Genomic DNA, 236,760 nt, shown 5'->3' on the forward strand with positions numbered 1-236,760 from the left:
CAAGCAAGCAAACCAGGAGCTTATGAAACTGAAGCGAACCTAGGTTCTATGTCAGAGTCCTGTTAAGTCAGCCTGGATAAACAGTATGTCAAGAACTAAGGTAAAATATTCATGGACTAAAAGTAGAATGGAGTCTACACATCATCTCTCTGTGATGACTGTGGTCATGCCAAGACTATAAGAAATAATGTGACTTCCAAAGGCTTTTTCTAGCTCGTAGATGCTCAGTAGGGGAGGAGTTATCCAAAACAATCCTCTTTAATTTTCCGTGTGATGACATGAGTTAAAACCTATGTTATGAATAAGGGGGAAGTAACAGTGAAAAAAATGTTACTCTGGGCCAGGGACCATTCTAGGGATTTCACAAATATTGACCAATAGCTAATAAAGAATACCATTTCTGAATTGCCAAATTTATGGCTCTGCAAGTGAATACTCACTTGGGTCAGTGGCCTGATCTTAAAAAAAACAAAATGTACCACTATTTGACCACAATGGTATCCATCCCCCAAATCAATTACTGGAAAATTTTTGTCTTTATTTTTACATGCATACATATATAATCAAAATTTTGTTTATTCTTCTTTTTCTAATTCCTTTAGGTGGTACGTTAGGCTGTTTACTTAAGATTTTTCTTATTTATACAATCAAAATTTTGGTATACAAATGGCAACCCACTCTTTTTCATATAATCAATTTTTATGTCACATATAAGCTCAGATTAAAATGGAAAAACACCAATCAAAATGTCATAGAAAAGACAGCTTTCTCAAGAACAATTCTATTAGCTGCTAAAATTACAGGGAGATAAATATGTTCTTGTAAACACTGTGCTGCCACTGACAAGACTGGCAAATTTTTCAAAAGGACATACTTTTGAAGTCTAGGCTACATGGGAACATAATACCACAAGGAAGAAAAACTGTCACCTGTAAATTAATATTCCTGCTACTGCATGTAGATATATTTTAGTTACTAGTGTTTCTATGTAAATACACTTTAAGTTTTAGTGAAAAGTAGAACTTAGAAATTCCAGGAGATATATTCCCATTGAAACTCCAGGACAATTACATTACAGAATTCTAATTCACAAACACTCCAAGTTAAGTAAAAAATTATATTTCTATTTGGATTGCTTTACAATGGTATCAATATCTCTTAATTAACACCTTTTCACTCATGAATCAATAGAATAAAAAATAATTTGAAGACTATTTTATTAACCAGCCCAGTTAAAAAAATACACCACCTATTTTAGCTATGTACAGTTTTAATTTATGCTTTAAAACTTCCAATTATTACCATTTAAAATATTTCTTTGGCAGCTAAGTCATCATAAGTGTAAAAAAACCCAGGAAGATATCTACTTTGTTAATAAATGAAATATTTGATGAATAATAAGGCTATGCTATTTTTGGAGACATTTATGTTTACATTCAGTTGAAAACCATTATAATTCATTATAATTACTTCATTGTTAAATAACACCATTTAAACTACAGGCTAATTTCCACTACTGCCATAGTTAATCACAATTACTTCCTCTTTTTTTTTTACTTCTTAAGCTTTGTCTACATTAGCCTAAAAGTATTAACATGACTTTCAATGTTTTGTCAAAGACACTTCATCTCACTCCTTTGCATTCCACAGATAGAGTCTGTATCACGGTCCTCGGATATGGATGATTCTGAAGCCTTGAGCAAAATCTGCATATCTTATGAATTTTTAGTATGTTAGACACAGCCTCTGTACTTTTTAAAGAAGGAAAGTAACCATGATGACAAGCTGTTGCCTTTTTTATTCTAACTGACAAAGTCTATGGACAAGTGGTTGCTCACATTTAGTTTGACCTTTAAGAAAAACTGAACTCTACTTCCAAAATGAAATCAGTTTTACTTTCCAGATTGCACTGGGTCGGGGCAGGGAGACTCCCAGCTTCAATTTTAAGACATCTCCTTTTATATGAAATTCTTGAAGCAACATTGTTTTCCACTTATCATATTGAAAATAAATCATGAAGCACTAACAGGCAGAAAGTGATTTTGAAAAACAAATAATTTAGAATGAAGTAAAAAGTGGGGGATTTATGGGACAAACATATCTATTTAGACTTTTGTGACTATTTGCTACAAACCAGTATGCAAAAGTTAGGAATTGGTCAGGAGGGAAGGAAGACTGAGCTCTTAGCCTCTGGGACATTTGGGTTTCTTTGGGCCCCAGGCTGCCTGTCCAAGGGCATTAGCCTTCAGAGGCCACAGGCTGGCAGCAGTGAGGTCTCTTCCAGCCTAAACGTGCAATGACTCCTCTCTCACTCATCAGGCCTCATCTTACACAGAAAACAACTGTCATCAGCTCACTTCCACACTTCTGCAATGCTGTACAATGTTTGAGTCTCACGGGTCTGCCGATGTCCATCTATGTATCACTGTTGCATTGCAATATGGGAGCTGAAATTGTTGAACTTGTGGGCTCGGTCAGCAGACTGCCCAGGTTCAGCATTTAGCATGGAGTCCTGTCTTAGATCGGTGTTTCCCAAAGTGATTCTCAAGCCTAGTTGCAGAGGTAGTATTTTACATCATGATCCAGTATACACACACATTTATATAATAAAAAAACGAATAATGACCAAGTTTATATAGTGCTTACTGTATATGGAGAGTTAGAATTGGAACCCAGGGGTCCTGTTCCTGTCGTGCTCTTGACCACCACTCGCCACTGCCTCGTGGCCTTGCACTTGCATGCATGGGGGAACCAAACCGTTTCATCAAACACTAGTAACCCTCACTAAGAGGGATTCACAGTGATAACTCCTATTCTATTATATATCCCATCTCATTTAAAAAAATGCTGATGCTAACCTGTTAAATTGATTTCATAACTCAGGACACATGCTTTGAAAAATATTATGATAAGTGTTGTATGAAAAATTTTTTGAAAAACATCAACAATAAAAAAGCAAAATAAGTATACGTATCTCATCTTAGAGACTTTACTATGCTATAGTGCATCGTAAATCTCAAAAAGAAGGCGGGGCGGGGGGTGGGTGGTTAAACGGAATAGTTCCTAAATTTACTCAAGCATCTCCATCCCCTCGTGGAATGGACACTAATTTGGGAAATGTTATCCTATAGTGTAAACACCTGAAGGGCAGAGACAATTTGGGGGTTAATTTAATTTATATTTTAGTATGCACAAACACCTTTGACAAATTTCCAAATAACTGATTTAGGGAGACTCCTTCCCAGAGAAGGTGAACGCCCAGGACCGCGAGCTCTGGCCTGGGGAGAGGTATCCCAGGTACCTAGGCTGGGATACGTAGGTGAAGGAGGGTCACTCACCCAAGAAATATGAGAGACAGTGTCTTGAGAAAAAGTCTAATTAAAAATGTGTCCCTCTTACAAGCAGCCCATGCAGCTCAATATCAAAAAAACAAACAACCCAATCCAAAAATGGGCAGAAGACCTAAATAAACATTTCTCCAAAGAAGATATACAGATAGCCAACAAACATATGAAAGAATGCTCAACATCACTAATCATTAGAGAAATGCAAATCAAAACTACAATGAGGTATCACCTCACACCAGTCAGAATGGCCATCATCAAAAAATCTACAAACAATAAATGCTGGAGAGGGTATGGAGAAAAGGGAACCCTCTTGCACTGTTGGTGGTAATGCAAATTGATACAGCCACTATGGAGAACAGTACGGAGTTCCCTTAAAAAACTATAGATGGGAATAAAGACACAGACCTACTAGAGCACGGACTTGAGGATATGGGGAGGGGGAAGGGTAAGCTGTGACAAACTGAGAGAGTGGCATGGACATATATACACTACCAAACGTAAAATAGATAGCTAGTGGGAAGCAGCCGCATAGCACAGGGAGATCAGCTAGGTGGTTTGTGACCACCTAGAGGGGTGGGATAGGGAGGGTGGGAGGCAAGGAGACTCAAGAGGGAAAAGATATGGGAACATATGTATATGTATAACTGATTCACTTTGTTATAAAGCAGAAACTAACACACCATTGTAAAGCAATTATATTCCAATAAAGGTGTTAAAAAAAAAAGCAACTATAGAGCTACCATATGACCCAGCAATCCCACTACTGGGCATATACCCTGAGAAAACCATAATTCAAAAAGAGTCATGTACCACAATGTTCACTGCAGCTCTATTTACAATAGCCAGGACATGGAAGCAACCTAAGTGTCCACTGACAGATGAATGGATAAAGAAGATGTGGCACATATACACAATGGAATATTACTCAGCCATAAAAAGAAACGAAATTCAGTTATTTGTAGTGAGGTGAATGGACCTAGAGTCTGTCATACAGAGTGAAGTAAGTCAGAAAGAGAAAAACAAATACCATATGCTAACACACATATATGGAATCTAAAAAAAAATGGTTATGAAGAACCTAGGGGCAGGACAGGAATAAAGACGCAGACGTAGAGAATGGACTTGAGGACACGGGGAGGGGGAAGGGTAAGCTGGGATGAAGTGAGAGCGTGGCATGGACTTATATATACTACCAGATGTAAAATAGATAGCTAGTGGGAAGCAGCTGCATAGCACAGGGAGATCAGCTCAGTGCTTTTTGACCACCTAGAGGGGTGGGATAGGGAGGGTGGGAGATAGACCCAAGAGGGAGAAGATATGGGGATATATGTATATGTATAGCTGATTCACTTTGTTATAAAGCAGAAACTAACACACCATTATAAAGCAAGTATACGCCAATAAAGATGTTAAAAAAAAAAGTGTCCCTCTCAATGGTGAAAATGATGGCTTTAATGAAAGCCAACTTAATTAAAAAATTGAAACAACATAGTAGATGTTAAATAAAACCCCATTCTAATGGTTTTACTAAAATAAAGGTAGGTTATTTTTTAAGTGGATTTGTTCATCCCTAGGGGCTGGGCTAGGTGGGAGGGTCTGGGTTGAAGGCTAAGGGAAAGAAACCAGACAAGAAGGGCCCAAGGAAGACAGAGGCTTCAGCCACTCCTTGAGGGGCACTCACTTGTCAGACTTTTCATAGGGTCTCTGTGAGTGCAGGAGAGGTAGGGGGGCTGCTTGTACCTCATCATCAACTTCCTGCCCCTCTAAATCTCCCTCCCTTTGAAATACTGAAAAGTGCAGAAACTGACTCTAAGAATGAATGATTCTATAATGTGCAAAAGAGCAAATAATAAAACAAGTTCAAGAACACAGACACATGGGGCCAAGCATCTAAACAACTCTGGGTGATGCTTATTTTTGTGGCTAGCAGACATAAGGAAATTAAAAAGGGAAACTATTTTTAGAATAGAGTTGAACTTCAGCCTAACACACCTTCTTCAGAGTAACTGCAACTATTTTTTCATAACAGGGTTACAAAGTTAAATCTTAATTCCTAGTTCTATCGATGCCAATCTCCACTTTCTTCTGGTTAAGGATAATTGTCATTAAGTGCTATCTCTGCAGGAAATGGGTGGAGAGAATTTAAAGCTGCACAGTCCAGTATGGTAGCCACTAGCCCCATGTGGCTGTTTAAATTAATTAAAATTAAATAAAATTTCAAATTCAGTTCTTCAATTACGCTAGACATATTTCAAGGATTCAAGAGCCACATGTGGCTCATGGCTACCATGTTGTGCAGATTATAGAACATTTCCATCACTGTGCGAAGTTTCATTGGACAGCGCTGATCTAGAGAAAGGCCATTCACAGATGCTAAAAAGAAAATTGTTCATTTCTCCCTTCATCTAAGAGTTCCAAGTGCTACCTAGCAGAGCTGGTTTGACTTAGAATACCATGGGGTTGAATTTGAAGGCTACTGCCAAAGATTTCATTATTATTTCAAAATATCATTGCAGTTGGCCAGTATAAAATCTCTTTGCATTAAGACTTTCCATAGCCACAAGTTATCTTTCAAAATCCAAACATGCTAGGAAATGATATTTGGTGATAATAATAACTTAAACAAGTTCCACTAATTTATGAGCTAGTGCTTAGAGCAAATTATGAAAAAAACAACATAAAGATATATGGCACCATCAGCTCCGGGAATTAAAGTTTATAGTTAAAATAAGTAGGGATGCACATCTGTTGTTGCCCTTAGGATAAAGAAAATATATATTACACACCTGGGTCTTTTCCTAGCTTTTTCATGAACTTAGATTCTGTAACATTTGGTCTTTGTATCACATTTTGAGAAATTTCGCATATATTATCATTTGAGCCTCACAGCACCTAATCACTGTTATAGTGTGGATTCTGAATGCTGTAGATTCTTCTTCTGAAGGGGAAGATTGAGAGGTAATACATTATCTTGTCAGTGTCTGTTTGCTTAATTGTTTACTGAACTGATCCCAAGTGGCCGGATTACGTTGAAACCAAATGGCTAGGATTGCAGGGGCCAGCTAGCTTTTCATTCTTCATGACTCTAGGCTGCCCTGCTAATCTGGCCACTGTACTGCAGAGGTGTGTCTAGGTCACAGGGGAAACAAAGCAGGAGGACACACAGGAGTGTAAAGTCAAGTGCCGTCACTCTTGATGAACACAAAGCAGATAAAGTGAGTACAAGAAAACCGTGCAAGGTCATAGTAAGCATGACTGTGGTATTTCTAGAACAAAGCCTAAACGTAAGGCATTACTATGTTCATGCAAAAAAAAAAGAAAGAATTACTCCACAGAGTAAACTATCTCCCCGAAAGCAAGCAACCTGTAAAAGGCATTTGATGAGAAATACATGAGTTAAGTAATTGCTATAAGGACACTTTAAGGTCAATTTAAATAATACAAACAAATTTCCTTCAGCTAATGGCAGATTATAATAAACATGCGTTTCCCAAACACTTTAATACGTTTGTTCAATGTCATAACATCTACCAACTGTCATTATTGTTAGCAAAACTCGTTTATCATGTCCAGTGTTTGAACTTCCAACTTGGAGAGCTTGCAAAATATTTATTAAATACTGTATAAATAAAAGACACCATTAAAATTCTTATGCTTATGCCTTGAAGATTAAACTCACATTTCTAGCTCATTAAGAGATGGTAGCTATAGTTAATCATAGAAACATGGTGTGTCTGGGACGCACAGAAGAAAAAGTTTGGGATTATTTAATGCACGAGAGCTGAGAATGTAAAATTCTATGATCTGCAAATACCACACATATGAACCTAACAATTTTTCCTTGAAAACTTTAAGTAGGTCAACCTATTAACTATTACCATGGAGTTTATACATCCACATTTGCCTATCTTTTTGATGAACTGCAGCCCTGAATGGAGTTACAACCCTGAATTATTAAAAATCTGCCTTTGATTCAAGCAGAGAAATGAAGAAGCAGAAACTAATATTACCGTTTAGGCTGTGTTATTGTAACAGATCCAAGAACTTTTTTTAAAAATCCATGTTATTAGTATATGTGGTTGCCTAACAGGACCTCTCCTGGTCTCCCACAGGAAGTGGGACCGGGTTCACTCCAGGAGAGGGGTTTCCATCCCAACTGGGCTGTGTTCTCACATTTGTAGTCACAGTCCTTGTCTCAGCCGTGAAAAACGGTCTGACCGGAATAAACCTGACCAAAAAAATCAGGGAAGTGTTTGGGATATAATAAAGTGCCGTGGAGGTAGGGGTGGACGGAGGAGAGGCGTGAGTAGAGAAAAAAGGAATATGAATTTAGAATGGGAAAAACCCTCTCGTTCTCCATTTGATTCGTTTAAGGAGGAGAAAATCACTCGACAAGGGCTCTCTCCATAACCCAAAGCTAATCACGCTTTTATTGCAGTGGATGGTCAAACAGCCTCGGTCGGTCGCCCACTCACCGGCATCTCGCCGGAGAAACCGAAAATCCCACTTCTTCCCAAGTGTGCACCCAGGAGAGGAAAGCGAGATTGTTCATTTAGAGCGGAGAACTGCGCGCAGGGCAAGGCAAGTTAGTGCCTCCCTCCCGGCTCCCCTGCTGCCCCCGCCAGCCTGTCTCGGCTAACGGGAAAGTGAACGGCGAATGGCAGGGAGACCGGGAGGCCAAACTTGGGGTCTTTTCCGAGTCCCCCGACAACAAAAGGCCTGGGTATCGGATGGGGCGGCGGGGGGCGGAGGGCACACCTGTCAAAGGACGGGATCCGAACCGCAGCGGGCGGGAGGCGCAGGGGTTCGGCTGACGGCACTGCGGCGGCGGCGGCGGCGGCGGGGAGTAGGTTCACCGGAGGGGACTCCGGAACGCCGCCAGCCACCGCGCCTCGCTCCGGGAGTGCACCCGCGGGGGCTCGGGAGGCGGCGCCGCGCCCGGGGCGCTCCGGGGCGGGGGCCGCCGCCGAGCAGGGCTCCGCCGCCGGGAAGACCCCGCCGCCCGAGCCCCGCTGCGGCTCCCGCAGTCCCCTGTTCTCCGCCTCCGGGCTGGGCGCGGAGCCGAACCCCATGCCCCCTGGCTGCCCGGCGGCCCCGCGTGGAAGAGGGGGCGCCGCGCCTACCTGCTCCGGTGCGGCGGGGCCGCGGTCGCCTGGCGGGGCCGTGACCTGAGGCGGCGGCAGCGGCGGCGTCGGCGGCAGTTGCGGCGAGGAGGGCGCTTCCTTCAGGAAGGGGTGGGATCTGCCCGCCCGCCGCGCCGCGGCCCGCCCCCGACTTATTCTGGGGTCCCGCTTCCAGGCCTCCCGGGGAGAGTGACCCCCCTCCACACCCCCGCGGGGCCTCCGGCTTCCACCACTCCTCGGGACCCCGCATAGTTACCCGGGGCTGCAGCCGAGCGGGGACGGTGGAACCGCTTCTTTCCAAAGCCTTTGTGAACGCGATTGCCTGGCGCTCGCTCCTCACTCAACAAAAGGAAGGACTGAATCTGGGATCCTCCGCCTGGTGGTTATTTATTCCTGACCTGTTGTAACCTGCTGGTCGGCTCCCTTCTGTCCCCACACCTAGGGTTTTTGCACAGAGCAGCTAAAACTCATTTTCGTGCCCACTGGCTGAATGCAGTTCTCCGCCGCTCAGCGCTCTCCCGCGGTTTTCTTTCATCGTGGAGAGCAAACACAGGGCCAACTTCTGACCCTGGCAATGAGCGGAGACTCCAAGGCCGCCCTCCCAGCGCCAGGTTGCTCTCTTCCTGCCAGTGTCTCGTCTGAGTCGGCTATAAAACTGTATTCATCGGCATCTGAATAGCTTTCCCCACCGCAGACCGCAGCCAATCAGTGGCACTACTATGTCAGTGACCTCTGGCAGCAGCGTGGATCAAGGCTATTTTTATCTCACGCTCACCGTTAACTTCTCTTCCAGACGCAGCCTTCCGGGGCTCCCACGGGAGGACCTCCTTTATCCACCTGCCTTAGGCTGACCTCCATTCTTTTAGGCCCCCCCACCACCACACCTGCCTCTTCTCATCTGCTGCCTCTCAAAGCACACGGTTCAAATTCTCCAATTCAACATTCCAGAACTCTTCCTTCCCCCACGATGTACTATTCCCCCATAATACACTATTATGTGTGTATTGATATGTTTTTACTGCTTTTTCCTGGCTACTAGACTGCGAGCTTCTTGAGGCCAGGGACCTGGCCTCTTCTGTATACCTTCCCTTCAGGTTAAAACATCTGGTTAAAACAGCAAAAACAAAAACTTTAATCTAGATCCTCTGCTGAATTTTGTGGAGGATAGCCTATGCCCATTCTTTCCGAGGAGAGTGACTACTGCTTTCATCAGATCCTCAGTGATCTGTGACTTCCCAGAGCTAAGAATTGCTTGAGGCCAGTCGGTGAATGAACCTCAGCTCTGAGGTGAGGACCGCTGCCCCCAATTCCATCCCTTCTCTACGATTCATTTCTCTCTGTGATGACTGAAGGCACCCTCTAGCTACACCTGCTTCCAGTCCATTCTTTAAAAACTTCTGGATTCATACAATTATGAACTTAACTCTGTCTGCGTACCTGAATCACCAGTGGGAGCTTTAAAAAATACAAATGCCTGGATCTACCTCAGACCCCCTAAGTCAGAACCCGAGGGCAGGGAGTGTTGAGCAGAGAGGAGCGATCCAAACAAGGGTATTTTTACAAAGAGTCACAGGTGATTCTGACATGCCCGTGACTAAATCACTGCCTTTCTTGGGAGAGGGGTTCCCTATTTGTAAAATGTCCTTACTTTTCCTTGTCTTTATGGAAGGACTGAGAACCCTTGCACTGTGTTAAATTTATTTGAACATTTTCATTTTCACGCAGAGCCAGGCCCACTTGTGCTTAAGAAACAAACTTGAATTTGTGAAGATAGAAGGCTCGGTGCCATTTGTCAGCAGTGCTAAATCATCGTCACCTTCATCTCTAAAACGTCCATCCAAATAAACTCAAAGAGTGGAATAAATTACATTCCTGACAGTGATATTGACAGCTGAAAGATTATGTTAAAATCCCAGCCACGAAGGGAGTTGGTTGTTATAAACAGATTCCATTAATGTCATGAGACTTCTAGTGAAGCTTCAAGAGAACTGAAGACAAACTAAATGTAAGTTTATCCATGCTTTGATTTTTCTTTTATTGGTCTTGGTATCCCATCCGTTAAAATTCATCCACGATGTACTCAGTACAATCTTAGATATATTAAATCATGTATGGATGTAAGAGCAAAGTACTCTTCTGGAGCTGGTTCTCTTTTTAAAAAAATGTATATAAAGATCTATCCTGTATTCTAAAATGATCTGTTGACAATGTTCCAAAATGCTTCAGGCTTTGAGGAAAGGTACAAGTACAGATCAAACAGGGTTTAAGACCTGGAAATAGAGGCCAGCCACAAACTTGGTGGGTAGGGTGGTGATCAGTACGCAGGGATAGAATCATTCCACAGGATCACGATGAGGCACCATGATTCTGACACCATGGTGATCTACCAAGTCCACTGACTTAACTCACAGCACAGGTATCCCTCCATCTGAGTAGGGGTGGTGGCTTTTCTGATATAAGTGAACTTGTTACCCAACTGAAACCACTATAGAACATTTAGAATCACAAAGAAATTCTATATTCTCTCATTTTCTTTCTCCCTGCAGCCACTTTATTGTTGTTTAAGATTCAAATCAGTTCCTTTGTTCAGCTGGCAAAGCAGACTTGAGAAGCACAACTCATAAATAACACTCCTGGGATTCTGGGAATCCCTGCTGCTGGTCCAGTTGCAGTGAATCTCGTTGTAATAATAATCTCTGTATAACAAAATCATTCCCAGCCTTATCCAATCATTACCAAGCCTTATCAGTTGAATTATCCAATCCAACTGATGTTCCATCTCTGGTGAGCAGCAAAAGCATACAAAGTTCATTGAAATGGCATTTGATCTCTACCAACACCTACCTATTAAAGAAAACCTCACGGGGTAATTGTAAAGTAAACATTTAACAGGTTGTTAAACGGGACCTATTATTTTATTTCCATTTTGACAGGGGCCCCAGATAATGGTTGCCAACCACTCTCACATTCCAAACAAGTTGCAGGACCACCAAGAAGGGCTTGCAAAGGAGTGTTGCCTGAACTTTCACTTGCTTTGAAGGTATAAAAGGGTTGAAGTGGAGGCTGTTGGAAGTGCTGTGGATGAAGAAGGGTTTCTATGGAAGGAGTTGTAGGTGTTCTAAGAGACCCCTCCTATGCAGCCCCCAGGGGGAGGGTGAAGGGTGTTCTTCTCTCACCTTGAGTCTGATGAGAGGGACTTCAGGCCGGTCTCTCGGAGAGCTTGAGATGTGTCCCCTGCAGTTTGGGAAATGCCATGGACCAATGTCTGGCTCATGCCTGAGAAATCTAAAGGGCCAGAGTTGGTAAAAGTGGCCTGAACACAGGCGGGTAGGGACTCTAGTAGGGGAAGTAATTTACTTCCATGGAAGACAAGTCTAAGATAGTGAGACAGACAGTGTGGGCTTGACTTTCCTCTACCCAAGAGCACTGCTTGGAAGGGCAAAGAGACCTCAGCAGATAGAAGCCAGAGGTATGCCTCCGGATGCCCCTGGGGCGGAAGAATCTAAGGCAACCATCAGAGGCAAAATGAACTTGCGTGGGCCAAGGGGTTGGGTGGTGAGAGATTGCCCAGCAGGGTGCTGGTGGCTCCAACAAAGCCATGAGATAGCACCAGTGATAGGAAGTGTCAGCTCCATGGCCGCAGGAAGCCATGCCCACCTAGAGCCAGCTTTTTGCCTCCTTAGCTCTCTCTCTTTCCCACTTTAGTCCTGGAGGAGTTAGACAGCCTCCTGTTGTGCAAGGAGGGGAGAAGCCAGGCTGCAGAAATACAGCGAGAGCCTACCATTATGCGCCTTTGCCACTGAAGTGTGGGCTTTTTATTATTACACTAGACCAGACGTATTAATTACTGATATAGGACTAGTTTTGACTACCAATAACCAGAGGCCTTTTGTTTTGTTTTGTGTTTCTTTTTGAAATTGAAATATAGTTGATTCACAATGCTTCAGGTGTACAGTAAAGTTTCAGTTATACATAAACATGAATCTTTTTCAGATTCTTTCCCAGTATAGGTCATTACAAGATATTGAATACAGCTTCCTGTGTTATACAGTAATACTATTTTATATATAGTAGTGTGCAGATGTTAATCCCAAACCCCTAATTTATCCCTCCTCTCCCCCTTTCCCCTTTGGTAACCATAATTTTGTTTTCTATATCTGTGAGTCTCTTTCTGTTTTGTAAATAAGTTCATTGTATCATTTTTAGATTCCACATTTAAGTGATATGATATGATATTTGTCTTTCTCAGAGGCTTTTTTATTATTTGAGAGTGACCTCAAAAGTCATAGCTCCTACACATTAATTTATTCAAGGGGTGGGAAAACAACTAGCCCCACAGAGCAGGTTTGAACAGGCATGACAGAGGAATATAGAGCTGTTTTCTGATTATACCATGAGTCCCGCCGGGTCAACATATCAGCTATATATTCAAATATAATGCATTCCCTATTATACCTTAAAACCTCTGGGGATGTGTCAAGCTGGCATCTTACCTGAATTACAAATAAAGTGAAATGTGTCAAGAAACTCCCTTCATGTGTAATAAATTATAACTTAAGCTTCCCAACAAGAAAGAAGTAAGGATACTGGATTAAAAGATCCAAATGGATCTATATGTTGGTTTAATCTTTGCTGTGGTTTCCTCATCTAGGGGACTGGGATTAGATAAAAGGTCTCTTTTAGTCAGAAAAGTCTAGGTTTTGAAAAGGCTACAGCACATACAGCCTGTCCTAGATCAGGGACCAGTGAATTCTTCAGGGTCTGCTCCACTGGGCCAGCAGCACTCAGACCAGCATATCTGGTCTTAGAGGACTGCAGTGCTTTGCAGTGATAAGGGAGAAATATTTCTGAAATGCAGACGGACAAGTAAAGTGGTGCCTTCCTTTGGAGACCAACGTGTGGTTGAGGTTGATATGATTTCTTTGCTGACAGTTTCCATATTATGCACTTGGCAGTTGTGATCTGGGAAACCCCGAGCACTTCACTGTGTTCTCTTGAGTGCTAGGTATTATCATCTCGCTCTCCTCCAGTGAGAAAGCAGAGTCTGAAAGAGGTCTGTGGCTGGTGCTCAGAGGAAGAACCTCAAATAAACACCAGATTCCGTGTTCTAAAATTCACTGTAACCCCATTATCCCCATTTGAACTACGACACTGTCCTTTACTACAAGAGAATAAGCCAAAAGAGTGTGAACAATTTTTATTTCAATTAATCCCCTCTCTTTGGACCTTTTGCCAATATGCACTGTTTTTTGTGAAAGGCATCCATTATTTATTTGATAAAAAAACAGAAAGAAAAATCCCTCCTAAATCAGAGAGCTAAAGATTAATCATTTTTATGGTATGATAGTCTTTTTGTCACGGGTGACTGTTTTTGAGGAATTTAGATCATTTGTATTCAGTCTTTTAAAGTTCTTGCTAGGAGATGTTGCTTCAGCCCTAGAGTTTTTGTGGTCCCACTCTTCTGTCTGCCCCAGCCTCTACCCTGAGACTTCGCCTTGACTAGCAACTAAAGAGTTAACACGGACGGAGAAGACCTCCATAGCGGTGTCTGGACTGTTGGTGCCCACAAAGCCCTGGTTGTTAAATATTTTATATTTCACCCGTGGATGGAGGCTCAACTTCTCTCCACCAAAAAATATCTTTTTATTTTCTATAATTCTCCCCCACCCCCTTCAAAGATGAAGTTCCTCACTTTATTTCGAAGCCTAACTCTACTAGTTGTTATTCTTTATTCTGTCCACTCCCAAGACTCTCTTTTGTGTGTGTGTGTGTGTGTGTGTGTGTGTGTGTGTGTTAGTTGGGTACCTAGGCTAACTTTTTTTTTTAACATCTTCATTGAAGTATAATTGCTTCACAATTGTGTGTTAGTTTCTGCTTTATAACAAAGTGAATCAGCTATACATATACGTATATCCCCATATCTCCTCCCTCTTGGGTCTATCTCCCACCCTCCCTATCCCACCCCTCTAGGTGGTCAAAAAGCACTGAGCTGATCTCCCTGTGCTATGCAGCTGCTTCCCACTAGCTATCTATTTTACATCTGGTAGTATATATAAGTCCATGCCACTCTCTCACATCCTCCCAGCTTACCTTTTCCCCTACCTGTGTCCTCAAGTCCATTCTCTACATCTGCGTCTTTATTCCTGTCCTGCCCCTAGGTTCTTCATAACCATTATTTTTTTTTTAGATTCCATGTATATGTGTTAGCATATGGTATTTCTTTTTTTCTTTCTGACTTACTTCACTCTGTATGACAGACTCTAGGTCCATCCACCTCACTACAAATAACTCAGTTTCATATCTTTTTATGGCTGAGTAATATTCCATTGTATATATGTGCCACATCTTCTTTATCCATTCATCTGTCGATGGACACTTAGGTTGCTTCCATGTCCTGGCTATTGTAAATAGAGCTGCAATGAACATTGTGGTATGTGACTCTTTTTGAATTATGGTTTTCTCAGGGTATATGTCCAGTAGTGGGATTGCTGGGTGGTATGGTAGTTCTATTTTTAGTTTTTTAAGGAACCTCCATACTGTTCTCCATAGTGGCTGTATCAAGTTGCATTACCACCAACAGTGCAAGAGGGTTCCCTTTTCTCCACACCCTCTCCAGCATTTATTGTTTGTAGATTTTTTGATGATGGCCATTCTGACTGGTGTGAGGTGATACCTCATTGTAGTTTTGATTTGCATTTCTCTAATGATTAGTGATGTTGAGCATTCTTTCATGTGTTTGTGGCTATCTGTATATCTTCTTCGGAGAAATGTCTATTTAGGTCTTCTGCCCATTTTTGGATTGGGTTGTTTGTTTTTCTGATATTGAGCTGCATGAGCTGCTTGTGTACTTTGGAGATTAATCCTTTGTCAGTTGCTTCATTTGCAAATATTTTCTCCCATTCTGAGGGCTGTCTTTTCATCTTGTTTATGGCTTCCTTTGCTGTGCAAAATCTTTTAACTTTCATTAGGTCCCATTTGTTTATTTTTGTTTTTATTTCCATTTCTCTAGGAGGTAGGTCAAAAAAGATCTTGCTGTGATTTATGCCATAAAGTGTTCTGCTTATGTTTTCCTCTAAGAGTTTTATATGCCTGGCCTTACATTTAGGTCTTTAATCCATTTTGAGTTTATTTTTGTGTATGGTGTTAGGGAGTGTTCTAATTTCATTCTTTTACATGTAGCTGTCCAGTTTTCCCAGCATCACTCATTGAAGAGGCTGTCTTTTCTCCATTGTATATTCCTGCCTCCTTTATCAAAAATTAGGTGACCATACGTGTGTGGGTTTATCTCTGGGCTTTCTATCTTGTTCCATTGATCTATATTTCTGTTTTTGTGCTAGTACAATACTGTCTCGATTACTGTAGCTTTGTAATATAGTCTGAAGTCAGGCAATCTGATTCCTTCAGCACCATTTTTCTTTCTCAAGATTGCTTTGGCTATTCGGGGCCTTTTGTGTTTCCATACAAAATTGTGAAATTTTTTGTTCTAGTTCTGTGAAAAATGCCATTGGTAGTTTGACAGGGATTGCATTGAATCTATAGATTGCTTTGGGTAGTATAGTCATTTTCACAATATTGATTCTTCCAATCCAAGAACATGGTATATCTCTCCATCTGTTTGTATCATCTTTAATTTCTTTCATCAGTGTCTTATAGTTTTCTGCATACAGGTCTTTTTTCTCCTTAGGTAGGTGTATTCCTAGGTATTTTATTCTTTTTGTTGCAGTGGTAAATGGGAGTGTTTCATTAATTTCTCTTTCAGATTTTTCATCATTAGTGTATAGGAATGCAAGAGATTTCTGTGCATTAATTTTTTATCCTGCAACTCTACGAAATTCATTGATTAGCTCTAGTAGTTTTCTGGTAGCATCTTTAGGACTCTCTATGTATAGTATCATGTCACCTGCAAACAGTGACAGTTTTACTTCTTCTTTTCCAATTTGTATTTATTTCTTTTTCTTCTCTGATTGCTGTGGCAAAAACTTCCAAAACTGTGTTGAATAATAGTGGTGAGAGTGGGCAACCTTGTCTTGTTCCTGATCTTAGAGGAAATGCTTTCAGCTTTTCACCATTGAGAATGATGTTGGCTGTGGGTTTGTCATGTATGGCCTTTATTATGTTGAGGTAAGTTCCCTCTGTGCCTACTTTCTGGAGGGTTTTTATCATAAATGGGTGCTGAACTTTGTCAAAAGCTTTTTTTGCATGTGTTGAGATGATCATATGGTTTTTCTCCTTCAGTTTGTTAATATGGTTTATCACATTGACTGATTTGCGTATATTGAAGAAGCCTTGCATTCCTGGGATAAACCCCACTTGATCATGGTGTATGATCCTTTTAATGTGTTGTTGGATTCTGTTTGCTAGTATTTTGTTGAGGATTTTTGCATCTATGTTCATCAGTGATATTGACCTGTTGTTTTCTATTTTCATGACATCTTTTTCTGGTTTTGGTATCAGGGTGATGGTGGCCTCATAGAATGAGTTTGGGAGTGTTCCTCCCTCTGCTATATTTTGGAAGAGTTTGAGAAGGATAGATGTTAGCTCTTCTCTAAATGTTTGATAGAATTCACCTGTGAAGCTATCTGGTCCTGGCCTTTTGTTTGTTGGAAGACTTTTAATCACAGTCTCAATTTCAGTGCTTGTGATTGGTCTGTTTATATTTTCTATTTCTTCCTGGTTCAGTCTCGGAAGGTTCTGCTTTTCTAAGAATTTGTCTATTCCTTCCAGGTTGTCCATTTAATTGGCATACAAGGATCTCATGATCCTTTGTATTTCTGCAGTTTCTGTTGTTACTTCTCCTTTTTCATTTCTAATTCTATTGATTTGAGTCTTCTCCCTTTTTTCTTGATGAGTCTGGCTAATGGTTTATCAATTTTGTTTATCTTCTCAAAGCACCAGCTTTTGGTTTTATTGATCTTTGCTATAGTTTCATTCATTTCTTTTTCATTTATTTCTGATCTGATCTTTATGATTTCTTTCCTTCTGCTAACTTTGGGGTTTTTTTGTTCTTCTTTCTCTAATTGCTTTAAGTGTAAGTTTAGGTTGTTTATTTGAGATGTTTCTTGCTTCTTGAGGTAGGATTGTATTGCTATAAACTTCCCTCTTAGAATTGCTTTTGCTGCATCCCATAGGTTTTGGGTCATCGTGTTTTCATTGTCATTTGTTTCTAGGTATTTTTTGATTTCCTCTTTGATTTCTTCAGTGCTCTCTTGGTTATTAAGTAGTGTGCTGTTTAGCCTCCATGTGCTTGTATTTTTTACAGATTTTTTCCTGTAATTGATATCTAGTCTTATAGCATTGTGGTCAGAAAAGATACTTGATATGATTTCAATTTTCTTAAATTTACCAAGGCTTGATTTGTGACCCAAGATATGATCTATCCTGGAGAATGTTCCATGAGCACTTGAGAAGAAAGTTTATTCTGTAGTTTTTGGATGGAATGTCCTGGAAGTATCAATTAAGTCCATCTTGTTTAATGTATCATTTAAAGCTTGTGTTTCCTTATTTATTTTCTCTTTGGATGATCTGTTCATTGGTGAAAGTGGGGTGTTAAAGTCCCCTACTATGATTGTGTTACTGTCGATTTCCCCTTTTATGGCTGTTAGCATCTGCCTTATGTATTGAGGTGCTCCTATGTTGGGTGCATAAATATTTACAATTGTTATATCTTCTTCTTGGAATGATCCCTTGATCATTATGTAGTGTCCTTCTTTGTCTCTTGTAATAGTCTTTATTTTAAAGTCTATTTTGTCTGATATGAGAATTGCTACTTCAGCTTTCTTTTGATTTCCCTTTGCATGGAATATCTTTTTCCATCCCCTCACTTTCAGTCTGTATGTGTCCCTAGGTGTGAAGTGGGTCTCTTGTAGACAGCATGTATATGGGTCTTGTTTTTGCATCCATTCAGCCAGTCTATGTCTTTTGGTGGGAGTATTTAATCCATTTACATTTAAGGTATCCCAAGGCTCTCTTAAGGGTATCTAATCCCTCCCTCTCAAGTGGCTCTTCCCCTTCACCTATAAATGTGGGCATATTTCCTCCATCTTAAAAACACCTTCCTGATGTGTGAGTCTTCCAACTTTGTTCTTTTTCAAGATTTAAAAAAATTTTCTCAGTCCTTCTATTTTCATAAGAATTTTTGAATCAGTTTGTCAATTTATGCAAAGAATACAGCTTCTATTTTATCTTTTTAAAAACTATCTATCTATTAATTTATTTGGCTGCGCCGTGTCTTAGCTGTGGCCCACGGGATCTTCATTGCCGCGTGCAGGATCTTTTAGTTGTGGCATGTGGGAACACTAGTTGCAGCATGTGGGATCTATGTTTCCTGACCAGGGATTGAACCCAGGCCCTCTGCATTGGGAGTGCAGAGCCTTAGCCACTGGACCAGCAGGAAAGTCCCCCAACTGCTATTTTTATAGAGACTGCATTGAACTGTAGATCAGCTGAGGGGATATTGCCATCTTAACAATGTTTGGTTTTCCAATCCATTAACATGGGATATCATTCCATTTATCTAAAACTTACTTTCACCAATGTTTTGCAGTTTTCAGAGTATAAGTTATGCATTTTTTGGTTAAATTTATTTAATTATGTTGAACATCATTAGCCATCGGGAAAATGCAAATCAAAACCCCAGTGAAATACCACTACACACCCACTAGAATGGCTAAAATTTTTAAAAAGACAATCACAAGTATTTTACTTTTTGATGCTATCATAAATGAACTGTTTTCCTAGTTTTATTTTTCCCCGCCCTTTCATCCTTTCTCTTCCCAAACCACATGTTTCCATGAGCCAGGGCTGATCTAGCAAATCCCGCCACTGTCCCAGAAATGTGAAGGAAAACCACACTCCTTCTGTGTGTCCCCTCTAGTCTCAATGCTCTGCCACAGCACTGCTTCACTTCTGATACCAGACCTGTGGGTTCTCCACACATCAAACAGTCCTCTGACACCAGCTGGGTATCTTATTAACTCGATTCTGATAGGTAGATATACCTGGAGATAGTGTTAGATCTCGCACGTTAAGGGTTTAGTCCCACAAGAAAGTCCCCTCCCCACTTCAGATGCCCACTTCAAGTCCAGTATATTACCTGTGCTTCTGACCAATAAATTATAGATTGGAGATTCCAAAGACCCCATCTTCAGGTTCAGTTACTTTGCTAGAGCTGCTCATAGAACTCAGGAAAAGAGATTACTTACTAGATTATTGGTTATCATAAATGGATATAATTCAAGAACAGCCATATGGAAGAGATGCATAGAGCAAGGTGTGTGGGAAGGGGAATGGAGCTTCTGAACCCTGTTCTTTAGGCTTCATTATATAGGCACGATTGATTAAATAATTGGCCATTGGTGACTGAATCAATTTTCTTCTTCCAATTTTCTTCTAATGCCTTTATTGTTTTGTTTTTTATTTTTGGTTTTCTGATACATTTGGAATTTCTTATTTATGTTGCAAGGACCAGGGATCTAACTTGATCTCCTTCCAGTTTGATTGATAATTATGCCAATAGTTTTCATTAGCTAAACCACCATAAAAATGCCACATTTGTAATGGACTAATTTTAAAATCAACTTGGATTTATTTTGGGGTTCTTTGTGCCAATAGCATTCTATTTTTCATCATTTTAATAAAGTAAGGCAAATTCTCCCTTGCCATTCTTCTTTTTCATAAATTCCTTCCTTATTCTTAGGCAGTTATTCTGTCATATTGTAGTGAACATTGTTGGTTGCCTTCTCAGCTTTCCAAACATCACTCTCCTACTGGGAAGTAGTCATGCATTTTGGATGGATTGATCTACTCTTGGCTATGGGGGTGGTCTCAGTTGGCCTAAGCCATCAGTTTAATCCTATTTATCTGGCTCTGGCTCATGAATTTGTTCATGCGGGAACGAGACCTAAACTGGTCTAATCAGAGTGAAAGTTTGGACTTTTCATTAAAGGTTAGGAGAAATAGCAACCAGCCCTGGTGGCAGCAGTCTTGCAACCATGAGAGAAACAAGTCTGAGGATGATGCCAACACATGGAGGAGGACAAAGCTAAGATAATCATAGAGAAATGAAACCGGGGTCTGGATGAAATTGTGTCTGTAGTCTACCCTACATCTGGAATTTTCAGTTGTACAAACCACTGAATTCCTTTTTTTAACTTTGTTAGAGTCAGGTTTTCTGTTACTCTCAATGGAAAGCCCCCTAACTGATACGCATATGGGCTTTACAAGAATTTTCTTTTTAACAACTAATGTGAAGATGATCTTTCATTGTCCCCTAACCCTTCAATCTCCCCATTGGATACAAAACTAGATTCCAGCTCTTTAGCATGGGCCTTAAGCCTCGCTATGAGCTGATTCTATCCTACTTCCCAGCCTTCTTTCCCATTACAGTTGTCCCTCTCCTCAACCCCACCACCTAAATCTCCCTCAGATTCATCACCCAATCCCCATCACTCTATTGGCACTCATGTAGGTTCAGCCCCATATTAAAGGTATACCCACATTTTGACATACAGTCCCCAAACACGTATTGAATGCCAAGTCCTATGGGAATGGCCTGTGCGAGGTTCTGGGGACACAGGCATGAGTGAGACATGAATACTGCTTTGTAGTGGGGGAGTCCGACTCATAAGCTGATGGCTTTGATATGACGTGATAAAGGCTTTCATAGACACCTGTATGACACCCCGTGTATAGTGGTGATGAATAAGTATTTGTTAAACAAAATGGGATTTGAGGCCATGTTAACTAATACAAACATGGATTCTAGATCCTTAAAGTTAGATGTATGCCAAGATAAACCACTGTGAAGAAAAGCGAAATAAACATTGGAAATGAATAGGACCTTTTAACAAAGTATGGTCATTTACAGCTCTTTTCTTGTGATGTTTTTGTCTGGTTTTGGTATCAGGGTAATTTGGTCTCAAAAAAGGAGAATTGAGCTAAGTTGTTTTTTAACAGCTTTATAATATTCTACAATTTGCCAGCACACCTCCATCGCTCCCTTTTGGGACTGCTGTTGAAGGCCCCAGGCTGCTGAAGATTGAGTGGGATGAGTAGAACCAATTGGTACTAAGAAGAAAGTGAGCCCCAGACACATACACTCGAGTAGAGTGTGGGCCAGTGAAAGGGGGGCCTCTGCTTTGTTCACCTTAGTAATGCCAGTCACCTTAGATACCCCAGTATCTAAGGCACTCAGTTATTGCTTACCAAATTGCAAAAACACTCATATCTTCCCCCTCAAAAAGCTGGACCTGCCTCTTGCTAACAAAGTCCTATTTTATCTCCAGGCTATTTGTTTCCTTTTCCAACAACTTTTCTTACCCTTTTCTCCTTAAAGGTTGTGTCTATCTTCATTTGAACCACAGTGACCTGTGAAAGAAGATGGACGGGGCCAGTCGGCACAGGGTCTGATCCATCCTGGATTCCAAACTCACCTGGGGCCCATCTCCTAGGACAAAGTTACTAACAAACCTGAGCTGTTCGTTTCTGAAGAACAGGTCCCTGAGAACCAGGCCGTGCTGTCTCAGGCCACAGCTGCCACTGTGTGAGTCTGTCAAGTTTTTATATGCAGCTCAACCCTGCAAATACACACTATTATCTCCCTCACCTTTTGCTCCTTCAAATGCACTAATTGAAAGGTAGGTATCCAATGTGACCATCTGGCAATCTTGGCCCCTGGCCTCTGCAAATCCTGTCTCCACAGTGCCAGCCCTCCAATCTCCCCTCATGCACCCCTTTCGAACCCAAAGACCTCAGAGCCTCAGAGAGGCAGGCTGGCCCAATCCTTGCCCTGGGAGTGCTGGCTGGACCTGTCCTTGGCTGCTCTTTGTTAACGGTTTCTGTCACTATAGATACAGTATTTGAAAGTAACAGAACTAACCTTGTTTTAAAGTCTTCTACAAATGCTTCCACTCGGCTCGCCCCCTAATTGTGAGTCAGTGAGACTAAGTTTAAGCTCAGGACTCCACGAGCACAACGTAGCAAGAGGCCATTTTGCATTATAAACAAGCATGATAGGCTTTCACTTACTGGGTGAGAAGGAGGTCCCTGCTGGGGTCAAGCCAATTCATTTAAATTCCACCCAACAACCTCCTGTCAGAGAACTGAGTTAGTCCAAGATGATTCTCAGGCCATTGACTGTTTGTGTCACATTGGGCCAGCCAAATTCTCTGGGTCTCAGCTGTAAAATTAAACTCTTGTAGACTATGATTTTATTTTATTTATTTATTTATTTTTCATTTAAAAAATTTTATTGAAGTATAGTTGATTTACTATGTTGTGTTAATTTCTGCTGTACAACAAAGTGACTCAGTTATAGATGTATATATTCTTTTCCACTATGGTTTATTACAGGATATTGAATATAGTTCCCTGTGCTATACAGTAGGACCTTGTTGTTTATCCATCCTATATATACTAATTTGCATCTGCTAATCCCAAACTCCCAATCCTTCCCTCCCCAACTCTCCTTCCCCTTCGGCAACCACAAGTCTGTTCTCTATTAGACTATGATTTTATAGATGTAGTGTCACCCATTCGGTATGGAGCAGAGGCAAGTCACTGTGGGATACCCTGTCCTTTCCCATTAACAGGTTTACACAGATGAAACTTGATTGGAAATAACATCAAGAGCAGCTTTGGGTGGTTAATTAAATCTTCTAATACTAAAAGGGGAGGGAGCATCATGGTTGCCAGATAACCATTGATTGTCAGTTTTGGCAGAGGGGTGGGGCCGGCTTGGGTCTTTTTTTAGTTGCAATTGGTGGGGCCATCCTGTGGCCTTCTTTCTGACCATTGCACCCTGTGGAGCTCCACCCATCCATCCTCATGGGAGTGTAGAGACACTCCTGCCTCCTTCCCAGTCCCAACACTTTCAGACTAGAGCAATGGAACCAATTTCTTGTTCTGTAAGAGCAGGTCTACCCGTATTCCTATTGTACATATATGTATGTGTCTCCTTACTATTTGAAAATATTAATTAATGCAACCTTCCCCATCTTATGGAATTCTTCCCCATTTGCCCCTGAGAGCCTGCCCCTGCCCTAGATAGATAGAGTCACCCACTTCACAAACAGAAAACCAAGATTGCAAATATTCAATTATTAAATCTACCTGTGAAACAGAGAGATTCAGGTGACCATTTGTACAGCAAGTTTCCCACCACTACTGTGGGCCTGGAGGAGAGGAGGAGGAGGTAAGGACAATGAGGAAGATTTTAAGTCTGAGAAATGTCAAGCTTCTTCCAGAAGAGGCCTCATTTCTCACCTGCCCCAGTGGCCTCCAAGTCAGTGTCCAGTTGTCTTCCCTGAGGTCCACTAGTTGCCAGTGATTGGCACACGCCTCTGCATCCTTCAGACAGTGATGCTTGCCTCTCCTCTGACCTCTTCATGTGGGCAACTACCTGTTCAACAGCCCTGGACCCTTTTTGGCCACCCAGAAGCACTACTGAGAGGTGAAGGTGTGGTCTCTAGATACATCAAGGAGTGGTGGTGGAATGAGAGGGCAGCCAGTGCCCCCTGACCAAGGTGAGAAGACATGGAACAGTTTGAAATCCTCCACTGAGCCAGCATGATGGCGGAACACATGGTCCTTATTACACACACACACACACACACACACACACACACAAATGGTTCCCTGGATTCCTCTCCATTTTCTTTGCCACCATCCTCATTCAATCTATCGTTGTTTACAACTGGTCTCCCAGAGTCTACTCCTGTCACCCTTCAATCCACAAAGCAGCCAGAGTGATTAAAAACAAACACATTGGGCTTCCCTGGTGACGCAGTGGTTGAGAGTCCGCCTGCCGATGCAGGGGACGCGGGTTTGTGCCCTGGTCCGGGAGGATCCCACATGCCGCAGAGTGGCTAGGCCCATGAGCCATGGCCGCTGGGCCTGCGCGTCCGGAGCCTGTGCTCCGCAATGGGAGAGGCCGCAGCGGTAAGAGGCCCGCGTACTGCAAAAAAAAAAACAAAAAAACCCCCACATTGTATATATGTGCCATGTTTTTGTTTTAAATCACTCTGGCTGCTTTGTGGCACATATATACAATGGAATATTACTCAGCCATAAAAAGAAACGAAATGGAGCTATTTGTAATGAGGTGGATAGACCTAGAGTCTGTAATACAGAGTGAAGTAAGTCAGAAAGAGAAAGACAAATACCGTATGCTAACACATATATATGGAATTTAAGGAAAAAAACAATGTCATGAAGAACCTAGGGGTAAGATGGGAATAAAGACACAGACCTACTAGAGAATGGACTTGAGGATATGGGGAGGGGGAAGGGTAAGCTGTGACAAAGCGAGAGAGAGGCATGGACATATATACACTACCAAACGTAAGGTAGATAGCTAGTGGGAAGCAGCCGCATAGCACCGGGAGATCAGCTCCGTGCTTTGTGACCACCTGGAGGGGTGGGATAGGGAGGGTGGGAGGGAGGGAGATGCAAGAGGGAAGAGATATGGGAACATATGTATATGTATAACTGATTCACTTTGTTATAAACACACCATTGTATAACACACCATTGTAAAGCAATTATACTCCAATAGAGATGTAAAAAAAACCAAACCAAAACAAAACAAACACATTATCACAGACATAGAAAACAAACTTGTGGTTACCAAAGGGGAAAGGGTGGGGAAGGGATAAATTAGGAATTTGGGATACACACTACCATATATAAAATAGATAACCAACAGGGACCTACTGTATAGCACAGGGAACTATATTCAATATCATTTTATAACCTATAATAGAAAAGAATCTGAAAAAGAATATATATAACAGCTATATATATATATATATATATGTGTATATATAAAAGTGAATCACTTTGCTGTACACCTGAAACATTGTAAATCAACTATACTTCCATTAAAAAAAGTCTACAAAAGACAAACACATTATACAGGCCATTTCTGTCTTTGGTAGCTTCTCACTTCACTAAGACTAAAGCCCAAGCACCTTCCCGCTGCCTACAAGGCACTACGTGGTGTGGGGCCTGACTTTCTCTTCAGCCTCACCCAGGTCCCATCCCCCTCACTCACCCTGTTCCAGTGATATTGGCTTTGTGGACAGTCTAGAACAGGCCAAACTCTTTCCTTCCCCAGGACCTTTGCACTAACTGTTCTCTCTAGCTGGAAAGTTCTTGCCTTGGTTGTTCCTATGACTACTCCACTGGTCAGATCTCAGCTTAATTGTTCCTTCCTGCATTAAGACAATTGCTCCTTCTGTTCTCTATCTCCTCACCCTGTTTATTTCCTTCATAGTACTTACCACAATCTAAATTTTTATGTATTTGTTGACTTATTTATTATAGGTTTCTTCCCTCAGAATACAGGCTCAGCAAGGTCAAGAGGCACTCTGTCTTGTTCATAGTTTTATCCAAGTGTCTAGCTCACTGCCTGGCACATATCAAATAGTCAATAAATACTTGTTGAATAAAAGATGTACCAGAATAACACATTTCACGCATTCTTACACATACATAATACCACTTATGCAGTGCTTACTATGTGTCAGGCATTGTTCTAAGCACTTTCCATGTGTTAACTCATTTAGTTCTCACATAACTGCGAACAGGTGTTACTATTATCTCCAGTTTACAATGAAGGCAACAAAGTCAACAGAGTGGTTGACTAACTCCCCTAAGTTCACCCAGTGAGCTGCGTGAGGCTGGGATTGAACCTTAGCAGTCTTTCTCCAGAGTCTGTGTTCTTAACTCTTATGCTCTAAAAACTCAGAGCAAAGAATAACGTATTTAACACATTTTGAGTTTCCTGGTGTGGGAGACACTCTGAGCTGCCCACTCAATAGCCATCTCAACACCCTGCACCCCCGATTCTTGCCAATAGAACCTCCCTTTGGTTCAGCGAGGCGATGTGGCCAGCGCCAGCACTAAGCCAGTCTTCGTAACGCCGCTCCCGTTTGCTATTTACTCATAGTCTCAGCCTTTTTATGCGTATGGAGGTGGCACGTGACCTGGTTCTGCCCAATGAGAGACCAGAAGAAGTCGATGGGGGGGACGTCCTCTTATAAAGGAGACAGGCGGGAGCTGAGAACTCAAGGACACCATTTTTCTTCTTGCTGTGTATGTGGACCTGATCCTGGAGCTGCAACAGCCGTCACAGGACCGTGACAGGACTAGCGTGAGGATCAGAGACCAACATGTTCTGATAGCATGTTAGTACTAGACTAACATAGGATAGTAGACTTAACTAACTAGGATAGTAGACTTAAAACACAGTAAGAACATGAGTCTGATGGCATTGTGAAACTGCTGAACCAAGCTGGGAATCACCTACTTCAGACATCTTGTTATAAGAGATAATTTAATATCAATATGCAACTGTTTTTTTAAACAGTTCTATTGAGGTATAGTTTAATTTAGGCACCATAAAATTCACCCATGTTAAGCATACAATTTTAGTAAATTTACAGAGTTGTGCAATCACCACCACAATCCAGTTTTAGAACATTTCCTTCACCCCCTAGAGATCCCTTGTGCCAATTTGCAGTCAATCCCCATTCTTACCCACAGCTCCAGGCAACCACTGATTTTCTTTTTTTGGTCTCTATAGATTTGCCTTTTCTGGGCATTTCATAAAACATCTTTTTTGGGGTTTTTTTTTTGGTAACAAAGTATTCCTAACTGCCTTTCATGGCATATGGATATGCAAATTGTAATGAAACCCACACTCAGGTGACAGCAAAATGAAGGAAAAAGGATGACCACCAATATGGTGTGGCGGAAAGAGCCCTCAAGACCAGGACACCCAGTTCCGGTCTCAGCTCTTCTCCTAATCAGCGGTGTACCTCTGGTAAGTTTTAAAACTTCTCTGTGCTGATTTTTCTCATCCATGAAATGAGGGGATCCAAGTGAGTGGCTTCTAAACTCCTTTCCAGATCTAAGATTCTAAACTATTTTCTTAAGAAACAAAGGCAGTACTTGAGTTATTTCAGGTAAAACTATATCATTCAACTAAAACTGATTGACTTCTATAAATCTAAAGGGTTAATCATGTTAAGGTGGATAATTCTGCTAATGGGGAGAACTGAGGATGTTATAAAATATCTATCAGAGAAAGAGATCTGTGTTGGGCAGGAAGATAATTGTATACAGAAGAAAATGAGTGAATTGTTACAAAAGGGTCATGTTTGGACCACTTGTCAGAAAGAAGGGTGAAGGATGCTTAGAACGCATTCTGTTTATGGTGTATCTGAATGCCTAGACATGAACATTTCTTTTGTAAAAGGGACTCTGTGAATTAGAGAGTTGTCTCATGATTGTAGATAAATAGGATCACATTTATCTTTAAAAGTCTGTTTGTTACTGTCAGTTTTTAAGAGATGTAATAGTAGGATTGTGGTTATAGATAAAAAAAAGTCCTCTGGGGGATGGGACTACTCTGTATCATGATTGTAATAATGGTTACATGAATCTACACTTGTTAAAATTCATGGAATTATACATACCGCAAAAAGGCAGTTTTACTGCATGTTAATTTAAAAATTAAAAGTCCTTACCTTTTAGAGATACATATTGAAATTATACAATATCTAGTATTTGCTTCAAAAGAATGTGGGAGAGGGGGAATGTTGGGGTACGGATGAAAGAAGATTGGCCATGAGTTGATAATTTTTGAAACTAGTTTCATTATACTCTCCAGGGGTTCTGTATGCTCTCTTCTCCCTTTCTGTGTCTGTTCAAAGATTTTCATTTTAAAAAGTTAAAAGTAAAAGCATTGGTGAGCAAGAATAAAGTTTCTTCCTGCTTGCATGTTGAAAAGAAGCTTATTTTTGACTTCCTGACTGATGGCTCTCTCTAAGAGAAGGAATACTCTACACGGGTAAAGTGACGGGAAAAATATATCATCTCTCTATATAATTTATGCACATTTCATGATGTGAAAAGGGATATTTTAATGTATTTGATCCAGCTGGGCTGAGTACATTTTAAAAATTATCTTTATATTAAATCAGAATTAATGGTTTACTGAGTTCCTGTTTATTATAGTCATCAAAATAATCCTTCAAATAAAATATCTTGAATTTTTACACCTCCCCCAGAAGATACTATTACCATTTCACAAAGGAGAGAACCAAGGCTTAGCCATACATGCTACATATCTAGCATAGTGGAGTCGGAATGCAAATCCAGATCTACTTCTAGAGACTGTGCTCTTACTTTCTGTGCAGTCAGATTTCTGGACTGGACTATATTCCAAGCAGGATGCTTTTTACAGGTTCTGTGTGCCCATTCTCCACTTCTGCCTGCTTCTGATCTAGCATCTCGTACCTGGGACCTTCTTCAGAGGACTCCCAAGGGCTACTGGTTTGCTTTGCCATAGCCCAGAGAGTCAAAAGTGTGCAGAGTTTACATCCCCATAAACTGGCCCAAAGCCAGTGATTCACTGCACAGGAGTACCGAAGTTCAACTCCCTTGCTTTGACTGAGACAAACTCCGAGGAATAATTAACACACCAGAGCTCCCCTGGGGATCAGGTGGAAGCAGAAACATCGTCTGAAATCGTCCCTTTGCTCAGCATCTCCCACGTCCCTGTCCTGCTTCCCCCACTCCCTCACTGGCTTCTCCTGGGAGTGTTTCCCCAATAAATCACTCGCTCATGAACTGCTGTCTCAGGGGCTGTTTCTTGGGAAGCCAACCAAAGACAACTTCTTTTTTCTATTTAGATGCAGGTTCCTTGCTAATAATTTCTCTCCTAGGAAACATTTATGAGAATATGTATGTGTTTTCAAAGAGGCAGTTTCATATATACATATATATTTCTGTATGCAATTCCCACAGTGATGGAAATAGACATGTCAAAGATGGAGAGACAGATATTACCTGCTATGAAGATCATACTGACTCATAATAAGAGGATGTGCTCTTCGTTGCCACGGCATCCATGAAAGTAATCTAGTAGCACAGCTAAATCAGAATGGGCTTCCAGATGGTGATCCAAATACCATCTGCTGAATCAACACTGCTTTAGTCCATAAAGTTGGGGTGAGGGTTGGGAAGAGGACCTGTTAGTGTGGGTTGAAGAGGAAGGAACCTGTTAGTGTGGGTTGAAGAGGAAAGAGAACACTTTGAGTAGACTCAAAACCCCATCTTCAAGGCCTCAAGCACGACAAACACAGTGCTTTCCAGTAAGCCCCTTGCTGGAAAGGAGGCATTATATTTACGGAAAATAGAGCCCAACTGAGCCGCATCCCCACTGAGAAGGGGATTTCGTTTGTAAAGGAATCTCATGTTGTGTTATCCACGGCAGAGTGTGGCGATGAAGAGTGTGATTCTGTATCTCACCTGTGTGAATCCACACACTGGCTCCATGACTTTCCAGCTATGTGACGCTGGCAAGTTACTTCACACTTTTGATCCTCTATTTCTTATTCTGTAAAATAGGACAATGATAATAAAGACCTCATATTGTTGTTGAGGGAATTGTATGAGGTCCATAAACCACTGGAACATGATAAGAGCTCAGTAAATGAGTTTTACTGTTAAGAGAGCTACAGATTTCCTTCTTTGAATGTCTCTAGTAATGACATTGGGGGTGGAGAGGTTGCACCCATGTATGCTGGGGTAGAGAACATCTGCATCCTTTAGGAAGCAATGTGGTAAATCAAGCACCCCCCCAGACAAACGCCGTTTGGGCTTCCACAGCAATGGGTTCTTATCTATATTACAGTGCTCGACTGTGGTATATTCTGGCTTTTCTGTTAATGTGTTTCTCCATTGCCAGGAGGAGAGCTCTTTGAGGGCTAGGGATAATTTTCATCATTGGGTCCCCAGCATTTAGCAGCTAAAGCAGTAGGTGCTCTGTAAATATTTGTCATCAAACGAAAGCAGAGCCTTATCTCAGTAACTGGGCTGTGGGAAGAATTATTCTGACTTAAGCTAAAGAAGAAAATAATTTACACAAAGATGTCCAATGCGATTAGAGTTGTAATAGCAGAAGGAAAAAAGAAGGAAAGGAAGGAAGGGAGGTAGGGAGGAAGGAAGCAGGGAAGGAGGAAAAGGAAGAAGGAAGGGAAGAAATAGGAAAGAAAGAGAGAAAGAAACAATGTGATTGTCCATAGTAGGAGAATCTAAGTAATTTAAAGCATATCTAATCAATTAAGATATTATGTAGCTATTAAAACTTAGAAAGTCTTTGTAGCAACATGGAAAAATAATTATGATGAACTGTTAAGTGAAAAAGAGAACACATTTTTATCTTAATGATGACATCGACTCTGTAAAAGTTATATAAATGCATGCAAACAAGGACTGGCAGGCATCGTGGACTTAACGAAAACAGGTTATTTTATTGTAATGATGACATCACAGGTGAAATTTTTTTAATTTTTAGTTTTTCATTAGTATTGCTACAATATTTGTGTGTGTGAAGTTAAACAGTGTTCTTAAATAAAAGAGAGTGGCTAATCTTTCACAGCAGAACTATCTCAGTTTTCATAGAACAACGGTCTCTTAAGGTCCCTTTCAGCCTGGGAGTCTGGTATTTCCCAGCTCCTAGCACCACACTCTGAGACTCCTAGGACAGCGCAGAAGCAATTGCTTGTATGCAATGTCTATGCTGTCAAAACCCAGTGGAAACCAGAGTTAGAATAAGGCAGAATCAATACAAGTTGTGAAAAGGATGACCCCTAACTCTAAAAGTACTTTCTAAACATTTGCTGAATATCTGCTAATATGCCAATCACTTCCCTAAGTGCTGGAGATACAAAGGATGAACAAGAACAGGACAAAGTTCTTGCCTCAAGGGAGTTCAAAGCCCAACAGGGAAGAGAGACAGCAAATAAACAGCGACAGTATAGTATGGTAGTTGCTAAGAGAATGGACTAGGAGCTGTGGGATGGTTAATTAGGGGCCAAGAATAGGAATTACTTCAAAATGGCTGAAATCAAGGAGGGCTCATTATAAGGATGTAGGGAAATGTCATGGAACCCAAGGAAGAAATGTGTCCTGGGTCCTCAAGATTCAGAAACCCCAGTTCCTAGATCTGAAATACCTTGAGGACCAGAGCAAGTAGTCCTCTGACCATTTCTCTCTCTTTCTCCATCTCTATCTCTTTCATTCCTTTTGAGGTAATGGGATCTTTTGTCTCCTCTTCCTTTGGCACATATATTCCTCTCTCCAGACTCATCCCATTGGTCTGTTTTCACATGGTTCACCTTGGCTTCCCTTAAATGGTGCCAAGCTCTAGACTCTGCATGATCTTCAGATCCAACAACACTTAGAGCTAATTAGAGTTATCGGGTCCCAATTCCAAAGTCCTAAGGAAGGGAATGTGGTGGGTGAACCTTGAGTCAGGGCCAGATGCAATTGAGGGCAGGGTCAGGTAGCCTACTGTCTGTCTACTCAGGAAGGGCCATGGGACTGCCTTGCTAGAAAGGGGGCATCTTGAAAGCAGACAAATTGACGAATGCATCCCCTTTGTTGGAAAGCAAGGGACCTAGGGATCTGACTAAAGATGCGGTGGTCAAGAAGGTGTTTTTGAGTTGAGTTTTGGGGTGACAGTGAGGGATTAGACGAGAATAAGGTATAGATTTCAAATATAATTAGGAGGAAGAATCATCTATCAATCATCTATCAATCTATCATCCATGACTGGATGATAGAAGGAGGGTTGTAAATTGAATCTCAGTTTATCACATAATTGCCTTAGCTCATCCTATTTATTAAGGGACCTTTTAAACTTCACTGTCCTTGGAACTATCAGAGTTTTTTCCATAGACAAAACCAGGGAACACCCGTCTACTTCAGCAATAGTACATTGTATTAATCACCAACTCCAACTACGCTAAGAGCATAGTTATAGGAAACAGCCTGATTCCTCAGAGGAATTTGAGAAGTCCATCTATAGTCCAAGCTTTTTGCAGCATTCCAAGTCCACATACACGCACCCCCACTAACACACACTCCGAGCACTTTCATGAAATGATGCAGAACATTTTTGCCTGGCTGTATTTGTTTTATTTGTTTTGCATAATGTATGGAATAAATTCACCATGCTATTAGTTGGAGAGAATTACAGCCAGCATATGAGGTGTCTTATACTCTGTATATATGTAAATACAGCCCATTTATAAACACAGTGTGTGCATATGTGTGTTTAAAGTTAGTTTTTTTAAAATAAATTTTATGTATTTATTTATTTATTTTTGGCTGTGTTGGGTCTTCATTGCTGCCCGCAGGCTTTCTCTAGTTGTGGCGAGCAGGGGCTACTCTTCATTGTGGTGCGTGGGCTTCTCATTGCGGTGGCTTCTCTTGTGGAGCACGGGCTCTAGTCACGCCGGCTTCAACAGTTGTGGCTCGCGGGCTCTAGAGTGCAGGGTCAGTAGCTGTGGCGCTCGGGCTTAGTTGCTCTGCGGCATGTGGGATCTTCCCGGACCAGGGCTTGAACCCGTGTCTCCTGCATTGGCAGGCAGATTCTTAATCACTGAGCCACCAGAGAGGCCCTAAAATTAGTTCTTTTAAAACAGAGGAGCTGTCAGGTTACAAATTCTTATTTATATTTTGCACACTGGTCCTTTCCATTCCCACTGCCATCACCTAACTCAGGACATTACCGACTCATCCTAAGTTATTGCAGTAGCCTTAACTGACCATTCTGGCCATGGCCACCAGATTTAGTATCTTAAAGCAACACTTGCATGATGACACTCCCTGTTCACAAACCTTCCGTGTTTTCCTATTACATACCAAATAAAATCCGAAGTCTATGTCCTAGCACGAAACGCCGGTAGAATTTTGTACCTACCAACCACCCAAGCTCCTTTGCTAGTCCTCCACGCTTCCGCTAAGTTGAACTATTTACTTTACTACTAGATTCCTAAATATACATGGATCTTTTCAATCAGTATGTACTTTTCCTTCTGCCTGGAATAATTACCCCTTTCTTTCCTTTTCTCCAATGATCAAGCTAATTCCATTTCTTCCACTGCATCTTTGCTAATAAACCCAGTAAAAAGTGATTGCGCCTTCCTCTGCACCTCCAGAATAGTTAGCAAGGATATTTTTCCCTACCATGGATATATTTGAGTACATCTTGTCTCTCCTTCTAGATAGAACCACATGCACTCTTTCTTAGTCTTTGCACGTGCTGCGATTCTTTCATCTACCCCCCAGCACCCCACTTGCCTAGCCCTCTCCTGCATCAGTCAGTTGCTTCAAACAACCGAACCCAAGCTTGACTCTCCTTAAGGAATTTGTTGGAAGGGTTTTGGGGACTCACAGAATAACAGGAAGGTGGAGGACCAAGATTAGAATACAGACACGAACAAGGAACCAAGGAGGGACAAGGGCCAATAATACAGCTGTTTTTTTAACAGGGTTGTGCCATTGCTGCTGCAGGGCACTGTTGCCATTAGCCAGTACTCTCACCACCATCACACCCCTCCACACTGGCTACAGATGCGTTTTATCCATCCTGCCTTTGTTCCTCTAACACCAGATTCAATATCATGGGCAGGAAGTCTGACAGGCTGAACCCAGGGCTTGTGCTCATGCCCTGACTTCCAGGAAGGAAAGAAATATAAATGGGGCCTCTTACCTCACTGACTTCCCTTCAGGAGACAAAGTTCTAGAGACCCAGCAGTGCACACACAATAAAGAATTTCTCTCAGATAAGAGGTTTAGGCAAGGTTACACCCCCCAAATGACAGATGGCAATCACAACTTCTATTCCCCCTTCAAGCCATACTTTGATGTCACCTCCTCTAAGAAGTTGATAGAAACTTCTCTCTCCTCCTTCCAGGAGGAGCTAGGGACTCCCTCTCAGCTCCCTGAACATCCTGAAATTTCTCTATTACAACACCATCTTGTGCTTAATATATATAATTTTTTCTATCTTAAAAAATTCATTTTTGAAAACATTGAAGTATAAAGAAAAAACAAAAGTTCACCCATAATCTCATTATTAACATTTTGGATTGAGTATTTTCATTTTTTCTTCTATTATACACATACCTTACTTATCATTTACAGAGGTTGAGTCATACTTGTCACATGATGTATTTATGCTCATCTCTCTCCTCTGCCTGTGAAGGCAGAGGTGGTGGTGTTTCCTATCTTTGCATCCACTAGCTGGTAGCACCTAGATAGTGCTTGACACATGCTTGGCAAATGCTTGTTAAATCAAGTGAAAAGCTCCTCGAGGACAGAAACCATGTTCTGTAAAACTTTATAATTGTTATAAGACCTATTATACTATCTTGCACATACGAAATATTTTAACTTAATATTTTTGAATTAAATAATTTGTTATATGTCAGTCTTAAATTTTGCAGTTTTCAGCTATAGATATGTATGTTTTGTTCCCCTGGCTGCACAAATTTAGGCGTAAACTAGGAGTGTAAATTATAGTAGCAAGGAAATGAAAATGGCCTTTGTCTCTTCTTCCTCCCCAGCAAATCATCAGGAATGTTGAACTGCCCAAATTTCTCTTCCCTTCCTCCTTGTAGGACCAGACAACTTTGAAATTCTACTTCAATGGCCATTCGTTCTGACATTTTATGGCTGATCTTTCCCATGGTCCATATAGCATATTAAAGATGGCAGTAAATTTTTTGTCACTTTTGACACAGAGAGGTAGGATCTATTTCTCTGCTGCTCTGCACTGGAGCTGGGACTGTGACTGCTTTGAATACAGCGAAAGTGATGCTGTCCCAGTTCTGAGCCTGTCAGCTTCCCCTTTGTCCCTCTTGGAACCCAGCCTCCATGTTGTAAGGGAGCCTAAGCAGCCATTTGCCAGGGTCCGTGTGGAAGAGAATAGAGGCCCCTGGCTGCCTGCCCAGGCTGAGCTCTCAGCAGACAGTTAGCTATGAGACGAGGGTGACTTGAGAGTAATCCTCATCCCGGTCAAGCTGTCCCAGCAGATGCTACATAGAGCAAAGATGAATTGTCCCAGCTTTAATCGTGACCTGACATCAAAATTGTGAGCAAACAAATGGTTCTTGTTTTAAGTCACTAACTTTTGGAATACGTAGTGTGTTACACAGCAGTGTATAACTGAAACAATCCCCAAAGTTGACCCTGCTTCTCTCCCAGAGGTAGAGGAAGGATATCTTGCCTCTGGGGCAACAGCAAGAAATTTGCTCTTCCTGTTTCACATTCCTTCTTGAGTTGTATCAGAGAACTCAGGAGTTTAAGTGACACTTTTAAATGTCTTATTGTAAAGTATTCCCTTTCTTCAACAACTGACCAGTGCTTCAAGAGAGACCTGAGGGCCCTCAGCTTTGCCCTCCCACAGAGTAGTTTCTCTAAACATCTAAGGCATTGCCTGAGAGCATGAGGGCAGCCTTGATAACCCCTTCTTGTTTAGAAGTCGTCATTATAGCTTCATGGAGCCCAACTAGCAGTCCTCCAAATCTTCTTTGATTTTTCCCCAAAAGATTCATCAGATCTCTGTGAAGTTAGGACTCCACTTAGCTGCCCTAGTAGACATGGCTGGCTCCCTCTGATACCCATACCTTAGTTATAGTTGCATGATATCCAAAGTGCCTGACTAATCTCACTCAAGCTTCTGAAACTCTCATTAGCTCATAGTAAACAGACTCAATATCTTTCCTTTGGTTTTATGATCCCCCCTTTCCATTTCTTCTGCCTGATGCTTTAGCTGTCTGCATTGGATATCACCCCAGCATCTTAAATCCAGAGCTCTCTTCTGCTTCAGCAGCTCCCACGGTGTAATTTCCTCTTTCAATCCTGAAAGGCTGCAGCGGAATATGCATCATGAGGGCACCCTAGGGTTGGGGAGAACCCAGGGGGGATCATCTAGATCACTCCCCTGACTTCAGATGACACTACATGCACACCAGAGTGGTAACAAATAATTTAGCACATAAAAATAACAGGGAATACTTAACTCTCTACAAGGCATCTGAGATTCTTTTGCGACCCACAATCTTCCACCCTAAATCTAAAGCCTCCAGGGTTGGGACTGAAGCACTTATTAAAAACTCCAGCAAGTGGATTGGGTCCTCTGCAAACCTGGGCCTCCTACAAACACTTGGGTAGGTACACACTCATCTGAAATAGGGGAGAGATGGCATTCAGGGACTTGATTAAACTAGATCCACTAAGACTCCTTTTAGGTAAGGCAACCAGTCATCCAAATGGGAACATTTTTAGGTGTAAAAGGATTTGCTATTGATAATTATGTCATGGCAATGGTTACAAACTGGGACTGTCCCAGGCAAACTCAGATGAATGGTCACCCTGTGTTTGGGAGGTGCTAAGAACATGGGAGGTGGGAGGAGAGGTGAGGCAGGACAGAGGTAAGAAGGGAAAAGTGTCCCAAAATGTATCTTCCATGTCCTTTGGAGTTTTCAAACCAATGGCTCTCACATTCAAATTGCCCAGGGAGCTTTAAAAAAATCAAGTCCCAGGTCCCAGCCTAGGCCAATTGTGTCAGAACCTCTCTGTGTGAAGACCAGGCATGAACACGTCTTGGACATCCCCAGGTGATTTTAATGCACAGGCAAGGTTGAGAACCGTGCTTGGGACATTTGGTGGGTATCTCAACTCATGTGGGTGTAAGCTGAGTGGTCCCTTCGGAGCCAAAAGACTCAAACATTCCTGTAAAGTTTGACACAATAGGTTGTGTTCAGCTTCAAAGAACAGAAGACCTTAATAATCAATAAGGAGATTTATTACTTCATTTAAATGAAGGCCTAAGGTCGGGTGAAGTTAAGCTTTGTTAATTCGGTGGCTCAGTGATGTCCTCAAAGTCTTACATTTTTGAAACATTGTGCATATTGTCACTTACTCAGTGATGTCTGGGAAAAACAAGGGCAGGCTGACGTCACAGAGTTTTATGTTGACTAGTCACATGTTCTCTGTGTCCCGACCACCAGCAGTGTCTGGCCCTGGTAGGCACCCAGTGATTGTTGACTGAATAAATGTTAGCTCTTCCCATAAAAAAAAGCCTTACATTCTTCTGCCTTTTCCCTCTGTCATCCCAACTTGTTGGCTTTCTTCTTCTGGGCTAGTTTCCTGCATAGTCATGAGATGGCTTCCACGGTTCTAGGCATCAAATTCAGGCATGAGGGCTTCCCTGGTGGCGCAGTGGTTGAGAGTCCGCCTGCCGATGCAGGGGACGCGGGTTCGTGCCCCGGTCCGGGAAGATCCCACATGCCGCGGAGCGGCTGGGCGCATGAGCCATGGCCGCTGAGCCTGTGCGTCCGCAGCCTGTGCTCCGCAACAGGAGAGGCCACAGCTGTGAGAGGCCTAAGTGCCGCAAAAAAATAAAAAATAAAAATAAATAAAAATTTAAAAATTCAGGCATGAAGTCCCGAAGGACTGTCTCATCCCTGTGTCTTTCTAAGATCTAGAGGACTTTCCTAGAATCTCCCCAGCAGATCTTGTCTCCTGTTGCATTAGCCAGATCTGGGTCATTTGCCTGAAAACAATCACTGGCAAAGAGAATAAAGTCACCATGATTGGCTTGGGTAGTTCAGGGCTTTTACTGCTGAGCTGGCTGAGGGTCTTCTTCCCTGAGGGAGGGACACTCGGCAAATCAGAGTTCTGCTGGCAAGAAAGGAAGAGAGTATAGGAACCAATAGTGTTTGCAGCACCTAACTGTGCCCCAAATCAGGAACATCTGCAGGAAACCCAGTCAGGTTGGTTTGTGGATAGAAATGCCCACCCTAATGGGGTTTTCTGTGGATCAGATGAGATGGTGTAAGCAAAAGGGCTATGCATTAAGTACTATTTTAAAATCATATATTTTTAATTTTTATTATTATTTTTTAAATGGAAACATAGTTGATTTGCAGTGTTGTGTCAGTTTCAGATGTACAGCACAGTGATTCAGTTATTCATATACATGTATATATATATATTCTTTTTCAGATGCTTTTCCCTTATAAGTTATTACAAAGTATTGAGTATAGTTCCCTGAGCTACACCATAGGTCCCCGTTTGTTACCTATTTTATATATAGCAATGTGTAGCTGTTAATCCCGAACTCCTAATTTACGCCCCCCCTTCCCCTTTGGTAACCATAAGTTTGTTTTCTATGTCTGTGGGTCTAAATCTGTTTTGTAAATAAGTTCCTTTGTATCAGTCTTTTAGATGTCTTTTAGATCACCACATGTAAGTGATATCATATGATTTTTTTTTTTTAGAATTTTATTTTACAAAAGGAAAACAAAGGCACAGGAAAATGGAACGCTATTACCAAGTTTACCCACCCAGTCCTGGTCAGAGGCCATCTGAAGTGCTGGCCTGTGTGCGTCACAGGTGACCGTTTAGCAATTACTTTCCACATCTGGTTTCCCAGCTCAGCCATGGGGTCTTACATGTGGGGCTTAAGAATGAGGTATAGTATAAATATGAAACAGAAATTGAATGGGATATTGCTGGAGGAATACTATTTATAATGTGTGGGGAGAGAATGGAGGAAGCATTTGCAGTGGTCAGGAGAGGAAGAAACACTTAAATGAGGGTGAAATAAAAACCAAATGGAGACCCAGAAAAGATACACAGATGTCGAAAGAACCCCTGGCAGGAGACATTTGGGAAGTAGGACACTGTTGCTTAATATCTGTCATACTTGCAAAGGGTTCATTGCTTGTGATGTTACAAGATGTTTTTTTTTTTTCCTGATTTCTAGAAGTTGATCTGTCAAAACACAGATGTTACATTAGGCTGCTTTGCTGTTTGTAGGACAGCTTGGCACCGTATGTTAAAGACTTCAACCACTTGGGGAGTCTTTGCAGAGGAGAGGATGGGGGACTGAGATGTGCATGAAGCTGAGATTCTTTTTCTCGAATCATTTTGGAAACAATTAACTTAGTTCTTTGAAAATGTGTGTATTGCTTCTCTTTCCCCCACTCCATCCTTTCTTAAAAATCTTTGCTCCAGCCTATGTAGTTTCCTCATGTTCTTGGTGTGGGTATAATAATATGTTTGAGAATTTTGAAATCCAGACCATGAAACAAAATATTCTGTGGTTAACACACAGTGCCGTTGGGGTAGTGTCATTGAGAACACCACTGACCAAACAACCATATATACCAGTATTTACTTTCTGGTGGTACCTTGTTCTGCCATCTCTAGATTCTAATTTACATTTGGAATAGTAAACCAGGCCCAACAATACAGAGGAAAGAGCCAGAGTTACACAACCGATACATTCTTGGTTAATAGGTCCAAGTTAGCAAGGCTACTCTTGAGTGAAATTACAAAAATGATAATGTCTCTTTGGGAGGCCCATCTTACTTCTCTTCTGCATGTCTCTGTTCCCTACTGCCTTTCTCTCCTACTGATGAAATAATAAGAGTTCTCCAACTCCAGCACCCCAGAATCCTGCCCACTGCTGCACCCTTCCCACTGGTTTCTTCTCCCTGGTTATCACAAGCACCACCCCACTTCCCTGCAACCCTCAGTATAGTCCAGTTCAGCATGGCTGATCCACACTGAGTGTTAGGATAGGGTGACTGAGTAAATCAATTTACTTGAAGGCATGAATGACTGAAGATATTTACCTTTTAAATGAAGTCCTTTTAACACAGATGGATCTGTAATTGGTGGAACTCTAGGCAGTGACAAAGAACAGTAAAAGTGAAGACTTTCAGGCAGTGACAAAGAAAAGAGTGGTGAAGGAAATCTGGGGCCATCTTTGATATCACCCACTTAGGCCACAGCAAACTTAAGCTACTTAGCATCAGCTTGAGAGTCACACCTCCTCATCTGGGAGAGAAGTAGAGAGGAAAACAAGGAGATGTTATTCTTCTAAAATCATGAGTTGCCTTCCTCTTTGCCTTGGATTTGCCTCCTCTTTTAATGTCAGCGGTCATGGTTGTCTCTGGGTTATGTCCTCAGTCAATCCAGCGTGGGCTTATAAGTGCACAAACTGTGATAAAAGAAACACATATCCCATAATACCTTTTCTGAGAAGAAGTTCTTCTAAGACATCAGACTTTGGACCAGTATGTTCACAAGGATCTCGTTTATAGGCAGAGTTTTAAAAGAAGCAAACCCAGAAAAGATTGGTAAAAGGTGACAATGATAATGATATATCCATGGGCTCTACCCTGGGGATTCCCTCATGAAAAGACTCCAAAAGAATGTATAGGGTCTTTAGTTAAGCTTGATGAACTTCTTGTGTTAAACGTCAAAAGCAGTTAAAGAATCATAACCCTGAACAAAACAGTGAACTACCAGGTTCTGTTACTGACTCCCTCTCATTATATATGCACGTAGGCACTCCGTACCTTGGTTTTCCCACAGAAATAAAACTCAGTGCTTGATTGTCTGTAATAGCAAAAGGTTGGAGATAAGAATCTAATGTTTATCAACAGGGAACTTGTTAAATAAACGATAGTATGTCTACATGATGAGGTAATTAGGCAGCAATCAAAAAGGACAAGGAAGCTATTTTCTGGCATAGGACTAACTCCCACAGAGATTGAATATATAAAGGTGTTTCCTGCTGTGTAAGAAGGGGCCACACAGTGACACACTTGTTCACATTTGCTGCATTTGCATAAATAAATAATAATTAGATGGTTACTTGTACAGAGAAAATGAGTAGGGGAGTGAAATAATGGAACAGGAGTGGCAGCCAGACTCTTCAGCATTTTCTATTGTTTGGATTTTTGAGCCATGAAAACGGATTACCTACTCAAAAGCTTTTGTGATTACAATTTGGAATATTTTCAAAGTGGTTTGTCGAGAGCATTTGTTATATTATTCTCCAGTGAAGTAGGTTGAAGTTGGATGATGTTCTCCGTGGGATGGAGGAGGAAACAGCCTCCAAGTGATCTGGCTAAGATCCCACCTCTGCCACTCTTTCATCTTGGGCAAGCCGCTTACCTTTTCTAGCCCAATCTGTGAAATTGGAATAATAACAGAATTGAAAAGATGAATGTGGTGGCAGGTGAAGACTCAGTGAAAGCTGCTATCACATGGCTGGTCAGTGGCTGAGATCCTAAAACCCAGTTCTCCTGATTCCTAGTCCAGTGTGTGCTTCACCAGAAGCTACATAGGAAAGTGGCTGTTCTTTGGTGTTCAAATAATTAGAGATTTCTTGGAAGGAAGATATCTTCTAAGAGGTAAGAACAACTTGGTATTAATAAAAGAAAAGCCTCTGAAATGAATAGATTTTCCCTCTAAAAGTTGTTCTGTCTTCCGGGTACCATAACACTTTAAAAATTAGCATTGATGGATGAATTAATATGATGTCTGAGGTTTGATTTAAAATAATATAGGAGTCTAGGAAGTAGGTGGGAGGTATAGATGAAACAAATTTGCTGTGAGTTGCAAACTGTTGAAGCTGGATGATGGAGACATGGAGGTTTATATAAATTTTGTCTACTTTTGTATATGTTTAACATTTTCCATAATAAAAGTAAATGTATATATTGTAGCAGATTAAAGATGGCTACAAAATTCTCTGATACTCCCCCTATATGAGTGGTGGGGTCTATGTCACCTCCCCTTAATTGGGTGGGCTCTGTAGCTGTTTTGATCAATAGAATACAGTGGAAGTGACCCTGTGCTAGTTTGCTGGCTTTGGCCTTAAGAGACTGGCAGCTTCTCTTGGGACACATGCCTGAAGCCCTGAGCTGCCATGTATGAAGTCTGTCTGACTGTCCTGCTGGAGAGACCATGAGGAAGGGCCTTGCGAGCATGTGGAGAGGGAAAGGGGCCCAGCTTTCCGGTCATCGCCACAAAGGAGCCCAGCATGTGAATGAAGCTACCTTCATCCTCACCAGCTCAGCTCATTGACCAGCGGGATACCATTGAGTGACTTAGTTGTTGCTCCATAAAACATAAGAATTGCCCAGTCAAACTTTGCTCAAATTCCTGCCCCACAGGGAGTGAGCATTGTAAGATGATTGCTGTTTTAAGCACCAAGTTTTGGGGTTGTTTGTTTACACAGTACTAGACTGATAATGAACACACACACACACTTACTTTAAAAATTAAGTGCAAGACATTTAAACATCTGGCTACCTAAAATGTTGCAGCATGATTAAACTGAGGTATAAAATTATGAAGAGCTTGTTTCTCAGTGTAACAAAATTAAGTATTTGAAGTTCAGGACAGTATTGTAAAGGCAGACTGGGTCTTTTTAGTAAGTAAATGGTAATGATAGGTTGTGAAAGACTTTCAGAGTCTGAGAAGTTCTGATAGTCTTCATTTGGTACCAATTTTGTTTGACAAAACTATCGATGGGCAAAAAACTGTCAAAGCTCTTAGGAAAAAAGAACACAAACACGTTACAGATAAATGCAGCCACGACTCAACTGAATGTGATTTGGTGGCCACTTTTCATAGTTTTCAATTTATCCCTTCATTTCGTAACATGCATGTTTCATGGAGCAGATATAATACTAATCATAGTTTTTTGAGCACCCATCGATATTTTTTTTTTTTTTTTTTTGCGGTACACGGGCCTCTCACTGTTGTGGCCTCTTCCGTTGCGGAGCACAGGCTCCGGACGCGCAGGCTCAGCGGCCATGGCTCACGGGCCCAGCTGCTCCGCGGCATGTGGGATCTTCCCGGACCGGGGCACGAACCCGCGTCCCCTGCATCGGCAGGCGGACTCTCAACCACTGCGCCACCAGGGAAGCGCGCACCCATCGATTTTTAAATCCAGTTTATTCATCATTTGCTTGTGCAAATTGCACTTAGGTTGATTTAAGTGGCAATTTCACTTAATGGAGAGAGCTCCATTTTATTCACATTCATATGTGACATAGTTAGCAAACAAAGAAACAGCAGAAACAAAAAAGACAAAACTTCCTGTGAGCGTCCTTGTGCTTTATATAGAACCTTCTCCAGTTCTCAGATTGGGCAGGTTATATCAAACGCCAGCTTTTTAGTAAGGCCCCTCCCACTTACCCTATTCCAGAGCAGCAGCGCTTGTTACTCTGGCACCTGGTTCTGCTTTGTTTTCCTTTGTGGTAACTATGAAAGCATTATATTTTACATTGGCTTGTTTGCTGTCCTCTGCTGTCACTAACATGAAAGACCCTTTGGACCTAAAACATTGACTAGCACGTAGTAGATAAGTAATAAATATTCATTAAGTGAATATTTTTATCCCAGTTGATTTATGATGGGAAACCATCTAAATGTATCAAAATACGGGAAGAGTTAAATAAGTTTTAGTGTAGCCATGTGATAGAATAGTATACGAATTATGATGTGGTACTAACTTCTGAAGAAGTACACGGTGGGAGGGACTTTAAAATTATTGCCAGACACATATATACAATGGAATATTACTCAGCCATAAAAGAAACGAAACTAAGTTATTTGTAGTGAGGTGGATGGACATACAGAGTGAAGTATGTCAGAAAAAGAAAAACAAATACCATATGCTAACACATATGCATGGAATCTAAGAAAAAAATGGTTCTGATGAGCCTAGGGGCAGGACAGGAATAAAGACACAGACCTACCAGAGAATGGATTTGAGGATATGGGGAGGGGGAAGGGTAAGCTGGGACGAAGTGAGAGAGTGGCATGGACATATATACACTACCAAGTGTAAAACAGATAGCTAGTGGGAAGCAGCCACATAGCACAGGGAGATCAGCTCGGTGCTTTGTGACCACCTAGAGGGGTGGGATAGGGAGGGTGGGAGGGAGACGCAAGAGGGAGGAGATATGGGGACATATGTATATGTAGAGCTGATTCATTTTGTTATAAAGCAGAAACTAACACACCATTGTAAAGCGATTTACTCCAATAAAGATGTTAAAAAAAAAAAAGCTGAAAATGTGGATCCTGCAGCGATGCTGGGGGACTGATATAGATTTCATGTAAAAAGCTCCTCAAATATTTGGTTCAGTGAGTTCTTTCGGAGCTCCTTTGTCCCAAGACAGAATTCTAAAGTGGAACCATGTAACCGTGTGTCAGAGAATAAAGCTGTTGTCACTCCCACACACCCCCAAAAAAGAAATATTGCCAGAGACCTCTAGCTCTGCAGGAGGAGACCACCAGCCTCCTGACACACACTTTCATTTCTGTGAGAAGAATTATTAATAGCCATTAACTTATTCTGAAATGTAAGAAGGCAGTTAAGTACCCGATGCCTGAGGGAAGGACCGTATACTTTCTGTGGCTGAGCCAATCTATCTGTACCGGTGCTTCTTCGTGCAAATCCTTCTTGGGAGAAGTGCTCTCATTTGCGTAAGGAGCCCAGGGGCCTTCTGAGGGGAAGTGACTGAGACTCTAATAACTTATCCCTGAAACTCAAAGTTAGACAACTCTGTTGGGGCAGATTGAGAGGGCCCTGCGTAAGGCAGAGGGTCTTTTGACATAAAATTACCTTGAGCGTGGAAAAAGATAGGACTGCTGGTCTGCTGTATCCTGAGCTGACACATGTCAGTGACCATTCTAGGCCCGTGAACATGAAAGCAGGAGTCTGTGCTAGGGCAGCACCTTGGGGTGCCGGCCTGTGCTGACCTTTTACCAAATGGTCCATGTGGTGGGTGCCTAACGCCTAGGCCACACTTAACACTGAGAATTGGTCAAATCCAGGCCATAGTCTCTGTGACTCTAGGGAGATTGGATATTCTGATCTTCCCCGGGCCCCAGATGACATCAGAATCCCCCCACCCCCGACCCAAGCAAGTAAGCAGACATTCCTAGGGTGGTGCGCAGGGAGGTAATGCAAGGGCGCTAGACTGGACTTCCTGTGAATCTTGGTAAGAGGAGATTCAGATACTTCTCTTTGGGATACCAGGGGATGGAGGGATAGTATTCTATCTTACATCGTAAGATCAGATATCTTCACTACATGCTCTACTGGATTAAATGGTGTCCCCCAAATATTCATGTCCACTTGGAACCTCAGAATGTGACTTTATTTGGAAATAAGGTATTTGCAGAAGTAACTAGTTTAGGATGAGGTCGTACTGGACTAGGTTGGGCCCTAAATCCAGTGATTGGTGCTCTTATTAGAAGGCCACGTGAACATACAAGAGACATAGACACACAGGGAAAAAGCCTATGTGAGGACAGAGGCAGGGTTTGGAGTGATGCTGCCATAAGCCAAGGAGGCCAAGGATTGCTGGCGCCCACCAGAAGCTAGAAGAGGCAAGGAAGGATCCTCCCCTAGAGTGCTGAAAAGGAGAAGGGCCCCGCCAATATCTTGATTTTGAGCTTTTAGCCTCCAGAACTGTGAGAGAGTATCTTTCTGTTTCTTGAAGACATCCAGTTTGTGGTATTTTGTTCTGTCCTAGGGCTGTCAGCCCTAGGAAACGAATGCACATGCAATTATAAGATGATCATAATTTTGAAAAAAATGATAGGTAGATCAATCATGCACATATATGTGAATGCACAGGGGAAAGCATATAGAAAAGTGGCATATTACACAAAGAGCTTGTAGCAAAAATTAGTGGTGGGTATTTTTAGTGGTATGAAAATGAATGACTTTTATGTCCTTCTTTTTTCTTCTTCAATTTTTCTATCACCAACTGTTATTACTTTAATTAATTGGAGCTAAATTAACTACTCCTCTAATGGATGCTTCTGGCCCATTAACACCCAAATCTGTAAATCAGATTGTTCTAAATCCCACTTTAAAAAGTACTTATATTGGTATTTAACAAGTATTGCCCACCAAATGTATTTCTCTTTCTAAGCACAGCCATGGTTTGCTTTTATATATTTTTTTTATTTCTTTGTTTTGTTTTCTGTCAAAAGATAATCCTCAAGTTACAAAACTCCACATTCCCCTGGAGTTTTAAATATTTCTCAATTCTTCCTTCTAACCATGTTGATGTTTAAAATCAGTTGGTGATTCTAGTCTTCTTAGAAATGAATGAAAGCATCTCAATAACAATAATAACCAGCCTTGCTCTGTGCTGGGCACTATTCTAAGTGCTTTACACACATTGACTTGGGCTAGAACCCTCTTCATCTCCAAAACGTCCAGTTTGGATGATTAATTATGTGGTCACTCCACCTATGAAGTCCTATAATTATCCCCCAACTTACAAATGAGGAAACCAAAGCACAGAGAAATTCAGTAATCTGTCCAAGTTCACACAAGGAAGTAGGGACAGAGCTGGGATTTGAAACCAAGCTCCAGAATCCATGCTCTTCTAAATACTATATGATACTGTTTGCACTGCATCTGTTAGAAAAATATGGAAGAGTATAGATACTACAAATGAAATATAACTTTTCTTCTAAGTAATTATTGACTAGGTGATTTAGGTGTTATTTAAAATCTATTTTATATCCTACAAATAAGCATGATAGAGAGTAAAATGGATTTAATGAGTTTCCTTAAAGTCCTGGAAAATGAGTCTGGAATTGTTCTTTCATGAGAGCACAGCCGTTAGGCAAGGACATGGTCAGAAAATCAAAAGGCTGCAGAGATCAACTGACCACAGAGCAAACGGATCCCTGACTTCAAACTTTTCACTGTCTTCTTTTGCCCTTAGGATCCAGCCTAACAGCCCTCACCCAGACTCCAAGACCATGTCCACCTTTCCAGTCTTAACGGGTTTTCTTTCTGCTTCTGGAACATTTCACCTTTTCTGCCATGTCCAGGTTTTTCTCTGCACACGCTCTTCTCTCTGCCCGAAGAGTCCTCCCTTCTTTGCAAACTTTGCCAAGAAAGTTAAAGGTTAAACCCCACTTTTCAGAGCGGTATTTCTTGACCCTGGTTCCCCCACCCTCCACCCCCCAGAACCTCTGCAAAATTCGGTCCCTTAGTTACACACAACAAGGGCTTGCTCTGCTCATTTTTGTAACACTCATGGCTCCAATGCAACCTCTGTCTTCCCCATTCCGCTGGATGGCCCTTATCCAACTTGCTCAATGCTGCATCCCCAGCGTCAACACACAGGGAGTCATCTGGAAATATTTGTAAACTAAATTCCTGACTGCCACACAGACTAAAGGAAATAGAAGACTCCTCTCCACACACACATAAGCTTTGGACTTGAAAAGTTTACAGTTAATGAAAGCAATAAACAAGAATACATCAATCATAAGACTGCAAAATTAACAGAATGGAGTTAAGGCCACGGCTGAGGCTGTACTATTTAGTTACCCCTAAAGCTGATGGTTAAATTCATCAGATAGGATTTTGAGAAGATGTCTTGCCTGTATTAAATTAATTAACTGTAGAATGTTCTGATTTGCACATAAGAATTTACACTTCTGGGCTTCCCTGGTGGCGCAGTGGTTGAGAGTCCGCCTGCCGATGCAGGGGACACGGGTTCGTGCCCCGGTCCGGGAAGATCCCACATGCCACGGAGCGGCTGGGTCCGTGAGCCATGGCCGCTGAGCCTGCGCGTCCGGAGCCCGTGCTCTGCAACGGGAGAGACCACGACAGTGAGAGGCCCGCGTACTGCAACAACAACAAAAAAGAATTTACACTTCTCACATCCCACTTGTACAGAAAGATCCAGCGTCCATCTGACACTAAGATATGCTCCACATCAGCAAGATATATAAGCAGACCTGGAGCTAACAAATGATTATCTTTCATAGGGGCTAATTGTTTTTCCCTTCTGGAGATATTAGTCATGACATATATAAATATCAATTATAGCTATTTATAAAGGGATAGGTAATTAAAAAGCAAGAAAACTGATCTTTTAATGACAGTTATGAATTATTTTATTAGTTTGTATAACTCAGAGATCAGCTGCCTGGGGACTTCCCAGATATTCTAGAGTTATGGGGGGCACTCTTTTAGATGATATTTAAATAAAAATCGTCAGCTACATAGGGTATCAGATGGTGACGGGTTGCATATGGTGATGGGTTGGTAAATGCTATGGAGAAAGTTAAACAGGACAGGGCTTCCCTGGTGGTGCAGTGGTTAAGAATCCGCCTACCAATGCAGGGGACACGGATTCGAGCCCTGGTCTGGGAAGATCCCACATATCGTGGAGCAACTAAGCCCGTGTGCCACGACGACTGAGCCTGCGCTCTACAGCCCGTGAGCCACAATTATTGAAGCCCACGTGCCTAGAGCCCGTGCTCCGCAACAAGAGAAGCCACCACAATAAGCCCGTGCACTGCAACAAAGAGTAGCCCCCGCTCGCCACAACCAGAGAAAGCTTGCATGCAGCAACGAAGACCCAACGCAGCCAAAAAGAAATAAATAAATTTATTTTAAAAAAAAGAAAGTTAAACAGGACAGAGGACTAGGAAGGGAGGGGACATTGTAATGTTAAATAGGCTGGACAAAGAAAGCCTGACTGAGAAGATGGCTTTTGAGAAATGACTTGAAGTTGGTGAAGGGCGGGTGGAGGTAGGACAGAGAGGGTGCAAGCTTTCCAGCAAGTACAAAGGACCTGAGGCAGAAACATGCCTGCTGAGTTCAGGAAGAGCACAGAGGCTAATCTGGCTGGAGTGGAGCCAGAAAAGTGGAGAGAAGCAGAAGATGGAGACTGAGGAACTTGGCGTAGGAAATAAAAGGCTCCTGTAAGGTCTTGGCTTTTATCCTGAAGAGATGGGAAGTCGTTGGAGGATGTGACACGAGGTGTAATATGATCTCTGACTGCTTGTTGAGTATAGACTGAAGGGTCAAGGGTGAAAGCACAGGGAACAATCTGGAGGCTTCTGTAGAAACGCTGACAAGAGATGATGGTGGCCTGGACCAGGGAGGTGGCAGTGGGAGACGAGAAAAGATCAGATTACAGATATATTTTGAAGATGGAGCCACTTGTCTGATTACTTCCTTTTAAATGTTGATACACATAGCCACCTTTTCTTCCAGAAAGCTTGTGTTGATTAATACTTCCCATAGACAATTTAGACAGCAGCCATTTCTCCATAACTTCACCAACAGTGAATTAATGTATTGCCTAAAATTTTAGAAGTGAAAGTTAATTCACATTATTTCTCTTTGGAGGGAATCAGTCATTTCCTGAAATGACCAAACTACAATAAACATCTTGGAGTTGAGAATCCCTCCCTTAGAAGGCAAGAATTGTGAGCTCTAATCTGTTACTATATAACATCCTCATATTGGGAAGGGGAGCTAGCACTCTCACTGAAATGGCTTAATAGCCGGCCTGACCTCGTGTTGCAGGCAGACCCATCTCTGGTCTCTCAAACCACATTAAATGAGTGACAAGGTCAAATCACACAACTGAAATGACTCACCACCTGGACATTCCACTTTGGCCTCCCACAATGAAAGGACTCTAACTTCTTGTGGATTTGCTGTCGTTGTTGACATTGAGGAACCGTTGTTTGTTTTACTTAAGATGAAATAATTCAAAGTGCTTTTCTAAGGCTCAGTATTTCAAGGACTTGTTGAATTTTCTGCATTATGGTCCACACAGGTGACTGGCAAAGCTTGCGCTTAGCAACTGTCCTTCAGCCCTCAATTTCTGTATCTGCCCTCATCCACTCCGGCGCATGGACACTGCAATTTCATTTCTTACTTCCTTCTGCTGAGATAATTGCACCTTTGGGGAAAGGCATCTAAAATATCACCGAGAAAACAAGAAAAGAAAAAGGTGACTTCTTAGGGTGCTTCTGTTAATTTAAATCTTCATTCTGGCTTGCTTTCTCTCTGGCTTCTTATTTTATGTATTTACTCCTCCGGGTTGGAGTAATTGCATTTCTGGTCTTTCTTCTTTGGGTGGCCAGAGTTGGCTTAATAAGACTCTTACAACACCTTAAAGGTTTCTTTTGTTCGAACATATTGGGTTCCTTTGGATTGTTTATCCAAAGGTTGTTCATTACTTCTCTGTCCCCACCCCTTTTCAAATTTTGTATTGTGTGCACACAGGTTTCTTCTTGAACCTGAAATTGTTGGCTGACACATTTGATCTCCATCTGCAAGCAAATTTGAAAGAACCTGGTTCAGTAGAACTGTCACCTTCTTTTTTCTCAGCGTGTGCTTGCGTTTCTGTGACAGTTTGGGCTGTGAACTAATTTCCCAACGTTTGGCAGTACACTGAGATTGTTGAGGCATCCATCACACCCACACACACAAGGAGATCTTTTAATTTATTTATTTAATTTATTTATTTTGGGCTGTGTTGGATCCTCGTTGCTGCGCGCGGGCTTTCTCTAGTTGTGGTGTGCGGACTTTTCATTGCGGTGGCTTCTCTTTGCTGCAGAGCACGCACGGGCTCTAGGAGCACGGGCTTCAGTAGTTGTGGCTCACGGGCTGTAGAGTGCAGGCTCAGTAGCTGTGGCTCATGGGCTTAGTTGCTCCGCCGCATGTGGGAATCTTCCCGGACCAGGGCTCGAACTCTTGTCCCCTGCATTGGCAAGCGGATTCTTAACCATTACACCATCAGGGAGGTCCCAAGGAGATGTTTTAAATAGTGTGATTAAACCTCCCAGAACTCCCTCCCATTTGCCACTCACTTTTGCCTGGCTCTCCTGCTGCCTCTTTGGTGGGGGTTTTGGTTTTACATGAGAAAGAATTATTTTCTAGGTTAGATTTTCCAAGGTAGCAATTTAACTGTGATTGTTATCCTTTTTAAGAAGGGATGTCTTATTTTGGAACTGAGAAAGAAGCTGGGAGAATTCCACGAAAAAAATAACAGTGAAAGAAAAGAAGTGAGGTTTAAAATACACAGCCACCTACATTTCCATTTAAATTTAGAAATAGTTCTCAAGATACCATCAAATCGCGAGGCCCTCTTAGACGTGGGAGCCTGATCATCAGTTAGTCTTCCTCGTTGGTTGGTTGGAGTTTATCTTTGAATGCTGCTGGTTCTATGGGAGCGGTTGTCAAGGAAACCTGGGCTGTGAGGCACTTCCTGAGTTCTCTCCCCAGGAGCATGGGTGTGCAGTGGGGGCTTCTGTCTGCAACTTATTATAGTTTTATCTCGATTAATATGAACAATCACTTTGTGACAGGGAAATTTTTTTACATTTTGTGATGAGGCATTGAAAAAAGATACCGTCATTTTGTTCACCAGCTGGATTTTAATTAATGTGCCACCTAACAGTTATTCACTAATATTGTTTCCAATTCACCATCCCCAAAGACTTTCATATGTGGATTTAGAATGATGTCCTAATAAAAATATGAGTCATGAAAATTACCCAGTTTTTCAATTCTACAAAGATGAAAACTGTGATCTAAGTATTATTCATAGTCTCCATTTTCCTACTGATATGAATTTGCCTCATGGATTAAGAGAATCCTCACCCACTCAATATGAATCTTTAAATGTTTCTTTCAGCACAGCTTTTAGATTTTCCTTTGCTTAAGCCACTCTGTTCTAATGTGAGGGTTTTTAAACAGATAATCTTTCGTTTGTTTAGTTGAGGGAAAATCCATAATATTCTATTATTTGGCTCTATGAAATGAGGAACTTGGAAAGATAATATTGTTTCCAATACAGTAAGAAATTAGCAGGTCATCTTTCTTAGCTGAGTCCCTTTGGGCTGCTATCACAAAATAGCTTGTAAACAACAGAAATGTATTTCTCACAGTTCTGGAGGCTAGAGGTCCAAGGATCAGGGTGCGAACAGGGTTGGGTGATAGGCCTCCTTGTATGGTGGAAGGGACGAGGGATCCCATTCAAGAGGGCTCCACCCTCATGACTTAAGCACCTTCTACCCGCCTCCTAATACTAATACTCTCGTCTTTGGGGGGGTCAAGATTTCAAAATATGAATTTCGTGGGTAGGGCAGAAATATTCAGACCACAGCACTAGCTCAGCAACTTTGTACTAATACCTGTGAGCTATTAAGTTCAAGTCAAAATTAGATAGCTAATGTTCATTCATTCACTCATTCATTCATTCATTCACCTATCCATCCGCCATTTACTCTGAGGAAGCCTCTGTAACGAACAGTGTCACTTCAATGAAAGACCATGTGGTGTTGCAGATTGATGACTTATCTGAGCTAAGGCTGAGTGTAAGTGTACACAGTCACATGGTGGAAGGTCTTATATACAATAATAAAGGGCTTGGGTTTTTTTCTTGTAGCAATTGAAAGCCATTGTAAGATTGCCATCAGAGGAAAAGCAAGTCGCTGACAGCAACATGGAGGGTAAATTGGGGTGGAAGAGTGGCGGCAGGGGAACGTCAAGGAGTATGCTGCAGTGGTCCAGGCAAGCCTGACCTGAGGAAGGGACACCCAGCGAGCAGGTGGGAGAAACACACTTTAGAGATGTTTGCTAGGTTGAATTGTAAAGACCTGCTTGATTACCCTGGAAGCACTAGGAGGGTGAAGTTCACTTTGACTCCCAAGCAGGGGAGGACAGATGTAAGAGACTGGAAGATAAAATTGTGAGTTTGGGAGACACTGAGTGGGGGCTGCCTGAGGGGAAGTGCAAGAGAGCTCTGCAAAAGCCGAGCCTGGAGGTCAGGACACCTGAAACATATCCTACTGCCAACCAAACATCCTCACTTTTATTTCTGGGTCTCTTCGTTATAATCTTTATTCTCACTTTCCCAGGCAGACTGTGATATTCTGTTAACAGGTCTTCTCCCAGCCTCAGCTCGGGTCTCTGTTCCTTGAAATTCTCTCTTCTTGCTGCCCCCAGAGAGACCCAAATGAAATGCTAATCTGCCATTTCCTGATTAATTCCTTAAATGACATTTCCATGTCATTTAGCTCTTTTCAGTGGCTCACTCCTCCCCACCGTGTGATAAAGTTCAGGCTCTTTGGCATAAGCCCATGAGCCCTCTCTAAGTGACCCTTGCTGACTTCATGAAGGATTCCCTATCTCACACATTTTGCTCCAGCCCTACCAGCCCCTTGCAGTCCCCTGACCTCCCCCTGTGCTGTTTTACCATCCTGTTGTTACCTCTTGTTGGTAGGATTGAAGAAGCAGGAGCAAATGGACTAATTAATGAGGCAAAGACCTGGAGGATGTAGAAAGCAGGCGATCAAAGACACAGGAAGGCAGGCGGAGAGAGCCTCTGCTGGGATTTTAGGAGAGGCATAGGAATTGTAGGGGATATGATAAAGATAAATGCGTGGGTGACCGAAAGGGCAGGAAGTTGAGTGCAGGGGAAACACTGGATCTGGGCTGTTTCTGCCAAACACAGGATCTCTCTAATGGGCAATTTTGGCTCAGGGACTTTCCAATGACCTGACGGAGATTTTTTCAGAACTCTGCTGCAGTCAGAGGCCCTTCCTACTCAAGCCTGCCTTCCCTCTCTCTTTTCACAGGTGTCACACCAGCATCATGGCTCAAAGCCTCTCCCTGATGACTTCTGCTCCCTCCCCCTTTATCTTCATAGGCATTCCCCTCAATAAATCTCTTGAACATCTAATTCCATCTTTGTGTCTGGCTCTTCAAGGACCCCAAATGATGTAACATTTTGTAAGTTACACAAATGCGGGGGGCAGGGGCGGGGGATAAAAAGACCAAGGGGCTTGATTTGATGCCTCCATGTGGTGGAAGAACAGAAGTGAGAGCACAGGAATTGCAAGGGTAGTCGGTGAGGGTCAGAGAGTAGGATATTAGAACTTAATTGATCAGGAAGTGAGGGGTTTAGGGGTAACAAAGGACCAAGAATGGTCATGGGTAATAGGTGGGTAAAGCAGAGTAGAAGTGAAGGTCAATGATATTGGACAGGAACTACAAGGCAAGAATGTTAGTTTTTACTGATTTTACTCAGAACAGCCTTGAGACCAGTTCAAAGACAGCAATTCTCAGCTTTCTCTGCAGTTGGGGCGGCCAAAGAATAAATATAAGTAGAAGTCATTGGGTTGGGGAGGAAGATCTGGGAAAAATTTTGAAGTGAGAAATCACCTGGAAGGTTCACCCATTTGCCATTTCTTTTTCCCTTTTCTTCTTTAAGCCTTTCAGCCAGTTTGACCCCTGAGGCCACTTTAAGGACAGAAACCAAGGCTAGGATGGTGGAGCAGAACGACAGAGTCCTCAGTACCATGGGTTCACCATTCTCACCCCGATCCACCTAGTTTCTAGACCTGTTTTATGTGAGTGAACTCTGGATTATTTAAGCCACTTATTTGGGTATTTTATGTACAGCCAAACTGATCCTAATACAGATACACTGTTCATACAGACATAACAATAGGAACTTCTCCTGGTAGTTGGTGTAGAGGGAAAGAAAGTACGTACACGAGATGGCAAAGCGCTTTGTGTATAAGGGGGGATGACTTGGAGGCTATCGTTGAAACGATCAAGAGGGCGGTGGCAGTTATGTGAATGTGTTGGAGGATCAAAAGAGCAGATGTTTTGGGCTTCCCTGGTGGTGCAGTGGTTGAGAGTCCGCCTGCCGATGCAGGGGACACGGGTTCGTGCCCCGGTCCGGGAAGATTGCACATGCCGCGGAGCGGCTGGGCCCGTGAGCCATGGCCGCTGAGCCTGCGCGTCCGGAGCCTGTGCTCCGCAACGGGAGAGGCCACAACAGTGAGAGACCCGCATACCGCAAAAAACAAAACAAAAAAAAAAAACAGAGCAGACGTTTCTACACAAGAGTGGAGAAGTAATGGGTTGGGAACATCAGTTGAAGGCAGCCAGTAGGAGAATATTTACCTCTCCTGCCTGGCCCCAGTGATTGTGAGGTGACGGAGAGGAGCGGCTTCTCTGTTGGATTGCTGAAATGGAAGCGTTTGTTTCCAAGGAGAGTTTTGGAAAATAATTGAAATGGACAAGAGAGCTCTACCAAGTGAAGGGAGGAGTCAGAGGAAATAAAATCACAGAAGAAGATTGAGGTAAGAGGAGAGGGTCGGACTGGGGGAAGCGTGGAGGGCTGCCTTTGGCGGTGGGGGCAGTGTCCAAAGATTACAGAGAATAGAAGCACAGAGAGAAGGGCTTGCACCAGTGTTTCTTCCACTGATCTATCTCCTGTCAGATCCAGGACTGATGGAAGGGGAGTGTGGTGGGAGGGCAGCAGGGCCCTGTGGGCTAGAGCTGGAGCCTGATGAAGTCCTGCACTTTTGCTGCTGTTCAGGGACAAATTTGTGCACGGCAGCAAGAATGATCCTAGTCACAAATGTTGATCCTGACTCCAGTATAGTACGTGTCTCAGCTCAATCCGAAGGTGGAAGCAAAATCCCAGGTGAAGAACCTCGGGATCGGAAAGCTGAGGTGCCTGAGAATTAGGGTTTGCACCATGCTGCAGGGGACAGGCAAATTTTCTCCCTCCCTTGGTACTTCCCTAGGCACACCCTGGCCAAAAGAAAATCAAGGAAAAATCACAAATCTATGGATTTGGGGGTGGGGGTCACTAGTGGAGAACTACTCCATTTATTACATAGAAGAACCAATGTGTGATGTGATAGGAATGAATCTTAGCATTTCTGAAGTTCAGGAGTATCGCAGCCATATTTCCTCTTTCTCCATCTCTTTTCCTCTCTTAAAAATGCTGCATGAACAACAGGAGCAAATTTTCTGAACCCCAAAGAAAATATAAGGGCTGATCATAAGTGTATTTTTGTTAATAAGCCAGAATCCTTGAAATTAGACCTGCTCCTAAAATGTAGGCTCTTTATGACATAATCACTTTTTATAACTAAGTTGATTTTGTTCTTAAGGTTTTGCGACATTCACCGCATCTTGAGAGAAATAGGAAATATGTGGAGTGTTGCAAAAATAGGACTAGGAATTACTAAACTAGGTATTTCCCCAAAGTGCATTAGACATCGCAGGTCCTAACCTAAGTGATGCAGAATCATCCTGCCTGAAGAGAGCCCTGACTTCTTCATGTCCTCTCTTAACAGCACCCATCAGGCCCAGAAAGTCCAAATAGCCCAGCTCCCAGGAGGTAACAAGTTTGGACGCCAGGATTAATGAGTAGACTTTGGATCTTTCTGGTGCTATTTTTTTGCTCACTGCTTCAATGACTTTGGACATTTTCTTCCAATTGATTAGGATTAAATGTGCTTTTCTAAGGTTCTGTTGAGAAAAGCCAGAGACCTGCACTTCTTATTGCTGTCACTGCTGGCCTCCCACAGTACCAGCAGGTCCTCGCCGTCTCTCCAGCTCCCCCCCTGTTATCTCCGGATCCTATTCCCAGGCCTGGATGAGCCAGGGTGGAAGCACAGCTGTGGATGATAAGGAAACAAGGTTGGGGAAGCCAGGAGGTGACGGGAACTGGGATCTCAGAGTGTCATTTCTCTTCGTCCACAGTCATGGGCAGGGCAGCCCCGGAGGGACTCAAGGGCTTCTCCTCTCCCAAGTCAGTTTGTGAACCCATGTGAAACACATTCAGTGAATACCAAGGGGTGTCCGTTGGGGGCATAGGAGGGAAGAGGGGGGTACAGTCAAATAGGGTTATCTGAAGAGAGTGTTAAAAAGGCATGGGGGGCTTCCCTGGTGGCGCAGTGGTTGAGAGTCTGCCTGCCGATGCAGGGGACGTGGGTTCGTGCCCCGGTCCGGGAAGATCCCACATGCCGCGGAGTGGCTGGGCCTGTGAGCCATGGCCGCTGAGCCTGCACATCCGGAGCCTGTGCTCCACAACGGGAGAGCCCACAACAATGAGAGGCCCGCGTACCACAAAAAAAAAAAAAAAAAAAAGGCATGGGTTAGCTGGATTCTCCAGGAAGCAGGTGCTGGGGCGGAGTTAACTGACTTGTTAGGGGTAAAGCCTGTGGAACATAAGGGGGAAGGAAGCAGGAATGAACAGGGAAAGGCTTTGTTCTTTGGTGCCGATCTGATCCCTGTGGAAGAATACAGAGGACGAAGCAGGATTGGGCAGGGGTGTCTCAGAGCATGATTCAGATCTGACAAAGTCTTAGCCCACCTGACTGAGTCTGTGAGCAAAGACTGCCAGTTAGTGGAGTCCCTCTTGTTGGGCAGAAATGGCCAGCCTCTTGTACCCCCTATGCATGGTCACAGCAAGGGGGCTGTTCAGGAAGAGTGAAACAACAACAATAGATCGCGAAGTTTGAAGGCAGTCAGTTAGCTGCCACCTTGCAGTTCGATGGCAAGTTCTTTCTTGAAAGCAGATTTGAGAGGCGCACCTCCATGGCTGTCATCCCCAGCATGGGGTGGGGAATTGTCAAAAAACCAGAAGCAATAGAGCAGAGCTAGAGGGACAGGGGCACCACTAGCCCCCTTAGCTCCAAGGACAGAGAGAGGATCGTGACTGTGGGCTGAAGGGTGCAGCCAGCATGGAGGGAATCGGGGACCAACACCTGGCCCTCACTCACCCCCCTCCACCCTGCTGGTGCTCCCATTCTCCATCCCCAGGCAGCTTGCTGATATCATGGGTGCCTGTCAGCCTCCCCAAGCAGAGAGCGGGGTGGAGGTGAAAACAAGTGCCTCCAGCATACGAGGGCAACCACAGAGGAGCAACAAAATCTGTAAGGGAGAGATAATCCAGCCTTGGAGAAGGCATGAGTCAGGGAAGGCTATTGCCTTGCTGTGTTCTCCCCAGATGCCCTCATCCCACGGTCACTGGCCAGATTCTAGACCATTGGTCTCCAAACCCTCAGCAGCTTCACTTACCAAAGCAAGGTCCTTAGGGACAAATGACATAGAGTGATTTCTTGGAAGTGGATGAACGAGGGGAGAGAGAGAGATAGAGACAGAGATGATAGAGATAGATAGATAGAGACAGAGATAGGGAGAGAGAGAAGAACAAGGAGAAAGAGGATGGCGAAGGCAATGGTGATGGAGAGGAATAGGAGGAGAAAAAGAGAGAGAGAGATTGAGAGCACTCCCTCACACCCCCAACACACACCTTGTTCTACTTTCCTAGATCTTACATCTGAGTATGAGGCATTGAGGGAACCAGAATCTGAAATCAGTCACACTCCGTAGACCACTTGTAAACCTGTGTGTGCGATCCAAACTCCCCAGACGGGCCCATCTTTCAGAGTATTTGCTGCTTTGCAGAGTGGCCTGTGGCCATCTGCACACTTGGCCCCCTAGGTCTTTCTTATCACTTCCTACAGAGGGCTCCTTTCCATTATGCGCCCAGTCTCTCCAGCTGCCTGTAGGCATTTCTCTTGTGATGTTATTTCACAGACATTCACAACCACTGGAAACATTAGTTCTGCTTCTGACGAGTGGACAAGGCTAGGCAAATTACTTTCGGCAGTGAGCAGTTAAGATAATTTTTTAATGATTCAAACAGGCCTTAGCCAATGGTGTTCAAAACAGGCTTGCTGGAGCTGAACCCGGAGCCGACAGATGGTTTCTCTCCTAACTTAATTTGATTGAGACATTTGATTTGAGCGTCTATGAAAGGGAAGTAATGTATTTAATTGTCTGATGATGCTTGGCCTATTTTCAGTGAAAGCGTGTAACTCTTTTTGTCTATAATGCCGACCATCTCCCCTTACCACCCCCCACTTAATTGTTCAGGGTCAAATCCTTGAGTGAAGGCTCAGGACTTACTAAGTCACTTCTTTTTCTACACATTTAGAAAAGTAATTGTGAAAAATGTCCAAATGATGTGATCATATTTGCATGATGGGATGGGAGATGGGGAAGGTTTGATTCCTTCCTTTCCACATGAATTTGTTTCCTTCTTAAGACTCAGAAATAATACCCACCTATCTCCCGGATGTGCTCAGTCCTATTTCTTTCCCCATAGTGGGAACTAAGTAAACTCCTGTTGACTGTTGAAAAGAAAGGCAAAACATTTTTGGTGCAGTTTTCTGTTGGGAAGTTAATGGGATGTTGGTTCAAGAAGGCAGCCCTCTGGGTGGAATCACTGCCTCATACCTGGGGAGAATGCATATAGTGTGAAATGCAGAGAAAGACCTAATCACCTCTCTAAGGCCCTATCTCCATTTTTAAATTTTATATATTTATTTATTGGCTGTGCCTCCTGTTTTACAGGTTCTTAGTTCACCAACCAGCGATCGAACCTGGGCCCTCTGCAGTGGAAGCACAGAGTCGTAACCACTGGACCGCCAGGAAATTCCCAGGCCCTATCTCCAGATATGGTCACATTCTGAGGGACTGGGGGTTAGGACTTCAACGTATGCTTTTGAGGGGACAAAACTCAGCCCATAAAACAGTCTTGGCCTGTTTCACTTAGCATAATCTTATTCTCGTGGCTTAGTGTGAGACATCTCAGAGGGGAAGTACAGCTTTCTAATACTGACCCTCTCAAAGTGGCTCTGTGATTGGACAGTCTTCACAGATTTGGGTGTATCTTGTGTCCCCCAGCCTATGTGCTTCTTAAAAGTTGGTGAAGACTTTTATAAGTTGACACATATCCTAAGGCCTGCTTATGAAAGGAAACACTTCTGTAAAATTAAGAATTGTCTTCTAAGTTATTTTTTTTAATAGGTTTGGATTGCTGGGTCCTACCTGTATTCACAAACAATGACAGCTCAACCAAAAATGTTGAGGTCTTGCTACATGGTAAGCTGTCTCCTGGGAGCTTAGGATACAACTGTGCACAAGACAGACTTGCGCCTGCCTGACTGGGGTTTCACCTTTAACAGGGCAAACAAAGGAATGAGTTACAAACCTAAGACACAGCAATACTAGTTTCTCTCTGCATTGCATTGCCTTGCATCCATTCATTCATGCATCCATCCATTCATTCATCCAATCATTCAGTAACATTTATGGATCACCTCCCACCTCAGGCCCAGTTCTGCCCGTTGGGAAAGCACTGGTGATTAAGACTGGCATGGTCTGCATGTCTCTTAAATGGGAGTTGTGAATTCTTTGCCTATCATTTTAGAGCTGCAGCTGTAATAGATTCAGAAAATTGAGCCAAATGTGGTCAAAACTATGTGAAGTTTGGGAAAATACCTTTCTCATGAAGATTTTTTCTTCTTTTTCTTTGATTCCTTCTTTGCCCATTATTTTTCTAAAGGTGGTGTGCTGGGCCAGATTTCAGTGATTCGAGGTGTCATTTGCAGACTGGTTTGCTAAGGTCCTATGGTACCACCAGTGGTCTTTCAAGCTTGATGTGCTTTCATTTGATTTCCTTCTTGATGCAAAAGAAATTTTAAAAACGCACGATAATCATTGGCCTAGAAAATGTAATAAAGGATGTTCTTCTCAGAAGTAACACTTAAGTGCTGTATATCCACGCGCCAGGAGCATTTGCCTATTTAGAGCTGAAAAGACAAATGAAAAGAAAGTAGCCAAAAAAAAAGGGAAATATGCATACTTTCAAAGAGTAGTTATATTTTTACACCTCTTCAAGCTGTTCTGTTTTCTCTTTCTCTCTTATGTGGCAGTGCTGAAGTTAAAGCAAATGGAAAAACAACACACTGTTACAACAAAAGACAGTATATCAATCAGATTAACCAAGACAAGTTGGTTGGAAGGTTTAAATGATCTCTGAGCTTTATGCACACAGCCCGGTTCTGACATGGAGTGAGGAGCTTTGGCAGCCAAATCACTGCGGCCTGTGATGGTCGGTGACCTTATTCTGAAGCATGTTACCGTTTCCAAGTATTATAATGCTGCAATTTCCTGTACACAGCTATGATCATTTTAAGGACATCTCTTAGATGAAAACTTAAAAAACAAAACAATACAAAGCAAAACAAAAACAAACAACCCCCCCCCCAAGATTGTTTAGAAATATCTAGCCATCGAAATGACGTCCCATGAATATCAACAAAATGATCTCCACCGACAGCTGTTTACATGGACTTCAACAGAGGGTCAGTTTTCTGAGTGAAGCTCTGTCTTTGAGACTCTTCTCTTCTTTTCTTTTCTAGGGATACATAGCTAGGATGGTTTCTGGCCACATCTTTTGCTTGAGTAAAGCAGAATCTAGCGTCTCCTAAGCCTGCTTGCCATTGATTCCTGTAGTTTGTGATCTAAGAACGGATGTAAGCAATCATTTGTTCTACCTCCTACATATTATGGATGAAGAAGCAGAACTTTTGCATATTTTCCTTAGGCTGTTTCTCTCCCAGCTAACAGTCTAAGCACCTCTGGGTTGTATAAATGTGGGCCAAGGAGTCAAGCAATGTTTAAACAAAACCACATTGAAATGGCCTGACCATTTCGGTGTCTTTAAACGGATCCAAGTCCCTGGCTTCAAACCGAACAAACAGGTGGTGGAAAAGCCTCCAATGTATCATTGCTTAAAAATTTCCCACCTCGGGGCAAAATCAAGGTTTTCACTTTTAAAATAATGTTTTGAAACCATCCAGCCCAAAGTATCCACTTGCAGATCATTTTTCCTGTTTTGCCTCCATTGGCTATGGTGCGACTGTGTATGGATTCTAACAAGCTGACTCTAAGAATTTGGATCCTGTGTGTTACAAACAGCTCAGCCTAGCAGGAGGTGTAGAGAACAGTGCAAATAGATGTGCTTGTTGCCTGGCACATCTGGAATGAGCACTTTACGATGCCAGGAGCTCTTAAGTGCTTTTGAGTCCACAGAAGGGAGTCCCGCTGGCTCTCAAGGAGCTGTTTATGAGTTCACGGGCAGCACCTGCAGGGCCAGGAAGGAGCTGATGTGGGTCTTCCCATCCCCTCCCCATCAGGTGTGAGAAGCCTGTGTGCTGGAGCTGGAACGCCATCGCCCACACTGCTCATTCGCTCTTGCTTTGAGACCTTGGATATCCCAGTTAGCAGTCCAGGTCATCACGAACCAATGATCACAATGATCACACCGCGTACCTGGTAGGGGCCTCACCCTCACACGCAGTGTCCTCATACAGCCCAGGAAAGGAGCACCTGTCTACACACAGCTCCTGTGTTTCCGCAATCCACATCCCGTCAGCACAGGCTTAAGTGAAATCTGGTAATAAAAACACAACCACACCCCATCCAGTGGGACCCAGTGGCTTTGTCTGTTCGTTCACTGCAGGGTGGGGAGGGATTGATGACTCTGCCCAGAAGTTGGCGCTTCTATTAGAAAAGCAACTTCGGAGATTTCTGTCAGTGACAGGAAGGGAGGAAAGGGGAGGTGGGGAGGGGAGGCTGATGTGGTGAACCCCGAGTTGTAGGGATCTGGAGAGATGGTGGAAGGCACAGTCACTTTTCCCCTAGTAACTGTAGGTCAAGAAGGGTACCTCCTCAGCGAGTGCTGTGAGGAAGGGCACCTTCTCAGGGCAAAGCCTTCACAACCCAGCCGGCTCAGGTGCTGTCAGCTGGTCTTTTCTTTCTGAATCATGTGAGGAAGCTGACGGAAGCATAAAGGACATTGCAAGCCAGACCTGTCCTCTGATGGGGTTTTGAAGGTGCAGGAAGGAAGCCAGAGATGCAGAGGGACCCACACCAGGCTGGACGGAAGCTCTACAGTCCTGTCCTCTGCTGTCCACAGAGACGACAGACTTACTGAAACGGCAGAGCTGGACGGGATAACCCAGTCCAATCGGTTCCTTTACAGAAGGGGACACTGAAGCTCTGAGAAGTTAGAGCCATTGTAGGGGAGGCAAAACTTTTCCTCTATCCTCTTAGCATCAGGCTGGGCCTGAGAATTAAGTTGACATAAGATGGATTCAGAGGAGATAAGCTTACAGGTTTTATTATTACATGGACATGGGAGCCTTCACAGAAAAATGAAGACCACCCCCCAAAGTGGTTGGGTCTAAATGCTCATATACTAGGTTGAACAAAGAGTAGTAATTGTGAACAAGTAACTAAAGTATATGGGGAAGCTCAAGCAAGATAAGGGCTGTTTAAACAAGGTTTGTTTGTACTGATTTCTCTTGGTACCTGTTCCCTGTCTATGGAGATAAGAACGTTTCTTTCCTCCTGGTACAGAGAGGGTATCTTTCACACGGGAGTTTCCTCTCCTGCTTTTAGGAAGGAAAAAGCAAGTCAGAGCACACTGCTTGCATCTGCTGTTTTTCAAGTGGCTTTAACTCAAAATAATCTTATGTCAAACTGGCAGATTTGGGCATATTCTGCTACATTTCACCATCTAGCTAGTTAGGAGCAAAACCAGAACTGGAAGTTGGTCCTCCTCATTTCTAGTCTGCAGTTATTTGGTTCCATCTCGGTTTTCATCTCGTGACTGGGACAGCCACGCACCCCCAGCGGATGTCTCCTGGGGGTCTGCGAGGCGCCAGGTCCTGTGCTCAGGGCATCCAGGTTTCTCCGATGCATAAGTGTTACTGTTCCTATTTTGTGGATTAGGACACTGAGGTTCAGAGAGGCACAGTGGGTTAGTAAATGGCACTTCCACGTGGGTCAGCCTAAAAACACAGCAAGTTAAACCAAGAGTTAGAATTCAAAATTGCCATTTGTGACAACATAAATGGACCTTAAGGGCATTATGCTAAGTGAAATATGTCAGATAGAGAAAGACAATTACTGTATGATCTCATTTATAAGTATAATAGAATCTAAAAAAAATTTTTCTTTTAGAAAAAAATTTTCTAAAAAAATTTTTAGCTTTTATCTATGAGTCTGTAGCCCCTACAGACTCATAGATAAAGAGAACAGATTGCTGAGGGGTGTGGTGGAAATGGGTGAAGGTGGTCAAAAGGCATAAACTTGCGGTTATAAGCTAAGTAAGTCCTGGAGATGTAATGTACAGCATGGTGACTAGAGTTAATAACACTGTATTGTATATTTGAAAGTTGGTAAGAGGGTAGATCTTAAAAGTTCTCATCACAAGAAAAAAAATTTGTAAATATGTGTGGTGATGGGTGTTAACTAGACTTACTGTGGTGATCATTCTGTAGTATATACAAATATCAAATCACAAAATTCTACACCTGAACCTAATATAATGTTATATGTCAAGTTCATCTCAGTTGGAAAAAAAAGAGAATTCTAACTCAGGTCTCTGAGTCCAGTGCTATTTCTACTACTTCACTAAGCTGGAGTACTTTCTTTCATTAAGTTATTTTTCATGGATTATATTTACTTTTATTGCTTCATCATATTTTGCAAATAAATGAGACACATGCACTATTTTTACCGAGAACATATCCTTTTGGCCTCACACAGTGATCTCCCACTCAGACTCAATTATTTCCCCTGAATTTTGACCTCCCAGGTCCTAGAAAGGCAGTAACTTGAGAGGTGTTTGAAATCTGAATGCAGGTATATTCCCATCTCTGCTGTTGCCAGTGAATGTTAGGGCTGGGTGGCACCTGAGACAGTCTGGTTTCATCCCTTCCCTTTGCAGATGAGAAAACTGCACTCTTAGATGCTGCTGAGACATGCAGGGGATATGAATATGGAAGACTCCAGCATGCTCTAAACTTCATCCACTCCATCAACATCATCGCCGTCCTTATCTCATTCATGGGTACTGCCGATAAAGACGTGGCACTCAGGTTCAGAGGAGTGAGGTTCTGGATTTATTTGGATTAGCTGTGGAACAGCCTCCTCTTGTGAGAAGATTCCAAATAGCTGTTCCAAATGTAACCTTTTCTATTAATGGACAAGCAAATAAGTTTAGTACTTTTAGGGGTCAAATGTTCACAGAAACTTTCCCAGTCAGGGTCATTTTAGTTCAGGCTGACACAAACTCATCTTGGAATACATCTACACTCTACCAACACTCCATACAAGGTCTTAGCAATCTGTGACCAGAACACAAAAGCAGCTGAAAAATGCCTTGTAAGTGTCCTTACAAGTGAAGTCTGGTCCGGCACCCCCCGATGGCTGGACTCCTGCTCAACTGCAGACAGGCTAAGATGTCTATAGCTGATGGCAGGGGCACAGCTGCTTTGGGACAAAAGATGGGCAAAGAGTGAGGCAGCACATGGAGGGGCAAAGCTGAGAGAGGTGGGGTTGGAGTGAAAGTTGAGTCCATCTCCCCCTCCTCTGGTCACTGCTGGGGGGCCTGGCAGGGCTCTGGGGAGGAAAGTATTCTTCATGCTCTTTTGAGTGACATGTAGGTGTTGGGTTCCCATTGGTCAGCTGGAAGCAGTACAAGCGACAGTGTTGGTGAGTGAGAAATGATACCACTGGGGGTTCTGCATTCCACATAAAACTTGCTGACTTTCCTTCTGGTTATGCTGATGGGATAGGAAAGGTCTGGTCTTAGGGGCTGATGTTAGCCCAGAGCCCAACTCAAATGTGAAGTATGTGATCATCATAAAGCATCAGGAACCCTTGAGGGACATTCCAACAAGATATAAGTATCTGGTCGGGGACTTCCCTGACAATCCAGTGGTTAAGACTTCACACTTCCACTGCAGGGGGCGCGGGTTTGATCCCTGGTAGGGGAACTAAGATCCTACATGCCGTGCGGCACGGCCGAATTAAAAAAAAAAAAAAAGATTTAAGTGTCTGGTCAAGAACACCAATGAATTCATAATCATTTATTGTAAATCACTCATAGTTTACACATTATAAATGGCAAAAACACCTGCTGGATGAAGTACTTTATTATGACAATTTCTTATTGGCATCACCTCTTTTTCAAAAATTTAAAATTTAAATTTAAACCCTACATCTTCCCTATCTTTGAAGCACTATGTTCGAAGTGCTCTGATGCCAACACTATAAGGCTTTCTTTTGCTCTAACATCTAACACAAAGCGGAACGCTGTCCCATTAATTTGGCATGCTCTTTACAAGGCAACTTAACACACAAATTTTTCTTAAATCCAGAAGCTACATAATGGTCACTTTATGTCTTGCTGCAAGTTCAGTGAAGGCTGCATGCAGGTGAAACATTTGTAGACACTGAGTTCTAGATAACTATTGGTTATTAAGATCTGATTGCCTGGTGTAGAAAATTAATATGCTTATTTAGCAGAAGTAGGTAAAGTACATGCATCAGTGGCTGGGATCAATTAGAATATAAATTAGGTGTCTAAACATTTAAATGAGAGTTTCATTTGAGCTTAATTTGATGTCTGGCACTTCTGAGTTATACACCTTAAAATGACAATAGCAAAGAGAACAAAATCAAACACTTAAAACAGGCACTGACTTATAGGGTCAGCTGGGTGTACAGCTCGGGACACAAAACTAGCTGAGCAGTGAACAGATCTCTTGAAGCAAAGACAGTGGAGCATTGACAAGCTGGAAACAGGGCAAAAAAATAAGAGAGCCATTTCCTGTGCTGTCATTTTTTTACGTTTTCAATTCTCTTCCTTAAAAATAACAAAACACAAACACACAGTAATTACAAAACACAAACATTCTTTACTATTTAGACCCTCTCTTTTGTCTTCTACCCTGCCTCTCTGCTCCTTCAGATAGCCTGTTTAAAAATAACGTTGTAACCCAACTGGTAGAAAAAGAAAACAAGGCTCTCCTGAATCACACTGAAAGAATATTAAATTCCTTCATCCTGTCAGGGTTAACATCTCGTACAAGCACATGACGATGTATGTTTGACATATTGTAGCTACAGCGATTAAATCACATGTCTACGTTCTAGTGTTAAATCATAGTTACACTGACTTTTAAAAAATTATTTTCATTGAGAGTTGTATCTTGACATTAGTTTGAGACAAACAAAAAATTCCCAAACCGCGTAGACTCCGTTCCCTCCCCACCCTGTACCCCCTCCCACGATCCAATGAACAAGAGAACTGTAGTAACAAAGGCCATGAACCGAGGCGTTGACAGCGGATGTGGATAGCGCTTCCAGGGTCAGGCGCTGCCCTCTCCAGTTCTGGCTTTCCGGGCTTCGATCATCGGCTTGGTTGCCCGTTTGCGGTCAGTGGCCAGTCCCAGCCAACACATGAAGTCAATGAACCAGGTGGTTGGGTTGAAATTTAAGCCAAATTCACTCGCAGAGTAGTCAAAGGGAAAGGTGTGATGGTAGTTATGGAAGCCTTCACCTGGAAGACAAAGTGGGCTTGAAATAACCCAATCAGCATCTCTCTGTAGAGCTTTCTAAAAATCACTCATTTATTACAAGACACTGTGTCAGGCTCCAGTGGGGAGCAGAAGACTTGCTGTCTGCCCTTAGGAAGCGTTCACTCAGTTGGCTAGACAATCTCAATAGGAACAGAAAAATAACAATAATCAGCACAAAGTATCAAGAGTAATTTTCCCTGTGGATTGGTGACATGCTCCCACGACTTCAGAGCTGTGCTTCTTAAGCTAAATGCCAAATGGCTGATAACAGATCATCATTTTGCTTTATGTTCATAAAAGGAAAATAGCCTCTGTGGATTGAAGTAATTAAAGGAAGACTTCCTGGAAGAGCTTGGAAGAGATAAATGATAATCATTCTGATAGGTGAGTGAATTAAGGAGTTGGATCTTTAAATATCCAAAATCTGCCTATATATTATTCTTCCTCTCACAGTGAATAGCTTTTCCTCCCTTACTTTTTCCCCCCACTAAGCTGTTTTCAGGAAAAGTCTCACAGCTTCTTTCTTTTTAAAAAACAGCTTTATTGAGATATAATTTACCATACAATTCACCCATGTAAAGAATACAATTTAATGGCTTTTGGTGTATTCACTGAGCTGTGCATGCATCACCACAATGAATTTTATAGCATTTTCATTACCTAAAAAGACACCCCACTCCCCTTAGCTGTTGGCCCTTAACCATCCCCCCTCCCTCCAGCCCTTCTTTCTTTCTCTGTTGGTTAATTTTACATTTTTTGTGTGTGTGTGTGTGGGATCTTCCCGGACCAGGGCACGAACCCGTGTCCCCTGCATCGGCAGGCGGACTCTCAACCACTGCACCACCAGGGAAGCCCCTAATTTTACATGTTAACTTGACTGGCCAAGGAGTGCCCAGATTAAACTTTATTTCTGGGTGTGTCTGTGAGGGCGTTTCTGGATGAGATTAGCATTTGAAGCAGTGGACTCAGTAATGTAGATGGTCCTCCTCAATGTGAGTGGGCATCAGCCAGTCCCTTAAGGGCCTGAATAGAATCAGTGGTGGAGGAAGGAGGAATTTGCTCCCATTTTCCTGACTCACTGATTGAACGTCTATCTCATCTTCTCCTGCCCTCTGACTGGGATTTGCATCATCAGCTCCCCTGGTTCTCAGGCCTTCAGACTCAGACTTAATTATGCCACTGGCTTTCCTGGGTCTCCCGCTTGCAGACAGCAGATGGTGGGACTTAGCCTCCATAATCACATGAACCAATTCCTCAAAATAAATCTCTCTCTCTCTCTCTCTCTTGCTTGCTCCCCGCCACGCCCCCCCTCCCGTCGTACACACACACACACACACACACGTACAAACAGAATACATCTACATTTATATAGATAGAGATATCCTACTGTTTCTGTATATATGTATATATAGAGAGAGATTATGAGCAATATTATGTATATATTTATTTGCATATATTTATACATACACTGTTTCTGTTTCTCACTTTTACTAATACTAAGCCAATAAGATTGGCTTATTCTGAATATTTCATATAAATGAAAACATACAATATGTAATCCTTTGTGACTGGCTTCTTTCACATAGCATAATGTTTTCAAGATTGTAGCAGATATCAGTACTTCATTTCTTTTTATTGCTGAAGAGTACTCCACTGTAGGGATATACCACATTGTATTTATCCATTCATCAGTTGAGGGACACATTTTAGCTGTTATAAATAAATAATGTTGCTATGAACACTCATAAGCAAGGTTTTATGTGGACATACATTTTCATTTCTCTTGGGTATAAATCTAGGAGTGGGGTTGCTGGGTCACGTAGTAACTATTTTTAACCATTCAAGGAACTGCCAGATTCCTCCTTTACTTCTTAAGTGGCTACTGGTCATCATACAGTTCTTCTATTGACCACATTTGAAAGATTCTGCTCTACAATGAGTATATCAGATGGATCAGTCTGTTGTCTGCAATTTTCTGTTTAATTTAGGTCTTTTCTAACCTGGCCCTCCACCCCATCATTCCTAGACTAGAGTACTAGAGTTTTCCCCTATTTTCAGATACAGGCACTGTTCTAAGAACTCTGGATGTATTCCCCCATCTATCATACAGTGGGTGTAATAAGAGTCTTCCAAGGACCTTTATCAAGAAAGCTGATTTGAGAGTCCAGTATTGACCTGGACAAGCTTCAAACCAACACCCAGTTCTTCAGGGCCTGTGTCATGGCCTCATTCTTTGGGTTCCCTGGCCCACCATCCCCTATGTAAGATGGTAACAGTCCCAGAGTGCCCACTCTCGTCTGCTCTCAGAGTTACCACTGGATGTGGCTCCCCTCGTTACAATTCTTATAGAAGATGAAGAGTGAGAGGAGGAGAAAACAATAGGAGGGATCAGGAAACTCACACTTTTCTCTCTGCTTATCCAGTTATTCCCATAGCTAAATTTGGTGTTTATTCCACCTTATATTGCTCTTGTCAACACAAGATCCCTGGGGTCTTAATAAATGGGTGACCCTAACACCATGATGGCAGAAACCCATGGCAGAGGGATGCAGAGACTGTTTCAACTTAACAGCAGGAAACTCCCTTCCTGGGTTTGATCTCTGTACTCAAGGCTCAGGTTACCCAGGAGACTGAGTTGCTTCTATCAAGATACAGCTATCATTTATTAATCACTTACTGTGTGCCAGCCACCATGCTAAATTCTTCAAAGGGTATTAATGCCTATAATCCTCACATAGCTAAGCTATCTGCTATGATTATCCCCATTTTTTTTTTTTTTTTTTTTGCGGTACGCAGGCCTCTCACTGTTGTGGCCTCTCCCGTTGCGGGGTACAGGCTCCGGACGCGCAGGCTCAGCGGCCATGGCTCACGGGCCCAGCCACTCCGCGCCATGTGGGATCTTCCCGGACCGGGGCACGAACCTGTGTCCCCTGCCTCGGCAGGCGGACTCTCAACCACTGCGCCACCAGGGAAGCCCGATTATCCCCATTTTAAAATGAGGATGGAAATGCACAGAAGGGACAAGTAACCTGCCTAAGACCATACGGCTAGTAAGAAAAACAACATCCCCGAAGGCTTGTTTTCTGCTAAGCACTGCTGCAAACAGCATGTATTAACTCATCTAACCCTCCGGCGACCCCAGGCGGAGGTCAATGCTACTATATGTTACCCCCACTTTACAGATGAGAACACATGGTATGGAGGAGCTAGATAACTTGCCCAGAGAGTAGGTGGAGCAACCAAGACTCAAGCAAACCTGTCAGACTCCAGAAGCCTTGCTCTTAACCATTCTGTGGTACCGCGAGATGCCAAGGTCCCGATTCTCCCCATCCCTCTGTTTGCAGGCCTTTTAATGAATTAATTTATGTTTAAGGTCAGCCAAACGATGGACAGCTGAGGCTATAGCGGTCAGGGCAGTTTGAGAGAGACATCAACTGCTACTCCTCCTTTAGGAAATTTTCCGTGGTAAAAATAAATAGCTACTAATTGTTGATCGCCTGCTGTGTGCCAGGCACTGTGCTAAGCAGTTTATGCACAGTGTCTTAGTTAATTCTCATAACACCCCGATGAAGCCGGCATTCCCGTTCCCATTCCACAGGTAAGAAAACTGCAAATCAGAGAGTAAGTGGCTCGGATTCTAAGGCCAGAGCCCAAGTTCATCCCAGTTTCCTCCACCCCATTGCCTCTCTTTACAGATTCCACAAAACCACTGAGAAGCCTAGAAGATCTGAACTGCCACTCCCCCCACCGGCTCCCACCCCATACTCACCGATGGCACCCAGGGTGACGAGCGGGTTCTGCCGAGGGCTGATGTTCTTGTCATAGGGCCGGTTTCCGTACATGTGGGCGACACTGTTGACCAGCCAGGTGACATTGAGTGAGATGGTGTAGCGGAGGATGGAGGCCAGGAAGTAGGAATTCCACAGACTCTCTCCCCAGATGCACCAGGGCACCAGTGTGGGGACCATGAAGCACATGAGCACCACGCTGATCTTGTAGTACCTGGAAGGCAGGATGTCATGCTATCGTTGGGCACCTGTTGATGGTGGCGGGGATAGGTGAGTAAGCTGCAGGGAAAGTCAGCAGTGGCACTGCTCAACTCCTTCAGCTCTTGTGCCCTGTTGTGTGTCACTCTGTATGGGGGTCACAAACCCAGATACCTACAAGGGCTAGGCAGGTAACACAAATTTGAGGATTAGGACAGGTAGAAGCTATAGGGAGTGGAAGGACCCACAGCATACTTCAGAATTTCAATATAAAATCATGAAACCCATGCATCTTAAAGCTGCATTTGTCCTCCAAGCCGCAGGAGGACAGCTTTTTAACAGCTTTTCTTTCTTCCATCAGTCATTCAACCTGACAATCAGGTTTTTTTCAATAATTTCAAGAAATATCCTGTATTCCTTGAATAATTTTCTGGCACATGATTCTGTACTAACTTAGCTTGGTAAAAGGTAAACAACCCCTTCCCTAAAATGTTCTCTGTCCCTCTGAGATTACATTCCAAACCAGCTAAAAATAAACTAAGTATAGGAACAGGCACAGCCACATAAAAAGTAAAAATTATAAAGAAACCATCAATAGTTGGATTCCTGGGTCTGTTCATCCAGCAAACGTTCCCTGAGCACCTCCTGTAGGCCAGGCCCTGAGTACTAGAGGTACAGAGACAAATTTGACACAGTCTCTGCCCCAGGCCCCAGTCAGGTGAAACCTCCAGCTGTGTAGGACCAGCTCTAAGTAGGGACAGGAAAGGGGCTCTGAAATGAAAATGTCCAAAGCTGCCCGTTCATAGCTGATTCCTCCCTGACCTGCCTTCAAGCGACCAAGCTTCTGGGAGGCCTCTGTTAAGATGCACATGTATGAACTTGGAGGGAGCACAGCGTGAGGAAATGAGACTAGGGAGGTGGAAGGCTTTGGCCTTGAGCCCAGATCTGATTCTGGATGCAAAACAAGCCTCTTTTTATTCTTTCACTCTTCTCTTGTTCACAGCTAGATGGTTCCCCAAAGCAGAGCATGAGGCAAGGGCTTCTATGTGGGTCGTTTATTGGGGAAAGTGAGCTCAAGTAACAGGAATAGGCAGCTGGGAAGTGGGAAATGAAAGGAGGGAAAGTCAAGATGGGGGTGCCCACTGCTACAGGCAACTGAACTTGGACCTTGATGGGACACATTATACCTCAGAATTATTCTCTCAAAGAATGAGAGAAGGCACTGTTTTCCCATTGGCTCCAACTCTTCCTTGGTCCAAGGGTCCCCATGGGATGTCAGCTCTCTCACACTTCCAAGTTTGCTTGGGTCAGAATGGCTGAGTGTGGTCCACGGGCATCTCAAGTGATGGTGGCAGAGAAGTCAGGGCAGGAAGTAAGAAATAAGCAGTACAGCTGAGCAAGGTGCCACCAGGTGGCTGCAGGAGCAGCTGGAGTGAAAAGGTGGGCTGAGAGTACGAGGTGTGCATGAGAGGTGTCCAACACAGGCAGTAACTATAACACCTCCTGGGGTTCTTGCGAGGATCAAATACTAATAACTAATGCATACTATGTGCTTACTATGTGTCATGGCTATTCCGAAACCTGTCCATGTACTGGCTCATTTAATTCTAACAAAAACTTTAGGAGGAGGGGACCATTAATATCCTCATTTTACAGATGGGGAAATTGAGCACTGGAAAGGTTATGTAGATGGGCCAAGGTTACAAGACTAATAAGTAGTAGGACCAAGATTCAAGTCCAGGCAGAAGCACTTCGGAGACTATCATGCTATTCTGCTTTGCAAATAAAATCGTGTATGTAGGGGCTTCCCTGGTGGCGCAGTGGTTGAGAGTCCGCCTGCCGATGCAGGGGACGAGGGTTCGTGCCCCGGTCCGGGAAGATCCCACATGCCGCGGAGCGGCTGCGCCCGTGGGCCATGGCCGCTGAGCCTGCGTGTCCGGAGCCTGTGCTCCGCAACGGGAGAGGCCACAACGGTGAGAGGCCCACGTACCGCAAAAAAAAAAAAAAAATCATGTATGTAAGTGTGCTTTGCAGATTGCTAGCTGCATGTGAAGGTTGGTTCCCATATAATTATCACTGTTTTTATTGGGCAACATATTAACCCCTCAACACCCATTTTCCAGTCGTTGGCGTACAATATGACTGCATTTTAGTGGAAGGAAGGTGCCCAGGAGGTCAGAGGAGAGGGTGTGGTTGGAGGGGCAAAGACAACAGACAGTGGAGGGACTGGTGGCCTGAGGTTGGGCTCCCGGGAGTCCCGCGCAGAAGGCTTTTGGAGCGTGTTTTTGGGAGATGCTTACAAGGAAGGGAGGCAGGCAGGATGGGCCCAGGCAGAAGCTCACCCACAGTGAGCTCCAGCAGATCCAGTAGAGCCGGATCGCTCTTTTAGAGCTGTCCCAAATTGTAAGGTATCACCTCATCGTCCACCACTGGCCTCAGGGTGCCTCCTGGGCTGGGTGAACATGTGGGCAAGGGCAAGCCCTAGAACGGGCAGCAGCCAGGGTTGGGGACATCAGCTGAAGAGGGGATCTGGGTGAAGCACACGGGCCCGGACCAAGGGCCCTGGGAACTGGTGTGAGTGCCTGTGAAGAGGCAGAGGCTCTGAAGGGAAGCCCAGAGGCGACGGCCTGCTGCGGCTGCTCCTCGAGGGCACCTCTAAGGAGCACAGGAAGCAGCTGAACGTTGCCCACAGAGGCATTCTGCAACTTAAGTGCTTCCTTCTCTTCCTCCACTCTCTGGGCTGCAACCCAGTACCTTTGCAAAGAGCCTCTGTTAGTCCTCATTTTGCCCCTGGAAAGGAGACAGAAATCACATGCTGACAGCTAGCTCGGTGCTGGATGCCGGGCTAAGCATGCCATAGGCTTTCTCTCACTTACTCTTCACCGCAGACTCAGGATGGACGCACTCTGGCAATGAGGATGCTGTAGCTCAGAGGGGCCATGGTTCCCCCGGCCCTTGCTCTGACTCTGCTCTGCCCCGACCCTATGGAATCCGCCGCCTCTGGTTTGACTGCAGCCTGCAGGCTTTGGCTTCCACTCATGCCCTGCCACTGCTTCCACCTTCTGAACTGTTAGGGAAGCCTTCTGCCTGCCTGGGCTCTGGTTCTAAAAGCTCCACTTCCCAGAGGGGGCTGGGTCCCCATGGAGGGAGAGGGCCAGCAATGGGGCTTCCCAAGTGGGAGGCGAAAAAGGCCTTGCCTGCTAACACAACCACTGTCCTACCAAATTCTCTCTTCCTCAAAACAAGATGCTCTTTAAAAATCACTGCCCTCATTCCAACAAAGCTTTAGCAGATCTAACTATAGGGGTGCTCTCTGACTGCTCGGCCTGTATTCTGCTAGGATTTCTCTTTGTGTATTCAATGCGATGGATGGAAGAGGAAGGAATTTTTAGGCGGCACAGTGAGTCTGGGTGGCATTGCCAGTGAGACAGGGCTTGATGGTGATAACTGTGTAAAAAAATCTCCCCAACCATTTCAAATGGACTCAGCATATCTTCCTGTGCAGCCGAGTACCCCTTCCCCCTTGTCTTCGTTTAATTACAGTCACTGGCCTTCTTGCCTCAGAACAAGTGCTGAGATGGCTCCCCTGCTTCCTTGCTTAAGAACACTCAAATCTGGGCGCCCTAGCCAAGGGTCCACAGGGCAACACCACGAAGTCTCCACCCCTAATCCTTCCTCATTGAAATATTTTCTTTCTTTAGCTGGTGGTGGGGAGGAAGACTGGAGAGAGGCCACCGATACTGCTCTTTTTGCTAAATGGGCTTCTTATGTTGTAAAGCACCATAGAACGGTTAACTACCCAACTCTGCCGCTGTCTTTCTGTGTGATCTTGAGTAAATTATTTAATCACAGCGAACCTCAGGTTTCTCTTTTGTAAAATGCGGTACTGACAAATTTATTGAGTGCCTACTATGTGCCAGGTACTGTCCTAGCATTGGAGATATAAAGTGTATAAAACAAAAATCCCTGCCTTTGGGGAGCAGGGGTATTTTGGTAGGGAGATTTTATATATATATCTCCTCATAAGCATATATATATACTCTGGTAGGAAAGAAAGCTAATAAACAATATAAATAAATAAAATATAGAGCATGCTATTGGTAAATACTAAAGAAAAAAATAAAGCAAAGAAGGAGAATATGACATCAAGGGCAGGTGTTGAAATTTTAAATAGGGTGTCTAGGGAAGGACTTCCTCACACTGTAGCTTTTAAGTAAAGACTTGATGGAAGTGAGAAGTTAGACGTGTGGCTAAATAGGACAGAGGATTCCAGGCAGAGGAAACCACAAGTGCAAAGGCCCTGAGGCAGGAGTGTTCCTGGCACATTCTGGGAAGAGCAGGAGCATTGGGGCTGGAGCAGATGAACAAAGGGAAGAACTGTAGGAGATAACAGAATAATGATGGACCACATCATGGAAGGGCTTGTAGGTCATCATAGGGTTTCACCCTTCACTTTGACTGAGATCGAGCCCTGGTCAGGTTTTGATTAAAGGAGTGCTGTGATTGGACTTATCATTCTGAGTGTTGTGTGGAGAAGGGACTGCAGGGGTGGGCAGAAGCAAGGAGGCAATTATGAGGCTGCTACAAAGCCTAGCCAAGAGAGGGCATTGGCTTGAACCAGGATAGTGGTGGCAGGTGTGAGAAACAGTCAAATTCTGGATATATTTTGAAAGTAGAGTGACAGGACTTGTTAACAGACTGGATGTTGGAGAGAAAGGAATCAAGGGTGACACCAAGGATGGAGATGCCATTAGCTGATATGGGGAAGGATGGAGGAGCTCAGTCTTAGACATGTCAAGTGGCAGATGCCCATTAGACATTCAAGGGGCAATGTCAAATGCGCAGCTCACCAGACAGGTCTGGAGTTCAGAAGTTATCTAGAGATAGGTTTTGATGGGAAGAGATATTTGGAATGCATCAGTATATGAATGCATGCCACTCACATATATACATATATGTATTTTCTCGTTTGAGTTCCACAATAGTCCTATGAGATACTTTTTATAACCTCATCTTTTTTTTTTTTTTTTTTTGCGGTACACGGGCCTCTCACTGTTGTGGCTTCTCCCGTTGCGGAGCACAGGCTCCGGACGCGCAGGCTCAGCGGCCATGGCTCACGGGCCCAGCCGCTCCGCGGCATGTGGGATCTTCCCGGACCGGGGCACGAACCCGTGTCCCCTGCATCGGCAGGCGGACTCTCAACCATTGTGCCACCAGGGAAGCCCATAACCTCACCTTTGTAGGACATTTACGGAGATCCAAAGAGGTCATGAGACTTCTCCAAGGCCGCACTGGCTGTGCAGAACATAGGCAGGCTTCAAATTCAGTTCTTAAACCTAATTGTCTGCTCCCTCTAAGTATAACCTGCTACTTACTCAGCTTACCAGGAAAAGGTCATAGGGGAGAGGTAAACTGGGTTGGAGTGGGTAATCTAGCTGTTGCCTCATGAATTGCACATCTTTAAGTAAAAATACTGTCTCCTCAAGGTCAGAAATAGACACGTTGTCCACTCCAGCTAGACTGAGCTTCTTCCCATTCCTTGGGCACCACCTTCTTTCTGTCCCTGTCTCTATGACACTCTTCCCCAAGCCTGGCTGACTTGACTTTTTCAGTTATCAGTCTAAATGTTCTTCCCTCTTGGGGAATTTCCATGGTCCCCTTGGACCAGGCAAGGTGCCTCAGCATGTTGTACTTCTCAACTCTCAGTATTCCTAAATACTTGCTGGCTTAGCGGGCAGTCTCACCTGCTAGACCAGTGGCCTCAACCCTAACTGCACATTAGAATCAACTGGGTGAACATTTAAAAACGACTGATGTTGGGAACTCACTGTAGACCAACAGAATCCAAATGAATCCAAATTTGTGGCCTGGGCACTGATAGTTTTAAAGCCTCTCCATTGCAAACATTGATCATGGCCTCCCTATAATCCACCCCACCCTCTCTTTCCTGCTGAAATGCCCTGATATTGTTCAGATACCCAACTGTCCTCCCTGCAGCCATGTCCTCTGGGGACATGGGTCCTGATTGGTTTCAGGCAGTCAACGTTGATCTCATTCACTTTGCCAATAATAAATTTGGGAATTGGGCAATAGCGGCCAATAAGGTATGAGGGAAAGGATGGCTACAATTTTTTGAAAGGGAGATAACAAGTGTTAGTGAAGATGTAGGGAAATCAGAAGCCTTAGCATCACTGGTGGGAAGGTAAAGTGGCGCAGCTGCTGCATAAAGCAGTTTCTCAGAAGGTGAAACATCCAGCAATTCCACTCCTATGTGTCTGTTCAGACGGCTGGAAGGCAGGGACTTAAACAGGTATCAGCACACCAATGTTCACAGAAACGTTATTCACAATAGCCGAAATGTGGAAACAACCCAAGTGTCCATTAATGGATGAATGGATAAACAAAATGCTGTCTATCCATACTATGGAACATTATTCAGCCATAAAGAGGAACAAATTTTTGATATATGTTACAACATGGATGAAACTTGAAAACATGCTTAATGAAATAAACCAGGCACAGAAGGACAAATATTTTTATGATTCCACTCATATGAGGAACCTAGAATAGGCGAATTCATAGAAAGGGAAAGTAGACTAGAAGTCACAGGAACTGGAGGGAAGGGGAAAGGAAGAAGGAAGTTATTGCTTAATGGGTATAGAGTTTTTTTGGGGAATGATGAAAAAGTTTGGGTATAGATAGTGGTGATAGTTATACAACATTGTGAATATACTTAATGCCACAGAAATGTACACTTATGAGTGGTTAAAACGATAAATACTATGTTGTGTATATTTTACGGCAATAAAAAAAGAGAGAGAGAGATGAAGGAATATTTTCCTTGATAACAGAAAGAGCTCAGAGGCAAAGATGGCATCTCTTTTTTCACAGTGACTCCTGGCCCTGCTCCAGCCATGCGTGACTATGACAGGAAGAAGGCTCAGAAAAAAGTAGACCCCTTAGGCTGACGGAGCAGAAAGATGGAAAGGCTCTTGAATATGCTGTTGAGCCACAAAACTAACCAACCCTAGAGTGGCTTTATCCCTAAGATCTTAGTCTGAGACAAGCCAGGCGGGTCAAGATCTCCTGTGGGGTAGCTGAAAGCCTTCTGGTATAACGTAGTAGACACTGTGATGTGCCATCCAGATCTCCTCTCAGGATCACAGGGCTTCATCTCCCAGTGGATGGCAGTGCTGCCTCTGCCTTGCCCTAGGTCACGTCCTCTCCCAACAACCCCATCCAGTGACTGACCTATAAGGGCAGTAGTCCACTACCCAGGCCGGGTCCCATTGCCCCAACTCACCATGACTCTGAAAGTCAACTCCACTTCAGAGCCCCTACAGGGTTGGCTGAAGCCTCCACTGAGATCAGTTGAGGCTCAGCTTCTTCCCTTGCTCAATCCTGTTTCGGTCCCTTCTTCCACAGGTGTTGACCCCAATGACCCTTCCAGTACTCTCCAGTAAAGTTTCTACAATGTAACATCCATCTTGGAGGCAGCTTCTGGGTAACCTGTCTTGCCACATGGATCTACTGCAGGGCCTGCAGAGTCCAGCAGAAAGCCAGACTCTTCAGAGTCTAGCACAGAGACTCGCACATAGCAGGCACTCCTAAATATTTGTGGAATAATTACATGAATGATCCTTTTTTCTTTTTTCTGAATGGTCAGTGATGAGTTCTCAGCTTCTCAGGAAAATAAAAACACTACAGTGACTTCAGTAGGGCTCAGAGTATGAGAGATAAGATGCCAAGGTTTCCCAAAACAAACAAACAAACAAAAACCCCACAAACTGCACAATGAACGTTCCACCTGCTTTTAATTGTGTATATAAAAGTCAACACCTCGAAGAAAGACATTCGTGCTCATTGCGACCCAACCCCCAGCTTCCAACAGGTTTCACTGTGAGGCTACCTACCTCCAGTTTAAATGAATGATTTCTGAGCATGCGCTGCTAGGTTATTCTCTGAGCTGCCAAATATGGTAAATTTTTGGCAGTATTTAAGGTTAACAGCCAGTCTAACAGGTTTGGTCCTAGTTTGGAATGTAAGTGGCTTCTTCCTTTCTGTGAACACTCAGATGGGAGTTATCTGATAGGAAAGATAGGAGATAGAAGAAGCCTCCTAAAATTATCAAGCGAGAAAGAAAAAGAAAGGGGTAAAGAAAGAGAGAAGGGGCGGTATGAACCTGAGAACGACCCAGGGAAGTGTAGCTCTCCTTTACAGATTTGAAACCAGAGATCCACATGTTTAAGCCAAAATCACAAAAGCCAAAGCACTCAAGCTCACCTTACAGGTAACTCTGGAGCAGTTTCCTAGAGCTTTAAGGTGACAGCTTATAAGAATAGGGTGTTGGAAACCTTCCAATTCCCACCTCACAATTCCTTATGATACCAATACCACAGTGTGAAGATGGTTTTCAGCATTTAGATGAAGATAAGAAGTCCATTTTCACACAATCAAATGCCATCACGCCATGCCCCCATCCAAGTAAGCTTTGATTAGAGGACACAGATATTGACATGGGCCCCAACCTTTCAATGCTTTGAAGAATATGCTTATTCCAATAAACTGGATCACATAAAACATTAAAGACAGGCTTGAGACCAAAAGTTTGTTCTATGGAGAAGAAAGAATTTGGGATTTCATATATATATGAAATATATATATATTTCAAACCTGGGTGTGATAAGCATATTAAAACTCTCATTTTTCTTTAGATGAAAAAGAAATTGCTGTTCTCTGTCTGCAAGCATTTCCTGTTGCTTGACTAACTAACCCTAAGCACAGCAGTCCGGAGCTGCTGGTGTGTGAGATCTTGAGAGTGAAATCGATTAGAGTATGAAGGAAGGGGAAATGACCTGCCAACTTCCAAGCAGGGCTAGCCTCAGGAAGTGTGAAAAGAAGCAAATACAATGGGTGAGAGGGAAATGATAGCCCACAAATGTATCGTAATGATGAGCGATGAGCTGTCACTAGCATCTTGATTAAATATGTTTGGTTTTGTGATTTCACTTACAGCCGAGCCAGAAATTCATCTTCCCTACAGTTTTTGCATCTTGTAGGGGACCAGCCAAAATTATCTGGGTGCTTACCATAAACATTAATTTAGAGGACAGATGATCCTCCCCGGCAGCTTGTAAATGCATGGACCATTCTCTCCTTCTTCTTTTGTCTCCTCTGTTATCACCCACAGGAGGTAGAATATGTGATTCGTTTGGATGCAGATCTGAAGATGGAAGCCCGCTGATACGGAAGCTCTTTGGAGTTTTTCAGAAAATCTTCCAGATTCTTTGAATTGTTTCAGTTGAAAACAGGCTTTGCGGCTGTGTCCTTGAGTCTGCCTCTCCGGTGCTTCAGTGTCTTTAAGTGAAAGTGTTCACGATGGCCGCATTTGAAGTACTCTCAGAAAATCTTAATCACTCCAGATTTGTCTTTGACCCTCAATTAGTCTTGACATCACTTCCCCTGTGCTACTTCATGATAAGCATTCCTGTAGAAGAAAATCTTTAATTAGACTATCTAAATGCATAATCCTCATCTTCTGGATAATTTCTTCCACGGAGGAACCAGAGATGGCAAATGGCTGCTCCATGAAAGCATCTCCTTCGGAAACTTGCAATGCGTGGGGAAAAAAAGACATATTTATATTTTCTCTCCGACTTCAGCTTTATTCGCTTTTGAGGTCTGAATGTGGAGGTTAGCTGCATCCATCTACTTGAGTTTAATCTGTCTTTGTACAAACAGCTTGCATGAATTCACTAGGCAGCGGTTCAAAAGATAAACATAATCATTCCAGAATTTTAGCATAAAAGAGCATTATTCCTACCTCATTAACAATGAAGTACTTGAAGAAAAATGCCCAGGCATACATTGATTGCTAAGATCGTGTAAGGAAGGTTAAAAGGACTTTTCCCTTTTCAAAGCTTTGATTCTATCATAATATGCACAGGACAAGTTCTTTGAGGACAGGATTTGTCTTGATCTAATTCACATCATTCGTAGTTCCTTGAACACAAAATGCTGGTTAACTCAGCAGGTGCCCAGTAAGTAGCTGAACTGTTGACTTGCATGATGAGCATCCATCTGTCTTTGGCCAAAGCAATCGTGTCAGTTCACCTTTGTAATTGTTTGATATTTAGAGCTTCTCTAGTCCTCTCCAGAAATTTAAGTTGATTTGACTGGATGTCATTCTGGGTCTCTCTTGAGGATTCTTTGTCTGCCCGTCCTCCCTCCCATTCTTCTCCCTCCCTTCCTGATTAGTTATCAATCGTTCTCAGTAAGTTATAGGAACGACAGACTAACTCCTGATGATATGCAGGATAGGATGACTAAAATGAACAACTACAATCATTTACAAAATAATTTTTAAACAAAGTCACTGCATGTCCACTTTCTCTCTTAAAACTTCACACTTAAAACTGCATTCCACTTTGACTCTATCTGAGATAAACTGAGCATCACAGGAGAGAACATAACCATTTTCCCTAATCTGGGATCCATGAAGTTGTATGCAAACTCTTCTGTGTATTCCCATTTTTCTGGGGTTCAAAGTCCATAGCTTTCATCAGATTCTCAAAGAGATAGTCAATTCCCAAAGAATGAAAGCCCAATATATTAGTAAGGTAACTACTTTTTTCTTTGATGATGCTGTTGTTTAACTTTGATTTTCTGTTTCCTTTAGGATCTGGCCTAAGATTTAAGTAAGAAAAATTTAATTCAATTTAAAGGGTGGTCCTTCTATTTTTTTAGAGAGTGGTCCTTTTTATTTTTTTAGATTAATTAATTAATTAATTATTTTTGGCTGCGTTGGGTCTTTGTTGCTGTGCGCGGGCTTTCTCTGGTTGCGGCGAGCGGGGGCTACCCTTTGTTGCGGTGCGTGGGCTTCTCATTACAGTGGCTTCTCTTGTTGCGGAGCATGGGCTCTAGGTGCACAGACTTCAGTAGTTGTAGCATATGGGCTCAGTAGTTGTGGCTCGCGGGTTCTAGAGCTCAGGTTCAGTAGTTGTGGCTCACAGGCTTAGTTGCTTCGCGGCATGTGGGATCTTCCCGGACAAGGGCTCAAACCCGTGTCTCCTGCATTGGCAGGCGGATTCTTAACCACTCTGCCACCAGGGAAGTCCGTGGAGTGGTCCTTTTAAAAATGAGATTGTCCTCCGTTTTTTCAGCAGTAAAAATTTTAAAAGAATTAGTGACAGTAGATAGCAGTGTGTGCATGTGTAGATAGCAGTGTGTGTGTGTGTGCTCACATGTGGCTCCTGTGCTGAAAGGACAATCACCAAGTGACAGACTACAACCCTCCTCCCCTACCCAAGGGGGGACAAAATTAATTGGGTTGTTTTTTTTTTGTTAATTCCAAAACTCTATCAATGATAAGCTGCTCACCAGCAGCCAGTCTCTGTGCAGGAAAGGAGCCAGTGGAGTCATTTTGGTCACTTTCATAATAATTATGAACTGCTGCAGCTGAATTGATCAGGTAGGCTGACCATTTTCCTTGTTGAGGGCGAAAATGAACAGGCTGACCTAACACAGTTTCTTCATTTCTCATGTAAGAGGAATGGCCCTTGTGCACAATGCATGCTTTGTAGCCCATGGGTTCCATTCCTAAATTCAAGCTGCACTGTCTTTTCAAAGCTCCCCAGACCTTCAAAACTCAGCTCAAGACTGATTTCCTTCAGAAAGCCTACCCTGATAAATCTCCTCTCACCTGTGCTTATTGCATTATTCAACATCCCTTCAGTACAACTGTGCTGTCAAGACTCAAGAAGACAACCATTTTAGACAGCTGAGTTTTCCTGCTAGCTGGGAGTACAAATGTTCAATTACCCCAACTTTCTTTTAAATTGTATGTGGCAAAGGAAAAGATGGACACATTTCATTGAATCAAAATGGAAATTTCTGCATGAAAGGGGTCAAAAGGTACACATTTCCAGTTACAAAATGAATAAGTCCTAGGGAGGTAATATACCGAATGGTGACGATAGTTAATAATACTGTGTTGTGTACCTGTGTTGCATACTTGAGAGTACCTAGGAGAATGGATCTTGAAAGTTCTCATCACAAGAAAAAGATTTGTAACTATGTATGGTGATGCATGTTAACTGGACTTTTTGCAGTGATCATTTTGTAATATTTACAAATATTGAACCATTATGTTGTACACCTGAAACTAATATAATGTGTCAATTATACCCCATTAAAAACAATGGAAATTTCTGTGGGCCAAATAAAGAAATATTATGTGGAAATCATTATCCATTTTTGGTCCTTCTTAATGAGAGTTTATGGAAATAACTTGACTTTCCATGATGGTGATGAGTGTCTTAGCCTGGGTTTCTTGAAAGGAAGGCTTAAGGCAGAAGGTTCTACGATATTATTTTATAAAGAGGGCTGAGTCCCTGGGAAACAGGATGTGGAAAGCAGGGAAGATCGGGGGGCCAATAGGAGAGTGTGTTACTCAGCTGGCCCCGGCTTGATCCCTCACACTGGTGGGGCCATCTTCCAAGAGGCCATTTGGGTGATGGAGCCTCAGAACATTGCCTCTGGGAGGAGGAAAGGAAGAGTGCATCTACCAGCTCCCCTCTGCATTGCCCGCATCCCCACCACTACCACACACAAACTTCGGGATTGTGAGCGTGGGTGCTGAGAGGTGTCACAGGCTCCAGCACCAACAGAAACGCCCCAAGGCAGGAGGCACAGGCGTGAGGAGGGTGCTGTCGGGATGAACCTACGTGAAACCAGTTGGAGTGCAGAGAACTGCAGAGAATGAGTGGCCACAGCCCCAGGACAAAGAAGGTCCAGACAGTCTGCAATGTTGCCTAATGGGTGTCTGATACAAATAAGTGTGAGCTTTAGACTCTGTTCGGCCCACAGGGTCTGTTGAGGTATAAATAGCTCTTGGCCTTGACTAAGTGATTCACTGTATGACTCAGTCACTATAAGAACTGACTTCTTATGTTTACGTATTAAATTTTGCTGATTCCACCTTTATTTTCAGACACGCGGATAAGCTGCCACCTCTGTTAGTTTTCCCACCTTCAGTGGCTTCTCTGTCTCCTTCTAACTCATTCCTCTTAATCTGCCAAGGGTTTGAAAACCAAAGAGCTGAACTTTTTTTTTCTTTGTTTTATAATGACTTTTTATTTTCAGTGTTTTTATTTATTGGAGTAAAATTGCTTTACAATGTTGTGTTAGTTTCTGCTGTACAATGAAGTGAGTAAGCTATGTGTATACCTATATCCTCTCCCTCTTGGGCCTCCTTCCCATCCCCCACCCCGTCCTGCCCATCTAGGTCATCACAGAGCACCAAGCTGAGCTCCCTGTGCTATACAGCAGGTTCTCACTAGCTATCTATTTTTACACATGGTAGTGTATTTATGTCAAACTTAATCTCCCAATTCGTCCCACCCTCCCCTTCCCCCGCTGTGCCCACATGTCTGTTCTCAATGTCTATACCTCTATTCCTGCCCTACAAATAGGTTTATCTGTACCATTTTTCTAGATTCCACATATATGTGTTAATAGGATATTTGTTTTTCTCTTTCTGGCTTACTTCACTCTGTATAACAGACTCTGGGTCCATCCACATCTCTATGTGAAATGACCCAATTTCATTCCTTTTTATGGCTGAGTAATATTCCATTGTATATATATGCCACATCTTCTTTATTCATTCATCTATCGATGGACATTTAGGTTATTTCCATGGCCTGGCTATTGTAAATAGTGCTGCAATGAACATTGGGGTACATGTATCCTTTTGAATTATGGTTTTCTCAGGGTATACACCCAGTAGTGGGATTGCTGGGTCATATGGTAGTTCTATTTTTAGTTTTTTAAGGAAACTCCATACTGGCTCCATAGTTGCTGTATCAATTTATGTTCCCACCAAAAGTGCAGAAGGGTTCCCTTTTCTCCACACCCTCTCCAGCATTTATTGTTTGTAGAATTTTTGGTGATGGCCATTCTGACCGGTGTGAGGTGATACCTCATTGTAGTTTTGATTTGCATTTCTCTAATAATTAGTGATGTTGAACATCTTTTCATGTGCCTCTTCGCCATCTGTTTGTCTTCTTTGGTGAAATGTCTATTTAGGTCTGCCGCCCACTTTTTAATTGGGCTGTTTGTTTTTTTGATATTGAGCTCCATGAGCTATTTGTATATTTTGGAGATTAATCCTTTGTCAGTTGCTTCATTTGCAAATATTTTCTCCCATTCTGAGGGTTGTCTTTTCATCTTGTTTATGGTTTCCTTTGTTGTGCAAAAGCTTTTAAGTTTAATTAAGTCCCATTTGTTTATTTTTGTTTTTATTTCTGTTACTCTAGGAGGTGGGTCAAAAGAGATCTTCCTGTGGTTTATGTCAAAGAGTGTTTTTCCTATGTTTTCCTCTAAAAGTTTTACAGTGTCAGGTCTTACATTTAAGTCTTTAATCCATTTTGAGTTTATTTTTGTGTATGGTGTTAGGGAGTGTTCTAATTTCATTCTTTTACATGTAGCTGTCCAGTTTTCCCAGCACCACTTATTGAAGAGACTGTATTTTCTCCATTGTATGTTCTTGCCTCCTTTGTCGTAAATTAGGTGCCCGTACGTGCATGGGTTTATCTCTGGGCATTCTATCCTGTACCATTGATCTATCTTTCTGTTTTTGTGCCAGTACCATACTGTCTTGATTACTGTAGCTTTGTGGTATAGTGTGAAGTTGGGGAGCCTGATTTCTCCAACTTTATTTTTCTTTCTCAAGATTGCTTTGGCTATTCAGGGTCTTTTGTGTTTTCATACGAAATGTAAGATTTTTTGTTCTAATTCTGTGAAGAATGCCATTGGTAGTTTGATAGGGATTGCATTGAATCTATAATAAAGGCCATATATGACAAACCCACAGCAAACATCATACTCAATGGTGAAAAACTGAAACCGTTTCCACTAAGATCAGGAACAAGACAAGGTTGCCCACTCTCACCACTCTTATTCAACATAGTTTTGGAAGTCCTAGCCATGGCAATCAGGGAAGGAAAAGAAATAAAATGAATACAAATTGGAAGAGAAGTAGTAAAACTGTCACTGTTTGCAGATGACATGATACTATACATAGAATATCCTAAAGATGCCACCAGATAACTACTAGATCTAATCAGTGAATTTGGTAAGGTTGCAGGATACAAAATTAATGCACAGAATTCTCTGGCATTCCTATACACCAAAAACGAAAAATCAGAAAGAGAAATTAAGGAAACAATCCCATTTACCATCACAACAAAAAGATTAAAATACCTAGGAATAAACCTACCTAAGAAGGCAAAGGACTTGTACTTAGAAAACTATAAAACACTGATGAAGGAAATCAAAGATGACATGAACGGATGGAGAAATATACCATGTTCTTGGATTGGAAGAATCAATATTGTGAAAATGACTCTACTACCTAGAGAGCTGAATTTGAATTTGTGTGCAGATGAAGCACACACAGGCTCTGAGTGAAAGCTGAAGGGGGGCCTCTGGGCTGAGACTAAAAATGCAGAATTATTAGGAGTATGACATTTATTCAAAGATCTCTCTCTATGGAGGTAGAGGGGGAAACATGCACTTTGGAGGTTAGAGGATTCCATGCAATAAGGTGAATCTGGAACTGAGCATCTACCATGATGATTCTCTTTGTTTATTCACAGGTTCTTGACTTTATTCCAGTTATATGAAATGATGGGATCTCTGAGTTTCAGATAAGTGAGACTCTACCATATTTAATTTTCACTACACTATGTGTATTTGAACTTAGTGATATTGTTATGCTGCCTGTGATTTACTTGAAGATACTTCAGCATAAACAGTGTGAGACGGGGTGCGTGTGCGTGTGTGTGTGTGTGTGTGTGTTTTCTTCTCCACCCAAGGGGAAGTCCATTAACATCTGAAGTACCCTCATCAGGAATCCACTCTTCAGGCATGCTTAGTTAGCGTTTGACAAACTCTAATAGTTCATAAATCAGAGGTCTATTACAGACTTCAGTTATTTTTATCTCCAAGCAGCCCTAAAGAGTTTGTAATTAGGATAAGGGAAATAAATTTTCACTGGTAAAATAAGTGGTCGAAATATGTGAATTGGCTAGAAATACTATACAGTTACCTCCCAGCAGGATAAATTCTTCTGAGTGGCATCGCCTGAGACTTTGCTCCATCCTGTGTGCAGCCACAGACAGAATTCTGTTGCTGGATTCTGACAGGAAGGTGATACTACTGCATCATGCCTTCCACGCAAGGGGCTTTTTGGGGTATCCAAAAGGGCAGGAGTCAGGGCTTCATCAAGCTTACATATGTGGTGCATGGCTATTTTTGTCCCTAATTGTGGTAGAATTTGGTCTGATGTGGGATTCTGTTGTAGGGAAGAACCATCGTTTTCCTCCTCCTCTCACACTGGAGTTGGCCAGAGTCAGTTCCCAGCAGACACGGCCAAATGGGTCTCCTGTTGCTCCATCTATGTTTTTGTAGTCCTCTCACTGTACCTTTGAGGGTCAGAGGCACCATGGGCACTGGAGAAGATTACTGCTGGTGTGATGAGGCTGTGCGCAAATGGGCAGTGCTGCTCATGGCACTTCCCTACCTCCCCCTGGGAGGTGGGACTCCAGGCTGCTGAATCATACTTTGAGGGAGTGTAGTGCCACCAGGGCTAGTGGTGGTGTCCATGTATCACTTACTTCAGCAACTGAGCGTTAGAGCATCATACAGAAATCATCATCCCTGAAGCTGGTTCTCAGCTGTAGGTTGTCCAGGACTCTCTATAAACCAGAGAGCAAACACAGTCCTCAGTTCCAAAAGTATTTAGGGAGGATGTTAGATGTTTCTTTAGTCTCAATAAATAGAGAGATGAATAGGACATAGTTACAGTCCTCAAGGAGCTTATGGTCAAATGAGAGAGCTATACAAGTGGGTCATTTTTTTTTTTTTTTTTCTGGTACGCGGGCCTCTCACTGCTGTGGCCTGTCCCGTTGCGGAGCACAGGCTCCGGACGCGCAGGCTCAGCGGCCATGGCTCACGGGCCCAGCCGCTCCGCGGCACGTGGGATCCTCCCGGACCGGGGCACGAACCCGCGTCCCCTGCATCGGCAGGCGGACTCTCAACCACTGCGTCACCAGGGAAGCCCCAAGTGGGTCATTTTAATATAACATGATAAGCAAAAAAGGGAAATAAACCCATGATTCTAAAGACTTGCTGAGGAGGGGCACTTAGCTCACCCTAGGACAACACTTTGGCCTCAGGGCCCTATTACATTTAAAAAATATTATTGAGAACTCCAAAGAGCTTTTGTTTATGTGGTTTATATCTATTAACATTTACTGTAAGGGAAATTAAAACTGAGAAATGTCTTCTTATTTCAGTAAATATTAAATATTAATATATGTCAATAATGTAAAATTACATATAAAATATATTAATGTATTTGTTAATGTCATAAAATAAATATTCAATTGATCAGTTCATTAAAATAACAATAATAAGCCTATTACATGCTAACATAAATAACATATTTTGATGAAAAGCAACTATTTTCCAAAACAGAAAAAAAGTTTTGGTGTGAAGAATGTCCTCATTTTACATAATCGCAAATCTCTTTTATGTCTGGCTTAACGGAGGCAGCTGGATCGACACATCTGCTTCTGCAATCGGTCTGCTGCAATATATTGCTTTGGTTGACATCTCTGAAGAAAATCTGCCTCATATACCTGTGCACTTGGAAAGGGGGGAACCTCACAGACCCCCTAAAAAGTAAGAGCTTAGATGCTACGTATAAAACTTACATGCTCGGGGACCTCCCACCCAGAGGAACCTTGAACTGCTGACCTCAGCTCACTGGAGGTAAGTTTTGAAGAATGAGTAAGAGTTGTTAAGGTGAAAAACATGACAAGACAAGGACATTCTAGGTCTGTGCTCCTCAAACAAACACTGTGCATCCAAATCACTTGGGATATGGGGATGGGCATTTCTAATCCTGCATTTCTAACAAGCTCCCAGGTTATATTGATGCTGCTTGTCCCAGAAACCACAGTTTGAGTAGCAAAGATATAAGCCAGAGAAAAAGCAGGAGCAAAGGCACAGTGTCAAGACTGGTTCAAGAGGGCGGAGTAGAAGGATGTGCGCTCACTCCCTCTTGAGAGAGCACCGGAATCACAACTAACTGCTGAACAATCATTGACAGGAAGACACTGGAACTCACGAAAAAAGATACCCCACATCCAAAGACAAAGGAGAAGCCACAATGTGACAGTAGGAGGGGCAGAATCACAATAAAATCAAATCCCATAACTGCTGGGTGAGTGACTCACAAACTGGAGAACACTTATACCACTGAAGTCCACCCACTGGAGTGAAGGTTCTGAGCCCCACAGCAGGCTTTCCAACCTGGGGGTCTGGCAACGGGAGGAGGAATTCCTAGAGAATCACACTTTGAAGGCTAGTGGGACTTGATTGCAGGACTTCAACAGGACTGGGGAAACAGAGACTCCACTCTTGGAGGGCACACACAAAGCAGTGTGTTAATCGGGACTCAGGGGAAGGAGCAGTGACCCCATAGGAGACTGAACCAGACCTACCTGCTAGTGTTGGAGGGTTTCCTGCAGAGGCAGGGGGTGGCTGTGGCTCACCGTGAGGAAAAGGACACTGGCAGCAGAAGTTCTGGGAAGTACTTGGCGTGAGCCCTCACAGAGTCCACCATTAGCCCCACCAAAGAGCCGGGTAGGCTCCAGTGTTCAGTCGCCTCAGGCCAAACAACCAACAGGGAGGGAACCCAGCCCCACCCATCAGCAGACAAGAGGATTAAAGTTTTACTGAGATCTGCCCACCAGAGGAGCAGCCAGCTCTACCCACCACCAGTCCCTCTCTTCAGGAAACTTGCACAAACCTCTTAGATAGCCTCATCCACCAGAGGACAGACAGCAGAAGCAAGAACTACAATCCTGCAGCCTGTGGAACAAAAAACACACTCACAGAAAGACAGACAAGATGAAAAGGCAGAGGGCTATGTACCAGACGAAGGAACAAGATAAAACCCCAGAAAAACAACTAAATGAAGTGGAGATAGACAACCTTTCAGAAAAAGAATTCAGAATAATGATAGTGAAGATGATCTAGGACCTCGGAAAAAGAATGGAGGCAAAGATCAAGAAGATGCAAGAAATGTTAACAAAGACCTAGAAGAATTAAAGAATAAACACCTAGAAGAATTAAGAACAAACAGAGATGAACAATACAATTAACTGAAATGAAAAATACACTAGAAGGAATCAATAGTAGAATAACTGAGGCAGAAGAACTGATAAGTGACTTGGAAGACCGAATGGTGGAATTCACTGCCATGGAATAGAATAAAGAGAAAAGAATGAAAAGAGGTGAAGACAGCCTATGAGACCTCTGGGACAACACTGAACACAACAGCACTCACATTATAGGGGTCCCAGAGGAGAAGAGAGAGAGAGGACCTGAGAATATATTTGAAGAGATTATAGTCAAAAACTTCCCTAACATGGGAAAGAATATAGCCACCCAAGTCCAGGAAGTGCAGAGACTCCCATGCAGGATAAATCAAAGGAGAAACACGCCAAGACACATAGTAGTCAAACTGACAAAAATTAAAGGCAAAGAAAAATCATTGAAAGCAACAAGGGAAAAATGACAACATACAAGGGAACTCCAACAAGGTTAACAGCTGATTTCTCAGCAGAAACTCTACAGGCCAGAAGGGAGTGGCATGATATATTTAAAGTGATGAAAAGGAAGAGCCTACAACCAAGATTACTCTACCCAGCAAGGATCTCATTCAGATTCGAGGGAGAAATCAAAAGCTTTACAGACAAGCAAAAGCTAAGAGAATTCAGCACCACCAAACCAGCTCTACAACAAATGCTAAAGGAACTTCTCAAAGTGGGAAACACAGAAGAAAAGGACCTACAAAAACAAACCCAAAACAATTAAGAAAATGGTCATAGGAACATACATATCGATAATTACCTTAAACGTGAATGGATTAAATGCTCCAACCAAAAGACACAGGCTTGCTGAATACATACAAAAACAAGACCCATATATGTGCTGTCTACAAGAGACCGACTTCAGACCTAGGAACACTTACAGACTGAAAGTGAGGGGATGGAAAAAGATATTCCATGCAAATGGAAATCAAAAGAAAGCTGGAGTAGCACTACTCATATCAGATAAAATTGACTTTAAAATAAAGAATGTTACAAGAGACAAGGAAGGACACTATCTAATGATCAAGGGATCAATCCAAGAAGAAGATATAACAATTACAAACATATATGCACCCAACAAAGGAGCACCTAAATACATAAGGCAACTGCTAACAGCTATAAAAGGGGAAATCAACAGTAACACAATAATAGTGGGGGACTTTAACACCTCACTTACACCAATGGACAGATCATCCAAAATGAAAATAAATAAGGAAACAGAAGCTTTAAATGACACAATAGACCAGATAGATTTAATTGATATTTATAGGACATTCCATTCAAAAACAGCAGATTACACTTTCTTCTCAAGTGCACACGGAACATTCTCCAGGATAGATCACATCTTGAGTCACAAATCAAGCCTCAGTAAACTTACAAAAACTGAAATCATATCAAGCATCTTTTCTGACCACAACCCTATGACATTAGTAATAAATTACAGGGAAAAAAAACGTAAAAAACACAAACACATGGAGGTGAAACAATACGTTACTAAATAACCAAGAGATCACTGAAGAAATCAAAGAGGAAAACAAAAAATACCTAGAGAGAAATTACAATGAAAACATGACAATCCAAAACTTATGGGAGGCAGCAAAAGCAGTTCTAAGAGGGAAGTTTATAGCAATATGCCTACCTCAAGAAGCAAGAAAAATCTCAAATAAACAATCTAACCCTACACCTAAAGGAACAAAACCCAAAGTTAGTAGAAGGAAAGAAATCAAAAAGATCAGAGCCAGAATAAATGAAATAGAAACAAAGAAAAAAATAGCAAAGATCAATAAAACTAAAAGCTGGTTCTTTGAGAAGATAAACAAAATTGATAAACCATTAGCCAGACTCATCAGGAAAAAGAGGGAAAGGAATCATATCAATAAAGTTAGAAATGAAAAAGGAAAAGTTACAACAGACGCTGCAGAAATACAAAGCATCCTAAGAGACTACTACAAGCAGCTCTATGCCAATAAAATGGACAACCTGGAAGAAATGGACAAATTCTTAGAAAGGTATAACCTTCCAAGAGTGAACCAGGAAGAAATAGAAAATATGAACAGACCAATCACAAGTCATGAAATTGAAACTGTGTTTAAAAATCTTCCAACAAACAAAAGGCCAGGACCAGATGGCTTCACAGGGGAATTCTATCAAACATTTAGAGACGAGCTAACACTCATCCTTCTCTTCCAAAAAATTTCAGAGGAAGGAACACTCCCAAACTCATTTTATGAGGCCACCATCAACCTGATACCAAAACCAGACAAAGGTACTACAAAAAAAGAAAATTACAGACCAATATCACTGATGAATATAGATGCAAAATCCTCAGCAAAATACTAGCAAACAGAATCCAGCAACACATAAAAAGGATCATACACCATGATCAAGTGGGATTTATCCCAGGGATCCAAGGATTCTTCAATATATGCAAATCAATGTGATACACCATATAAACAAATTGAAGAATAAAGACCATATCATCATCTCAATAGATGCAGAAAAACCTTTTGACAAAATTCAACACTCATTTATAATAAAAACTCTCCAGAAAGTGGAAATAGAGGGAACCTACCTCAACATAATAAAAGCCATATACAACAAACCCACAGCAAACATCATTCTCAATGGTGAAAAACTGAAAGCATTTATTCTAAGATCAGGAACAAGACCAGGATGTCGACTCTTGACACTATTATTCAACATAGTTTTGGAAGTCCTAGCCATGGCAATCAGAGAAGAAAAAGAAAGAAAAGAATACAAATTGGAAAAGAAGAAGTAAAACTGTCACTGTTTGCAGACGTCATGATACTATACATAGAGACTCCTAAAGATGCCACCAGAAAACTACTAGAGCTAATCAATGAATTTGATAAGGTTGCAGGATACAAAATTAATGCACAGAAATCTCTTGCATTCCTATACACTAATGATGAAAAATCTGAAAGAGAAATTAAAGAAACACTCCCATCTACCATTGCAACAAAAGGAATAAAATACCTAGGAATAAACCTACCTAGGGAGACCTGTATGCAGAAAACTATAAGATACTGATGAAAGAAATTAAACATGATACCAACAGATGGAGAGATATACCATGTTCTTGGATTGGAAGAATCAATATTGTGAAAATGACTATACTACCCAAAGCAATCTACAGATTCAATGCAATCCCTATCAAATTACCAATGGCATTTTTTTATGGAACTAGAACAAAAAAATCTTAAAATTTGTATGGAGACACAAAACACCCCGAATAGCCAAAGCAGTCTTGAGGGAAGAAAACAGAGCTGGAGGAATCAGGCTCCTGGACTTCAGACTATACTACAAAGCTACAGTAATCAAGACAATATGGTACTGGCACAAAAACAGAAATACAGATCAATGGAACAGGACAGAAAGCCCAGAGGTAAACCAACGCACCTACGGTCCACTAATCTATGACAAAGGAGGCAAGGATATACAATGGAGAAAAGACAGTCTCTTCAATAAGTGGTGCTGGGAAAAGTGGACAGAGACATGTAAAAGAATGAAATTAAAACACTCCCTAACACCATACACAAAAATAAAATGGATTAGAGACCTAAATGTAAGACCGGAAACTATAAAAGTCTTAGAGGAAAACATAGGAAGAACACCCTACGACATAAATCACAGCAAGATCTTTTTTGATCCACCTCCTACAGTAATGGAAATAAAACCAAAAATAAACAAATGGGACCTAATGAAACTTAAAAACTTTTTCAAAGCAAAGGAAACTACAAACAAGATGAAAAGACAACCCTCAGAATGGGAGAAAATATTTGCAAATGAATCAACGGACAAAGGATCAATCTCCAAAATATATAAACAGCTCATGCAGCTCAATATTAAAAAAACAAACAACCAAATCCAAAAATGGGCAGAAGACCTAAATAGACATTTCTCCAAAGAAGATATACAGATCGCCAAGAAGCACCTGAAAAGCTGCTCAACATCACTAATTATTAGAGAAATGCAAATCAAAACTACAAGGAGGTATCACCTCACACCAGTTAGGATGGGTATCATCAGAGAATCTACAAACAACAAATGCTGGAGAGAGTGTGGAGAAAAGGGAACCCTCTTGCATTGTTGGGGGGAATGTAAATTGGTACAGCCTCTATGGAGAACAGTATGGAGTTTCCTTAAAAAACTAAAAATAGAATTACCATATGACCCAGCAATCCCACTACTGGGCATATACCTGGAGAAAACCATAACTCAAAAAGACACATGCACCCCAATGTTCATTGCAGCACTTTTTACAATAGCCAGGTCATGGAAGCAACCTAAATGCCCATCAATAGACGAATGGATAAAGAAGATGTGGTACATATATACAATGGAATATTACTCAGCCACAAAAAGGAACAAAATTGGTTCATTTGTAGAGACGTGGATAGATCTAGATACTGTCATACAGAGTGAAGTAAGTCAGAAAGAGAAAAACAAATATCGTATATTAACGCATATATGTGGAACCTAGAAAAATGGTACAGATGAACCAGTTTCCAGGGCAGAAACTGAGACACAGATGTAGAGAACAAATGTATGGACACCAAGGGGGGAAAGTGGCGGGGGGTGGGAGGGGGGTGGTGTGATGAATTGGGAGATTGGGATTGACATGTATACATTGATGTGTATAAAATGGATAACTAATAAGAACCTGCTGTATAAAAAAATAAATAAAATTCTAAAAATACATATATAGTGACACTAAAAAAAAAGAAAAAAGGCACAGTGTCAGGGAACAGCCTGAAGTGTGAGGGAACAGCATGATTGGAGCCTGGTACAAGGCAGGAAGTTCCAAGAGATACGGGAAGCAGGCTCGGTCACGGAGATGACAGTTGTAACTCTTCCCATGGGGAAGCCATGAAAAGGTTTTAAGCAGGAGACAAGTCTGGCTCACATGGACACAATTTCTTTTTGTGAATAACTCAGAACTGCAATAAATAGAAAACATATGAGCAGAGTAAGCAGGCAATAGGATGAAGTGGAGGAGGAAGAAAGACAATATTCTCTGTGAATATCATTACAACAGAGTTTAGAGGAAAGAGCATGTGCTTTGGATTAGGACTGAGTTTGTCTAAATTCTAGCTTTGCCATTTTCAAAATGTTACTGAGTCAACTTCTCAGAGCTTCAGATCCCACCACATGTAAAGAGATATGAACTACATGCACAGATAACGAGTCTGGAGCATAGTAGGTACTCAATACACTGAAATCAATATGTTAAAGAATGTTATAGAGGGACTTCCCTGGCGGTCCAGTGGTTAAGACTCCACGGTCCCAATGCAGGGGGCCCAGGTTCAATCCCTGGTAGGGAACTAGATCCCACATGCTACAACTAAAGATCCCATGTGCTACAACTAAGACCCGGCACAGCCAAATATATTAAAAAAAAAAAAAAAAAAGAATGTTATAGAGATGATTTTAAAAATAACAACTGGAAGCTATTGTTGTTATTTCAGATTAGATGTAAGCTTGAAACAAGACAATTGAGCCTAAGAATTTTTCTTATTCAAGAGCAAAATGATTCAGAATGAAGACCAGAGGGGAATCACCTAAAAGTTTTTTCTACTTACATGCCAAGCAGTGAGTGTCAGCCCACGTTTATCCTCAATAATGGAGGAGGAGGGACACGTTAGATGCTGATGAAAGTTGGAAGAAAAGGACCTCAGGCCCCATGTTAATTATTCAATACAACTTGGCACCCAAGCTTACAATACAGAATTTAAAGGTTTAAATCTTAGATTTTCCCCCCTTGTCGTTTCCTGGTAGTTATGCAGATAATAATGAGCAAAACACAAAGGGCACAGAGGAAAAAAAATTATGCATATTAAATACAGCCATCACAGTTCTAAAAATCTCTCTGCCTGAGCACCCCGACTAGAAGGTCTTTCTAGTCCTTTTTCTCTGTAGACACTTGGCCTGCAGGATCCAGAAATTCCCTCCCCACTGCCTGGGATTCTGAGACTCTTAATGTCTCCTTCCGGTCTTGAAGTGTTAGCTACTGCAGTCACATACGATGTGATGCTTTCTCACCCCATTAGAGCAAGTATTGGCTCTCTGATTGTAAATGACAGTTTTCATCATCCTAAAAACACAGATTCTTAGTTGGGCAGAATTTGAAAACCTATTTACTTACCTTGAAAAAAATACATATGCGGGGTTTGTCTAAATCTCCCGAGAGTTGGGACATCTGAGTAATTGTTTTTCTCTACTTTGTAATGAAAGGCAAGATAAGAGTAGGTTTATGAGAGAAGACCAAATGTCAGAAGAGATAGCACACTTCAGCGGAGTCAATGAGCATGTTTGGACAAATCACATTATCTCAGGTAAGAGTCTTTGTAACTGTGTGACAGATTGGTTATTGTTTTATATGAAAATAAGCAGTGTGAGGAGAAATAAGTGACTTGGACAGGGAGACAGTTCAAAGCCGATCCCTGACAAGGGTTTCCTCGGCAGGTGGATGGGCTGACAGTGATTTCTTTGGTCTTTCTTTCCCTGGGAATTCATGCTTTTTGATCTTTGTGATTTCATATTTTACACGAAGAGTTTAGCTCTTAGGGACTTGCCTGGCTGTCCAGTGGTTAGGACTCTGTGCTTCCACTGCTGGGGGCCTGGGTTCCATCCCTGGTGGTCAGATCCCACAAGACACCCTTTACCATGAGGTATACTTCCCAGGCAGGGAGGATTAGCCTGTGTTCTCATTCGTTCATTCAACTCATTCATTCATTTAAAAATGTTCTGAATCCATGAAAGCCTTTCTTTAAGGAAAGCAAGGAGGGAAGGAGGGTGAATTTTTTATTTCTAAGGCTGAGGAAGCCAGCCATCCCGATGGTGGCTCTGGGCTGGAGCCCTCTGTCTCTGGCCAGCACGCCTTTGGGCAGCAACCTTGACATCCTCTCCAGGTGTGGGCCCCAGAGGCGTTTTGCAAAAAAGGCCAGGCAACTTGACGGTTCCGTTGACCTGGGAGGTCTATAGGGAGGTAAGTTAAGGTCTGGGCATCCACTCCCTGTCCCTGGGATACAAATTCAGTGATGCTGTTAACAATAACAACAAACATTATAGAATGTCTAGGAATGAACTGAACAAGAAACACACAAGATCTATATGTAGAAAACTGAAGTAGGTGGTGACAAAGGGATAGACTCTGTTCCTGGAGAATGGGAGCATCAGCAGAAGGCCCTCACCCTGCCAGTTATAAAGAACCAACACTTCCATACAGACATCAAGGATCTCGTTCTTTCTGCCCTCCTTTATCGTGAATTCCCTCATCTCTTAATATAATCATCTACCACAGTGTTACTTTCATATATGGACTTGGAGGTCTCTGGCTATTTTATGAGTATGTATCTTCCCAGTTAAATGATAAGATAAATAAAAGCAAGGACTATCTCTATTTACAACTTTTCCATTTAATGATGTTTGCGGGTATGAACAAAGCAGGGTGGGAAGGGCGTCGACTGCCCACCACCAGCAGCTGTATCAGCGGCCAGAGCAATCACTCTGCCACACATTGTTCATTAGTTGGGGGTATGTTGTTAGCTGGGCTCGTGCTCCGTTCTGTGATATTCTGTGAACATCAGTAACACCCTCAGTCTGAAAAGTGTAAAAGGAGTGAGTATCTTTAAAATGCTTCAAAAAAGAGACACACAATTATGATGGAAACAAAAGTAGAAATGATCTTTCAAAACTGAAAGTGGTGAGAGGATGCCAAATGTTGCAGAGGGCTTGTGGCACAGCAGGAAGAATTCTTGAAGCCCAAGACTGAACAGTGATCAAAAAGGAAAGAACAAGGATTGGTGAAATGGAAAAAGGCAACTATTAGAGGTTGGGCTAAATGTTAGCAGCAATAAACAGTGGTCTTTGGCCTAAGCTTTGTTAATTCTGGTGAAGGCCAGGAGTTTATGAGTGAACTTGAGCTTAAGCATGCTGAAAGCTGTGGATGAGTTTGCTGGAAGGCAAGGGGGGCTCCACAGGTCAGGGCCCATCCGAATCAGCAAAACATCAAATGGCTGGACAGGTGTGGCAAACAAAGGTACTATAGACATAGGAGCTCCACATTTGGGGGAAAATGTTGAATAGAATGTAAGGAAGAGAGGTATTCTGGTTTTAAAGCTTTGAGGGGCCCACATATGTTTTTATTTCTGGAGATGTAGCTAGAGACTGGCAGCTCAAACCTCACTTAGTCACTTTGGACTTATGAGAAAATGGGACATACGAATAGGCTTCTAGAACTTAAGGTCTTCATAAATAGAATGGCTTCATAGAGTGCTGTATGTGTAGTTAATTACACAAATATTTATTGCACATCTCCTCTGTGATGAACACTTTCACATAAATTAACTAATTTATTCACCTAATAACTTTGTCAGGTAGATATCACCACTATCACCAGTTTATGGGTGTGGAAACGGAATCTCAGAGAATGGCAAATCTCAGAGAATGGGATCTTTTGATTCCAAGACTATATTTTACCTCTCTATTCCTGCCTCCTTGTGTTGACTGAATGAATGAATGAATAACCCAGTGCTAACATAGATCATAATTCTGCCTATGTTTCACACAGTTAACAATGGCTTGGTTTCTCAATGCATGTCTGTTGTTTTATATAATGTCGTCAATACATATAATACATATAATATCACCATTGTTACTTTATGTAATATCACAAGTCCCACTGTTGTGTGTTTCTCTTCTGACCTTCAAAATACCTCCAGGGACATAGGAGGGGCATGGGGCATCGAGAAGCACTGTTTGGAGTGGTTTCAATGAGTACATAACAAAGCCAAACAGCACACCACGTGAGGGTTACTTTTCAATATGCATCCTTGATGCAACTCACCCTGTAGTGCAGCATCGTGGTTGAGAGCCCTTCCTTGTCTCTGGACATCCTTTGTACTGATAAAGAATAGAGAAAATGGCTGAGAGTTCAACTCAGGTTTGTTCAGCAGGGGTTTAATTTCTCCAGTGCTCCTGTGTAAATTGTGTCAATAGCATAACCTCATATCTCTCCACCTAATCATTCTATGACACATTTAATAGGATATAACATGGTGAGATGGGGACTTAGGAATTAGAATAAATTATGTCAAAGGAAAAGCTCCCTGGTAGCTCTGACATGACAGACTCTATAATGACTAATCTAAATATTCATTTTGGGTAATGGAACAGCTACCAACAAATTCATTACTTAAGGCAATATTTTCACTTCAACTGTCAACTGATAAGGGGTCTCCATAATCCATTACCATCAGCGGTTTGTATCAGTAAGAGAGAAAATGTACTTGAATTTCACAAATATGTATGCATCACACTCTTTCGATCTTAAAAAGGGAGTCAGCCTCATTCAAAATTTTTACAAAATAGCTGTCACAAGAACATAAACTTTGCAAATCATTTCATGGCAAGAACTACCGGTTGGACAGTAAGTAAGGGATCTGTTTCCAGTTAACTAGTCTATTTCTTACCTCATATATGTATTAATTTAATTTATTTATTTTTGGCTGCGTTGGGTCTTTGTTGCTGCGAGCGGGCTTTCTCTAGTTGCAGCGAGCAGGGGCTACTCTTCGTTGCTGTGCACGGGCTTTCTCTAGTTGCGGCGAGCTGGGGCTACTCTTCGTTGCGGTGCGTGGGCTTCTCGTTGCGGTGGCTTCTCTTGTTGCAGAGCACTTTCAATATATGCACTGGTGGCTTCAGATGCCTCTTGTTTAAGGAGCTTCTTCTTTGTTACTCTCTTTCTAGCTTAATATTACTCTCCAAATAAATATGGAAAGTAGCTGGAGTAATAGCTAGAGAATCGTGCATGAAGCAAAACAGCACTAAAATGACTATTATTATCTATGTCATAATATATCCCAGCTCAGACCATTGAGGAGAGTAAGAACAAGACATATGTAACATGCCTCATGCATTAATTTGCCTGTCTAGACATCAGATTCATTTGTGACTGTACTACCTTCTTGTTCCATGAGAGGCAGGAGGGTTCTGGAAAGAAAAGTAGGCTTTGTCATCTCACTTTGTCAGATATCTCTCTTCAGCAACAAAAAAAGGAAGAGAGATGAAGAGATGGTATCTTTGTTATTTGGCCAATGGTAGATTTAGAGTTACGGGGAAAATAATTGTATGTCTCTCTTAAAGGGCAACTGGCCAAAAACAAATGAACACATGTATAGCCTCACTAGTAATCAAAGATTTGCAAATTCATTATGACAATGAGTATCAAAAGCTGAGAGTTTTACATATTTTCTGACTCAGTAATTCTGACTTTAGTCAAAGGAAAGTATAATAGCTATGGTCAAAGATTTATGCACTAAGTTGTTTATTCACAGCTTTGTTATAATAATTTTTAAAGAGGTGGAAATCCTTCATTGTTCATCAGAAATAATTATGATACATCTTCACAATGAGATACTAAGCAGGCATTAAAACTGGAAAGACTTCACAGTATTCTCTTAAGTGAAAACTGCAATTATAAAATAAGAGGCAGAGTTCTGCTTCTATTTAGGATGTAGAAAGTCCTAAGAGAATGTTGTTTCCATCCGAATGAGGAGAAAAAGCTGAGTATTTACAAAATAATTTTTCTTGAGCCCATCAGAGAGTGAGGTCACAAGGCAACCAGGTAAACTGAATTCCAAGGAGTGATAAGTCCATCCATGAGCTGCCTCACTTTTGGCAGAACACAAGCCAGAGAGGTGATCACCATATAAGTAGCTAAACATTTAACACATCCTTAAAGGCCAAGTGTGGGTTAGTGTGTCAATGTGGAATAGCTTAGAGCCTTAGACACAGAGAGTTTGCACCCACTCTCAAGCTCTTTTCTACAGACGTCCACTGGGTGTTCACAAAAAAGGTTAGAGGTAAAGTAACAGACTGGAGAGAGGCCCCATCCACTGCACAGACATGCAGGAGGTGACAGAGACATGCAGCTGCTGCTGGGAGACAAGCCAGCCTCGCCTTCTTCCCCAGAGCCTCCCTTTGAAAAGCAAAAATCTTAAGCAGCTGGGGAAGGGCAGAAAACCCTCTGGCCCCCAGGACCAGACAAAAGTCCATTGCTTCTGGGAGAAGAATAGAAGCAAAACCTGCTTGTCTCTGAGGGAGGAGTAGGAAACTCTCTGACCCCAGACAGAAGCAAAGACTCATTGCTGATGAGGGAAAGGTGGAAGCAAAAAACTTCTGCCCAGGATCCTGCACTGCTCCAAAGCAAGTCTCCTACTGCGGGGAGAGGCAGGAATGCTCAGAAAGCCTTAACCCCAAGGTTCAGGCACTCAGGGCTTGCCTAAGACTGATACAAGGCCAGAAAAACAAAGAAACCCCATACCCCTACCACAAGCCATGCCCAGAGAAACAAACAACAGAAGTGCTCTCCCCCCTCCCCCACACCTTGGGGACAGAGTGCAGACAGAGATCTACTATGTGTGCAGGTGTGCAGAGACAGCTGAAAGCTGAGGGTAAAGCATAAATGCTTAGAAAATTCCTCTGGCACCGCAGGCACTCCACACATGCAGTAACAGGTGCCATCCACTGAAGTCTGTGGTGCACTGAAGGTAATCATAGCAACAACAAAACCCAAACCCAGCTCACCATCTTATTCACGGACTCTACCTCCAACCTCTGCCACCCCACCACAAACACTGATAGCCTGAAGAAGAGAGTGAGAAAAAAAGGTCAAAAATAATTTGAAGAGATAACAACCAAGAATTTTCAAAAATTAATGAAAGATAACTCACAGTTTCAAGAAACCCAAAGAATCTCAAGAAGGATAGCACTGTCCCTGCTCCACTCCAAATGAAAAGAACCAAACCTCGAGGAGATTGGTTCAAGACAGTGGAGTAGAAGGACATGCTCTAACTCCCTCTTGAGAGAGCACCAGAATCACAACTAACTGCTGAACAATCATTGACAGGAAGACACTGGAACTCACCAAAGAAGATACCCCACATCCAAAGACAAAGGAGACACCACAATGAGACAGTAGGAGGGGCACAATCACAATAAAATCAAATCCCATAACTGCTAGGGGGGATGACTCACAAACTGGAGAACAATTATACCAAAGAAGTCCACCCACTGCAGTGAAGGTTCTGAGCCCCACATCAGGCTTCCCAACCTGGGGGTCCGGCAATGGGAGGAGGAAATCGTAGAGAATCAGACGTTGAAAGCTAGTGGGACTGAATTGCAGGACTTCAACAGGACTGGGGGAAACAGAGACTCTACTCATGGAGGGCAAACAGAAAGTAGTGTGCACATCAGGACCCGGGGGGAGGAGCAGTGACCCCAGCGGAGACTGAACCAGACCTACCTGCTAGTGTTGGAGGGTCTCCTGCAGAGGCAGGGGGTGGCTGTGGCTCACCGTGAGGACAAGGACACTGGCAGCAGAAGTTCTGGGAAGTACTTGGCATGAGTCCTCCCAGAGTCCACCATTAGCCCCACCAAAGAGCCGGGTAGGCTCCAGTGTTCAGTCGCCTCAGGCCAAACAACCAACAGGGAGGGAACCCAGCCCCACCCATCAGCAGACAAGAGGATTAAAGTTTTACTGAGATCTGCCCACCAGAGGAACAGCCAGCTCTACCCACCACCAGTCCCTACCTTCAGGAAACTTGCACAAACCTCTTAGATAGCCTCATCCACCAGAGGACAGACAGCAGAAGCAAGAAGAACTACAATCCTGCAGCCTGTGGAACAAAAACCACAGTAAGACAGACAAGATGAAAAGGCAGAGGACTATGTACCAGACGAAGGAACAAGATAAAACCCCAGAAAAACAACTAAATGAAGTGGAGATAGACAACCTTTCAGAAAAAGAATTCAGAATAATGATAGTGAAGATGATCTAGGACCTCGGAAAAAGAATGGAGGCAAAGATCAAGAAGATGCAAGAAATGTTTAACAAAGACCTAGAAGAATTAAAGAATAAACACCTAGAAGAATTAAGAACAAACAGAGATGAACAATACAATAACTGAAATGAAAAATACACTAGAAGGAATCAATAGTAGAATAACTGAGGCAGAAGAACAGATAAGTGACCTGGAGGACAGGATGGTGGAATTCACTGCTGCAGAACAGAATAAAGAAAAAAGAATGAAAAGAAATGAAGACAGTGGAAGAGACCTCTGGGACAATATTAAATGCAGCAACATTCACATTATAGGGGTCCCAGAAGAAGAGAGAGAGAAAGGACCCGAGAAAATATTTGAAGAGATTATAGTCAAAAACTTCCCTAACATGGGAAAGGAAATAGCTACCCAAGTCCAGGAAGTGCAGAGAGTCCCAGGCAGGATAAACCAAAGGAGAAACACGCTGAGAAACATAGTAATCAAATAGGCAAAATTTAAAGACAAAGAAAAATTATTGAAAGCAGCAAGGGAAAAACGACAAATAACATACAGGGGAACTCCCATAAGGTTAACAGCTGATTTCTCAGAAGAAACTCTACAAGCCAGAAGGGAGAGGCATGACATATTTAAAGTAATGAAAGGGAAGAACCTACAACCAAGATTACTCTACCCGGCAAGGATCTCATTCAGATTTGATGGAGAAATCAAAAGCTTTACAGACAAGCAAAAGCTAAGAGAATTCAGCACCACCAAACCAGCGCTACAACAAATGCTAAAGGAACTTCTCTAAGTGGGAAACACAAGAGAAGAAAAAGACCTACAAAAACAAACGCAAAACAATTGAGAAAATGGTAATAGGAACATACATATCGATAATTACCTTAAATGTGAATGGATTAAATGTTCCAACCAAAAGACACAGGCTTGATAAATGGATACAAAAACAAGACCCATATATATGCTGTCTACAGGAGACCCACTACAGATCTAGGGACACATACAGACTGAAAGTGAGGGGATGGAAAAAGATATTCCATGCAAATGGAAATCAAAAGAAAGCTGGAATAGCAATACTTAGATAAAATTTTATCAGATAAAATAGACTTTAAAATAAAGAATGTTACAAGAGACAAAGAAGGACCCTACATAATGATCAAAGGATCCATCCAGGAAGAAGATATAGCAGTTATAAATATATATGCACCCATCACAGGAGTGCCTTGATACATAAGGCAACTGCTAACAGCTATAGAAGAGGAAATCAACAGTAACACAGTAACAGTGGGGGACTTTAACACCTCACTTACACCAATGGAAGGATCATCCAAACAGAAAATTTATAAGGAAACACAAGCTTTAAATGACACAATGCACCAGAAAGATTCAATTGATACTTATAGGACATTCCATTCAAAGACAGCAGATTACACTTTCTTCTCCAGTGTGCACGGAACATTCTCCAGGATATATCACATCCTGGGTCACAAATCAAGCCTCAGTAAATTTAAGAAAGTTGAAATCATATCAAGCATCTTTTCTGACCACAACACTCTGAGATTAGAAATCAATTACAGGGAAAAAAACGTAAAAAACACAAACACATGGAGGCTAAACAATACGTTACTAAATAATCAAGAGATCACTGAAGAAATCAAAGAGGAAATCAAAAAATACCTAGAGACAAATGACAATGAAAACACAATGATCCAAAACCTATGGGATGCAGCAAAAGCAGTTCTAAGAGGGAAGTCTATAGCAATACAATCCTACTTCAAGAAACAACAAACATCTCAAATAAACAATCTAAACTTACACCTAAAGGAACAAGGGAAAGAAGAACAAACAAAACCCAAAGTTAGCAGAAGGAAAGAAATCATCAATATCAGAGCAGAAATAAATGAAATAGAAACAAAGAAAATAATAGCAAAGGTCAATAACACTAAAAGCTGGTTCTTTGAGAAGATAAACAAAATTGATAAACCATTAGCCAGACTCATCAGGAAAAAGAGGGAGAGGACTCAAATCAATAAAATTAGAAATGAAAAAGGAGAAGTTACAACAGACACCGCAGAAATACAAAGCATCCCAAGAGACTACTACAAGCAACTCTACGCCAGTAAAATGGAAAACCTGGAAGAAATGGACACATTCTTAGAAAGGTATAACCTTCCAAGAGTGAACCAGGAAGAAATAGAAAATATAAACAGACCAATCACAAGCATTGAAATTGAGACTGTGATTAAAAGTCTTCCAACAAACAAAAGGCCAGGACCAGATGGCTTCACAGGGGAATTCTATCAAACATTTAGAGACGAGCTAACACTCATCCTTCTCAAACTCTTCCAAAAAATTTCAGAGGAAGGAACACTCCCATACTCATTTTATGAGGCCACCATCAACCTGATACCAAAACCAGACAAAGGTACTCCAAAAAAAGAAAATTACAGACCAATATCACTGATGAATATAGATGCAAAATCCTCAGCAATACTGGCAAACAGAATCCAGCAACACATAAAAAGGATCATACACCATGATCAAGTGGGATTTATCCCAGGGATCCAAGGATTCTTCAATATATGCAAATCAATCAATGTGATACACCATATTAACAAACTGAAGAATACAGACCATATGATCATCTCAATAGATGCAGAAAAACGTTTTGACAAAATTCAACGCTCATTTATGGTAAAAACCCTACAGGAAGTGGGCATAGAGGGAACCTACGTCAACATAATAAAGGCCATATACGACAAACCAACAGCAAATATCATTCTCAATGGTGAAAAACTGAAAGCATTTACTCTAAGATCAGGAACAAGACAAGGATGTCGACTCTTGACACTATTATTCAACATAGTTTTGGAAGTCCTAGCCATGGCAATCAGAGAAGAAAAAGAAACAAAAGAATACAAATTGGAAAAGAAGAAGTAAAACTGTCACTGTTTGCAGACGTCATGATACTATACATAGAGACTCCTAAAGATGCCACCAGAAAACTACTAGAGCTAATCAATGAATTTGGTAAAGTTGCAGGATACAAAATTAATGCACAGAAATCTCTGGCATTCCTAAACACTAATGATGAAAAATCTGAAAGAGAAATTAAGGAAACACTCCCATTTACCACTGCAACAAAAAGAACAAAATACCTAGGAATAAACCTACCTAGGGAGACAAAAGACCTGTATGCAGAAAACTATAAGACACTGATGAAAGAAATTAAACATGATATCAACAGATGGAGAGATATACCATGTTCTTGGATTGGAAGAATCAACATTGTGAAAATGACTATACTACCTAAAGCAATCTACAGATTCAATGCAATCCCTATCAAATTACCAATGGCATTTTTGCAGAACTAGGACAAAAATCTTAAAATTTGTATGGAGACACAAAACACCCCGAATAGCCAAAGAGTCTTAAGGGGAAAATACAGAGCTGGAGGAATCAGACTCCCTAACTTCAGACTATACTACAAAGCTACAGTAATCAAGACAATATGGTACTGGCACAAAAACAGAAATATAGATCAATGGAACAGGATACAAAGCCCAGAGATAAACCCACGCACCTGTGGTCAACTAATCTATGACAAAGGAGGCAAAGATATACAGTGGAGAAAAGACAGTCTCTTCAATAAGTGGTGCCTGGAAAACTGGACAGCTACACGTAAAGGAATGAAATTAGAACACTCCCTAGCACCATACACAAAAATAAATTCAAAATGGATTAGAGACCTAAATGTAAAACCGGACACTATAAAATTCTTAGAGGAAAACATAGGAAGAACACTCTTTGACATAAATCACAGCAAGATCTTTTTTGATCCACCTCCTACAGTAATGGAAATAAAAACAAAAATAAACAAATGGGACCTAATGAAACTTCAAAGCTTTTGCCCAGCAAAGGAAACCATAAACAAGACAAAAAGACAACCCTCAGAATGGGAGAAAATATTTGCAAATGAATCAACGGACAAAGGATCAATCTCCAAAATATATAAACAGCTCATGCAGCGCAATATTAAAAAAGTAAACAACCCAATCCAAAAATGGGCAGAAGACATAAATAGACATTTCTCCAAAGAAGACATACAGATGGACAAGAAGCACATGAAAAGCTGCTTGACATCACTAATTATTAGAGAAATGCAAATCAAAACTACAGTGAGGTATCACCTCACAGTAGTTAGAATGGGCATCATCAGAAAATCCACAAACAATAAATGCTGGAGAGGGTGTGCAGAAAAGGGAACCCTCTTGCACTGTTGGTGGGAATATAAATTGATACAGCCACTATGGAGACCGGTATGAGGGTTCCTTAAAAAGCTAAAAGTAGAATTACCATATGATCTAGCAATCCCACTACTGGGCATATACCTGGAGAAAACCATAACTCAAAAAGACACATGCACCCCAATGTTCATTGCAGCACTATTTACAATTGCCAGCACATGGAAGCAACCTAAATGCCCATCGACAGACGAATGGATAAAGAAGATGTGGTACATATATACAATGGAATATTACTCAGTTATAAAAAAGAACGAAATTGGGTCTTTTGTAGAGACTTGGGTGGGTCTAGAGACTGTCATACAGAGTGAAGTAAGTCAGAAAGAGAAAAACAAATATTGTATATTAACACACTTATATGGAACCTAGAAAAATGGTACCGATGAACCAGTTTTCAGGGCAGAAATAGAGACACAGATGTAGAGAGCAAACGTATGGACACCAGTGAGGGAAAGTGGCGGGGGTAGGTGGTGGTCGTGTGATGAGTGGGGGATTGGGATTGACATATATATGCTAATATGTATAAAATGGGTAAGTAATAAGAACCTGCTGTATAAAAAAATAAATAAAATAAAATTCAGAAAAAACACAACAACAACAAACAAACCTCAGAGTCAAAGTGCTGAAAACCAAAGATAAAGAAAAAATTCTTGAACGTAGTGAGAAGAAACAATACATGCAGAGGAATAATGCTAAGAATCCCAGCAGACTCCTCAGATCCTATGCAAGGCAAGATTGACATCTTATCATTCTGAAAGAAAAACCCGGCTAATCCAGAATTTTATGTCCAGTAAAAATACCTTTCAAAGATGAGGATAAAATAAAGACCTTTAGACAAACAAAAGTTGAGAATTTATTGCCAATAAACCTGTGCTACAAGAAATGGTAAAGGAAGTTCTTCAGGCAGGATGATATCAGATGGAAATTAGGATACGCACACACACACACACACACACACACACACACACACACTAAAGAGGCTGGAAAGGAAATAATTAAGGTAAATATTAAATATGTTTTTTCTTATTTTAATAGTATATAGAGTATGAATATATTTTTGTAGAAAGAAAACATAGCATGATTCATTTAAAAAAGTTTAGAAGGTTATACATCAAAAATTTAACTAATTTTCAAGAGCTCAGAGATTAGAGAAATTTTATAAGGTAATTTGTTAAAGAAATAATAACTAGAAAATGAATTTTCTGTTATGAAAAACTTTTTCCACTTTTTTTGCTCTATTATATGGTAAAGAAGAGACAAAGAAAAGGCAAAAGGAGTCTTTTTCTCTGATGCATAAGCCAATTGTAATAGATCTAACTTTTTAGAGAATAGATAAGGATTAAATAGAAGTTTCTTATAAGTGTTGTTGTCTACTGGCTGAAGCTTTGGGCCTGGAACATTATACATGACTTGAAGGACTGTTTATTCCGAGAAAATATTAAAACACTATTCTCTATGTGGTCTAGAAAGAGAGCCAGGAATTGATAATGTCTAAATATTAGTGAGACTGATATCTACTTGCACCAAAATGTCTTTCATTTTGTCAATCTAATCTTTCAAATGTCATTCGAATCTTGCTTTGACTTCTATGTAATTATTTAAAATTTACATGAAAACTAGCTAAGATTTCTTCTCAGTTTTGGTAGTAAAGTAATATTTTACTAGGGAAAGAATAATTTAGTGCAAACATATATTACTTTTTTTTTTGACTTGGTTAATCAAGGCCATGCGGAGCCAGAATCTTTAGAATTCAAGTCCAGAATCCAGGTACCATCATCTACATGACAGAGTTATTGAAAGGATCAGAGAGAACGTGTGTAAAGACATAATATAAGTACATAGTGGGCAGTTAATAAATGGCAGCTATTATTGGCTACTGAAGTGACTCGAAGATACATGAAGATGCCTTTATTGCCATCAACAATGACGCCAAGATAACACTTTACAAACAGCAGTTCAAGAATTCATTGACACCTATTGATTAATATGTCTAACATGCTCGTGTTTGAAGTGTTCAGATTCCAGACATTTGAGAAACTGTCTCCTCATCTTGCCAGGGGAATTTCTCACATAGAAATGGATGGTCAATGTGGGGAAAGAAAAATGATACTAATGAAGTTGATGTATTTTCTGTCTGTCTGTCTGTCTGTCTCTCTCTCTCTCACACACATACACACACACACACACACACACACACACACAGAGGCAACTTCTCCCAAAGTCCTATTAGGAAAAGTACCTCTTACAGAGGCAAACAAATGACATTTTGACTTGGAAATTTTTAAAAAGTCAAGATGAGTTCTTGAATTATGTGCCATACTGGTTTCTCCCTTGCCCAAGTTTTTAGCCACTAAAATAGGGAAATTCTGGTGTTGGTGCTGCCACCTCAATATTGAATCATCTCTGTCCTATATCCCAGAGTATCATTCAGCTGTTTGGTTACAGCAGTCTCCTTGAAAAGGCCAAATTTTAGCTTGGAATATTTTACCTCTTCCGTTGACTTTTAACAAAAGGGATCTAATTGAACACAGCTCACATCTATTCCGTTGATTTTTATCAAGTCCTTGGACCTCAGAAATTTAGAGCTTTAACTCCTGTCAACTACAGCTGGATGCAGAGAAAATTATTCAAAGAAAAAAATTATTTCATTCTCAAAATTTTTAGAGCCCATTTAGATAAGATGTGACAGTTTTAAGGTGAGGACAGAAGATTCCAGGGCTCAAGCTGTCAACCAAGGGTAGGCTATCCCTCACAAATAAAAGAGAAGATTCAAGGAGAAGGAATGTTTACATATACAATGAATGTATGAAAAGAATAAACCAGAGCAAGATGATGGAGTGAGGGAGAATACAAGAGGAAAAAGAACACTCATCTCCCCATCAAGAAAATGCCTAAGCAATAGGCTGAATGGCTTTTGTTCTCTCAAGAAGCTGAGGGAGAGGAAGACATGGAGAACATCAAGGCTTGGAGAATACTGTATGACAGATGAGGGAAAATGTCCTCGTGCAGAGAAGGGTACAGGGAGGAACAAAGCACTCTGGCAGGTAAAGAGACAAAGACAGCAGAGACAAGAGGCAAATCAACAAGAGGAAGTGAACCAAAAACAGCTTCATGGGACAGGGACTGAATAACAGGACAGATGGAACAGGGAGCAGGAAAGCCATCCAGGAGAGACAGAACCAGTCAGACTGGGGCAGATGCCTGGCGAGGCTTCCTCTCTCACATTCCCAAACCCAAATTGGGGCTCTAGAGAGAAAAAGAAAGCACCATCCAGAATCTGGTTCTCTTGTTCATTGTTCTATCCCCAGCACCTAGAGCCTGGTATGTAGTGGATGCTCAAAACACAGTTGTTGAATTAAAAGTGATACATGTAGGGCTTCCCTGGTGGCGCAGAGGTTGAGAGTCCGCCTGCCAATGCAGGGGACACAGGTTCGTGCCCCGGTCCGGGAAGATCCCACATGCCGCAAAGCGGCTGGACCCATGAGCCATGGCCGCTGAGCCTGCACGTCCGGAGCCTGTGCTGCACAGAGGGAGAGGCCACAACAGTGAGAGGCCCGTGTATCGCAAAAAAAAAAAAAAAAAAAGTGTTACATGCAGAAAAGGAAAGAAAGCTGGATGCCCTGAGAAACGCCATGCACCTCATGGCTTCCATTATTGAGGTGTGAGTGGGCAGAGAGGATGCCAAAGAGCTGGGCTCTACATACAGCATGGCTGAGTGATGCTCACCCTGAGGACAGTTTGGTTCAGCTGTTGAAGGACGATCAAGGACCCAAGCGAAACAGGAAGTGGTCAAACCAAGAGTAACTGATGAGCAAGGCAGTTGGCAGAGGGTGTTTGTGCTTGAAAGGCCCCACCTCCATGTCTGTCCCCAAATCTCCTCCACATGTTTAGATATTTGAACGTCTCATTATCCAGAACCTCTCCTTTGGGGGTTATTTCTATAGAGTTTTCCACAAGATACAATTACCCAACCAATGTGTTCAGCCATTCAAAGTCACTAAATTCTAGACAAGAATTGTTGTATTAACCTAGCAACAGTTAGGGTAGGGCCCCAAGGCAAATGAACTCAGAGTAGGGAGAGACTCCCCAAGACCCAACATGGAACCTGGATCAAAGAGCAATGGATTTGGTCAACAGAGATGGAGTCAAGTTGGTTGTAAGTCCCCACACGACTCATCCCGTCCCACTAGGGGATCCCCCAAGTGGGAGATGAAGCTGCGAGGGTAGGGAAGTGAAGATGAGTCAGTTGTAGGTTTGTCTGGATGCTCTATCCTGGCTATGTGATCGTCCCCAACAGAGAAATACACTTAGGGTTTACACAGACAGGACTGACACAAAGTCATAAGGAGGAAGGTATCACTGAGAGATTTGGTGCTTGCCCTTGAAAACGGAGAAAAAATAAAGACAAATGATAACAGATCAGGTGACAAATTGAAGTGAAATCGGTCTCAAAAATTCTAGCCATTCAAGTGCCTTTCTTCCTGAAATGACAAGATTTACACATTTTCCTCTCTTCCAAGGGCACCAAAACAAGTGCTTCACTCTTCTGTATCATTCCATCCATTTTCTCTTAGCTTATCCCATCACCATGGTGATGAGGCAAGGACTTTATTTTCCTGTGTCTGGACTACACCGGCATCCTTGTCAGTTACTTCAAAAATGCACGTGTCTGCATGTTACTTCTAACGGAATTTCTCATCTAAGATGGGAATCAATGGGATAAGAAAAGCATTAGGAGAAACAGCCTCTGGACTCTATCCATATTCTGCCATCTCAGAAAAATTATTTGAGATTCCAGTTTCTGCTCACTAAATAGAGACAGAAAGGCTACTCACTTGCTTAATAACAAAATGTTATAAGACTGAGTAACTTGTGACGGCCAATCATTTTGCTTAAGGCAGAACAATTAAATACTATGGCAGAGACTAACTGCTTACTCCATATCAACTCACCCTTTTTTCCACAGAAACAAAACCAGGATTTTATTCAGGGGTACAATACATCATCCAAGAGACTGCATTTCCCAATTTCCCTTGAGTGCAAATACAGTTAGGTGGATCAGCTGTGAGTGTCTTCTGGGAAAGCTCCTGATAGGAAACTGACTCAATTAAGCAGTGTTAACCCCACCCCAACCCCACCTTCCTTTTGCGTGGAGCTCTAGGGGTAACCTTGGACCTCAGAATGAAAGACTGAAAGTCACATGCTAAGGATGGTGGAGCAGAAAGATAAAAGAGGATAGCCTCATCCACCAGAGGGCAGACAGCAGAAGCAAGAAGAACTACAGTCCTGCAGCCTGTGGAACAAAAACCACATTCACAGAAAGACTGACAAGATGAAAAGGCAGAGGGCTATGTACCAGATAAAGGAACAAGATAAAACCCTAGAAAAACAACTAAATGAAGTGGAGATAAGCAACGTTCCAGAAAAAGAATTCAGAATAATGATAGTGAAGATGATCCAAGACCATGGAAAAAGAATGGAGGCAAAGATTGAGAAGATGCAAGAAATGTTTAACAAAGACCTAGAGGAAATACAGAAAAAACACATAGAAGAATTAAAGAACAAACAAACAGAGATGAACAATACGATAACTGAAATGAAAACTACACTAGAAGGAATCAATAGCAGAATAAATGAGGCAGAAGAATGGATAAGTGACCTGGAAGACAGAATGGTGGAATTGACTGCTGTGGAACAGAATAAAGAAAAAAGAAATGAAGACAGCCTAAGAGGCCTCTGGGACAACATTAAATGCAACAACATTTGCATTATAGGGGTCCCAGAAGGAGAAGAGAGAGAGAAAGGACCTGAGAAAATATTTGAAGAGATTATAGTTGAAAACCTCCCTAACATGGGAAAGAAAATAGCCACCCAAGTCCAGGAAGTGCAGAGACTCCCAGGCAGGATAAACCAAAGGAGAAACACGCTGAGACACATAGTAATCAAATAGGCAAAAATTAAATACAAAGAAAAGTAATTGAAAGCAGCAAGGGAAAAACGACAAATAACATACAAGGGAACTCCCATGAGGTTAACAGCTGATTTCTCAGCAGAAACTCTACAAGCCAGAAGGGAGTGGTATGATATAATTAAAGTGATGAAAGGGAAGAAACTACAACCAAGATTACTCTACCCGCAAGGATCTCATTCAGATTTGATGGAGAAATCAAAAGCTTTACAGACAAGCAAAAGCCAAGAGAATTCAGCACCACCAAACCAGCGCTACAACAAATGCTAAAGGAACTTCTCTAAGTGGGAAACACAAGAGAAGAAAAGCACCTACAAAAACAAACCCAAAACAATTAAGAAAATGGTCATAGGAACATACATATCGATAATTACCTTAAACGTGAATGGATTAAATGCTCCAACCAAAAGACACAGGCTTGCTGAATGGATACAAAAACAAGATCCATATATATGCTGTCTACAAGAGACCCACATCAGACCTAGGGACACATACAGACTGAAAGTGAGGAGATGGAAAAAGATATTCCATGCAAATGGAAATCAAAAGAAAGCTGGAATAGCAATACTCATATCAGATAAAATTGACTTTAAAATAATGTTACAAGAAACAAGGAAGGACCTTACATAATGATCAAGGGATCAATCCAAGAAGAAGATATAACAATTACAAATATATATGCACCCAACATATGAGCACCTAAATACATAAGGCAACTGCTAACAGCTATAAAAGGGGAAATCAACAGTAACACAATAATAGTGGGGGACTTTAACACCTCACTTACACCAATGGACAGATCATCCAAAATGAAAATAAATAAGGAAACAGAAGCTTTAAATGACACAAGAGACCAGATAGATTTAATTGATATTTATAGGACATTCCATCCAAAAACAGCAGATTGCACTTTCTTCTCAAGTGCGCACGGAACATTCTCCAGGATAGATCACACCTTGGGTCACAAGTCAAGTCTCAGTAAATTTAAGAAAATTGAAATCATATCAGGCATCTTTTCTGACCACAATGCTATGAGATTAGAAATGAATTACAGGGAAAAAAACGTAAAAAACACAAACATATGGAGGCTAAACAATACGTTACTAAATAACCAAGAGATCACTGAAAAAAATCAAAGAGGAAATCAAAAAATACCTAGAGACAAATGACAATGAAAACATGATGATCCAAAACCTATGGGATGCAGCAAAAGCAATTCTAAGAGGGAAGTTTATAGCTATACAAGCCTACCTCAAGAAGCAAGAAAGTAAACGAATCCGGTTCTCTACTGGCCCTGTGCTGCCATAACCTGGACCTCCATGATTCTTTTACATGTGAGAGAAACTAACTTCTATCTTGTTTAAGCCAAACACAATTCCCAACTGATAGACCCACTGTCAACCTTATAAGTAGGCCCTTCTAGGCTCACCCCCAACGTTTGCAGGGCCTAGGCCAAGAGCAGAGGTGGGAGCCCCTAGCTTGTAGCCCAATCCCTTCTCTTCCCAACCCAGCTCTGTCTGCTTTGTGTGGACATCCAAGCACATGCTTCTAAGCTCATCCCCAGGTCAACACTGCCCCTCGGCCACTCTTCGGGTCTATGGGGCACACACTTCCCTCTAGGAGGACAGAGCCTGGGAAAGGCTGCTGTAGGCTCTGAAAGTGAGCTCAGAGCCACTTGGGCAGGGAATTTTAGGATCCTAGGACCCTAAGGCACAGTCTAGAAGTGGGAGGAGGTTCCAGGCGGCATGCACCTTTGCCCTGTGATCTTTTCACCCTGCAGGGAGAAGCATGGCCCTTGAAGGCACAGGGGCCAGGGCAGGGACCCGAAATGCCACAGTCTAAATGTGATACCACTGGCTCCTCTCCCTCTCACCTCCTAATGCCTGCCTTTTCATCATTCACAACTTGACAATAGAGGGAAACCTGAAGTAGTCCAGTTAACTACTTGTAACAGCCTTGGTAAAGTTATCTTTTAGAGGAAAAGCCTGGAACTATAGCTTGAACTGTGCTGTTTCCCTGTTACCCTTAATGCTGCTATCTTCTCTCTTTTATGAGACTGTATAATGGAAAGCTGATCAAGCTTGGCTCTCAGGCAAGCTTGTCTTTGGTGAGCTGTCATTAGGATGGCCACGCACTGTGGATCAAGCAACTGCAATACTGGTGTTGGTGTTCTGACTGAAGGAGGAGTCTCCAGATCCTGGGTCCTTCTCATTTACACATCTGCCTGTTTGAGGAAACTCTCCAAGTGTTTACCTGGGTCTCTTTGTACAAACATTGCTCCCTAGGAGGGAGTGGAATCAGCAACAAACCCTGGCCACCAAAACTGGAACAGGGACTTTTGCCCTAGGAGGACTACAGAGAAACGGATCGGAATTGTGACCAGGAGAGGGACTCTCTAAGAGGTGCCACTGAAATGGCCCAGGACTGGGTCCCAAATGAGCTGGGCACGTTTCTCTGTTTTTCAGGAAGCCCCCCACTCAGCCTAGGATAGCAGGGACTGAAACCTGATATGACAGTGCCACTGCTGATAGGATCGACCACTCCAGCTCCCACCCCTATGTGCAAGGACTTATTCCTTAAGGAATTTATCTCCTCCACATGGTCTGACTGTCAGGACTGGTAACCTGGCTTCATGAACATGAAAAACACCCAAATGGCCACAGTATCGTTGTGTATCTTGGAAGCTCTCTTCCTTTAGTTCAGTAATTCTAAGCCTCATTTTGGATTACGGATCTCCACGTTCTCTAGGCTGGATAATTACCAAAGGACATGAGTGTCCACCCACACTGCAGAGAACTGTTGTAGCTCCTTTCAGACAACGAGGCATAATCCAAAGGACATTGAGCAAATAATCTGAGATGTAGGTACTTGCTATAGACTGATGTTTGTGTCCTCTCCAGATTTGCATGTTGAAACCTAATTCTCAATGCAGTGAGGGCCTTTGAGAGGTGATTAGGTCATGAGGGTGGAGCCCTCATGAATAGGATTAGCGCCCTTATGAAAGACAACCCAGAGAGTTCCCTTGCCCCTTCTGCCGTGTGAGGACAGAGCCAGAAGACGGCTATCTGAACTAGTTAGAGAGCTCTCACCAGACACTGAATCTGCTGGTGCCTTGATCTTGGGCTTCCCAGCCTCCAAAACTCTGAGAAATAAATGTTTGTTGTGTAAGCCACCTAGGCTATAGTATTTTTGTTATAGCAGCCCAAACAGACTGACAGAACTTCTATCCCCAACTTTCTATTTAAATTTCGTTTATTAGTTTTTTCATGGGAAAAATGGAAGGCATGGGTTAACTGATTTGTAAGGTCCCTCCTAGCTCCAAAGTTCAATGGTTCTATATAGTTCTATGAAATGAGAGACATGATAAATATCCTCCTCCCCATCTATTCTACCCTATTATAGCACTCTTCTCTCTAAAGCATAATTGTCTGTAAGTTAATTTGTGGGTTCCCTGCTAGACTGTAAATTCTGGGGGAACTGAGACCAATCTTTAAGGTTGTATCCTCAGCACCAATTTCTAGCAGGAGCTCAATGATATATAAGAGATGATAATATGAGTGAGTGGTTTCTGATAGCTACAATCTCCTTTGGTTACTGGACTGGAGATGAAAGATGTTCTCAGATAACTATTCAAGGAACATGCCGAAATAGCCTTTGTTCTTCTGCCTGCATTTAGTAATAGTCTTTGGATGTAGGTACCATGAGTATACACCTAATGAATCAGATTACCATATTTTTTAAAGGGAAAAGATGCAAAAAAAACCTCCATTTTTTTTGGTAAGAGAAACCCAGACTATTATTCTCAGCTTTGTTCTCAGGAATAAAACAGAAGATCCTCTGCCTCTTCATCTGAGATCTTCAAATTAATCTAAGGTCTGATTGTCCCAAAGCATTACTAATTGTATAGCAACATCATTTATATCACAAAATTGGAAATGACATATGTATCCCATCACAGAGTGATGGCTAAATAAACTATGACACTCAAATGGTGAGCCCATGCAGCCTTTGATAATGGTGCTTACAAGATAATCTGAAGTTAAAAGTCAAGACATAAAATTACATGAGCAGTATGACTGCCATCATGTAAAATATGTCAAATATACACATAAAATATAGAAGGAGATACTACAGAATCTGAACCGTGGCTGTGTTTGTGTGTTAGCACTGCGCATGAGTTTCTTTCTACTTTTCTGAATTTTGCAGATTTTCCTCTTTTACTCTCATGGTGAAAAATCAAAATCAACAAATCATTTAATTGTAAATTGAAAACATCTGCTATAAAATTTTGGCTATTGATACTGGTTGCGTCCACCTGAAAGAGCTGTATGGAGGAGCACAGAGAAGACCCTATGGTGAAGCCAACAGAAGCAGGGGGTGGAAAGACAGGGAATCCTCTGGAGTTGCCACTGCCTGTGGAATAAGAGACATCATGGATCTAAGCTCTTACTATATAAATGCCAGACATTTCTCATACATTTTTTTTCATTATGTCCTCATAAAAGCTATAAGAGATAGGTACTACTGTTATTCCCATCTTAGAGCTGAAACTGAGCCTTAGAGCGAGTGTGAGCCTTCGCAACCTGTCCCACCATCCACTGAGGGGAAAATGAGCACATTTCTCAGCCATACTTCCTCTCGTGCAAGGATCTCTTGTGTCAAAGGCACAGCCTCCATTTCCATTATTGGGAGATTCTGTTTGGAATGAGTCCTCAAATGACTCATGCCTGTCAGTGGAGGTGGTGTCCAGTGACCACTTGTCCACCATATTATCTCAAGGCTCTCACCAGAGTGTGATCCCAAAATTGTCCCTCTTTGCACATAAATCCATTGCTTTGGGGCAACGAGCCCATTTATAAATGCTCTCATTGTGGCCAACTTTACAGATCCAGCCCAACATGGATAGAGCCCAGGCCAGCTCCCTAGTTAAAACGTGAACCATGGTTGCCCTCCACTTGCCAGCATGATAACAGGCAAGCTTTCACCATGTGCTTGTTGAACATAGATCCACCCTGCAGATGCTGACGGACTGAATATGCTCAGCTGACACCATTAGTGCACACAAGCATTTTGAGGCTCTTTGTTACATGGTCACGTTTTCCCTGCACAGAAACCTACTGGTGTTACCATTTCCAAGGGTGGGGGGAGAGGAGGCCCCACTACAAGAGAATTCAGGGAGAACAGAGCAGGGGACCTGGCGGGAGTCCAGTCCTGTTGAAGTCAAGTGTGTCACTAAAATAAGCAAGTCCTCTCTTTCCTCCTCGCTACCCCAGGGAAACATGAATGAGCAAGCGAGGACAACTACAGAAACATTCCATGAAATCAGTAGTTCAGGTGGGTCTGAAGGAAATGACAAGTGGGCTTAAAGGAAATCCATTTCAAAATCAAGTTCAAATTCAAAACAAATGTGTGAACAGGGGAAAACGTAATGATCAAAAAGGAATGAATTTAAAAATATACATATATATAATAAAAAATATTAAAATAAATAAAAAGGAATGAATAAACAGACGGCAATCCTAACAAGAAGACCCAATCGTCAGGGTAAGTGCTATGCGGAGAACTGCTTGGGGATATTACTGCACCCCATTGTGCCCTGTCTCCAGGTCCTGTCGCTCAGGGACAATCGATGGTGTCCGTTCACTTACTTTCTCTGGAACCGGACCACAGGATCAGCCAGCAGGTCGGTGACGTCAAGCTTCCTCCCCTTCTCGATAACATCCCGATGCTTGCGGACAAACAGCCACCCGATATGGGAGAAGAAGAAGCCCCGGCGGGCGTTGTGGGGATCAGCGTCCGTCTCCGAGTACTTGTGGTGGACTCGGTGGTCCCTGGACCACTCGAAGATGTCGTTCTGCAGAGAGAATGCAGACCTGAGTGAAGGGCTAAAACACCCTGGCACCTTCCCCAAAGCTCCTCAGCCTCCCCTCCTCCCGCCCCACCCCCTCCCCTCCTCACTGATTTATACTTGCTCCCACCCTCAACCGCAATCTCTCAACCTCAAGTTCAATCGCTGGGGGTTGGTCTGGGGTGGTTTTCATCCAAACAAGAGTATATCCTCACTTAGTGAGGATCTTAGCTTGTCTTTGGAATGTGCCCACTGCAGGAGGTTCAGCCTTGTTGAGTGAACTAGTGGGGAAACCTGAAGAAAGTTCTGGTTACCGAAGTCTCCTGGGAGATCGTTCATGTCAAGAAGAGAGACATCTGCCCTCAAGTTTTGGTGGTCAGAGGAGAGGTGTAACCTTGAGTATGGAAGGGGGTTAGTTCTTGGTCTGGCTCTCTCTGCCCTCCCTCCCCCGCTTTGATGGAGTTCATGTCCAACACACAGCAAAGAGGAAGTCAGTAAGTAAAAACGCGAAGAGGTACTTCACCAAATTTCTGCAAAATACCGAGGCACAAATAATATTGTTTGAGGACTGCTCTAACAGTGTGTCACAGAACGGAGGGGAGGGGACTTAGGCTCCTTGTGGAATCTGGTGTACTTGGCCAAATCTACAACGTGGAGAAGCAGCAATGCCTGAGGGGCAGGCGGCACTCACTGGAATCCCAAGAGAGACTCTGGTGCCCAAGGAAGGAGAAGCATCAGAGTCCAGCAGACTCTGCCAAACCCACAGACAGGGTGGGGCTCAGGCACACATGGGGGACCAGCCTGTTGACCCTCTGGTGACGGGAGAGAGTGACAGGAGCTGGAGGACCTGCGTGAGCTATCAGGGCAGCATTTCAGCTGACACTGTTAATGAAATCTTAGCTATAGCCATGGGCCAATGAGACCTATAAACTTTCGATGTATACTCAGATTTGGTTTTATCTGATAATGCTTTCAAAGCTTTGAGATGACAAATTAGGTTGGGAAGTAGTGCTTTTGGTAGGAAAATTACAGTTGACCCTTGGACAGCACAGGTTTGAACTGTGCAGGTCCACTTACACACGGATATTTCTCAATAGTACTTCACGGTCTGCGGTTGGTTGAATCTGAGAATGTAAAGGAACTGCAGATAGGAAAGGCCAATGATAAACTATAGATGGATTAACCCCCAAGTTGTTCAAGGGCCAACTATAATCTGAAAATAAAAATAAATATACATAGTGTATAAGCTCTTTTTTTTAAAAAAAAAGGTAATAATGTTTTATACCATACTATTCAGTACTTAGTCATGCTTTCATTAGGAATCTGCCATTTCACAGATATTGGCTTCTTCATGCTGATGAGAAGAGAGAGAACTGTTTTATCCTCAAAGTTTTAACAGTTCTTTTAACCAAAAAATATTTCACGGAGTTTTTTGTCTCTCTGGCTCAACCAGTGCTGCTGGAAGGCAACTCAACCTTGTTCATTTTATAGCACCATTGAAAACTTTTAAAATTTGCTTAACCCTTGGGTAATGGGACAGAAAGAGGGAAGGTAGAAAGACCTTAAGAAGTATATGCTCAGCTTTGAATATAAAGAGGGAAAAATGTGCTTAGCAATCTGTGTAAGGTAAAAATTGTAGCCTGGCTTACTGCGATAAGAAAGAGGTCTTTAAATTTTACCAGTGTGTTGAAACACAGTGGTTGGAAAGAGTGAAAGCATTTATTATTTATAATCACAGAATCTGGAGTCTGGAAGGAATTTCAAATGTCAAGACCACTGCAGCCCAAGGAATAATTTATTACTTTTGCATCCAGTTTATTGCTTTTATTGCAAACCCAACTAAACATAGGAAGGAGGGGGAACACTCTGTCCCTAGTCCACAGATGGCAAAATTAAGGTTTAGAAGACATGTATTCAAGTTCATCTAGTAAGTCAAACCAATAACGGAACAAAGATGGTGCTCCTTCGGTTCTTAGTTCACACTCGTTTCCACAAGATATTTCCCTTATTCTTCAAGTTTAGGGGAGGGAGAGTCTTTTAAAGAGAAAACTCTAAGTGGAGAGTTCCAAAGGGCTAGAAACATTATTCTCATAAAATTAAGCATGATAGAGCAACAAAAGAATGATGATGAAGACAAGATGGAACAGAGATATTTCTTTATTTTAATCCCCCTTACCTGAATGCCTTCCAGACAGAAGCTACTTTGACTGAAGCAGTGGAATGAAGCAAGGATTTGGGCCACATTCCAAATAATCGAGCATACAATCGAGCCAAAAATACTTTAAGATGTACTTTAAAAAATCTTTTTTTTTTTTTAAACTCTAAAGCTGAGTCCAGCGAAAAAGTGACTCAGAGAACAAGATGTAAGACAACAATAGGGCCGAAAGGAAGTAAGATTCACATGGTCGTCTCTGGGCCCTCTTCTTCCTACTTATCTGCATTTTGCTTCTACCCTGAGGCGATTGGGTGTGGAAGCCAAGCTGGGAAGAGCATCTGTGTTTGATGAAAAGGTGTGTGTACGAGGGTGTATTTAGTACAGTCAATGTGTGAGGAAGGGAAAGCTGAGGGCCGACAAGAGATGGTGACCTTCCATCAACGAACTGACTTGTCAAGTGTGCGTATTCCGCCTGTCCGTGCCCTGCGTGCGCATTTTAACAGGGGCATGATGCTGGACTCAGCAGCAACCTGAAGCCTAAGTACGTACACTTTCTAACAAATCAATTAACGAATGATGCAACTTGCAACTTCGAGTTTGTACTCAATGGTTGGTTCTGGTAGATCACGCTCTTAATACCCCATTGCCTTCAATAGTGGACACTCGCCCTGTGTTTATTGATCACTCCTGAGAAAGAATTGTTGTGGTGAAGGGAGCTACATTAGCTCTAAGAGCGCTAGCTGTAACTGAGGCACAGGCAGGGGTGGGGTCGGGGGAACAGGAGAGGAAGAGGAAGACAGCCAATCAGGAGTATACCCCTCAGTGGCAGGTTTCATTACTCAAGAAGCCATACCACATCCTACTTTGTGCTGTCCAAGAGAAATACAATTGTGAGCCACATATGTGATTTAAATGTTCCTAGTAGCTACACTAAAAAAGTGAAAATAAACAAGTAAAAAATCAATTTTAATCATATATTTTTCCTTAACATACTACATCCAAAATATCACTCAATATATTATTAGCATAAAATCATTAATGATATATTTTATATGATATTTTTCTGTACCCATATTTCAAAACTGGGCTTGTATTTTACAATTCCAGCACACCTCAACTTGGACCAACCACATGTCAAGTACTCAGTAGCCACATGTGGCTGGTGGCTACCATATTGGACAGGGCTAACCCATGGTTTGGATACTTTTCTATATGTGTTATACTTTTAAAGATTTTTAAAAATTCAATGTTGAGTATGGGTGGGAGGGAGAAATTGGCACAAACCATGTGAAGGGCAAATGTGCTACATGTGTTAAAAGCGCTAAAATTGTGCAATTCGTTTTCTGGAGTTTATCTTAAGGAAATAATCATAGCTGTGTGCAAATATTTAATCACAAGGATGGTCATTGAAGTGAAAACTTGGAAAAACCCTGAATTTCCACATAACAGGATTTGACTTTGTACCTTGTGATACATTAGTTAATTGAACTCTGTGTGTGTGTGTGTGTGTGTGTGAAATATTAAGAAAAAGTCTTAGGGTTACCTTAGGGGAGGTAAGACTGGGAGGCAGGAGAAATACTTTTACGTTTTATTCTATACTCAGAAATTTTTAACAAGAGCATCTGTTGGTTTTGTATTTAAAAACTCACAAAAAGGGATATTGTAGTATTGACATGGAGAGATAAGGTAGAAGGTAGTTAAGTGAAAGACAGTTTTCAAAATAAAAGATGCAGTGATGAATGCATTCTTAATAAAAATACGTATTTAAGCACAGAAAAATTTTAAAGTATAAGTCAACATGTTTACAGTTGTTCTCCGTAGGGAGTGGGGCAGTGGGTGATTTTTAATTTTTTCTTTCAGTTTGTCTGTATTTTCTACATTGTTATAATGATCAAGTTTTTCTTTTGTAATATGAGGGAAACATTATTTTTAAATTTCTATACTCCAGAATCAAAATAACCCAGCTTCTGCCATCAGCCCCAGGTTAGGAAAAACTATGAAGCCGTAATATTCATCTAGTAATCCAGTCAGTGATATATCTTTTTTCTTTTCTCTTACCTTTTCTGCCTTCTTTTTTTTTTTAATTGGAGTATAATTGCTTTACAATGTTGTGTTGGTTTCTGCTGTACAATGAAGTGAATCAGCTGTATGTATACATATATCCCCTCCCTCTTGGGCCTCCCTCTCATCCCCCACCCCATCCCGCCCATCTAGGTCATCACAGAGCACCAAGCTGAGCTCCCTGGGCTATACCACAGGTTCCCACTAGCTATCTGTTTTACACATGATAGTGTATTTATGTCACCCTTCTCCTATCTTCGTTCTTATTAGCACTAACCAACCAATCACACCGCAACCAGGGTGACAGTGCCCTCACTTAAACCCATCCTTTGTGTTGTACCTCTATTACTTCCCTCTCCATCATAGATAATATCCCTAAATGGGATCCCTGCTGAGACTGTAGAAATTGAAATTGATCATGTGGGGATTTTTCTCCATAAGCACAGCCTTTGTGTATTCTCTGGGACTTGAGCAAAGGTAATCAATCTCAAAAGCTCCACTGAAGCAGATTTTGAAGCAACCCACTCTGTCAAAACTACTCTTCCCCAACTTCCTTTTATGTTCAGAATAAATTCTTGAATCAAGTCCTTTAAATGGCAGTAGGGGAAACTGTCTTTTAAGGCCCACGTAATTTGCTCTGGGTAGCAAGATGAAGGCCAAGTTAAACAGCATTTAGCTTGTCCCAGTCAACAGATCTGAAAGCAGAACCAGTGACTGGCTTTCCCCTAGCACAGCTGCAAACAGTTGCTTGCTTCTGACCAGACACCAGTGTGGTTGTTCTGTCCCCTAATTCAATTGTGTGGCTGCTTAAAATTCCAAAAGGGAAAGTTTACCAGGTGGCTTCAAATCATAGCCAAAGGGAATTCCACTTGTATTCATAATACATCTTTGTTTTCAGTCAGTAGCGAAAAAGAAACTAGGACCAACGTGTTAGCTTCAATAGGCAAGTTTTAGAGTAGAACGTGTGTATATGCGTGTGTGTGTGCATGTTTGTGTGTCTTATGAGTAATGATGTCCTGTCTGAGAAAAAGGGTCGTTTTATCAAGGGGGTCAAAGAGGGAAAGATGCTGTGGCCTCCACTCTTTAGGGACCCTAAGGCTCATTTGAAATAGACTTTATCTCAGTCTCTGGGGTCTGAATTTAATCTCCCCCAGTTCAGGTGCCAACACTGTACTATTCAAACAGTGAAGAACATTCGGTGCTTTCCCCACTGTTGATACTGGGTCAGTATTGATTTCCCTCCAGATAATACTGGCAATCTGTAAGAAGAGCCCAGAAAGTCCCCAAGAAAAGCCTGGCAGCAGTCTTCACCACCTGGCAAATTGCAGTTTCGAGAGAACAAGTCCCCACTTGCTGCCTAGTCCTCCTGTGCCACTCAGCCTGGGGAGGTTTTAGGAGCCAGGCAAATGTTCAGAAGCCAACTTTAACAGTTTAAAAAAGTGTTTGTTGACAAAACTTAAAGATTGCAAAGTAAAAAAAAAAAAAAAGATTGCAAAATAAGAAAGGGGGTCTCATATTTTCTTTTGTTACTCCAGTATTTATCTCTTACAACGAGAATGTATTTGAGTAAGACATATTTTTACTTTATATTTTTAATTAATTATATTTTTGGCTGCGTTGGCTCTTCGTTGCTGCACGTGGGCTTTCTCTAGTTGTGGCGAGCGGGGGCCACTCTTGAGGTGTGAGGGCTTCTCACTGCAGTGGCTTCTCTTGTTGAGGAGCATGGGCTCTAACAGTGCAGGCTCCAGTAGTTGTGGCACACGGGCTCAGTAGTTATGGCACACAGGCTTTTGTTGCCTTTGTTGCTCCAACGGAATAGTCTTCTAAAGCCTCCTGCCTCTAGTCCTTTCCCCTCCACAATACATTTGGTACACTGCAATCATACTCCCCATATTCATATGCCCCCCAAACCTATCATTCTCTTGCTTCTGATTTGACAACCTCTCTGTATTACTTTTCTCATCAAGCCTAAACATTTCTTCTTCTTAACAATCAAATAGCTTCAAATGGCATTAATATTCTTATCTTTCCCACTTTATTTATTCTTTAATTTGACAAATATGTACTGAATGTTGGTGTGTGCTAGAAGATAAAGAAGGAACAAGACAACAAGGCTATGTCCTCAAACAGTTTATGTTCTATGGAGGGGACAGACATAGATAAAATCAGGTGCTATGCAGCAAATAAGTATGGGGAGATACAAGGGCGACATTGAGGTAGGCAAGGACTTTCTGATCAGGTAATCTTAGGCTGTGGGAGTTGGGTGGGAGTGAGAGAGGGAGAAGGGAATTGTCTCAGGGACAGGGAAGGATGTGGCACAGTCCAGGGGCTAAGAGAAGACCAGCATGTCTGTGCATGGAGGGCAAGAGTGGTGCAAGATGAGGTCTGGGAGGTTTTGTGGTGAAATAAAGATATACCTGGTCTTTGTCCCCAGTGGTTCCTGGTACAGAGATTCAAAAACTGTTGGAATTTCCTGAGTGACATCATTATGCTAATGAGATGACTCAGTAGGGAGTCCTGGATAGCTTCAGGATCGGGGCTGGTCACCAGAAAGACCAAGTATGTGATTAGAGGGTCGGCCCTTTGGTAGGGGAAGGGGACTGGAGATTGAGCTCAGTCACATGGCCAGTGATTTAATCAATCACGCCTTTCTAATAAAACTCTAGTAAAAGCTCTGGACACAGGCTCAGAGGAGCTCCCTGGCTGATGAACCTACTGATGTGCAGGGAAGGCGAGGTGAGCTGACTCCACAGAGAGAGGCGAGAAAACTCTGGATGCGGGATCCTCCCAGACCTCCCACTGTGTGTCTCTTCCATTTGGTTGGTCCTGATTTGTATCCTTTATCATAAAACTGTAATAGTAAGTATAGCACTTTCTTCAGTTCTGTGAGTTGTTCTAGCGAATTACTGAACATGAGGGAATTGTGGGAAGCCCTGAGTCTGTAGATACGGGGGCCTGGAGACCCCTGCTCATGGCTGGATCTGAAGCACGGGCATCCATGTGGAGGACTGGTGCTTTTCTTTGTGGATCTGAAGCCAACTCAAATGGTTAGTATTACAATTGTATTGAAGTACACCCATGTGGAGTGGAAACAGAGCACTGGTGTGTAAAGCCTGATCACACCAGGGCTTCTATGCCATGATAACAAGGTTGGACTTCATTCCAAAGGCAATGCTCTGCCACTGAAAGATTTTCTTTTCTTGCTAGAGAGTGGTTTAGTTTTCAGTAAGTTCTCTCTGGCTGCCATATGGAGAGGGGCAAGTGCTCGGTTTTTGTAGTAGTCCAGGCAAGAAACAGTCATGGCTTGGACTAGAGAGTGGCAGAAATGAGAATTATTCAGTTTCAAGATATAATTGAGCAGTAGAACTTAAAGGGATTGGATAAAAGATTGGATGAGGGGTGATTAGGGGACTAGAGAAAATATGGATGACACCCATATTTCTGGTGGGGAAAACTAGGAGAGAAGTAGTTTGGAGAGAGGGTAGAGTCACAACTTTAATTTTGGGCACACTGATTTTGAGATGCCTAAGAGACATCCAGTGAGAGATGCCATACAGTCAACTGGATTTGCAAACTGACGTTACACCAGTCAGATTCTTTCTTCAATCAGACTGATTTTCTACTGCTCCGAGGCCCCACACAGGATGTCACGATCATTCCTCTCTCTCTACCTTAGCTCAGATGTTTCCCTATGTTCCCCCACTTCTTCCTTGCCTATGCAAATCCTTTTTACCTTTTGAGTTTTCAGCTCAAAACTTCCCTTCTGCATTAGGCTTTATCTTAACATCCTAATTCATATTCCTATTTTTGCAGCCCTAAGAATCAGTATGAAGCTTTCAAGCAATTTAACTCCACATTGTCTGGTTAGAGTCCCTCCTCATTATACTTAGGTCTAGCCTGCTCTATCTGATCATAAGCTCCTCATGACAAGGGCCATTTCATATATATCACTTGTGTTCCTCACAAGCACATAATGGTTTTATGCACCTTTAAATTCAAAGAGAATTAACCAGCAGATTTACACAAAAAGCTATAGAAGAATAAATAGGAGACATAAAGACAATCAAATGTGTCTGCCTTCTAGAAGAGTTTTTAAAAGCAGGGCTAAAAATTTCCTCTGGCATATGAAATTATAAATTTTACCGTTAATTAAAATTGTCGATCAATGACTTCTATAGCTATCGTACCTTTAGAGTTTAATAAAGCATGTAAAAAAACATCCTTGAAACATTTGTGTGACAAGAGCTCTGGTTGGTGCTAGTAGGAACTAGGACAGGAAGACTGAAAAGCTTGAACCTTAATAAACAAGAACCAAAGATGAAAAACAGCTCAATATCTATGGGGATGGGGTGGGAGGAGGCAGCTAATGGAAGGCCCCAATGCATCTGTTAGATCTAGCTTTATTTAGCACCTTCATTAATGACTGGGAACAAGGCGTACACATTTAATAACATTTTTGGTTGGTGCCAAGTTAGGAGGTGCTGCAGACATCATTGAGGACAGAGAAATAACACAAATGGATCTAAAGAGGTTAGAAATATGAATAGAAATTATCACAATGAGATCTGATTTAGGAAAAATGCAAATGAAGGCAGCTGGGAGAGAAATCATCCAAAATGCAAAATAATCAGTGGGTTGGGAAACCTAGAAAGCAGCAACATAAGAGTGTCTGGCAGGATAGCAGTGGAATGAAGAATAAGCAGTGACAACGTGCTAGCTCAGCCCAAATACTTGGTGGCAGGTACAGGAAGAAGTAGCTTGTCAAGGAATTGCATTGTGACACAGTCTCCTTCAACTCCCATAAGCATTTCTGGAGACAGTGTGGAAAAATAAACAAACAAAAATATTCACAGATATTTGGCCCTTAGTTTTTTTAGTTGTTAGAAAAGGGATTAGACTTAGTTTCTAAGGTCCCTCAGCTCCAACCTTCTGTGGTTCCAGGAGAGACTGGTGGGGGAGCAGGGATTTAGGGGGCTGGGGGGAGTAGGGGAAGAACACAGATAAGGGGAAGGGGATGCCCTGCCTGTGCGCTACTAAACATCTTCTGTGTGAAAAGAAGGCAGGATGAAACATTTAGCTTGATAATATGTTTCAGAATAGATTCCAAATTGACAGGACTGCAGGTGGAATTCATCTTAAATAAGAGTAACTTTCATCCAATATAGGTGTGGAACCAAATTAACATATAAAAATCTGGTAGCTATTTGTTTGCAAAAATACCCTCGACTTTATTTACCAAGTATTTCTTTCAATAAAAACTCTCTGTATGCCTTTAAAGTATATCATTTTTTGTTTACAAAATTTAATCACCTTGATTAAATTTAATCAAGGAATTCATCCATTGTACTACAGAGAGGGTAAGATTTGTATAAAGAGTCTCTGTTATATTTGGGGAGGGCAACATGAGAGAGGGACTAGCCCTACTGGTTGTCATGTCCATCTACAGAATTGCTCTCTCTTCTCAGGACACCCCAGGCTATCACCTTTTCGTTCCCTTGAGGTGGTTTCACTCATGTCACCTGCTTCCACTGACCTAGACCCACAACAAAGGAGGAGGTGAAGCATCTTAGGGGGGTGGAGCCATCTTAATCTCTACTTTAAAAGGGACATTTTTATTGGTAGGAAGTGTGGTTAATCCTACCAGGCAGGCACAGAGGGAAAATGCTGGGCCTCATGCAGCAGCCCCGGGAGAGTTTCTTCTCTCTCCTGCTTCCCACCTCCACCCCGTCATCTGTCAGAGTATCCCGCAATACTGATGGAGTCACAAAGCAGCATGTATACAACAACGCTTTGATGAATCCAGGTATCACCAGAGCTCAGAGACAGCCAAGCTATTTGTCCTTTCTACTTGACTCCAAAGGTGCCCAGGAGGGCAAGATGCTGTGGAAGGAGATGATGTGAGGCAGGTGTGCAAGTCATCTTCCAAAACCACACCAGGAAGACTTCTCGGGGCATCAGGGTCAGGACCACTTCTGCCGCCGCCTGTTGACACAGCAGGAGGAAACCAACCACATCCACCCATCTTGCCAGAGGAAGGTGAACCTGTTTCTGCCATGCGGAAGAAGGGCTGTACATCTGAAGCTTAGGGTGGTTGTTAGGGAAGATGGCACACCCTGAAACAGGATCTCTGCCCTGAGAGTCAGACCTGCACGGGATGCCATGCAAGGATTCTTGAGTCCGCGGCATGTTTTTTTCTCCTTCTAACCAACTGCCACTCCACGCTGCTGCTAACACCCTGAGCTGTACTCGAGGGCACTGCCTCAACATGCAGTCTCCCTCCTCAACAGGCTCTCCCCATGGAGACCCAGCCGTGGGGGTGGGTCCACCATCCTGAATCTGGTACAACATCTCCCAGGTCTCATGACGGTGGTCTGAGGCTCACTTTTGCCATTGAAATGCATGAGGCATGTCGCTCCCCTGCCTAAAATCTTGCAGTTCCTTTCCAGGACTTTTAAAATAATATGCAAACTGCTTGCTATGCCTGACAGAGCCCTGCACTGGTGTGGCCCTGCCCCGCTCTCGGGCCTCTCCTGTGACCATCTTCTCCCTCACTCCCTTGGACCAGCCACACGGGCCATCTTGCTCCTCCTTGAACGCAACATACTTGTTCCCACTTCCGGCTCCTCCTTCTGTCTGGAATGCTCTTCCCATACCTGTTCCCTCCCTTAGGTCTCAGCTCTAATGTCACCTCCTCAGCGACAACATCTTCCCTGATCATCCTCTCTAAAGAAGCCGCCCTCTCTGGCGTTCTTTATCACTGTGTTTAAATTCTTCATCTTTGGGCTTCCCTGGTGGTGCAGTGGTTGAGAGTCCGCCTGCCAATGCAGGGGACACGGGTTCGTGCCCCAGTCCTGGAGGATCCTACATGCCGCGGAGCGGCTGGGCCCGTGAGCCATGGCCGCTGAGCCTGCGCGTCCGGAGCCTGCGCGTCCGGAGCCTGTGCTCCGCAACGGGAGAAGCCACAACAGTGAGAGGCCCGCGTACCGCAAAAAAAAAAAAAAAAAAAAAATTCTTCACCTTCTTCTCTCTCTCTGAATAAACTTGTTTATTTGTTTGCTTATTTATTTGCTCTCTCTCCCACTGGAATATACACATTAATGAGGATAAGGACCTTGTCCATCTTTTTCTCCAGTGCTGGGAATGATGCTTAATGCACATATTTACCAAATGAAAAGACAAATAGACACTTTGATCCTGGGACAGGCATTAGGGCATTGCAGTGAGAGTGTGTCCTCTGGAGTCAAGCTGCCTGCACGTGCATCCCCCTTCTATATGTCTTAGTCTTAAATCTGTATGTCCTTGGACAGGTTACGTAGTCTCTTTCTTTCATCTATCAAATGAGGAAAATGACAGTATCTACTTTGTACGGGTATTGTCAGATCACTGAAATACATAATGAAGTGCTGGTATGTAGTTAGGGCTCAATAATTGTCGCTGTTTTGTTGTTATATACCTGCCAAAGTTCATGGCCCATGACCCTGTGTTTCACTTGACGTATTTATGAATCACACGGTAACTTCCATTTTCCAGTCTGACATGTAAAGCCCTTGGAAGTATTTACTTCCATCCTTGCAACAAGAAAAAAAAGCCAAGTAAACTGAAAATCAACAAGTCTTCTTAGATCTATCAGAGAATTGAGGTTATGGGGCAAACTGCTGCACCAAAAACTAGAGAGATGGACAGGCAGTTACGGAGAATCACAGTCTAGCAGGAGCAGAGGTCCAAGAGGAAAAGTCTGCAGCTGGTGCCAGGATGGGTAGGAATACTTTAAGGTGTAATTGATGAATTGCTGGAGGTTTAGCATGGACGAGCTTGAGAGTTAAAAGCTCCTAGGGGGCAGTCCAGGCGCCCCGACACTTTCATGAATTTTACCCCCAGGATCCCTACCAGGTTCTCACTATGATCAACTGACAAAAATCCCCTTGCTCTTCCAGCAGGAGGGGGAGAAAAGTAACCATTTTGAAATCCAAGGCAGATCTCTCTGTTCCCCTTAGCAAGATCTGTCCTCAAGAGAAATGATTTTACCAGAGCTTAATCAACTGGGGTTTTACCAAAGCCTGATTAACCTGGGGGGAGGTAAATACTCAGCTCCAGCTCAACAAAAGACTGAGACCTAGTCACAGGACTGAGGATGTTCCCCCTCACCTCCATGTCAATAGGGCTCCTGTACAATAACAGGGGATTTGACTGAAAGACCTAAAAGCCTTAACTCCTGTTTAAGAAGAAGCCTCTAGGAAAGCCCAGAGACAGTGAAGGAAGGACAAAAACAAGGCCACTAGAGGAAACCACTACAGCTATAGCACAAGGTAACACAGCCTAATTTCTAGCCAGATAAGCATAAAACCTCACACTAAAGCTTATTTCCTCAGTTCCTGTTACCCAGTACATCATGTCCAGCTTTGAACAAAAACTTACAAAGTATGCCAAAAGGCAAAAAAATTACCATCTTAAAAGAAAAAGCAAGCATCAGAACCACACTCAGATACGAGAGAGATGTTGGAGTTATCAGACTGGTAATTTAAAACAATTATGGTGGACTTCCCTGGTGGCACAGTGGTTAAGGATCTGCCTGCCAATGCAGGGGACATGGGTTTAAGCCCTGGTCTGGAAGATCCCACATGCCATGGAGTAACTAAGCCCATGCACCACAACTACTGAGCCTGTGCTCTAGAGCCTGTAAGCCACAACTACAGAGCCCACGTGCCAAAACTACTAAAGCCCACACACCTAGAGCCCATGCTCTGCAACAAGAGAAGCCACCTCAGTGAGAAGCCCGTGCACCACAACGAAGAGTAGCTCCCACTTGCTGCAACTAGAGAAAGCCTGCGCACAGCAACGAAGACCCAATGCAGTCAAAAATAAATAAATTTTAAAAATAAATAAATAAAACAATTATGATTGATATGCTAAGGGCTCTAATAGAAAAAGTGGACAACATGCCAGAACAGATGGGTAATATAAGCAGAGTGATGGAAACTCTAAGAAAGAATGAGAAGAAACTGCTAGAAGTCAGAAAAACTGTAACAAATGAAAAATGTGTTTGATGGGCTCATCACTAGACTAGACATGGCTAAGGAAAGAATCACTGAATTGAAGACTAAGTTGCTGTCAATAGCAACTTCCCAAACTGAAATGTGAAGAGAAAGGATGGAACAGAATATCTAGGAACTGTAGGACAATTATAAAAGGTATAAGTTGTGTGTAATGGGAATACCCAAAGGAGAAAGAAAGAAGTATGGAAGGAAGGAAAGAAAGAAGGAGGGAGGGAAAGAGAGAGAGAAAAGGAGAGTGGGCAAGAGGGAAGGAGGAATAAACAAACAGTAGAAATATCTGAAGTAATAACGGCTGAAAGAAATGTTTCTAAAATTAATGACAGACACCAAACCACAGATCCAGGAAGGTCAGAGAGTACCAAGCAGGATAAATAGCAAAAAATCTATATTTAGGCATATCATATTCAACCTGAAGACAAAAAGAAAATCTTGAAAGAAACCAAAGGGAGAAAAAAACACCTTACCTATACAGGAGTGAGGATAAGAACTACACCAGATTTCTCTTAAGAAACATATAAACAAGAAGAAAGTGGAGTAAATTATTTTAAATGTTGAAAGAAAAACACACATCCTTGAATTCTGTACTCAGCAAAGTTATTCTTCAAAAGTGAAGAAGAAATAAAAACTTTCTTAGACAAACAAAAATTGAGGAATTTGTCACCAGTAGACCTGCCTGGCAAGAAATGATAGAAATTCTTTAGAGAGAAGGAAAATAGCATAGGTTGGAAACTTAGAGCTACATAAAGAAAGAAGAGTGTTAGAGAATGAATAAATGAAAGTAAAATAAAATCTTCAAGTTTCTTATTCTTAATTGATCTAATAGATAACAGTTGGCTTGAGATAATAATAGCAAATATGAATTTGGTGATTATAGCTTATGGATATGTGAAATGAATGACAGCAATGTCATAAGGGACAGGAAAGAGGAAGTGGGAATACTAGTGCAGTACCTGAAGTGGTACAGCGTTATTTGAGAGTGGACTTGGACTAGTTCTAAACGTATTTTGCAAACTCTAGAGCAACCACTAAAAAGAATTTGAAAAGATGTATAATTGACATGTCGAGAGGAAAGAAAATAGAATCATATAAAATGCTCAAATAAAACCAGCGAAGACAGAAAAAGAGTGAAAGACAAAAAAAAAACAAAGAACAAGGGCAATGAATAGCAAACAGAAACATGGTAGATATTAATTCACCTATATCAATAATCACTTTAAATGTGAATGGTCTAAATACACCAGTTAAAGACAGGGATGTCAGGGTGGATAAAGAACAAGACCAAATTAAAAGTTGTCTACAAATCACACGGTTGGGCATCACATAAGAACATCCATGGGTAAGCCAAAAGATGCGTGGGGTGGGGGTGGGGGGCTGTGGTCAGGAGACTTAGGTTTCAGTCTGGTCTATCCACTAACTAGCTGTGTGACTTTTGACAAGTCACTGACATTCTTTGGGCCTCTCTTTATCCTTCTGTAAAACAAAGGGGACTTAGACTAAATTTCTTTAGCTCCCTTACAGCTTGAAATCCAATGCCTCTTTACTAGGATCTGATGAGTAAATGTGGACAGTAAGGGAGGAGGCTGAAGCATCTACTGGTGCTTTTGGTTGGACTGACTTCACAAGAGATCCAGCTGCAGCCAGCAGGGGTGTGTGCATGAGCATGACAACACAAATCCAAAGTCCTGGCTACTTTGTGAAAACTGAACTCTTGGAGACCACTGGATGGCATGAATCCCTTACCTGGGTCCATATTTGACTAGGAGAAAATTACAAGAAGTCTGCAAGCAGCTTTTGGGTTGACTTGCAACCTACTGGTAAGGAAGGAGAACAAGTGAGAGAGGAATTCAGGAGGTCTTTGCTGAATGCAAGGGTGTGGAGGGGACAGAGGATTATTACAGCTCCTTGTCTGGCATTCCTGCCCCATCATCATCTTTTCATACTAAAAGTACCTCACCTTGCCCACTATTGCCCTCTGAGCCATACATACGTCCTCTACAGAACAAAGAGAAAAGGGAAGTTCAAATGTTTCAGTCACAATTTTAAAACTGCTCTTAATCAGGGGTCCCCATCCACTGCTACCAGTCCCCAGCCTGTTAGGAATGAGGCCACACAGCAGGAGGTGAGCAGGGGGCCAGCGAGCGAAGCTTCGTTTGCCACTCCCCATGGCTCCCCATTGCTGGCATTACCACCTGAACCATGCACGCTCCCCCTCATCTGTGGAAAAACTGTCTTCTACAAACCAGTCCCTGGTGCCAAAAAGACCACTGCTCTTAATGATCAAGATCTTGTTTGCAGCAGCTAGCAAAAGCCCTGCTGATCCTCAGAGATAACCATGGCATGACTTGGTCCATTTTGGCCAAAGGCATGACCATTCTGATGGAAGAAAGTGGAAGAGAACCTTTTAAACTATCTTTAAAAACCCAAGGGGATATCAAAGGTAACCTGAATCAATGACTCTGCATTAAGTCAGGGTTGTAGGTCAGTACCCTAGACTGGCAGATCACAGCACATTTTTTACTTTCCCAGGCGGTTCTCTTCCTAGGGTTAAATGATCTGAATTGACTGAATTATTTCCCTCTGATACAGGCATTGTATGGAAGCTGGCCCTTTGTTGATCTTACAGATACCTCTCATCTAGGTCTAAGTGACATTGTTATAAAACTGCAGACCCATAAAGCACTATTTCCACTGGGAAACTGTGGAAAATCTAATATCCCATTAGATGGAAGCCTCCATGAAGGTAAGGATGTGACTGTGTTTGCAAATCATTGTGCCCACTATGCCTAATTCAGTGCCTGCCACATAGTAGGTGCTCAATAAATATTTGCTGAATTAATGAAAAAAAATCCACTACAAATGTGGGCCTGGAGGAAGCACGCTTAGTTCAAATTTGATGATTTATGAAAATACTTTATAAAACTGTTCATTCACTTAACAATCACTGAGTATTTTCTATATGATAGGCACAAAAATACAGAAAGGAATGAGGTGGTATGCCAAATCTCATAAAGAAGAGGGGAACGATATTCACTGAGTGCCACTATAAGCTAGGCATGTATTATTCATTATTTCATCCTCCCAGTAACCATGTGAGGTAAATATTATTAGCTCCCCCCAATTTTTGCAGATGAAGGAACAAAGATGTGCACAAAAGCCTACATCCAGCAAATGGCCTGAATTTATTCAATGACCTGGATACTTTCCTCCACAATATACTTTCCCCCCAAAATAAATTTAAAATCACAGTGTGATGTTCTGTTATGTGATGTTTTGTAAAGGAAACTTAGGTTCTCAAAAATTGAGTTATAAACAAACAGTTTCATTTGGAAAAGAGGTTTAGGTTCTCAAGTTCAAGTTATATATGTTGGAAAAAATTCTGGTAATAGAAGTGCTTTATAACTACATGAGCATGTACTTGAAGGCTAAAAATAATAAATTGCTTGAACAAAATAAGTGAAAATTACTGAGTTAAGTCCTAAATATCATCTAAGACCTAAATTAATGAATTTCTAACTTATCATAATCCATTGTTATGATAAATAAAGCAAAACACTGAACTAAGATTGTTGAAGTCAAAATAAAGTGCAGCATAGTTCCCATTGCCAACAAAAGAACATGAAAACGAGAATCTGCCAGCTGCTCCTTTGTGCAAACAGCTTCCTCCTAGGACCCTGGTGCCTATTCCCAACTGTGCTTGAATTATCCGGTAGATATTCATAATATGAACTGTGATCCCCGAGTGATGTATTGTGCTAGATCCTTTTCGCTTTATGAATGCTCAGACAGGAGGGAAGCCTAAAATTGGGAAATGAATTCTTAGACACAGGGCAACTTAGACAAATGCTCAGGGTCAGGCTGTCTTGTAGGGATGGGAGGCCTGTTGCAGAGGTGACCACCTGACCTGCACGTCTGAGGGTCACAGAGAGGCTCTTGAGTCGCCTGTTTCCCTGGACCCTAAAGCAGTTTTGGGAATTTCCATTTCTTCCTAATGGGTGAAAATACACAGGACTTGAATCATCTGCCCTCATAACACTGGCAGGAATTTTGAAAACAAATTGTTCTCACCCACCCTGCCTGGATCAGATGAGGAATTGGGAAAACAGAGATTCATGATCAAACCAAAATTCCAGCAGCTCAGAAAGTGCCCAAGGTGGTGGGAAATGGCCTAGGACTGGCACACTCCTCAAGGATATGGCCCAGTCCTAGTACAGTTGTGACCCCATTTACATTTTTATCATGATTTCATAACAACTCTGAAAATAAAGTCATATTCTTATTTTTACAGATGAAGAAACTGGAGATGAGTGAGTCACAGCTAGCAACCATCAGAGTAAGACTTAAATCTTGAGTCTTCCAAATCCACATTGAATAATAATAGACTTTTCACCACAATCTTAAAGGGTGACCTCAGGAATACGTGTTGTAGAAGCAGTGGCTTTGGAGTCAGAACTGTGTTTGCCTATCTGGATGTACCTTTTTTTTTCTTTTTTTTTTGCGGTACGCGGGCCTCTCACTGCTGTGGCCTCTCCCGTTGCGGAGCACAGGCTCCGGACGCGCAGGCTCAGTGGCCATGGCTCACGGGCCTAGCCGCTCCATGGCATGTGGGATCTTCCCGGACCGGGGCATGAACCCGTGTCCCCTGCATCGGCAGGTGGACTCTCAACCACTGCGCCACAAGGGAAGCCCTGGATGTACCATTTTTAGCCAGATAATTAGGTAAGTTCTTTAACTTCATTAAGCCTTAGTTTCCTCATCCGTAAAATGGGGGCATGCATAACACCTAGCTCGTGGGGTTACTGTGAGGATCAAAGGTGATATGCATAGAGCATGCTCAGCACAGAACTTGGCCCTCATCAGAGCTAGACAGATGTTGAGGGTTTCGGGTCATGTTTAGGGCATGGACTCTGGAGGGAGGAATTTCCTTTCCTCCTCTGTAGTTTAGCATGCCTTGGTTTATCCGGTAGATATTCATAATATGAACTGTGATCCCCGAGTGACGTTATGTCCCCCAGGAACATTTTATAGTATCTAAAGCTACAAGGATAAAAAGTTGACACAGGCAGGGAGTGCTTGGGCCTAGAGTGGGCATGGAGGATGTCCACCCCACTGGGAGCACATCTATGCCTCCTCCCACACTGCCACCTGCTCTAGGTCCCTACGGCAGCAAGGACCCTCCATCCCCACCTGGAAAGCCATGGAGTTGGCAGCGGCCAGAAATATCCTCAGGGGCAGCTTGGCCTTGTAGGACCTGTGGCTCCACAAGCGATGGGCACCAGCTGTCACACCCAGAGCAGTCAGGAGGAAGCAGAAGTAGGCTGCAAGACACAAGCAGGGAGAATGTCAGCAGATGTCAGTGCTTTTAAACTTTCCCCAACTTTTTTCTCTCCTGGATAGGAACCTGTGTGAAATGGTATCAGGGGAAGAATCTGCAATGTGAAGAATCAGTAACTTGGGGAAATGCAGACTTTTTATTGATTTGTAGCTTTCCAGTACAGGCGGAAGTGGAGAGAACTTTCCTCAAGAAACTTTGACCTTGGAACATCATTTTTTCTATATCAAAGGAATCTTCTATTTGCAAATGTTTCTTGCCAGTCTGGATACAAAATCACAACCATATTAGTGTGCCTTTGTAATTCTTATGCATCCACTCTCGGTGGAGCTGAGATAGCTCTCTATCTTACTTCTTAATTGGCACCCATGGCAGGATGAGTTCTATGAAGAGTGTACTTCTAAACAACAGTGCCCGTTTTCAGTGCCCATTTTCAGGGCTTCCTTGGTTTGAAGGAACTCAGGCCAGACTTAAAGCAATGAAGTCCGGCTCAGGGCCAGTAAGAATGAGGCTAAAGCTGACACCAAGGACAGCTGAGATTTGTCTTCTAGAGCTCCTCTCTTATACCATCACTATGACTGAGCTGGTAAAGATGGCCAGGGGGGGAATTTTTTTAGAGCCAACCTACAGTGGAGCTTATTATCTGTCACACATTTAAATATATTATCTCTAATCCTCATAAAATGTATTAGCATCTCATTTTACAGTTGAGGAACTGGCTCTCTGAGAGTTAAATCCTGCATATAAACCCAGGTTAGCCTAGTTCTAAAGCCTCTGCCCATGTTGCCCCTAGGTGGTGGTGTTGATTTGCTCTTTGTACGACACTTGGGAAAGGTTGAGTGCGCGGTAGGAAGGAGTCCCCAAGGGACAAAAAAAATCACGACTCTTAAGATTATTACAACTACTCTAGTGGTTTTAAAGCAATGTTCCCACACAACGTTAAATGTCTTACTTGGATTATCTTATTAAAACACATCAAACAACCCTTATAGGGTTTGTATTATTATTAGGACCATTTTACAGTTGAGAAAACAAAGGTTTAAAGAAGTTAACTAATTTCCCAGTGTCACAAGGTTACGGAGTGTCTTTGCTAAGAGCCAAACCCAAGTCTGTCTGAACCAAGAGCAGAGTACCTGCCCTCTATACTCTCCTTTGTCTCAGGGAGACATCAACCAGGTAAATGGTTAGTTTTATCTTCACTTTTCTACACCCTACACCTTTAATATTGGATCTCAATTTAAATTTAAATGTGAGCTGCTTCCTTACTTGAGGGGAGAGCCCTAAACCAGGCTATATGTAGGCAGGATCAGGCTTACACACAATCCTACACAATTTCTTCTGGCACTTAGCACATACAAGGCCCTCCATAAAGAAGTGCCAAAGACCAAGTGACCAGCTGTGAGTACATCCCTGAGCAGTTGTGAACGGTACCCAGGCCAAGTTCTTACGGAACCCTCCGTAGGACTTCTTTGGGAGAATTACTAGGGTAACATCAGTGTCGATACACATATTTACAGGGAGCACACTGTTACATCTTCCAAAAGTCAAGTCTGACTAATCTTATCTCAATCCATATGTATATGGTCTAAGAACTAGACTCACCCTTGGCACTAAGATTAATGAGCATGAGTGCATGTGGTTTTCATGAACTTGACATATCATTCCTTCTCTGAAAGCTTAAAAACAAAAAACAACAATCCGCCCATAAATCACGGAAAGTAGCAGTAAATAAAAAGCTCTGACCTTTTTTGTTATTGTAATTTAACTTTGGTCATGAGTCCATGAAATGGACAGCTATTTTCCATGTCATCCCTGGCCTTCATGGCTCTGCTAATAACTTTTTTCCAACTGTCAAGCAGTTAGGGAACAAGTGAAATCTATAATGGAAAAATTCAATGTGACCCTTTTTTTGCCAGTGGACTAAGACACTGGACCTTGGCTATAATAAGATGAATTCCCAGACTCCATGAAATATATTGGCCAAATGGAATCCCTCCAATCCATGGTTCCCAGACAGGGCCTTACCACGGACTATGGCATTGTCTTGTCCTTTTTAGGATCTCCAATATTTCAGGGGTCATTTACATGGTTGGTCTGTGCATGTCTGGGCCACTGACAATGGGCTCGAGTCAGAGCCTGTACTGGGCAGTAGTGGCTATTGGTTTTTCATGGTCCTTCTTTTGGCAACAGGAATGTGGCTGTGTGACCCAGGGCTGGCCTAGCATTATACCCCATCTCCCTTGTCCTGGGAATAAACACCTGACCCAACTTTTCTCTCTTCTGGCTTAAAGACTAAAGGTCACAAACCAATGCATGATTGTAATAGTAAAGAATGAGGCCCAGAAAGCAACTCATGAAGATGATGGACAGAGCTAGCTCCACAAGAGCTAGAAGGATAACTGCCTGCATTGAGTCACTGGTTGCAGGCCCTGGAGTTCTATAGCTCTTCTTTTGATCCTGTGGGCCTCCCCAGTATTTCTCCTAGTGATGTGAGCCAACAAATTCCCTTTTCTTGCTTAAGCCAGTTTGCACTGGATTTCTGATACTAAAATTCCGCAGAATCTCTAGGAAAGAAAGCAACCTTCTGTTCATATTCCAAATGAGGATAAACTGCAAAAACCCTGGGCTGGATGTGAGGCTTTATGGCCTGTTCCATTAAAAGGACTCAGTTTTCCTATTTTGACAGGGCTAATTTGAGAGGCTCTTAACCTGTCTTCTATGATGTTTGTGGAAATTAATACCCAAACAAGTTCTGATGAATGCTGGCTAGCTGGCTCTAAGGTATTAAAGTGCTCAGACAGAGAAGTGATGATTTCGGAAAAAAAAAAAAAAAAAAAAAAGAGTAATAAACAGTGCCAATAACTTTACCAAGTGACTTTCACCTCATAGAGAAAGGTGCTAAAGCAACAGAAACCAGAATCACAAAATTACAGAACAGTAAGCAACAAACATGTTGGTCTGTATGCAAATAAGTGTCACCAATTCTAGTTATCTGAAGCCAAAAAGAAATGTATTAAAAAGATATTGAGTAGGGGCTTCCCTTGTGGTCCAGTGGCTAAGACTGTGCACTTCCAATGCAGGGGGCCCAGGTTTGATCCCTGGTCAGGGAACTAGATCCCACATGCTGCAACTAAGAGTTTGCTTGCCACAGTGAAGATCCCACGTGCTGCAACTAAGACCCAGTGCAGCCAAATAAATAAATAAACAAATATTAAAAAAAAGAAAAAGATATTGAGAGTAGCCTACAGAACTCATGGGAAGGTTGCAGGATAGGGCTTTTGTTCACAGCCTCCAAGCTGGTCCCAACACTCCCCACCTCCTGGCATTCACAGCCTTGTGTAGTCTCCTACCCTTGAGTAACTTGCTTCTAACCAAAAGAACATAGTAACATTGAGGGAATATCCGTTCCATGATTAGGTTACAAAAGATATGATTTCTGTTTTGCTAGCAGATGCTCTCTTCCCTTAGGCCTGGTGAAGTAAGCTGTCATGTCAGGAAGGCCCAGATGGCAAGGAACTCAGGGTTTCCTACAGCCACCAGCCAGTGAGGAAATGAGGCTCTCAGATCAACAGTCCTCAAGGAACCGAGTCCTGCCAGCAATGGTGTAAGTGAGCTTGGGAATAGTTCCTTCCCCAGCTGAGCCTTCAGTTAAGACCACAGCCCTGGCCAACACTTTGCTGCCTTACGAGAGATCCTGAAGCAGAAGACCCAGCCTAGCTGTACCTGGACCCCTGCTCCACAAAAACTATGAGAAAGTGAATGCATGTTGTTTTAAACTGCTAAATATTGGGGTAATTTGTTCTGCAGCTGTAAGTAACTAATGCAAGACTTAAGTAGGAAACTTCCCTCGAGGGAAGGAAGGCACAGTTTAAATCCCAGTTTAAGAAGAGTTTGCCACCTACAGGAACAGAAAGTAGATTCACATTGCATGGGGCTGGGGACAAGGAGGAGAAGTGGGGAATGACTGCTAACAGGTACAGGGTTTGGGGGTAAAGAGTGATAAAAATGGTTGGGAATTGGGCTTCCCTGGTGGCGCAGTGGTTGAGAGTCCTCCTGCCGATGCAGGGGACGCGAGTTCGTGCCCCGGTCCGGGAAGATCCCACATGCCGCGGAGCGGCTGGGCCCGTGAGCCATGGCCGCTGAGCCTGCGCGTCCGGAGCCTGTGCTCCGCAACGGGACAGGCCACAACAGTGAGAGGCCCGCGTACTGCAGGAAAAAAAAAAAAAGTTTGGGAATTGATTTTGGTGATAGTTGCACAATCCTGCGAATATACTAAAAACCAATGAATTGCACACTTCAAATAGGTGAGTTGTTTCCAAATTCTTTCTTCCCTCTCTTCCCTTTCTCATATTTTTCTTCCTTTTTTTCCCCTCCACAAATTAGAGGCCTTTGAGATAATAAGGTAACACTTATTAAGCATGTGCTCTGCATCAGGCATGCTTACATATATTAACCTATTTAATCTTCACAACCACCCTGTGAGGTAGATGGGGACAGTTATTATCACCATTTTATTTATTTATTTATATTTTAATTGACATATAGTTAATTTACAATGTTGTGTTACTTTCTGGTGTACAGCAAAGTGATTCATATATATATATGAATATATATACATATTCTTTTTCAGACTCTTTTTCATTATAGATTATTACAAGCTACTGAATATAGTTCGCTGTGCTATACAGTAGGTCTTTGCTGTTTCTCTATTTTATATATAGTAGTGTGTATAATACTTCTTAAAATAACCTCCTTTCATTCACCTTCAAATACTTTGCACACATAAGATCATTGCAATCCCTATTACGGGAGTGATAAAATGAAAAGATCAGTATTTGGGAACAGAGTGCAAAAAGAAGTTGGTTCCCATGCTTTCTTAAACCAGTGCACAGTAAAAGTCCAATTAAAAAAAGAAAAATGCACCACACTGCATAACAGTGTCAGAAAGGAGGCTGGAGAAGGGAGCCTACTCTCACTGCATGCCTGCCACAGACCATCACTTTACCAATATATCTAATTGTATTGTTTTATTCCTATGAGGTAGATATCCTAATCCCCATTTTACAGATGGGCAAAACTGAAGCCCAGAGCCATTAAGTAAATGCCTCTGGATCTCACAACGACAGAGCTGGGGCCCAAAGGCCAGCTCAGTGCAGCCCCAGGCCCTCTCCTCTGGTGCAGTGGTCCTCAGCCCTGGCGGCGCATTGCAGTCATCTGGCATCTTTAACAGCCGCGAGGCCCATGGGGCCCAGTGAATCAGAGATGAGGGCCGGTAGAGCGGGCGCCTCTCTCCACAGGTGATTCTGATGCACTACCGGGCCTGAGAAACCGCTGCCCTATAAGGTACATCCTCCCTTAGAGACCATCTGGTCCCATCCCCTGAATTTACAGATGGAGAAACCCAGATCCAGAGTGTATTGTGCTCCCTCCAACACCCCACCGTCCCCCACCCCGAGCTGACTCCCACGGGGCTTCGTAAATGCTAAGCAACTCCAGATCAGGAGAGACCCGCTTGCCCTTTTGTGTGAACTCGGGCCGTTTGCACTCTTCTCCTGGCGGCTCCCTTTGATGGTGAGAGCTGCTCGCCAGGCCCTCCACAGAGGAGTCTTTGATATCCAAGCCCCGGGCTGGCGGGCAGGTGTGCAGGGGGGCTCCGACAGGAGGACACGAAGCACAAAACATGCGCGGACCTGTCTTCCACCGAGGAAAGGGAAGAGACGAGGCGGAGGAAGGACGCAGAGGTCCAAGGCTCCTGGGGACAGGGCCACATGGGGGGTGGGGTGGAGCCTGTGTGGGAGAAGACGACGCACTTAGATATCTGCCTTTCCCGCCAGCTTCGGTGTTTTCAAAGTCACACTTGGGCTCTGGCCAACAAATGACTGTTTCTCTTCTCCAGTCCTTCTGAGATTTGGCAGATAAATGGAGAAAGACAGACAGAGCCATAGATGGATAGACAGATACACATAGAGATACAGAGATACATATAAGTAAATGATGGGCCATATGTCATAATGGTTAAGATGAACCTGGGATTGAATCCCTGGTGTATCACTTATCAGTGTGACTTAATCTCTAAACCTTGTTTTTTTCATCCATAAAGTGGGGAAAATAGTACCTGCCCTATGGGCTTGTTGTAAGGATAGAAAGAAGTAATGCACATAAAATGTTAGCCAGGCCTGACAAGCAGCATTAGCATATGTTCTTGCCCTGGTTATGCCTGGTTACGCCCAAGGGTAAACTATCCGTTTCCCAGCTAACCCCCTGTGAAGACTCCCACGCTTTTCATTACTCTAAGCCGGAGGTTCTCAAGCGGGTGGGCAATTTTGCCTGCTCCCCTTCCTGGGACATTTAGCAAAGTCTCCAAGACATTATTAGTTGTCACAATGCAAAACATGAAGGGTGCTACTGGCATCTAGTGGGTGGAGGCCAGGGATGCTGCTGAGCACCCTGCAATGCCCAGATGCTGCCTACAACAAAAAGGTACCACTACCAAAAAGTCAACAGTGCCGAGGTAGAGAATCCTGCTCTGATTTCTTGGGAACGTTCTTCTTGAAATCTGGTGTAACTTCACTGGCCTTGCTTCCTCACAACTCTCTGGTTTCATGGGGGAGCTGTAGGAGTAACTCACATCTCATATATCATATCATATATCATAGCTCAGCAAAGCATAGCATATCATATCATAAACAAGCTGAAAACAAAGAACTCGGAAGAAAGAGCAATAATATTTTAAGTCATTGATTCCTGAACTTTAAAGTGCCAGGGGACCTTGTTAAAATGCAGATGCTGGGCCCTACTCCCAGAGATCCAGTAGGTCTGGGGAGAGACCCACGAGATTTGTTTCTAACAAGTTTGCCGGTTTGCTGATGTTGTTGGTCCAGGGTCTGAGTGTTTAGCTGACCCACCAGATGTGAGAAAGAAGGACTGACAATGGACTGCAGCCACAGGGCAAGGCCCTCTCATGAGATGGTGTTACAAAGGATTGCAATTAGACCTTATGTCCTCCCGTTAAAGGTTTGGGTTTACAAAGTTCGAGATTCCGAGGCCATTTCCTCCTAGGTGCTATTTCAACACTTCACTCGAAATCAGAACATTTTCAGGCTCTTGAAAACTGTGGGCTTAGAAGCAAAGGGTTTCTTTTTACTATTAAAACCTGCTAAATTCTATCTTTTTATTTTTAATTGAAGTAGAGTTGACTTACAATGTTGTCTTAGTAATTCTATCATACGTAGCAATACCAACAGCCCCTCTTTGCAATCCCCACCCCCTTCCACTCTGCCCCCTTCTGCTGTGCTGCACATGGGCTTCAGGAAGATAGGTGCTCCGTTCTGGAAGTGCCCGCATCTTCTAGGAAGATTCAACAGAAAGGGAATGGAACAGGAGGGCGAAGATATATTTCATGCATTTTACAGGTACTGCCTGTTTTCCTCAAGCATCCTTCCTGCCTTCAGTCAGGTCCACTTAGACTGTTCTGAAGTCCTGGGCAAATCCTACTTTTCCGGGTTGATTTACAGCATATATGACAATTAGAATGAAAGCCACAGCAGATCACTAACAACCACAAAATTATAGCATAGCATGTTACCACTCTGCTGTTGCACTGCAGTATCTATAATTCAAACAAAAAACCAAGGAAGAATTCGGGTCTTTTAAACGACCTCATTCTGTATCCACAGGTCTCACTTCAGGCACTCAGGCTAGACCAGGAATCCCTGTTAGATGCTCTCTGGCCCTCTGTGTTTTCCAACATGGCAATCATCACTTTGTAATGAAATAAGGAATTGTTCATCTAATGCCATCTTCCCATCTAAACCATAATGTCCAGGACGGCAGGGATCATGTATGTCCTTCCACGTACTCTCAGCTGGTACCTGTGAAACTAACTTAGCTGGAGAAAAATATGCAACCATGCTGATTGGTTTCACTTTAAAATTCATGAACCTTTAACCTTAACTGGGCTTTAGTATTACCCAGAAATCATAGTACTTTCCCCTGGTCCATATGTTCTCCCTCTCTCCTAGATGTCTATTTCATACCTGCTCCAATCACCTCACCTCCCAAAATCTCCTTCCCCCTCCCCATCTGATAACTTTGCTTCTGTTTGAGAATAGCAGAACCTCCTCAGGCCCTAACACCTCTAGCCACCCTCCAGCATCCGAGCCTGTGCACCCTGCCATTCCTGCATTCCTACAGATGGCCAGTCCACGTGCCCTTTAAGGCTGGCCCTTCCTTGTGCATCGTATCCCCTCCATCCTACTCAATTGCTCTGCCATTTCCCTTCTCTCTGCATCATCAATATCCTCCCTCCATATTATTCCTGTGGCCTATAGCCAAGCTGTTATTTTTCTCATTTCAAAGAACAAAATTAAAAAACCTCTCTTGACGCCCTTTCCCTATCTAGATCCTATTCCATTTCTCTGCTTCCCTTTACACATAATTCATTGAATGGATTGTCTCTTAATTGTGGATAACAGGTCTTCACTTCCCATTTTCTCTTAAGCCCATTCAATTAGGATTTTGCCCTTCTTTCATCCCCACCCCAATCAAAACTGCTCCTATCCAGGTCCAGACAAGACAGATGTGGTCCCTTTCCTTGTGGGCAGTCTCTAGATGGATATTAAGCAAAGCATTATGTGGGTGATGAACACAATGAAGGAGAGACAGAGGTGCTACAGGAGTCCCTGAAAGAGGGACTGGCATTCCAGGTAGAGGTGACGTGTGAGCAAAGGCATGGAGGTGTGAAGGTTCCTGGGAGGAGCACTGCCAAGTGTTTGGGTCTGACTCCTGGGAGGGGGTGTGGGGTGAAATGAAATGCAAAAACCAGGCAGAGGCCGGACCAAAAAGGCATATATGTGATACTAAAAAGAGATATTTGATCTTGAGGACAAGAGGGTACCACTAAAGAATGTTACATGATCAAATTTAGAATAACAAAAAGTGTTGTGTTAGATGGATTCTAGTGGGCTGAAATGATCACTTGCGCTAGATAGTGTCCATGAGCCCCTGCAGACACATACTCTCCCTTCTCATGCTGCTCTGTGCCCTAGGAGGCTGGCCACTATAGGCTGTAGCAATGGGCTCCTTCTGGGGCTGGGCTAGCTGCATCAGAATTACTTGAGGAGGTTTAAAATCTATACACATCTTCTAGAACCTTATACTGATGAGGCAGGGGTTTGTAACCCCAGGTGATTCAGTTATACAGCCAAGTATGGGAGTGATAGACAAGGACAGTGCTTCTTAAACTAATGTGCCTATAAATCACCTAGGGATTTTATTAAATTGCAGATACTAATCCAGTAGGTCTGGGTAGGGCCAGAGATTCTACATGTCCTACAAGCTCCCAGGTAATGCTACTGCTGCTATCCCAGGGACCACACTTTGAGTTGCAAGACACTGGCCAATTCCTGCAGAGACTCATTTAGGACGAAGGAAACCTAGCTTCTCCTCTTGGCTTGTGATGCAAGCAAAAGGATTTTTAGTGACAGAAGTCCAGGATGGAAGTCTCATCTCCCTACCCACAGCCTATGCTTGCTCTTCCTACATTCTCTTCCTGCTTTCTTTCTTTTCTCAGGCAGAGAGTGAAAAAGTTTATTTCATGTAGATTTTTAAATTTAGAAGATGAGAAAAGGGCTGCCTTCAAAACATCACAAAAACAATTCTATAATATAAAAACACAAGAACTGAGCTGCTAAAAGAACTATGGCTGATGTTCATTGTAGCTCTATTTCCAATATCCAGGACTTGGAAGCAATCTAAATGTCCATCAACAGACTGAATGGATAAAGAAGATGTGGCACATATATACAATGGAATATTACTCAGCCATAAAAAGAAACGAAATTGAGTTATTTGTAGTGAGGTGGATGGACTTAGAGACTGTCATACAGAGTGAAGTAAGTCAGTAAGAGAAAAACAAATACCGTATGCTAACACATATATATGGAATCTAAAGAAAAAAAAAATGGTTCTGAAGAACCTAGGGGCAGGACAGGAATAAAGATGCAGATGTAGACTGAGGACACAGGGAGGGGATAGGGTAAGCCGGGAGTGGCATGGACATATATACGCTACCAAACGTAAAATAGATAGCTAGTGGGAAGCAGCCGCATAGCACAGGGAGATCAGCTCGGTGCTTTGTGACCACCTAGAGGGGTGGGATAGGGAGGGTGGGAGGGAGACACAAGAGGGAGGAGATATGGGGATATATGTATATGTATAGCTGATTCACTTTGTTATACAGCAGAAACTAACACACCATTGTAAAGCAATTATATTCCAATAAAGGCATTAAAAAATAAAAATAAATAAAAGAACTATGGCTGAAGACCATCTGTGCATTGTGGCACCTTCACACCTTGGTGAGAGAAGAGGTCTGATTAAAGAAAAAAGGGTCCCTTGATAGGAATAAGAATTTGTTAAACAGAACCTTAAGAGTCCGTAATCATTACATAATGGTGTTGACAACTGAATGGTTAGGCGAAGGGAGTGGAAGAGTTTATTCTTTTTGTTCTTAAGAAAATGTCAAAGACTAACACTGCTCTGCGTCCAGTCCACTTCTAAAAATATTTGGCATCTAATGAAAGTGGCCACACATATGAGAAGAGCTATATTTGGAGCTGTCGATCATTTAACATTTTACTAAAAATGCAACAAACAAAAATCAAAGTTATTTTATTATTTTATGATCTATCAATATTCCTTCAGTACTACACCAAAGCAAGCCCCTGAGAGATAACTATTCCAGAGCATAAACTAGTTCAGACTGGAATCTTTCCAGTGTGGCTTCCAGCTCCCTCGATGCCTTCTTACTTCCTTGTTCAAAACCTCTTTCTCTCCCTCAAATGACACAAAGCTTCTGGGGGGTGGGGGGGTGTGATCATTTATTAGGCGTGGGAATCAGAGCTCGCTGGAACAGCTCACGGAGAACACTGGCTTCTTACACAGAGGAGTGAGGAGGTGCACAGGTAAATCAGTGAATTCACAGGTGAGTTGCCTGCCTATCTTTTCCTAGCTGGTGAGGGAGAATACCATCTTACTCAGTCTTAGTTTTCTTATCTATGAAACACACAAACAAACAAAAGACTATCTCAAAAGGTTACCATGAGACGAATGAAAATATATATATAAGGTTTTAGCAAAGAGTAGTATCTTAATAAACATTACTGAAAACACCATTATTCTTATCACTAGGCAAAGATTTTCAGACTGAGGCTGGGAGACCAGGAAGCAGGGTCTTCAGAGGAAAGGAGGCCCCAGGTCTCAAGAGCAACTCTTTTCTTTAGCCTGATCTTCAGCCCTCCCAGGTTCTTGGAGGTGAATTTGGGAAGAGCGAGCACGGTTCATGATACAGGATAACTCCCATCATCCTCTCTGTCTCCCTCTCTCACAATCAAAATCAAGAAACAACTATCAAAATCAGAATTAGAGATAATTGAATACAAAGAGAATAATGCACTGCACTATGGGCACACTGAATTTCCTTTTCCATTAATTATTCAGTTGTGATTTTTCTCTTGGGCAGTAAATGTGTGTGTGTGTGTGTGTGTGTGTGAGAGAGAGAGAGAGAGGAGAGAGAGAGGAATTCATATTCTTCATATTGTTATAGATATGCTTCACATTGTGTATGCTCATTAACGTCTCTGACCATAAATGGGAAACTGCAATATCAAAAATGACAGTCTCGCTGAAGGAAGACTAAAATTTAGAAACAGCACCCAAACTGGTCATTTTGGGGGAAGTGGAAAAAAGAAGGATTTCTGCCCTTATCATCTGAATTATCTGGGTACTTATGAGTTACCATTCTCTCTCTCTTCTAACAAGCAATTTCCCTAATAGAATTAGGACAGCCAATGGTTGAAGCCCGGCCCAGAGGTTTAGGCAGGAGTCAGCAGGCCTGTTAGCAGCAGCGAAGCATGAAGATGTGTCACCCAGGCCCTCAGAGGGCTGAGCACTGAGCCCTGGAGGGGTGTGTTGGAGGAAAGTTTGACAGGAGAAGCCCAAAGCACCAATATTGCTTTGATGTCTGAGCCCTTTAAAGGGCTGGGAATTAAAATGAAGTGGAGGGGAAACGTCCTGGGAGGCATAGCTTTCTCTCTGTCTTCTTCCTCCTCAAGGATGTCCTCTCCCTCCTCCCCCCTCTTCTGACCAGAGAAGGGTCCTCCCCGGGGCTCCGTGTGAACACACTGGGCTTGGAACAAACATCCCCCATGGAGCAGAACAGGCCAAGGACAGAGATGGAACACGTTTGGCAGTGAGGTGCCTTGGTGCCCCCAAAGGGAAAATTGACAAAACACAGTCCTTCCAACGTTGTTTTTACCACACTAATGTTTCTGCCTTAAATAGAAGAAAAGAGTTACAATTTTAATAAGACAGCATTCTATCAAGATACCAAGAAATCCTCTTCGATTCTCTGATTGGGGACCACATCATCGGGGCAGCCTGACCTAGTTCACGAACTCCGGTTTCACGGGCTTCCTTCACACGTTTTTATTCCTGCCAAGTCTCTGTAAGTTGCTGTGAATAGTCCAAGGCAGATTTTTTTCTTTGCAGCAAAATCCAGGGCCTGATTTTCTGATCCTCACAGGTTTTGAAGCAAAAAATCCAACCTAATTTTATGAGTTGCATTAGCAAAATATCACCATTCCTTCCTTCCTTCCTCGATAAGCATGTAGCAGCACCTTCGGTGTGCCCGGCTGTCTGTAAGGTACCCAGTATGGAAATGGTCAACATCCCTCCCCCAGGAGCCTCACAGACAAACTGGCAGCCCTCAGGCCACCATCAGCCCACAGATATTTTGAAAAACTGATCCAACAGCTAAAAATAGAGGATTCCAAGATTTAAAATCTCTATTTCTAGCTTCTCCTGAAAGATGGAAAGACCTGGCAACACCAGGCCACCTCATTTTCCCGAGTGGTAACGTTTTACCGGAGCTAAATGCTCTTCCCTTGAGACCTCGCCCCACTCACCCCGTACCCAGGTACACACTAGGATCAACCTCTTTGTTTATCACCCGCCCAGCCCCTGAGCTGGGGCAGAACCAGGGCCTTGTCCATTAGGCACTGAAGACACAGCACTGATAAGCCCACAATACATTTTCTTTGGAAGGAAAACAAATATAATAGTAAATGTATAATAATGAATCCAGCCTAGGTTACATTTGTCTTTGCACCCACACAGGTGTAAGATATAATTTCTAATTTTTTTGATGGCGGAAGGGGCCCACAATGGCAAAAATCATAACTCACTAAGTATAGCTGAGTTACATCAACTCCTGACTTGGAAAACTGGTGATTAAAAGGGAAAGGTTTAAGCATTTACCCTGTCTTTTTAGAAAGAACTAAAATTCATTCCCAGGGGGCTTCCCTGGTGGCGCAGTGGTTGAGAGTCCGCCTGCCGATGCAAGGGACACAGGTTCGTGCCCCGGTCCGGGAAGATCCCACATGCCGCGGAGCGGCTGGGCCTGTGAGCCATGGCCGCTGAGCCTGTGCGTCCGGAGCCTGTGCTCCGCAACGGGAGAGGCCACAACAGTGAGAGGCCCGCGTACCGCAAAAAAAAAAAAAAAATTCATTCCCAGTTGATGAGGGAAAGCGCTTCTTTTCAAAAGACTTCCAGCTAACAAAAGTAGATTTGGGGAGAAAACCAGCCTTCTGCAACCCCCGGTTACCCCATGTGCTACATGGTGGGCACAACACCCCTAACCCTCCCTCTAGGACCCAGGCACTCATTTCTCCAACTACTGGAACTGTTGGTACCTAACAGCTCACAGCTGAGTCTTCCTTCTCCCAAGGAACAAAGCTGCCCAGCCCACAGTTATAACACACCCCCGCCCTGGGGGCAGCCTGCAACCAATGCTTAGCTGATAAAGGGGTACAAAGGCCTGGCCCTTTGCCACCATTTGCAACATCTCTGAAGGACCATCTAGTTCCGGAGCTGCCTGAAGCATAGGCTGAGGCCCCAGCATTGCAGCATAGCTTCTCCCCTTTTCTTCCAGATGTTACCAAGCACAGTTGCTGATATACTAGTACACGAATCTGCCTCTCAGAATCTGTTTCCCAAAGAACCCAACCTAAGACCCCAATAAATGAATAATGGATTCTGGCAAGACCATCAGTGGGTGCTGTTATGGGTTGAACTGTGTCCCCCCAAAATTCATGTATTGAAGTCCTAACCCCCAAGTGCCCCCAGAATGTGACCTTTTATGGAGATAGGGTCTTTACAGATGGACTCTGTAAAGAGTGGGCCCTGAACCAATATGACTGGGTCCTTAGAAGACGAGGAAATTTGGACACACAGGCACACAAAGAGGGAAGGTGATGTAAAGGTACCGGGAGACAACCACCTGCAAGCCAAGGAGAGAAGCCTGGAACAGATCCTTCCCTCAGAACCCTCAGGAGGAACCAACCCTGCCAACATCTTGATTCCAGTCTTCTAGCCTCCAGAACTGTGAGACAATAAATTTCTGTTGCTTAAGCCACCCAGTCTGTGGTACTTTGTTACAGCAGCCCTAGCAAACTAATACAGTTACTAAACTCATTAGGTCAAAGGATTGTTGGGAAGCAGGATATCCCCAAGATGTCAAAGCATCATCCCCCAGACTGCTTACTAATTGTAAAAGGGAAAATAAAATTTTACAAAGGAGGAATCTGGCACTTAACCAAGAGATGAAATTTAGCATCAGGAATAGTGGAAGAACTTGACATTGGGTGCCCTTTGATGTGATAAATATGAAGCACATCACATCATCCTTGAGAAATTATTGCCCAAAATGCTCAACTTTAATCTCAATATGCTTTTATACCAGCTCCCCGTATACAGAAAATAAGGGAGAAAAGGAAACAATCAGACAATTCAAAATGTGGGACGTTCTACGGAAAACTGGCCTGGTCTCTTCAAAATGTCAGTGTCAAAGGTGAGAGTCTGTTCTAAAGACAGGGAAAAAATAACAATCAAATGCAATGCAATAAGCTTGACAGAATATGGGTTCAAAAAAATCAATTATAAAAGATATTTTGAGAACAACTGGAGAAATTTGAATTTAAACTAGACAGATTGTTAAGTTATGATAATGTCTTTATTTTAAGAGGATACATGTGGAATTATTTAGGAATAAAGGGCCATAACATCTGCAACTTACTTTTAAATGACTGAGAAAAAATTGTAGATAAAGCAAATGTGGTAAAATGTTAATAATTGTTGAATCTGGTAGTAGATGTGCTGGTGTTTGCTGTATTATTCTTTAGAATTCTCTGTGTTTGGAAATGTTCAGATTAAAATTCTGCAGGACACAAATGTCACTGAGAGTCAATACACAGATACTAAATTTCACCTTTCTTCTTCTGCTTCACACATTGAAAACACCAACCAGTGGAACACAGAGGACCAGCACGTAAGAATACGGGTTAAACCTTGCTTTGTGCTGGCTTTATGATACTCAAGGGATTAAATATATGCATACTTCTTCCTGCCCACAATTAAGTAGGCCCTAAAATAAGCTGGAAAGACAAAGTCAGATTAAAAAAGAAATAATGTAAAAAGATATACATGTGGCTATGTTTCTGTCTTCTCTGGTCCTTTCTGAGTCTCAGTGTCCACATCTGTAAGTGGGGAGAATAAAACAAATCTGGAAGGCCTGTTTTTAGGATTAGAGATGAGGAAAGTCCAGTGCCTGACCCACAGCAGACAGGTGATAAATATCCTCAGAACTGCTGGTACTATTGTGACTGTGAGTGGTGGTACCAGCCAGTGGCAGCAGGAAGGTAAGAACCCAGACATTCTGGCCCCAGAGCCTGTCCTCCAGCTCAGGGGTCCCCAACCCCTGGGCCACGGATCAGTACTGGTCTGTGGCCTGTTAGGAACCGGGCCGCACAGCAGGAGGTGAGCCGCGGGCGAGTGAGCGAAGCTTCATGTGTATTTACAGCCGCTCCCCGTTGCTCACATTGCCTCCTGAGCTCCGCCCCTGACAGCCTTATGGTGAGTTGTATAATTATTTCAATATACATTACAATGTAATAATAACAGAAATAAAGTGCACAATAAATGTAATGCACTTGAATCATCGCGAAACCATTCTCCTCCACCCCCAGTCCATGGCAAAACCATCTTCCATGAAACCGGTCCCTGGTACCAAAAATGTTGGGCACCGCTGCTCCAGGCGGTACTGGGCTGTACGGCCTCTGAGAGAAACTATACATGGCATTTTCTTCCAATGAGCACAATAAAGGTAACCTCTCCCATGCAGAGAAAACTGGGGACACATTTTGTTTACATATCAGATGGCGCACTTCGTATTTAGGATAATAATCAGGAAGAATTCAAGAGGGGTTTCTTGAAGGCCTATTTTAACAAAAAAAGAAAAACCAAGTCAGAATAGTTCCACAAGAAGGAGGCCAAAGTTCTCCTGTGACCTATGTCAAGACCTTGGAATGTTTTATTGCTTTAGAAAAATAACTTCCCTGAGCTTTAGAAAGAAAGAAATCTTGCCACTTCACATGCAATGTAGATGATGTTAGGCTATTCTCGGTGTTGAAGGAACTGAAGGACAAAGGCTTTTTCGTGTTTCGAATAAAACCTTGAATGTGAATTCAATTCATACCCCAAGAGAGCTGTCACTCCCCATCAGCCAACACTAACTTTCCGAGGGTAAAACCCAAACCTGAGTTTTATTTTCATTTCACCATCAACTACGCACAGTACCTCAGTGGCACCTTTTAGTCTCGTCAAGCAAACAAAAATGACAGCTTTGGGTGGCACTGGTATTTGTGTTTTTTCCCATTTGTTATTGTGACAGCTTTAGCTCATCCATGAAAATTCTAAGACATGATGCCTTGTGAAGATAAAGCCCTAAAAAGAAGCATTTGATTTTGGCCCAAACGTAAGGGGAGTAGCATGCAAGTGACAAGATGAGTCACAGAAAAGAAGCGAGGAAAAGCCACCTGGAGCGATGACGAGCTTCTGAGGCCCTCAAGGGCCTGTAGTGGAGTGGGGACAGCATCCTTCCCAAAGGCTCTTAGAGGCACAGGCAACTACTTTCTGCTACCAGCACGTCTGTTACTAAAAAAGTAACCCTGAGTTTTCACAGCAAGTCTAATAGAACTTTCCCAACCAGGCAGAGTTGAATTACCCACACGCTGAGATGGAAAATACTGGTTATATTTATTCTGCTTGTTACGGAGGCAGCTGTTTATTTATTTATTTAATGGAGACTTGCAGTGAAATATATTACACACTGCAATGTTGAACACACACTCAAGTATAACTGAATAAAATTTTCATTAAACAATCCTTAATCCTTACTATATGCAGTGCACTGATATTGTCTGTTTATTTGATTATTTTTAAAATAATGGTCACAATGCAAACTAAAGTGTTTCACACCCACTACTAGGTTACAATGTGCAGTTTGAAATATACTAGGCTGGACGAAGCCTATGCTTCGTGGCACATTCCTGTCACATCTATAACCCTGCTCATCTGGTCCCTTTCCCTAGGAGCTGCCACGAATCAATCTTGATGGGTCAAGAAAAACAAGACAGCTTTTCTTTTTCCTCCACACTTCCAAAGTTCTCAAGGGCACCCATCATTGCTGCCCAGGCTTGTCCTACGGGGTGGAGGCTGACCCATCTCTAATGGAGTGGGACCTATTTTTCGTTACAGTCATCACAAGATAAATGAGGGGTGTGTTATAGAAGGGGCCACCCTATCTCATGTCTGAGGCTCCTGGGTTCCCAGCCAAGGGCAGAGAGCCTTCCCCACCAGCAAGACCAATCAGATTCTCAACTCATGTCTCTTCATCCTTGGATTCAATGGAAACCCCAAACTTGACTATAGGACGTGGGGATTTTGGTGCAACAACGACATGAAGTGGGCATGCCGCAGTGCTGCCCACCTGCAAAGGGTACCACCTGCATTGTATCTGGAAGGGATGCCAGTCTCCCAGAGCACAGTGAGAGCAGTGCCCTTGCAGCGTGCACCCTGGCCCAACAGCCAAGTGCTCAGACAGGCACTCATCCTCACCCTCTTTGAGCGTCCAGGCCTCACCCCCAGCCTCCCCAAATCAGGAGTCATGGCTCACACGCACCCCCAGCCTCTGTGAATGTTCTTTCATCTCCCAGGGACAGGGGCTGCTCTAGACTTTGGTTCCCTTTTTGTGTTTTTGAGAACTAATGGTCTTTCCTGCCTGCCCCTTAGACACCTCCCAACAGCCAGTCAAAACTGTTCTGACTTCATAGGTAAATCCCTCACCAAGTGGCATTTCCCTGGGTCTGGGAAAGTTCAGCTGCTCTCAGCTTCTCCTCTTTGGCCTTGAGCTTTTCCGTGAGCAACTCTCTTATCTCCTCTGCATCTTTTTCCCACCTTGTTCTAGTCCAGTAGGTTAAGCCATTTAAGAATCATCATTCTGAATTTACCTGTGTAGGTCCTGTTTTTGTCTACCTGTCCTTTTTTTTTTTCCTTTAACATATTTTAGTTCTCACAATTCTCCCCTGGCATTGCATGTCCCCCGAGTTACCAATTAAGGGTCTCCTCCTTCCTGAAGAGACTCATCAGGTGGCTGTCCGCACAGCTGTTCCCAACCTGGGCAGCACACCAGGGTCACCCAGGGTGCTTTCAAAAGTCTCTGGAGCCACAGATGCACCCAGACAAATTAAATCAGACCTCTGGGGGTGGGGCCCGGCACTGGTATTTTTAAAGCTCTGCAGGTGATTCCAAAGTGTAGGCAAGGTTGAGAACCACTGTTTATTATTCCCATTTACAGCAGGTTTCATGTTTAAGACACTTCTTCAACCAGTAGGAGAGCAGGTGCTCCGACTTCCGGATTCAAGACCATTCCGTCCTCACTGTCCAGGAAGGTCACTTGCAAAGGTTACATCGTAAGCCAAGAAATCATCTTTTAAATCAAAATCAAGCCTGTTATTCCCAGCACAACACGAATATGAGGATCTCAAAGGGGACCTAACTAGTGCACCAGCGCTGGAAGCTGCAGCCCCAGGAGGAAATACTGAGGGAGATTTCATCTCTGATGGTGACACCTCAGGGCCCAGGAGGAAGCTAGCAAACCAAGAGGGAGATGAAGAGCTACAGAAATTGTGGCTGCATCTGTCCGGACAGCTGCAAAGGGGATGTGGTTTCTGACCTGGGTTTTTGAGAAGGAATGGGGATTTCCCAGGCAGAGGCGGGGAGAAAGGCATGGAAGTGCTTCGAGAAGCGCCAGAAATTCCGTGTGGCCAAGGCCACGGTTTTTTCATCTATACCTCACCCATCTACCTCATACGTGAGGGAACCATCTTTGAGTCTTCAAAAGCTAAAAAGGGTAACCCTGAAATTAAAGAATCCAAGTTACCAAGAGGTTTCCATCCCAAAGGCTTGGGGTAGATTGCCAAGTCTGTGGAGGCAAGTTGGTTCCTGTTCAGACGGCAGAGGGATGCGATTGGGCTGGAAGTGGAAAACAGCATTTGCCAGTAGAGAAGAGAAGCTGTACCGCAGGTGGTGACAGAGCCAAGGGGGCTGTCGGGGGAGCACGGAGGCTGGGCCAGAGGTGGAGATTGGGCAGATGACTGTTGAACACCAGGTTGGGATTACTGAGGGTCCTGCAGAAGGTCAGTTACCTTTTCTTGTATTTATGCCTCGCCTGATAGGCTCATCTGTAAGCTCTCTGAGAGCAGCCATCAGCTCTGGCTTTCACCCCACCACCAAGAGCACCAGCACACAGCTCTGAATCCCACAAGTCTGAATAAAGAAGAGTTTGTCAGCGGAATAGTAAACATTCTTGGAATTCATGGAAGTGGCGGGGAGGGGTGGAAGGGATATGTTTAGGAGAAAGCATTTTAAATATACCATCATCTTCTTGAACACAAAGAGCATATGCTCTTGAAAAATTGCTTCTTCCAGGGAAGCTTCCAGTCAAGAGCTGACAGCCTCCAAGCAAGTCAACCTTTCTGTCTATACAGAAGCCCCCCTCCCAGCTCCTCACTCCCCCAAACCCCGACTCCCACCACAAGATCCATCAAAGACCAAACCGGCCTGCTCCACCCCACCAGGGGTGAAGTATAGTTGATTTACAATATCATGTAAGTTTCAGGTGTATAGCACAGTGATTCAGATATAGATAGATAGATTTCCCTTATAGGTTATTATATAATATTGAATATAGTTCCCTGTGCTATACAGTAGGTCCTTGTTGGTTACCTATTTCATACATAATATGAAATATATGTGTATGTATGTATATACATAGTATGTATATATGTGTGTATATTAATCCCAGCCTCCTAATTTATCCCTCCCCTGACCCCCCTTTCCCCTTTGGTAACCGTAAGTTGGTTTTCTGTGTCTGTGAGTCTCTTTCTGTTTTGGAAATAAGTTCATTTGTGTCATTCTTTTTCCTTTTAGATTCCACATATAAGTGATATCATATGATATTTGTCCTTCTCTGTCTGGCTTATTTCACTTAGTATGATAATCTCTAGGTCCATCCATGTTGCTGCAAATGGCATTATTTTATTCCTTTTTATGGCTGAGTAATATTCCATTGTGTGTATGTATGTATGTCTGTCTGTATATATATATATACACGACACATCTCCTTTATCCATTCATCTGTTGATGGACATTTAGATGTTTTAGTGCTTTTCAACTCCTTTCATTTCATTTTCATTCTCAACTTGATGACTGATATGCAGAGGACCAGCCAAGTCTGCCATTCTTGACAGCAGAAAGCCGGGGATGCGGGGTGTGGAGGGTACCAGCAGAGTTCTTCCCCGTGCTTAGTCTTGGTAGTCAGCTGCATGTAGCTGGAAGCAGCAATTATTTTGTCTTTGTCAGGAATCCAAGGTGCAGAATGCCGCTGCTGGACCGAGGCCTGGCACGTGCCCAGCCTGGCTAGGACAGCTCTGAGGAGCTTGCAGGGTGGGTGAGGGCAGAGCAGGCCACCAGCTCCCTCCTTCTCCCTCCCCACAACGTAGAGTAGCTTCCTCACAGCCTTTGCTATGAGCCACTCCAGGACAGGGCTCGGGGCTGTGAGAGCCCTGGAAACAGCCACCATCACCACCGCAGCGACTACAGTATAGACATCTAGGGGCTCAGAGCTGGGGACTTAGAGTCACATCCCAGCTCTGCGCTTGCAGCCTGGAAGTGGAACCTTATTTTCAGAGCTTATCTGCATCCCTCACAGAGCCTCTCCAGGTGCTGGGATGTAGCGCAGTTCTGACGAGTGTGGATTCTAGGGTTTGGAGCCCTGGACAAGGAGCCCCATCACATTCCACCTGCTAAGACAGAGAGTGGGCTAGAGAGAATCCAGACCGCTGAAACTGGCAGCCACAAAACTGTCAGGACCCCAAACAGGCTGACTTATTCCTCACTCCCCTTCCTCCCCAGAGGTAGGAAAATGACTGTGCTTTCCACTTTTTTCTCATTTACATAATCTCATCTTTTACGTTGGAAAAGGCAAGTCGTCATCTGCCTGGGCCAGACCCAGGTGCCTCAGGCTTTTACCTCTTACAAGCCCTACAATACCAACCATGAATGTTGTCATTAGGGTCCCTCCCCTCCTCTCCTCACTTTCCTTTATCACCTCCATCTTTGCTCAAAGGCCATTTTTTTTAGGGGAGGAAGATTCTTTTCTCTCCTCTCCCATTACTTCCAAAATCATCTGCTGTCTTTAAACATGGAGCCCCCCATCCAGATGTGTTTCTCTGCCTATTTTGTGTTCAACATTTGCTACCCCCAGTCTTCTCACTGGCTTGTGTCTCCCTGTGGCTGAAACTTCACCACTTGTCAGATCCTGATGAAATTCAGGCCCTGGCTAGGTTCTGAGATGGCATTTTTCACGGGTTTTTGACAGCCCTGCAGGTTGGGGCACAGTCCCTGGGTCCCCTCACTCTAGAAAATGAAAATATTCCAACAGAGCTCATAGAAAGAAATAGAACTCGTGTGGCTTGGATAGGAGAGCTCTGGATCTTCTTCCTCAGTGGTTCTCAAAGTGTGGTTCTAGAAGCAGCAGTGGCACCGGAATTTGTTAGAAACACTATTTGCATCACTATTGGCCTAGGAGAAAGAGGTGGAGCAGTGGCCCCCAAACACTGGCATGAATGATGACGGGGATCATAATGGCTAACATTGATTAATCACAGTCACTCTGCACTAGCCCCGATTCTAAGAACTTTATGACACATTCAGTCATCACAACGACCCTCTGACGGGTTAAGTACTATTAATAAATCCTGCAATTTTACAAATGAGGTAACTAAGAAATGGAGAGCTTAAGCAACTCGGTGTAATCACAGAGTAAATGAGAGAACAACACGTCTTTCTAACACACACACACACACATACACACACCCCTTTACCTCACTCCTCTTTCTGATTTTGGTCTTCTCTTCCCAGAGCATGGGTAAGCTAGGCCTGGTTCACTGTCACGAGGCAGTGAAGTTCAGTGGTCCCGAGCCTGCACTTTGGGCCAACTGCTTGGGTTTAAAGCTTGTTTCTACCATGTCATGAACTCGGACAAGTTACTTAGGTTCTTGGTGACTGTTTCCTCAGCCATAAAATGGGGATAGGGGATTTAATGCAATCCCTATCAAATTACAACACTTTTCACAGAACTAAAACAAATAATCCTAAATGTATATGGAACCATAAAAGACCCAGAGTTGTCAAAGCAATCTGGAGGAAAAAGAACAAACCTGGAAGCATAACCCTCCCAGACTTCAGACAATACTACAAAGCTATAATAATCAAAACAACATCATATTGGTACAGACATATGGATCAATGGAACAGAAAAGAGAGCCCAGAAATAAACCCGCACATCTATGGTCAATTAATCTTCGACAAAGGAAGCAAGAATATGCAATGGAGAAAAGACAGTCTCTTCAGCAAGTGGTGTTGGGAAAGCTGGACAGCTACATGTAAAGCAATTAAGTTAGATCACACCCTTACACCATACACAAAAATAAACTCAAAATGGCTTAAAGACTTAAATATAAGACATGACACCATAAAACTCCTAGAAGAGAGGATAGGCAAAACATTGTCTGACATAAATCGTAGCAATGTTTTCTTAGGTCAGTCTCCCAAGGCAATAGAAATAAATGTAAAGATAAACAAATGGGGCCTTTGTCAAACTTATAAACTTTTGCGCAGCAAAGGAAACCATAAACAAAATGAAAAGACAAGCTACGGACTGGGAGAAAATATTTGCAAACAATGCAACCTACAAGGGCTTAATTTCCAAAATATACAAACAGCTCATACAACAAACAACCCAATCAAAAAATGGGCAGAATGCCTAAGTAAACTGCCTAAGTGTCTTCCAAAGAAGACACACAGATGGCCAATAGGCACATGAAAAGATGCTCAACATCGCTAATTATTAGAGAAAGGCAAATCAAACCTGCAACAAGGTATCACCTCACACCAGTCAGAACGGCCATCATTAAAAAGTCTACAAATAACAAATGCTGGAGGGGGTGTGCAGAAATGCTCTTGGTAGGAATGTAAATTGGTGCAGCCACTATGGAAAACAGTATGGAGGTTCCTTAAAAAAACAAAAATAGAGTTACCATATGATCCAGCAATCCCACTACTGGGCATATATCCAGAGAAAACTTTAATTGGAAAACATGTATGCATCCCAATATTCACAGCAGCACTGTTTACAACAGCCAAGACATGGAGCAACCTAAGTGTCCATAGACAGAGGAATGGAAAAAGAAGATGTGGTATAGATACACAACAGAATACTTCTCAGCCATAAAAAAGAATGAAATTTGCAGCAGCATGAATGGACCTGAAGATTATCATATTAAGTGAAGTCAGTCAGAGAAAGATAAATACCATATGATATTCCACTTACATGTGGAATCTAAAATATGATACAAATGAACTTATTTACAAAACAGAAGCGGGCTGGGCCTCCCTGGTGGCGCAGTGGTTGAGAGTCCGCCTGCCGATGCAGGGGATGTGGGTTCGTGCCCCGGTCTGGGAAAATCCCACATGCCGCGGAGCGGCTGGGCCCGTGAGCCATGGCCGCTGAGCCTGCGCGTCCGGAGCCTGTGCTCCGCAACGGGAGAGGCCACAGCAGTGAGAGGCCCGCGTACTGCAAAAACAAAACAAAACAAAACAAAACAAAACAGAAGCAGGCTCACAGGCATAGAAAACAAACAGGGTTACCAAAGGGGAGGGGGAGAGGGGAGGGGGAGAGGGGAGGGGGGGAGGGGGGAGGGGGGAGGGGGGAGGGGGAGGGGGGAGGGGGAGGGGGGGGAGGGGGAGGGGGGAGGGGGAGGGGAGGGGAGGGGGAGGGGAGGGGGGAGGGGGGAGGGGGAGGGGGAGGGGGGAGGGGGAGGGGAGGGGGGGAGGGGGAGGGGAGGGGAGGGGGAGGGGGAGGGGAGGGGAGGGGAGGGGGAGGGGGAGGGGGAGGGGGAGGGGGAGGGGAGGGGGAGGGGAGGGGAGGGGGAGGGGGAGGGGGAGGGGGAGGGGGGAGGGGGAGGGGGAGGGGGGAGGGGAGGGGGGAGGGGGAGGGGGGAGGGGAGGGGGGAGGGGGAGGGGGGAGGGGGGAGGGGGGAGGGGGAGGGGGGAGGGGGGAGGGGGGGGAGGGGGGAGAGGGGAGGATCTGGAGAAAGTAGTCTGGGGTTAGCAGATACACACTACTATATGTAAAATAAACAGCAAGGTCCTACCATATAGCACAGGGAACTGTATTCAATATCTTGTAAATCTATAATGGAAAACAATTTTAAAAGAATATGTATATATATATATATATATATATACGAATCACTTCGCTGTACACCAGAAGTAACACAACATTGTAAATTAACTATATGTCAATTAAAATATAAATAAATAAAATGGTGATAATAACTGTCCCCAACTACCTCATAGGGTGGTTGTGAAGATTAAATAGGTTAATATATGTAAGTATGCCTGATGCAGAGCACATGCTTAATAAAGTGTTACCTTATTATCTCAAAGTCCTCTCATTTGTGGAGGAAATAAAAAGGAAAAAAATATGAGAAAGGGAAGAGAGGGAAGAAAGAATTTAGAAACAACAGCCTGAGAACTCTGTAACAACTTCTCAGGTAAAAAGTCATGAAGGTCTCTGTCCGTTCTCTCGTCTGCTTGGGAAGCACACGCTAATGAAGCATCTTGTGCACCTGCGGATGGAAACGTGAATTTCTCCATTCTGGGTCTCACGCGCATATTTAATCTTCATGTGAAAGCAGATGGGGTTGAAGAGGCCCGCCACCCTCTCTGACTTTGAGAACTGCCTGAGGTAAGCAGAATTCTGTGTCAAAGTACAGAGATTCAGGTATCTCTGCGGCTGCAAAGAAGCAAATATGGGAGAGACCGACGAAATTTAGTGCCTGCTTACACGTGTGTAAGGACGAAAAGAAAAGCGGCCACTATTAAATAAAATGACGTCTGTGTCTCAACCCTTAATTAAGAACATCTAGCTACTTCGAGGAAATGTGTGACTATATTTTATTAGGATTATTGTTTCTGTTAGAGGTGGATAGGAGGAAAAATAACCATCAGAGGATGCCGAGCTTGTGGGGCAAGAAGGATCAGACCAGAAGGAAAAGGAGGCCTATGATGGGGAAATGTGGTATTGGCTTAATGAAGAGGGAAATTCTTACAAGGGGAGAAAGGAGCCAACACTTTGCCTCCCTCACTTCAGAAAAACCCCAAGTAATGCAAGCACCAGATCCGAGGGAGGTAAAGCTCTGGCATCAGATGAGCCAACCAGATAGCTAATCCGATATGATTTTCTCCTACAGCCATTCAAGGCTCTTGGTAATCACACGTTCTCTCTCTGTATAATCAGCAGGGAATTTGTGCAGCCCCAGAATGCCGTTTCTGTGTGATTCCAGCTCATGTTTACGATCTGTGCAGCTGTCAGAAACCACAAGATGGAGATGGAAGGATTTACCTCTTTGCTGTCCTCGATAAGTATCAACATACAGTGCAGCCTATAAAACTGTGTTTTTAACCAATTTTGTAATGAGGGATTAAACACAACACCAAAGCAACAGAAGACTCAAATTCACTTCTCACCCTGCCATGTAACAAAACTGAATCATCTCTTCTTAGCTTTATTGTTGCTTGGGCATTTTTTAAATATACCTATAGTCAATGTTCATAAGATTTGAGCCCAAACTATTTTTCACTTAGCATTATTTTATATCAACTTTTCTATTTGTTTTCAGAATATACAAATTTATCATTCTTAATAGTAATATTATATTTCATTTTTATACCATAGTTTTTTACTTTATGACTTTTAAGTATTTGGGGGTTTCTTTTCTGGTTTCTTTTCCCTTATTTTTCTTTTTTTGAGTTATTTCTCCAGGATATGGTCTCAAACACATGTTTATCAGGCCAAAAGGATGTGACAGTCCGCATGGCTCACTACACTTTGCCATGTCGCTTTCCAGAAATATTGTACTAATTTATGTCAGTAGAAAATACAGCTTTCTCAAAAGCCTGCCAGATTTTGATTTTGTAATTATAATGTACTTTTACCAGTTTCGCTGGCATTGCATGATTTTGTGCTTTAAGTTTCCACGATTACTAGTGAGGCTGAATCCTTTTCCAAGGGTTTGTTTTCTTGTGTGAATGACATGTTCTGGTTTTTTGTTTTGTTTTGTTTTGTTTTGACCATGAATGTAGTAGAGATAATATGTCTCTTAAGGATTTGGTTCCATTCCCTAGAGATTCTGGATGTTCCTTTTTTTATCCATTCTTTTTATCACAATTTCTCCCCTAAGTCACTTGGACTCAAGAAAGTTTTGCTCAGTGGACACAGGTCCCACTCAGGCGGAAGATCATCAGTTCAGCTCAGATTCCTGGCGCCCTATTTACTGGTGGCTGCACACAGTAATCCCCTCATAAATTTTCCTGAAGGCATCCTGCTTTTTGAGTCCCCCAGCTCCCTAATGAACTGTATTCCTGATTTGTCAAATATACCCAGCAATTATTCAGTGTTGCATAACGTGCTACTGGAAAACAATCAGGGGAGGTATTTTCACGCTTGCCTTTCTGATTTATAGTATGCCTTTCTGCTAAGGCAGCATTTACATACTGAGGTCTCCATGCATTCTACACAGTCAGACTGGGTCTGACTGGGTCAGACTCTGAAAAGAGAAGAAGGAACCAGTCAAGATGTTATCAAGGGCATAATGGAGTAGAGGGCTGGGGAGGAAAACAAGGTCATGGACAAGGTAAGATTAAATTAAACAAACTGAAACAAAACTTAAGTATTTGAGAGTAAGAGTAGTTATAGTTAGTAACATTGTATATTTGAAAGTTGCTGAGAAGCTCTCATCACAAGAAAACAAAATTGTAACTATGTGAGGTGATGGATGTTAACTAGACTTCCAGTGGTGATTATTTAGCAATATGCATGCATACCAAATCATTATGTTGTACACCTAAAACGAATACAATGTTATATGTCAATTGTATCTCAATTAAAAATTTTTTAATTTAAGTATTTGAAACATGTTATAGAACGGACATAAGGTCAATTTAATTAGCTCAAAGAATACCCACTATCTAGAAATACATCTCCCTTTTGCAGGCACCCCCTGAGATGGTAAAACAACAACAAAAACTAAGAAATGTACAAAAAATGCTAAACATTTATCAAATTACTTGATAAAAAATGGCCAAAAGGTTTCTCTTTTTTAAAAAAGTCACTGTTGACTTTTAAAAAATGTTTAAATGACTTTTTAAAAAAGTCATTTCTTGGCCTTTTTTTCCCTTGCCTAGATGAAGGATCCCCAGTTGGGGAAGCATGCACCCCAGCATGCTTCCTCCCTCACTCAGTTCTTTCTGACTTACAAACTTCAACTATAGAGCCACACATTCACCCCTTCTGCCCCACCACACCCACTCCCCACTCCCTTACCCTCGCTAACTCCCGGCCACAACTTTGGTCTCTGGAGAGGCTACAGGGAGATGGCAGAGAAGCTACTCTGAAGAGCTATATACCCAACTGGTGAGGAGAAGAGGCATTTCTCCATTGGACTAGACACACTACATTGCAGGTCCAGGTTATAGATGCCAATTAGCTGCTATTGTTATTATTATTGCTGTTGTTGTTGGCACTTACTGAGTGCTTAGAATGGGCCATGAGCTCAGATGAGCACTTTATATGCCTATCTCATTGAATCTTCACCAAGAATATTATCCCATTTTATGGATGAGACAAAGTGAATTTTAGAAACTTAGCCAAGATCGCCCACTTAGTAGTAACAGAATTGGGGATGGACACCATAACATATTGCCCCTCATGGTATTACCTCTTTTTGATGATTTGTAATCAATTGTAACTTTTTCCACAAGTGTGTTATTTTGGACTATCAAAAGAAAATACACTTTAATCTTATCCCTACTAGTTCCCAACTGACTGTTTCTGTGAGGTCAAATGCAAAAGTCCGAGACTGTGATTTCCCAGGCAAATTGCAGGAAGCACCTTACCATCTTCTGTTCTTTTCTAACAGTTCCACATGCAAGTCATCTTCCCCTCAACGCCTGCAAGATAACTGACGTCAGGCAAGGGGTCTGGGGTGACAGTGTGCGAAGGAGGAAGATGGGAGGGTGGGGATCCCAGGGCGGAAGTCAAGAGGCCTGTATTTCAGCCCTACTCCCACCACTAACCCCCCTGTCTGGACCACAGGTTCTGCATGGGCAAGAGAAAGCATCCCCTCCAGCTTCAAACGTCTTAACAATTTATGACGCCTGGGAGTGTCATTGCACTGGTGCCTGGAGGTGCAGACACAGCTCCCCCTACCGGCAGCCTCCGGGCAGTGAGACCGTGGTCACCCGCTCAGCCTGCTGGTCCCGCTGCGGAGGTGGCCCGGCTGTGGAGACCGTGTGAAAGGTTAGCAAAGGGGAAAGTGATTTGGGGGTGCTCCCAACTCACCGCCCCGCTCTAAAATGTATACAGCCCTCTGTGTGCTGAAAGAAACGTGCTTAGGATTCAGATGGGCAAAGGTTTCAAAGGGGACAAACGGATTATAGAATAATTTAGGTGGGAGTCAGATGGTGGAGGTCAGGGGCCGCTGGAAAGGCTTGTGCTCAGCCTTGTTAACGAAAAGCCACAATTATTAAAAAATGCTTTTTTTTTTTAAGCGTGAAATATTCTCTTCAAGGCAGGTGTACATCTATTCTCTGAAAGTGAAAAATAAATTATTCTACAGATTTTGTGTGTTCATTTACAATTTAAGGCACGTAAAGGTTCTGAGCTTCCCCCTAAGGGTGCTTGTCAGCTTCATGCCACCTGAGCCTGCTCACCTTTGCAGGCTGAAAACAAGCCCCGGGCACTTCATTGCTCAGCAACGCAGGTCTCCAGCCTTCCCTCCCTTCCTCCTGTGGACATCTGTTGGGGAACAAGGGCCCTTTCAACTTAGACTCCAGATAAACACACATAAAGCATTCACTATTTTTTAAAAGACCATTTTAAACCACTTCTAAAGGCTTTAGAAATTTTGTTTGTTTTTTAATGACAGACCCTGAGTCTTGAATCTGCAGCCCACAGCAGAGCAGAGCAATGGAGCTAATCATCCCTCAGCTAATCACCCCTTGCTTCTCCCACTCACCTGGTCTTGAAACCCCACCTCAAGTTGGGGCTGTTTTGCCAGCACCCTGCACCCCTCTTTGTTGATGCTAACCTTCCCTGTGAGCACAAGGTCAGAGGAGAGAAAGGGTTGAGTGGGAGGTGTGTGTCCAGGGGGGCAGGTGGAAGGAGAGGCCACCAATGCTGGGTTTGGGCATTAAGGAGTCAGTATCAGGATAGCATCCCATGGTATCCACTTAAGCCAGGCCGCAAGAGGAAACCAATCAGTGATGAGTCTATTTCACAATAGGCTCCAATTCACACAGAGATAGTGACCTGCTCATACCTTCATGAACAGAAAAACCAGTCTGGCCTGTTCTCTAAACGCAGGGCTCCCAGTTCCCAGCCTGTGGTCCATTCCCCGCCCCCGTGCCCCCCCCCCATGCTTGCCCAAAGCCAGCCACAGTGCCTCTGCTTTTTCTCCCCACTTCTCCCACCTTCTGGATCTTTTCTCTTCCTTTCTACTCTTCCAAATGTAAGCTGAATAAAACCAATATAAACTCATTTTTCATTCTTCCCCTAATCCTTTACTCCAAATCTGCTCAGAAAAAGACTAGAACCAGAGCTGGCAGAGGCGGAATTCTCTGTAGTGAACTGAGGACAGCCAAAAGCTAGAAATGCTAAAGGCGGAGTCTTTTTCCCACCTCTTGAATCTAGGCTGGTCTTTTGATTTGGCTTTGGCCAACAGAACGTAGGATAGTGATGCTGTGTGATTTCCAGAGCCTAAGCCTTATAGTTTCTGCTTTGGTCTCTTGAAACGCTGCCCGGATCACCAAGAAAGGAAGCCGGTTTAGCCTACCAGAGAGTGAGAAGCCCTGAGAAAGAACTGAGGCGCCCAGCCAACAGTCAGCGCCAAGTGCCAGCCGTGTGAGTGTGAGTGATGGCTGCCCCTCCAGCTGAGCTAGGCAGGAGCCAGCCCAGGTGAGACCAGCAGAGAAGCAGCCCAGCCACCCCCAGAACCAGGAGAAAGGACGCATCACTTTTGTTTTAAGCCACTCAGTTGCAGGGCAGGGTGTTATTCAACAAGTGATAACTGAAATGTATACTTTTACCTTTTTCTCTATTGTTTATGTAATAAACAGAGGATTCTTTCTGTCTCTCTTTTTCCTGAGGCACCAATACGATGGATATCAGATACTCACGTGAATTTGAAACAAACCCCCTTATACAGAATTCACAAAGGAAATTATCAAGACCTGGCTCCACCGTTCTTGGATGCCTCATTCAAATCGAGAATATAAAAGGGAAGGGCAGGAGAGATAGGTGAAGAGCAGCTTTTTTAGAAAGAATTGTTAATGAGCTGTGAGCATCCCCCTGAATGCCCCCAGGGAAACGGGACAGAGCTGTATCTCCTTTATCTCAAGCCCAGTGAAGTGGGCTTATGTGGACCACATGGAGAATTTTGAAATACAGCTGGGAAACAGCACACATAATGGGTCCTAGATTCGCGCCTTCTACACCCAGAGAGGGCTGTGACAGTAGGAGAGAAGGGAATGGGGGGGCTGGTATGCTCTTGTGGGGTTTCCGGGGTAAAGTGTGTCTTGTGGACCAAATGTGGTCACTCTGAAGAGACAGCTGGGGTAGGGTCAGCTTGGATCCTGTCTTGTAGGACTACCTACAGGGGCAGAAAGACCGCAGCAGCAAGAAAGTGGAGGTGTGCACTGGATTGATAGGATCTTACAAAGAAATCCCAACGGATCTCCCGGAATAAAGATGCACCTCCCTATACCCAGAGAACTGAAGGAGAGAGAGGGCCAATAATGGAGGTTTCTGAAGATCCTACCACAATGCCCAACAAGGGAAAGAGTCCATCAAACACTGGCCTGGCTCAGACAGTGGGAAACCAACCTTTATGAGTCCCTTGTCCCTAACCTGCCCACCCAGTCCTGGGGGATTCAGAAACTAGCTAGCAAACTGAAAATTGTGGGGAGGGAAAAAGCATAATGCAGAGACCACAGATGCTGTCATTTACCCACTAACCCCTCCCACGGCCGACTCCCAGCCTGATGCAGGCTTGAGATTGGGAATTGAATAGGAGAGTTGACGTTAAATCAAGTTTAAAGGTTTGATTCTCATATTCTAATTTCTGAATTGAGACAGAGTGAGTGCAACTTAGAATGATATGAGGACTATTTCCTAAGAACGAGTTGAAAAGTCACAGGCCTGCTGACTTTTCACATCCATCTTCCTCTATTCAATAAAATTTAAAGGGGCAACAGGGAGACATCACTAATTGTGTTTGTTGGAAATGCTAATTACATTTATTCTATTCCCCATTCCTCCAGAATATACTTTTCAAGACAAAAAACATCCTCTTTGTGCAATTCTCTTTTCCCCCAGACAGTTACCCATAGTTCTTTTTGCTCACATTACCCTTCCACTCAGACCACCTAGGTGGGCTTATAACTTATTACATGATTACATTTGTCCAGATCCAGAAAGTCCCTAGCTGCTTGCCATTTAAGACCTCGGAGCTACTGAGGCTATAAACTTGGAAATAGGTTTCCCCAAGCACTGAAGGCCTTGGCAAGCTTTATCCCCACAACCGACCGTGGGAAGAAGTCAGGACAGGTGTCTGTTGGCTTCAGGCCAGTCTCACTTCTCTGGAATGCAAGCTTCATCCTGGCGACCTGCCTAAGAGCTTTCAAAGATTGAAATCTGTAGGTGAGTTTTTGGATTTCATGCCGGGAAGTTGCAATCTAATAGAGGAGATGGGTTGGCAAAACCTATGCCTGAATTTCCAGCAAGTAAATTTTTATAAATAAAAGATGCAATCAATTATTTAGCATAACCAAACATGCTTGAAGAATTTAGGTATCGCTTGCTAGTTCTCCAGAATTCAATGCATAATCACAGAGATGCATAATGCATGCAGACCTGACCCCACTGGAGACCATCTTCCACCGGCTGGAGCGAGAGGGAAAGGGGGATCGCATTTCAATCAATTATTTGCAGGTTCTGTGTTGCATTTATTCATGTCGCATAATAAAGTGAGGTGGGAAAGGAGCATCCATTCTTTTCTGACTACGTGAGTCAGTGAGGACGTATATTAGACAAGGAACAAGGGCGCACAGCTCTATTTCTGACTGCAGAACAAATGAGGCTCAGAGCCGTGGAAATTTAAATCATGCTCCCGCAGTCCCTCCTCAAAGCTGGGAATCACCGCCCCAGGAATAAATCTCGCAGGTTGTCCTGAAAAAGACATCACAGGGTGGACGGTGAAGATTTTGTCAAGGTCCAGGGCACAACCCTCAGCCTCCCTGGCACTGAAGTCTGATCTGATGACTCCATTTCTCAAAAATCCATTTCCTGGGTGCAGAATCACATCATTCAGCCTCACAGCCTAAACCAGAGAGACAATTTACTAATTTGCGGGGATACTCAAAGTCCACATAAACAATGAATTCTTTCCCTGCAGGTAGATGTTTATGGGAGGCTAAATCCTAAGCACCGGGTTGCTGGGTGAGCGTGATATCCAAACAAGGAGAAACGTGAATGGAATGTTTTGGGCGCCAGTCTAAGGCAGCCTGATGTGTCCATTCCCAGTAGAGAGGGTCTAGCCAATGGTTTTCAAGCTGCATGTCAGTACCCAGTAGAGCTGTGAAATCATTTTGCAAGTCACATCCAGACACCATTAAAAAAAAAAAATAGAATATAGAGTAGAAAATATCGAAGAGTACTGCATGTAACTGAGAGAGGTAAAAGGCAGTAAAGAGCGGTGGTTAAGAGGACAGACACACTCAATGCAGGCTACGTAGGATCAAACCTTGGCTTGGCCACATACCAGGCATACAACCCTGGGCAAGTTACTGAATCTATGCCTCAGTTTCTTTGTTTGCAAAAATGGAATGATAGTAGTACCTACCTCCTAAGGTTGCTGTGAAAATTAAATGCCTTAATACCTATAACGGGCAGAGAGCCATGCCTGGCTCGCAGTAGGTGCTGTATGAGTTTTCATTATTAGGAAGAATTGCTCTGTGAAACTATTGCCCACACTGGAGATACCAGCATCGAGTTCCTATAGGACAAATGGAGCCAGATGTGCCGAACGGGACACGAGAGAAATTGGCCGACTGAGTGGTCTCCATTGTATTGAAATTAGAGAATTATGGAAGCAAGACCAGACTGAAGGAAAACGAGAACCAGAGGAAGTTATCCAAAAGGACATCCCAGGTGACCGGGCTAGAGCATTCGGAAGCTGAGGAGTGCTTTTCAGTGGAGGAAGATGAAAGTGGTTTTGTTGAGATGAGGTGCTGCAAATCTCTCTTTCTTGGAGAGAATTCTCATTCTCTGATGTACACTTTGCCTTTTTTCTTTCTTTTTGGCTTTCCTCTGAGACCATGATGACATATTTTGATGAATTAGAATGGCTCACCAAGTTTCAAGTTGAATTTCCTCTGTTCAGATCAGTCAGGTTCTCATCTCAGTTTTTAAGAGTATCAGCTGTATCGATTGATTATTCCACCTGATACCACAGGTCCATCTTTCATATATTTTTCCACATTCCACAAAAATCTGGACAAATAGAAGGTGACTGATAAGGGAGAGGCAAGAGACTAAAACATGTTTTCTAAACTAAAACATCTTCTCCAAAGATATGATAGAGTAAATGGGAGAGATGTAATAATATTCACGCAGAAGTAAGCATAATTATAATACTGACCATAGACTGAGTACTTACTATGCACCAGGCATAGTGCTAAGCACTTCATGAATGTTCACAATGACTCTGACAGATAGATGATATTAATTACAATGACAAGTAAGGAAACTGGCACTTAGAAGGTAAGGGACTGCCTGAGTCTCACTGCTAGTAAATGTGAGAGCCAGTATTCAAACTGAGACTCCTTGACTCCAAAGCTCATACCTTTCACTTAGCACGCTGCAAGGGTTTTAGAACTAGACCCACTGGGTCTAAATTCCAGCTGTACCACTAACAAGCTATTTAACTTCTCCAAACCTCACTTAATTTCCTGATACATAAAATGGGTGTGATAATAGTAGCTCCCTCACCAGATTTTGTGAAAATTAAATGAAACGTTTATTCAAGTATCTAACATCGTGGCTGGCATATAGTAACTCTCAACTCTCACTATTGTTTTGCCAGCCCTTGCAAGGCTGGCCTACAATTGTCAACTTTACATATGGATGGATAATCACTGGACCAGGCCAGCCAGCAATGTGCCATTTGGCCAACTGTCTTTGGACCCCTGTCTGTAAGGGCATTTCCCATGGCACTGCATTCCTGCCCCTGGCACAAGGAGAAAACAAGACACCACTGAGGGCAAACGCGTGGAGAAGCAGGGTAAAATAAGGAAACCAGCACCGCTGAAAGGTTTTAGCTCAGGCCTATGGAATTGGGAAGAGAGAAAGGAAGAGCTTATGTTTGAGACCACAGTTGAATCGGTCTCAAAAAAGATGAATTCAATAAATTGTAGAAGGCAAGAAGAATCATTTGGAGATTTGAGTGGAAGCTTTGGCTCATTTTGCTGCACAAAGAAGTAACCCCACAGAACAGCAAAGGATTTAGGGTTGGGAAGAATTTAATTAGTTTCTTGAGCCCCATTTGAACCTAAAAGAGAAGGATTTAACTTCCAAAGTCTTAAATAGGAACTAGAATTTAGAGCGAGTCAGACTAGGGGAAGGGAAAAGATAAGCAGGGTCCATCCACTGTCCAGAAACCAGAAGGAAGAAATTACCAGGCTCAGGTCTAAGAGCTAATTTAACTCAGTAAGCACAGGGCACAGCAGAGGGAGTCAGGGTCGCAGGACACAAAAATGAACAGTTATTTCCACACACACCGTCTTTTGGGGGGATTAACTAGATGAGGACATCAAATTCAGCTGTGTGTACTTCTAATTGCCAGGCTAAAGATGCCAGGATTTTAAATTTAAGTTTAAATAATCCATAGGCAGTGACATTTATTTTTAACACCTGCCTATCTGAGAATTAACACATCTGCTGCAATCCCTGAGGTACATAGGCAAGAAAGTTGCAAAGCATCTTTATTATTCCAGCAAAGTGGAATTTTAAAATATGTTATTAAGTCTGCAGGTGGCTGGGTATAGCATATAGTCTGGACCCTATTCTGTAGCGGGTTCCAAACAACTCTGAGACCCAAGAAACAATACAAGTGAATTTACAGAGGTTGGTGGAAGAAGAAAACAAAATGGGAAGAAACAAAGAGTATTCAGTGTGCTCAATTTATCATCAGATACTGCAGAACTGGGGTGAGTTAGTGGGCAGCCGGTCATGTACTCAGAGAACAACACTCTTCACTGGAAAAGGTCAGAGGGAGAAGAGAGCAGTAGCTTCTGTTGTTACCACCACCATCGATAAGCATCATTCACTACAATGTGTGAGTCACTGAAGGACACTGTTCTCAAGAAGCTTATGGTCTTATTTAAGGAAACAAAGCATGTACATAAACACAAAAATAAATAATGACACAAACTGGGTCAAATGGGTAATGTTTCGTTCTTGGAAACTGCTGAGCGTCTTCATATTACAAAAATACATCCATCTTGCAGAAGCCACACCATGATGCTAGACTCAGAGAAAGAGCCCCAAGTGCCAACATAATACAGTTTCACTCTAAGTCATCCAACCATGCCACAGACTCACGTTTCAAGGAGAGCTGTGATCTTAAGACAAGAATCACTGCCCTTATGTGCTGTTTAAAATTGTCAATTTGAGCCTCATGCTGACTTGGGAGTTATTCATCTGAAATGACTTTAGGCTTTATACCCCTAAGCATATTTTATATTTACTTAGGAAGGCAATATAAGTATAGCGGCTAGGAGTAAGGACTTCGGAACAGACTTCCTGGGTTCAAATCCCAGTTCTACACTTTTCAGCTGCGTAACTGTGGCAAGTTACCTAATGCCTCTAAGCCTTGGTCTCCTCGTCTGTAAGTGGGAATGATAATAATATTTGCCTCATATGATCACGGTGAGGATTACATAAAATAGTACCTAAAGTACTGTAGCTCAATGGATGGCACACAGTCAGCCCACAAAAATGTTTGCTTTCATGACTATTATCACCAAGGTGGCTGACAGCCAGAGTTGGTGTGAGATTGCCATTGGAAGGGGCCGGGGCACTGCACAGCCAGGGTCTCCCCCACTGATAACTCTGAGACCCACCTCCCCATTCTCAGTGTTTAAAGGCAGGTGAGTACACAGACTAGAGACAGGGAAGAGGCACCTAACAGTCCGAAGGAGCAACGCATGGGGAAATATCACATCCAATACGTCTGCTTAAGAATTACTGGTCAATACTGCATAGCACAGGGAACGCTACTCAATACTCTGTCACAGCCTATATGGGGAAAGAATCTAAAAAAGAGTGGATATATGTATATGTATAACTGATTCACTTTTCTGTGCACCTGAAACTAGCACAACATTGTAAATCAACCACACTCCAATAAAAAAAATTTTAAAAAGAATTACTGGTCCAATGGAGAACAGATTGGTGGTTGCCAAGGGGGAGGGGGTTGGGGGAGGGATGGATTGGAGGATGGGGTTAGCAGATGTAAGCTTTTATAGATAGAATGGATAAACAACAGGGTCCTACTGTACAGCACAGAGAACTATATTCAATAAACCATAATGGAAAAGAATATTTAAAAAAGAATGTATATATATATATATATATACATGTATAACTGAATCACTTTGTTGTACAGCAGAAATTAACACAACATTGTAAATCAACTTTACTTCAATAAAAAAATATTGATTAATAAAAGAATTATTGGTCCACATATGCAAGAGGTGATAGAAAGAAATTTGAAGTTAGAAGCAAATAAGCCCACTTCGAAAAGATTGATGGGGACAATGGATGAGAGTGTTCTTCAAGGCTAATAAAATCAATTCTAGAAAAATGTTCTTAAAGATCCAGGGAAGTTGTGAAGAGCCTTTTGAATCTCAGAAAATACATCTTTGTTTCTGCCTGCCCCCAGAGATCTACTGGTGGCAAAAAAAAGTTGTGGGATTCAAAAGGCAGGTAATTATGTCTGCTTTAAGAGAAAGTATTGAGGGGAAGAAGAGGAAGCTCTGACCAAAAGGTCTGAGGGCTGACGAGGTAGGGAGGGTTCAGAAGCCCATTTCACATGCCTTGCTAAGTCCATGTTGAAGGCTCAAGTGAAACCTGTCTGCCAAGGGCTCTGTGGCACAAAGATCCTCTCAAGTTCTGCAGCAAATACCAAAGCCAGCGTCTTCCCTAGAAGCCCCCGGCTGGAGAGAAACAGTCTAGGTCGGTGAGCCTGCTCCAAGCTCGGAGATCTGGGTCCCTTCCTCCTGCATGCAGGCATTCACCTCTGTCTCTGCTTGTCTCCCTCACCACCTGCAAACTAACTTCACGAGAACTGGGGCTAAGTCTGTTTTCAGCTTCCGCTGTATCTCGAGTGCTTAGCAAAGAGCTCTGTGAGTGCAGCACAAAGCATACAGCAGACCCACCATACATATTTGTGGACTAAATGAATGAGCCCATGAACAAGTGTAGGAGAGCAGGAGCTGGAGGACCAAATGCTTGGTTCTGCGTTTCATGGGCCATTGGTGGTACGGCTTTAAACGTTTCCTCATATTTCACTAAGCCTTTGGGTTTCATAGGACTGAGAAAAGCCAGACCCTATGAACACCAGTCAGGGAGGTAGCTTCCCTATATATTCAACTGTCAAGTTACAAACGTCTGCCTCAGGGCACACGGGTTAACCAAATCAAACTTTTGAATTTTTTACTTTCTAAGAGGAAATCAACTACATTAGCCCAAAAGTTATCTTTCCAAACCATTTAATAGACTAAAATGTTTTAAGCTATGTCATTAGTAAATAATAACTATTTACACTATTTATTATAATGAGATTTCTTGTTAAAGGAAACATAGTAAAGTATATGCATATATCTGTGTATGTATACATGTATATGTACCTACATATATATGTATATGTGTATATATACACACACACACACACACACACATGCATAAACACACCCATATGTATATCTCCCATCTCTTGGAGGAGGTTTAGTCACACCCAGGAAAGCCATGCCTGCTGGCCATTTAGTTACAACCAGGCACTGTAATTCACCTACTGGCAGCTACTTTTAATGTCTATATAGAGCCTTCCACAGGGATGGCCAATGCACAGACGACATGGCCTGCGGCCCCTGCTGTAAGTCCACATTAAACACTGCTGATCCATAATGACACCTTCTCTCTGAGTCTAGCCACCTCTGAACTGTTTTCAATACAGTACCCCAGCCAGCCACTACAAATCAACTGAGTTGGAATACAAGATGAAATATCTTTGCCTCCTTGGCCTATGAGTATACACTCTAAAGTATTTCAAATTCTCCTTTCCATGATCCACAGTAAAAAAAAAAAAAAAGGCCTTTTGCATCAAGTACATGCACAAGGTTTCACTAAACAATGCTAGCCCTTATTTGTGAGATGTATCCTGACATTCTATTCCCCTTCTATTTCATTGTTTAAAATGCTGTTTGCAACCTACTGATTTTCTAACCCACATAATATGAAATATGGGTTGTGACCTGCAATTTGAAAGATCTTGCTATAAAGGATTACCTTTTGCAAATACCAAATTCTAAGGTCATGGAAAACAACATGAGAAGCCTGCATGAGCTTTCTCAGTTGGACAGAGCACTGGGCTAATGGAACCACAGTCAGGGGCTCGCTCCCCACCGAGGTCTGTTAGCTCTGATGTTCTGAGCCATGAGTGAATGGCTAACTCTTGGCAGCCCTCTCACAGAGGTACATCCATGGGAATGAGAAAATCCCTTATTCTTGCAAAAAGAATAATTCAAAATACTCATCCTGCCACAGTGGGTCAGAAAATCACTCATACCACATGAAAGACAAACTCAATCCTACCTGCAAGAAATCACATTATTGATTGTTTGGTTCCCACAAGAACCATCCAAACTATTTTCGGTTTGCTGAAGCCACATATTCACTCTGGCTGGCTAACTCCTACTTATTGTTCTTCTTTATACGCCTTCCCTGACTGCCCAGCCCTCCACACCCACCTCCTCCCATCCTCGGCCAGGCTTAGTTGGGCACCCTTCCTTTAAAATCCAACCTGCTATCCTGTACTTAATATCCTGGTCACCTTCCCACATGTCCTCCTGGGGGACAAAGATGGTCTTTCAGCTCCATTCTCGGTGCCTCGCACAAGGCCGCTCTCATAAGTGCTTGGAAGTTGTTTCTTGAATGACCTAATGACTGATCCAAGTGCCAAAGAGGCCAGGAGCTAATGTATTTGAGGCAGAGAAAGAAACAAGAATTAGAGGAAGGGAAGAAGGAGGAGAAGGCGTGAATAATACTTGACGCCTTAGCATCGGTTTCAGAACTTTTACTCACCTGATCCTCACAACAGGTGAGGAAGAATTAGTACTCCCAGGGCTTCCCAGGTGGCACAGTGGTTGAGAGTCCACCTGCCGATGCAGGGGATGTGGGTTCGTGCCCTGGTCCGGGAAGATCCCACATGCCGCGGAGTGGCTGGGCCCATGAGCCATGGCCGCTGAGCCTGCGCGTCCGGAGCCTGTGCTCCGCAACGGGAGAGGCCGCAACAGTGAGAGGCCCGCGTACCGCAAAAAAGAAAAAAAAAAATCTGCCCCCTCTTCTAGTCTCCTCACCATAACTGGACCTGGAGAAGCTACACATGTGTTGCCCTTTGATCCTCCCTAAGATTCATTTATTCAGAATATTCACCCTGTGAGCACTCATGCATTCACTCATTCCCCCTCATTCTCTCTCTGTCTCTCTCTGTCCCTCTGTCTCTCTGTCTCTGTCTCTGTCTCTCTCTCTCTCTCTCTCTCGTGCGTGCACACACACATACAGGTACATCTGTTTTCCTTTTTCTCCCTAATTAAGCCAACTTCAGTGTTGAAAACAGATACAAATTGAACCCTACCCACCAAATACTGTCACATTTTCCCAAAGACATCACTTTGCCCCAGTGAAGAAAGGGAACTTACCCCCGCTACACCATCAATATATGTCTCACTTACTGCCAGCCCTCTCCCTGCAAAAAAAATAATTAAGGAAGTCTATAATATCAGAGAGGCAAAGACCTTGAAGACCATCCCTGCCTTTGCTGCTCAGAACATGGCCTGAGGGCCAGCCCTGCCAGGAGCCTGCTGGAAGGACAGGGCCTCTGGCCCCACCAGAACTTGCAGAAGTAGAGTCTGAATTTTAACAAGACCCATGTAATTCACATGCATGATCCAATCTGAGAGACACTGAGCTAGTCAGCGCTTCTCAGCCTGGCTACTCAGGAGCATCACCTGGGGAGCTTTAAAAGCTAGCCAAGCCAGACCTCCCTCACCTGAGAGCAAATTAATCAGGCATCTGTGGATGCTGTGGTGGTTAAAGGCTCCCCAGCGATTCTGTTCTGCAGCCAGAGTTGAGTAGCACTGCTCCCGGCCAAACCTCCTGTTTCACAGATGAAGAAATGGAATTGCAGAAAGGCCTAGTGACTTGCCAAGGTCACAAAGTAAATCAGTGGTTGGGCTGAACCCATAAAGTGATGTGCCCTGGGGTTCCTCCAGAGGGTGGACTCCAACAGTGGGCGTGTCTGTTCCCTGTGCCCTCAGGAGTCTGGCTCTTCTTGGGCTGGCAAGAAGGCTATGTTCGCAGAGCATCCTCCAAATCACTCTTTTTGAAGCCCTCTTCTACTCCGTAAGGAATCATTCAATCTGGCCTGGAGTACAGCTTTAGAAATGTTATGTAACCATAACATTTCTGCTTGACCACCGTATGTGCGTTAAATGCATTCATAGTTGCCTGTCCCCCCTCCTAGTTGTTTTCCTCTCCCCCTCCCCTCACTCCCATTTCTAGGGAAAGCAGCCAACACACACAGCACCCCAACAGAAATCTCTGAGAAAATCCAACTCAGAAGGGTTAAAAGACAAGTCAGGATATGTGCCACTTCCTTGAAGCCCTGGAAAATGCTTAGATCCGAGGCTGATGCAGGCCTTCAGCTTCCACCAGAAAAGCAACATTGCTCCCAGCTGTGGCAGGAAGGCAAGGGTGAGTTTCAAGATTTGCTGGGACATTGCAGAGCCGGTTTAGGAAAACCCCCCAAGTTGAAGCATCCTTCTCTTTAGAGTCCCCTTGCAGATACTGTAGTCCCTCGCCAAGCACAGACTAGCCTGAGAACAGAGAGCGGAGAACAGCAGCGGTGGGGGGTGGTGAGGATCTATTCAAAGAGTTGGAGTCTCAGAGGCCCGTGGCTTTTGATGTGGATGAAAACTTATCTCCGAGTTTTGCAGGAGTTGAAGGGCAAAATGGAATGAAGGCGAAAGGACATCAGGGGGCAAATCAGACTAGAAGGAGAGACAGAAGAAGAAAACAGTGCAGGAGGAGAGAAGTGTGCAGTCATTAACAATAAATTAAAAGGCTCTGCTTTCACCTCCTCAGTTTTCAGATTATCACAGAAAAAGGGCTGAGTCTTCTGAGATGGTGCAAATGCAGGCACTACGAATGAGCAAGGTGAGATGGGAGGTCATGGCAGCAACATCATGAGGCATTCCACTGCCCAGTCACTTGGCTGCGGCAGGAGAGCTGTGTTGGGCGGCCCTGGAGGGAGAGGGACTCCTGCCAGGCTCCACCCCAAGACCTACTTTTACAGAAAATGGGACGGAAGCCTCTCTCCTCAATTACCAGCAGCCAGCACGCCTCACCCCACAACTGGGAGGAAGCCTGCTCAGTGCTTCTATTCACAACTTCCCATCAGGCAATCTTCACGTTGTGGAAAGGAGTCTGCGAGGGAGATCATTTCAGCTCCTCTTCTATTCTCAGGTTCCCTCTTATATGGAGGGCAGCATCAACCAAGCTCCAAGAAGCAACTGAGAAGTGGGGTTGCTGGGAAGGGGGGGACCTGTGCCCATCTACAAACACGCAGAGCCTGGGGAGAAAGCTTTTATTTTTAACAATGGGAGCTGTGGGGCTGACCTATATTTCACTTCTAATACTGACAGAAATGACAAGCCTCGAAGGCCAGGACACAGACCCAGCAGATGCCCTTTGAAGACTTCTCACAGAGGAGCACCGGCAGTAAGACACCAGACCCCACCACGGACAGAGACCAGGGCTAAAACAGAAGGGGCTGTGGTGTCTAAGGGGTGTACTCAGGTCGATTGGAGGGAGAGATCCGCATCTTAGCTTTACCTTCAGAGCTTGGAAATTAGTCCACAGCCAGACTGAACCGTGCAGCTGGCAAGAAAAATATAGGGGCAGGGACCAAAAGCCCAGGAAAGGAGAGAATTAGCAGGAGATGTACAGAGAATTAGGAGAGGAGACGGAGATGAAAAAGGTGGTCAGGATGAGATAAAGGGGTGTCTGAATTTCCAGACTTCAGTAGGAGAACCTGTGCAACATAGCAGAATCCCTTGGTCAAACAGGCAAAAGAGGAAGCGATATTAAACAATGCCATCAGACAGGACTGCTTACTACCATCGGATATGCTTTTTTTAAATGTGTTATCTCCGCTATCCCTTTATTCCATATTTTATTTCTCCTACTCATTTCTCAAAACCTAACCCTCTAAATCATATTTGTCTGGCCAGCCGTATGATGACAAGTCTTCAAACGGGAATACAATGTTAAATTTAGTTTTATGCCTCAGACCCTGAAGGTTGGCACAGCTACGTTATGTTTTTGTCAAGCCTTCACATTATAATCTGCCATCCAGTCAGTGAACTGGAAACAGAGAAGAATCACTTCAGAGTCTGAGAGACTTTAGACCCTGCACCACCAATTTTTTTTTTCTTATCTATCTGTCATCTAAATGTAAAGCTGTGTAAGGATTTAGTGTAGGTGTAGAAGCCCCAGGGCTCAGTGACAAGAGGCTCCAGGAGGAAGGGACTAAGCTGGGTGCTTCCACTCAATGCTCCCCAAGCACCGCCCCCTAAAAACATGTAATACGGAGCCCCATATCTTTCTCTCTCCCTTCCAGAGCCCTTGGTCAATGGCACCTCTGTGCACTTGGTCGTCGGCAGGGGAGGCGATGGTGAGGGGAAGGGAGGGTCAGCTAGATGCCTCCTCTGCCCCTGAGCTCGCTCAGGAGAGGTGCAGCATGGTCATGAAGAGAGGAGGTGACAGAGCCAGACCACCTGATGTGAATCTCACTTTGTCACTTATTGGTCATGAGAGTGCCCTTGGGCCAAGTCACCCAGCCTCTCCGTGCCTCAGTGGCCTCATCCGTAAAACCTCGGAAGGTTGTGGTGGGCATAAATGAATTAAAACAGCACTCCCCAACCTTTTGGGCACCAGGGACCGGTTTCGTGGAAGACAATTTTTCCACGGACCAGGGTGTGGGTGGGGATGGTTTCGGGATGATTCAAGCGCATTACATTTATTGTGCATTTTATTTCTATTATTATTACATTGTAATATATAATGAAATAGTTATACAACTCACCATAATGCTGACAAGAGGCGGAGCTCAGGCGGTAATGAAAGCAATGGGGAGCGGCTGTAAATACACATGAAGCTTCGCTTGCTGCCTGCAGCTCACCTCCTGCTGTGCGGCCTGGTTCCTAACAGGCCATGGACCAGAACCAGTCTGTGGTGGGGGAGTTGGGGACCCCTCAGTTAAAATATGTCAAACACTTAGAACCAGACCTGGCACATATTCAGCGCTCAGTGTTGGCTAAAATTCCTGGTCCTCAACCCCACATGGACTCAATTGTCAGGACCTGTCAATTTCAAAATCCTCTCCATCCCCATCCCCTTTCCTATGGTACGTAGCCTTCCTTGGTCTCCTTGTCTGTACTCTCGTTCCCTCAAATCCATCTTCCACAGAACCACAGCACTGATCTATCTAAAACACAAAACTAAACATTTCACCCATTCTCAAAACCCTTCAGCAGCACCTCGCCCTACACAGGGGGAATATCCAAACTTCTTGGTGTGTCAGATTGCGCCTCCCCCAGCCTGCCCCTCCCCCTTCTCTCCAGCTCCATTTCAGCCACTCCTCTCCCATCTCCTTTCCTTTCACCCCCGTTACACTGAGCTGCTGTTCATCCCCCATCTTGCTGACTCAAGCCTCCATGCCTTTGTTTGTGTGATTCATCTATGGAAAAGTTCTTTAGCTTCCAATTTAGTCATCATTTCCTTCAGACAGTCTTCCAGGACCCTGAGCCTGGGCGAACTCCTCCTTCTGGGTTCCCAAAGTCCTGTGCATTTCTCCTGCTCCACAGCCACCAAGTCGTACTGAAACTCTCCAGACCTTGAGAGTGGGACTCATCCCAAGCACCTTTATACCCCCAACACGGCCATTCAGACCCAAATAGATTACTGTGTGATGCGACGGTTAAGGGCAGGGACTCTAGAATCCGAGTGCCGGGCATGAATCCCAGCTCCAGCATTTACTGGTTATACGACCTTGATCGTGTCACTTACCTTGTGAAGTCCCCTCTGTACAACGGGGATGACTGCAGTACCTCCTTCACAGAGGTATTGTGAAGAAAGAGCAAAATTAACATACAGTCTTTAGCTTGGTGACTGGCACATCCTAAAGACATGTATAAACTTCAAGAGAGGAAAGTCCTGACAAATGAAAAACAGCAATAGAATGCAAGTTAAAAAAAAAAGTATGGCCACTAGCTTCAAACACTTTCCTAGGCAGAACTCACTAACGGCTATGCCAAGATAATCTTGGATATGATGTTCATGCGGCTGCTTCTGAGACTTCAAAAAAGTAAGTGAGAGAAAAGAGTTGAATCAGCAGGTGGAGTGATTATGCCCCATTCCTGAGAGACTGGGTTAGTGAGAGCAGCGCTGTGAGGAATCAGTAGAGACACTCTGGAGAATTCTGGAGGATGATGGTGAATCCTGAGCAAGCTGCTCACCCCCTGCAGGAGAAGCCAGGGAGTGGAGGGGAGGGGAGACCAACAGAACGTCAGACCCTCCTGCCAGTCTCTGCAGGAGCAGATAAACTCCCCAGAGCTGAGCTTTGCCAAAACTCTTTCTAACAACAGGTTATTGATCCACGCTGCCCAGAGGACCCTCTTAACCAATCTCTGTTTCCATGACTTCCTTGTGCCTCAGCTCCAGCAGAGTCACTGGCTGATGAAGGTGATCGGAAATGATTCCCTGCCCTTCATGCCAGGAATTGGAGTGGAAACCCTCTCAGCTCAGTAAAATGCTATCTAGCCTTGTGAATCCTTCCAAACGCCACCACAAACACGTATTAATTTTTTTTCTTTGTTAACTGACCTCCTCACAAATCTAACACTTGTCCCACAGAGCACACCCAGAGGCTTAGCCGCTTTTAGTAATAAGAATCCTCAGAAAAATAAACGAGTCAGGAAAGATGGGCATGCACATATGTTGACTGCTTCTCTGACGGGGCTGAAGCCAGTCAGTCACAACAAAACTTCTGACAGAGACTCTCTGAGCACGTAAGGAATACACGGATTTCAAGAGCACCGGGTGGGGAAGGGACCTCAGGGACTGTGACAGCGTGGCCTCGGCCCCCAGGGGACCGGGTCCCACAGGCTCCTGATCTGACAGAGCTCAGAGTGACTGACCCTCTGTATGAGTCTGCGAGGGTGGCCATAGCAAGTCCCACAGTCTGGGTGGCTTCAACAATGTACATTTATTCTCACGGTTCTGGAGGCTAGAAGCCGGAAATCAAGGTGTGGGAGGGTAGGTCCCAGCTGAGAACTCTGAGGCAGAATCAGTTCCAGGGCTCTCCCCTTGCCGCTCGTTTGCTGGCCGCCTCTGGTGCTCTTCAGTTTATAGACGCATCACTCCCTACCCCTGCCTTCTTCTCCACCTGGCGTCTCCCTGTGCGCTCGTCTACGCCCAAATGTCCTCTTTTTATAAGGGCAGCAATTCTACTCGAATAGGGTCCACCCTAATGACTTCATTTTAACTTAACTTGTAAAGACCTATCTCAAATACAGTCACCTCCTGAGGCCCTGGGGATTAGGACTCCAACATGTGAATGGGGGGGAGAGCACAACTGAACCCATAACACCCGCTCTCTCTCCAGAGACCACTCTGTAACTAGGAAGTGAGCCTCGGATCGTGTGACAGTTGTGGGTGTTGGTGGCAGGGCTCCGTGGACGTGGGCCTGGAGCAGGTGAACACACTGCTCACTGGGTGGTGGTGGGTCGTCCCAGCTGGCACAAAACACACAGGGCACGCATGCCTAGCTCAGCTGTCACAGCTACAAAGCTGTCTCCGCGGGGAAACAACCCCATCCTCGCAACCAGGAGGCTCACACAACGTTGGGGTCCCTCCCGCCCCAACCTCAGCCCCAACTGACGGACTGACGGCTCCGGCTGCTGTGAATGACAGCACCCATCAGTCGGCCCTCACGTCCTGATGCCCCAGCCTCCGCGCGATGGCAACGGTCCAGGCAGAACTCACTACTCCTTTTCTCTGCAGCCCCCAGCACTTCCCTTCAGCCTGTCCTTTCCTACTTAGCCTAATTCTGCCTGTTTAGGAGAAAGTTCTTTACTAGCACGTAGCCTCTGTGAGAGGTGGAATCTAGTCCGTTCTGTTCACTCCTGCGTTCCCAGCAGCCCGGTAGCACCCGCTTGGTTCAGGGTCTTCACACATACCTTTGAATGATACAGTGAATGCTCCTTCCCCCCACTGGATGGGCAGATCCTCGAAGGTGGGGAGCAAGGCTTACTCATCTCTTTATTCCTGCCCAAGGGCAGCCTCATACAGAGGTCCCTCTGTAACAATGAATAGAATGAGCGAACGCTTCCCACTTAGATGTTCTGCTTCACCTCAACATTAACTGTGAAGTCAAATATAACCCTTAACACCTCATATTTCTTCCTCAAACTCCCCCTCAACCCTCAGCTCAAGGGCATCTCTTATAAACCTTTTCCTGACAACCCCCCTCCTCCTCCCCAGAATCGAGGGCCACTCCTTCCTGTGAGCCTCTCCCTGTACTCTGTACATGCTGCCGTCCTAGCGCCTCTAATCACACTTGTCTTCTTCTACTTGGTTGTGAGTTACTTAGGCAAGAATTTTCCTCTTATGTTTTTGATTAACACAGGGCTTCATAAGCATCGTTTCTTTTAAAGGTATAAACTGCTTTTCCACTGACCCAAACCTTACAGCCCAAACCTTACAGTCTCTCTCGCCTGCTCTGCTAGAGCCAATCAGTTACAGTCTATTCCTTCTCTATCTCTGGGGTCCCTCTATTCCATTCACCCAGTCCACCCATGCATCCAAGCATCCCCTCTCTTTCCATTTCCTCAACCGCCATCCTAACCCTTCAATCAGTTTTCCATTCAATCTTTCTAGCTCTTTCTTCCCTCCTTAATCCTATACACAGCTACCAGATTAAGCATCCTACTACATTATTACAGTTTTTTGTTTGTTTGTTTTTCTCCAAAACCTTTGAAAACCCTTCACTGCCTATAGAAGAAAGTCTAAACACCCTGTCATGCCCTTCAGAATCTTGACAACTGGAGCCCTTGACTTTCCCTTGCCAATCTTATTTTCCACCCTCTGTGCCATGAACCCTTCTTCTCAAATAAGTCTGCTCCCTTCCCCTGAACAACCATCTACACTGACTCCTGTCTCAGTGTTTCTTTTCCTGCCATTCCCCTTGCTTATTTGTTTTCAAGATCTTTCCTGTTACCCAAGTACTGCCCTTTATTCAAACACTGTTCAAGTCCCACCCGCTCTGTAAACTTCTCCCTGATCACCTCAGCCCTGGAAGAAAGGCTCCTCTTTCGAATCCCTATGGAGCCTACTGTCTGCACCATTAATATGGAGCATATGCCACCCTGTCTTGTCATGAAAATATTTGTCATCCCACCTAGATTGTAAGCCTCCCATGGGCAGGGCCTGTGCCTGGTTTCATTCCTTTCTATAACTTGAACACCTAACATGGTGCCCTAAGCATAACACACACACACACACACACACACACAAGTGTGGGTGTAAAGAAGCAGCTGACTGTTTGGAGGATTTAAAATATTAGCCTTTATTTGTTGCAGATCTATCACAGGGGCATATAGGCAACCAACACTCATCATGATGGGCGTGCCTTTCACCAGTGTGATGGATGCTTTTGGCAGAATTCAATGAGAAACACTCTATAAATATCTTACCAAATGAACAAATTACAGCTTGATGAGTATCCTCTGGTTAACAAAGCCTAGAGGCAGGCAGGAAGGAGCCACAACCATTCCACCCAAGAACTGCTGCCACCATTCCCATAAAAACCATTTAGGGCAGGAGACTTCTCTCATCTCCCCTGGTGACATGAGGCCGGACTCTCAGGAGAATTTTCCCAAGGCCCTAATAGTTAACCCAAATTTCTAACCCTTCTAAGCTTACTCCAATTTATCCTGTTCTGGGGCCCCTCCCTCCAACTGACACCCAGATTCTATCCACACAGAGGGAGAACACTTTACAGTAACTGACAGAGTCAGCTGAGATGTTGCCATGGAAACACAGTGGTGATCTCAGGAAATCCATCTGTTTTCAAATTGTTCTACAGACCTGCTCTAACTTCTTTCACAGATCATGTAGCTCAGAGCCCCTAAAGCCTTCACTCCCACAGGACCTACCTGCAGCCTCCTTCCCTTTCCTCTCTTCCAAATTTCAAGCCTTACCTAGAAACCTTGCACCTTAGGGGCTAAATTGATGAACTAGCTCCAGTCTCCTAACATTAACAAAGCGAAGCCAGAACTAGCACCGCCACATGAATGTTGCCATGGCAACCAAAGGTGCTTGTTGTGGGTGAGGAGAGTTGGTGGGCTTAAGGTAGGGTCAGCATTTTCAGCTGGTTCTTCTCCTTGACGTCAGAAGCAACAACATTGTTTAATTGAAGTTTTCCTTTCATTAATTCAAAAGGAAAAAATATAGAGTAACATTTCAAATAACAAAAAAGATATATCTGAGAAGCATAATTTGTTGTCAGAAGGTCATAGAGAATAGAGGTCATGGGACTTCCCTGGTGGCACAGTGGTTAAGAATCCACCTGCCAATGCGGGGACATGGGTTCAATTCCCCAGTCCAGGAAGAGCCCACATGCCACGGAGCAACAAAGCCCATGCGCCATAACTACTGAGCCTGCGCTCTAGAGCCCTCGAGCCACAGCTACTGAGCCTGCGTGCCTAGAGCCCGTGTTCCGCAACAAGAGGAGCCACCACAACAAGAAGCAGCCCCTGCTCGCCACAACTAGAGAAAGCCCGTGTGCATCAACGAAGACCCAACACAGCCAAAAATAAATAAATAAATTTATTTTAAAAAAACCCACTCCCGTCCCTTAAAAAAAAAAAAAACAATAGAGGTCACACAAGAGTCTGGGTGGACAAGGGTTCTCTTCCTCCCCAGTCTATCTTTCTCCATGACTCTCTTAAGAGGTGAGCCACAGCCCCCCAACCTTGGGCCCTCCTCTCTCTTGGGTTTGTCCCTGACTCATGGTCATCACAAGGGGGAGGGCACTGTCTGTTCCCAGACAATTATACCGCACCATGGAAGCCTGGAGACACTGTTCTTGTGAGGACAGCTGTGATAAATAATGTCCCTGCCTGTTGTGGGCTGAATTGTGTTCCCTCCCACCCCAATATTCATATGTTGAGCCCTAATCCACATTACCTCAGAATATGGCTGTTTTTGGAGACAGGACCTTTAAGGGGTGATTAAGTTAAAATAAGGCCATTACAGTGGGCTCTAATCCAATATGACAGGTGTCCTTGTGAAAGAAGCAACACCAGGGGTGCGTGTGCAGAGGGACGACCAGGTGAAGAGGCAGCAAGAGGGAGGCCAGCTGCAGGTCAAGGAGAGAGGCCTCAGGAGAAACCAACCCTGCTGGACTGTGGACTTCCACATCCCGAACTGTGAGAAAATAAATTTCTGTCATTTAAGCCAGGGGCCCCCAGCCCCGTTAGGAACTGGGCTGCACAGCAGGAAGTGAGCGGCAGGCGAGCAAGCAAAGCTTCCTCCATATTTACAGCCACTCCCCATCGCTTGCACTACCGCCTGAGCTCCGCCTCCTGTCAGATCAGCGGCAGCATTAGGTTCTCATAGGAGTGTGAATCCTACTGTGAACCCAGCATGCAAGGGATCTAGGCTGTGTGCTCCTTATGAGAATCTAATGCCTGATGTGAGCTGGAACTGAGGCAGTGATGCTAGCGCTGGGGAGCGGCTGCAAATACAGATTATCATTAGCAGAGAGGTTTGACTGCACAGAGACCATAATAAATCAACTGCTTGCAGACTCATATCAAAACCCTATCAGTGAGTGGCAAGTGAAAACAAGCTCAGGGCTGCCACTGATTCTGCATTATGGTGAGTTGTATACTTATAATATATTACATTATAAATATTATTATATTTCTATTATTAATAATAGAAATAAAGTGCACAATAAATGTAATGCACTTGAATCATCTCGAAAACGTCCTCTCTCCCCGGTCCGTGGAAAAATTGTCTTCCACGAAACGGGTCCCTGGTGCCAAAAAGGTTGGGGACCACTGATTTAAGCCACCCAGTCTGTGGTATTTTGTTATAACAGTCCTAGCAAACTAATATACCATCCTTCTTTCCTCAGCTGCCCCCACCAGCAACAATGTAATACAAAATAAATTTTTTGTCTTCAGAGGAGTTGTTATGTCCTCTTGATGACTACTTTGATATAAATATATCAGCCTTTATTGACTAATGTTTGCATGATATATTTTTTCCATCTTCTTAGTTTTAATCTATTTGTTTCTTTATATGTAAAGAGTTTCTTTTGCCAACATATAGTTGGGGCTTGCTCTTTTACCAAACTAGCAATCTTTGCCTTTTCATTGGGGTATTTAAAACTATGCTGTCCAATAGGCCACTAGACATATGTGGCTATTTTAACTTAACTAAAATTTAATAAAAGTTAAAACTCACTTCACAAGCCACATTTCAAGTGCTTCATAATCACACGTGACTGAGTATTGGTGAATACAGATAAAGAACACTTCCATCATCACAGATAGTTCTATTGGGCAGCCTGCTTTAGATCATTTACATTTGGTGCTATTATAGCTGGTTAAATCTACCATTTTGCCATTTATTTTCTATTTGTCCAACTGCCCTTTGTTCATTTTTTCATCGTTTTCTGTCTTCTTTGAATTACTTGAGCATTTTTTCGTGATTCCATTTTATCTCCATTGCTGGCTTACTAGTGATAATTGTTCTGTTTAGTGGTTGTTTTAGGGTTAATAGTACGTATACATCTTTAACTTATCATCTACCTTCAAGTACTATTATACCACTTCACATATCATATAAGAATCTTACAACAGTCTACTTCTTGGCCTTTGTGTGATTATTTTAATATATTTTACTTCTACATATGTTTTAAACCCCAAAATACATTGTTATTATATTTGCTTTAAATAGTCATTATCTTTTAAAGATTTTTTTAGAATTAGAAAAATCTTTTAGATTTATAAACATACTTACACTTCTGATGCTATTTATTCCTTTATGTTATCAATATTTCAGACTGGTAGATTTTCCATCTAACTGAAGGAGTTCTTTTAACATTTCTTTCTTTTTTTTTTTTTTGCGGTACGCAGGCCTCTCACTGTTGTGGCCTCTCCTGTTGTGGAGCACAGGCTCCAGACACGCAGGCTCAGCGGCCATGGCTCACGGGTCCAGCTGCTCCGCGGCATGTGGGATCTTCCCGGACCGGGGCACGAACCCGTGTCCCCTGCATCGGCAGGCGGACTCTCAACCATTGCGTCACCAGGGAAGCCCTTAACATTTCTTAATGCAGGTCTGCTGGCAATGAATTCTCTTAGTTTTTGTATGTCTGAAAAAGCCTTCATTTTATTCTCATTTTTGGAAGATATTTTTGCTGGATACAGAATTCTCAATGGACAGTTTTGTTTTGTTTCTTTCAGTGTTTTAAAGATGCTCCACTGTCTGCTGTCTTGCATTGTTCCCAACAAGACATATGCTCTCATCCTTGTTTTTGTTCCTCTGTATGTAATATGTGCTTTTTTCCCTCTGGATGCTTTTAAGATTTTCTCATTATCACTGGTTTTAAGCAATTTCATTGTGATGTTTATGTAGTTTGGGGGTTTTTTTCCCCATATTTCTTGTGCTTGGGCTTTGTTGAACTTCTTGAACCAGTGGATTTTTCATTCTGATCAAATTTGAAAAAATTTGGCCAGTATTTCTTCAAATATATTTCCTTTCCCATCCCCACTTTTTGGACTCTAATTACACTCTAATTATATTAGGTCGCTTGAAGTTGTCTCACAGCTCACTGATGCTGTTATTTACTTTTCTTTCAGTTTTTTTTTTTCCCCCTCTGTATGCTTCATTTTGGATAATTTCTATTGTGGTGTCTTCAAATTTGTTAATCTTTTCTTCTGCAGCATCTAGTCTGCCATAACTCCCACCTAGTGTATTTTTTTTTATCTCAGATATTGTATTTTCCATCTCTAAAAGTTTGAGTTGGGTCTTTTAAAATGTCTTTCATGTCTTTACTTTTCATGTTCACTCTTTTCTCTAAATTCTTGAACATATGGGATATAGTTTTAGTGTTCCTGTCTACTAATTCCATCCTAAGTGTCATTTGGGGATCTGTTTCTTTTGATTGATTTTTCTCCTCATTATAGGTTGTATTTTTCCTTCTTCTTACATGCCTTGTAATTTTTGATTGGATGTCAGACATTGTGAATATTTCCTTGTTCAGTGCTAGATATTTTTGTGTTTCTTCATAGAAATTATTATTTTATAAATTATATCCTATAATTCTAAAATTACACGCTATAATTATACTCTTGAGCTTTGTTCTAGGATGCAGTTACATTACTTGGAAATAGTTTAGTCTTTTTGAGGCTTCCTTTTTTTGTGGGGGCTATTTTATTTTTAATTGTGGTGAAATACACATAACATAAAATTTACCATCTTAGTAAAAGTTCAGTAGCATGACGTACATTCACATTGCTGTGCTACCAATCTCCATTTGCCACAACTACTAAGCCTGAGCTCTACAGCCCACGAGCCACAACTACTGAAGCCTGAGTACCACAACTACTGAAGCCCACACGCTTAGAGGCTACGCTCCTCAACAAGAGAAACCACTGCAAGGAGAAGCCCGCACACCACAATGAAGAGTAGCCCCCGCTCACCGCAACTAGAGAAAGCCCATGTGGAGCAACGAAGACCCAACGCAGCCAAAAATAAATAAATAAATTTATATTAAAAAAAATCAGAGTAGTAGTTATGTGAGTGATCTGCAATGAAATGTATTATTATGGAAACACTGTGATAATCTGGGGGAGTAAGAAGCATGTCCTGGGGCTCTTGATCAGTGTCAGAGTAAAGGTACATGTGGGAGAGGAATGAATGGTAGCGAGAGGGCTTTGGAGAAGTGAAGTCATCCTTTGATAAGATGAATCCTTTTCTAAAATGTTTTGCTCCTTGTTCCCCCAGGGCAATGATTGAAAAGAAGAAGCGAAGCAAGATGGCTGAGAGGCAGCTCTGTGGTGTGAGGGTGGAACAGGACACCCACTGGATGGAGAGGGGAGGCTCAGGTCCTCACCCTGGCTCTGACATCCACTTGCTGGGTAATACTGAGCCCATCTTTAAACCTCACTAAGTCCTATTTTTTTAAGTAGTAAGGCCTTTCTTCACAGAAAATCTTATGCAGAAGCTCAATATATGAAACAAAGGAGAAAGCAGGGTTCTCAGACAGGGGCTGGAGGCTGGGGTCTGGCTCCCCTCACTCACCATACCACCTCTAGAGCCCCGTGGGTTCCCAAGAGCCCCATGGGCTCCCCCTCACACACACTAGACTGGTCCTCTCTGAAGGGCCTTCCAAGTTTAGAGTTAGATCTCTGGACTCCAGTCCCAAGCACTGCCCTGAGACAGTGGGCTGTGTCTTTCTGGTCCCCAGTTTGCTTAACTGTAAAGTAGGGCTGGAAGAATCTCTAATATCCCTTCCACCTCCAACACTGTCTCTTAATAGGATTCTGATGGCTAATAAATTAATAAAATACCATTGCATTGAAGCAGACTATTAAGGGAAAAGGATATTAGCCAAGTAGGCAGTGTTTTCCAAGGCCAATAAATGTTTCACCACTTTACTGAGGATTAGATTTTTTTTTCCAGACTGAAATAAAATCAGTAGACTTTGGAAGGTCTGTGAGTCTTAACCTGTGTTTCAGTATCCCACTGGGTAAAACAACGGCATCAATTCAACCCATTTTGGTGCATGTTTTTTAGTAAAGGGTATCCTTAGTAGGAAGTCACTTGAAAATACTGCAAAAGTGATTTAAAATGCCCAGAAATAATTGACTATGGTTGTATAAGATAACATCCTTGTTCTTAGGAAATAAACATGGAAGTATTTAAAGGTAAAGGCACTCAACGTCTCCAGCTTACCCTTGAATGGTTTTTAAAAATACATATTTATACTATGTATTATGGGGAGACAAGGGAGGGAGGTAAAATGTAAACACATGATTAATATGGGTAAAGGATGCACAGGAGTTCCTCGTACTACTTTTGCAACTTTTCTATAAATTTGAAATTATATCAAAATAGTTACAAAAGCAAAAAACTGCTCAGAAAAATACCTAACTAAAGTGTATTTGTTTATTTACCTCCTATACTCTTCCTGTAAACTTTCTGTCATATCCAAATATAAAAGAGGATATTTATGGCATTTTTCTCTACATCATTTTCTCTTGAGTATCCCCTTTCTCCTCCCTAATTGTGTTTGTCTTTAGTGCCTGAAACAACTAAAGGTTGAAGAGGTGTGGCTGAGAGTCTGCTTAACCAATGTTCAAAGCTCTTCAGCTGCTCTTACTATACTTCCAGAGTATAGTAAGAAAACTATTGAATTTCTAGAGATCTCCCCCGTCCAAAGTGATCATAGGGTAGGCGGAACAGCCTCGCATGGGACCGTGCCTGTGGAAGGGAAAGGAGAACAGTGGAATGGAGCAGAAATGAGCTCAGGGAGGTAATGGGGGCAGGGAGGGGCATCATGCAGGACCAGCACATACACTGAGTGAGATGGCAGCCATAGGAGGGTTTTGAACAGAGAAGAGGCATGATCAGAGCTACATGTTAACAGGACCACTCTGCATGCTGTGTTGAGAATGGACTAGGGGGCAAGGGCAGCAGCTGGGAGACTCTGTGGGAGGAGACTCATTCAGGGTAACTTGGACCAGGATGGTAGCAGTAAAGCTGTTTGCTATATTATCCCACTCACTTTTCTATATGATGGAAATATTCATAGTTTGAAAAGATGACTTAAAAGAAGCTTGATTTGTGAAGGCATATTTAGTCCAATTGCATTCCTTCATGGAGGACCACACTGAAATGGCCTTGGGGAGACCAGAACCCGCTGTATTTTCAAAGCCTTCCAGAGAAAAGTCTATATTCCTCTGCTTATGGTGAACTCCATTCGGTCCTTCTGTTCTTGACTTAGACATCACTACTTTTTAATTTATTTTTTATTGAGTAAACATTGGTTTATAACATTATATGTTTCATGTGTTACAACTACATTATAGCGTGCTTACCACCAAAAGTTTAGTTTCCATCCGTCACCATACAGTAAATCACCCTCACCCTCAACCCCTGCCCCTCTGGTAACCACTACTCTGTTCCCTGTATCTACCAAGACACCACTTCTTACGAGAAGTTTTCCTAACACCAGGCCCCCTTCATGCACCTCCATGTCCCCATTAGGTGGGCTGCTCCCACCCTGGGCTCCACCCTGTATGTCCCGCTCATAATACTTACCCTGCCTGGCACATTGTTAGAGGTTCTGTGCTCCATGAGGACAGAGACTGTGTCTATTTTATTCACTGGGTCTCATGGTGCCTGGCATCTAAAGGTGCTCAGGAAATATCTGTTATGAACGGATGACTGTAACACATTCCAAAGATGAATAAATGAAGTAGCCAGTTTCAATGAGTGTCATAGGTTTGCCTGAAAAGGATATGATAGAATAATATTTCGGGTCTCACAGCCTCATAATATATGGTATGGAGAGTGCTGGTATTTTCCATTCCTGATGGGTGGGCCCTGGGCACCGCCCCAGGACACAGGACTTCACACTGCCCCCATGCCAGCTTCAGAGAGACAGTAGAGGCTTTCTGATCTGCTCCCTGCTCCTGCACTCTGCAATGCCGTGTGTTCTCCCTGCTTGGGTCCTCAGTGCCAGGAACCGGCCTTCAGGCCCCTAAAGAATACATACAAATCCTCTTTTCATTGCAAAAAGGATGGCATTGTCTACACTGCACCTCCCCACTTCCCCATTTCTTCTCTCTGCCTCTCTCTCTTGTGCACGTCCTCCCAGGGCATCCTGCCCCTCTTTCTCTCCTGGATGCAAGGACAGGCTCCACGTGGCTCACATTAGTCATTTCCCTGCTCCAAAACGGAGCGGGCACTCAGGTCCTTCTGCAAGTGGGAGACAGGATGGGATTGGGTTGGTTTGCGTTGAGAGCCAATTAAGTTGAATACCTTGACCTTGGTTTCCTCGGGGGCTTGGAAGCTCGAGCACGACACATATTACCAAGAATAAAAATATCCGTGTGTGTGTGAGGGAATATTATCCAGCCACGAGAAAGAAGGAAATCCTGCTGTTTGCGACAACTTGGATGAACACTTAGGGCACTGTGCTAAGTGAAGTAGGACAGAGAAAAACAAACACTGGATGATCTCATGTACATGTGAAAGCTAAAAAGGTCAAACTCAGAGAAACATAGAGTAGAGTGTTGGTTACCAGGGATTGGGGTAGATGGGAAGATGTTGGTCAAAGTGTACAAACTTCCAGTTATAAGATTAAAAAGTTCTGGGGAATCTAATGTAAACTTGAAAGTTGTAAAGAGAGTAGATCTTTTTTTTTTCTAACATCTTTATTGGAGTATAATTGCTTTACAATGGTGTGTCAGTTTCTGCCTTATAACAAAGTGAATCAGTTATACATATACATATGTCCCCATATCTCTTCCCTCTTGCATCTCCCTCCCTCCCACCCTCCCTATCCCATCCCTCTAGGTTGTCACAAAGCACCGAGCTGACCTCCCTGTGCTATGCGGCTGCTTCCCACTAGCTATCTATTTTACGTTTGGTAGTGTATATATGTCCATGCCACTCTCTCACTTTGTCACAGCTTACCCTTCCCCCTCCCCATGTCCTCCATTGTCTACATCTGAATCTTTATTCCTATCTTGCCCCTAGGTTATTCAGAACTTTTTTTTTCTTTTAGATTCCATATATATGTGTTAGCCTACGGTATTTCTTTTTTCTCTTTCTAACTTCCTGCACTCTGTATGACAGACTCTAGGTCCATCCACCTTACTACAAATAACTCAATTTCGTTTCTTTTTATGGCTGAGTAATATTCCATTGTATATATGTGCCACATCTTCTTTATCCATTCATCTGTCGATGGACACTTAGGTTGCTTCCATGTCCTGGCTATTGTAAATAGTGCTGCAATGAACATTGCGGTACATGACTCTTTTTGAATTATGTTTTCTCAGGGTATATGCCCAGTAGTGGGATTCCTCGGTCATATGGTAGTTCTATTTTTAGTCTTTTAGGGAACCTCCATAGTAGTTGTATCAATTTACATTCCCACCAACAGTGCAAGAGGGTTCCCTCTTCTTCACACCCTCTCTAGCATTTATTGTTTGTAGATTTTTTGATGATGGCCATTCTGACTGGTGTGAGGTGATACCTCACTGTAGTTTTGATTTGCATTTCTCTAACTATTAGTGATGTTGAGCATCCTTTCATGTGTTTGTTGGCAATCTGTATATCTTCTTTGGAGAAAGGTCTATTTAGGCCTTCTGCCCATTTTTGTTTTTTGGGGTTTTTAAAATTTATTTATTTATTTATTTTGGCTGTGTTGGTTCTTCGTTGCAGTGTGTGGGTTTCTCACTGCTGTGGCTTCACTTGTTGTGGAGCATGGGCTCTAGGCCCACAGGCTTCAGTAGCTGTGGCTAGCAGGCTCTAGAGCACAGGCTCAGTAGTTGTGGTGCACAACTTTAGTTTCTCCACAGCATGTGGGATCTTCCTGGACCAGGGCTCAAACCTGTGTTCCCTGCATTGGCAGGCAGATTCTTAACCACTGCGCCACCAGGGAAGTACCTTCTGCCCATTTTTGGATTAGGTTGTTTGTTTTTTTGATATTGAGCTGCATGACCGGCTTGTATATTTTGGAGCTTAAGCCTTTGTCAGTTGCTTTGTTTGCAAATATTTTCTCCAGTTCTTAGGGTTGTCGTTTTGTCTTGTTTATGGTTTCCTTTGCTGTGCAAAAGGTTTTAAGTTTCATTAGGTCCCATTTCTTTATTTTTCTTTTTATTTCCATTTCTCTAGGAGGTGGGTCAAAAAGGATCTTGCTGTGATTTATGTCATAGAGTGTTCTGTCTACGTTTTCCTCTGAGTTTTATAGTGTCTGGCCTTATATTTACGTCTTTAATCCATTTTGAGTTTATTTTTGTGTATGGTGTGAGGGAGTGTTCTAATTTCATTCTTTTACATGTAGATGTCCAGTTTTCCCAGCACCATTTATTGAAGAGGCTGTCTTTGCTCCATTGTATATTCTTCCCTCCTTTATCAAAAGTAAGGTGACCATATGTGCGTGGGTTTATCTCTGGGCTTTCTATCCTGTTCCACTAATCTATATTTCTGTTTTTGTGCCAGTACCATACTGTCTTGATTACTGTAGCTTTGCAGTATAGTCTGACATCAGGGAGCCTGATTCCTCCAGCTCCATTTTTCTTTCTCAAGATTGCTTTGCCTATTCGGGGTCTTTTGTGTTTCCATACAAACTGTGAAATTTTTTGTTCTACTTCTGTGAAAAATGCCATCAGTAATTTGATAGGGATCGCATTGAATCTGTAGATTGCTTTGGGTAGTAGAGTCATTTTCACAATGTTGATTCTTCCAATCCAAAAACATGGTATATCTCTCCATCTGTTGGTATCATCTTGAATTTCTTTCATCAGTGTCTTATAGTTTTCTGCATACAGGTCTTTTGTCTCTTTAGGTAGGTGTATTCCTAGGTATTTTATTCTTTTTGTTGCAATGGTAAATGGGAGTGTTTCCTTAATTTCTCTTTCAAATTTTTCATCATTAGTGTATAGGAATGCAAGAGATTTCTGTGCATTAATTTTGTATCCTGCTACTCTACCAAATTAATTGATTAGCTCTAGTAGTTTTCTGGTAGTGTCTTTAGGATTCTCTACGTATAGTATCATGTCATCTGCAAACAATGACAGTTTTACTTCTTTTCTGATTTGTATTCCTTTTATTTCTTTTTCATCTCTGATTGCTGCGGCTAAAACTTCCAAAACTATGTTGAATAATAGTGGTGAGAGTGGACAACCTTGTCTTGTTCCTGATCTTAGTGGAAATGGTTTCAGTTTTTCACCATTGAGAATGATGTTGGCTGTGGGTTTGTCATATATGGCCTTTATTATGTTGAGGTAAGTTCCCTCCATGCCTACTTTCTGGAGAGGTTTTTTTTTATCATAAATGGGTGTTGAATTTTGTTGAAAGCTTTTTCTGCATCTATTGAGACTATCATATGGTTTTTATCCTTCAATTTATTAATATGGTGTATCACATTGATTGATTTGCGTATATTGAAGAATCCTTGCATTCCTGGGATAAACCCCACTTGATCATGGTATATAATCTTTTTAATATGCTGTTGGATTCTGTTTGCTAGTATTTTGTTGAGGATTTTTGCATCTATGTTCATCAGTGATACTGGCCTGTAGTTTTCTTTTTTTGTAACATCTTTGCCTGGTTTTGATATCAGGGTGATGGCGGCCTCATAGAATGAGTTTGGGAGTGTTCCTCCCTCTGCTATATTTTGGAAGAGTTTGAGAAGGATCAGTGTTAGCTCTTCTCTAAATGTTTGATAGAATTCTCCTGTGAAGCCATCTGGTCCTGGGCTTTTGTTTGTTGGAAGATTTTTAATCACAGCGTCAATTTCAGTGCTTGTGATTGGTCTATTTATATCTTCTATTTCTTCCTGGTTCAGTCTTGGAAGGTTGTGCTTTTCTAAGAATTTGTCCATTTCTTCCAGGTTGCCAATTTTATTGGCATATAGTTGCTTGTAGTAATCTCTCATGATCCTTTATATTTCTGCAGTGTCAGTTATTACTTCTCCTTTTTCATTTCTAATTCTATTGATTTGAGTCTTTTCCCTTTTTTTCTTGATGAGTCTGGTTAATGGTTTATCAATTTTGTTTATCTTCTCAAAGAACCAGCTTTTAGTTTTATTGATCTTTGCTATTGTTTCCTTCATTTCTTTTTCATTTATTTCTGATCTGATCTTTATGATTTCTTTCCTTCTGCTAACTTTGGGGATTTTTTGTGCTTCTTTGCCTAATTGCGTTAGGTGTAAGGCTAGGTTGTTTATTTGAGATTTCTCTTGTTTCTTGAGGTAGGACTGTATTGCTAGAAACTTCCCTCTTAGAACTTCTTTTGCTGCATCCCATAGGTTTTGGGCTGTCGTGTTTTCATTGTCATTTGTTTCTAGGTATTTTTTTATTTCTTCTTTGATTTCTTCTGTGATATCCTGGTTATTTAGTAGCATATTGTTTAGCCTCCATGTGTTTGTATTTTTTTCAGTTTTTGTCCTGTAATTGATATCTAGTCTCATAGCGTTGTGGTCAGAAAAGATACTTGATACAATTTCAATTTTCTTAAATTTACCAAGGCTTGATCGGTGACCCAAGATATGATCTATCCTGGAGAATGTTCCATGAGCATTTGAGAAGAAAGTTTATTCTGTTGTTTTGGGATGGAATGTCCTATAAATATCAATTAAGTCCATCTTGTTTAATGTATCATTTAAAGCTTGTGTTTATTTATTTTCATTTTGGATCAGCTGTACATTGGTGAAAGCGGGGTGTGAAAATCCCCTACTATTATTTGTTACTATCAGTTTCCCCTTTTATGGCTGTTAGCATTTGCCTTATGTACTAAAGTGCTCCTATGTTGGGTGCATAAATATTTACAATTGTTATATCTTCTTCTTGGATTGATCCCTTGATCATTATGTAGTGTCCTTCTCTGTCTCTTGTAACAGTCTTTATTTTAAAGTGTATTTTGTCTTTTATGAGAATTGTTACTCCATCTTTCTTTTGATTTCCCTTTGCATGGAATATCTTTTTCCATCCCCTCACTTTCAGTCTGTATGTGTCCCTAGGTCTGAAGTGGATCTCTTGTAGACAGCATATATACAGGTCTTGTTTTTCTATCCATTCAGCCAGTCTCTGTCTTTTGGTTGGAGCATTTAATCCAATTATATTTAAGGTAATTATTGATATGTATGTTCCTATTACCATTTTCCTAGTTATTGTAGATCTTTTCCTTCCTTTGTGTTTCCTGCCTAGAGAAGTTCCTTTAGCATTTGTTGTAAAGCTGGTTTGGTGGTGCTGAATTCTCTTAGCTTTTGCTTGTCTGTAAAGGTTTTGATTTCTCCGTCAAATCTGAATGAGATCCTTCCTGGGTAGAGTAATCTTGGTTGTAGGTTTTTCCCTTTCATCACTTTAAATGTGCCCTGCCACTCCCTTCTGGCTTGCAGAGTTTCTGCTGAAAGATCAGCTGTTAACCTTATGGGGATTCCCTTGTGTGTTATTTGTTGCTTTTCCTTTGCTGCTTTTAATAATTTTTCTTTGTATTTAAATTTTGATAGTTTGATTAATATGTGTCTTGGTGTGTTTCTCCTTGGATTTATCCTGTATAGGACTCTCTGCACTTCCTGGATGTGATGGACTATTTCCTTTCCCATATGAGGGAAGTTTTCAACTATAATCTCTTCAAATATTTTCTCAGTCCTTTTCTTTTTCTCTTCCTCTTCTGGGACTCCTATAATTTGAATGTTTGTGCATTTAATGTTGTCCCAGAGGTCTCTGAGACTGTCCTCAATTCTTTTCATTCTTTTTTCTTTATTTTGCTCTGTGGCAGTTATTTCCACTACTTTATCTTCCAGGTCACTTATCCGTTTTTCTGCCTCAGTTATTCTGCTATTGATTCCTTCTAGAGAATTTTTTATTTCATTTATTGTGTTGTTCATCATTGTTTGTTTGCTCTTTAGTTCTAGGTCCTTGTTAAACATTTCTTTGATTTTCTCCATTCTATTTCCAAGATGTTGGACCAACTTTACTAACATTACTCTGAATTCTTTTTCAGGTAGACTGCCTATTTCCTCTTCATTTGTTTGGTCTGGTGGGTTTTTACCTTGTTCCTTCATCTGCTGCATATTTCTCTGTTTTCCTATTTGTTTAACCTACTGTGTTTGGGGTCTCCTTTTCGCAGGCTGCAGGTTCGTAGTTCCCGTTGTTTTTGGTGTCTGCCCCCAGTGGGTAAGGTTGGTTCCGTGTGTTGTGTAGGCTTCCTGGTGGAGGGGACTAGTGCCTAAGTTCTGGTGGATGAGGCTGGATCTTGTGTTTCTGGTGAGCAGGACCATGTCCGGTGGTGTGTTTTGGGGTGTCTGTGAACTTAGTATGATTTTAGGCAGCCTCTCTGCTAATGTCTGGGGCTGTGTTCCTGTCTTGCTAGTTGTTTGGCATAGGGTGTCCAGCACTGGAGCTTGCTGGTCATTGAGTGGAGCTGGGTCTTAGCATTGAGACAGAGATCTCTGGGAGAGCTCTCGCCGATTGATATTACGTGAGGCCAGGAGGTCTCTGGTGGTCCAATGTCCTGAACTCGGCTCTCCCACCTGAAACGCTCAGGCCTGCCACCCGGCCAGAGCACCGAGACCCTGTGAGCCACACGGCTTCAAGCATAAGCAAGGCAAGGGAGATCCTGGGCGAGGGGTCCCACCAGGTCATGTAGAGTCCTGGACTCTCTGATGTTCTGAATAGATTTTTTTATTTTTATGAAGCTTCCCTCTCCCTGGGATGTGTTGATAGACAAGAACCCAGTGTTTGGGCTTGCTTCAGAGGAAGTGATACAGCACAGTCTTCTCCACAATGAAGCATTTGTTGTAGACTTTGAAGTACATCTTTTTTCTTGGTAAAAGAGTCAGGTTCAGCTATTTTGCTTTACAGTTGGCCCTTTCATTAATTGCTGGTTTCTCGTTAAATTCTGGGTGGCAACCTCAGGCTTCTAAAAATGCATCAAGGAACCACTGCATAGAAGTCTGATTTTCTCCTGTTGTAATTCACTCAGGAGAGTTTCTAGAGGTCCAGTGGTGTGGGCATGTCAAGCTCTCCTTTTATAGACATGAATAAGTTGCTGTATCTGGCCCTTCCTTTCCAGTCCTTGCAGATTGGCTCTATTAGGTCACTCTTCTGATGCTCAGCAAGGCTGCTCATCGCTCCAGTCGGCAACTCATTGTCCCAAGAGAGTAGATCTTAAATGTCATCACCACAAAAAAGAAATGGTAAATATGTGACAGGATGGAAGTCTCAGCTAATGCTATGGCAGTGATCATTTTGCAAGATATAGATGGATGAAATCAACACATTATACATGTTAAACTTACACAATTTATGTGTCAACTGTATCTCAGTAAAGTTGGTGGGGTGGGGTGGGGGGGTGGCAGCAGACGGAAAGCCATGTGTTCAAAGCAGAGTTTCTAGACCTTGGTTGAGAAATGCTAATTCACATTTTGGACTTGATAATTATTTGATGTGGGAGTTGTTCTCTAATTGTAGGATGTTTAGTAGTACTGTGGCTTCTAGCCAATAGATACTAGTAGCAACCTCCGCTCCAGCTGTGACATCCAAAAATGTCTCCAGACATTGCCAAATGCCCCTTGCCAGGGAGGGGTCAACCCTCATTGAGAACCACTGGTCTAAAGCCTTAAAAATGCATATAGAAATGTATTCTATGGAGGAGGGAGGGATAAATTAGGAGTACAGGATGAACAGATACACACTACTCTACATAAAATAAACAACAAGGGGGCTTCCCTGGTGGCGAAGCGGTTGAGAGTCCGCCTGCCGATGCAGGGGACACGGGTTCGTGCCCCGGTCCGGGAAGATCCCACATGCTGCGGAGCGGCTGGGCCCGTGAGCCATGGCCGGTGATCCTGCGCGTCCGGAGCCTGTGCTTCGCAATGGGAGAGGCCACAACAGTGACAGTGAGAGGCCCGCGTATCGCAAAAAAAAAAATAATAATAAATAAATAAATAAATAAACAACAAGGATTTACTGTACAGCACAGGGAACTATAGTCAATAACTTGTAATAACCTATAATAGAAAGAATCTGAAAAAAAATATATATATATAATGGAATCACTTTGCTGTACACCTGAAACTAACACAATACTGTAAATCAACTATACTTCAATTTTAAAAATAAATAAATAATTTAAAAAATAAACATATCCTATGGAAATCATCCAGAAATGTCTCTTGAGAAAACAAGGATGTGCATGAAGATGAAGTTACTAGGATGGAGTGCTGTTAATAAGAGCAACAATAGCAAGAAAAGAACCACCTAAATTTCCAACAATCGGGGGTTAAGTCCATCCAAACTTTGCAAAACTCCACTGCCATTAAAAAAGACAACAAAAAATAAAACCCAAAATCCACATCTGTAGGCATGAAATATGTTTCTGATGTGTCAACGAGTGACAAAAGCTAATAACAAAACAGGATTGTAGTATAACTGCAGAGAGTAAGACTACGGTCATGCACAGAGAAAAAAGTCTAGAAGGACATAGCCCAAAATGTTAACAACAGGCATCTCTAAAATGGGGAGTTACAAGTGTTTTTTTCTTTTGCATGCTTGTATTTTCTAGCCTGTGTATGATGAATAAGTATTTACGAGTTGTAAAATAAAAGTCTTCAGAAAGAAAGAGAGCAGCCTCAGGTCTCACCCCACGCCCCAACTGTTTGTTTCCCCTATTCGGTGAAAGGACCATGCTGCCTGAGGAAAGCTGTTAACCAGACGCAAAGTCTTTCTATGCTGCGTCTCTCCCACCCTGCTCACTTCTCCACCCACCCCGTCCTCCCAGGGTGCCAATTAAAAGTGGGGCTACCAGCTTGCAGAAAAGAGGAATTGCCCGTTCAACCACCAGCAAAGCTTCAGAGGTGCCCCAACTACCCCTGGCCAGGCCCTGGCTGCCCTGGGCTCTCCATGGTCGGCTCTCTGCAGCAGCGGATACTTCCTCTGGCACGTTCCAAATTCTCTAGGCCAAGGAGTTCAGACTCTGGGCTCCCCACTTCCTCCCATATCCTCACCGCTAATTAGCGCCTGGGCTCGGCCGGGGCTGGGTGGGCCGCAGAGACGACACGCCCAGCCATTGCTGCTGCTTCTCGCCAGCAGGGCCAGTGAACCAACTGCTGGGAAAGAGGGAGCAAGCACTGGTCGGGATGCGTCTGCGCCATCCCCCAGTTCACTGGGCCACAACTGTCTCTTTCTTCCCACGCAGCTTCCCTCCCCTGTCCACTCCAAGTCTCCCTCGGGCATCTTGTTCAGGCTGGGACGGATGGACCCTGGGCAGGCTGGGGTTGCGGAAGCTCAGGCCAGCGGCTCAGCAGCTCCCTGGTCCTGCAGAGGAAAGCACCTCCACAGGTGTAGGTGTGGGTGTGCATGTGTTGAGGGCAGATAAAGGGAAGCAGGGGGGCAAGTACATCAGGTCAGCCGCACTGAATGCGGTCGGTCCTCAGCGGCCGTGTCCACGCTCTTCTGCAGACTTTGTGGCCATTAGTTCTGGCCAGAGACCTGTTAGATGGGTGGGGGGCTGGAGGCCCCTCTCAGAGCACCTTAACCAATGGGCCTCATGAAGTCACTTTGGAGTCAGTAACATTACAGATGAAGAAACGGGATGGGGACGATCTAAGTTGCTTGTCTGAGGTCACACCATCGGAAGGGAAGGCTCTGAGAGTCCCAAGTTTCTCTTCCTCGCCCCTCTACTTCCTGCCCCTGGAATGTGGGCTCCCCCCAGATGGAGCAAAGTACCTGTCAAGCAGCATCAAATATCCAGTGCAATCAAGACAAGTTCTATGATACGAAAGCAAGTCCTCGGGGCCAAGGCCCATGGTACTGCTAACTCCCTGGGAAAGAGGCCTCGAACATTACTCGTGATATCAGAGAGAGCCAAGGACACACACAGGGAACGTTGCCCTGGGCAGTGGCCACTTCACGCTTCATGGTGTGTGACCATTGTGAGAACGCAAGGCCGTAGGAGGGCCCCATGCTTGGCTAAATACTCTGCCACCACCATCTTGAAATTCTTGATAATCATTGAACAAGGGCCCTGTATTTTTATTTTACATTCAGCCCTGTAAATTATGTAGCTGGTCCTGCTTCTGGGAAAGTTTCTTGGTCACCTTCTCCCTACCTTCCCTGTCCCCAATCTCAGGACTTTGTGCAGGGCCAGGGCTGCACACAGTCACTGTAAGAGACGCTTTTCTGACCACCGTTTGGAACCAAAACAAAACCAACAAAAGCCCCAGATCCATGCAATTGGCCAATATCTCCTCACCAAGACAAAGCCCCTCTGCCCAGAAAGCTGCTGCTACCGGCTTGAGACTCCTTTTCCCCCATGAACATCCTACCCTCCAAGGTCTTGCTGCCATTTTTGTGTGACACAAGTCAAATGACCAGGGGCTTTTCTCCCCTCTGCATTTTCCTGCATAGACTTGCACCTGTTTCTGTGGCTAATGTTACTGTTGGGTCTCTGTTTTCCCATCTCTGTCCTCTCATCCCTGCTCACACACTGCACACACAATCATAAATTACATTCCAGGCAGGCCAGGAATCTCTCCTCACACACATCCCTAAAAAAATGTTTATCTGATGGTTTCAAGACCCTAAGCTGCCTCCAGACAATTTTTGCTAACATACGTCACCCCTGGGACTAGCCAGAGGTGGGCAGTCAAACATTAGCATCAACACGTCATCTCTGATGAGGTCAGAGAACCTGCAATGTCGTGACCCTCTGATATGCCTCTCAAAAGGACAAGCTCTCCTCGAAGGAAGGTTATACATAACTGAGCGTTTCTGTCCAGGTGGTACCTATAATAACCAAAGGAATTCATGCAGATTAGTTTTCTTTGGTGTCTGGGTGTGGTAGGCATAATGATGTCCCAAAGATGTCCACGTCCTGGTACCTGTGAATATGTTACAGTACATGTCAAAGGGGAAGTAACGTTACAGATGGAATTAAGGTTGCTAATCAGCTGACTTCAAAGATGAGATTATCCCGAATTGTCCAAGTGGGACCAATGTAACCACAAGGGTCCTTAAAAGTGGAAGAGAATCAGAAGAGGAGGTCAGAGTGATGCTATGTGAGAGGGACTTGACCCTCTAGGTCGAAGATAGAGCCTGGCTTTGAAGACAGAACAAGGGGCCATGAGGCAAGAAATGCAGGCAGCCCCCAGAAACTGGAAAAGGCAAGGGAACAGAATTCTCCCCCTAGAGCCTCCAGAAAGGAATGTCGCCCTGTTGCCACCTTGATTTTAACCCAGTGAGAACTGTGTCGGACTTCTAACCTATGGAACTGTAAGTTTATAAATTTGTTTTGCTGTAAGTCACTAACTTTGTGATAATTTGTTACAGCAGCAAGAGGAAAATCATGCACTACCTCCTTAGATTCTTATCACCAGGGTGTGTTTAACAAGCAGAGCTAAGCTGAGGCAGGGAAAGGCCCTTGGAGGAACCGTCACTGCTTCCCTCGTGATGAGAAGACCTGGCAAAATTATGAAGTAAGCAAAGTGATGAAAAACACCCTTTGTTTTTTGTCCTTGGGTTGTGCCACAATCCAAAGGGATCCCTCATTTGGGGGACTCCAGGTAGACCTACCCCATAAAGGCCTATTGAATCCAGAAGCTCCCAAGTTTTCCCTTCAGCCTATCAAGGCTTAACTATCCTAGCTATTAACTAAAGCATGAAAGTGATCATACTGACTATAGATACACGAAAGGATAATGGAAGAGAGTATATAAATGAACACTCATTTACTGTTTATACTTTTGGGAAATGCTGACATGTTTAATGAGCTTCACTCCAACCCAGCAGCACTTAACCTTTTTAAAGTCACAGGCTCTGCTGAGAATCCAATGAAAGAAAAACGTCAACACACACAAAACCTATTTCGGGGGCTCATGAAACCGCTGAAGCATCCAGCCTCAGCCCAGAACCCCTGCTCCAATTGCTAGGACAGCTAAGGAAGGTAATTTGAAGGCTGTTAAAGGCCTGTGTCCCTAAAATCACTTATCCCTGTTGGCTACTTCCTGCCTGTACACAAAGCTGATCCCGGGGCCAACCTACAAAACACCAGAATTATTAACAAGTACCTCTTTCCCACTGGTTGAAGAGACCTTAGGGGTAACAGACCAGAAGCCAGTGATGGGAACAAAATGTTCAAGGAATGGAGACAAGAAGCAGTGAGAGATAACCTGGACGAGGGGTGGCGGTGGACAGATTTTGACACGGCAACAGCATATCTTGTGGGCAGAGAGGCACAAAATCCCCATTCCCTGTTAAATAGGGACTACCACCAGCGTGAGGTGGATGAGCCTGGGCCAAGGGGAGACTGACACCCACATCCCCGTCACGGCCACCTGGGTACATCCCTGGGCAATGCTATCCAATCCATCCCCACTCCAGAGCCACCCACGAGTCCGGTGCCCAAACCACTGCTGTGTAAGTCGGTGCCTTTCAAGGCAGTGTCACCTGAGGGTGCCCAGCAGGGCTCAGGCATCAGAAGGACATTCCCGCAAGCCCTGACTGCCCCTTACCAGCTCTGGATCTTGGGCAAATGAGTCCGCCCTGCATTCTGCCTCCGCAGATGCAAAATGCAGACGATACCAGGACAAGTCCACAGTCCCTCATCAAAACCCAAGGGTCAGATGTGCTTCAAGGTTCAGAATTTTTCAGACGTGATAAAGGTAATAGAGTGCCTATGCATTATGGTAATACCCATGGTGGGTCTGTCATCAAACACATCAATACGAACATTCAGACTTAAAAGGATAAACAGTTCAGGTCAGATTTTGCCACCAAATGCATTCATTGGGTTAAGCTTCCCCTCTACATTAGTTATGAAATAATTTTGTTTGCAAAGTTTTGCTGTTGTTCAGAACAGCCGTGAAGACATTTAGGCCCTGTAGGATTATTGTTGTGTGGATTAAAACAGTTACAACACCCACCTCCTCTAGCCATCCCTGCACCTCAGGCCCACTTCGGTCCTGGCATCCATCACACTGAGTTACAATTCTCCTAGGTCTGTCTCCTCTTCTAGATCGTGAGCATCTTGTGGGCAGGAATGATAGCTTGCTCACCTGTGTATTCCCAGCATCTGGCCCATGATGGGCACATGTCCATAAATGTGTGCAAAATACAAGTTAATTAGTCATCTAAATCTCTCCACCTGCCTGTCTCCAAGCAGGTGGAAAAGCGTACCCCAGAAGTGCTGCCTCACTTGCTCCTGAGCCCGGGTAGACATCAGAACATCAATCTGCCTCGTCAGCATCATCACGATGGTGCGGGAACCTCTTTGGCACTTTCAAATACTTTTTTCATAAACCCAATTCATGTCCACTAGGAATGGCCCTGACCAGGGAGAGACTTGGGAGATTAGAACGTTTGCTAATCAGCAAAGCTGTATCTGACTCCAGACTCTTGCCTCCAGCCTTTAGACTGAAGAAGCACCTGGCAGCCCCAGGGGGCCAAGGAGGCCCACTTGTCTGTTTGCTTCTCTGGGAGCTGCTCCCACACGTCGCGCAGTCTGGGCACAGCGCCAGCGCGAGCTCTGCTTTCAGGACTTTGCGTCTCTCTCTTTCTCTGTGAAGACTCCAAGCCTGCCTGGGTTTGGAAGGCTCTCTTCACACTTATCTCTGAATGAGAGAAACCCAGCCCGGCTGCCCTGAGCAAGGCTGAATGAGCCCCGAGATCTAAACTGGCACGAGCTACAGCTTGAGAAACACTCGTGCTAAAATGGAAAAGGACTTGGAGAGCACAGTGCCTTTTCAGGAGAACGGAGAGGAAGACTCAACAGCGGGAGGAACTGAAACAGCCACTTGGATTACTGTCCTAGGTGAGGGGGGGGGGTGTCACCTGTGTCACGTGGTCACCTTTGTCACGTGGCCACATTGACAGGATGCAGGTTAGAATTAAGCCCACTGCCGCCCATCGGATGCACAGTGAACATCTAGAGCATCTCCCCAGTGGTTGTCATCTCTTGGTGGGTCAGAATCGTTTACAAGGGTCCTTGTATCTCAGGTAGCAGAGGAGCCTGGGTCCAGGATGCCCCTAAAGTGTGCCTTGTCCCGGGCAGAGCTGCGCTGCGTCCCCGCCTGCATGGTCTAAGAAGTATCTGCTCCTCAGCAAATGAAGATGACTGGAAAGCCCCGACCCTCAGAGATGAAAGGGGCCCGAGAGAAGGGCTCCACCGACCTCCATTTTTTGAATGGACACATTTCCTGAACGCGGTCACATCTATATAGCGGATTTCCAGCACCAACTCGCTGTCTGGTCCTGGGAACGATAATAATGGTGCCACCGCTACTCGTACTGGTGCTGCCTTCCTGGAGGGGAAGATCGGGCAGGGAGGCGCTGAGGCTGCGCAGTTGGCTGCCGCACCTGAGTCCCCTCCGCAGTCCTAGGAAAGGTTTCAGCCCTGTGTAAGAAGCTGTGTGCTGAGAAAGGAGCCCCTGCAGGTATTCCCATTCCCCAAATGCTGCCTCTTATCAACCCTAAGGAGTCTCGGGCTAGTGGAATTGGAGGCAATGTAAAAGCCTTGCACCTGTTCTGAGACGGGGCAGGTGTGTGGGGATGTGACATTAAACTGCTAGGGACACAGCATCACTCCCAGGTCACCTGCCTCCAGGTCAGAGCACCTCCAGCCCACAGGGTATAAGAGGTACCCGTGGCACCTGTTAAAATGCAGAGTTCTGGTCGCTCCCCGAGGTTCTCATCCTGTAGGGCCTGGGTAGAGCTCCTGTCTGGGTAGAGCCCCCTGTTCTGCACGTTGCACGAGCAACTCAGATGACCCCCAATACACAGTCTGCAGATCAGTCTGAGAACTACTGTCTCGCTCATTACCTATGTCTGCTTCCCAGTTTCTACCCCTTCTCACTTCTGAAAACTGCCCCTCACAAATGTTTTCCCGCAAAGAGCTGGGGGCAGTTGATAGGGGAAAGGTGGCCCCCGAGGTTTTCCATGTGGACGATGTAGCCAGAATTACCCCGACTAATACTGGATACTTAAGTATTTACAGATGCAATTGTCTTGAATTTGCTTCAACCTAATCCGAAAGGGGGGAAAAAAAAAGCTATAAATGATATTGCTAGGGTACCTGATGACATTTGGCTATCCACTGTGGATTAGATAATATCAAGATTGGGACTTCCCTGGTGGTCCTGTGGTTAAGACTCTGTGCTTCCAAAGCAGCAGGGGCCTCTTCCATTGCTGGTGGGTGAATTAAGATCCCATATGCTGCTGGGCGTGGCCAAAAAAAAAAGAGATAATATCAAGGTTAAATTCCTGGTTTTGAACATTGTACTGTGGTTGTATTCTTACTGTTAGGAAATACATACTGAAGTATTTAGAGATAAAAGGACACAATATCTCTGACTTATTCTTAAATGGCTCAGAAAAAATAGTACTCACACATATGTATACATATACACATAGAGAATATGATGGAAATTGTTCAGTCTGCATAGAGTATATGGGAGTTCCCTGTACTGTTCTTACAACTGTTCTATGTATCTGAAATTATATATCAAAATAAAAAGTTACCAAAAAAAAATCCCCAGGTGAGGGGTGGGTGTGGGGATAGAGACTCCGTTCTCTTTACTTTTATGTATGTTTGAAATTTTCTATCATTAAAACAATTCCCTGTACCAAGCCTCAGGTATGGTTTGAGTGGCACCGACCCTGGGCTGCTGGGAGCCTAGACACCATCCACAACATCACGGGCAATGACCTGTGAGCTAGGAGTACCACCTGGATTAGTGGTAAGGTCCTCCACGTTCTGTCCTCCCAACTCCCAACACTTAACGATACACCTTCACAATCTGACTTTTCCAGTGTTATTTTTTCCTGATGATTAATATCAAATCTTTTGGGGGAAATCTTACATAAAGACAATTATAAACTAGAAAATAAAAATCACCTTTTAGACACACATTGCCTCTATCACAAAAGAAGTTTTTATTAGGACAGGTGATTTACTTCAACCCCAGAACTTAGGTTGGGCCCTAGTACCTTTCCTTGCATGATTTAGGATATAAATTTAAGGCAGAATGACTGACTGATTTTTTCAAAGTTCTCATTCAGTTAAAACAGAAAAGGATAGAAGCTGAAGATTATATGAATCATATGATAACAAGAAAACGCATATGCAGAGATGATATTAAAAATATTTGAGGGCTTCCCTGGTGGCACAGTGGTTGAGAGTCTGCCTGCCGATGCAGGGGACACGGGTCCGTGCCCCGGTCCGGGAAGATCCCACATGCCGCGGAGCGGCTGGGCCTGTGAGCCATGGCTGCCGAGCCTGCGCGTCCGGAGCCTGTGCTCCGCAATGGGAGAGGCCACAACAGTGAGAGGCCCACGTACCGCAAAAAAAAAAAAAAAATTGAGTACACCATAGGGAACTATATTCAATATCTTATAATAACCTATAATGGAGAAGAATCAAAAAAAGAATATATATATATATATATATATATACACACCTCCAAATTACTTTGCTATACGTGTGAAAGTAACACAATATTGTAAATCAACTATACTTCAATTAAAAAACAACTGACAACCCACAAGGGCACCAACCAACCAAAAGCAATGAGAACAGGTTTATTTTTATTTTTTATTTATTTATTTTTTTAAGTTATATCTTGCTGTTATTATTTATTTATTTTTTGTGGTACGTGGGCCTCTCACTGTTGTGGCCTCTCCCATTGTGGAGCACAGGCTCCGGACATGCAGGCTCAGCGGCCATGGCTCACAGGCCCAGCGGCTCCGCGGCATGTGGGATCTTCCCGGACCAGGGCACGAACCCGTGTCCCCTAGCATCGGCAGGAGGACTCTCAACCACTGCGCCACCAGGGAAGCCCGAGAACAGATTTATTTTTAGATTTAAGCCCTGCAGCTGAGCCAGGTATTGACCCTTTAGCTCTTGGATTGTTGGGAATTCCAGGAGTACCAGGGAAGGCACAGTTATCCAATGATTTTAACCACTGGGCGAACACTGACTGACTACCAGCTCTGTGCATGAAGGAATATTAGCACTAATAACTGTGGTTTATTCCAACCTTCCTGGGAGCTCTGCCAAGTTTAGGTTCGTACCCAGTCTATGCTCAGAGGGTAGTGACAACTCTCCCCAGAGCTCCAGATAGAGTCAAGACCCTGGAGTAATTCAAGCAGAGCTCAAAAATGTTAATGACTCACCCACTTGTCAGGAGCTAGGGAGCCAAACACAATGGATTTGGGGGTGGGAGATGGGAGGGGGAGATATGTGGGCATTATTCACACTTGCTAATAAATACCTTCTTTTGCTTATAGAGACTCTAGGGCAAAACAAATGCTTTCAGGGACACTCCAGTGACTCACAGGCTGAGAACAGAGACGACCTTCATTGTAACCATCTGCAAAAGCTTCTTATGAATGTATTTATTAGAGGAGGGAATCGACAAACTACTTCAGGAAACAGTTACGTTTTAGAAATTCATTTCTAATTTCATGCACAGAACTTTTAAAGAAGTAAGAGTATTTTCCACTTCTACTCATGCCAAGAGAACATTAAGTTGGATATACTACTTGGGGAAAATTACAGCTGTTCTCTGAGTTATAAAAGGTAGGAGGGGGCTTCCCTGATGGCGCAGTGGTTGAGAGTCTGCCTGCCGATGCAAGGGACATGGGTTTGTGCCCCAGTCCGGAAAGTTCCCCATGCCGTGGAGCGGCTGGGCCCGTGAGCCATGGCCGCTGAGCCTGCGCGTCCGGAGTCTGTGCTCCGCAGCGGGAGAGGCCACAACAGTGACAGGCCCACGTACCACAAAATAAAAATAAAAAAATAGGAGGGTAGAGACCAGGTCTCTGTTTTTTTACACAGTGCCTGGTTCAAGACCATAGGAAATTAATTGCTTGCTTGATAAATGTTTTTTGATGATGAAGTGGAGGATGCTTTGGGAGATGGCCTTGCTCATTTAGGTCATAGGTTGCATTTACAATCATTGTCTCTTTAGGGAACCAAGCTAAAACCAATACAGTCAAATTGCGAGTGCATGATGGTATTCATACAACAGACAGTGATACAGGAAGAAAACAAATTTAAACCTGAGTTCTAAACTCTATTCTTGTACCTCTTCATTTCCAAGTCCACTGGTATTTGATTTTTTTTTTTCCATTTCAAGGGCAGGGCTTCCCTGGTAGTGCAATGGTTGGGAATCCGCCTGCCAATGCAGGGGACACGGGTTCGAGCCCTGGTCCAGGAAGATCCCACATGCCGCAGAGCAACCAAGCCCGTGTGCCACAACTACTGAGGCTCGCGCGCCTAGAGCCCGTGCTCCGCAACAAGAGAAGCCACTGCAATGAGAAGCCCGCGCACCGCAACGAAGAGTAGCCCCGGCTCGCGCAACTAGAGAAAGCCTGCACGCAGCAGCGAAAACCCAACGCAGCCAAAAATGAATAAATACATTTATTAAAAAAAAAAAAGTACCTGTTGGGTGAGGTTAAGTGGACTTTTTTTTTTTAAAGTGGACTTTTAAATGCCCTTTTAAGTAAAATTTGAGGCAAGAGAACAGAAATCTGACCGTGAGGTCATCACTGACGTTCTGTGTCGCCTGAACAATGAAGACAATGACCAGCCAAGAAAACCATTCATCAGTCTGAAGAAAGCGTGTCCATGGAAAACCTTGGTAAAGAACACATTCTGGGCTTCCCTGGTGGCGCAGTGGTTGAGAGTCTGCCTACCGATGCGGGGGACACGGGTTCGTGCCCCAGTCTAGCAAGATCCCACATGCTGCGGAGCGGCTGGGCCCGTGAGCCATAGCCGCTGAGCCTGCGCGTCCAGTGCCTGTGCTCCGCAATGGGAGAGGCCACAACAGCGAGAGGCCTGCGTACCACAAAAAAAAAAATACAAAAAAAAAGAACACATTCTAAGTCACTCATTGTCCATCTTTTTCTTTTTAATTCAATTCTCCCACAAGGCATTTAACACTTCCCTGTACACAGAGCAACCTTCTCCAGCCCCGTCTCACCCCATAAAAACCCAGAAGAGTGATAAAGAATTCTGCAAGCTCCCCACTGAGGTCAGGGTGTCTCCCAAGTGGACATGGGTGCAGAGGGGCATGCAGATTCTTGGGGCACTGAGAAAGGCTTCTCTCTCCCAAGTCCTTTCCCCAAAATCACATGGAAAGTTCTTTTACAGGGGCAGAAACATCTTTAAAGTTATGAAACAACATGAAAACTTTCCTTAGAAAGAAAGGCCACACAAAGATTAAACTCATTCATTCGTCTCTTCCTTCACCCAGCACAGTGTATGTTGAGCAGAGGCCATTGCCAGGTTCTGGGGAGGCAGATGTGCCATGGGAGAGCTTACAGCCTCATGGAAAAGGCAGACATTTACAACTCACTGAAATGACAGCAGGACTGGAGACAAGCTGAACGGGTAGGGAGTAGAGGGGAAAAGCGTGCTAAAGTATGAAATCAGAGCCTTTCCAGGGAATGGAGGTGACACCAAAGAGGGAAAGTCATGGGAGGGAGTAAAGGCAGGCCCTGGAGCAGAGGTGTTGGCTGTCCCAGCAGCCATGCCCTCTTCTCCCTTCCCCCAGAGCCTGGGTTTTGTTTGGCTCTTAACCCCCGCCTCATGTGGCATGTGGCTCAGTGGCTAACCCTGATTAGCCTGAATCCCTTGCCAACGATGGTTTAACAAGGGACTTGGGACACAATCCTGCAAGTGAGACTTGAGGAGACATCAGCTGTGAGATGACCAGGAGAGAGTTTCTCTCTGATGAGACTTCAGGAAGGGGCAGCCTCTCTCTTCTTCTGTAGGACATTGTTGTAACTCCTGGAACTCTGGCAGCCATCTTGTAACCACAAGGAAAACTAAACTCCACAAGGCCACCATGGCAGAAATGAAACCCGCTCTTTGATGTTATTACTGAGTCATCCCACAAGTACCCTACCTTGGGATTACTTACCAGTGAAATTAGAAATTTTCTTTATCTTTTATGCCATCCTAAGTTGAGTTTTGTGCTACTTGCAGCCAAAAGCATCCTTTGTGGAAGGTGGCCCTTTCCTGAGGCATCCTCACCTTTACCAGTTCATCTATTAAATAGACAAGCTGAATTCCCAAGGGCCATGCACACAGGCTTCCTGTTATTTTCCTCCAGCTCTACTCATGAAAATAAAATTAATTTTCTAGCCCATGAATTAAACATCACTGCTGCCAGCTGAAAAATTTTAGCAACAGCATTTTGTTGGCAAGGGAAGCAGGATCCCGACATGTTCTAAAATAAGCTACAAGGAGGCAGGAGGGGAGGAGGGAAGGCAAAGGGGAGGAGGCCATTAAACGGAAAAAGAAAGAGTTGCCGAATCCCAACCGTGAGCAGCTTCTCTGACCCGTCGGCCTGTGGCCTGACTTGAGGGAGTGCTTCTCTAAGTTCAGTGCAGATGGGTCACCTGGAGACCTTATCAGTACAGGTAGTGATTCAATAGGTCCAGGGTGGGGTCTGAGAGTCTTTCTTTATAACAAGCTCCCAGGTGATGTTGCTGGACCACAGCCTGCAGGGACCACAGAGCCCTCTGAAATAAGCTGCAGAAATGGGAAGCAGGACATTAAGAAGGAGGGTAGTGGGGCTTCCCTGGTGGCGCAGTGGTTGAGAGTTTGCCTGCTGATGCAGGGGACACGGGTTCGTGCCCCGGTCTGGGAAGATCCCACATGCCACGGAGCGGCTGGGCCTGTGAGCCATGGCCACTGAGCCTGCGCGTCCGGAGCCTGTGCTAAGCAACGGGAGAGGCCACAGCAGTGAGAGGCCCATGTACCGCAAAAAAAAAAAAAAAAAAAAAGAAGGAGAGTAGTGAGAACCAGCTGTTTAAGCTCAGGTTCAAGGGAGGAAGTGAGGTGAGAAGAACTCCCCTACACACCTGTACCTCTGAGAAACAGAGGAAAGAGGAACACAGGAGGAGGAGAGAGCCCTGGGTCTGGTGTGCCTGTGCTATTATACCCTTGGGGCTTTTTACTAATTTAGTCCTGGGACAATACCCCTGAATCTGTGAGATCAAAGGCCCAGCTGAGACATTATTTCTAGCTCTCCCTCAGCTCTGGCCAGCCTGAGGGAGGTGCCTGGTCCCACTGCACACCTGCTCCAAGGTCTCAGGGTCTTTCCTGAAAATCTTCAGACTCACTCATCCCACTGCCATGTATCTGGTCTTGAAGTTATACACCAAGAGCCACTGGTGTGTGAGGTGGGTGAGAGGAGGTGCGAGGCAGGGAGAGGCTGAAGGGCAGCCTCCCCGAAAGCCTGATCTCCTCCCAGTCTTTGTGTTCCTGTTGAATCTTCCTGCCCTGGATCTGGGCCCTGATCACCTTCAGCCTTGCTGAACCATCAGGTCCTTGACTGACTCTCCTCTCTCCCCTCGGGAGCTCTGTAGCCTGTGGCTACAATGCCATCTCACCCAAATCCCTCGGCCAGCCAGCCTCGGGCCTCCTGGAGGCTCAGTCCAGCCACCTCCTCCTCTGGGAAGCCGCCCCAACTCCCCCAGGCTGGCACCTGCAGCTAATGCTGCCTTGGTGGTTCTCACCTGTGCACCCGTCTGTCTCTCCAACTGGCCTTAAGTGCCGCGAAGTCAGGGATGGTGTCGGTGCCTGGCATGTAATGGGTGAGTAATAAGCATAACTGAATGTGGATAAGGGAATTAAATAATGGTTCTCAGCCCCGCTGTGCATCAGAAACACCTTAATGCCTTTTTCAAAAAAATAAAAAAGCCAGGACCTCACTCCTACAGATTCCAGTGCAGTAGGTCTGGCGGCGGGGTGGGGTGGGGGGGGCGCCAGGCTTCTGAATATTTCAAAGGATCCCCAAGTGATTCTGATATGTTTTGACAATAGTTGAAAAGGAAAAAAATGAATGAATTAGTGGACAAATGTATATGTGACTGCACGTGCAACTGTGAGGCTCTCTCTCGTGGCCGTTCACACTCAGAGTGAACAAACGGCAGACATTTATGAGGGAGGATAGCGGGTCCCTGTTGGGGTGGCCACCAACCCATTGCCAGGGAAAACAAAGTCAGAAAACCAACTGCTTTACCCCTGACCAGGGCTTTCTGACAACCAGGGGGCAGCCGGAACAAGTCCCAGCCACCACAGGGGGAGCTAAAGGAAGGGAAGGAGTGAAGGGAAGCACCAAGGGCCAAGTTCCTTTCTCTCCTTCCTTTCACTCCAGCTGCGACATGCCGCTGGTTGTACTGCTGTTCTCACTGTGCAGCTGGGGACACTGAGGCCGGGGAGGGTGAGCGATCTGCCCAAGGCTATAGCTGGGGGGCTAGGCCTTGAACCCACATCCTCTGACTCTAGCATCCATACTCTTAACCCCAGGGTGGCACTTCCACAGAAGCAGGACACGTCACAGCAGAGGGATGGCGAGACTGCGCACCAGAGACTACAGAATGTCATAATAAATGCTCAACAGGAATAATGCCAACCAAGTACGATGTTGCCTTTTATAAAAATTTAGAGAAACCACCATGACTGTGTCACCCTTTTGTAAATCTCTCAGTGACTTTTCCAAGCAATTATTATGATTTTATACAATACACAAATCAGGATAAGATGAGAACTAAATGTTACACGAGGTCAGGATCATTTATTTGGATGTAAAGGCTATGCCTTATATTTGAGCCACAAGAAGTCCCAGACAAACAGACACGGAAGCCCTGCAGGTTCCCTGACACCTGGCCCACGGTGGGGTTGGTAGTAACAGAGACCATTGCGTGTCCATCCTCTGGCACCAGTTTGACATTTTCCCTGATTCTTAAAACAACTTTCAGCTCAGTATTATCATCCCTAATTCAGAGACCAGGAAACGGAGGCTCACACACTGGAAAGGGACCCGCCCGAAGTTGAACTAAGTGGCAATGCTGGGATTCCAGCTCTGGTTTCTACTCTGCAGAGCGACTTCACATTTCAGGATGACAGTGCAGTTGGTAGTGACCTTGACCAGTGTTAGAAAAAAAACGAGTTAATAATGTTAACCTCAACCTATATTTATATTTGTTTAGACTATTAAGCCAGCAAAAAGCACACTCCATTCTCTCAGGTTTCGCTGCACTCCACCCAGCCTTGGGTAGGGCTCTTAGTGCTTGCCTGGTTATTAAAAATGCAAGAGTTGCAACAATGGGCTGGGAATTACAAGGTTTAAAAGGAAGATTCATTTATGTTTTTCAGTTTTTTAGTAGTTTGAGCATTAAAGATTAAAAAAAAAAAAGATGATTCAAGGAGACAGAAACGGGGAAAAAAAGTCAAAACTGAGACCCTAAGACATTTAGGAGAAATGATTTGGCCCTGTTTTTACAGCAATTGCAACGGGCTCCGCTCAAAAAGCCCCAAAGAAAACACTGAAGACCAGGTGAGTTATCAGCTGAACAAAAAGATTCTGATTTAAAAAATAGTGGCCTCCTGGAGGAAAATAGGAGGAAGAGAGGATGAAAGAGAAGGGAATGGGGGAGGGAGGAGGGACGGGGGATCTGTGTTCATTTCTCTTTGGAGACTTTGAGAAAGAACCCTTGTTTCCCAAGCCAAAGCAACCTTTTCCATGCAAGAGAGGCAACGAAGCCATGTTGTGTGCCAGCTTTGTAGAACTGATTGTGCTGCAAGAGGGCCTTTTTTCCTTCTACTAAAGAAAAAAAGCCAGTATCAGGACCAACAATAATAAGAGCAGCTAACAATTACTGGACATCAGCCAAGGTCCAGGCACTGTGCTAAGTAGTTTACACCTATTATTGAATTTAATTCTCACAACCTCATGAGCAAGAAGTACTGTTATACCCATTTTACAGGTGAGAAAGCTGAGGCCTGGAGATGTTCATTTGCCCAAGGCCATGCAGCTGGTAAGTAAGTAGGAGAGCAAGGATTCACATTCTCAGTTGTTTCTCTTCCGAGCTGTGCTCACCCTAGAAAACCCAGAGGTAAAACAGAAGTCCATGGCCACGCATTCTTGGGGTGCCTCAACAATGTTAGGGATTTGATGGAAAAAGAAACACAACAAAGACATCAGGACCATCGAAGGTGTGGATTCAGGTTACCCAAGGCCTGACCGACGACAACTCATCTTTGGGCAACTCTCAGAATTGGACAGAATTTTTTTTTTTGCGGTACGCGGGCCTCTCTCACTGTTGTGGCCTCTCCCGTTGCGGAGCACAGGCTCCGGCCGCGCAGGCTCAGCGGCCACGGCCCATGGGCCCAGCCGCTCTGCGGCATGTGGGATCCTCCCGGACCGGGGCACGAACTCGTGTCCCCTGGCATCGGCAGGCGGACCCCCAACCACTGCGCCACCAGGGAAGCCCAGAATTGGACAGAATTTGACTTATGGACCAGTACCTTCCAAACCCCAGCCTCTCCTGATCCTCCCTCCTGCTAGACTGCCTTGTCAATTCCTGCCACCACTCAGATTCCTCGCCATAGGCTGTGTTCCAGCAACCTGAAGGGCACCAGAGAATCCTGTATCTACCTTAGCAATGGTCACATTTGCCCTGGGGCAAGATGGAAGGGAGCAGGGCATATTACTGTTTTGCATGCCTGATACTATCACTGAAATTGTCATGATGTCACCAAGGCATATTTAGGGGATTCGGATGACATTTCAAGGGAAACCAGAAAAGTCCCTCATGTTTTTGGAAACCAATGGCCAGAATGCCTGGAGACAGGGCAAAGCTGCTGGGAAGGAGCACAGGACTTTGACCTCAACACCACAACTGCTGCCTCTCACTCCCCTATTCTGCTCATCCTGGGATTCAGGGCATGAACAACTGCCCCTTTGGCCAAAAACCCTCAAAGCAGGCATTTTTTGAGCTCAAGGCTTCAGGTGAAGATTCTTCCTCCAGCTGGAGGTCGTGTTCTGTCCTCAAAAGTCATAAACTCATCCCTCAGGACCTGTGGGCACCAAGAGCATTCCGTTCTGACAGCCTGCCCACTCAGAAAACTGCAAGGATAAGAAGAGAAAACAACTTGCTCTGGGCCCAAGGAGAGTCATAAAAAGGTGAGGAGCGAGGCAGTGGAGGAGGTCTGGACTGAACAACTTGATGGGATCTTTCATGGATGACATTTTACTGCCACGCAAATTACTCTTCACACAACTGAACACCTAAAACATCCTCTGCTGGGTGCTCTGCATGGACGCCTCCTGTTTCCAGGGCAACCATACCTGGGGTGGAGGGTGGCAAGCAATAATAGATGGGCTAGTTAAGCCTACTGCCTTGACAACTCAGGTCCCTGAAGTGGATGAACAGCCCACTGGTGCATGAACTCAGTCCTAACACTAGACAGAGCCAGTGGGAGAGATGATGAAAAGGGCATCCAGTGGGGAGAAACTTGTAGCTCAAGGCACCAGGGCTTTCAATGAAAATAACCCCGATCAACAGTCTCCCTAAAGATTCTAGCCATCAGCACACTGATCTTAGCTGTCTCTCTCCCTCACTTCTTCTCTCACAAGATATCCATCAGATAACATTCACTTACTTGGAATGTTTCTAAGTCATAAGTTTGAATCTTGAAACTACAATATCCACCACTGTCGGCTCTTTTTCTGTTTGTTTGTTTGGGTTTTTTTGGAGCGGGGGAGCAATGAAACCCAGGTAGGGAGTGAATCAAGATTCAGGGAATGGAACTGATGAAAAGTAGCTACGGCAGAAGACTATGCAAGAAGGCACAAGGATGGGCTTGGCAACATCACCCACAAAGGGGAACCCAGAGTCCTGCAGTGTGTTGACTTCTCCAGGGAAGCTGGAGGAGTTTGAGGCCGAGGACGGTGTCTTCTGGCCAAGGTCTTTCAGAAGAAAGATTCTGTCTCCACCACAGTGAGTGGCCTGGAAAGGGCAGAGGTGAGTGGCAAACCTGGAGAGGAGGCCTTGTCCTTGTGGCTCCTGGTGGGATGCCAGAACCAGCGGGTGGGTGGCTGTGAGGGATGGAGCCTGTGGGTCTGTGGAGCTCCAGGCATGTAAGACAATATTTTAAGTGCTCACTTCTCCCTGCAGCTATTAAAGCTAAGCCCCAGTCCCCTGGAGGCAGGTGAGCTCTGAAGTCCAAAGGCACAGTCCTGCCCCTGCAGGGAGGAGTGGGGTGGAGAGGGAGAAGCTCCCTGGAGGATCCAGGGCAATAAGGGTTTTGGTTGGCAGGTGGGGGGGAGTGTGTCCATGAAGCAATGACTGAGCATCTCACAATCTAGTCGTCTGGAGGTAAAGGAAGAAAGAAGACAGGGAGAATGAAACCAACACATAACAGCAAAGAAGATGGTGAAAAGGACACTGAATTGAGGAGGTGTACTGAGCAGGGGAGGGCTGAGCAGGGAGGTTACCCAAAGCTTAGGCGGCTCTGCGAGGCTTCACAGATTCCCAAAGACGCCCCGCCCCTCTCATCATTCCTCAGCTCTGCTCAGCCACACTCCCCTAAGAGGCACCCATCTACTGGAAGAGTTTGCTTCCGAGAGCGGGGACTGCAGAGTTTCAGGGGAAGGCTTGGAACCGAGTGGCCCCATTATGAACCCAGGCATTTGGAGCTGGCACTGTGCTAAATAAGACACCTTGCAGAAAGAGGTTTTCTTATTTTCTTCCTTCCTCTTTCCCTCTGGGAATAAAAGTAGGTTGTGTTTCTCCTGCCCCCGTTCCTTGGCGATCTCGGAAAGGAGAGCTGAAAGGGCTTCTTAGGTCACCTCGTCCAATTCTCAGCCCAGGATATCAAGGCCAGCGCCTTTTGTCTCGGCTAACGTGGCCACTGCAGGGACTGAGGCCAAAACCAGTTGCTGGGGCAGGGGGTGTTGGAAGTGGTTCTGAGGTCAGCCACCGGAGTCACGTAGGGCAGGCACTCGGCCCCCGGGCCCCGGGAGGTGGGGGGGATTGGAGGGGGGTGGTCCTGGGCTCCCTCCCATGCCGTCAGGGTTGGGGGTGCTAGGAAAGAGGGTGGCGAGAGGGAGAGCTACAGGTGCGGTGACAGACAGGCACTGGTCAGAAGGGATAGGTCCCGGAGGGGATCTGCTCCGCCACGGTCTGAGCTTTGTGCCGGGGGCAGAGCGCTCTCGCCGCGGGGTTGGTGTGCTCGCCGAGAAACTTCTGGGACCGTAGAAGTGCAACTGGGCACAAAAGATCACGGAGGGGGCAGGGATGGGGGCCTTGCAGGGGCAGGAAGGGAACTGGTGTCTTCCATCTCCTGCGCGAACATCAAGACTGATCCGGTGCCGGGTCTCTCCACCCCCGCTCCAACTCCCGTTCTTGTCCTCAACTCGGCCCCAAGGTCCGTGGCCCACAGAGGAGACTGAGAAGCCGAAGGGCGCAGAAAGGAGTGCCCCTGGGACCCGCCTGGGCGACACAATCATCCCATCGGTCTCCCCGCCCTGGAACCCGGGTTCAGCCTGTGTGCCTCTGCGCACAGCGGTGGCGCCGAAGGACCCCGAGTCCATCCAGGCGCCGCCAAAGGCGCCTACTCAAGCTGACAGCGGGGGAGGCAGAAGTTGAAAATACCAGCACAGAAATACCTGCCTGTCCCAAAGGCCGGACGACTGCAGGCCGGGAGACCGGGGCGCGTGGTGGGGAGGCGAGCAGAGAGCGGAGGGGGGCTCCGCACCGCCCGAAGCCAGCGGCGACCCGCGACCCCGCACGACGCGGCGCCGCCTCGCCTCGGTGCCCGGGGCGCAGGGGGCGCCGGCGGAACTTACCCCAGAGCAGAGTGAGCGGCTGGGCTTTGGGAATGAGCACCAGGGAGTACACGGCCCCCAAGTGGAGCAGGCTCATCAGGAAGACGTTCCTCCAGACGATGTCCTGCCGCTGCCCGCGCGCGCCGGGCTTCTCCCGGCCGCCGCCGCCGCCCTCCGAGCCCTGGACCCCGAAGCCCACACGGATTTCCTCCTTGGCGTTGCGGAAGGGGACCTTCCCCTCGCCGGCGGCCGGGCCTGGCATGGCTGGGGAGAGGCGGGCGCTCGTGGCAGCGGCAGCAAGCTGGCGATCAGCCGGCGCGGCGCTCTCCGGGGCGGGCGACGGCTTCTGCCTTTTAGGAGGGGATTTCCGCACCTCCCGTCCCCGCCTTCCCGACCCTTCTCTGCTTCCTTCTCTCTTCTTCTGGCGTTCAGCGTGGCTTAAGGATGCAAATCTTGGCGCCCGGCATCTGTTGCTGGCGAGTCACCCTTACCGCTGCCGGGGCTGAACTCTGCGGCGAGGAACAGGAGGCGAGCGCCAGGGGCTGGAGAGGACGCAGGGGGGTGGGGGGAGGGGTGTGGAAAGAGCCGAGAAAGCGGCGGAGGAGGGAGCCCTCCGAGGGAGCTGGGAAGAAAGACCTGCATAGCTACAGCCAATCAGGATCGCCTGTGGGGCTCTTAAAGAGAAAGGCGCCCCCTGGGCCTCAGCTGCCCGGGCTCCCCGGGGCCGGACGGGGCATCCTGGTCGGCAGACAGTGGGCAGCCTCCGCCCGCGGGTGGGTGAGCTGTGGCTCCCAGGTCAGGGAGCCTGCAGAGGGGCTCACAGCACTTCTGCAGCTGTTGTGTGTTTCTACGGTTCCCAGAAATACCCTTCCCTTTTGAAAAGACTTCTTTTTGCTTTGAAGCTACGGGCTGGAGGATTTACAATACTTGCCCCAGGTCGCTACACAAGTTAAGGCCAAATCTGAGTTGAGAATCACAAGTCCCTGTGTCTCCCGGTTTCTATGGCTCCTTGGGCCTGTGGGGGGTTGCAGGCAGCCGCTCAACTTTTTTTTTTTTTAATAAAACACCTTTATTGGAGTATAATAGCTTTATAATGTGGTGTTTCAGTTTCTGTTGTATAACAAAGTGAATCAGCTATACGTATACATATCTCCCCATATCCCCTCCCTCTTGCCTCTCCCTCCCACCCTCCCTAACCCACCCCTCTAGGTGGTCACAAAGCCCCGAGCCGCTCAACTCCTTATTGGACAGGTTGCAGCCAGAGGTGTTCAAATAATGCCTATTAGATGATGAATAAATGATTTGGGGGCTGTTAGTATACAGCAGTGTGCTGCCACTGCGCGGCTCATCAGCCACGCAACTGTTTGTGGCAAATTCTCTGCTAACCAGTGCGTTTCTGCACTGTCTCCTAAGCCTCCAAGTCAGCACCGTTGAGATGGAGCTTTAGAAAAACATCACCTGGAACGTTCCAAGGAAACTTAACCTCAGAAGAATCGTGTCTGCTCATTCCTCCCCTCCCAACGCGGATAATTTAGAACTATCCAGAGGGAGCCCTGATCGTACAGAAGCTCAGAGGAGGGCGAGCTGGCCGTGTCCCAGGCAGCTGTGGCTGCACCTGCAGCGGATAGCAGAAGCAAAGGAATGGAAGCTAGGGGCTCTGCATTCTACTTCTAATTCACTGTGACCCAACTCAGTCCTCTGGGGACAAATTTCCTTACCAGGAACTAAGCTTTATTCTTCTTTCCAGCTTGCAAAGTCTATAAATGTGAGTTTGAAAGGATACCATTATGTTGACAAAGAAAGCTGATTTTTGGATCAACTGTTGTTAGGAATCCTTTCCAGCATTACAGGAGAGGGGAAAAAATTACCAAGAATTGACTACATGAAAGGGCCATACATGAGCATCTCATTGTTAGCAGACCAGAATCAGCCCAATCAGCCAGAAAAAACAATACCTAATTTAAAACTGAAGCAACGTATGTGGCTTGTGGAATGGTGGCCACTGAGCCAGTGTTATGGTGTTGCTTCAGTTGGAGCTGAAATTATAGAATGAAGGGACACTTGCCCAGCCACCAGATAAACGTCGGCCCTGTCGTTAGACCAGTGAGACAACAGAACATGAGACTTGAGGGCATAAACTTCATCAGCCTGCTCATCCTTGGCTTTAGAACGAACCACTTTTTCTTCTCACGTTCCCTCTGCTCCCCACAGCCACCAGACCCACATATTCCCTGTGGTTCTCTATTCAGACTGTACTTTCTCTAGGGGTGGAGTAGTTGTTCTGTCAAAAGCCTCTCTCTGGGTTATTGTAATGACCCACCGCACCCTCACGCTAACCATTCAGTCACTTGTTGGGCAGGCAGTGTGCACCAGTCCTGCTATGTGCCAGCACTGGTGCACACTGGGGATACGAGGACGAATAAGGTGTGGTCCATGCCCTGAAGGAGCTCCTCATCTAGGAGGGATGAAAGATCAAACAAATGTTACCTCTTGGCTATGAACTGGGAAGGACAGGAAGGTCCAGTCCGTTATCAGAAAAAAAAAAATATTCTTGTTAGGCATCAAGTGTACATGCAAAGCGTTCAGGGGAGGCAGCAAAATAGTCCTTTATGTGGCCCCAGAGTACCTTATCTGTTACATAAGCTACTTTATCTTGGCTCTATCTTAAATGAATATCTTCCTCTCTTCCTGCCAACAGGTCAGACTGGGGGTGGCCAATCATTTCAGTTGGTTGGACTCATGATAGAGAAGGGGATGTTTTCATCTGTTGGAGGTGGGAGGACATGCTCTTTCCGATGCTGCTTCCAGAAGGATGGCTGAAGGACATTAGCCCCGCCAGATCTAGCCTCAGGGTGACACCTCTACACATACAAGGTATACGCTTGAATATCCCCTGTAGCATATTATGCAGTCAGGGCTACTGTCTCTTTTCTCCATCTTACTAAAGACCCTAGTATATTTTCTTAGCTTCTGGTCAAGACCCTAGAAGTGGATGGGTATTCATCTCACTCATGGGACAGTAACCCTTATCCTGTCAAACAAAGAATTACCGAAAATGTGATAAGACCCTATTAGAGGTATGTGCAGGAATTAAGTGGAGGCATGAAGGAGTAGTTAATTCACACTAGAGGGGAGGAGGCAGGTGATATCTGGGTAAGGGTTTTTTTTTTTCTTTTTTGGGGGACTTGATTTTTAAAAATTTTAAATTGTGGTAAAATACACATAACAATTACCATCTTAATCATTTTTAAGTGTTCACTTCAATAGTGTTAAATATATTCACATGGATATGTAACCAATCTCCAGAACTTTTTCACCCTGCAAAGCTGAAAATCTATACACATCAAACAACTCTCCATTTTCTGTCTCCCTACTCCCTGGCATCCGCCATGTTGTACTTACTGTTTCTATGCATTTGACTACTCTGGATATCTCATAATATAGTATTTGCCTTTTTCTGACTGGCTTACATCACTTAGTGTAATGTCTTCAAGCTTCATCTATATTGTAGCATGTGTCAGAATTTCCTTCCTGTTTAAGGCCAAATAATATACCTCTCTCTATACACACGCGCACACACACACACACACACACACACACACACACACTACATTTTGCTTATCCACTCATCCATCAATGGACACTTGGGTTACTTCCACCTTTTGGCTATTGTGAATAATGCTGCTATGAACATGGATGTACTGTTATATCTGCTTTCAATTGTTTTGGGTATATACCTAGAAGTAGGACTGCTGGATTTTATGGTAATTCTATATTTAATTTTTTTGTGGAACTTCTATACTGTTTCCCATAGCAGCTGCACCATTTTACATTCCCACCAACGGGGCACAAGAGTTCCAATTTCTCCACATCTTCACTAACACTTGTTATATTCTGTTTTTTTATTTTTTTCGATTACAGCCATCCTAATGGGTGTGAGGTGATATCTCGTTGTGGTTTTTGATTAGCGATGTTGAGCAGCTTTTCATGTCATCTTTGGAGAAATGTCTATTCTAGTCTTTGCCCATTTTTAAATTAGATGTTGCTTGGTTTTCTGTTGTTGAGTTGCAGGAGTTCTTTATATATTCTGGATCTTAACCCCTTGTTAGATAAATGGTTTGCAAATACTTTCTCCCATTCCATAGTTTGCCTTTTTACTGTTGTGTTTTTGATGCTTAGAAGTTTTAAATATTGATGTAGTCCAATTTACCTATTTTTACTTTTGTTCCCTGTGCTTTTGGTGTCATATTCAAGAAATCATTGCCAAATCCAATGAAGCTCTCTCCCTGTGTTTTCTTCTAAGAGTTTTATAGTTTTTATTTTTTATGTTTAGGTCTTTGATCCATTTTGAGTTAACTTTTGTATATGGTGTACGGTAAAGGTCCATGTCATTCTTTTGCATGTGGATACCAGTTTTTTAAACACTATTTGTTGAAAAGACTCTCCTTTCCCCATTGAAAGGTTTTGGCATCCTCGCTGAAGATCATTTGACCATATACTTGAGGGTTTATTTCTGGACTTTCTATTTTATTCCATTGGTCTATATGTCTGTCTTTTTGCCAGTACCACATTGTTTTGATTACTGTTGCCTTGTAATAAGTTTTGAAACCAAGAAGTATGAGACCTCCAACTTTGTTCTTCTTTGTCAAGATTATTATAGTTATTTAGGGTCCAGTGAAATTCCATGTGAATTTTAGGATGGTTTTTTTTCTGTTTCTGCAAAAAATGTCACTGAGATTTTTATAAGGATTGCATTAAATCTGGAGATCACTTTGGTTAGTATTGACATCTTAACAGTATTAATTCTCCAGTCCATGAACATGGAATGTTTTTCCATTTATTTGTGCCTTCTTTAATTTCTCTTAGCATCATTTTGTAGTTTTCAGTGTACAAGTCTTTTGCCTCTTCAGTTAAGTTTACAGGGTAAGGATTTTGAAGAAGTACTGTCTAATAGAAATATAATGCATGCCACGAATTCAAGCCACTTGTTTAAATTTAAATTTTCTAATAGCCACATAGAAAGAAACAATAATATTTTACTTAACCCAATATATCCAAAATATTATCTTTTCAATAGGCAATCAATGTAAAATTACTGGGACATTTATACTTTTTTTCACACACTGTCTTCAAAATCCAGTGTTTATACTTACAGCACAGCACATCTTAATTCAGGTTAGCCTCATGTGGCTACTGGCTACATATTAGAGAGCACAGTTTTGAAGGATGAGTAGTTTACTAGACAAAGAAATAGAGGAGGGCAACCTAGGCAGAGAAAATAGTGTGAGCAAAAGCTTTTTCATTTGTCACTTAGAGAGATGTCTGGAATATCCGAAGTGAAAGTAGAGAAATGGTGGGAGATGAAGATGAAATGTCATGCAGTGGGCAGCCCATGAAGGTAGGTGGGTGCCTTTCATGCCCAGCAGAAGTAGCCATGTGAGGGGAGTCACTGACTGGCTTTATGCAGCGTAATAAGATCATCAAGTAAGACAAAGGTACAGATTCTGGAAAAGATGTGTTAGAGAGGAGAAGATAAAGCCAGAGGAACTCAAATAGAAGAACCAACAGGATTTGATGCTTGACTGAAAATGAAGGAGGAGAAATTAAAAGTACAGGATTCTTTTTGGGTCTCTGGGTTGGATATTCAGGTGAAAAACAATGTCACTTACCGAGATACTAAATCGTACTGTGTTTATTACCATTTTTGTGAAATGGGGATAATAATACCTCCCGTATGGTATTTCTATGGTGACTAAAGTTTGGAGCAGTGTCTGGCATGTAGTAAGGAATCCATAAATATTAGTCATCATGATCATCATCACATGGATCATCATTTTTGAGAAGGGACTGAAGAAATATTCAGTATATTCAACATTTGTTAAATATACATATAGGCCTGGAGCCCAGCAAAGGTCTAGGCTGGAGAGAGTAACTTAGTGGTAGTTCAATTTAGTAAAATCCACGGCAGTGGAAGCAGTTGCCCAGGGGAGGTAAGAAAAGGACTCAGGACAGCCATCTAGTGAACTGCTATTTGTGAGAATATCAAAGAAAGAGAAGCCAGTGGTGTGGACAAAGAAGGACCGATGAGAGATGGGGAAGAAGCAGCAGAGTGTGGGGGAGCAACCTTGAATACTACAGAAAGGCTGGGGAGGATGGGAATGAAGAGACCACCTCGTACAGAGGTCATCGCTGACCTTTGCCAAGGCCTTTTCAGTGAGTGATGGGAACAGACCTTACACAGAGGTGTGTTTAAGAATAAGAAGGAGGGCTCCCCTGGTGGCGCAGTGGTTGAGAGTCCGCCTACCGATGCAGGGGATGCAGGTTCGTGCCCCGGTCCGGGAAGATCCCACATGCCGCGGAGCGGCTGGGCCCGTGAGCCATGGCCGCTGAGCCTGCGCGTCCGGAGCCTGGGCTCCGCAACGGGAGAGGCCACAAGAGTGAGAGGCCCGCGTACCGCAAAAAAAAAAAAAAAAGAATAAGGAGGAGGAGGGGGACTTCCTTGGTGGTCCAGTGGTTAACCCTGCACTTCCAATGCAGGGGGGTCAGGTTCGAACCATGGTTGGGAAACTAAGATCCAACATGCTGTGGGGCTCGGCAAAAAAAAAAAAAAAAAAAAAGAATAAGCAGGAGGAGACAAGCATGGCATACCTATGTAAATTAATTTTCAAGCAGCTTGGCAATGAAGAGGCGAAGGACAGAGAGGTGAATTTGAGTGTGTTTCTGAGGAATCTGAATATATCTATTGGGTTAGGGAATGATAATGAAAGGTCAAAGGTCAAAAATATAAGAAAGAGGATGCTTGATGGAACTATTTTCCTAGGGTTTGGGGTTAGACAGGATGGGATCAGGTGATCAGATGGTTGGCTTAACTTTGAAGAGAGGGACAGCTTTTTCTTGACACTGGAAGGAAATGAGGATGAGGGCGGATTTAGCTTGCAGAGTGAGCCAGTAAAGTGAGGCAGGGTGCTGTGATGGCTGGTTTGCTCTGAAGGGAAGGTCAGATCACCTGCTAGGTAAGCAGAGTGGGAATTTGGTAGAAAGCTGGGGAAAAGTGATGAAAGATTCCAGGAGCTGTTGAGCAGAATGAGAGAGGAAGCTGACCAGGACCCCTAAAAGTTTGTAGAGCCAAATTAAGGGCCCAAGTAAGAATGGAAGCCACAGGCTCGTAAGGCGCCAGTCTGCACAGTCATGTTGACACAGCCTCACTCGGCAGTTGGCTGGGATCTCCAGATTGAAGTGGGGATGGGGGCTTGATGGGAGAGAGAGCCAGGTAACTGAGGTGCTGGTGAGACAGAAGTTTGTGAGGAGTCCAGGCTGGGGAAAGGGGGAGGAAATGTGATCAGAAGGAAGCTAAGGACTCACAGGTAGTGGAGGAAGCAAAGGCATTGAGGTTTTGAGGAAGTTGAAGGGTAGATTTCTATCTGTCAGTGAATGAGAATAAAGGAAGCAATGGCCACTGTGCACCAAGAGTGGGATTTGGAATTTAGGACCTATAGTGGTCGAAGAGTTTCCAATGATAAACTCCAAGGTGAGGCCACAGAGTTATATAGGAGGTGGCGGTTGTTGGAACTGAGGACGCTGAGGTATCTGGACAGCACCTCCACAGAAGACTGAAATCCCACAGCGAGGCCTATGGGTTTAGCTGGAGAAGATTGTGAGCCAGGTGTCCAAGGGCTGTGGGGAGGCTTCCTAAACAAGGACAGGTAACTGTTCTCGAATGTCAATGAAGAGTTAACAAGTTTACAGACACAAACTACAAAAGGGCAGCTGAGATGTACTGGGAGAAAACCATCATAGCCAAAATGCCTAGGTTCTGGCCAATAGTATGTGCCTCGGAGTAGAAGTTGCTTCAGGTAGGGAGAGAAAGAGACAGAAGATGAAAATGTTGGATGGCAACACTACCTATAAAAGCTGTGTGTGAGGGCTTCCCTGGTGGCGCAGTGGTTGGGAGTCCGCCTGCTGATGCAGGGGACACGGGTTCCCGTCTGGGAGGATCCCGTGTGCCGCGGAGCGGCTGGGCCCATAAGCCATGGCCACTGAGCCTGTGCGTCCGGAGCCTGTGCTCCGAAACAGGAGAGGCCACAGCAGTGAGAGGCCCGCGTACCGCAAAAAAAAAAAAAAAAAAAAAAAAAAAAGCTGTGTGTGAGACTTGCTTGTGAGTTGTGTGGGCTGGTGTGGTCAGGAGGGCTTCATGGAGACGGTGGCAGCAAACAAGGCCCTGAAAGATAGAATGATCTGGTAGCAACTCCCAGTTGGAACACTGTGCCAGAGAAGTCTCAGAGATGGGAGTGAGCCTGGCAAAGTATCTAGCTAAAGCGTTAATACAAGATTTTTAAAAATTGTATAAGAAATGTTTGTGGAGGGACTTCCCTGGTGGTCCAGTGGTGTTAAGACTCCACACTCCCAATGCAGGGGGCCCTGGTTCAATCCCTGGTCAGGGAACTAGGTCCTGCATGCCGCAACTAAGACCCGGCACAGCCAAATAAATAAGTAAATAAATAAATTAAATTAAAAAAAAGGAGTTTGTGGAGAAAATGCAAGCTCTGGGGAGGAAGGAAAGAGAAAGAAAAGATCCATTCTTTTCCTTATTTATTTATTTATTTATTTTTTGCGAAGATCCATTCTTGAAGTAAGAGATTTACAGTGATTTTCATGCTTATGGTTTTCTTAAGGAAATTTAGATTTTGGCTACAGGAACTACAGTGTTGTGAAAATGATCCAGGTTTGGCATCTGAAAACCTGGGTTTGAGTTTGGCTGCACCACTCTGAATTAGCAAGTCTGAGTACTCTGTGATTTGGGGACCATGACAGTCTCTTAGATCTTCAACTTCATCCTACATAACGTAAGAATTAAGACAGCTCCACGCTGGTAATACTCTCTGTGCAATTTACCTAATAATCTAACTTCGTTTTTTTCTTGTGCTAAATGGAGATACCCCTTACATCACAGGAAGAGAGCTCAGGACGATGTCTAATACCTACTTAAGTGCTGAATAATGTTGGTATTTTATCGGTTTTTAATCATACCAGAAAGATAGACTCCATGCAGTTACGAAACCTGCCTGGCCAGGACACCAGGATGCTTCTGGGGGCCCCAGACTTGGGAAGAGACTCATCCCTGGTTGGGCTGGAGGGATTCAGACCTTGAAGGAAGGAATTCTGGCTGCACCAGGATTCGTTTGCTCTGAAGGGAACTATAAAATAAAATAAAATCTCCTGCTCTACTTTATCAGAGGTAATCATTTAAGGCAACTCCTTTGGCTCAGGAAGGAATGAGCTCTGCAGCTCTTGTGGATTAAAGGTTGCCTCTTGGATGAGATGCATGGAATGACAGCAATTGGATAACAGCAATTTCAAATGTAAACCTCTTTCTGCTCCCAGAGTAAGAAAACCACTCATAGGCTTTAGATTAGAGTGATTTCAGGGGAGCATAAAGTTGGGAAGTTAGCCTCCAAGACTATGGGAGGATCGGTTTTGAGATACAGCAATGCCACGGCATACTAGAAAATTAGTCTTCTCAGCTTCCTTCGATCACAGGAGAGTTGTCATCCCTGCTTCTGTACTAAATGGATTGGAACATTTTCCCCATTAAGATTTTATAGCAGTGGATGAGGGGAAGCTGTTCCTTTGAAAGGAATGCTTCTATTGCTTTGGATGTGAAGAGAGGAAGGGGTTTTCTTTTAACAAAACCCCAGCCTTACTGCTTAAGATTCTTCCCCCCCATTTCCTGACCACTCTTCATAGAGTGCTCCAATTTGGCAGCAGGAAAATGGGCACTGGAAATAGCCAGATCTGAAGACCCTACTTCCTAATTCATAGACAAGAGAGGGTCTACTTACTGAAAAACCCAAGCCAAACCTGACTCTGATACCACCTGTCAGTGACATGCTGCCCCCTGCATCTTTCCAAGTTATCTTCAGTTTGAATCAATTAAGAGTCCTTCCTTAAGCATCTATTGATTTAGCCTCCTCTAGAAGCACCGAGCTCAGCTCCATGGACAGAGGAGTGCACGGCTGTGCTACTGGAACTCACAGCCCGGTAGGGAGGCAGAGAGGGATCAAATAATCACTACAGGGCGTGCATGCACAGACGCTAACCAGTGCTACGGAGGAGCCACTCCTTTTTACAACCCAGCCATGAAACGTGAACATTTGTCAGTACCTACACCACATCCCCCTTTGACCAACAGCTGCCTAGAAACGAGGTCCACAAACCAAAACAAGGTCCACACTCCTCCCCACTCTCTCCCTGCTCCCAAATCCCAGCTCTCTGAATCAACAATCCCTATTGTTGTGGCAGAAGAAAGACAGTGCTGATGAGGTTTTCACCCACATCTCTTCCCGCTCTCCAGTCCCCGTCCTCCGACAACACCCACCCCGTTTTCTTTTAGGATAGTTATTTTGGTTTCCTAGGGCAGATGAACATAGAGAAGCTCTTATTTACTTCTCAGCATTAGCTGCTGTCACTGTTTCTGTTTCAATGATCTCTTTCTCTTCTTGCTGTGTCCGTTACCACGGGCTGCTCTTAAAGCAAAGGCCCTGTGGTTCTCTAGCTGGGAGAGGGCATTTGTCAGTAGCGTTCAGGAATGTCAAAAGGGTGACCCAGATTTGCAGCACCAGAGGGAAAACTCATTCATTGTTGAGTATCCTATGTAATCAAATATAGCGTATTCTTTTTTAAAAATTAATTAATTTTTGGCTGCATTGGGTCTTCGTTGCTGTGCATGGGCTTTCTCTAGTTGCGGTGAGCAGGGGCTTCTCTTAATTGTGGTGCACGGGCTTCTCATTGCAGTGGCTTCTCTTGTTGCAGAGCACGGACTCTAGGTGCACGGGCTCAGTAGTTGTGGCATGCGGGCTTAGTTGCTCCACGGCATGTGGGATCTTCCTGGACCAGGGCTCGATCCCATGTCCCCTGCATTGGCAGGCGGATTCTTAACCACCGCGCCACCAGGGAAGGCCTAGCATATTCTTGATGTGGGAAACGGGTGTGTAGAAAGGTTAATTTCATGGAAATATTTATCATTGCTGAGGGGGACTCACTACTTAAGGACCTCAAGGCCAAGCAAATACATCTGTCCCAAGTCCTCAAATTAGAAACTTATTTCTTAAATGCCTGCCTATTCATTTCCAACCAAGGAAAGCACTGCATTAATTGTTCTTCAGAAAAATCAATCAACTCTATGAGAGGAAAAGAGGTATCCAAATATAAATAGGCTTGAGTTGTTGCTGCTATCCTTCTTCAAAGCTTTGGTACTATCCCAAAATTGTTTTTGGTTCCTTCTGAAGACTTGTAGGTAACATACAAAGACACCGTGGGACAGGTAGATGGGTCATAGACTTCCAGAGCTGTAAGTGAAATTAGAGATCATCTAGTCCTACCCTCTCATTTTACAGGTAAGAAATGGAGGCAAAAGGAAATGGGGTGGTTTGACCAACAGTAAGTGGCAGAGAAGACACTAGAACCCAGCTCTTTGACTCTCATATAGGTGGTCAGCTTCACTGTCCCTCGTGAAGATGTAATTATAGCAACTGGGATAGAGCAGACTCTCTAGTAGCTTTTTTTTTTACACGTAGAAATTCTTTATTTTTTTTAATTTTTATTTTACATTGGAGGATAGTTGACTTAATTAAACTTAAAAACTTGCACAGCAAAGGAAACCATAAACAAGACAAAAAGACAACCCTCAGAATGGGAGAAAATATTTGCAAATGAAACAACAGGATTAATCTCCAAAATATACAAACAACTCATGGAGCTCAATATCAAAAAAACCCAAACAATCCAGTTAAAAAATGGGTGGAAGACCTAAATAGACATTTCTCCAAGGAAGACATACAGATGGCCAAGAGGCACATGAAAAGATGCTCAACATCACTAATTATTAGAGAAATGCAAATCAAAAGAACAGTGAGGTATCACCTCACACTGGTCAGAATGGCCATTATCAAAAAATCTAGAAACAATAAATGCTGGAGGGGGTGTGGAGAAAAGGGAGGCCTCTTGCTCTGTTGGTGGGAATGTAAATTGATACAGCCTCTATGGAGAACAGTATGGAGGTTCCTTAAAAAACGAAAAATAGAACTACCATACGACCCAGCACTCCCACTACTGGGCATATACCCTGAGAAAACCATAATTCAAAAAGAGTCACGTACTACCTGGAGGGGTGGGATAGGGAGGGTGGGAGGGAGGGAGACGCAAGAGGGAAGAGATATGGGAACATATGTATATGTATAACTGATTCACTTTGTTATAAAGCAGAAACTAACACACCATTGTAAAGCAATTATACCCCAATAAAGATGTTAAAAAAAAAAAAAAGAGTCATGTACCACAATGTTCATTGCAGCTCTATTTACAATAGCCAGGACATGGAAGCAACCTAAGTGTCCATCGACGGATGAATGGATAAAGAAGATGTGGCACATATATACAATGGAATATTACTCAGCCATAAAAAGATATGAAATTGAGTTATTTGTAGTGAGGTGGATGGACGTAGAGTCTGTCATACAGAGTGAAGTAAGTCAGAAAGAAAAAAAGAAATACCATATACTAACACATATACATGGAATCTAAAAAAAAAAAAGGTACTGATGAACTTACTTGCAGGGCAGGAATAAAAAGGCAGACATATAAAATGGACTTGACATGGGGTGGGAGGGTGAAGCTGGGGTGAAGTGAGAGTAGCATGGACATATATACACTACCAAACGTAAAATAGATAGCTGGTGGGAAGCAGCAGCATAGCACAGGGAGATCGGCTCAGTGCTTTGTGACCACCTAGAGGGGTGGGATAGGGAGGGTGGGAGGCAGGCTCAAGAGGGAGGGCATATGGGGACATGTGTATGCATATGGCTGATTCTCCTTGTTGTGCAACAGAAACTAACACAGTATTGTGTAGCAATTATACTCCAAAAAAGAGCTACTCAAAAAAAAAAAAAGAATCCACCTGCCAATGCAGGGGACACGGGTTTGAGCCCTGGTCCGCGAAGATCCCACATGCCGCAGAGCAACTAAGCCCATGCACCACAGCTACTGAGCCACAACTACTGAAGCCCGCATGCCTAGGGCCCGTGCTCTGCAACGAGAAGTCCACGCACCACAACAAAGAGTAGCCCCTGCTTGCCGCAACTAGAGAAAGCCCGCGCGCAGCAACGAAGACCCAACGCAGCCAAAAATAAATAAACCTATTAAAAAAAAAAATGGACCAAAAAAAATCAACAGGGTGTGCAGCTCCACTAAAAAAATGATCTTAGACATTACTGAGTAATGATGTTTATACAAAGTTATTCTAGGTGACTAACATTGTTTGCCAAATAAATACTTTAGCAGGTCTCTGGAAACATTAATCCAGAGTGTAAAAAACATGCACCACAGTTAAACCAAAGTCTATTTCCTTTTGTTTAACTTTGTTAGGTTTTTCAAGGTCTGTCCCAACACCCTAAAACCCACACATTCCGTATCTCCCAGAAGGGAGAGAAAGCAAACAGCTGGAAATTTAGGAATGGCACAGTCTGACCCCAGTCAGCTCGTAGGTGCACTACTCAACCTGAGCCTGAGTGAATGGTATGGTCACCAAAGCCCTGAGCAGAGCAGATGCTACAGAAATGTATATAAAACCAGTGTGCCAGGAAAAGTGGAACTATAAAGCTAATTTGAGCACTTTTTCTTTGTAATTTAGTTTGGTTAAAAGATTTGGAGCATTTATCTATCAGAGGAAACAGTTAAGAGCTTCTATGCATAGGCAGTCCTTCTTCACTGAATAATTGGAGATGCTACCTGCCTGTGACATCTTCAGCATCTGATGAACACCCTGATAGATTTGTCAGGGGTGACATCTGGGGATGCTGCCACCGCAGCAGTTGAATGACAAAGAGGGGTGCATACGTATATATGTATGTGTGCATATGTAGATGTCCATTCCAAATGAAGTCTCCACCATGGCTGAGCAGTCAACAGATGGCCTTGCAGTCATTCTTAGGTGAACACAAATCTGGTTCAGGAGACAAGTGGTTATCAGAAAAGTGTTAACCAATCACCATCCCTCCCTTTATCTTTCAGGCAGGTGTTAAATAGAGTACATCTGGTTGCCAGGAATCCTACTGCATCTTTCTGTCCTCCAGCATACACGGGAATTTTCTGAATCCAAGGGAATATATAGGCTTGTTGGACTCTTGTCACATGTACAGCAGTTGTTTCCAACTTTCTCCTGCTGCCACACTATTAGAATGAACCACCATCTCCATCAGCCGTGCATCCCACACACATAAGAGATTCTCAGACGGGGCCTAAGGTACATCCATCCCATCCAGCCCAAAAGGTCATACGCGGAGTGCAGGAGAGGAGCAGGTTAAGTATAAGAAAGCACGTCCCGGAGATCTGATATGTCTCCCAGCCAACACCCAGCCCCACCTACCAGTTTCCCTCACACCCCTTTCCTTGTTCACTTTTCTTCAGGAAAACAAACTGCTCTCTTCCCATAATCTCCTGTTATCTTCATACTTCAAGACTAAAC

The 236,760-nt window shown here is 43.6% G+C and overlaps 1 protein-coding gene across 1 annotated transcript; it reads right to left on the bottom strand.

Moving 5' to 3' along the window:
• Positions 1-65,419: 65,419 nt before the first annotated feature.
• Positions 65,420-222,973, bottom strand: SCD5 (stearoyl-CoA desaturase 5). Its single transcript, XM_022599352.2, has 5 exons — positions 222,264-222,973; positions 137,685-137,815; positions 119,032-119,237; positions 70,809-71,041; positions 65,420-67,020 (listed from the first exon to the last, which is right to left on the bottom strand). The coding sequence occupies exons 1-5, from the start codon at positions 222,502-222,504 to the stop codon at positions 66,830-66,832; spliced, it is 1,002 nt and encodes a 333-aa protein (XP_022455060.2). The 5' UTR covers positions 222,505-222,973; the 3' UTR covers positions 65,420-66,829.
• Between the last annotated feature and the right edge of the window lie 13,787 nt (positions 222,974-236,760).

The sequence above is a fragment of the Delphinapterus leucas genome, chromosome 5, assembly GCF_059928025.1.
Source record: "Delphinapterus leucas isolate spDelLeu-1000000601 "Yukka" chromosome 5, BTC_Dleu_Yukka2, whole genome shotgun sequence".
Lineage (NCBI taxonomy): Eukaryota > Metazoa > Chordata > Mammalia > Artiodactyla > Monodontidae > Delphinapterus > Delphinapterus leucas.

What these genes read in the sequence shown, in the direction of transcription:
- SCD5 (XM_022599352.2), bottom strand. Translation starts at nt 222,504, where the DNA reads ATGCCAGGCCCGGCCGCCGGCGAGGGGAAGGTCCCCTTCCGCAACGCC. An exon ending in GCCGCTCACTCTGCTCTGGG is followed by an intron (nt 137,816 to 222,263) that starts GTAAGTTCCGCC and finishes TGTGTCTTGCAG; the next exon opens with CCTACTTCTGCTTCCTCCTG. An exon ending in CGTCACCCTGGGTGCCATCG is followed by an intron (nt 67,021 to 70,808) that starts GTGAGTATGGGG and finishes TTTGTCTTCCAG; the next exon opens with GTGAAGGCTTCCATAACTAC.